We start from the raw sequence: 284,142 nt of genomic DNA, 5'->3' as shown, positions 1-284,142 counted from the left end.
AAAAATGATTTCAAATATGACCAGGAAAGAGTTGCCTTTATAATCGCGCACTTAGAGGGAGGCGCCAAATACTGAGTGGTTTGATGGCTGGGAACCATGCAGCCCTAGCTAATGTCAAGCAGTTCACAGGCATGACGGACACGGTGTTCCTAAGCTCCTTACATACTAAAGTCACGTCGCAACAAGTCCTGCACTTGAAACAAGGGGGTAGGTCTGTTAGAGCAGTGTTTTTCAACCTTTTTTGGGCAAAGGCACACTTGTTTCATGAAAAAAATCACGAGGCACACCACCATTAGAAAATGTTAAAAAAATTAACTCTGTGCCTATATTGACTATATATAAAGTAATTCTCTTGAATAGGAATCAAATAAACACAAAGAAAGTATTTTATAATTACTTTATTATGAAATAGTAAGTAAACAGAAATATGAAAAATTATAAAATACTTCATTCAGTGCACAACCAGGGCCTGTTTGGCTGAACACAAAGCTGATATTCTGGCTGGAATTTTTCCCACGGCACACCAGGCAACATCTCGCGGCACACTAGTGTGCCGCGGAACAGTGGTTGAAAAACACTGTGTTAGAGCCTTCTGGACTGAATGTGTGATGCTGATACATATGCTACAGTAGGAAATGGACTGCCCACCAGTGGAAGCTATTTTTAGAGAGGGCTTGAGTGCAGAGGTCCAAGATCAGTTGGCCCAGATGCCTGAACTGAGATTTTTTGATGAATTGGTCAGGGCCTGATTGCAGATTGGGCTCCATCTGGAAACCAGAGTGGCAGAGAAGAGGAATGGAGCCGGGAGATGCTGGCGGCAAGTCTACATTCCTGACATTCCAGAGCTGAGGGCTGGCAGTGGGCCAAGGAAGGATGGGGAGGAGGCGATGGAAATTGGAGTGGTGCACGCCAAAACTGTTTCAAATGTTGGTGCTGGAATTAAAGGAAAGGATAAGGGTTGGAAGGACACCGGGAAATGTTTTGTGTGCAACAAGCCAGAACACATTGCCAGGCAGTGCCCGTGTTGCAGAGTATGGGAGTCATTGTGATGTGCAGCAGTGAAGTCAGACGACGTGACAAAAGAGCAAGAGCAGGGAAACAGGAACACCTGTCTGGAAGTAGGGGCCAACAGCCAGGGAGAGAAGAAGTGAGAGGGCCCCAAGCAGATGTGTCGGATCCAGGGATCACCCTGAGGGTGAAACTACCACTCCCAAATGGGTGCCCGCTGGAAGTTCAAGCATTGGTTGACTCGGGAGCATCAGCAGATTTCTTTGACCTGGCCCTGACCCTGGAGCAGCGCCTCACACTATGCCCCCTCGATTTCCCTTTACAGGTTAAGACAATTGATGGACAACCGCTGCTGGCCAGAGAGGTGGCCTACCAGACTCCGCCAATGAGGATGCAGGTGTCACGCCATGCAGAGACTCCATCCTTTCATGTGACTAAGCTGGCCGGACACCCGGTGGTGCTGGGAATGAGTTGGTTGGCAAAACATGACCCGGTGATAGCTTGGAACAAAAGTTTGCTCACCTTTGGATTGGCGCATTTCGTCCAACACTGTTTGGAAGGTGGGGGAGGCAAACAAGCAGGGGCCCAGGGAGACTAATGTGGAAGGTGAGGAGGGCACAAGAGCAGAAGTGGGCATCCCCCACCAATACGTGGCCTATAGTGACATTTTCAGTGAGAAGGAGGCCGATAAGCTACCCCCCATAGGCCCTATGATTGCAAGATAGACCTAATTCCCAGGGCCGGGCTACCTGCAGGAAAACTCTACTCGATGTCTGAGGCAGAGACACAGGCTCTGAAGGAGTTCATTGGCAAGAATTTGATAAAAGGCTTCCTTAGGGAATCCACCACAGCAGGAGGTTCCCCAGTTTTCTTTGTAGACAAAAAGAGCACAGATTAGAAGAGACTTGTGTGCAATTTCAGGCAGATCAACTCAATGACTGTACCAATAGCCTACCCCTTACCACGTACCGACGACATGTAAGATCTTCACCAAGCTAGATTTGAGGGGGACCAACAACCTGATTAGAATTCAAGAAGGAGATGAATGGAAGACCACCTTTTTACACTTTTTGGGTCGTATGAATTCAGGGTTATGCCATTCAGCCTCCAATTGGATAGCACTACTTTCCAATTGTTCATACAGCATGTTTTGGGGCCACTCCCGTACAAGAATTGTGTGTGCTATCTGGATGACGTGCTTATTTACTCCAATGTCGAGGCAGAGCATGTGCAGCATGTGAAAGAGGTACTGGAGAGGCTCAGGGAGCACAAGTTGTATGCCAAGCTAGAGAAATGTCAGTTCCACATCAAGGAGGTAGAATTTCTTAGTAAGTGAACAAGAACTGCAAGCATTGACAGATGCTGATGGGTATGCCAGTAGGAGACTAGCAGAAATAAGGCAAAGCGAGAACAGAGGGAGAGGCTTTGAGGAAAGAGAGGGTCTGCTCCACTACAAGGGGGCACTGTATGTACCAGTTGAGGAACTGCGGGCCAGAATCATCAGACAACATCATGATAGCCCGACGGTGGGGCACTTTGGTCGGAACGAAACCATGTACTTAGTTGCCAGGGAATTCTGGTGGCCCAAAATTAAGGAGGAGGTAGCAGATTACGTTAAAGGCTGCGAAATATGCCAAAGGGCCAAGGGGGAAAGGAGAGCACCTGCCGGGTTGTTACAACCCCTGCCCACCCCTGAGAAACCATGGGAAATGATATCCATGGACTTTATCACCGATTTACCTGCATCACAAAGAAATACGGTAATCTTGGTGATAGTGGACATGCTAACAAAAATGGCACATTTCATACCCAGTACCAAAATACCCTCAGCTCAAGAAACAGCGAGGCTGTTTGTAGACAATGTGTTCAGGTTGCACGGCATGCCTTCAAGTCTGGTCACATATCGTGGAAGTCAATTTACCTCATGCTTCTGGAGGATGTTAATGGAACTGCTGCAGGTAGAAGTGAATTTCGCCTTGGCTAGACATCCTCAGACAAATGGGCAAGCATAGGGGGCGAATGGGGGCAGCTGAAGAATTTGTAGAAGAGATGGAGTTCCTGCATAGAATGTGGAAGAGAACTTAGAGACGGCTAAGGCAGCTTACATGCGAGCCTCCGGTGCCCACAGGTGGGAGAGGGGAAAGATCCAGATAGGAGATAAGGTGTGGTTATCCTCAAGAGGTTTACACTTTAAGGGTAGGTGTAAGAAGTTAGAGCCACAGAGGTTAGGACCATTTGAAGTGATAGAGCAAATTAACCCAGTGTCCTTCTGACTTCTCCTACCAGAAACTATGAAGGTACACTCTGTGTTCCACAGGTCCTTGCTATCGCCATACAACACAGCACACAGGTATCAAGCTGATGCTGGAGAAGACCCCCTGTCACTGCCGCCCCCCCCCAACGGTAGAACAGGAACAGGAGTGTGAGGTGGAGGAGATTCTAGACTCCAGGTGGCACAGGAACAGGCTGCAATACTTTGTAGCTTGGGAGGGTGATCCACCAAAGGAGAGCTCTTGGGAGCCTGCAGAGCCCAAACCCCACGATTGGCGTCTGAGGGAAATGTTTGAATCGACCGACGAGGCAGAAAGAGAATTTATGGGGTTCCAGTCTTCAGAGGGCAGTGAGAGCGATCCAGATTGGGGGGGGGGCTTAGAAGGACAGCCAGAGAACGCACTTGGGTCAGGGGAGGAGGAGAGTCTGAAAAGGAACAGGCAGGAAGAGGCGATCAGGAAATGACGGGGGAGGCAGAGGGGGAGCAAGCAGGAGGCAGCCAGGTGGCATCAAGTCTCTGTGATCCTGAAGGAGAGCCCCAACGCCTCACAGGAAGCTCAGGGACTGAGGGAGAGATCGTGCCTTCAGCTCAGGAAAGAAGAGAGTTAAAACTCAGGGATCGGGGAGACTTCTGTTTGGGCGCCGAGCTGCACAGTCGGGAGAAACCTCAGCTCCGAGGTTTATCCGGGGCTGAGGGGGAAGGGGGTGTCGTATCTGTGCTGCGACCCCCTGAAAAACTCCAGGAAGAGCGTCCTGGAGGTATGGATCCTGAAGATACCCCCAGAGCCTCCCTGACTCTTCGGTAAGCCCTAGTAAGGGCTGCTGGAGCGAGCTGGGTTGAAGGCTGGGTATTGAGGAGTACCGCTATCCCTCCAGCATGAAGTAGCGGCTGCTGGCAGAAGGAGCTCTCAATTCCTCTACAATTTGGACTTATTTGGACTTTGTAAGTACTTATACATTAAAAGAAATTCATTTTAAAGAAATTTGGCTTGGAAGGGAATCTAAACACGGAGGTCGTTCCCTGACGGCTGACGCAGCAGAGACAGTGTTACAAAATATCCGAGGCTGCTGTCAGAAGCTTGAAACAAAGAAATCTTCTGTAACTTGTTTTCCTGCTGAGGAGAATTGGGCTTTAAGAATCGTTTTGACTGAGTGTTTTCAGTAAATATATACCCCTTTTCCTGGGGGACTGGAAAATTTGGCTAGAACAAAGAAAGAATGGTGCCGACGGGGGAAAGGAAATAGTTGTTTTGACTAGAAATCTGTTTCTCGACCTTGAGCATGGCTAAGCGAAAATGGACACTGCAGTTTCAGAAAAGGACTTTGGAACTTATGCAGGACTTGATTGAAAGAGTGCAGTGCTGGGGACAGATGGTTGAAAAAGAAGCGACTTTACAGAATGAAGAATTGGAGATTAAGGACAGTGTGGAGAGTCCAATGACTATACAGGAGGAAGAAGGAAGTACAGATGAAGAACCAACAAAGGAATTCTTTATGCAAAAAGAAAGCTACAAGGTGGAAGTCGTTTCCCGGGAAGAAGAGGGACAAAAGCAAATAACCAGCACTACACAACTTAATCGTGAGAAGGATGCAAAGCTGCAAGAAGACAAACAGGAACAAGAAGTTCTAATTTTTGTCTTTTGGGGTGGGCTCTTTGAAAGGGTTGGGGTAGGTTGAACGGACTGGACTTTGTATATGATATCTCAGTTCTATATGGTTTTGGATAAAGGGATATGGATATTTGACAATGGTAAATGTTAATTAAATAAAATCAGCCAAGTTTTCGAGGCCGCAAAGGGGGGGGGGAAATTAGGGTGAGAATTAGGAAAAGTACAGAAGTACAAAGAAGCTAAGGAGGAAAGGAAAATGTTAAGAATTAGATAAGGAATATAAATGTTTATGTAAAAATGTCTAGGAGGAAAGATAAATGGTTTAAATTAGATTTAAAAGATGAGAGGAAAACTGTAAATTATATGTTATTATGGAGTCAGTAGGGGGGGGGGGATCTGGGGAAGTCAGTGCAAAAGATTGGATACATGATTTCCTGATCCGGGAGGGGGGTTGGGACTAAGCAGTGATTGTAATATTATATGTGGTTAAATGTGAAATGATTTTAGCTGCTCCTGTGAGAGGGGGTGTCTGGATTTAGCTTCCCTCGGTGGAGGAAGGGGGAGTCATGAAAAGTTTAACTTTGTAATGATTTGTGCTTTTAATTGGAAAATCTAATAAAATCTTATTAAAAAAAAATTTCAGGGATCAGAAACGTGTTGCAAGATTTCTAAGCCTACTGTGTTGGAGAAGAAGGTGGAGAAAACCACTCCCCAAATGTGATTCCCCAGATTCTTTTGGCTATAGTTTTAGGGAAGACCTACCCCCCCTAAAAATTGCTTTCATCTAGGAAAAGAGTTATTATAACTCCCTCTAAAAGATTCAATGCACTACTGTTAAAATGCTTCATCTTACATTTCCCTTTTCATTCTAGTCCCATCACTTTCTGAGAGGAGTCTCCTTTAACAACAGTGCTGGTGACCTGGTTTCCTTTGACCAGAATGGGGAGTTAGTGGCTGGATTTGACATTTCCAACTGGATTTTTTCTTCAAACCAATCCTTTCATAGAGTGAAAGTTGGACAGGTGGACCCCCAAGGTCTTCTGGGCAATGTATTCAGCATCAATGAGAGTGCCATAACGTGGCACAGCTGGTTTAATCAGGTAGGAGCCAATTGTTAGTAATTTGGGAAGCCTTTAAATTAGGACTTTTGTGTTGTGTTTCTAGGCAGATACCCACACTTTAAAGCTCTATGTCCAAGTCCAAGTGTTTATATACATACACACATACCCCAGAATGTTCATTTTCTCCCCTTCATGTTTCGTTTCTATAGTTTATGGATCACCCTTAATCTCTCAAAAGGGAATAGCAGCTCTTGATAGCCAATTGACTGAGTTCAAATCTATGCTTAAACCAAAACAAAGGCTTCTTTTTATGGGAAAGACTCTGTGACAGATAAGCTTGTTATTTATTTCTCAATATTTTCTAGACTGTACTCTTTCATTTATTTACATCATGCATTGAGTTGGCTCCATGTAAAAATACCTTTACAGAAATAAAGTTTAATGCAATTCCCTTGGGAAAGTGCTTTTTGTGTGCTTTGCAAAAGTGTTCCAGAGAACATTGTCCATTATAACATATACTTCTACCTGTACATTATAAAGATCACTGTGAAAAATATTTCACAGAGTTTAGTAGCTGTGGATTGAGAAGGTTTTGCAATATTTCTCCCATTCTGACAGTTGATCTATGGCAGAGATTGATAGCCTTTTGCATGTCAAGAGTCACATTCAGGGACCTTAGTTTGAGCAGAAGAGAAAGAAGAAAAGCGGTGGCAGGGCCATAATAAAAAGGAAGCGGAACCATCTTTACCCATAATTTGTTCTTTAATACTTACATGGTCCTCTTTCATTTGTGGATTAGGAAAAATACTGTCTGTATCTAGCTATATCTACACCAAGATATTATCTACACTTTTAGACAATTGTATACTCAGAAAACTGTTTTTCAAAAAAGTAATAATATGAGAATCCATTTGTTTCTGGGTGTATTTTAAGGAGGCTACCAGTCAGGAATAACTAAAAAGATTTCAAGGAAGCTTCTCAAAAGTAAAATTTAAATGTATGAAAACTCTCTCTTTTTTGTTATGGCTATAGTTTGAGAGAAGGGAAGATCATAAATAAATAAATGTTTTCACCCAGGAAAAGTGTTTTTATAACTCCCTCTGAAAGATTCAATGTACTCTTGTCATAATGCATCATGCTCTACACTCTTATGTTTCCCTTTTCATTCTAGTCCCATCACTTTCTGAGAGGAGTCTCCTTTAACAACAGTGCTGGTGACCTAGTTTCCTTTGACCAGAATAGGGAGTTAGTGGCTGGATTTGACATTTCCAACTGGATTTTTTCTTCAAACCAATCCTTTCATAGAGTGAAAGTTGGACAGGTGGACCCCCAAGGTCTTCTGGGCAATGTATTCAGCATCAATGAGAGTGCCATAACGTGGCACAGCTGGTTTAATCTGGTAGGAGCCAATTGTTAGTAATTTGAGTTGGCAGGGCCAGAGTAAAAAGGAAGTGGTGCCACCTTTAGCCACAATTTGTTCTTTGTTTTGTAGTTTAATACTTACATGTGCCTCTTTCATTTGTGGATTAGGCAAGGCCTCATTCTGTATGTAGTGAAAGTTGCTGTCCTGGTTTTAGCAAGAAAGTGAAGGAGGGGGATCCATTTTGCTGCTATGATTGCATCCCATGTCCAGAAGGGAAGATTTCATTCCAACACGGTAAGAAATATTCTAGCAAATAGTGTCAAACCTTTTTGATAAACAACAGAGCACACACACACACAGAGAGAGAGAGAGAGAAAGAGCACCAGAAAGCAGAAGCAAGCGACAATGGAGCAGATGCAGCCTACAAGTTTATTGCTCCAAAGGACATAAATCTCACCTGCCCCCCATTCTTTTTAAACATTAGAGAGTTACCAGATGAACATAGGAAAAGGTACATAACCACTCTTTGCATTGTATCCATTTGGTTTTCCTCCAGTTGCCTTGAACTAGCAGGGATTTCGCAGCATAAAGCACCCATCTTTTCCTTTTCAGATATGAATGACTGTTCCAAATGCAGTGACGTGAGCTATCCAAGCAAGAACCAAGATTCCTGTGTTCCCAGATTGGTTTCCTTCTTGTCTTACAATGCACCATTGGGGATGGCTTTATCCTTTTTTGCCCTTTTCTCTTCCTTGATCACAACTCTGGTGCTAGCAGCATTTCTGAAGCACCGCAACACTCCCATTGTCAAAGCCAACAACCGGGGCCTCACCTACACTCTCCTTGTCTCCCTCTTGCTCTGCTTCCTTTGTTCATTGCTATTCATTGGCCAGCCACAGAAGGGGACATGTCTTCTCCGACAAACTGCTTTTGGAATCATATTCTCATTAGCTGTTTCTTGTGTGTTGGCCAAAACCACCACAGTGGTCCTGGCTTTCATGGCCACCAGACCGGGATCCAGCATGAGGAATTGGGTGGGGAAGTCATTAGCTAACTCCATTGTTCTTTCCTGCTCATTTCTCCAAGCAGGCATTTGCTTTGTGTGGTTGGTAACTTCTCCCCCATTCCCAGATGTTGACATTCATTCAGTAAGAGAAGAAATTATATTGGAGTGCAATGAGGGATCTCTGACTTTCTTCTACTGTGTTTTGGGCTATATGGGCTTTCTGGCCATTATCAGCTTCAGTGTTGCTTTCCTTGCCAGAAAGTTACCTGACAGTTTCAATGAAGCCAAATTCATCACCTTCAGCATGTTGGTCTTTTGCAGTGTTTGGCTATCCTTTATTCCATCCTATCTGAGCTCCAAGGGAAAGTACATGGTAGCTGTGGAGATCTTTTCTATTTTAGCCTCTAGTGCTGGGTTGCTGGGGTGCATATTTGCCCCCAAATATTACATTATTGTGTTTAGGCCTGAGCTGAATAACAGGGAACAGATAATAAGAAGGAAAGCATGACATACCTAAATGTATCTTTGTTCAGTCATATTCTGCTGTGCAGTACCTTTTGAATGCATATGCACTAGTTTAGCTCTGGGGAATTCACTCTGGGCATTTGCCCATTTGCAGATCTTCCCTAAAGCTCAGTACAAGAAATACACTTTTTGGACACTACTATAAAAATACAGGATGGACACATAGACACCACCTTATACCGTAAACCAACTGACCGACAAACATATCTACATGCTTCTAGCTACCATCCCAAACATACCAAACAATCCATTGTATATAGCCAGGCCCTACGTTACAGCCGCATCTGTTCCAACTCTACAGACAGAGACTCTCACCTAAGAGATCTACAGCAAACCTTTTTAGAACTAAAATATCCACCTGATGAAGTTAAACAACAGATCGACAGAGCCAGACTGATACCCAGAGAGAACTTGCTGCAAGACGGACCCAAAAAAGAAAATAACAGAACACCACTAGTCATCACATACAGCTCCCAAGTTAAAACAGATCTACAACCTCTCCTAGACAATGACAGTTCTCTTTCTCAAGCTCTGGGAGGAAGACCCTCCATCGCATACAAACAGCCACCCAATCTCAAACAGCTCCTCACCCATAATAATACAAAAACAGGACTCAACATGGACACTGGTACCAGAGCCTGCAATAAACCCAGATGCCAACTTTGCTGCCACATAAACCCGGATAACACCATTACTGGTCCCAACAACATCAAACACACCATCTCAGGACTATTTAATTGCTCATCTTCCAACATTGTGTATGCAATCAAATGCCAACAGTGCCCTTCAGCTCTCTATATTGGACAAACAGGCCAAACCCTACGCCAAAGGATAAATGGACATAAATCTGATATCAGGAATCACAAGACAGAGAAACCAGTAGGAGAACACTTCAATCTCCCAGGACATTCTATAAAAGATCTCAAAGTAGCTGTCTTAATACAAAGAAATTTCAGAAATAGACTGGAAAGAGAAGTGGCTGAATTGCAACTAATCACCAAACTTAAAACCATGGAGAAACCTGGTTTGAACAAAGACATTGGATTCTTATCTCATTATACATAACAAAGCCATCTTTAGCCATCTCACCCCTTGCCTTTCCCTGCAAGACTAATTGCAGCCGTTTAGAGTCGTCAACAGGTTTTCCACACTTATCAGCCTATCACCCATTCCCACCACCCTTCTGAGTAATACCCCTCCCCACTCCCCCACTATATTTAAGGTTCTGGTGACTTCTGTTTCAGTGTATCTGAAGAAGTGTGCATGCACACGAAAGCTCATACCAGGAACAAACTCAGTTGGTCTCTAAGGTGCTACTAGAAAGAATTTTCGATTTTGCTCAGTACAGTGGTACCTCAGGTTAAGAACTTAGTTCGTTCTGGAGGTCTGTTCTTAATCTGAATCTGTTCTTAACCTGAGGTACCACTTTAGCTAATGAGACCTCCTTCTGCCACCACCGCGCAATTTCTGTTCTCATCCTGAAGCAAAGTTCTTAACCTGAGGTATTATTTCTGGGTTAGCGGAGTCTGTAACCTGAAGCATCTGTAACCCGAGGTACCACTGTACCTGATTTTTATGATCTTTTTACCCAAGGTTCCAGAAATTCAACCAATAACATTTTATTTATTTTTTGCCTACAAAGCATACACTCTGCCACTTAATTGCACCATATATGAACACATCTGGAAGATATATTATGTTTTACAAGCTCTCCTGAAACTGCTTTGTAATGTGAGAATTCTTTCTGGATTTTTATTCTCTGGTTACCGGCAGGAAGGAAACTTACCGTAAATCAGTGCAGCTGATGAAAATCCCAAAGTTGAAATTGTTAATTTGGGGTTCTCATCAGCTGTACACCACAATCATCACAATTATAACAAATAAAGGCTTGACACATCTCGCTTTGCATGCCATGAGTCTATCTCATTTATTAGTTTCACCTTTTACGTTGAATTACTGGAAGAATTGAACCTTTCCACGATATTCTAATTTTTCATGTTTCACCTGTATTTATCTATTTTTAGAGGAATGCCCAAAATCTAAGAGTTTCCACAAAGCAGTTTTGATTTCTTTGTTTCTCATGCTGTAGATGAATGGATTCAACATAGGAGGAATTATGGTATAGATCACAGCAAAAGCTACATCCAGATCAGAAGAAGCATTAGTGGGAGGCCTTGCATAGGCAAAGAGTGCAGTGCCCATAAACAAAGAGACAACAGTAAGGTGGGGAATGCAAGTGGAGAGGGCTTTTTTCTGACCATGTACTGAAGGAATTCTGCGCACTGTAGCAAATAGCTGCATGTATGTTATGATAATGAACATGAAGCATCCTAGTCCTACGCAACACCCTAACACAATAACCCCTACTTCGACAAGGTAGATATTAGAGCAGGAGAGCTTCAGTAATGTTGGAATTTCACAGAAGAACTGATGGACATCATTTGAACAGAAGGTGATTGCAAATGTGCTACAAGCATGTAACATGCCATAAAGAAGACTAGCAATCAACACAATGATGGTCATCTTAATACAAGCTCCTTTGTGCATAATTGTTTCATAGTGTAATGGGTTGCAGATGGCGACATAGCGATCATGTGCCATTACTGTTAGAATGGCAAAATCTGCTGCTACAAAGAACATATAGAAGAAAACCTGGGCCACACACCCAGAGTAAGAAATAGACCTGCTGTTCATGATGGAATTTACTAATGATTTGGGCATCATGACAGAAGCAGAGCCCATGTCCATCATTGCCAAATTAGTTAGGAAAAAGTACATTGGTGTATGGAGGTGATGGTTTAGCACTATTGTAGCAGTAATGAGAAGATTCCCAGCCATGGTAGTCAAGTACAATCCTAGGAACAGAAAGAAATGTAAGATCTGTAGTTCTCGTACATCAGAGAATTCCCACAGAAGAAACGTTGACATGGAAGTAAGATTGCTCATTTTTTCTTCAGCATTTGCGTTTTCTCTGGTGGAGGAAGAAGCTAAAAAGTGTTAATATTTATTAACAAGCTAATTTAAACATGCTTCCTGAAATTTCATTATATATTCCACATTATTATGATAATTAAGTAGTAGAAAAACAACTGACATTAAAGATTATGCCAAAATAGCCAGTTTGTAAATTGAAGCTTCTATATTTGTTATTATCTAAAGTATCTCAAACACTTTCACTCCTAAATTTATATATTAACTCATATTCTCTATTTTTGTTCAGTCTCCATGTTCAGAGGATTCTAAGTAATCTATCTGGGGGCTTTTAAACTACTTCCTTTAGTTGCCTTACCCCACAAAAGAAGCTGCTATTAATATCACTTGGAGAGCTGTCCTATCTTTTGTGGCCTAATTCAAACCCTGGTTTTTCAAAACTAAGTAATAGAGTATATATGTGTTTGTGAATAAGGCAGAATTCTAAGGCAACAGCCTATTTTGAATGCAGTGTGCTACAGATAAATAGTAAATTGAATGCATTATATTGACAGGCCAGTAGTGCTACTGTTTGTGCCAATATATGTCTCTAATACTTCAGTGGGTGGTAATGATCTGGGGTGGATTTGTGTCCCCATGAAATGTAACACAAATCGACTTCTGGGTGAAGCACCATTCCGTTCAGTCGGGAGCCCTCTCAGCTCCAAGGGGGCTCCGTTTTTTTCGGGCTAGGAGTTACCGCAACTGCGCTGCGGGCTCCGTTAAAACTTCAGGAGAAGCGTCCTGAAGACCTGGGATCCAGCGGGTACAAGAAGCGACGTCCTTGCTCTTGAGTAGACCTAGTAAGGTCTGTTCAAGCGAGCGGGGCTCCGACGCAGTACTGAGGATCAACCACTCTCCCAACTACACGAAGCAGCGACTGCTGGCGGTTTTACAAGCGCTTTGCTTTTCCTCAATTTGCATTTAAAAGAAGGACTCTGTAAGTACTGAGTGCAATTTGTTTCTAAAAGCTATTGAAATTCGGCTTACGGGGAGAGATCAAAAGAGGAAGTCCGTGTCTCTCTGACAACGGCAAGATCAAAGTAACAACTAAAAACTGCAGCAGCGAAAGACTTGCTTTAAAGTGGATCACTGATTTTGTAAACCATAGAAACCCCTGTTTGGGGGTAAGACTGAGTATTTTGATTTATTTCTTCCTGTGGATTATAAAATTAAAAGGAGAAGATACCGTTAACCCTCTGGGTTAAGGAGTTCGGGTCAGATAGTAAATGGCGGCCATTGGGCTGGACTGTACTGTGTATTAGGAAAGTTACTGAGACCTCACCATTTCCTGTTTTTGAAACCTCACGGTGTCCTTGAAGTCGAAAGAATGAAAGACACAACACTGACAGCTTTCCAGCAGAGGATGTTAGCAGAGTGTGAATTGCTTCAATGGGAATGTGAAGCTCTCGAGCAGAGAGTTACAGAAAAGTTTGCCCAGATTGGAACGGTTTTTGCAAATAATATTATGAATTTATCGGATGAAAAGGTTGTAGAATTGGACAAAATAACTGAAGAAGAGGTGGACTACAAGGATGTTCAACTAGGAAAACAAGAAGGGCTCTTTAAGCGTGAGAGGCTTGGAGCCCAGGGACTGGACAGATCAGAGAGCTCTTGGAGTGAGAGACCAAGAGTTCAAAAAAGGAAAATGCAACATGTGATAGAGAATGAAGAAGAGATACTTTATGGCTATTTTAGAGTAGCTGCCCACCAAGAAGAAAGATACAACCTGGAAAAGAAGAAGATACAACCAAGAATGTCAAGTTTAGATTTGGGCATGATGGAAATAACAAAAGAAGATGAAGGAGCTGGAAAGAGAGGATTTTTTTGGGGGGGGGGAGATCTGTCGGGGATGGGAAGGAAAAAGGGAAGGGTTGGAATGGCTAGGAAAGGTATGGGGTGAAGGTAGATTTTTAAGGGGAAATATATATAGCTGATCATGAAACTCCGAAACCAGAGGGGGGAAAACGGTGTAAGAGAACTAGAAGAAATGTATAATAATTTGAAAGGATGTGATTAATAAATATTGGAAATTGGAATCAGAAGACATATAGGCTACAGTAATCAGAAGTTAAGAGAGGATATTAGAAGTTGGAGTTGTTTAATGTTTATTTTATTAATAATAAGATTTTAGGTATATGATGATTATGATTGGTAAAAATAAGATTAGTTGTGAGAAGGAAGATTTTATAATGTCACAAAGTTACTAAAGAAGAGTAGAAATAAACGCAGAAGAGAGGACGTGAGGAAGTCCCAAAATAATGTTTTGAAAGAGGATAAGGTTAGCTAAATAAGTGTAAGTTTTCTTTTTTTTAATTGTTTTGTAGTTTTCTTTTTGTAGTGTGTGTTGTATTTTATGTGTTTTTATTGCTAAAATCCAATAATTTTTTATGAAAAAAAGAAAAGAAATGTAACACAAATCTAGTTCTACCGGCATGAATTTTCATGTCATCACTCTTTTATTTTTCTGACATGGAAAAAAAAAACCTGCTGCAAATTATCCAGTTACTGGAAAGAAGGCTGTAGCCTTGATCGGGATCTTTCTTCCAGCACACAGACTGAATGGAACTCAACACAGACTAGTTCCATCATACACACATCACAAATGGACCACACAGTTGAATGATACAATATACCTACATCAGCTACATCTATTTACCTTTGGAACAATAATTAGGAATGTGTTTAGCATACCAGGTGGTCATTGTTCATTTTAAAGTTGAGCACTCTAATAAGGACTGGTATCAGCATTCAAGTGTATATAAGACTCCTTTAAAATTGATAGATGAGAAGAAAATAAAATGCTGATAGACACATCTAGATTACATCAGAGTAAAAGGAAACTACCAAACCACCTTAAATCGTTTTAAAGTACCTTTGATGATAAGATTCAATTTCCTCTCCAGCTACTTTAGGGTACAATATGATAAAGATGTCAGAATCCATGCATCTTCTCAACCAAGCTCTTTCAGCCTTCTTGCAACACTTGCCACAGTACGTGTAACTTTTTCTCTCTCCTTTAAATAGACTGCATATGTGAGGATAATAGCCACTAAATTAGCATCAGTCTTATTAGTCATCTTGGGATCTTACTCCCAAGAGTCCAGCACAGCTGATCTGAAAACATTGTTGAAAGTCACTGCTTCTACTTTCACAGTAGACCAGAAAAAAGAAAAGAAAAAGTATTTATGTAGAAATTATACATGAGCGGGGCCCAAAATCAATCTTGTTTTACACCCCTTGGGGAAACTATTGAACCTGAAAGAAAGCTCACAAGTGCATACAAAATTTTAGTGCAAGGATCAGAGGAGAGCTAGCATATAATAAACATTTATCCAGTGAAGTGACAATGGCCGCTTACCCCTCTTCTGCAGTGAGCAGGGTTACAGTCCACCATGGTGCCTTTGTAAGCTGCTGGAGCTTTGACATGTTGCCCCAACCATTGGGTTCCTCCCCAGCTGCAGCAGAGCATCTTGAACACTGCCAGGCTCTCAGTTTGAATTCCACCAATCCACGGTGGTCTAGGGGGCAGCACTTGGGGGAGTGGACCTGAGTTTTGCAGGTTTAACTCAGGTCTGCTCCCTGGACTTATAATCAGGCCGACGTGACTCACTGTAGCCCAGTCAGCCTTGGATTCAGCCTGTTCACCCTTTAGCATTGCTGTTGTTTTTTTCTGTTTTTCTTCTAACCTTTCCCTTTCCAGCTTAGTGGACTTTGCTATGGTTTCTTAACGGTTGCCATTTTTTGGAGCCGGGAAGGGATTTCCCCTGATTGTCAGGTTTTGCCTTCCCTATAGCACTAGTCACAATTTTGGCAGGTTAGTCCAGGTCTATCTTCTGACCTGCAGGAGGTGGAGTGGTGACCCCTCCTATCAGTAGTGGCATTTACAAGGTACCCCATTAAGGGGGCCTAGAGCAGGAATTCTCTGTCTGTAGAGCCTGAAGCACTTGGCCAGCAGGCCATACAGTTTCCCCCAGCATTTGGGTTGGCCCATCTGCATAAACATACATTTTGTGATGGACCCTTCCTCCCAACCAGACTTTGCTATGCCTTAGTTCCCCGCCAGGGGGTCAAGAGGGATACACACCCAAAGGCAAATTAGAGTGAGACCAATTAATACAGCACCCAGTTGTTGTTTTTTTAGTTTTTAGTTTTGTTTGTTTGTTTGTTGCTAACATACTTTTTAAATAAGATAAGGAAAAACAACACATTGATCAGATGTGCTATATCTGCTGTGGAAACCAGCTGCAAATAGGACCTGCCTCTCTTTGATCCATTTGCTTTCTTCCACATTGCACATTTGACATTTTCTTGCTCAGCTTCAGGACATAATATAGTTTTGAATATAACAGACTCTGACAGTGACAGTTGGTGCTCACTAGACCTGGTGAGGCTTGTAGAAGGTCATAAAGCAGTGGCCATGAGCAGTGTAGCTGTGATAAGTATGTATAGGGTAGCAAACTGAATTGGTGAATCTTAAAAGTGCTACATACGTCTGCTAACAAGAGGCCCAATAAATACCCAGACCTATAGGGAAAGATTATCTCCTTCACCCAGCTGATTCACATCTACATCTTTTTTTCTCCAGAATGTGGAAAAAGGTGTAGAGATATTAAGTGGACTACAACCTGAGAGACCAAGGTTAAACTCAGCCATGAAACTCACTGTGTGGCCTTGGGCCAGTCGCTGTCTCTCAGTCTAATGTACTTCATGAGGTTGCTGTGAGGGTATGATTTATTTATTTAGTTAGTTGATAACATTTGCATGTTTGACCATAATGTGCAAACTGGATATTAGGATTACCTGTGGTGGAAAAGTGCTGGAAAAACGCAAAGGTGAGAGTGTCTGTGATTGGGAAGTGGGGGCAGAATACCACATTCCATGATGGATTCTTTCATGGAAGAATCAACTATGATAAATTGGTTCATCATGGAATGCGCATTGTTGCATATGTGGTTAGAGTGTGCAATTACAACTCGTTACTGGATACTGGATACAGAGAGCATGGTCTATGATAATATTTTATTATCTTCCTAATTGTGCTGTTTGAAATGTGCATTTTGCATTTGATTTCCTTTGGTAATGTTTTATTTTGAAATCTTTAAGATAATATTTTAGTTTCCTGTTAATAATGTTAGCCTGGAAGTAACTGCAAGGGTGGCTGAGTTTTTGACAGCAGTATCTCTCAGAGTGGTGAATGGGACTATTTAGTGGAAAGAAATCCCAATGGACTGAGCCAGAGGTGGATCCTAACAACTCCAGAGGTAGAGGCAGTCTCCAGGGTGACTGATGGGAAGATGGAATATGGCAAGGGAAATGTTTCTAGCAATGAATATTATCAAAATAAAAGAAGGACAATTGCTACATTATATTTTTTTTATCAAAATATTTTTATATAATTTAGAATGATCACAATCAAAATGTCTGATTCTGTCTAAGGAACACTACAGTAAAACTGAAAATTCTGATGGGAAAATTGCACATTTTTCAACACTTTTTATTTTTAGAATGAATAATTGTTACATTTGATTGTTCTATATAGCCAACCCCCATTAAGTGGGGGTTATGTTCCAAGGCACCGCGCATTTAAGTGAAATATTGTGTATTTGAAACATCATTGAAAAAGCCTGTAAACACTTCGTTACACCCCTTTCTGTGACATTTTTAGGTCACTTCTGGGTTCAGTGTGATGCACTTTTGTGCTGTTGCGCACATATTGAAAATCTGTAAATGGCAGGTTGGCTGTATTTATGTCAGGTGTAAGTGAAATAAACCATTTTTAAAATAGGGTGAACTGACAATGAATGACATGGAGAATTTCATGGGGAAACTGGGGGGGGGGGTTATGTATCACAGAATTAGGAGCATGGCAAACTTTTTCAGACAGGGAATCATTCCTGCCTCTATCTGGAGATGCCAGGGTTAAATGGAGAACCTTCTGCATCCAAAGCAGATGATCCATCCCTGAAGATGTCAGGGATTATCAACATGCAAAGCAGATGTGCTACCAAAGGCTTATAGTGTAAGGTAAAAAATTGCAGAGCCAAATATTAACATACCGAAACTGCAATATTCTGAATGAGTATATTTGCCCATTTAGCTCTGTAATGCCTACAATGGCTTTCAGTGGCTCTCTAGGTCTTGAGACAGGAAACAATTCCTTCCCATGCCTTTTGAATTCAAAGGCTTTATTTTATCAAAGGTTATAATTCTAGGTTAAAAAAATGCATATTAAAACGTTCACACATCGAAGGGTATAGAATTGCATTTTTATAGAACTCTAAATAGAGTTTTAGAAGGACCCAAATCTAAGAGTTTCCACAATGCAGTCTTGATTTCTTTGTTTCTCATGCTGTAGATGAATGGATTCAGTGTGGGAGGAATAATGGTATATATTCCAGCAAAAGCAATATCAAGTTCAGAAGAAGCGTCATTTGGAGGCTTTGCATAAGCAAAGATCCCAGTGAATATAAGCACAGATACAACCGTGAGGTGGGGAAGGCAAGTGGAGAGGAGTTTTTTCTGACCCTGAACAGAAGGGATTCTGAGCACTGCGGAAAAGATCTGCATGTATGTTATGATAATGAATATGAAACAACCTGTTCCTATACTAAAGGTTAGAACAAGAAGCCCAACCTCAACTAAGTAAAAGTCAGAGCAGGAGAGCTTCAGTAATTTTGGGATTTCACAGAAGAACTGATTGACAGCGTTAGAACAGAAGGTGTTGGCAAAGGTGCTGCCAGCATGCAATACGGCAGCAAGAAGGCCTACAATCCACCCAATGGCTACCATCTGTATGCACGCTCCTTTGTGCATAATTGTCTCATATTGGAGTGGGTTGCAAATAGCAACATAGCGATCATGTGCCATGATAGTCAGCAGAGCAAAATCTGATGTTCCAAATAAATATAAAAAGAAAACTTGAGCAACGCATCCAAAATATGAAATATACCTGCTGCCTAAGAGGGAAATAGCCATTGATTTGGGTACCATGACGGAAATTGTTCCAACATCCAGCATAGCCAAATTCAGTAGAAAGAAGTACATGGGTGTGTGAAGGTGGTGATCAAGGACAATTGCAGCAACAATGAGGAGATTCCCTATGATCGCTATCATGTATAATGCTAGGAACACAAAGAAGTGTAAGATCTGTAGTTCTCGAATGTCTGAGAATCCCAGCAGCAGAAAAGTAAGATTGTGCATTTTGTTCATAGGGCTTATTAACATGCTACCTGTACAAAGAAGAAGAAAAGGATTGTTAGGGTACAAGTATTGATTAACCAGTTAGAATTAAGCAAAGTGCCTTTTATCTAACAATCAAATCTAGTGGTATTCTTTGCTTAATTGATTAATGCGCAAATGTTGTGATGGTCCTTTTGCCCCCTCGATTTTAGAACCATAGAGCAATGGAATAGTAGAGTTGGAAGGGACCCCAACCCCCTGCCATGCAAGTATCTTTTACCCAACATGGGGCTCAAACCCATGACCGAGTTTAAGAGTCCCAAGGTCTACTACCAACTGAGCTATCCCAGCATGGATATTGTCCTGAGAGTATCTGTGTCCATTCTTCTTCTTCATCATCACCATATTATTATTATTATTATTATTATTATTATTTTCTATACCACTTTATAGTTTAAATAAAAAATCTCAGAGTGGTTTACAGCACATTAAAACATCGAATAAAACAATCGAGAATAAAACTTTTTTTGAAAAAGTCAAATATAAAGTATACAGTCAAGGCAACGTGATGAACAGGAAACTAAAATATTACCCTAAAGCTTTCAAAATAAAACATTGCAAAGGAAGTCAACTACAGAATGCATATTTAACACAAACCAAGTTAGCAGAAAAAAATTCTTAAACATTTCAAAAGAAAACATTGCTAAATGAAGTCAAATATAAAATGCACCTTTAAAACAACATAATTAACATTATCATAGGCATAGAACTTACCTGCTGAGGTTGCTGCCAGTCCTGCCTCTACATCTCTTGCAAATGTGTGCAGAATGGTGTGAGACTATCCCCCTCCACCCTTCGCTTACAGTTCCATGCATTCAATGGAACATCAGAAAGGGAAACCTATGTTCACACATTTATATGTGTGTAAGAGCTCACCACACAGTTGTTGGCCCCAATCATGAAGGGTTCTTATTAAGGTGCACCGACTACATGCACAAAACAACATGCTTTTTTCTGATTTTTGGGTGGACATCAAGATGTCAGGGAGAAGGATGGAATATATGCATAGAGGTTACTCATTGTATGGGTGTGGAACAGATGTAGTTTAAAAGGGAGCCCAAAGAAAAAAGTTTGAGAACCACTGCTTTAGTTCAATAGTCCTAATGAAATAATGAATGGTCATGGCTAAAATGGTTAAAGGAGAACACTGGTTCAAGGGCAATTCTGCAGAGGAGGAGAATCTGCATTCTCCATGAAGCCTAAACTACCTTGCAGGCCCTTTCTAAGAATAAGGTGGAGTAATCCACCTCTCCCATTGTCCCCATTGGGATAGATGGAAAACAGTGCAACTGGGCAACCCTAGGTTTCTTTCTAAAACAGAGTGCAGCATAGGAAATGACAACACATCAGCCACCTGCCTCCATGATGCAGAGAGATGCCACCTTCCTCTAACCCTCCCCACAAACTGATTTGGATGCACTGGCTCCAGTTTCCCCCTTCAGATACACCACATCATTTTTACAGCAATGTTTATGGGGGGGGGGAGAGAGAGAGAGAGAGAGAGAGAGACATTTGTACCATTTAGCTCAGACCTACACAGGAGTAAGGGAACAGTAGTGCAGGAGGAGGAACAAAACAACTACTTACACCCTTGCTTGATGCATATCACAAGGTGTGCTTCCACATGGCAATTTATTGCGGACTTGGTGCTGGTCATGCTCAGAAAGTTCTCACATCATCCACACAATTTTGTCACCATCAAAATTCCAGCCTATACTTTTTCTTCCTTTAACCTGGATTATCTGCATTAAGGTCTGAAAAAAATAACTCATTGTGTGTCTGCTTTCATTGCTGGTGTGGAAACTCCTAAGCACATTTTTGTTGTGAATGAATGGGCTGTTTTTCAGCTGGGTGGTGACTTTTCAGTGAGGAGACTTTATTCCCACAACCCCACTTCAACTGGCTCCTTTCATGAACAGTTTTCAAAAGATAAGGAATAGTGAAAATCAATGCTTGGGGCTGCTTGCTCTGATCACAGAGCTGGCTTTGCGCTGTGTGATCTGCCCTGGACCTCCTAAGAGCTAGTCTACCGCCCTCTTGTGTAGTAAGATTCTGTCCTATCCTCAGTCATTTAGTGGGGGATAGGGTTGGGTTTCAATGTGATAGGGGATTTCGTTTTGGTTGTTGCTGTTACATGAATAACAAAATATTTATACCATCATTTATAACTTGGTTTATGCACTGCCTTTTTTGCCACAGTTCCCCATTAAATGTGGTGTAGCAGAATTCACAAATATGAAACATACTGGGTTAGATCCATATTTAGTCCTACTTTCAGGAGACCTGTTGAAAACAATGGGTCTATTCCAAGTGTCACCAAGTCTCGACCCAGCCTCACAACATGATAATCCTGTTAGAAAGAAACTAGACATTTTAAAAAGTAGAGCAGTGTAATGATGGCTTCATTGTTTAAAGTATGTATGTATGTATGTATGTATGTATGTATGTATGTATGTATGTATGAGACCCCTTGAAAACTGATAGATGACCAAAAGACAAAAAATTGGCAAACACCTTGAGATTGCATAAAAGTAATAGGAAACTACTGAACCCTTACATCATTTTGAAATACCTTTAATTGGGAGGTAATCCATCTGTTTTAAGGTAAGATGCAGATTATATGTGAGAGCCCATGCATCTTCTTTCAATCTTTCTGTGGAACTTACCACTGAAGATGTAGCTGTTTTCCCCATTTTAAAAAGATTGCATATGTGAGAATAATGGTCACTAAAGGTTGCATCAGTGCCAGCAGACGTGGCAGGGAGAGTTATTTTAAGCCTGTTTTGCCATCTTGGGATCTTACTCCCAAGAGTAAGCACAACTGATCACACTCCTCAGGTACATGTTGGTAGTACTTGGTAGCAGACACAAAGAAATAGCAGATACAACATGTGCTTCAGTACATGATGTGGTGAAATCCATGGCTATTTATTTCGCAATATTCAAATACTGTAGCCATTTCTAGATAGAGATAGATTTCCCAAGCAATCCATGTTGAATTGTGGTATTGCATTATGCATAGGGCTGCCTTTCAGAAGCCTCAGTTAGTGCAGAAACTGACTGCAGTATTTCTAACTGAAGTGGTATGACAGATAGTGGCACCCCCAACCGTTTCAGAGCCTTAATGCTTAGAACCCCTCCAATGTAGGCTCAAGTTGTATGTATGTGTAAATGAAGCATATATCATAAAGACACCACAATCTCTATTGTCCCTCATTCCATAGGAAACACGAACCCTGGGTAAATTCATGGAACCCCTGGAATCTCACACCACTCAAGAGATTGGAGTGGCAAGCAAAAACATAACCAATTGATAATTATTTTGGGGACATACATTTTATGCTTTTGAACTTTCATTTTCTTACTAAAGGTATTGGAAATAGTATTTGCTGATACAGCTATATCTAATTGTACTATACTTGTATCAGTAGTAAGTAATGACCATTCCCCACATCAAATGGGGGGCAACGTTTGTGTGGTCACATGCAGCCCCCTGGATTCCAGTGTGACTCCTGGTAGTTTGGGCTGTCGTCGCCTTAACCCAGGCGGGATACCTGGGGTCTCGGCCTACCTCAGCTAACCACCCAATCCCGCCTGGGGAGGCGTTGCCAGGGGATTGGCCAGGTAAGGGGAGGGACCACCCAGCCCACACAATAGAAGGTGTAGCCTATCTGGGAAGCAGCAGTCGGGCTCCAGAGCTTCTCCCACCCTCCACTCCCTCAATGAACACTTATTTTTGCAGGTTAACCTCTTCTCCACAGGTACACAGGTGCTGCTATGTCAAGGCTGCTGTTGAAGGGCCGGAAAGCAATTTCCCTGCATTGGCAGGTTTAGCCTTTCCCGTAGCAAAAAGTCACAACTTTGGCGGTTTCAGGTCTTGGGCGGAATCCTTTAGTCATTTTCCTATATGGGGGGTGGGGTGGGGCAGTGACCGCATGCCCCCAGTGCAGCGGTGATACCAGTCGTTCCCCGTTAAAGGGGTCTTGGGGGGAGGCATTGGCCATATGCCAATAGGTTGTCATTGCTCTCCCCCACCAGTGGCGGCGAACGGGGGGCGGGCTGTGTGCTTGAATATATGTTCTCCAGAGCCAACCCAATCCCCACACATTCTGGACACCCTGAAGTTTCCCAGATCCCCGGCTGGGGAGCTGGGAAGGATAAACGCCCAATGCCTGAGCCAAGGTCTCCCTACATCTGAATCTTAATAAAGTTGTGGCCAATTTTAATCCCATGACACATTGTCTTGTGTCATTATTCTGCTCAAGGGTCACCTGGGGTTTGGGGGACTCTGCCTGTCCATGCAAAACACATTGTTTGGGGGAGAAGGGTGAAGAGGATGAATAAGTGGCAATGGATGACATGGAAAATAAGGTGAATAAATTACAAGACTATTTACATTGCAGAGTGAGGAACACAGGAAGTTACTTTACACTGAATCAGCCCATTGGTCCATCTAGCTCAGTATTGTTGACACCAATTGGTAGTGGCTCCCTATGGCTTCAGATATGGAATCATTCATTCCTCTACCTGAAGATGCCAGGGGTTACAGCAGGAACTTCCTAAATGCAAAGCAAATGTCCACCGCAAGGTTCTAGTGCTAGGTTGAAAACTGTGTAACCAAACATTCACATTGAATATACAATCCCATTTTTAAAAACCTCAAAATATATTTTTAGAAGAATGCCCATAATCTAAGAGTTTCCACATAGCAGTTTTTATTTCTTTGTTTCTCATACTGTAGATGAATGGATTCAATGTGGGAGGAATGATGGTATAGACCACAGCAAAAGCTATGTCCACATTAGAAGAAGCATCTGTGGGGGGCTTTGCATAAGCAAATACTCCAGTGAACATAAACACAGAGACAACCATGAGGTGGGGAAGGCAAGTGGAGAGGGCCTTTTTCTGACCATGAACGGAAGGGATTCTACGCACTGTAGAAAAGATTTGAGCATATGTTATGATGATGAAAATGAAACAACCGAGCCCTATACTCCATCCTAGCACAAGAAATCCAACTTCAACTAAGTAAAAGTCAGAGCAGGAAAGCTTCAGTAACCTTGGGATTTCACAGAAGAATTGATTGACAGCATTAGAACAGAAGGTGTTTGCAAAGGTGCAACCAGCATGTAGGGTGGCATTAAGAAGGCTGATAATCCATACAATGGCTACCATCCGCATACAGGCTCCTCTGTTCATAATTAATTCATATTGGAGTGGGTTGCAAATAGCAACATAGCGGTCATGTGCCATTATAGTTAGGAGGGCAAGATCTGATGTTCCAAATAAATATGAAAAAAAGACTTGAGCAATGCATCCAGAATAAGACACGAACCTATTGTTTAAAAGGGAAACAGCCATCGATTTGGGTACCATGACAGAAATTGTTCCAAGGTCCATCATGGCCAAATTCATGAGAAAGAAGTACATGGGGGTGTGAAGGTGGTGATCGAAGACAACTACTACAATAATGAGAAAATTCCCCATTATTGCCATCAAGTACAACACCAGGAAAACAACGAAGTGCAAGAACTGCAGTTCTCGAATGTCTGAGAATCCCAACAGCAGAAATGTAGATGTGGAGGTAAGATTGGACATTTTATTCACACAACGTGTTCACACATTACCTGTACAAGGAAGAAGATAGGATTGTTTATAAATATTTATTAACCCGTTTAATTTAAACAAAGTTCCTTTAAATAATCAAATTCACCATACATTCTGTGTTTCCCCCCCCTCAGTATTGTCACTGAAAATTCACTGCCCACACATCCCCCTTTGCACCTTTTTCAATTGTGTGCATAGTGTGGGGAGGCTACCAATGCCTTCAAGTGTCGCAATCTTCCCAGGATACTCCTGGAATTACAGAAGCCATTTTGGCTTCTTATTTTATCCAGGATTGTCCCAATTCCTCCCGCCAACACTGATTTGCGATTTGCATTGTGAGCTTCTTGCAGAGCAGTTCTGTTTACACAGAACAATCTGCATGTGCTTGCATGTGACCTATACAATATTAAGAGTTAAGAGCACAGCACATATCATCAAATAATTTCACAGTTGCATCTTCAAAATAAATCTACTTCTTTTAGCCAAAATAAATGGGAGGTCACTATTGTACCCATTTTATATATGTGCTCCTGAGGCTGGCAGTGGCTTCCAGCAGCACCCGAGAAAGAACTGGACCAGGAGCCCATATAGACTGATTCTCTGTTATCACTATGCACACATGCACGTGCTTTTAATTTGGGATCATTTGCAGCAGGCCTGCACAAATTAGGTAACCTCAGTAAACTGAAGACAGCACATGCAGTATGAACAGAGGCTCCCTGAAGGTTTGGTAGGCCGGTTTCTGCTTGGGACTGCAAAAATAAGGGATAGGAAAATCAAATATTTCACTGTTAATTTTCTGGCTTATTATATCATGAGCTCATACCCTCCCTTTCTATTGACTTGTGTGTACAGGCATTTAGGCAAGCGGTAAAGACCTTTGTGTTTAATGCTAGCTTTAACTGACATCATAATTGGGTTTTACAGGACAGCTTCTTAAAGTATAGTGTATGTTTGGTCATGTAGCTATTATACCTTTATATCTTGCCTTGCTCTTGTTTGTATGTCGTATTGTGATGGCATGGTCCTAAACAGCTTCTAAGAATACAACAAATTAATATAGGATAGAGCACCTTGTACGCACAGCCCTAACCTCCCAACCTCACTGCCATTTCCCCAACCCCCAGCATTCACTGCCTGAGGTGGTCACTTGACTTTGCCTAATGGGCATGTGGGGTGGGGGGGAATGACACTGATGTAGAATAGAATGTCCCTATTTTCATATGAGGAATGTTGGATGGTATAGGCTATATCCCCTCAATCCTTCTTCTAACATCTGTGCATTTGATGGAACATCCAAAAAAGAAGCCTACATGCACATACTGTACATGTACATAAGAGCTCACCACACAATATTGGTTTTGCAGTCATTACTGTCACGTGAATAATAAAATACTTATATCATCTTTTATAACTTGGTTTGTGCACGTCCATTTTTGTCATAATTTCCCATTCAATGTGGTGTACCAGATTTCACAATTATACAACTATAATCAAACATATTGGGTTGGACTCACATTTAGTCATATACTTGCAATAGACCCTCTGCAATCAATGGGTCTACTAATAGCATCACCAAGTCTGGATTTAATTGAACAAAATTACAATCCAGTTAGAAATTATAATCCAGTTAGAAAATAATAATAATAATAATTTTTAAAAAATTATTTATACCCCGCCCTTCCCGGTTTAAAAACTGGGCTCAGGGCGGCTAACAGCAAATATAAAACATTGATTAAAATGTGACTTAAAAACAGCATAAAGTACAACATAAAATGCAGCATCAATATCAATAAAATTCAAAAATTCAGCGGTCATTTTTTTTTGGGGGGGGGGGAGACACCAGTCAGTAGATGTCAAATGATCACCAAGGCTAATTGGCCAAGTTGGTCCTACTAGATCTCAGTGGCTGGTGGCTGAGGCCAGCAAGGAGACCAGGGAAGAATTTAAATGTGGGGTCCCAGAAAGGGTTGCTTCATAGAAGAGGAAAGGGGAAATGGGAATAGAGGATCAGGCTTTCAAATTGAAGACTAGGTGGGAAAAGTTGGCAAGCAATTGAAATACCTTAAATTGTAAGATTCATAGGGTATGATATGCTTCAGATGTGAGAGCCCATGCGCCTTCTCAACCAAGCACTTTCAACCTTCCCTTGGCACCTACCCCAAACCATGTAACCGAGTATTTTTCCCCCTTTAAAAAAGACAGCATATTTAAAGGTAATAGTCATTAAATGTAGCATCTGCTATTAGTGCCAGGAGGCATGGCAGGGAGTGTTAGTTAATTATGTTTAGGCATCTTGGGATCCTATTCCCAAGAGTGCAGCAGAGCTGATCTGAATCCTCAAGGCAATTTTGCTGCTTCGACTTTGGTAGTAGAAACGAACAACAACAGATACAACATGTGCTTCAATACATGAAAAATGATCACTCTATGGCTATTTATTTAGCTATATCCAAATACTGCAGCCATTTCTAGATAAAGATAGGCTTTCACAAACTATCCATTTCCTGTTAACATCCTGGGTGAATTGCTATATTGCATTATACATGGGGCTGCCCTTCAATATGACTCCTTTAGTGCAGAACCTGGCTGCAATAATTCTAACTGAAGAGAATTCTAACTACCATTCCAGTTATTTATTTATTTATTTATTTATTTATTTATTTATTTATTTATTTATTTATGCATGCTCATGTTTTAAAGGGTCATGTGCCTCTATCTGCAATACTTTTCCAGACCTATCAGAAACGATTATTCCCATCCCCCAGTTTACTCACTTCTGTGTCATTTTTCCAGAATGTGGGGGAAAACAGAGGAATATTAAATGGTGAGAGACCATGGTTAAAATCAGTCATAAAACATATTGTGTGACTTTGGGATAGTGATTGTCTCCCGGACTGTCCTATCTGACATGGTTGCTGTGGGAATAACCTCTGTTTATTTGTTTCATTTAACAAAGTTTATATACCACTTGATTGTAATAAAGCCTCAACGTGGCTAACAAGAAATATATAATTATTAATAAAAACAGTTAAAAACAATTTAACTCTTTTTTTAAGTCCTAAGTTATGTGGCACCTGTAACATTGCCAGTTCCACAGACAAAAACAGTCAGATGGGCATAAATGGGGTATACTGATCTCAAGCCTTCACAATATATTGTACATGTGGAATGGCTATAAATGTATAAATTTAAATGTATAAAGTGGAGATGTTGTGTTGTGTTAATGTTCTGGTTGGTTGTACATGTTGTAGAGATCTCTGTCATAATAGCGTATAATAATTTAATATTTTGCTTAAATTTTACCATATTGACGCATTTCACCCCAATCTCCAAGCAGTGCAAGATTAATCTCCTCCCAGTTCTGCGCTGTGATGTGTGAAAATTTGCTCCGCATAAGTGCTATCTGCAGATCAACACATGAAGGGATCTGTCTCCCTGTGTCAATTTTTTTTTTTGGGGGGGGTGTTGCTTGTGTTCTTTTTTTTCTCTTTATGATCAGTGTGTGTCCATGTCTGTAGGTTTGTGTGCTGCATGCCCAGTGTGTGTAGTACAAGTATAATAGACTAAGAGTGGAGACCCAGCTCCTGTAGGGATAATTTATCGTGAACACAACCAACCAGACAACAAAAGTTCAAATTAGATGGTTCTACTTATCAATATTATAAACAATAGAAATAAAATTGGAAGATGACATTTTTATGCAAAAATAAGTTTTATAATGTTGTAGAATGACCAAGTACAAAATGCCCCACAATGTCATGTTCTGTTCAGAACATTTTGGGAAAATGATACATTTTATGTTCTTCAACTTTCTTTTTCTAACTAAATGTTTACATGGAATACTTGTTAATATGGTTACATTCGATTGTCGTATAAATGTATCACTTGTAAGTGAAACACACTGTCTTGAAAAGACGGTGAAATGCGTCATCAATTGACGATGAATGACATGAAAAATAAGGTGGAGGAATTATGGAATCATTTGTATCACAGATTCAGGAACAGAACAAGCTGGGTTACACTTATTTCACTGGGTCCATTTAGTTCAGTATTGTCAGCACTGACTGGCAGTAATCCTCTATGACTTCAGACATGGAATCATTCTCCCCCAGCCAGGAGACACCAGGGGTAAAGGCAGGAACCTCCTGAATGGACAGCAGATGCTCTACCAAAAGTTATGTTGCTGGGTTAAAAATGGCATTGCCAAACTTTAACATATAGAACAGTATACAACACCATTTTTATAGAACAGTTTCCACAAAGCAGTCTTAATTTCTTTGTTTCTCATACTGTAAATAAATGGATTTAATGTGGGAGGAATTATGGTATATATCACAGCAAAAACTATATCTAGATCAGAAGAAGAATCAGTGGGAGGCCTTGCGTAGGCAAAGGCACCAGTGAACATAAGCAAAGAGACAACGGTGAGGTGGGGAATGCAAGTGGAGAGGGCTTTTTTCTGACCATCTAAAGAAGGTATTCTGAGCACTGTAGAAAAGATCTGCATGTATGTTACGATGATGAAAACGAAGCATCCTACTGATATAATAAAGGCTATCACAAGAACCCGAACTTCGACTAAGTAAAAGTCAGAGCAAGAGATCTTCAGTAATTTTGAGATTTCACAGAAGAACTGATTGACAGAATTAGCACAGAAGGTATTGCCAAAGGTGCTACCAGTATGTAACATGGCAGCAAGAAAGCCTGTGATCCACCCAATGGCTACCATCCGTATACAGGCTCCTTTGTGCATAATTGTCTCATATTGCAGTGGTCTGCAAATAGCAACGTAACGGTCATGTGCCATTATGGTTAGAAGAGCAAAATCGGATATTCCAAATAAATGTAAAAAGAAAACCTGAGCAACACATCCAAAATAAGAAATTAACCTGTTGTTGTAAAGGGAAATAGCCATTGATTTGGGCACCATAACTGAAACTGTTCCAAGATCCATGATGGCCAAATTCATTAGAAATAAATACATAGGGGTATGAAGGTGGTGATCAAGGACAATGACAATGACAATTAGAAGGTTCCCTATTATTGCCATCAAGTACAAGGCCAGGAACACAAAGAAGTGCAAGATCTGTAGTTCTCGAATATCTGAGAATCCCAGCAGCAGAAATGCAGGCATGGAGGTAAGATTGTGCATTATTTTCACAGCACTTATCCACATGTTACCTGTATAAGCAAGAGGATAAGGGCTATTAGTGTACAATTATTGATTCATCAATTTAATTTAAACTGAGCTTGATCTAGAAATCAAGTCCACCAAATATTCCTTTGCATAATCAGCAATGGACTAATCTTGTGATGGGCTTGTTGTCCCCTCTGCTTTCTCATCAGATAATCCCTGTCCATGTTTGCCCCCCCCCCCGCCCCGCTACACCATTTGCAAATGTAGGCAAGGTGTGGTGAGTCTATACTCCCTAAAATCCTTCCCCTTGCATATATGCATTCAGTGAAGCATCAGAAAGGGAAGTTACATGCATACATTTATATGTGCATAGAAGCTCACCAATCAGTTGTTGGCCCCAGTTATGCAGGGTGCCAGATAAGGTGGACAAACTAAAGACACACAATGTATACAATATATATTAACTGGGTGAAAGTCCTAGTCTAATCTGGATTAAAACAACAACAAAAACTGGTGCAAACATTTCTTCAGCCAGCTAATCTCCACAAATAGTTCATCACAAGTCTGCCTATGCCCTGTGAACAAGATACTGTTGGGAGACTGAATTTAATCTGAGACCACTTCTTCCCTACCAGGGATGGGTGGGTAGGTGGAATCACAATTTGCAGTGTTCTTAGATTTGTTATGTTTCCAGTTTAAATGGAAGAAGAAGAAGAAGAAGAAGAAGAAGAAGAAGAAGAAGAAGAAGAAGAAGAGTTTGGATTTGATATCCCGCTTTTCACTACCCAAAGGAGTCTCAAAGCGGCTAACATTCTCCTTTCCCTTCCTCCCCCACAACAAACACTCTGTGAGGTGAGTGGGGCTGAGAGACTTCAAAGAAGTGTGACTAGCCCAAGGTCACCCAGCAGCTGCATGTGGAGGAGTGGAGACGTGAACCCGGTTCCCTAGATTATGAGTCTACCACTCTTAACCACTACACCACACTGGCTCTCAAAGATACTTGAGTGTTACCACCTTATCTTCCGAATCTGATTCTGATACATTCCACAGATATAGGAATGCCAGTTAATGTAACATGCTTGTTTTATTCTTCTTTCAGTTCATTAACCTCAGTGTCTGAGTAATGGTTTAGATCAAAATGCAGTGTAAGCAGTGCTTTTTTCTGTAAAAAAAAATGTTCCTACTCATATTGAAATACTGCCCCTCAATGAGGCTAAACTTAGATTCACAAAATGTTTAGGGGTATGTGTTCCCCTGCATTCCCCCTCCCCCGAAAAAAGCACTGAGTGTAAGAGTAACATGCAGAAAGATGTAGGTGTGGTGATGAAGAATGATAAGAAGAAATGAGGAGTTACAGTTTTCTCGCCACAGGTATTGTTAAGTTCACAGCTAAAAACCACCCTAACCACTTACCTATTCTTTTTAAAACAGTTTCAGCCTGGGTAAGTGAAGTTTTTCATTTCACTACTATAGGCCATGACTGGTCAGACATTCATTGAGACATGTCTGATGATTTCTTCTTCTTCCGGCACATGCCAGAATATTGTATAACAGATGTATTTATAAACCGGTTTTTAAAAGATGTGTGTGTTAGAAGGAGCTTAATTGGATATGTGCTTTTGGCATTGTGGCAAATTGCTCCCATGAGTCCAAAACAGTTGATCAGAACCAGAACTCCCCAAGTATTGTTTCCTCTGTTTCTGTCACAAATGTAAGCAACTAATAAACAGGTATGCTCACTGTCTTATAGAAGATTCCAGATCACACGGCGTATACAGAGAGTTTTTCCATTTTGGCCCTGTGCACATTGGAAAGTGAAAAGAGGATTTGTTTGCATATTTATGAATCAATCCATACATGGGTTCCACAATGGTACTTAGGAAGATGTCTGAGGACTGCCTTCTTTCTTTCCATGTTTTTTTAAAAAGTTTATTGGATTGCCTGGTAAATTGTCCACCATACAGATAAAACATACTGTTACAAAAGTTGGGTGCCTCCCTCTCTCTGTGCTGAGTGGAAGCAGGAGCCCATGGGGTTCCAGGCACTCACCCAGGGTCTGTGACCACTTATCCCTTAAAGTGGGAATAAATTAATTTAGACATGTTTAAAACAAAACTGGTATTTTATTTATGCACACCCAATGAGCGTTACAGCTTGATGGTTACTTTGGTAAAGTACAAGCTTGATTTTAGTCAAATTCTTTTTTTTACAGAAGTGTTTAAGAACTTTAACAGTGTTCCTAAATAATCTTATTCATCCTAGAATGCCTCTTTCTCCCACCATGCTAGTAAAACACATTCAGCTCCCCTTTATGATATAATACGTTATAATTGTTTTATGAAATAACCTGGTTTGCCCTGCCTAGCAAACCCCTAGCTGCTCAGCTATTCTCCCATCCAAGCCCTATCTAACACTTTAACTGTCAGGTTTTACCTTTTACCTCTCCACTCCCTCCTGATTGGCTGACACTTCACCGAGCTGTGATTGGCTACTGAATCTTCAGGAGGCTGACCAAAGGACTGTCCACCACACACAGCTTTTCCTGACCTCACTGATAAAAGTACAGTAAAACCATCTTCGTCATCATGATGAAACTTCAAACCATGGGCTTCAACCATTTTTTTTACGCTCCGATCCAAAGGGGCAACTGCACAACTTTGAAGGGGATCTTGGTGACATGAAATTTATTCTGCCAGCTTTGACTGATTACTCAGCTCTTGCCATTTATGTATAGAGATAGTCTTTCACAGCAATCCATGTTCTGGTTACCTCTTGCTTGAATTGTTGCATTGAATTATACATAGAATTGAACAGTTGGAAGGGACCTTAATGACTATATAGCCCAACTTCTTACAATGCAGGAATAACAGCTAATGACCATTCCCCACATCAAATGGGGTGTGCATTTTGCGTGGTCGCGCATAGCTGCCTGAGTTCCCAGGGCAGCTCCTGGCAGTTGGGTCTGGCACCACCTTCCCGGGCTGGATACCTGTGGTCTCCACCTACTCCAGCAGCTGCCCAATCCCGCCTGGGGAGGTGTTGCCGGGGGGGGGGGGATTGGCCAGGTAGAAGGAGGGAATACACAGTGCACACAATAGAAGTTGAGTCATACCTGGGAAGCAGCTGTTGGCTTCAGAGCTTCCCCGCCCTCCACTCTCCCATTCAACGTTTATTTTGCAGGTTAACCTTTTCTTTTCCACAGGCACACAGGCACGCAGGCGCTGCTATGTCAAGGTCACGGTTGAAGTGCTGGAAAGGACTTTCCCTGGATTGGCAGGTTTTGTCTTCACTGTGGCAATTCGTCACAACATGGCAGTTGCAGGCCTTGGGCGGAATCCTTTAGTCATCTACCTAAAATGGCCCCGCCCCCATTGTGGTGGTGATACCAGGGTTCCCGTTAAAGGGGTCTTAGGGGGAGGCATGGGCCCATACACCCAGAGGTTGTCATTGCCCTCCCCCTCCAGTGGCGGCGAACAGGGGGGGTGGGCTATCTGCTTGAACATATGTTCTCCAGAGCTAGCCCAATCGCCACACATGCTGGATAACCCTAAAATTACCCAGAACCCCGGCTGGGGGCTGGGAAGGAAAATGCCCAATGCCTATGCCAAGGTCTCCCTACATCTGAATCTCAATAAAGTTGTGGCCAATTTCAATCCCATAGAACGTAGTCCTGTGTCATTATTTCCCTCAGGGGCTGCCCAGGGTTTGGGGGGACTCTGCCTGACAATGCAAATAATCCCTGACAGGGAGCCATCCAACCTCTGTTTAAAAGCCTCCAATGAAGAATAGTCCACCACCTTCTGAGGTAGTCTGTTCCATTGTCCAACAGCTCTTACCATCAGAAATTTCTTCCTAATGTTCAATCAGAATCTCCTTTCTTGTAATTTGAATCCATTGTTTCAGGTCCTACCCTTTGGAGCAGTGAAAAACAAGCTTGCTCCAGCTTACATGTGACAACTCTTTGGATATTTGAAGATGGCTATAATATAACATTTCAGTCTTCTGCCCTTGAATATTCTAACTGGTTCAACTAGGTGGAATAATGTTACTCCATTTAAAAGTGGCTGGCGGTGGAGTTTACCTTTAAAATGCTACCTTCCATAGCATCCTGCGTGTCCCTTAAGATTTTTGGTTAAGTCCTTTTGCCTAGTGTTTCCCTCAGCACAGCTGCATTTTGCATGCACTACACAACAGATATATAGAGAGATGATATAGATATAGAGATAGAGAGAGAGAGAGAGAGAGAGAGAGATAGAGAGAGAGAGAGAGAGAGAGAGAGAGATAGAGATATGCCCCAACTCTTCGAGGTTACCCTCATAGGTTGCACTACATTCTTTTGTTTGTCGTGGCATTTTAAAGGGTTAAAGTACATCTGTCTGTTATCAGTGTCAAAGATCATTTGTTGCCTTTCAGGATGTAAATTACTTTTCAAAATGCTTTTCTAATGTATTTGCCGACATACCAGGAAGAAGAGTCAACACAACCAAATGTGGATTAATAGGTTATACTTTCTACTTTGCACTTTGGTTGTCAAACAAAATCCATTCCAGAAGTCTGTCTGACTTCCGAAAACATTTGACAACTAAGGTGCAGCTTCCAATTGGCTGCAGGAGCTTCCTGCACTCAATCGGAAGTCATGGAAGCTGCGTCAGACGTTCAGCTTCCAATGAACATTCACAAACCGGAGCACTCACTTCTGGGTTTGCCGGGTTCGGTAGCCAAAACGTTCAAGTCACAAGGCGTTTGAGATCCAAGGTACAACTATTTAGGAAATATAACAACTTGAGGATCTGCAAAACCAATTAACTAGTCAGATTCAACTAATGTAACCAAATCAAATCAAGTCCAGGCAGGTGTTGATTAAGAACAAGATAACAGGGCAAGATAACAGAACACTGTGTACACGCAGCAAGGTTTCCCAAGATCCTCCCTCCCCACGGCATAGACCTTGGGTGTAAGAGCCTAACAGGCACACCATGGCCTCATTGGCCAACGTTCATCCCAATGTTTCTGTTAGGTCAAAGGGCACCCCACCAGCACTCACAAGCCATGCCTGACAACAGTGACTAAGGGACACCCACAACCAAGCAACACTGTCTTATCTCATCACCTGCCTGGACCACATGCCAATTTTCCGAATTGAAGGAACACCACTCCAACTAACATCACCCAACAGTATGGAGTTGGCAAAAAAATAGAAGACCCTGGTCAATTAGGGTCTCCACAAAAAAGTTCTACTCAGCCCTTGGAAAACAGACAACTAGCCTGTAGACCCAGACTGCAAAAATGTGGGAGGTTAGGCACTGAATAACGAAGAGGTAAGAGTGCAGGACAGAGCAAGCTGAAATAGTCTGTCACCACCTCTCTCCACTGGGCAAAATTGCCCATCAGGCATTCTCCCCTCTCCTCTTCTTCCAGGGGAGGAGGGGTGTGGCAAATTCACTCCTTTCAAAAATGGTGGGAACGGCGTGGTACAAATAACATCTATGTCTGGAATATATGTGATGAAAGCCAGTTTAGAACTACAGTGGTACCTTAGGTTAAGAACTGAATTCATTCTGGAGGTCCGTTTTTAACCTGAAACTGTTATTAACCTGAGGTACCACTTTAGCTAATGGGGCCTCCTACTGCTGCTGCACCACCGCCGTGCGATTTCTGTTCTCATCCTGAAGCAAGGTTCTTAACCCAAGGTACTATTTCTGGGTTAGTGGAGTCTGTAACCTGAAGCGTCTATAACCTGAAGTGTCTGTAACCCGAGGTACCACTGTATTTTAATTGGTAAGGATGTAACTTCTGGCAATACGATGATTTTTGTTTAGGGACATTTTATTTCTATGCATACCTGTAACCCAGGAATGAATACCAAGTGATAAGGAATCATGATCTTTCTCTTCTTTTCCATGAATTCCCTCTGAGAAGATGGGCCTGGCACCATTTACATGTCAGGTTTACTTGCACTCAAATTCATTCCTTCTCCTCTTGCCCATTATACCTTCACTGTTCTCAGTTCAACAGCCTATTTGAAAGATCTGCTACACTGAATTTAAAGAGCAGGGGTAATTCATGCAACAGTCCTCCACATTAATTTTGTGGGAGGTGTGCATGGTTGGTGAACTTGGCTGGCATTCACAGGTGAGCTATGAGACTTCACAATGCTGGATTAAGGCACTATGGGAAAAGCTTTACCAGGATCATTTTCAGTGGTACAGAAATGATGCTAATCAATAAATCATTAAAATATTATTTTTTTCTAAAAAAGGAAAAGAAATGAGGAAAAAAATAAGGAAAAAAAGATCCTATTTCTGCATTAGAAATCAGGATTGGATGATTTTAGGTTTTATGTAGTCAAAATAGACAAGATGCACAGGAAAGCAACAAATAACACTGAAGGAGGACAGAGAGAAATTCATTTATAAAAATGTTTCTTGAAAAGTGAAATGTGTATAGCACTTATGTTAAAAGGTGCATCCACATACATAAAAGCATGCAAACTTATTTTTAAATAATAACTCTGGAAAATGTTTTAAAGGAATGTCCAAGATTTAAGACTTTCCACAAAGCAGCCTTGATTTCCTTGTTTCTCATACTGTAGATGAATGGATTCAATGTGGGAGGAATGATAGTATATATCACAGCAAAAGAGATATCTGTATAAGAAGAAGCATCACTGGGAGGCCTTGCATAGGCAAAGACTCCACTGAACAGAACCACAGAGACAACAGTGAGGTGGGGAAGGCAAGTAGAGAGGGCTTTTTCTGACCATGAACTGAAGGGATTCTGAGCACTGTAGAAAAAATCTGAATGTATGTTATGATTATGAAAATGAAACAACCTAGGCCCATACTCCAACTTAGCACCAGGAGTCCAACTTCAACTAAGTAGAAATCAGAGCAGGAGAGCTTCAGTAATGTTGGAACTTCACAAAAGAACTGATTGACAGCATTAGAACAGAAAGTGTTCGCAAAGATGCTACCTGTATGTAACATGGCAAAAAGAAGGCTCATAATCCACAGAATGGCTACCATCTGAACACAGGCTCCTTTGTGCATAATTGTCTCATAGTGGAGTGGGTTGCAAATAGCAACATTGCGGTCATGTGCCATTATAGTTAGGAGGAAAAAATCTGACGTTCCAAATAAGAAATAAAAGAAAACTTGAGCAACACATCCAGAGTAAGAAATTGACCTGCTGTTTAGGAGGGAAATAGCCATTGATTTGGGTACGATGACTGAAATTGTTCCAATGTCCATCATGGCTAAATTCATCAGAAAGAAGTACATGGGTGTGTGAAGATGGTGATCAAGGGCAAATGCAACAAAAATGAGAAGATTTCCTATTATTGCCATCAAGTACAAGGCTAGGAACACAAAGAAGTGTAAGATCTGCAGTTCTCGAATGTCCGAGAATCCTAGCAGGAGAAATGCAGACATGGAGGTAAGATTGTGCATTATGTTCACAGGACTTGTTCAGATGCTTGCTGTGCAAATAAGAAGGAAATAACTATTAATATACAAATGTTGATTAATGAGTTTAATTTAACCAAGATTCCTTTAGCAGTCACATATACCAGATTTCACCTTGCTTAATCTGTCATAGACAAATGTTATTATGGGCTCTTTGTTCCCTTGGTATTGTCACGAGAGTACTACTGTCCTTTCATTTCCCTTTCCACCTTCACGTTTCTTGTAAGATGCTGTCCCATCCCCAGTCTTTAAGTGGTTAATGGGGATGGGGACAACTCAGCTTTCACCTCAGCCATCAAAATGTTTTGGATCAACCCTGGTTGACTGTGTTGCAATTGTAGCCTAATTTGGATTTGTGTCCCCAAATACAACAGGAAAAAAACCTGATCCAATAACATTTCTTCAGTCAACTAAGTCCCTAAAATAATTCATTACAAGAATGTCTACTCCTGTGAGCAGTATACAACTGGAGGACTGAATCTAATGTGAGGTGACTTCTTACCTTTAATTTTTTTTTCTGTTTGTCATGTTTCTTGGTCAGGTGTACTTGTGTGTTACTTCCACATCTTAGAATTCTAATCCTGGTGTTTTCCACAGATATATTAATGTCCCGGTTAATGCAACATGCTGTTTTTATTAAACTTTCAATTCATTCACTTCACTGTGAGAAAAAATTTGTAAGGAAGAAATGTAGTGTAAGATGTAAGTCAGAGAGGGTTGTAGTCAGAGAGAAAGGGGTTGATGAGAAGAAAGAAAAAAATAGTCATTTCCCCCCCATCATAGGTAGTGTTAGATTCACAGTTTTTTTTTTTTTTTTTAAACTTACCTTGCTCCTTTAAAAGCAGTTGGGTTTCAGTGTGGGTAAATGAAGTATTTCATTTAGCTGCTGCACAATCACTTTCCAGAATATTGTCTAGCAGTTTTATGTCCAAACTGTGTTTTTTTTTTAGCTCTCTATGTAGGAAGCAAGTTAATTGTATATCAACTTTAGCATTTTGGCAAATTGCTCCCATGAGTCCAAAACTGCTTATCAGAACCAGAACTCCCTCACCTCAATTATTACTTAATCTGTGTCACAAACATAAACAAACAACTAATATGGGCACACTGAGAATAAGAGGATGAGGGTTCATTCCTGTGCGATGCAAGGCATTCCCATGTAAGTGTCTTCACTCTAGGGAATGTCGAAACAAAATAGAAAATTCTTTCCAGTAGCACCTTAGAGACCAACTGAGTTTGTTCTTGGTATGAGCTTTCGTGTGCATGCACACTTCTTCAGATTCTATTTTCTATTTTGTTTCAACTATGGCAGACCAGCACGGCTACCCACCTGTCTAGGGAATGTGTTTGCAAAGGAACGTCCCACATAAATGAATCCCAAATATCTCGCAAGCAGACATCCTCATGACCAATTCCCCAAGTCCTATTGCCATAGAAACCACCCAGGCTGACATCCAGGCATAGTACAGTCACTGCAGAAGGGCGCTGCTAGCTGTGGGTCCCAGCATGCTTTCAGTCATCATCTGACATGGCTGGACACCTGCAGTAGAGCAATGTCTATTGGTAGGTCCAGGTGGTTCCTGTGTCAATGGGGCCTTTGAAATGGGCTGTGAGAAAGCTCCTTGGTTAGAGATGGGGTGGTTCTGGCTGGGATGGCTGGATCTGTCTCTCCCCCCAACATCCCCACCCCCACATTGTATTATTATGATTGGAGGTGGGCTAAGGGAACAAAGGCTGCATTGATATGGGGGTTATTGAGACAAAACAGGTATTGCCAGCTCCTGGCCCACCATGAATAGTCCCTAGAGAATATGTAGTGATGACACACAACTCTCTCTCTCTGTTCCATCGGTACCAGGAGAGGCATGTAAAGTACTGAACTGGTGTCCAGAGTTTTGATGTGGGCCCAGACAATGAAATTAAATGAAGTTAAGATGGAGTTCTGGGTGTACGGGTCCTGAGTGTGGGAGTTGGAAAAAACAGTTTGTCCTGTATAGTGTTCCACTCCCCTTAAAGGAGCAGGTTCATAATCACTTGGGATCAGGAGACAGTGGCTTGAAGTGCTTATGCCAAGCTTCAGCTGGTGCGCAATTACAGTCTTTAATGGACATGGATAGCTTGGCTACCATCACTCAGACTCTGGTAACCTCCAATTGTGCTATTGTCCAAGAAATAAGAAATAAAATCCCACTGTATTGTGTAGAAGCACTCTGGGTCTTCCATCCTGCTGGAGACCTGCAATTTATGTGATATTTGTCTTGTAAAAGAGCATGAATTATTTAATATTAAGGATGTGTGCACTGAATTCAGACAAATACCAAATTCATCCTGAGCCAAAGCAGGGTGCCTTGAGGGACGCAGCAGGGTGGGTTCTGCACTTCCCCAAGTTGACATGGGATCTGTATGAGGCTTCCCAAGTCAAACTACGGCCTTCCTGCTGCTCCACACTGCCATTGCTGGCAGGTCAGAAAGCTCCACAAACAGAAAGGAATGTGCCTTCCCGTTTCCTCAGCACCTCTTGTTAGAGATATTAGAGTGGAAATCCCTGATCTGGATCTTGTGCACCATAGAAGTGAATAAGCTCCACCATAAGAATGAATTCCAAAAAGTTTTACTGCAAAAACGTTTTAAAATAAAATGTTACAAAATGCGAAGTAACACATTTCTCTAAACAAACTAGCAATAAGTTCCAGTCTTTTTAAAGTACTTGACATTGTCCAAAAACATTCTCTCTTTGCTCCCAGAGAAAGGTCCTATCTCAGTTGCACATTTTTCTAACCATAAATTCAATTCTCAATTTTTGGAGCAATTCACTGTTAAAAAAAAATACAGTCATACCTCAGGTTGTGAACGTGATCCGTGCGGGAGGCACGTTTGCAACCCGAAGCACCGCATCTGCGCATGCACATGTGCGTGACATGATTCGGCACTTCTGTGCATGCGTGTGACATCATTTTGTGTTTCTGCACATGCATGAGCACCGAAACCCAGAAGTAACCCATTCTGGTACTTCCGGGTTTGGTGTGCTCCGCAACCCAAAAACATGCAACCCACAGTATTTGCAACCCGAGGTATGACTGTATCCTCATGACATTTCCTCAGCATTTTAGTGTGCATATCTTCTAATAAATATATTTATGTGCAGTTTTTACTAATGCACACATATTTCAAGCATTTTTGTGTTAGGTTCACTAATATATCCATTTATTTACATAAATTCCCAGAATATGTGGATTTTTTTAAACATTGGCTTATGGGCAAACTTCATAGGAAAATTCAGAGAACTTAATTTGTGGTTAAGTTCGCAGATTGAAAGTGTGAATATGATAGAATCAGTTTAAAATGAGAGTTGAGATGAAATTCTCACCCATTGTTATTGGTAGTAGCAAGGGACGAGGCCTACGCCAGTGTTTAGAAAAGGAACCTAATCAATAAAGTTCAGACAATATTAGAATGCCATGTTGATTTCTGCATAGAGTGGAACTCAGCTGATATTAGGTTGAATGTAGTCGAACTATGGATATGAAAAATGATGGATGAAAGAAACTCAATGTAAGCTGGAGGAGGCAGAGGGTAAGGTATGTGATAGAAGTACTGTTTGCTGGTTACTGAAATGTGTATGGCACTTTATTTAAAGGAAACGAATTTTCTATTTTGTTTCAATTATGGCAGACCAACACGGCTACCCACCCGTAACATTCACATACAGAAGAGCACAGAATCCCATTTTCACAGAACAACTCAGGAGAAAACTTTAGAAGATTTCCCAAAATTTAAGAGTTTCCACAAAGCAGTCTTGATTTCTTTGTTTCTCATACTGTAGATGAATGGATTCAATATGGGAGGAATTATGGTGTACATCACAGACACAACTATATCCAGATCAGAAGAAGAATCACTAGGAGGCCTTGCATAGGCAAACACCCCACTTAAAAGAAACAGAGTGACAACAGTGAGGTGAGGAAGGCATGTGGAGAGGGCTTTTTTCTTTCCACGAACAGAGGGGATTTTTAGCACTGTAGAAAAGATCTGCATATATGTTAGGATGATGAAAACATAACAACCTAGTGCTATACCACAGCTTAGAACAAGAAGCCCAACTTCAACCAGGTAGAAGTTAGAGCAGGAGAGCTTCAGTAGTGATGGGATTTCACAGAAGAACTGATTAACAGCATTAGAACAGAAGGTATTTGCAAAGGTGCTCCCAGTATGTAACACAGCATATAAAACACAAATAGTCCACACAATCACTACCATACGAATACAGGCTCCTTTGTGCATTATTGACTCATATTGTAATGGGTTGCAAATAGCAACATAGCGGTCATGTGCCATTATAGTTAGGAGAGCAAAATCTGATGTTCCAAATAACATAAAGAAGAAAACTTGAGCAACACATCCAAAGTAAGAAATAAACCTGCTGTTTAGGAGGGAAAGAACTATTGATTTGGGTACCATGACGGAAATTGTTCCAATGTCCAGCATAGCCAAATTCAGTAGAAAGAAGTACATGGGTGTGTGAAGGTGGTGATCAAGGACAATTGCAACAACAATGAGGAGATTCCCTATGATTGCTATAATGTATAATGCTAGGAACACAAAAAAGTGCAAAATCTGCAGTTCTCGAATGTCTGAGAATCCCAGCAGCAGAAATGTAGACATGGAGGTAAGATTGTGCATTTTTTTCACTGGGCATATTCACATATTACCTGTACCAGAATAAGATAAGAAGAAATATTGAGTAAGCAGTTTAATTTAAGCAGGACTCCTTCTGTATAATAATCAAACAAAGCGGATATTTCTTTGCTGAAATATGTAATGAAGACATATAATGATAGGCTGTCTGACCCTTCTGTATTGTCATGAGAGAATCCCTTTCCACTCATTGAGCCTCTATATCTGTTGCAAATGTGTTCAGGGCAAGGTCTGACTATATCCATAATCTATTCTCCTGACATCTATGCATTCAGAGGGACATCAGAAAGAGAAGCCAACATGCAGGCACATGTACGTCATAGAAGTTCACCACCAAGCTATAGGTCCCAATGATTCAGGGTTCTCAGTTAAACTACCAGACTATTTGCACACAATATACACATATAGCCTTCCTTTTGGGTGTTTGTCTGGACATGCAAAGAAATATGAAACTTAATGCAGCCTGAGAAGGCAGGGTGGATCAACTGTTTTCATTGGTGATGCAGATACAGGTACCTTTCCTCCCATGCTTCCCACAAGCTGTGTGGACGCATTTGCTCCAGTTTTTCTGCCCACCCCGGAAAGGTCACTAAACAGTGAGTTCTTTTCACATTTAGCAGTTGTTTTTTTCATAAACAAGGAACTGCTACTCAATATTCTGCCAGGTCCCATTAGAAGATGGAGGACTCTCAGATGAATGCAGCACCATTGTATCATAGCACCACATACACATATCTGAAGTACAGGAGCTCACTATATCACGGTACACACAATTATTAATAGCATGCAAACCGCCATCCAATTGTCAGAGGAACTGCACTCCAGATTTGTGTACTGTTTACTTCTTAGCTTTTTCATCTCCTGAAGAAATCCTGCAAGGCAGCAGAGGTTTAGGATCAGAGTTTTCCTTCTCCTAAATGGGCTACCTTCCCAGGTTGACAAGCCGCATCTGCCCCACTTCCCTCTACAACACCTGCAGAAACCGCCTTCTTGACCTTTGGACCCACCATTGGTCATGTTTGCTCAATCCGCCAGATTGAGATCCGCTAAATCTTTGCATGCAGGGGAAGTCCTTAATTCACCAAGGGATTGAGACCCATTGGCTACCCTCACCTGGCTTAGCTGGCCAGGCAAAGCTGTCCCCAGTTTGTGGCCACCATGATATGCTGACCACTCCTAGGAGCCACAGGTGAGAGCTGAGTGCAGGGTGGGGACCAAAGGTCAAGAAACTACCCCAGAAGGAGCATGGCATATCCTCCACCAGAGATACTGTCCCTCCCCTAACACCTCATGCACCCCATTAGTATTTAGCTGCCTTAGTATTTAGGAAATAATTATGGAACTGTCTTACCCAATGTTAGCCCCTTGGTGAGGAGGTGACTTGCTTGAAAATAAGAAAAATAGCTGCTAATTGGGAGAGTAAAGCAAGTGTGTGTCATGTGATCTGCGTTGTGGTGACTAAACCAGCCTTTGGTGTGGCATAAGATGCTGCCTCATTCTTGGTCTTTAAGTAGGGAATTGAGTGGGGCAGCTGACTTATATGTTGCCTCAGCCAGAAAAATGCCTTGGAGCAGCCCCAACTGACCTGCTGGTCCTCCTGCTAGCCTACACTGGATATGTGTTCTGGTGCAGCCAGCTGATGCAAACAAATAATTTATCACACTAGTGTCTACTCATGGGAGAAGTGTAATGGTGGGAGGCTGAATTGGTTGTAAGACCACATTTTCCCTAACCGAAACAACAACAATTGCTTGCAATTCCATTATTTTTCTTTTGGTCAGATTTCTCAGTTAGCTGTACAAAGATGCTTACATGTTACTTCCACATCTTAGAAGTCCCACTTTGATGTTTCACAAAGACATAGTGCTGCCCCCGCCCCCAGTTAATGCATAGCGCTTGTGCTATTCAACTCTAATGACATTGACTTCAGTGAATGGGAAATGTCAAAGGGAAGGTTGTTGTGTAAGAGAGAAATGTAGGTGGTGTGCCAAGGAATAAGGAGGGGGGAAGTGTCAGACTTTTATCACTGTACACAGTATTCAATTTACATTTTAAAAAATAAAATAAAACTTACCTAGCCCCTTTAAGAGCAGCTGGCTCTCAATGTGGGTAAATGACATTTTTTTTGGGGGGGGGGTAGCTGCTTTAGGTTATGACTGGTCATACACCCCTTGGGTCATCTGAGAGTCTTTCATCTTCTTTTCAGATCTGACTGAATATTGTGTAGCAGCTCCTTTCTAAACTGGTTTTTTAAAGATGCGCATGTAGAAAGGAAGTTAATTGAATGTGCACTTTGGTACTTTGACAAATTGCTCCCATGTGTCCAAACAATAACTTCCGTAACAATAACTTTCACCCTCATTATTGCTCCTTCTGATTTTGTCAGAAACGTAATCAAATAAATATTACATGCACGTTTTGCCTGAATTAGCAAGGGCAGAGAATTTTAGTTCGCTCTACATTTTGAAATGAGCTTAAACATTTTGTCCCTCTGGGTCCCATGTGTGGATTGCAGCAGAGATATGGAGATGAATCTGAGAAGAAGAAGAAGAAGAAGAAGAAGAAGAAGAAGAAGAAGAAGAAGAAGAAGAAGAAGAAGAAGTAGTTTGGATTTGATATCCTGCTTCATTTCTATCTGAAAGAGTCTCAAAGCAGCTAACATTCTCCTTTCCCTTCCTCCCCCACAACAAACACTCTGCGAGGTGGGTGGGGCTGAGAGACTTCAAAGAAGTGTGACTAGTCCAAGGTCACCCAGCAACTGCATGTGGAGGAGCAGAGACGCAAACCTGGTTCACCAGATTACAAGCCTACCGCTCTTAACCACTATAACACACCGGCTTTGCATATCTAAGCATTTATGTATTTATAAGCTGATGCAGAGTCTGCCTTATTTCTTTTAAAATGTTCAAAGCAGCTAGTAATGTGACTGTCATGTGGGTAAAAAAGTCATATAAAATGCTTCCAGTGACCACGTCATAACAAATACAATAGTTATAGATACAGATATCAATGTAGGCAGCCATCTTTCTTCAGGTACAGACTGGCTATTATGATGTCCGTTTGCTTCCTGGGAACATTTTAAAAACTATGCAACTGTGAACTGCCCAGAGTGATGTGTCACAAGTCCGCTCACCTTTCACGGTGGGCAGCGTTGTGGCCGGGCAGGCAGGTCACTATGGTATGCCAGTTTAGGGGGCAGAGGGTTGCTGCCTCCACCCTGCATCATGCCAGCTGTGTTGTTGTTGCTGGGGTTCTGCCCTTGTTGGACAGCCCCAACCAATCAGAACTCTGTGTGGGTGTGGCCACGGGTACATTTAACCATGGCACAGCCAGCTGGCACCCTCTCTTTCTCTCCATCACTGGCCTAAGCCAAACTGCTCACATTTGTAACCAATAAAGTTGTGGCCTATTTGAACCCATAATCCAAAATACTTTGTGTCCATGTGCTTTATTGTTCTCCTGGGATCTTTGTGGCTCAGTTGGCTTGGAACTTGTGGCTTGGAACTTGACACGCCATTCCATTATTTTGCTCTTGATGAAGAGTACTGTGTACAGTTGTGACAGAGTTCGTGCTGATTGGATTCTCTAGTCTGCAGAAGATGCAGCTGCCATTGTTCTGCCTCTTTCTGGTCATATATGTGTTGTCAATAATTGGTAATGGTCTGATCATCCTCATAATCCGCCTCGACGCCCGCCTCCATACCCCCATGTACTATTTTCTTAGCAACCTTGCCTGGTTGGAGATGATCATCACCACCACAGTCACACCTAAGATGCTCAGCCTTCTCATCACAAAGAAAAAAACCATCTCCTTCTTTGGATGGTTCTAAGGTAAGTTAGGAACATGAGTGAAAAAGAAGCAGGAGTTGTCTAATCGACTGTTTTCCTAAATATTGCACCAATTTTCTTCACTGCATCTTTCAAAACATCCTTGACCACTTTGTTTCTAAAGCTATAGATAAGTGGATTAAGGAATGGAGTTACCACAGAGTTGAACACAGTGGCCACCTTATTAAAATCCATAGAAGAGCTTCCAGGTGGTCTGACATAGATGAATATGGAGCTGCCATAATAGAGGGTGGCCACAGTGATATGGGAGCTGAATGTGCTGAAGGCTTTCCTCCTGCCTTGCGCTGAAGGCATCCTGACCACAGTGAACATGATGCTCAGGTAGGAGACAGCTGTCACAGAGACGGAACTCAGGAGTGTGAAACAGGATGAGGAAAATTCTACGGTTTCAACCAGAGTGGTGTCTGCACAGACCAACTTTAACAAGGGGCCAGTATCACAGAAGAAATGATCAATGACATTGGGGCCACAATAAGGAAGGCCTGACTTGAAAACGGCACTAATTGCAACACAAAAGAAACTTCCAAACCAGCAGGAAAGCATCATCAGCATGCAGACCTGGTTACTCATGATGGCTGTGTAGCGCAGTGGGTTGCAGATGGCCAAGTAGCGATCCACAGACATGATTCCTAATAGGAGAACTTCTGTGGTCCCACAAAGGAAGTACAGTGTTAGCTGAACAGCACATCCAAAGAAGGAGATGGTTTTTTTCTTTGTGATGAGAAGGCTGAGCATCTTAGGTGTGACAGTGGTGGTGATGATCATCTCCAACCAGGCAAGGTTGCTCAGAAAATAGTACATGAGGGGGTGAAGGCGGCGTACACAGACGAGGCACTGCGGGTTGTGTACGCGCGTGATGCAATTCAGCGTGATGTCATTTTGCATTTCTGTGCATGCGCAAGCGTCGAAACCCAGAAGTAACCCATTCTGGTACTTCCAGGTTTGGTGTGGTCCACAACCTGAAAACATGCAACCTGCAGCATTCGCCACCCGAGGTATGAGTGTATCCTCCATATTTCCACCCCGTATAGCAACTTTGAGGGTATTTTACTGAGGTAGATCTTTCTGATTGGCACCACCAGCGGGCAGAATTTCACCAAAGCACCCACGGTTTGCTGAGCAGCCAGCATGGTTGTGTTTAAGTGGGCTGTCCAAGATGATCTGTGATGGAAAGTAATGCCCAGGTATTTAAAGACCAAGCATTGATCAATGGTGTGGCCTGCGAGGTTCCACAATGGTTTGGGTTTTATCATGACTAAGGGGATAATTTTAGTTTTAGAAAAATTAATTTTTAGGAAGTTTTCTTCACAAAATTGCATGAACCCTCTCATCATGTTGTTGAGTCTCAACTTTGTTAGCGAGAGAACTGCCATGTCGTCGGCATATAGTAAGATGGGTATTTTTGCTTGTTCCAAAGAAGGGGCAGGTTGGTTAAGGGATTTGATAGCTGTTGTTATATCATTTATGTAAAAATTAAAGAGAAAAGGAGCCCAAAGGCAGCCTTGTTTAATGCCTCTAGCCAGAGGAAAGGGACAGGAGAGAGCGCCAAGGGGTCCAAATTTCACTCTGGCAGTTATATCCGAGTGAATTTCCATTAGCAGGCATAAGAGCCTTTTGTCTATATCCTCATGACATTTTCTCAGCATTTTCGTGTGCACATCTTCTAATAAATATATGTACATGCAGTTTCTACTAATGCACACATTTTTCAAGTATTTTTGTGTTAGGTTCACTAATATATCCATTTATTTACATAAATTCCCTGAATATGTGGATTTTTCTAAACATTGGCTTATGGGCAAACTTCATAGGAAAATTCAGAGAACTGAATTTGTGGTTACGTTCGCATATTGAAAGTGTGAATTTGATAGATTCAGTTTAAAATGAGAGCTGAGATGAAATTCTCACCCATTGTTGTTAGTAGTAGCAAGGGACAAGGCCTACGCCAGTGTTTAGAAAAGGAACCTAATCAATAAAGTTCAGACAATATTAGAATGCCATGTTGATTTCTGCATAGATTAGAACTCAGCTGATATTAGGTTGAATGTAGTCGAACTATGGATATGAAAAATGATGGATGAAAGAAACTCAATGTAAGCTAGAGGAGGCAGAGGGTAACGTATGTGATAGAAGTACTGTTTGCTGGTTACTGAAATGTGTATGGCACTTTATTTAAAGGAAACCATTCACATACAGAAGAGCACAGAATCCCATATTCACAGAACAACTCAGGAGAAAACTTTAGAAGATTTCCCAAAATTTAAGAGTTTCCACAAAGCAGTCTTGATTTCCTTGTTTCTCATGCTGTAGATGAATGGATTCAATATGGGAGGAATTATGGTGTACATCACAGACACAACTATATCTAGATCAGAAGAAGAATCACTAGGAGGCCTTGCATAGGCAAACACCCCACTTAAAAGAAACACAGTGACAACAGTGAGGTGAGGAAGGCATGTGGAGAGGGCTTTTTTCTTTCCACGAACAGAGGGGATTTTTAGCACTGTAGAAAAGATCTGCATATATGTTAGGATGATGAAAACAAAACAACCTAGTGCTATACCACAGCTTAGAACAAGAAGCCCAACTTCAACCAGGTAGAAGTTAGAGCAGGAGAGCTTCAGTAGTGATGGGATTTCACAGAAGAACTGATTAACAGCATTAGAACAGAAGGTATTTGCAAAGGTGCTCCCAGTATGTAACATAGCATATAAAACACAAATAGTCCACACAATCACTACCATACGAATACAGGCTGCTTTGTGCATTAGTGACTCATATTGTAATGGGTTGCAAATAGCAACATAGCGATCATGTGCCATTACAGTTAGGAGAGCAAAATCTGATGTTCCAAATAACATAACAAAGAAAACTTGAGCAACACATCCAAAGTAAGAAATAAACCTGCTGTTTAGGAGGGAAAGAACTATTGATTTGGGTACTATGACGGAAATTGTTCCAATGTCCAGCAGAGCCAAATTCAGTAGAAAGAAGTACATGGGTGTGTGAAGGTGGTGATCAAGGACAATTGCAACAACAATGAGGAGATTCCCTATGATTGCTATAATGTACAATGCTAGGAACACAAAGAAGTGCAAGATCTGCAGTTCTCGAATGTCTGAGAATCCCAGCAGCAGAAATGTAGACATGGAGGTAAGATTGTGCATTTTTTTCACTGGGCATATTCACATATTACCTGTACCAGAATAAGATAAGAAGAAATATTGAGTAAGCGGTTTAATTTAAGCAGGACTCCTTCTGTATAATAATCAAACAAAGATGATATTTCTTTGCTGAAATATGTAATGAAGACATATGATGTTAGGCTGTCTGACCCTTCTGTATTGTCATGAGAGAATCCCTTTCCACTCATTGAGCCTCTATATCTGTTGCAAATGTGTTCAGGGCAAGGTCTGACTATATCCATAATCTATTCTCCTGACATCTATGCATTGAGTGTGACATCAGAAAGAGAAGCCAACATGCAGGCACATGTATGTCATAGAAGTTCACCACCAAGCTATAGGTCCCAATGATTCAGGGTTCTCAGTTAAACTACTAGACTATTTGCACACAATATACACATATAGCCTTCCTTTGGGGTGTTTGTCTGGACATGCAAAGAAATATTAAACTTAATGCAGCCTGAGAAGGCAGGGTGGATCAACTATTTTCATTGGTGATGCAGATACAGGTACCTTTCCTCCCATGCTTCCCACAAGCTGTGTGGACGCATTTGCTCCAGTTTCTCTGCCCACCCTAGAAAGGTCACTAAACAGTGGGTTCTTTTCACATTTAGCAGTTGTTTTTTTCATAAACAAGGAACTGCTACTCAATATTCTGCCAGGTCCCATTAGAAGATGGAGGACTCTCATATGAATCCAGCACCATTGTATCATAGCACCACATAGACATATCTGAAGAGTAGTACAGGAGCTCACTATATCACGGTACACACAATTATTAATAGCATACAAACCGCCATCCAATTGTCAAAGGAACTGCACTCCAGATTTGTGTACTGTTTACTTCTTAGCTTTTTCATCTCCTGAAGAAATCCTGAAAGGCAGCAGAGGTTTAGGATCGGAGTTTTCCTTCTCCTAAATGGGCTACCTTCCCAGGTTGACAAGCCCCATCTGCCCCACTTCCCTCTACAACACCTGCAGAAACCGCCTTCTTGAGCTTTGGACCCACCATTGGTCTTGTTTGCTCAATCTGCCAAATCTTACATTGTTGTATAAGAGAGAAATGTAGGTGGTGTGCCAAGGAATAAGGAGGGGGGAAGTGTCAGACTTTTATCACTGTACACAGTATTCAATTTACATTTTAAAAAATAAAATAAAACTTACCTAGCCCCTTTAAGAGCAGCTGGCTCTCAATGTGGGCAAATGGCATTTTTTTGGGGGGGTAGCTGCTTTAGGTTATGACTGGTCATACACCCCTTGGGTCATCTGAGAGTCTTTCATCTTCTTTTCAGATCTGACTGAATATTGTGTAGCAGCTCCTTTCTAAACTGGTTTTTTAAAGATGCGCATGTAGAAAGGAAGTTAATTGAGTGTGCACTTTGGTACTTTGACAAATTGCTCCCATGTGTCCAAACAATAACTTTCATAACAATAATTTCACCCTCATTATTGCTCCTTCTGATTTTGTCAGAAATGTAATCAAATAAATATTACATGCACGTTTTGCCTGAATTAGCAAGGGCAGAGAATTTTAGTTCGCTCTACATTTTGAAATGAGCTTAAACATTTTTTCCCTCTGGGTCCCATGTGCGGATTGCAGCAGAGATATGGAGATGAATCTGAGAAGAAGAAGAAGAAGAAGAAGAAGAAGAAGAAGAAGAAGAAGAAGAAGAGGAGGAGGAGGAGGAGGAGTTTGGATTTGATATCCTGCTTCATTACTATCCGAAGGAGTCTCAAAGCGGCTAACATTCTCCTTTCCCTTCCTCCCCCACAACAAACACTCTGCGAGGTGGGTGGGGCTGAGAGACTTCAAAGAAGTGTGACTAGTCCAAGGTCACCCAGCAGCTGCATGTGGAGGAGCAGAGACGCAAACCTGGTTCACCAGATTACAAGCCTACTGCTCTTAACCACTATACCACACCGGCTTTGCATATCTAAGCATTTATGTATTTATAAGCTGATGCAGAGTCTGCCTTATTTCTTTTAAAATGTTCAAAGCAGCTAGTAATGTGACTGTCATGTGGGTAAAAAAGTCATATAAAATGCTTCCAGTGACCACGTCATAACAAATACAATAGTTATAGATACAGATATCAATGTAGGCAGCCATCTTTCTTCAGGTACAGACTGGCTATTATGATGTCCGTTTGCTTCCTGGGAACATTTTAAAAACTATGCAACTGTGAACTGCCCAGAGTGATGTGTCACAAGTCCGCTCACCTTTCACGGTGGGCGGCATTGCGGCCGGGCAGGCAGGTCACTATGGTATGCCAGTTTAGGGGGCAGAGGGTTGCTGCCTCCACCCTGCATCATGCCAGCCATGTTGTTGTTGCTGGGGTTCTGCCCTTGTTGGACAGCCCCAACCAATCAGAACTCTGTGTGGGTGTGGCCGCGGGTACATTTAACCATGGCACAGCCAGCTGGCACCCTCTCTTTCTCTCCATCACTGGCCTAAGCCAAACTGCTCACATTTGTAACCAATAAAGTTGTGGCCTATTTGAACCCATAATCCAAAATACTTTGTGTCCATGTGCTTTATTGTTCTCCTGGGATCTTTGTGGCTCAGGTGGCTTGGAACTTGTGGCTTGGAACTTGACACGCCATTCCATTATTTTGCTCTTGATGAAGAGTACTGTGTATGAGTAGTACTCAACTTTTTGAAAAAGCTCACCTGCTTCCCCTTGTACAGGAGACACAAATGTGCATCAGACATTTGAATTGCACCACAAGATAAGAGACAAGAGTGGAACAATAAAATAAAGCAATTGACTGCAAAATATACATTGCCATACACTTAACACTTACAGCTCACAGAATATTGTCCGCAGTAGCTATTTCTGAACTCAAATAGCTTAAGTTGCTTAGCAATCCCACAGTGCCCCCTTCAGTTTACAATGTATCAGTGATTTTCAGGAACAGAAGTTAATTTAAATTGTTAAAGAAATTAGCTGGGGCAGGCAAATGTGCTCCCCCCCCCCAAAAAAAAATAAGGAAAGCAAAAAAGTAGCAAAAAGACAATATGTACTACAAAGGTAATTTGTAGTGCTGAGCTGAATTCCCCCCCCCCCCCCGAAAAAACGCATTTGTCACACAACATAAGAAGTCAGATATTATTTCACAGAATGACTCTCTGAAGATTTTTTGAATATACTTATGCATCTTTGGAAAGTTTTATTACTATTTTAATTTAATTAGTTATAAACTGTGTGTGGATAAGGAGAATGCATGTTTCACAGTGAAAACCAAATTATACTGATGAGACAATGTAACTTTCCATTTTGGAATTCTTGTGTTTTCTTATGTTGCAGGAGTAATGCCCCAAGTGTGCATATCCCCAAGCTCAATAGATAATACTAAACACTGCAGACATCCCCAACAAACACACACACATACACAAAATAACAATTACAGAGAAAGTTTATCCCTCTAGAAGAGAACATGAGGACTGAAATACTTAGATTTCTCTCTCCCCCTTTGCTTTCCCTTTTCCTTTGGTTTTATAATCTTCAAAGATTTCTGCTTCCATGGAGTCTCCAAATGAATACCAACATTCCTACTGACTGCCACATCACATCTTCTGACGCCTGATAGCCCGGAGTTAAGATTCTGCTATTTAATTACCTGCTTAATATCCTAAAGCTCAGACAACTCTTTTTGTTTCCTTCAAACCCCACCACCCACCCCCCAAAAAGTGGCTACTTAGATAAGTGCTGTCAAATGAGGGAAACAACGTTTTCTCCATCTTTACATCAGGTACAAGCAAAAAGAAAAAAAGAAATATTTCATTTTCTTGTTATCCATTAATGGCATCTGTGTGCATGGTATGAATTCAGTGTCATTTTGTTCCAATCATCTGTGAGGAATATTATCTTGTGTGAAATGTTTTAGTTTTGTAGGGTTCACTGGAGTAACATATGACTAAATGCCGTTAACCTTATGTTTATATAGCTAAGAGTAGGGAGGGATACAATAGGGGCTTATCAAGTTTGTCTAACCACCCTAAAGACATCCAAATTGGTGACCACCACCACATTTTGTGGTTGCAGACTTCCATAGATTACTAACAACTTTCTGTGTGAAAGCTTTTTAGCTGTCCCGATTCTTCCACCATTCACTGGCTGGCATCAAGATCTAGTATTATGAGGGAGGGAGAAGAATTCTCTTTTTTACCCCTTTTTCCAACTAAAAAGCCACAGCAGTATAACCTTTCCTTGAAGGGAATTTGCTCCAGCTCTGTGTTCATTTTGGTTGCCCCCCCTTTCTACGATATACTTTTCGAAGTATGGCAACCAACACTGTACACAGTATTCCGAATGTGGTTGCACTATAAATATTTTTGAACCATTACAAAATTGGTGGGTTTATTTTAAATCCCTTTCCTTACTGATCCCTCATATAGGATTTGACTTTCTCTCAGCTGCTCCTCACTAAGTCAATGTACCCATTGAGCTATCAGGATGAGTGCAGGTTATCTTGGGCTTGCTGATCCAAAGGTTGGCGGTCTGAATCCCTGTGATAGAGTGAGCTCCCATTGCTTTATCCCAGCTCCTGCCAACTTAGCAGTTCAAAAGCATGCCAGTGCAAGTAGATAAATAGGTAGGAAGGTAAATGGCATTTCCGTGTGCTCTGGTTTCCTTCATGGTGTTCCATTGCACCAGAAGTGGTTTAGTTATGCTGGCCACATGACCTGGAAAGCTGTCTGTGGACAAACACCAGCTCCCTCAGCCTGAAAGAGAGATGAGCGCCGCAACCCCATAGTCGCCTTTGACTGGACTTAACCGTCCAGGAATCCTTTACCTTAACCCTTATCTTTATTGGTCAGTCATTCCCTGCTATGACCCCATTGAGTATATGTGTGCCGTCAGGGCTTTTTGTCTCAAAGTGCATCACCTCTCCCTTATTAACAGTGAACCATATTTGGTACTTTGTTACCCATTTAACCAGTATAGAGACTCCCTTTAGATGTTTGTCACAATCCTCTTTCTAGTTTAGCACTCACATGCTAGTCTTGACTAGGGAGGGGATTCCCACAAATGACAGCAGTGAAGTAAGATGTTCCCTCAGATAATCCAGAACTTTGAAACTAGAATGTTACAGAAAAGGTTTTATTTATTTAATAATTTTAATCACAACTTTATGGCTCAGATTATTTGAATCATTATTTCTCCTTTCTACTTGTTTGTTTGTCTGTTTTTACGGTATTGCTCTATTCCTAAGTCACACCATAACTATAGCTCTCCAGGCAATTTTCAAAAACCAAATACTTAAACAATTTAAAATTCCTCATCAACAAGGATATAATTAGCTAAAGCAGCACTAGAACTATTATTATAAATCAGACCAAAAGGCTAACATTGACACATTCAATATATACAATGGTTTAGTCTCAACTTTATAATACGTAGTAGTAATGTCACATTGTTGTTTCTTTCGTCGGGGTCTTTTGGTTACAGTTCAATGATGGCACAATGATCCTGAATGAAAAAGAAAATATCTCAGGAACAGTTGTGACAGAGTTCGTGCTGGTTGGATTCTCTAGTCTGCAGAAGATGCAGCTGCCATTGTTCTGCATCTTCCTGGTCATATATGTGTTGTCAATAATTGGCAATGGTCTGATCATCCTCATAATCCGCCTTGACGCCCGCCTTCACACCCCCATGTACTATTTTCTCAGCAACCTTGCCTGGTTGGAGATGATCATCACCACCACTGTCACACCTAAGATGCTCAGCCTTCTCATCACAAAGAAAAAAACCATCTCCTTCTTTGGATGTGCTGTTCAGCTAACACTGTACTTCCTTTGTGGGACCACAGAAGTTCTCCTATTAGGAATCATGTCTGTGGATCGCTACTTGGCCATCTGCAACCCACTGCGCTACACAGCCATCATGAGTAACCAGGTCTGCATGCTGATGATGCTTTCCTGCTGGTTTGGAAGTTTCTTTTGTGTTGCAATTAGTGCCGTTTTCAAGACAGGCCTTCCTTATTGTGGCCCCAATGTCATTGATCATTTCTTCTGTGATACTGGCCCCTTGTTAAAGTTGGTCTGTGCAGACACCACTCTGATTGAAACCGTAGAATTTTCCTCTTCCTGTTTCACACTCCTAAGTTCCGTCTCTGTGACAGCTGTCTCCTACCTGAGCATCATGTTCACTGTGGTCAGGATGCCTTCAGCGCAAGGCAGGAGGAAAGCCTTCAGCACATTCAGCTCCCATATCACTGTGGCCACCCTCTATTATGGCAGCTCCATATTCATCTATGTCAGACCACATGGAAGCTCTTCTATGGATTTTAATAAGGTGGCCACTGTGTTCAACTCTGTGGTAACTCCATTCCTTAATCCACTTATCTATAGCTTTAGAAACAAAGTGGTCAAGGATGTGCTGAAAGATGCAGTGAAGAAAATTGGTGCAATATTTAGGAAAACTGTTGATTAGACACCTCCTGCTTCTTTTTCACTCATGTTCCTAACTTACCTTAGAACCTTTCTGTTAAGACTTGTCAAATGTCATGCTTTCTGAAGTACTTGTTAGAGGAGAAGGCACTGCAAAAGCGCTTTGGATATTAAATATCAGAATTTTAGGTTCTGCTTCCTTAGCTGCTGCTAACAGAGCACCAATTTGATGCAAGCACATTATGTACAAGCCAGCTCTCACTTCTGGGGTCACTAGCACCATCAGACAGAGACCTAGCCCTCACAAAATGAGAAGACTGGAATTTTAGTCCCAACTATGATCAATAACATGTCATCAGAAAGACCAATATTTATGATTGAGTTATCATTTTTGTGGACATTGTCATACTTCCGTAATTGCTTTCTTCTGCACTTTTTAATATCCAGAGTACCAAAACATTCTTTAATAGCTGGAAATGGTGTTTTAGTCTTAAATAAAGCCATAAACAATGTAAAAATGTTGAAATAATTCATTTCTTCACAGCTTCTTTTCAATTCATATAAGTTCTGGAGATGGGGTGAAATATCATAATGAATGCACTTGGTTTCCCAATACAGTGGTACCTCGAGTTACATACGCTTCAGGTTACAAACTCTGCTAACCCAGAAATAACACTTCAGGTTAAGAACTTTGCTTCAGGATAAAAACAGAAATTGTGCTCTGGCAGCGCAGCGGCAGTGGGAGGCCCCATTAGCTAAAGTGGTGCTTCAGGTTAAGAACAGTTTCAGGTTAAGAATGGACCTCCGGAATGAATTAAGTACTTAACCAGAGGTACCACTGTAAATATAAGAAATACTCATGTCAGAAGGCTTGCAATAGACATTGCATCCAGGCAATAGTAATCTGGTAAATGATGAAAATCAGGTAGGCATTCCCACAGGACTTTGGCCATGAGGTTTAACCGTATGAATTATTGTTAAATGCCAATATTCACTGGGTTTATGACATATTAACAATTAATATCCAAAATCTGGTGAATGTCACCCATACTAGTTTTCTTTAAAAAAAATTATAGTAATATATATAAGCATTCATATACTGTATCTGTCAAGTAGAGAAGTGTGCAACCGAAACCTTGACATTCATAGAAACTGAAAAAAATTGCATGTAAATGTTGATACCAACCCTCATCAAATTTGGACATTTTCCACAACATAGGGGGAAAACAGTAAGAGCTGTGAACCTTCTACATTGCTGCTCATGAAGAACAGCTCTCTGTGAAGGAAAGGAAAATGGGTACAAACTGATATTATCTACTTCATATTTCCTACCCCTATCCAATAATTAAGGTTCTAGATTTCAAATATCAAGGAACAAATGTAGGAGAAACAAGTGGAAGCTTGATGATTCCAATTATATAATTGTTGGGCCTGTAATTTAAAATATACTCGGCTAATATCTAAAACAGCAGATTCTAGCATACCACACCAACAATAGCATCCTGAATATAAAATTTTATAGTGATGTTGATTGTTAAAATGTTTAACAAATGTTACAGAATAACTAGAAATAACCAGCATATTATCAGTTTGTTTTAGTTTAATTCAGATACTTGTGGTCTCCTAACACCCTTGGGAACCTTGGAGTTCCAATGTTACTCTTTAGAATCTCTAATAGTTTCTGCATTCTGTATTCATTCCAACTTATTTGCTCCCCTACCCCATGAGAATAATTAACTTACTACAACTTCATTTCAATTCTATTGCTCCTTTTCATTAAAATGCATTGCTTTATACATTCACTAAGATTTTCCACAACTCTCTTGACTGCAAATTCTTTTGAGAAATGTATGTAAAGACAGTTGCAGTAATTGTCTTCAAGGGGATTAAAGGGGCATGATGCAGCTGGGCATGTTGAATTTTTCAACTTTCATATTCCAAAAATGAGGGGTGCTAAAAGGTTGTAATATGACTTGGGAATTCAAACAGTATTTTTATTAAATTGATACAATTTAGTTTTGCTTGGTGAGTAAAATGTGTGTAATATTCTATAGGAATCATTTAAAAATATTGTCAAGTACTTGCAGTTTGTTGTTGTTGTTGTTGTTGTTGTTGTTGTTGTTGTTGTTCAGCATTAGCTGACTTTTCAGAAGGTAAAATTGAAATTCTTTGGTTTTCTAAAAGCAGTTTATGTGCTTCTTCATCAAACATAGGTTTACCAAGCGAAATGTGCAATCACTGAAATAATAGAGGATTTGAATTTCTTGCACCTTAAAACATATTTTTAAGACTCCTCACTGAAGAAATTTGCAAAAATGAAGTTCCATCCCCTAAAATGGGACTGCATTGCAGCAGTCTTTCAGTGCAGCTAACCAGTCATGTGTATGGAAGCTCAATTTAGGATGCCTGAAGTTCCATCATGAAAGGGATGCAGAATACAAATATAAAACATGCAGCAACCACTTGTATAGCATGTGCTTTTCATAGGACAAGTCCCAGATACAATCTTTGAATATTACTGGGAAAGATCCATGGGGAGCCTCTGTTAGTCAGCCTAGACAATGCTGAGAACAATGGACTGACTTGGAATGGCATAAGGATACCAGCATTGTCCATGAGGTTATAACACAACTCCCCTATAACAAGCACAGCCTCTTCTCTAAAGTACTTTTCCAATACTTTATGTGCACATAACATGTGTCCTTTCTTGAAACCCATTTTGCTTCAGGATTTTTGTATAAGGTGCATCTATTCCTTGTATTAATGACAATGGAGTTTTCCTCCTGCACATAATTGATGTTCTCCTGTAGAAACACATGATGGACTTGAAGAATAAATTGTATCACTAGTCAAGGCACTTATTTGACCTTCAAACTTCCCACTGCAGACAGTGCAATGGATTCCATTACCTCATTTTAAGCAGAGGTTTGATGGCCATCAATCATGGAGGCATTGCAGGTGATTGGACTAGATGACCCTCAGGGTCCCTTCGAACAATTCTGCAATTCTATGATTCTATGTCAGAATATTATGTTGCTGAACACTGTTTTTCTATAAAGTGCTCATAAACACCATAATTTACAAACAATTACACCTATGCACCCCCATTTTATACAGTAGTAAGAACTACATAATGTGGTGAAAACAAAGAAAGGAGACTGCTACAATGGTCAAACCTTTTTTCCATTTTATTTGTGAAGAAAAATATGTTAAGCATCTCTTTGCATAACTAAAGAGTAGCTTAGTTGCTTGCTTACCACAGGAACCAATTACGTGGAAGGGGAGCAGAAGGGCACATGACCCCCAAGTGCCTTCTCCAGGAAAGGGAAAATGCTATTTGCTCCTAGGATTTTGCCTCATATGTGATATAAATGAACAAGATGGCACTTCCTATGTGTGTTGTCCCCACTGCAATCACAATGCAAAATTTTGCAATGGCAGGGAATTCAGCAGCTGTGGGTAACCTTCAGGTCAGCTACAAGGAAGACCCACCAGGCCTGTGAGTAGCCCACATGTTCTTTAAACTTTTGCCTCTGTGGTGGTGAATGGAAAACATTGGCACCTGGAGGATCTGGGAAGCCCAGTCTATCTCTGGTCATGGCAGTGAGATCAGACATCAAGGTTTTCACACAGCTTAATCTCAAGGGTTGTGATAGGAATCCCCATGTGATTGTCCTCGCTTTAATGATCCACAAAGAGAATGGAATAGCCTACCATAATCAAGTATGTTGTGTTTAAAAGCTGCTCTAGTGGACGATTAATTAACAGTTAAGGGTATATATGGATATTTCCTCTTTTTGGTGTATAAAATTTTGTAATTCTCACTAATTAAATCAGGGTTTTCTTTGGCAGGCTATGACTTGAAAGGCAAATAGTGATGATGAAATACCTCAACATATAGTTGATAGTTTTCAGTTTGTGGTATTGAAGTTGGAGCCATACAGAAAAGGACATGGCAAGAGCGGCTAAATAAGAAGGATAAACTAAACTGTTTCTGATTTGATCAGCTTTTGAGTTTCTCATCTAGAAAATCTGGAACACATTTTCTTGCCTTCAGGTGTTGCTCTACTCCAACTGCCTTGTGTCACTGCAGTGCTGTAAGTATTGATGGTTTCATATCGTCATTCATTTTAGAATTCATTTAGAACATGAGGCTAATTCCCTTCCTCTTCTCTGTTTTGGATGCAGTTAGCAACAATGAATGAAAAGGGGGAAATGTGGGGGAATGGTTTCCATGATCAATAATATTTTAGTAAGGTCTTTCTTGGGGGGGGGGGTAAAGGTGTTTAACGGGGGCTGCTGGGAGTTGTATTTCAGCTCTATTTGGAGGACCAAATATTCCCCATATCTGGTTTATAGCATGTTTGATCCACGGGTTCCATGTCTATTGGATCTTCCTGACTTCATCTCAGCAATGGTAAAAGCAATCTGTGGGTTAGCTGGCTATGGGGCTGTTCATAACCAATGCTAAGATGCATTTCATTGATATTTTTGTTCTTTCAAATTTCTATATGAATCCTCAAATCCTTTGATTTGTGCATTAGACAAAATTTTATGGCAAATGACTGATGGGCACTATGATAGTAGCCACAAATGTTGGGTTCCTTGAAGTTTATTGTATGGCTTCTGGGGGGGGGGGGAGTGAGAAGAAACTTCCATATCTGCCATGACATTCACGTAAAAATTCTGAAACAATATCAGCTGGCACATGTTTACCCAGCATTAACAAAGCATGTCTTGTGGAAAGAAAGGTGTATAATGAGACATCATAAAGGTTTCCAAAGACATTTTCAATTTAATAGAAGGGGACCAAGTACTGTAGCTTATTTCTGTCCTATTTCAGTTTTGTTGACATTTAATCACAGGTATGACCTGTCCCATTTTTTGAAACAGTGTTGTTGTTGTTGTTGTTGTTGTTGTTGTTGTTGTTGTTGTTGTTGTTGTTATTTTATTTATATCCCACCCATCTGGCTGGGTTTCCCTGGACACTTCTGTCTTTAAAAGACAGAATATACAGACTATAAATAATCCAATATATCAATAGAAAACAACAACAACCAGTTTGCAGTTATACCCAAATTAAAACAACCAAAGGGTACGTGAAAGAAAACAATGTGAGAAATTACATAACTTTTACATAACATGGTCCTCCTTTATTACATATGCATCAAAGAAAGAACATGCATTTAAAACACCTACAACACATGGGAGCATGTGGAATGATATTTTTTAAACCAGCAACTGTAGAAATATTTTTTAGTAGATTATATTACAAATGGAATTACCTGGACATAGTTGGGGCTTTTGGGGGGGGGAGGAAAGGGACTGTATTTGATTGCTTGTATTTGATTATATGTTGTTCTTATATTCAACAAATAAAATATTCAAAAAATAATGATAACCGCCAACCCCAACAAATTTAATCAACCCCAATCCAGCAAAAACAAAACAGAGGAACCAAAATTAAAACAAAAAAGTTTGAATATAAATTGTATGGATTTTGTATGCAATTTATTTGTTGCATTTTCTATTTTAACTAAAAGCTGTCCTAAGATCTTGAACACCCTAACAAAAACAAAACAAAAAATAGCCTCCATGCACCAAGTCTTAGTTGGTGATTGTGTGCATTGAAGTAAGATTCAATGTTCTGTTTTCTGAAAGAGGAATCTTACAAAACATTACAAAACATTTCTTACCAGAAATGTTTGGCCCAGATTTCTTATATCATTCTTGTTCTTTCACTCTTTTTATTATGTGCTGCCTCATATGCACAATCCTTAGTGACATCACACTTTTGTGGGGGATTTCTGCTTACAGTTCCATGGCACAATGATCCTGAATGGAAAAGAAAATACCTCGGGAACAGTTGTGACAGAGTTTGTGTTACTTGGCTTCTCTAGTCTTCAGGGGATGCAGCTGCCACTGTTCTGCATCTTCCTGGTCATGTATACATTATCATTAATTGGAAATGCTCTGGTCATCCTCATAATCCGCCTTGACTGCCGCCTTCACACCCCCATGTACTATTTTCTGAGCAAACTCTCCTGGCTGGAGATTATCATCACCACCACAGTCACACCTAAGATGCTCAGCATTCTCATCACAAAGAAAAAAACCATCTCCTTCTTTGGATGTGCTGTCCAGATAACACTATACTTCCTTTGTGGGACCACAGAAGTTCTCCTGCTTGGAGCCATGTCTGTGGATCGTTACTTAGCCATCTGTAACCCACTGCGCTACACGGCCATAATGAGTAGCCAGGTCTGCATGCTGATGATGCTCTTCTGTTGGTTTGGAGGCTTCATTTGTGTAGCTCTTGGTATCATCTTCAAGTCGGGACTACCTTACTGTGGCCCCAATGTCATTGATCATTTCTTCTGCGACACAGCGCCATTGACACTGTTACTCTGTGCAGACACCACCCTGGTTGAAAATATCGAATTTGCCTCATCTTGTTTTACACTCCTGAGCTCCGTCTCTGTGACAGCTGTCTCTTACCTCTGCATCATTGTTACTGTGATCAGGATGCCCTCTGCCCAAGGTAGGAAGAAAGCCTTCAGCACCTGCAGCTCTCATATCACTGTGGCCTCCCTCTATTATGGCAGCTCCATATTCATCTATGTCAGGCCAGCTGGAAACTCTTCTATGGATTTTAATAAGGTAGCTACTGTTCTTAACACTGTGGTTACTCCTTTACTTAATCCAATTATCTATAGCTTTAGAAATAAAGTGGTCAAGGATGTTTTGAAAGATGCAGTGAAGAAAATTGGTGCAATATTTAGGAAAACAGTCGATTAAGCATTTGCTTTCCCAGACATCCTGGATTGAACTCGTGACCCCTTAGTACCCTTGATCTTAATATAGTAACCTTTCTGATCTGCCTTCTACATTGTCATGCCTTCCCAAGTATTCATTCAGCCAGAAGAGTTGGATAAGGCCCTTGGACAATAAATATCATATGTTCAGTGGCTGGTTTCTTAAGTTCTCTCTTCTGGTTCAACCAGACAGAGATTCTGCACCAGCAAAATGAGAAGGCTGCAGTGTACGAACTCAAATGTGAATAAGTAATTCATTTGTAAACTGAGCAGGCAGGGTCAACAAGACAGAGGAAACAAGAATGTTTTGATGGAATACTGATGGAGGTGATGAACAAACTGTACTCCAGAGGCAGACTTCTGTAATCTTTCAAAAAATGGCACCCTGCACAAGTACAGAATTTGTCAACCCAAAAGAGATATTCATGTCTTTCTTTCAGCTGGAACTCACCAGAACTCTGTTCTAGCATCTCTCAAGTGCGCGCCATTGCCATTATAAGAGAACAAGTTTCATTCATTCATTCAGCTAGGTGTTCATGGTCAGTGTTTGAAACTCCCATTGTTCTAGGTCCATTTTGCTACAGGGAATTTCATTAGAGTGAGCAGTTTCTGATCTCTGGATGCAGTACTGCACCTAAGATTTCAAAGTGGTTAGGAAAGGAGAACCTTTTTCTGCCTTCCCACTTCCAGCTACCCTCTAAAGGCTGGAGAAGAGACCCTCTAAAGAATATTAGGGGAAGGACTAGACCATGTGAAAAATGAACATAGTATTTTAGCTGCAGTTCATTCATTGTCAGCTTTGTGTTCCTCTTATAAAGAAGTGTGCCTAGACATTCTGTTGTGTGCATAACCTAGGTGTTTGGTGCCATTAGCTCCTAGTTTTCATATCTCAGTTTCTAACAATGTTTATGGTGTGTTCCCGCACCTCTTTTTCTAGAAAAACAGCACCACCCTAAATTGGAGCTTCTGTACACCCTACCATTTCTTTTAATATTGGACATTAATCTATGTCACAATAGTTTGAATAGGATTTTACAGATACAGTAGATTGCAGTTCAAAACCACAGTTTAATGACTGTACTCTAAAAATAGGACTGGGAAGCTGTGGAATTTATCTATTTGCTGACTTGAATCAGATAGCACAAGATTATAACACAATAACAGGTCTCCCAAGAGCATACAGCTTCAGCTTTAATACTTCACCTCTCAGATTTTTCTTCCAGATAGTTACAAATCTCAGAATAGGGTGTTCTAGTCTGACTTCTGTATAACTTACTGTCACACAGATTTATAAAGCACCAACCTCATTTCCTCACAAGGTGAGATAGCAACTTTCTCCCATAACAACCCATTTAAGAACCATGAATTGATTACAGGAAGACAATAATGTACAAAAATGGATACACTATATGATGTGCAGACATACAGTCAATATATTTGTTTTGCTGTGTTTTTATTATGTTGGAAGCCACCCAGAGTGGCCGAGGCAAGTCAATTAGATGGGTGGGGCATAAGTAATAAGTTGCTGTTGTTTTCAATTATTTGTATGAATAGTTTAAAAGTTCATTCAATTCTATGGGTTGAATGCTGGTGGGGATTTATTCTGCTTCAGTTCCCTCGATTGTTCTTGTTTCTTTCTCCTTTATGCACCATCTCACTCCATCTCCTCTTCTGAAGCCAGAACTATGCTTTCAACTGTGTGTATATATATATCTGGGACAATGCAATATATTTTATTCAAATTCTGTTAAATGATGACATAATATATGTAAAAAAGTGTGAAAACCCACTTCATTATTTGTAGCTCTGCTTCTTTGTAAAATGTTATGTAATTTCTGGGTATGAGGATGAGTTATAGCCACTAACTAAAGGGGCTGGATATTCCAGTAAATGTCAGGAATGCTTCTGTCGCAAAACATGTGATGGACATTGTAACATGACCCACTAACAGCTGACATTCACAGATTTCATTGGGGGTTTAATTCTTTTTCATTTAAATTTATTCATTTAAATTTCATTTACATTTCATTTACTCTCATCAAATTTCTTTCTTATAGTGTGTATGTAAACATAGGGGAAGGAAAATGGAAACCCATTTAAAATCAATAACTTTAAAAAATAGTTCTAAATCCATTCCATGTCGCCTTTATATGCAAGAAGGAAGAATTGAGGACAAACACAAATGGCCCACTTCAGATTTCCTTAATATAGCCAAACATTAATGTATTATTAGCCTATTTTAGTTCATTTTGATGATATTCAGTCTCCTAGCTCCCTTGAGAGTGGTGAGGCTCCAACATTATTTTCTACAACCTCAAATATTTTCTGCATTCATTCAAAGCACTGAATTATTTGTTTTAGTCCCTGTGGGATTAATTAATATACCCCAACTTCATTGCTATTTTATCATGGCATTTAGTTCAATAAAATGTGTTGTGCTAAGATCTTCCACAATGCTCCTAACAAAAAAAGGTTATTTTGAAACCTGATGATCATCAATAGAAAATGATCAAAAGCAATTCAGCTGATATTAACAATAAGAATATTCCACCAACCCTAATTTAAACATATAGATCAATATTGATATTTCATATGTGAAAATATAGCCTATAATTTCCCCCAGCATTCATATTATTTAATGTCAGATCCAGGTTAGCCCAAGTAGTCTCTCATATGTGTCCACATTTTGGAAACAGAAGATATTGGATTACTGAATTGGCCATTACCTTTGTCAAGTCGGGGGGGGGGGGGACAAATCTCCGTTCCAAAAGAGAAATATAGTTGTGGTGTACTATGGGTTGGTGTAAAATAACTATACCTCTGATAACTTCTATTTATTTCTACACTCCAAAAGTGAAGACCAAACAACATCTGTAAATGAGTTCCTAAATCCTGGAGCACTGCTCATCTATTTTTAAAGCTCCTTGAAGGAAAATTTTCAGCTTAGAATTCCAAACCAGTAAAGAACTCACATCAAAATCTCAGTAGAAAAATATGACCCAAGCTACTAACTTCTACACATTTCTCCTTGCTAAGTACTTCTTGCTGTTCAGCTCAGGCCTCAGTAAAATTATATAGCATTTAGGAGCAAAGATACAGCCCAATAATCCAGCACTAGAGGCTAAGATGGAGAAGATCTCCACAGCCACCATGTATTTTCCCTTTGTGCTCAGGTAAGTTGGCACAAAAGAGACCCACACACTGCAAAACACCAACATGCTGAAAGTGATGAACTTGGCTTCATTAAAAGTACTGGGCAAAGACCTAGCAAGAAAAGCCACAGCAAAGCTGACAAGAGCCAGAAATCCCAGGTACCCAAGGACAGAATAAAACATAGGGACAGACCCTTCATTACATTCAACCACAATTTCTTTAGCCAAAGTGTCCATGTCCAAATGGGGGAATGGAGGAGCAGCAAGGAGCCACACACTACAAAGAGCTCCTTGAATGATGGAGCAGGAGAAAACGATAGAAGCTGCCAGTCTTTTCCCCACCCAGTTCCTTATCCTGGATCCTGGTCGTGTGGCCATGAAGGCCAAAATCACTGTGATGGTTTTTGCCAACACAGAAGAAACAGCCACGGTGAAGATGATGCCAAAAGCTGTTTGCCTTAGGAGGCAGGTCACTGTCTGAGGCCTTCCAAAGAACAGCAAAGAACAGAGGAAGCAAAGCAAGAGGGCGATGAGCAGAGTAAACGTGAGGCCACGATTGTTGGCTTTAACAAGGGGAGTTTCCTTGTATTTAATGAACATTTTAAGCACAAAAGCAGTGATCACAGAAAATGAAAATGCCATGAAAGCTAAAGTGATACTCAAATTTTCATCATAGGACAGAAAGTGTAACATCTTGGGGAGACATCCATCTTGGTCTTCATTCGGATAGTGATCTTCTGGGCATTTTATACAATTGCCCATATCTGGAAAGGAAAAGGCATGATCACAACTCAGTCAATGAAACCAGCACACGGGCAGATTTCTGAACCATACAGAATACTGGAAAAGCAATGTTCACAATCATGCAGAAAGAGACTTCTACATGTACATATGCCTATAAAATTCCCATATCTATATACAAAGTTTAACACTGCCAACCTTATCATCTAAATCCACACAGACTTAACTGACCCACTGGTGGGGAGGGGAAAATCATGTTCATATGACAACATGGTTGACACTTGCCTTCTGGATTTGAAATCTTTCCTTCTGCACATGGGTCACAATCGTAGCAACAGAATGGCTCCCCCTCCTTCTTTTTCCTCACAAAACCTGGATGACACATGTTATTGCACACGGAAGATGGTGGTGTCTATTCAGAAATGCAATGAAGGAAAGGGCTAGTATACTGAGGGTGTGCATCAATTGGTTGTGTACTACCTAGATTACAAGGCAAATAGGAGTGGTTTGAGGTTTTTCTCATGCCCAGATTGAGGGTGTATTGAGCTGGATCATGAACTCTCCAATGGTCTGAGTCATTCTGGTACTAGGTTGCATAAAAATTGCCACATTTCTAAAGCAAGGGCTGCATTGTTTTTCTCATGGATGTATTTTGCTTTTGTTTTTACCACAATCATTATCTCCTTGCCGTGGGAACATAGGAAAGAATCATAGGAAGCTGCCATTTACTGATGGATACATTGATCCATCTATCTCAGTATTGTCTTCTGCCTGCATACAAAACAGATGTTCTACCAATACGCTATGGCTCTTCCTCATGGAGAGATCTATCCCAGCAAAAGGTAGCTGTATTCCCAAAACTCCACGGGGTAGGAAGAAGCCCACCCACATCAATGATTCTTGGAATAACAGGGTTTCCACTGGGCCATGACATTTTCCCCACCCAACTCTTTCATGGGGATTAATGACCTCTTTTGACCACCACCCCTTCCCCTATGGGATTCAGTCAAGCAATAACTTTTTTCCATGGTGAAGAGGCTGTATCTGCAAAGTACAGATACCAGATGAATCTTGTGACTGGTGCACACCTGTTGTATATTCTTATCTCCATAGATCAATCACATTGTAAGTAAGGCATAAGAGAGGGCACAGGTTCGATGCAAAATAAGTTCATCCTTTCGGGGTCAAGAGATGTGCTCTCCTACAATGCACATTACACAAAGTTTCACTGTCCTAATGCTTGCTCCATTGAGGCCTTATAGAAAGCTAGTGGCATATATGACAGGGGACAAATTAAACACAAACTATTCTATATATTCCCCTTCTAGTTATTTCTAGCTTTGACACTTAATAAATATTTCAATGCAGTTCACAACTTTAAAAACCCTTAAAAACTAAAATATGTGTTATAAATGAATATATTAAAGAAAATACATTTCCATTTTTTTTAATTTTAAGAGAAAATGTATTTAAATGTGTTGCTTGAGCTTTTTAACATTGCAAATTAATCAAAAACAGCCAGAACAAACTAGGAGTGGTGCTCTGGACTGATAATGACCCTCACTCTGTGCTGAACTCCCTGCCCCATTGCTCTTCAGGACACGTATGTTCTCTATTTACATTTTTAAGAATATGTGCATTAATTGCATTCTAGCCATTTACATCATACTCAGTTTGGCTCAATAACCTTATATGGCAAGTGTGTGCTCTAAGCGGAACAAGCCAAAACTTCATTGATTCCATGTCCTACATAACTTCACTAGGCTTCAACACAGTGTTTAAATCAAGGACATAACAGTTTGCAAAATATTGCTTTATTACATACCAATAGTTCACAACATTTCCTATGCTGAGTTGATGGCAGGTGCTCTGTATGCTCCACAGAGATCCACAATTGTTAAAGTTACTTATTTGGAAATCTCTCAGGTGAAAGAACCGTGAATGAGTGTTTCCATATGTTTTAAAGTGGAAATTTCCCACATGTTAGCATTTTCTAACATATTTGTAAACCACCTTAAAGACCTAGATGATTGAATATAAATCTTGGAAATAAATAAACACACTGAGGATTCATACTAGAATATTCACTGATATTTTGTACCTGAAACCAAATGTCAGACCCTACCTGGTTAAACACTTCATGCCATGTGATGATCTCCTCGTTAATGGTGAACTGTCTGCCTCCCCGTGGACCCATCCTCCCTACTTTCACCTTCATGAAAGATCTATTTGGGAAGGTAATCCAGTTTATAATATCAAATCCACTTTCTAATTCACCTTTCTCATTCAGAGACACCCGATCACCAATGTTGTTATTAAAAGAGATTCTCCTCAAGAAGTGATGAAGCTAAATTTGAAGAGGTAAAATTGGTTTTAAAAAAAATAGAGAAGAGGCAACCATAAAAATATTTTTACAACATCATTCAATTTTTATTTTTATTTGCTTATTTTGGTCATACCTCTAGTCCACTTTTCTAACCAGCAGGCTATACAAGACAATTTAACAATATGAAATCAATAGTTACAATCAAAAGTATGTGCCAATGAGAAGATTCAGTTGAGACCCTGAATCAGTGCTTTGCAATGTAGTTTGATTCAGTCTGAACTGATTTGGAGGCTTTTCCATTGACTCAGGAAATGGGAGCATCTGCATCATTTTTTCTGTCCTCCATTCACTTCTTGGAAATAAAAAACTACATAAAATTTATTTTCCTTTTAACAAAAATAGATGTAATTTGTTCAGCACATAAATTTATCCACAGCCTTTGTGCTAGTCACCTCTAACGTTGATTTTGGAGTGGAAAGAACAGAAATGGGGTGTGCTTTCCTGGGTAAGATTGTTCTAACTATAAGGTTGACCTGCCAGTTGGAAACCCCACTCTGCCATCTGCTCTTTCTCCTCCCACCATCCCACCCTGGTATCAGGTAAGCTTGGAGCAGGAAGGAAACTGAATCTGATTAGAAAGCCGCATCCTTATCTCCTTTGTCAATTGTGGGCCAAGTTTAGCAGGTTGCTGGGAATGAACACCTGTCAATCAGCTGACATCACACTGACAGCTGATATTGATTTTTAGGACCACAAAGAACCATTCATGGCATCCAAAGAGCCCCGTTTGTTACTTTTAAGCACTGCTGATAACTTGAGACTTACAGTTATTGTCTATCAGCTTATCAACTGTGATGTTGAACCTGCTTTCTGCAGAGATTGGCTGTATGTTTGAGTTCCCCACAGGGAACTCAGTCACACAACCAATCCAACATGCTCAAAGCTGATGGGTAGCGACTTCAGTCCTGCTTTCTGTAGGGATCAGCTTCACAACAAAGAATTCTGACATGTAGCCATTCCAACCACATATCTATCCATCTGGAAAAAAATAAAACTAGGTGTTTGGTGCTGTGGTTAACACAGTATTTAAACATAAAGGCAGATGGCTGGGAGGCTGCCTGCTCTTGATGGGATCTTTAAGGAGCAGGTATGTAGCTTGGAGGTAATCCTGGATCCTCTGCTGTCACTTGAGGCTCAGGTGGCGTCGGTGGTGCAGAGCACTTTCCATCAGCTTCAGCTTGTGGCCAAGCTGTGTCCCTATCTGGACAGGAATAGCCTAACTTCTATTGTCTATTCTCTGGTAACCTCTAGGCTGGATTATTGCGACACATTAGACATAGGGCTGCCTCTGAAGATGGTGTGAAAGCTTCCCCTGGCGCAGAATTCAGCAGCCAGGTTGCTCACAGGGACAAGATGCTTTGAACATATGACACCGATCCTGACCTGACTCTGCTGGCTGCCACTTGTTTTCCAGGCCCACGTCAAAGTGCTGATTTAAATGGCTCAGGACTGCCTCTCCCCATATAAACCACCCTGGGCCATGCATTCATAATCTGAGGCCTTTATTCATGTGCCTCCTCCACCACGGGACATCCAGAGGGTGACAACATGAAAATGGACCTTTGCTGTAGTGGCTCCCCATTTGTGAAATGCTCTCCCCAGGGAGGTTCATCTAATGACTTCATTATATATTTTTGGACGCCAGGCGAAAACGTTCCCATTCAGCCAGGCCTTGGGCTGATTGATATGCCACAGCCTTTTAAATACGTCTGTGGAAAGGGCTGTGGTTATTGTTTAATTATTTTTGTTTTATTTATTTACTTCTGTTTTTATCTTGTGTTTTATTCTGTAAAGCACCCTGAGATATTGTGATAAAGGGCAGTATATAAAATTCAAATAAATATATATTAGCCAGGGTCAGCCAATCTCATTTTGCAATCTGAGGCAAAACGAGCGTGTGTCTCCCAACCACATGGCCCACCAAAGCCTCACTTACTGGGGTCTTGCAGCAGTGGTAGAAGTGGGTATGGTGCCTGCAGGGCTGCTGCCCCATAGGATTCAAGCACCCAAGTTGGCTGCTTCAGCCCAGCCATGTATTACACCTCTTCTCATGACTGTCAAAATGATTTCCTTAAATAAAAAGTACCTGCCATGGGTGTGAGTTTGGAAGGTCTGCCACTGCTTTGTGCTTCAGATTCAATGCATACATTGCATGTAAAGCATGGGCTAACACGTAGGCAGCGTTGTATATACTGTAGCTTTGGGGAGTCATGCTCATTTCAAAAAATGGTCCTGGGAGGCTCTCCAGCTTTTCCTGACCTGTGCAACCATCACTACTCTCCTCAGACACATGGGAATCAGAAAGTAAGCAGTCAAAAGCCTGCTGCCAGAAGTCCTTGATAAAACTGTCTCCACTGAGTGAGTAAGGATTTAAAGGCTGAAGGAAATGTTGAAATTCCTCTACTTGTTTGGTGTGAACTGCAAAAGACAAGGCTCCCTGAAAGACTTCTATACCCCAGCTCCTGTGAAACTGTAGTGCTGGGAAGTCCCATTGAGCTGTCAAGATCCATACTCTTCCTAGAGATGTCTCTTCCATATTTACTGTTTGTATTTGATACAGCAAGAATATAAAACGAAATATAGCTGCAGTTTCTGCAAATACAATAACTGCTTTTGCTTTGTGGTCTTTAACAAAGCAGGCTGTATCCTCTGTTATATGGTATTCATCAAGCAGGTTGGAAAAGTCTGTTGGGGATGGCATTCTGTCAGTGAAAGCCAAGCAGATGCCATTCTGGGAAAGCTTTGTTACCAAGGTCTGCACAAAATTCTCTCCTTTATCATTGCCTGATGTAACAATCCCAACCCATGTCCACTTGAAATGCAGAAGTAATTGGATTATCAAATAGTACTGATTCTCTTCATTGGGAACCACACGGTAGATGAAAGGGAACTGGGTTTTCATACTCTGTGAAGGGCCAAATAAGAAATAAGAGACCTACAAGAAAATAAAATAAAAAATATATTGCTGAAAACAGATCAGAAGTGTAGTGTGCTTTCCTTGAGGGTATACTTTAGAAATATTATTAATATTCCCTCCCACATCAATTTCTCCCATTTTTAGGGGTTTTGAAACTGATTTGTCTACATTGCTTCATGGTATTCTAAAATATTACGTCTATTAATAGCAGACTCTGCATCTTGCAATGCTGAGGATCCTGTAAATGATCGGTTCCATTCCATTCCATAGTTCTAGGGCAAACATTGGACATGACACCCTAACTCATCCTTCAAGCAGTCCCCGAAGTATTTCGTAAAGGCAGAAATGTCTCTGTCTGAATTCTAGGATGTGAAAAGCAGAAATGCTGAGAAGGCCTTTCTTGAGCTAAGTCAATTCACCACTATGAAAAAGATACAGGATTTGTGACTCTTTGTGGGTAGGCGCACAGGACAATCATTCACTGATTGGTATTCTTACCCTCTCTTCTCTGTAAGGTCCCTGGATAAATTACAACATTGTGAAAATGCAGTATTAAAATCAGTTAGAAAAGTAAGCCAGTTCCTACCCAGATAGGGTTTGAGAACATATCAAACCTCTACAACAACTCCTTCTGCAAGGTTTGGGAGAGTTGTTTTCCTTTCTTTCTTTCTTTCTTTCTTTCTTTCTTTCTTTCTTTCTTTCTTTCTTTCTTTCTTTCTTTCTTTGTGACTCTGTCCTGCCATGTGATGCCCAAAGTCCCACTGATGCAGCACATGTGGAGGGCATTGAAGCATCACTCTTGGTGGCTGTAAATTGCCCACTTCTATAAAGCAACACACAATCCTGGTAGACCTTCACCTTGATATTGGTAGTTAGCATCACATTCTCCCGTACCCTTTTGGGGAGGTGAGCCATAGCTGCCTTGCCACTATTCTTGTTCAGTTCAGCATCAATTGAGAAGTTGCTGGTGATGGAAGAACACAATCTTCTTGTGAAGCTTAGATGGGAACCCTATCTTGTTGAGCAGTGTGGAGAGTTCCTTTGGGCTGACAAGGCCAAAGGCCTTCATTAGATTTATGAAGGCACCTGTGAAAGAGGCACCTGTGCTTTCAGCATTTTCCCTGCAGCTTACGTAGTGAGAAAATCATACTGATTGTTAACTTCAAAGATTTAAATAGTGACTCAGGAGAGACTCTGTCAGTGAGATAGAAATTTCTAATACAGGTGAAACTCGAAAAATTAGAATATCATGGAAAAGTCCATTTATTTAAGCAATTGTTTAAATTAGCTACTGGAGTTTAATATATGAGATAGACTCATGACATGCAAAGTGAGATATGTCAAGCCTTTGCTTGTTATAATTGTGATGATCATGGCGTGCAGCTGATGAAAACACCAAAGTTGAAATAGTTAATTTGGGGTTTTCATCAGCTGTATGCCATAATCATCACAATAATAACAAATAAAGGCTTGACATATCTTGCTTTGCATGTCATGAGTCTATCACATATATTAGTTTCACCTTTTAAGTTGAATTACTGAAAGAAATGAACCTTTCCACGATATTCTAATTTTTCGTGTTTCACCTGTATATCCTACTTTGGATCTGCCCCCTTTCTCTTACAGGTTACCACAAAAAGAGCACTGGAACAAGTTTAATGTACTTAAATTCAAAGAACTGTCTCATCACAGGCAAGATATACAACAATAAATACGTCCCCCCCCCCACACACACACTCAATTTTCCTTTACAAGCTTCTCCATGCCTCACATACACACCTGAGGAATCTTATAGGTGCTTAAGATGGTAGCCATGCAAAGGGAGGTTTCAGAGTCAAGTCCCCCAATGGCAGCTATTATATTCTTCTTTGTATCACACTTGTAGTTGGGTACCATATTTTTCACTTTAAAAAGAAGGTTCAGTGTAGTCTGGTAGGTCGTCTTTTCATTGAAGTAGCTGTCATAGATATGTAATCCTAATGTAATATTTGGTAAGATCTTGGGATCCTCATTAATCTCCTCCACTGCAAGCACCAAGGCTAGGACATGCTGGTAATATTTTGTCACTACACTGTAAAGAAAGCATAGGCCACATCAAATCACAATAATGCTCCAGATATCATGAACTGCTTGCCATGTTCACATTGTTCTGCCAAAGGCATGTGCTTTCTGGCATGCACATCTGTAGAATATAAAGCTTTAGAAACAATCTACACATGCTGCTTTAAGAAAAACATGAAAAATGTAAACAAAAATATTTGGGTTTTTCTTCATTGTTTTAAATTATTTATTAGTATTGCAAGATGCTTTCTTTAGCTGATAAAAGGAAGCACAGTTAGACTCATAGAATTGTAGAGACGGAAGGGACTCAGAGGGTTATATAGTTCAATGCCCTGCATGACAAAGCTTGTCAACTTTTTGTGAAGGTGGAATTGTGTCAAAGCATCCTTCAATCAGTTCTGCCTCCGTGTTCATATTTTAAAATCAGAATGTAGAGAAGACAATGAAATAAATCATGAAATAAAGACTTGTGGGAAATCCAGAAATGGAAAGAACTAATAATAATTTTGTGCCATTTCATATATTCTTGAAATATACCTGGAAGCAAAAATAAAAAGGAGAAGAGTATATGATATATAACAGAGTATAGCTGATAAGAAGGTCAGGTGGCTGTTTAGAAATCTATAGAGAAATGTGAATGGTGGAGAAATTGGTAGACTCCTAAACAATTGCTCATACTCACAGTAGACCCACTGGAATTAATGTACTAAAGTTTCTCAAATGCATTGATTCCAGTGATTCTTATCTGAGTATGACCAAACCTGGATATAACACTGTCTTTCTGTTATCTACCTGTGATTGTTAGAGTGTAACCATGAACATTTTTGGGAGTAAAATGATAATTTCCTTACAGGACTTCTTCAATAAACCTTAAATTGGGGTGTTGATTGAAGGATATAGTGTCAAAAAAGGAGAAGAATTGTGACAATATACTGCCAACGATGAGGTCCCCTTGCTGATAATACTCATGTGGGATCCGAAGGGGATCTCTCATGTTGCAAGTAAAGGGAAGTGCCTTGCAATCAGTTAGGGGAAGACACACCAACCATACAATCAGTAGGCACACCAACAAGATCAGCATTACAATTGTAGATGTGAAGCTCTTTCTTCTGTAACAAAATCCACTGCTCCAACCTACTTCTTTAGTATACAATGTTCCCCCATTTAGAGCACACAGTCACAATGTCTCTACATTCTACTGGTCAATGATGACACTTTGTATCCTATAAAACTCCCAGCAACACTGCTTGTCCAGTCTGTCACCCTGCAGTCTGAAAAACACAGGCACATTTCATAACTGTTTTCATCATGATTGCTTTTTATGAGAGTGGTCACTGAAAATACATGCCATCTTGGCAAGGAAGAAGATTGCCATAATTTTAGATAATTTTACATAATTGCAGGGTTCATAATTAGGTCCCCAATGCATTCTGCTCATAGAGAACAAAGCAGCTGAAGAAAACTTATTTATTAGTTGTAATCTCATAATTTTTGCTTATGGAGTCAGGTAAAACACTAGGACCGAGTGTGGAATTGAGAAAGAAAATATATCCAGAAGCATTAGTAATGCAGGGATAGGAAAATGTTAACTCTGGGGTTGTTGTTGGACTCTGATTCCTTTTATCCCCAGATAGTATGGACAATGGTGAAGTTAGAAGACTCTCAGATGATCCAAGGAATACATGACCAGTCATAATCTAAAGCAGCTACACAAAAAATGCCATCATGGACCTTGAAACAGTTTCAATTTTATGTCATTTGGGACTTCATATTTGGCCTCCTAGTGGCATATGATCACTAGGTTGCTACAGTGGTACCTTGGGTTAAGAACTTAATTCGTTCTGGAGGTCCGTTCTTAACCTGAAACTGTTCTTAACCTGAAGCACCACTTAAGCTAATGGGACCTCCCGCTGCTGCTGCGCCGCCAGAGCACAATTTCAGTTCTTATCCTGAAGCAAAGTTATTAACCTGAAGCATTATTTCTGGGTTAGCGGAGTATGTAATCTGAAGCGTATGTAACCTGAGGTACCACTGTATTTGCAACCTATTTCAATATGAGTCAATTAAGTGCAAAGGAGCCTGTATACACATGGTAGTGAATGTGTGGATTATTTGTCTTTTATGTACCATGTTACATATTGGGAGCCTCCTGCAAACCTAGCAGTTTGAAAGCACGCAGTGCAAGTAGATAAATAGGTACCGCTCCGACGGGAATGTAAACAGCATTTCATTGCACTGCTCTGGTTTGCTAGAAGTGGCTTTGTCATGCTGGCCACATGACCCAGAAGCTGTACGCCGGCTCCCTTGGCCAGTAAAGCGAGATGAGCGCCGCAACCCCACAGTCATCCGTGACTGGACCTAACGGTGAGGGGTCCCTTTACCTTTACTTTCACATACTGGGAGCACCTTCTGTTCTAATGCTGTCAATAAGTTCTTCTGTGAAATCCCATCATTACTGAAGCTTTCTTGCTCAAATGTCTACCTGTTTAGAGTTGGGATTCTTGTGCTAAGCTCTAGTATAGTACAAGGTTGTTTCGTTTTCATCATCTTAACATATATTCAGATGTTTTCTACAGTGCTCAAAATCCCTTCTGTTCATGGAGAGAAAAAGCCTTCTTCACTTGCTTTCCCCACCTCACTGTTGTCTGTGTGTTTGTCTTTTATATGCCATATTATTGTCTAGATTCCAGCACACACACACCTGGTTAGTAAGAGTGCAATTTACACATACAAGGCAGCATGTGAATAGACCCTTCCCTGCACCCCCCTCCTGCTTATGTAAATTATGCTTCCCACTTCCCACCCAGCAGCTTTTGGGCGGACTGGAACGAGTGTGATATAAATGAGCAGGATGGCACTTCCTGTATCTGTTCTCCCCACCAGAATCACAATGCAAGATTTTGCAGAGGCAGGAAGATCTGCAGCTGTGGGTAACATTCAGGGCAGCTACAAGGAAGACAATATGCCAGCAAGTTTGGAAAACTCAGCAGTGGCCAGAGGATTGGAGAAGATCAGTCTACATCCCAATCCCAAAGAAGGGCAGTGCCAAAGAATGCTCCAACTACCGCACAATTGCACTCATTTCACACGCTAGCAAGGTTATGCTTAAAATTCTACAAGGCAGGCTTAAGCAGTATGTGGACCGAGAACTCCCAGAAGTGCAAGCTGGATTTCGAAGGGGCAGAGGAACCAGAGACCAAATTGCAAACATGTGCTGGATTATGGAGAAAGCTAGAGAGTTCCAGAAAAACATCTACTTCTGCTTCATTGACTACGCAAAAGCATTTGACTGAGTTGACCACAGCAAACTATGGCAAATTCTTAAAGAAATGGGAGTGCCGGATCACCTCATTTGTCTCCTGAGAAATCTCTATGTGGGACAAGAAGCTACAGTTAGAACTGGATATGGAACAACTGATTGGTTCAAAATTGGGAAAGGAGGACGACAAGGCTGTATATTGTCTCCCTGCTTATTTAACTTATATGCAGAATTCATCATGTGAAAGGCTGGACTGGATGAATCCCAAACCGGAATTAAGATTGCTGGAAAAAATATCAACAACCTCAGATATGCTGATGATACTACCTTGATGGCAGAAAGTGAAGAGGAATTAAAGAACCTTTTAATGATGGTGAAAGAGGAGAGCGCAAAATATGGTCTGTAGCTCAACATAAAAAAAAACTAAGATCATGGCCACTGGTCCCATCACCTCCTGGCAAATAGAAGGGGAAGAAATGGAGGCAGTGAGAGATTTCACTTTCTTGGGTTCCATGATCACTGCAGATGGTGACAGCAGTCACGAAATTAGAAGACACCTGCTTCTTGGGAGAAAAGCAATGACAAACCTAGACAGCATCTTAAAAAGCAAAGACATCACCTTGCCGACAAAGGTCCGTATAGTTAAAGCTATGGTTTTCCCAGTAGTAATGTACGGAAGTGAGAGCTGGACCATCAAGAAGGCTGATCGCCGAAGAATTGATGCTTTTGAATTATGGTGCTGGAGGAGACTCTTGAGAGTCCCATGGACTGCAAGAAGATCAAACCTATCCATTCTCAAAGAAATCAGCCTTGAGTGCTCACTAGAAGGACAGATCCTGAAGTTGAGGCTCCAGTACTTTGGCCACCTCATGAGAAGAGAAGACTCCCTAGAAAAGACCCTGATGTTGAGAAAGATGGAGGGCACAAGGAGAAGGGGACGACAGAGGATGAGATGGTTGGACAGTGTTCTCGAAGCTACTAACATGAATTTGGCCAAACTACGAGAGGCAGTGAAGGATAGGCGTGCCTGGCGTGCTCTGGTCCATGGGGTCACGAAGAGTCGGACACGACTGAACGACTGAACAACAACAACAAACAAGGAAGACCCACCAGGGCTGTGAGCTTTAATGATCCACATTGAGAATGAAATAGACTACAGTAAGCAGTAAATTGAGTTTAAAAGCTGCTCTAATTAATGATTAATGAACAGTTTATGGTTTCAGACTAGGTATGTGGATATTTCCTCTTTTTGCTATATATAATGTTGTGATTCTCACTTATTAATTTGATTAATTTGATTTTTTTTAATCACAGAGACACTGATGGGAAACCTCATCATAGTTTAAAACTTCAGGTTTATGGCTTTGAAGTTTTGCTAGCACTTAATCATAGGTACCGGCATGTCCTGTTCCATTTTATGAAAGTGTCCACAAAATAGTTTAAATTCAAATTATATGGATTTTGTATGTAAAGTACATATTTTTGTGTGTACTTCAATTTTAATTTATTTGCTGAATTTTCTTTTGTAACTAAAGGCTTTCCTAAGATCCTGAACACACTTAGGAAACAGAAACAAAAAAAACAGCCTCTACACACTAGGTTTTTAGTCAGTTGGTGGGTGGGTGCAATGGCTCTCACATACTAAAAAAAAAAAAAAAACTGAAGCAGGATTCCTTTTCAAATGTTCCATTTTCTGAAAGCAGAACTTTACCAAAAAAATATTTATCGCAAATGAATGACCCAAATTTCTTATACCATTCTTGCTCCATCACTCTGTCAGGGGCTGATCTGGATTGGAAGACTGGGGAATGCATTCACAGGGAGATCAGCTCCTAACAGAAGAGGAGGGAGAATATTCGCCGCTACCACCCTGCTTCCAGCATTTCCATAAGCAGAGAGACATGCAGACATAGAGGCTGCTCAGTTGAGAGATGAGTTACCCAGCTATGAGACAGTAGCTAAGCAACCAGTAGGGAGGGAGCAGCTGGGCAATGCATCAGTAGAGAGTGGGGGAGAACCGCCTTCCTCCCCCTGAACTCAGAGATCTGATCATGTCAGAGAACAAAGGAGATGCATGGGGGGGGGACTTCCTGTTGGCACACTTCTTGCTGCAAAAGTGGGGAGGAGTCAGAGTAGGCAACTGATAACCTTGTGGAGGGTTCTTGTTTGTGTTTCCAACACAATGCTGTAATAAAAGGACTATAAATCTACCATAGGCTCATTAATTCTTATCATTGAGCTACCAGAAGATAGCTTGCTTTCTTGTCCTCAATCTCATATGCACAATTCTGAATAACATCACACTTTTGTGGGGTATTTTTGGTTACAGTTCCATGGCACAATGATCCTGAATGGAAAAGAAAATTTCTCAGGAACAGATGTGACCAATACAACTTGTATAATAAATATCAGGGAAGTGAAGAACTTTTACTTTTCGTTTCCTCAGAATTCAAAATCAGTAATAAGGGTCTCATCAATATCTCAGAAGAAATGTATGACATGAACTACTTCCTTCTATTTTCTTCTTGTTGTTAAATGTTCCTTGTTGTTCAGCTCAGGCTTCACGACAATTATATAGCATTTTGGGAAAAAGATGCAAGCTAATAATCCAGCACTAGAAGCTAAGATGGAGAAGATCTCCACAGCCACCATGTGTTTTCCCTTTGTGCTCAGATAAGTAGGAACAAAAGAGACCCACACACTGCAAAACACCAACATGCTGAAAGTGATGAACTTGGCTTCATTAAAAGTGTTGGGCAAAGACCTAGCAAGAAAAGCCACAACAAAGCTGACAAGAGCCAGAAGTCCCATGTAACCAAGAACAAAATAAAACATAAGGGCAGACCCTTCATTACATTCAACCACAATTTCTTTAGGCAAAGATTCCATGTTCAAATCTGGGAATGGGGGAGCAGTACAGAGCCACACTGTACAAAGAGCTCCTTGAATGAAGGAACAGGAGAAAACAATAGAAGCTGCCAGTCTTTTCCCCATCCAGTTCCTTATCCTGGATCCTGGCCTTGTAGCCATGAATGCTAAAACCACAGTGATAGTTTTTGCCAGCACAGAAGAAACAGCCACCGTGAAGATGATGCCAAAAGCTGTTTGCCTTAGGAGGCAGGTTACTGTTTGAGGTTTCCCAATAAACAGGAAAGAACAGAGGAAGCAGAGCAGGAGGGCAATGAGCAGAGTGTAGCTAAGCCCTCGGTTGTTGGCTTTGACAATGGGAGTGTTGTGGTATTTAATGAACATCACTAGCACCAAAGCTGAGATCACAGAAAATGAAAATACAATGAAAGATAAAGTGATGCTCAAAACATCATTGTAAGCTAAAAAATTTAAAGCCTTTGGTAGACATCCATCTTGGTCTGCATTTGGATACTGATCTTCTGGGCATTCAATACAATTGTCCATTCCTAGAAAAGAGAGAACACATTATGTTGTGGAGATGATGATACATCCATCTCTGAAACAAGTGCGTAGGTTTCTCTGAAAAGCTATGTTTACAATTCTATAGAATGGTTCTTACATATTTTCAGTATTTTCAGTATGGGGGACATTGTCCTTCATGATTAATCTTTTTGGGCTTTATTCCAGTGGTAGGTGAGGCCAGAGACAAATTTGGTTGCATTAGGAGGTCAGAATAGCTGGAGAAACAGATGTAACCCTTACATTTATATTTATACTGGCTGTGCCAGGTTCAAAGGTTTCTACACATACACACATCTCCATCCTCCATCTAGACAAGCAAGAGACATTTTCACAACTGAAGGACACATTCTAGCCATGCAAAGCAATCATGGAGGACATGAAGGTAAGTTGGTGACAGTGATTATATGGGGTGAGTAATATGGCTTGGGGAGAGGGCACAAACTGATAAGAGCCCCCAAAATCTAGATAGCACTCCTCCCTTTGGCCTTTGTGAAGCTGAATTCATACACAGGAAGGACAGTATGTGCAACCTCACTCTCAACTCCCCCCCCCCACAAATAAATAATTCTTCAGTGTCTAGTGAAATAGTTTGTTATGATGTGTGCTGCTAAACATACCCACCCTTTAATACAATAGTTAGCATAGCTGAGTATATTGTAAAGTTGCTAATATATGCACACAATTTAATATTTACAGAAGGTAAGGAAAGTCTAAGAACATTCATTTTAATATGATAATATGGTGGACACTTACCATTTTTGTTAGAAATCTTCCCTTCTGGACATGGGTGACAATCATAGCAACAGAACTGCTCCCCCTCTTTCTTTTTTCTAACAGAACCTGGACGGCAGTTGTCATTACACACTGAAGAGGGAGGCATCTGTGCATGAATGCAAGACAGGATAAGCTTAGAGCATGCTTTAATGTACAACGAATGGAATCAGGAAAGCACATTCATATTTTCATGGTCTCATACATGTCTCAGAAAGTACACAAAAGAGAAGACACTCACTAGTCTGGTGCTGTGTCCATTGGTGCCTTGTAAAGGCAAAAAAATTACAATTTATGACAGCTCAAGCTAAATATATTAATTGGGTGGATGCAATTGATATGCATATCTTAATAAATGTAAAAAAATGGGCACAAGTGAGCATGAGCTGAGTGAGGTGAAAAAATTGTCTTTTTTTCTCTGTGTGGTCATAATGTCACCCCTTCCCAATACACTATTTGCAATGGAAATGAAAGAGCCTTTGGCACAAGGGAGGCAAGAAATTCCATCTTAGCACATGGACAAATGGACTTGAAGGGGGACTTACTTAACTACAGCTTTTGCACTCCCTGAATATTTTGATGCACTCTCAGGTCAAAAAAACGAAGCAGTGTTTAGAACTGTACATTTTTAAGAGAAAGATTAATTGTATTGACACAATTAACATCACACCCAATTTGGACTTTTGGTTCTTTGGAGAAAAGGGAAAATCATTGATTCAAGTTATCATTGCCTTCAAAAATTACCTGATTACAAAAACATTTTCAATAACATAGTTTTAGTATATATTAATAGCTCATAATGGCCTGTATGCACAGATATTGATTTCTGTGGCTCTATACATTCCAAGGACATTCACTCTAATTGTTAAAGTGATTAACAGATAGATGTTAAAGTGATTAACAGATTAACTATATGGATGCTTGTGCCTTCCAAGAGCAGAAGCAACTATATTCAAATATGTTTGTCAGTAGCTTTAAAAACCTAAACAATGGATAAATAAATGAGTAATCCAGGATTGCTCCTGGGTCAGTTATTACTTATGGGTTTGGGGTTTGTTTTTTCCTAGCTAGAACCAAAAGTCAGACACTACCTGGTTAAACGTCTTGTGCCATGTGATGATCTCCTCATGAAGAGTAAACTTTTTGTCTGGTAAGGCCCATGAATCAATCCTTCCTACTTTCACCCTCGAGAAAGACCTATTTGGGAAAGTAACCCAGTTTATAATATCAAATCTGCTTTCCAATTCACCTCGCTCATCCAGAGAAACCTGATCCCCAGCACTGTTGTTGAAAGTGATTCTCCTCAAGAAGGGATGAAGCTATAATCAAAGAGGAATAATAATAATAATTCATGCTTCACTCAATTTTCTGAAGAAGTGGTAGCTGAAGAAGTGTGCATGCTTAGTCTCTAAGGTGCTACTGGAAGGAATTTTTTATTTTGTTTTGTTTTGTTTTTTTCAATTTTCTTTGTTCATTATCATGTAAAATACTGCTGACATTTTCTATCTAAGAGTATCCCAACAGTAATGTTTCAAAAGATAGAGCATATTCAAACAATAAAAAACATAATCAGATATATTAATACAAACCAGAAGCAGCACTATAAGAAGAGGCGACAGCTAACTATCTGTGATTCAAATATCATATGAAGAAGAAGCACTCTCATTTATCATCTTAACTTAAGTAGAGAAGGGGCAATGTAAGGCTTCACTTGAGAAGAAGTTCCACAGATTAGACCAGTGTTTTTCAACCTTTTTTGGGCAAAGGCACACTTGTTTCATGAAAAAAATCACGAGGCACACCACCATTAGAAAATGTTAAAAAAATTAACTCTGTGCCTATATTGACTATATATAAAGTAATTTTCCCACGGCACACCAGGCAACATCTCGCGGCACACTAGTGTGCCGCGGAACAGTGGTTGAAAAACACTGGATTAGACATCACCACAAAGAAGGCACTGCTTTGGAAATCAACCCACTGCATTTCAGATGATGAGAAAACACACAGCACTGCTTACACAAATGATCTGAATGGATAGGCAGGTTCAGACAAGAGATGGTGATACCTGGTGCTGTCTTGGTAGGTCTCTTGTTTTACTGTTGCCTGTAGTTACCAATTAGTACATAGTCTGACAGCACACAATGCATCCACCATCCTAAAGGTGAACAAATATATTCAGTGCCTGGATGGGAGACTACTTGTCAATCCTTTCTTAGTTTATTTGTCTTTCATGATGGAAGAAAGGCAGCATATGACTAAAGAATGAAGCAAATAAACATAAGCACACATCTGTGTTCTTTTCTATTGTGGATAAATAAATCATCTTTGATCATGCCTTTGTTGAGAGAGGCAACCCCATCAATCTGTAGTGGCTTCCTGTATTTATTTATTTATTTATTTACCTTTTGTAAAATTAAAAAAACAAACCACTTTTCACCATCTAAGTCTCAAATCAGCTTAGAATGAAAAAAATATGCAATATACAAAATGTAAAACATAAATGAAACTTCATAAATGAAAAACCTCAGAAATTAAAAATATCAAATATGTGAACTATACAGAGAGAGAGAGAGAGAGAGAGAGAGAGAGAGAGAGAGAGAGAGAGACATCAGGGAAGCATTCTTGATCCAAAGACATTCTGAAATGAAATAGTTTTAATCATGCATTTTAAAATCAGTGGGGATGGTCCCTGTTTAACTTCTTGTGTGAGCAGGTTTCCATCAAGTTGGGCTCACAAAACTGAAGTCAGAACTCCTTGTTGACACAGGTCATGCTTCAAGCCCATTAATTTAAGAGACTATAATAAAAGAAAGATGTGGGTTCATTCATTCTCCAGAAGCAATAAATGTCTGCCCATGTGCTACTCCCAACAGTGTGACAGGAAATGTGTGCATTCCTGCACTACATATATATTTTCATCCAATAAGAAGAATAGCTGAGAGGTTAGAGCTGGAAATGTTCAGTTTTCTGTACCTCATCATCACAGGTCATATTTGGACTTAAAGGTGTTTTGTGATTGTAGAGATGTTTTGGTTATGAGGTAATACCTGCCATGGTTGTGGGTTTGGAAGTGCTGTCACCCCTCTTTTCTTTTGATTCAATGAGTACATAGCATGTAAAGCATGGGCTATCACATAAACAGCATTGTATATACTATGGCTTTGAGAAGTCATGCTCATTTCAAAAAATGGTCCAGAAAGGCTGTCTAGCTTTTCCTTCCCTGTGCAAATTCCATCACTTTCTGCAGCCACTTGAGAATCTGAAAGTAAGCAGTCAAAAGCCTGCTGCCAGAAGTCCTTTATGAAACCATCTTGATTCAGCCAATGAGGATTTAACGACTGCAGGAAAATTTGAAAATCCTCTATCTGATTGGTGTGAACTGCAAAAGACAAGGCTCCCTGAAAGACTTCTATACTCCAGCTTCTGTGAAACTGTACTGCTGGAAAGTCCCATTGGGCTGTCATGATCCACACTCTGCCAAGGGATGTCTCAGCCATATTATCTCTTTCCACTTGATACAATAAATATATCAAACGCAATATAGACATAGTTTCTGAAAACACGATAATTGTTTTTACTTTAGTGTCGTTAACAAGGCAAAACCTATCCTCTTCCACTTGGTACCTATCCAGTAACTGAGAAAAGTCTGTCAGGGCTGGTGTTCTATCAGTGAAACCCAAGCAGATGCCATTCTGGGAGAGTTTGGGTATCAAGAGCTGTACAAAACTTTCTCCTTTGTCATCATCTGTTGTGAAAATTCCGACCCAAGTCCACTGGAAATGCAGTAGTAGTTTGACAATTCCCAAATACTGATTTTCTTCATTGGGGACCACCCGATAGAGGAAAGGGAACTGGTTTTTATCCCTCAGAGAAGGACCAAACAGGAAATAAGAGAGCTACAAAAAGAAATGTACTGTTGAAACCAGGTCAAAGATTGTGAACTTTCAGAAAGGTTGAAAGGAGAGAATAACATTTTGTCCTCTCTTCATCCATTTCCTAATTTTTTCCTCTAGAATTTGGAACTCGTTTTTCTGCACTTTCTGGTGCTATTAGTACCAGACTCCCTATCTTACAATGCTGAGCGAACACAGGGGTGGGTGACATTATGCCTTGAGTGCAGAGGCGTAGCTTGTAATTATGCAGCATATGCCATAACAATATGCCTCTTCTTTTCTTAAGCATTTTTCTATATACTATATCTGCAAAATATCACATGCTTCACATACATATCCCACCTGAGGAATCTTATAGATGCTTAAGATGGTGCTCATGTAAAGAGAGGTTTCAGACTCGAGTCCCCCAATAGCAGCTATCAGATTTTTCTGCTTGTCACAGTTGTAGTTGGGGACCATCCTTTTCACTTGAAAGAGAAGATTTAGGGTAGTCTGGTAAGTTATCTTTTCATTGAAGTAGCTGTCATATATGTGGAATCCCAGTGTAACATTTGGTAAGATCCTGGGATTCTCATTGATCTCTTTGACTGCAAACACCAAAGCCAGGACGTGCTGGTAGTTTTTTATCACTACGCTGCAATCAGAACATAGGCCATATAACATGAATAACTGAGATATCATGAACCCACAAGTCCATACTGTTCTTGCAGAGACATCTGTTTTTTTTCTGCATGGCATATCTTTTTAAAAAATTAACATAGAGAGGCAGACATTCTGTTCATTTTTCTGAAGCTCTGTCCGCATTAAGCAGCACAAAGTTTGTCCAACTTTTGAGAAGGCAGAATTGTCAGTTCTCCCTTCACCTCAAAAGAAATGATGTACATTCATACTTTAGAAACACAACTAATTGTTTTATTCATTTTCTTTTAACATGTTTGCATATTGATATTGCCCTCTTGTAGGTGACTAACACAATAAATAAATAATGAAACAAATATATTAATGGTACTGTTATTATATCAACCCCTTTAATAATCTATGAAAGGATACCATTCACTCTGAAAATTTAGCTTACGCTGTAAAAATACTTTTGGACTGTTAATTTGTCAAAATCATTATGAGTTGTATGAAACTAGATGACTAACCCTAAATTAGAAATGTCTATTAATTTCACTGAATCTATTTGAGTAGGACTAGCACTGGCTATCACTCTATATCTGGAGTAGGACTAGCACTGGCTATCACTCTATATCTGGAACAAAATAAAGAAAGGAGAGTACATGACAGCAGAGACAGACAAAGCGATGATAAAAGCAACTGGATATTGTGAAAACCATGAAGAAATGTGTTGGCAGAGAAATTGTTGGTGTGTAGAGCTGATAAAAGGGGGGATGGGCAAATTGAGAAAGGAACTAACTATCATTTAAAAAGTGTGTGTGTGTGTGTGTGTGTGTGTGTGTGTGTGTGTAATTATATATAGTGCAAGGATCCAGGAAAAGCATATTTTCCTGATATCAAAGATACATTTCAAACATTATTTACACTTAGGGATTACAATAACTTTACCCATGGATATCTCACATGGGTAAAGAAAGCCAAAGAATAATGATATACTCTGAACTAAAGAAGATGTTAAAGGTCTCATTTCCCAAGAAACCAGAGATGTTCTTATTGAGTATAGTAGAGGGGAAAATACCCAAGAAAGTACTTAGTCTATTCCTCTATGCGGCCAGAATAATTTATGCCCAAAGGTGGAAGGACAAAAATAGTCCTGCAAAAATAGACTGGCAGAATAAGCTAAGAGAATACGCAGAGCTAGCAATGTTGACTGCAAAGAAAAGAAATCAGAATGAATCAGATATAAAAGAAGAGTGGGAATACTTTGACAAATATTTAAAGAAATACAACAATCATATAAACTTCCAAGTGGGATTAGATATATGAGCAGCAGTTAATATAAGCAGAAGAAGGGTGGTAAATAAGGAGATGCAGCTTAACAAGGACTAAATAAAACCCCACATAAGGATGTGTGTGGAAGTCAAAGTGTAAAATAAACAATGGCAACTGTATAACTCATATACTAAGATATGTAAAATGCATAAATAAAATATAAATAAATAAATAAATGAGAATGGGATTATTATAGCCTGTCTATAAATGTTTTTATAGGAAACAAGAAATTCCTTACAGGGGTTCTTCAAAAAGCATTTCATTGGGATGTTGATCAAACTTCACAAAGTCAGAAAAGGGGAGAGACTGAGACACGATGCTGCCAATGATGACACCACCTGAATGATAATACTCATGTGGGATCTGGAGGGGATCACTCACGGTGCAAGTAAAGGGAAGTGCCTTGCAAACTGTTAGGGGAAGAAGCACCAACCATACAACCAGTAGCCACAGCAACAAAATCAGCATTGCACCACTCAGGGTGAAGCAAAATCCACTGCTCCGATCTAATTCATTACTGTACAAGCAATTTACAGCAAGTAGTCACTGAGTATTCCGGTTCTGCTAGCCAAAAGTGATACTTTATGGCACATAAAACAAACCCATCAGCCTTTTTTGTTCAGTTTGTCACTTCACAGTCTGAAAAAGCCAGGCCTGTTTTATATCTGCTTTCATCATGATTGCTTATTGTGAAAGTGGTCACTAAAAAATCCACGCCGTCCTTGGCTAGAAGAGGATTGCCATGATTTTACATAATTGCAGAGATCACAATTGGATCCCCAAAGAATTCTGCTCACAAGGGACAGAGCAGGTGAAGAAAGTGTATCTGTAGGTGTCATCACACATCTTTTTGTTTATTAATTCAGGAGCAACACCTGGGATTACTGTGATGCTGAGCAAGAAAATGCAACCAAAAAAATTAGGTCTGTGGTGTAAACCATAGAGCAAGGATGAGGAATGCTCTGGAAGTTGTTGGACTCCAGCCACTTCAGCCCCAATCAGTATGGCCAATGCAGCCAATGGTGAAGGAAGACAGGTGTTGTAGTCCATTAATATCTGAAGGGCCACAGGTTTTCCATTATCACCATAGAGAAAGTGGAAAGACTTGGGATAGAAATGGCAGCATGGATTATGTCTTTTCTCTGTTCCCATGCATAGGCTTACAGTTGTGCAGTCTTCTGGCTGCTTGTAATATATATTAAGAAACTTCCTCTGTCATTTTGATATTACATGAGGGATTTTTGTGAGGATTTCATAAATCACATTTTATATTCCAAGGATTATATAATCATTCTATGTAAGCATGTGGTGGTCCCGTGTACATGGAAACATACCTGAGTGGCTTGCACTGCAAACATCCTTGCACTATTTATATTCACCACTATCCCTGAATGATTGTTAACTATGGAAAAATCCAAGTTAAAGCAATTTTTAGTTTGTGTTCCATACTGTTCTAATGATTATGTTCACCTTGTTGGCACCCCATGTTTCAAGGTGTTGCTGGTAATGGTTTAGATCTCATAAGTGCCAACTCCCTGGTGCCCTGGATGCCCAAGTACCCACAAAATTCCCCATGAAGGGGCCAGGCACCCCCAAATTTCAGTGCCAGGGCCATGCAGGTTGCATGGCACCCATGGTCCCAGGCACCCACAGTTACGGGGCTAAGCTAGCACTTCTTGGATCAATACAATGCAGGCAGTTCTATCTACTGTGACAGCAACTCTCCAAGACTTCTAGGGAAGGTCTTTTTATAACCCTGGGCTTTGGGATCTTTTTCATTGAACATGAGCCTTAAAACCTGTGAATTATTTGATCTACTGCAGTTCCTTTACAAATATCATAATCCTCTCTGACAATACCAATCCTTCAGGCATTATAAATCTGCTTATATCCTCTTCCCTGACAGATGATGGTGATGGGTGGTGGAAAGTAAAGTTTTCTTTCTCCATTTGTATTCATCAACTGGGAGACTCAGGTGCTTTTCTCATGAGTGTAACTTTGACACATAACACCCAATTTACATGGCATTTGTGGAAACCAAATTTAAAGCGAAAGTCAATCCAAATAAAACCATAAACGGTTATGTTTATTCACACTAACAGAAAAAAACCTCATCAGATGCTTATTTCATTCAACCAGCCATTTCAAATGTTAAGCAAGTTTTCTGAGAAATTCAGTTTTTTAAAACAAATAAATAAAATGATTCTGAAAGATACATTGAGGGAATATTGCAAATATCTCTGGAGTTCTGTTATGTGTCCAATGGACCCCTGCTCAAGTCAGGTGGAGACAGCTCTGGATCATCAGGAGAAGAATCAGCTCAGAATTCCAAACTCGCATCAAAATCTCAGAAGAAATATATGACCCAAGCTACTAACTTCTACAAATTTCTCCTTGCTAAGTACTTCTTGCTGTTCAGCTCAGGCTTCATGACAATTATATAACATTTAGGAAAAAAGATACAGCCCAATAATCCAGCACTAGAGGCTAAGATGGAGAAGATCTCCACAGCCACCATGTACTTTCCCTTTGTGCTCAGGTAAGTTGGCACAAAAGAGACCCACACACTGCAAAACACCAACATGCTGAAAGTGATGAACTTGGCTTCATTAAAAGTACTGGGCAAAGACCTAGCAAGAAAAGCCACAGCAAAGCTGACAAGAGCCAGAAATCCCAGGTACCCAAGGACAGAATAAAACATAGGGACAGACCCTTCATCACATTCAACCACAATTTCTTTAGCCAAAGTGTCCATGTCCAAATGGGGGAATGGAGGAGAAGTAAGGAGCCACACAGTACAAAGAGCTCCTTGAATGGCGGTGCAGGAGAAAACAATAGAGGCTGCCAGTCTTTTCCCCACCCAGTTCCTCATCCTGGATCCTGGTTTTGTGGCCATGAATGCCAAAATCACTGTGATGGTTTTTGCTAACACACATGAAACAGCCACGGTGAAGATGATGCCAAAAGCTGTTTGCCTTAGGAGGCAGGTCAAAGTCTGAGGCCTTCCAAAGAACAGCAAAGAACAGAGGAAGCAAAGCAAGAGGGCGATGAGCAGAGTAAACGTGAGGCCACGATTGTTGGCTTTGACAATGGGAGTTTTCTGGTATTTAATGAATATTGATAGCATAAAAGTTGTGATTACAGAAAATGAAAATGCCATGAAAGCTAAAGTGATGCTCAGATTTTCATCATAAGACAGAAAGTGTAACATCTTGGGGAGACATCCATCTTGGTCTCCATTTGGATACTGATCTTCTGGGCAGTTTATACATTTGTCCATCTCTAGAGGGGGGGAAAGTATGATCACAACTCAATTCAATGAAACTAGCATATAGGCAAATGTCTGAATGAGAAGGAATCCTGGAAAAGAAATGTTCACAATCTTGCAGAAACAGCATTCCACATGTGCATGTGGTGTTAGCCCTATAAAATTACAATGAACATATACAAAGTTCAACATTGCAAACTTAATTATTCAAATCCACAAAAACTTAACTGAGCCATTGGAGGTGAAGAGGAAATCATGCTCACATGACAACAGGGTTGATACTTGCCTTTTGGATTAGAAATCTTCCCTTCTGCACATGCATCACAATTGTAGCAACAGAATGGCTCCCCCTCCTTTTTTCTCACGAACCCTGGATGACACATGTTATTACACACAGAAGAAGGTGGTATCTATTCAGAAATGCAATTAAAGAAAAGGGTAGTATATTTGAGAGTGTGGATCAATTAGATCTGTGTTATCAAAATTATAAAGCAAATAGGGGTGTTTTGATTGAGATTTTCACATGCCCAAATTAAAGGTGTATTGAGTTGGATCACGAACTCTCTATTGACCTGAGTCCTTCTGGTGCTAGGGTGCCAAAAGTTGCCACCCTTTTTAAGCAAGTGCTGCATTTTTCCTGCATGGGTATATTTTACATTTGGTTTTACCACCACCGTTATCTCCTTGCAGGAGGAACACAGGAAGGAAGTATAGGAAACTGCCTTCTACTTTGATCCTATTATCTCAATATTGTCTTCTGCATGCATGCATGCAGAACAGATGCATTACCAATGTGTTATGACTCTTCTGCAGGGAGAGATTTATTCCAGCAAGAAGAGGCTATATTCCCAAAACTCCATGAGGTAGGCAGAAACCCAGTCGTCTCAATGATTCTTGGAATAAAAGGGTTTTAACTGGGCCATGACATTTCCCCCACCCAACACTTTAATGGGGATCAATAATCTCTTTTGACCACCACCACCCTTCCCATATGGGATTCAGTGAAGCAATATCTCCCTTTCATGGAGAACAGGCTGTATCTGCAAAACACAAATACGTGATTAATCTTTTAGCTGGTGCACAGCTGTTGTATATAGTGATCTCCATCAATCAGTCACATGGAAAGTAATGGCATCAGAGGCTGGGGGTGGCTTGGAAGCAAAACAAGTTCAGCCTTTCTGGGTCAAGATATCTGCTCCTACAATGCACAATGCACAAAGAATCACTATGATGGCTCCATTGATGCCCCACAAAAGTCTAGTGCGTTATATGACAAGGGACAAATTAAACATGAACTATTCCATATATTTCCACAGCTATCTCTTGCTTTGACACTTCATAACTATTTCAATGCAGTTTTCATCTTTAATAAAATTTATAAATGACTATCTTAAAGAAAATATATTTTGATTTTTGATTTTAAAGAATAAATGCATTTGCTCAAGATTTTTAACGCAGTTCCTTGAGCTGTTTAACACTGCAGATTAATCAAAAACACCACAGAACAAACAAACAAACAAACAGAGGTGCTCTGGACTGATACAGATTCTCCCCCTGCCACATGGATACTCAGAACACCTATGACCTCTATTACAATTTTTACAATATTTAACTTAATTGCATTCAAACCATTAACATCATTTACAGTTGGGCACAAATAATCTTCTCATATGGGAAGAACGGTCCCTAGAACGGGCAGTTCCAAACTTGATTCCAGATCCTACATAATTTGACAAAAATGACATAATATTTTGCAAAATAATTCTTTCTTGCATACCAATAGTTCACAACTTTAGCTGTGCTCAGTGTTGACTGCTGGTGCTATATACACTCCACAGAGATCTACCTTAAAATTTAAAAGGTAGCTAAAAATCGATTGGGTGAAAGTACTTTGAGTGAAGGTGGCAATGTGTTCTAAAGTGGACATTTTTCATCTGTATGTATGAAATACTATTTTCAAATATATTTGTAAAGCATCTTAAAGCCCTAAATGATTGGATATAAATCTTGCAAATAAATAGATGAATAAATACATTGAGGATACCTACTAGAATATTCACTGATATTTTGTACCTGAAACCAAAATTCAGGCCCTACCTGCTTAAACACTTTGTGCCATGTGATGATCTCTTCATTAATGGTGAACTGTCTGCCTCCCCATGGATCCATCCTCCCTACTTTCACCTTCATGAAAGATCGATTTGGGAAAGTAACCCAGTTTATAATATCAAATCCAATTTCTAATTCACCTTTCTCATTCAGAGACACCTGGTCACCAATGCTGTTATTAAAAGAGATTCTCCTCAAGAAGTGATGAAGCTAAATTTGAAGATGTAAAATCAGTTTAAGAAAAATAGAGGAAGGACAATAAGATTTTTTTACTCCATCATTCTTTGTTGGTTTGTTTCAATCATAACTATATTACACCTTTCCTTCCATCATGCTCTACAAGACTATTTAAAAACAATATAAAGGCAATAGTTACAATTAAAAGTATATGCCAATGAGAAGATTCAGTTCTTTTGTCAAAAGCAACCAATAAAGATGAATGGCAAAAAAAAAATAAGAATAAGATGAAAAGAGAAGCTTTAGTTCAGACCCTGACTCATTGTTTTGCAATGTAGCTGATTTGACTCAGGAAATGGGGGCATCTGCTTCATTTTGCCTTCCTCCATTCAATTCTGGGAAATCAAAAAATATATAGAATTTTTTTAACAAATAAAAAGATGGAATTTGAAGGTATAATAGTTGGAAAACCTGCCAAATTACTGGTGATTTTAATGTATATTTTGAAGCACCATTCAAAGTATTTGTTTTGATGTCTAAAGTCCTAAACAGCTTTGGCCCTGTATACCTGAAGGAGCGTCTCCACCCTCATTGTTCACCCAGACATGGAGGTCCACCTCCGAAGCCTTCTGGTAGTTCCCTCATTACCAGAAGTGAAATTACAAGGAACAAGGCAGAATGATTTCTTGGTAGTCACACCCACCCTATGGAACACCCTCCTGTCAGATGTCAAAGAGTTTAAAAACCACATAAGTTGATGTAGACCATCTGAAGGAAGCTCTGTTTTGAGAAGCTTTTAATGGTTGATGTGCAGTATTCAGTATTCTTGTTGGAAGATGCCCAGAGCTGCTGGGGTAACCCAGTCAGAAGGGTGGGGTATAAGTGGTTGTGGTGGTGGTTGTGGTGATAATGGTGCATAGCCAGCCTATCCTATTTCCAGAAATGAACAAAATGAGAATCTGCTGCTCTACCACCACCACCACCAAAGCCTAGCTTACTGGAGTCACTGCCCCATCAGATTCCACCACCTGAGGGAGCTTCTTCAGTCCACTCTATGGGCAGGCCGGCCTTGGTATTACCCATTTTCTCATGATTAAGGCAAAATGAGCACGTAGCTCCCAACCCCATTGCCCACCAAAGCCTTACTTCCTGGGGTCTTGCAGCAGTGATAAAAGTGGGTATGGTGCCTGCAGGGCTGCTGCCCCATATGATTAAACCACCTGAGTTGGCTGCTTCAGCCCAGCCACATACTGGTATTACAGCTCTTCTCATGACTGTCAAAATGCTTTCCTTAATTAAAAATTACCTGCCATGGTTGTGAGTTTGAAAGTGCTGCCACTGCTTTGTGCTTCAGATTCAATGCATACATTGAATGTAAAGCATGGGCTAACACATAGGCAGCGTTGTATATACTGTAGCTTTGGGGAGACAGGTTCATCTCAAAAAATGGTCCTGGGAGGCTTTCCAGCTTTTCCTGACCTGTGCAAGTTCCATTGCTCTCTACAGACTCCTGGGAATCAGAAAGTAAGCAGTCAAAGGCCTGCTGCCAGAAGTCCTTAATAAAACTGTCTCCACTGAATGAGTAAGGATTTAATGGCTGAAGGAAATGTTGAAATTCCTCTACTTGATTGGTGTGGACAGCAAAAGACAGGGCTCCATGAAAGACTTCTATACTCCATTTTTTGTTAAACTGTACTGCTGGGAAGTCCCATTCAGCTGTCAAGATCCATACTCTTCCTAGAGATGTCTCTACCATATTTACTGTTTGTATTTGATAAAGCAAGAATATCAAATGAAGTATAGATAAAGTTTCTGCAAATACAACAATTGCTTTTGCTTTGTGGTTTTTAACAAAGCAGGCCATATCTCCTTTTGTATGGTACTCATTAAGTAATTTAGAAAACTCTGTCAGGGATGGCATTCTGTCAGTATAAGCCAAACAGATGCCATTCTGGGAAAGCTTTGGAACCAAAGTCTGCACAAAATTCTCTCCTTTATCATTCCCCGATGTAACGATGCCAACCCATGTCCACTGGAAATGCAGAAGTAATTGGACAACCAAATGGTACTGATTCTCTTCATTGGGAACCACACGGTAGATGAAAGGGAACTGGGTTTTCATACTCTGTGAAGGGCCAAATAAGAAATAAGAGACCTACAAGAAAATAAAATAAAAAATATATTGCTGAAAACAATGTGTGCTTTCTGAGAGGGTGCTTTCTGGAGAAATATTATTATTTTTCCCTCCCACAATAATTTCTCTCATTTTTTTAGGGTTTGGAACTGGTTTGTCCACATTCTTTCATTATGGCTATTAATAGTAGATTTTCCATCTCGCAGTGTTGGGAACCTGAAAGTGGTTCTGGGTCAAAGGTTGGACATAAAACTCTACAGTAGCTCATCTTTCAAGCAGTCATCAATTATTTTTCTTAAGGGCAGAAATGTCTGTCTAGATTCTAGGATGTGAAAAGCAGAAATGCTAAGAACACCTTTCTTGAGCTAAGGCAATACAGTGTTACCTCGGGTTACAAACAACTTGGGTTACAAACACTTCGGGTTACAGACTCCGCTAACGCAGAAGTAGTACCTCGGGTTAAGAACTTTACCCCAGGATGAGAACAGAAATTGCGCTCTGGCAGCATGGCGGCAGCAGGAGGCCTTATTAGCTAAAGTGGTACCTCAGATTAAGAACGGTTTCAGGTTAAGAATGGACCTCCGGAACAAATTAAGTTTGTAACCAGAGGTACCACTGTATACCACTATGAAGTAGATACAGGATTTGTGACTCCTTGTGGGTAGCAGCATTGGACAAACATTTATTGACTGGTATTCTTACCTACTCTTTCAATATGCTTGTCTAGCTCAGCATTGATTAAGAGGTTACTGGTTATGGTGGAACCCAGGTAGGCAAAATTGTTTACCACACTATGTGTGTGGTACTTGTGTATTCCAAGTATCATTAGGCAAGATCAGGGATCAGCAAACTTAGCACGCCTTGGGCTGGTGTCTCCACCGCCGATCGTGCAGCAGGCCAGAGGGTGGGGAAGCATGCCCATATGTGCGCACACACACTATTTCTGGTGCACTTCTGGGTTGGAGGAGCACCGGAAATAGATTGTGCGCAGGTGCATGGGCCCCCTCCAACCCGGATGTGCACCGGAAATAATGCTTGTGCATGTGCACAAGCTATTTCCAGTGTTCTCCGACCCAGAAGTGGGCAGCCACTCCATGCAGCGGCGGGCCAGTATGAGCAGGCAGTGGCAGTGGGCTGGATAAATGAGTCCCTCAAGCCTTATCCGGCCCACAGGCCTTAGTTTGGACACCTCTGAGCAAGATATACCTCCATGAGTCTTCCCCCCACCACTCCATTTTCCCTCACAAGCTTCTCTGTTCCTCGCATACACACCTGAGGAATCTTATAGGTGCTTAAGATGGTAGCCATGCAAAGGGAGGTTTCAGAGTCAATTCCCCCAATGACAGCTATCAGATTCTTCTTTGTATCACACTTGTAGTTGGGTACCATTTCTTTCACTTTAAATAGAAGGTTCAGTGTAGTCTGGTAGGTCGTCTTTTCATTGAAGTAGCTGTTTTCATCATGATTGCTTTTTATGAGAGTAGTGACTGAAAATGCATGCCATCTTTCGCAACGAAGAAGATTGCTGTGATTTTAGATAATTACAGGGTTCAGAATTAGGTGCCCAAGGCATTCTGCTCATAGAGAACAGAACAACTGAAGAAAACGTATTTATTACCTGTGATCTCATAATTTGCATTCATTGTGTCAGCTGTAACACTTGGACTTAGTGTGATATTGTGAAAGAAATTGTATCCAGAAGAATTACTTCTGGGGATAAATTTGTAAAGCAGGGATAGGAAACTTGTAGTTCTGTAGATGTTATTAGACCCTCATTCCTTTTATCCCCAGAAAGTGTGGTCAATGGTGAAGGATGATGGGAGTTGTAGTCCAGTAATATTGGGAGGGCCACAGGTTCCTCATCCCTGCCATTGAGGTGGTGGGTGTGATTAGGGTAGAGATCCCAATACAGGCCTAGGCTTGTTTACTGTGTTCTACACTGGGGGGGGGGGGGGGCTGGTAATAGAAATTCAGAAATTTCTTCTGACAATGTGAATTATGTTAGGGTTTTCATGATGACTTCATATATCCAGCCTTATAATTTATGGTTTATATCATCATTCCTCACCAGGACGTGATTACTCCTGTGAAGAGGCAGCACTCTCAGGTTTCTTTGGTACTGCTGTCACAGTGAGATTGTTAACATTATATGTGATTGTAGAGGAAGCTCCCATTGAAGGCATTGTCAAGTTTGCAATTATGATGCTAATTCTCAATAGTAACACAGTTTAGAAAGGAACTGTTACACAAGATAATGTCAAATGTGAAAAGAAGACGGAGGACTCTCAGATGACCCAAGGAATGCATGACCAGTTGTAACCTAAAGCAACCACGCACACAAATGCCACCTCATTCTCAGTAGTAGTCCATCATCCTCAAGTGTTGATAGCAGCAGTTTTTATCTGTACAGGGCAGGTGATTCCTTCTAGTGTGGCTGTCTTTGACTCTCTGAGAGCTAAAATAAGGTGTGTGTTTTTCAGCTCAGCACCTGTGTTTCTTTAAAAAGAGATACCGGAAATTGAACATGATGATTTACATGTGTTCACAGATTGATTTCTCATTGAGCTGCTTCTCTTTGCGGACTTGCCTGACCATGAGGCAAGGTGAGGTGGTGCTCTCAGGGTGGCAGCCTCCAGTAGCTGGGTGGCATGCCACTTCACGCTTGCCGTGCACTTTTCACCATCATGATTGCCTGGGTAAGTAGCAGGTAGCCCATGGCAAGTGAGAAGCAGCAGTGCCATTCCTCCCATTCAGTGGGAAGGAGGGGGAGATATGCTCCTTGGAAGCTGGATCTGCCACCAGTTTCTCTGCCCCAGCAATATGGTAGCCAGCATGGTGCTTCACCAATGGCATGTGATGAGGAGGGTTCCTTCCCTCCCTCTCTCCCTCTTGTAGTGGATGGGGCCCCTCAACAATCATCTACTGAGAATCAGTTCTGAGATTCATACCAGACCAGGGAACCTGTTTATTAAGTCACTGATTCTGTGATGCATTGGCAGGCTCCATAGCAACTTGCAAGGGCACTCTGCAAAATGCTCAAAGCCCCAACACAATGGTGGTGGCTACAACAATATGCAGGAAAGCCCCTTTGCTGGCAGAAAGAATGACCTGTCCTCTGCTACTGTTACTGTTGCCTCACTCTGCTTTAAAATGATTAAATCCCTTTCTTCTCCACTGTTGAAAAGCACATAACACTTGGTTTCCAGACCCTTAATCATCTTGGTCACCCTCCTCTGCACACATTCCAGCTTTTCAATGTCCTTCTTAAATTGCGGCAGCCAGAATTGGACATAGCACTCCAGGTGTGGTCTGACCAAGGCAGAATAGAATTGTACTGTTTCTTCCTGTGATCAGGGCAATATACTTTTGTTAATGCAGTCCAGTTTTGTCCATCTGATTGTTCCAGTCTAAATGTACCGATTTATATTGGCCTCTATTGAAATTCATTTTGTAAGTTATGGCCCAGTTTCCCAGTCCGTCAAGGTCATTTTGAATCCTGATTGCATCTTTTGAGGTATTTTCTATCCCTCCCAGATTGGTGTAATCTGCCAATTCCATGAGCATCCCCCTCAATTCCTTGTTCCATGCTTACTTCATCCAGATCAAGTATTTATATATCTATTATAGGACATGACATATCAAAAGACCAGAAGAATCTTTATGTATGTAACCACAGCCGCTAGGATGCTTCATGCGCAGAGATGGAAGGAAGATACCATCCCAAACAAGTGGCTTACAGAATTAATGGAGTACTCAAAAATGGCAAAATTTATGGGAATAATAAGAAATCAAGAAGGAAGACTCTTGAGTAAAGTTATGTAGATGATTTAAAGAAGTATTGTAAACAATTAAATACATTAGCAAGATTGGTATAAAACCAAACAGTTGAAAGGTGATTTTTGGAGAAAGTAGATAGAATCATGATGATGATGATGATGATGATGATGTTAAGAGGGATGTGCAGTATAATTACTAGAGAAGTAGTGGGAGGGGAGAGTCAAAATGAGGGATAAAAATGTAATGGAAGATTATTTTTGTTAAATTGAGACCTGAAAAATTTTTTAAAGGGTATTTATATATCTAAGATACACTGGGGGCATATAAAATAATCCAGCTGCATTCTAAACACATTGTGGCCTGTCATCAATCAGACAGTTGAAATCCTATTTACCTACCTTTCTGTTATTTATTTAAAAGTATATTATTTATTTGTAATTTACAAATAAAGAACCAATCACACATTTGACAATGGAAGAAACAAACACACAATGCCAATTCCCCAGTTGCAGACTAATGCAACAACCTACACAATTATATGCAGGATGACAAATATTTGTGGGAAATTATATCACTTATTTTGTTAAACCATGTGCCATAGTGCCTAGAATGATGCACGAGGACATAGGAGATCAGAGTTTCATTCCCCACTCAACCATGAAGCTTGTGCTACTCTCACTCTCTGCCTGAACTATCCCAAAGGGTAGTTGCGATGATAAGATGGGGAGGGGGAGATGTATGTAAACTACCTTGAGCTCCTTGGATAACTATAATAAGAATATCTGAAGAAATAAATTAAGAAATAAGACAAAAAAATCTCACACACTTTCACTCAATAAATTGTACTGCCTAACATATTGTTATCACATCTGACATTAGAGCAACTGCATTCTGCCAACAGTGCAGGGTCGTTTATCTTCCTTTGGGACATTTTGTGGACACTGGGGGGAGGGAATAATTTGCATAATAAAGAAGAAATTTTGCGCATGAAGCCCATGTCTAACCACTTAGGTTTCCTGACAGATGCAGACAAGTGACTTAAGCTAGCTTATGTACACCAAGCACCTCATATTTCAAAGAAAGAACACTGGATTCTAACTCCTATTTATTTCTCCATGTTAAGTGCTCCTTGCTGTTCAGCTCAGGCCTCAGTAAAATTATATAACATTTAGGGGCAAATATACAACCCAATAATCCAGCACTAGAGGCTAAGATGGAGAAGATCTCCACAGCCACCATGTATTTTCCCTTTGTGCTCAGGTAAGTTGGCACAAAAGAGACCCACACACTGCAAAACACCAACATGCTGAAAGTGATGAACTTGGCTTCATTAAAAGTACTGGGCAAAGACCTAGCAAGAAAAGCCACAACAAAGCTGACAAGAGCCAGAAATCCCAGGTACCCAAGGACAGAATAAAACATAGGGACAGACCCTTCATTACATTCAACCACAATTTCTTTAGCCAAAGTGCCCATGTCCAAATGGGGGAATGGAGGAGAAGTAACGAGCCACACAGTACAAAGAGCTCCTTGAATGATGGTGCAGGAGAAAACAATAGAAGCTGCCAGTCTTTTCCCCACCCAGTTCTTCATCCTGGATCCTGGTTTTGTGGCCATGAATGCCAAAATCACTGTGATGGTTTTTGCTAACACACATGAAACAGCCAAGGTGAAGACGATGCCAAAAGCTGTTTGCCTTAGGAGGCAGGTCACTGTCTGAGGTCTTCCAAAGAACAGCAAAGAACAGAGGAAGCAAAGCAAGAGGGCGATGAGCAGAGTAAACGTGAGGCCACGATTGTTGGCTTTGACAATGGGAGTTTTCTGGTATTTAATGAATATTTTTAACACCAAAACTGTGGTCACAGAAAATGAAAATGCCATGAAAGCTAAAGTGATACTCAAATTTTCATCGTAAGACAGAAATTGTAACATCTTGGGAAGACATCCATCTTGGTTTTCATTTGGATACTGATCTTCTGGACAGTTCATACAATTGTCCATTTCTAGGAAGGAAAGCCATGTTGACACCTCAGTCAATGAATTTAGCACATAGGCAACAATCTGAACATAATCCTGGAAAACACATGCTGGCCATAAGTTTATTGAATAGAGACTGTGAGAAAGACAACATGTGTGATGCTTCTTTCTGCATTCTGTGCCCCAAATAAATAGGGTTATGAAATAATCCATGGATTAGTGTTTTTTTATAATGTGTTGTGTTAGGTCTATAAAATGCCCATCTTTAAATAAATTGTCAGGAAACTCCCCTCCCCACGACAGGTAGCATCCCGGGAGAGCCTGCAGTACAGGGAACCACCCCCTTTGTTCACCAGTTCGTCATCCCCCTCCTCAGCAGGAAACGACCATTCCTCCAGTGGGGAGGGGGAGTTAGAGGCAGGAAGTCGGCGCAGGGGCTGTGAAGAGATCGCAGAGCCTGAGCACCAAGGGGGAAGCTGGGAACAGGGACAGTTTCCCACGCCCCGAGTTCGCAGACAGGAAAGACATAAAAGGGGGAGGCGGGGGTTTAGGATCCCGCGCCTCTTTTGCTGGACAAAGAACCAGAAGGGTTAATTCCGGGACTCTGCAGAGGGATGAGATGGACGTTTGAACTTTTGCTCCACTGTAAATATCTGCACAATAAAGAACTTAGTTTATAGAAGTTCTGCGCTTGGCTGATTCCTCATGAGCAACCACTGAGCGTCCTTACATATATGTTTATACATTGTGAGTTTGTCATTTAAATCAATGCAAAGCTAAATGAGCCATTGGAAGTCAGGAGGATATCATTTGAAAAATTGGCAAATACTTGCCTTTTGGATTAGAAATCTTCCCTTCTGGACATGGTTCACAATCATAGCAGCAAAATGGCTCCCCCTCCTTCTTTTTTCTAATAGAACCTGGCTGGCACATGTTATTACACATGGAAAAAGGCAGCACCTATTTATAAATGAGAGGAAGTGAAAGGCTAGTACATTGCAGGGGTTAGCAGCAGATTTATACTACGTGAATTACCAAGCAAAGAGGGTCATATGGAGAAAAAGTACCCCTGGACGGTTAAGTCCAGTCAAAGGCAACTATGGGGTTGGAGCGCTCAATTTGCTTTCAGGCCGAGGGATGTGGTGTTTGTCAACAGACAGCTTTCCAGGTCATGTGGCCAGCATGGCTAAACCACTTCTGGCACAACGGAACACCGTGACGGAAACCAGAGCACACAGAAACGCCGTTTACCTTCCTGCCACAGTGGTACCTCTTTATCTACTTGCACTGGCGTGCTTTCAAACTACTAGGTTGACAGGAGCTGGGACACAGCAACGGGAGCTCACCCTGTTGCGGGGATTCAAACCACCAACCTTCTGATCGGCAAGCCCAAGAGGCTCAGTAGTTTAGACCACAGCACCACCCACTCACAGGAAGTAAAAGGATAGTACATATTAGGGGTTAGCATCATATTCATACTGTGTGAATTGGAAGACAAAGAGGGTCATTTGGATACAGCTCTCACATGCCCAGACTGAAGGTGTATGGAGTTGGATTATAACTCCAGATTTCCTGCGTCACTCTTTGAACTGAGGTGCTGAAGAAGTATGCCATTTTTAAGACATTGCCTTCACAAATGCTTGAATTTTGAGAGGGTGTTGAGTTGAGCATCTCTAAAACAGATTGAGTTTCATCACTGTGCTACAGACACAAGATAAATCTTGTAACTGGTACACACCACTATTATATGCTGATCTCAATGAATCAATGACAAGGAAAGTAATGACATGAGAAAAAGCAGGAAAGCATATCTTGCATGCAAAGTAAGTTCATCCTTTCTGGGTCAAGAGAAGTGGTCCTACAATACTCATTGCACAAACTGCTAAAGACCAAATTTTATGCTATGAATGGAAATCTTAAACTACATTTTCAAAGGTTTATTTTAAGAGAAAATGTGCTTAAATATATACATCTAAATGTGTTTATGGAGCTTCATACTACTGCAGATTAATGTGTAAACCAGGCAGAACAAACAAACATTAGTGCTATGGCCGAGATATAGTTTTTCCCTCTGCACCCATCCCTGTGGGGATGTATAAATGTATAAATTAAGGATTCATTCTGGAATATGAATCAGTGATGTTTCATAAACTTAAATCAAAAGTCAGGTCCTACCTGATTAAACACGTTGTGCCATATGATGATCTCCTCATTAACGGTGAACTCTCTGCTTACCCATGGATCTATCCTCCCTACTTTCACCCTCAGGAAGGATCTATTTGGGAAAGTAAGCCAGTTCATAATATCAAATCCACTGTCTAATTCACCTTTCTCATCCAAAGACACCTGGTCCCCAGCACTGTTGTTAAAAGAGATTCTCCTCAAGAAAGGATGGAGCTATAATCAAAAAGGTAAAAACAGCTTTAAAAAATTATAGAATGGGAAACAATAAAAAGGTTGTGTTCTTCATCCAACTTTCCTTATTATCCATTGAATATAAACTATTGATATAATCAAGAATGAATGAAACAAAAATTGAAGAGGTAAAACCAGGTTAAAAAACAATATCGTAAAAGCGATATCGTAAAAGCCTATTTTTGTAAGGTCACAAATTTAAGCCGCACTTTAACTTTTCATGGTCAGAATTAGGAAAAAGAAGTGAGGCTTATATTCAGGCCAATACCGTATTTTGAGCATGATGAATACCCATATCCCACCTTTATATCTTTCAAGCTGCATCAGGCAACTTAACCATATAAACACATTTATTAAAATTGATAGTACATGCCAATGTGAAGATTCAGTTCAGACCCTGACTCAGTGCTTTGCAGTATAGCCTGATTCAGCTTGAACTGATATGGAAGGTTCCTGATTTGACTCAGGAGATGAGAGATGTCAACTTCATTTCCCCTTCCTCCATGTACTACTGGTGAATCAAAGAAACAGCTATAACTTCTTTCTTTTCTCTACAAAAGTAGATATATATATATATATATTTAAGGAAAGGTAGTCCTTCCAGAGTTGACAGAGCCACTACAAGCAAATAAGACCTAGGGTTTTCATGCTAGACAACTCTAAAATGTTATTATTTGACCTAAAAGTAACTGACTTGTATTTTGACATTATTATAGTATGTAACTTGATTTTCTAATGAAAAATCCAACTGCTCATTTTATTTATATTTTGATTTTTAAAAGCCAACATTTTTAAACCTCTATTTTATATTTTATGCAAATGGTTTAGAGATTATTTTTTTTATAATCAAGCAGTAAACAAATTGTATTCATTAAAAAAAAAAACACTAGCTCTCGAGATGCAAATAATGGATTGCCAGCATCAAGGTTTGTGTCTGCATCAGATCCAACTGGCAGCATCTATACAGAAGGACATACATAATTTTTAGTGAAGAGGAAGGTTCACTAAGGATTTGGAACTGGGAAACATTTCACTACGAACAGCATTCTTAACTGCTTGGGAGAAAGCAGAATGCATGAATTCACTATAAAAATACACTGACAAGGAGAACTGAGAAGTTAAAGCCGGATCTACAGAGTTGTGGTGTCACACAATGCTCAAACGTAATAATGTTGCACATCTTTTCATGACTCTCAAGAGCAGATGCTTTGGTTAATGAGTTATTATTACCTGCCACGGTTGTGTATTTGAAAGCATCCCCACTCCTCTGTGCTTCAGATTCAACGTGTGCATTGCAAGTAAAGCATGAGCTAAGACATAGACAGCATTGTATATACTGTAGCTTTGGGAAATCATGCTCATTTCAAAAACTGCTCCAGGAAGACCCTCCAGTTTTTCCCACGATGTGCAACCATCACTACTCTCCTCAGACACATGGGAATCTGAAAGTAAGCACACAAAAGCTTGCTGCCAGAAGACCCCGATAAAACTGTCTCCATTTGGTGAATAAGGATTCAAAGACTGAAGGAATGTTGGAAATTTGTCTATTGGATTGCTGTGAACAGCAAAGGACAAGGCTCCCTGAAAGACTTCTATACTCCAGCTTCTGTGAAACTGTAGTGCTGGGAAGTCCCAGTCAGCTGTCAAGATCCACACTCTTCCTAGAGATGCCCCTGCCATATTTACTGTCCGTATGTGATACAGCAAAGACATCATATGAAGTACAGGTGCAGTTGCTGCATATACAATAACTGCTTTTGCTTGGGGGTTGTTAACAAGGTGGGCCATGTTCCCTGTACTTTGGTCGTCATCAAGTAATTTGGAAAAGTCTGTCTGGGATGGCATTGTTTCTGTGAAAGCCAAACAGATGCCTTTCTGGGAAAGCTTTGGTACCAAGGTCTGCACAAAATTCTCTCCTTCATCATTGCCTGATGTGATAATCCCAACCCATGTCCACTGGAAATGCAGAAGTAATTGAATGGTCCCATGGTACTGATTCTCCTCATTGGGAACCACGCGGTACATGAAAGGGAACTGGGTTTTAATATTCTGAGGTCCAAATAAGTAGTAGGAGAGCTATAAAAAAGATGAAAAAGTATTGCTGAAACCAGATCAGAAGTTAATTGTGTGTTCAGAGAGGATATAGTTGAGAAATATTTATTTTGTCCTATTTGCATCCATTTCTCTCCTTGCTTCTAACCTACATTTCCCACCTATTTTTATTTGAACATATCTTCAATTGAGGCCATTCTGAATCCTATACCATGGATCCTGGATTCATCTTACTCTAGTTTTCCCCTGAACTGCTTTGAGGTTTGTTTGTTTGTTTGTTTGTTCACTTTTTACAATTAACTGGTATATAAATTTTATGAAATAAATAAAATAAAATAAAAAATAAGCCATGCAGAGAAGAAAAAAAATTAAAAGTTATCATGAAACCATACACTACCTTAAAATGCCTGGTGGAATAAACAAAAGTATTTGTCATGGGCCTGAAATTCAGCAAGCTATAATTGGTAATCCTAATTCCCCTCTGTTCAATCTTTACATGAAATAGTTATATAGATAGGAACTTAAACATGTAGCAAGGATGCAACTCACATTTTGGTCATTTATATGGATTATTGATAGAATTATTGTTCCATAAATTACTGTTATCTTCATAAATCTGCAACTCTGGCTTATACTTAGGGGTGATAGACCCAATGAAATTAATTCTCCTAGCTTAGTCATGTTAGCTACTTTCAATGGAGCTACTCTGAATGAAACTTAACTGAATGTAACACTAAATGATTCTTACATTTAAGTTACTGCTAAGTTTGCATATGTACATATCTATCTGTTTAGCTTTAAATAAATCTTTCTAATTTATTTTATTTTTTGTTTAATTTCGGTCCCTTTCAGTTTACAACAAGAGCACTGGCAAAAGTTCAAGGGAGCTAAATGTCAATAACCTATTTTCAGCTTGTGCTTTATACTTAAAGGTAAAGGGACCCCTGATCATCAGGTCCAGTCGTGTCCGACTCTGGGGTTGCGGCGCTCATCTCGCTCTATAGGCCGAGGGAGCCGGCGTTTGTCTGCAGACAGCTTCTGGGTCATGTGGCCAGCATGACAAAGCCGCTTCTGGCAAACCAGAGCAGCGCACGGAAAGGCCATTTACCTTCCCGCTGGAGCGGTCCCTGTTTATCTACTTGCACTTTGACGTGCTTTGGAACTGCTAGGTGGGCAGGAGCTGGGACCGAGCAACGGGAGCTCACCCCGTGGCAGGGATTCGAACCACCAACCTTCTGATCAGCAAGCCCTAGACTCTGTGGTTTAACCCACAACGCCACCTGGGTCCCTGTGCTTTATACTTAGCATTAGGCAAAATATGCCAAAATAACTACACTACTTTCATTTTGTTTTGCAAAACCCTGTGTGCCTCACATACGTACCTGAGGAATCTTGTAGATGCTTAAGATGGTAGCCATGTAAAGGGAGGTTTCTGAGCCAAGACCCCCAATGACACCTATTATATTATTTGGTGTATCACACCTGTAGTTGGGGACCACCCTTTTCACTTTGAAGAGAAGGTTCAAGGTAGACTGATAAGTCATCTTTTCATTGAAGTAGCTGTCATAGATATGGAATCCCAGTGTGACATTTGGTAAAATCCTGGGATTCTCATTAATCTCCTTCACTGCAAACACCAAGGCCAGGACTTGCTGGTAGTATTTTGTCACAGCACTGTAATGAAAACATAGGCCACAATCCCATTCACATCAATCTCCTAGAACTCAGGAACTGTATTCCAAGCCCAAATTGTTTTTACACAGACTTCTCCCTCCTGCCCTCCCATACATAGAGTCATACATCTTTTTTTAAAGAAAAAAACCTGGGCTAGCAACAGAAACAAAAACAATACACAACAGACTGGTACAATAAAAATAAAAGGCTAAGTGTATTTTTAAACATAGAATAAAATAAAACATAAAACATTACTGTCACGGGTGGGACGACACTTAAAGAGGAATAATATCATATATTGTTGTCAAGTGCGTGGCCAATCCCACTCACCAATTTTTTTTTTCCCAGGTAGGAAGTTTCTTGAATTAAAACACAACCAAGGAATATTCATAGCAAAGCATGCTAAAATAGACAGGGCAAAATGTGCAGCAGGACAGCACCTCGGGTGAAAACCCAAAAGTCCTGTCATGAACAAGGAAATTGTTAAGACTTTTATACATTTCTATAACAAGCAAATAATAAACCAAATTATGTCAAAATCACATATTGCCTTTGTTATATAACTGTTTAACCTTTGCTGTATGTCTGCCTCAGCCAATTTTAACCATGCACATAGCACAAGGTTCATAGTTGTATATGGGTCAAGCAGACAGGACAAGTCAACAACCTTTGGTCAGTACAGTAAACAGAAGCTGGCCACCTTCAGTATATTAAACAAAAAAAATATTTTTAAGTATCTAGATTAAACAGAACAACTTCCCATCACTTTCTCTCAGGTTTTTGCTGCTTTCTCTGTGACCACGTGTAAGCTATTTTCACTAGGCCTGGGGTCCCAAAGTTTTGGGGTGAAAAGGCATTTCCTTCACATTAATGAATCAACTAAATTCATTAATTTGCAGAGGGAGGTGAGAAACAAGGTTCTTCCTTGTGGACATATTTAATAAAATCAAACCAAACATCTGCAATTGTGGTGTAGTGGTTAAGAGCGGTAGACTTGTAATCTGGTGAACCAGGTTCGCGTCTCCGCTCCTCCACATGCAGCTGCTGGGTGACCTTGGGCTAGTCACACTTCTTTGAAGTCTCTCAGCCCCACTCATCTCACAGAGTGTGTGTTGTGGGGGAGGAAGGGAAAGAAGAATGTTAGCCGCTTTGAGACTCCTTTGGGTAGTGATAAAGTGGGATATCAAATCCAAACTCTTTTTCTTCATTTTTACACTGTCCCGTAGAAATGCATAGTTGGTCAGCTATTCTAATAAAGCAAGTTCCCAAACTTTGGAACAAGCATTTAATTTTTGGTATCATACCTAAAAAGTACAACTTTAGAATCAATGTATACACAGCTTCAAAAATATGAAGAATTCAAACAAAAACTGGTGGATATATTAATTATTTTTTAGTATTGTCATGCATAGGTTCCCTAATGAAAGGAAGGATATTTTTTTAACTGGAACAGGAAAAGACAGAGTTTGCCACCATTTATAAGTTTCATAACTTGTATTTCTGGAGCTCTATCCACAATAAATAGGGCATAGTTGTCATCCTTTTGTGAAGACAGAATTGATTTTAGCTCATATTTAATACTGAGAATGTACATAAGATAGTGAAAGGAAATTTGAAAGCAAGACTTGTGGAAAATACCAGAAATTTAAAGAACTAGCAGTAATTGTGTATGGTTTCATAAATTCTTAAAATATACCAGGAACTAAAAACACAAAAGGAGAAAAGTATATATGACATGAGACAGAGGATAACTGACCATAAGTTCAGACAGATATTGTGAAAGCTATAGAGAAATATGAAGCAGCAGGAAATTGGTAAATTGTAGATGTGGAAAAGAATTGCTTTTACTCAGTAGGTTTAATCTGAGTATAACCAAATTTGGATATGCCTGAGTTCTTTTATTATTGACCTAAGGGATTATTATAGCCTGCCCATAAGCATTTTTATGAGAAACAAGAAATTCCTTACAGGACATCTTCAATAAACATTAAATTGGGGTGTTGCTTGAAGGATATGGTGTCAAAAAAGGAGAAGAACTGAGAAGAAATACTGCCAATGATGAGGTCACCTTGCTGGTTATACTTATGTGGGATCCAGAGGGGATCTCCCATGTTGCAAGTAAAGGGAAGAGCCTTGCAGTCGGTTATGGGAAGAAACACCAACCATACGATCAGTAGGCATAGCAACAAAATCAGCATTGCAATCAGTAAAGTGAATCCTTTCCTTCTGTTTCAAAACCTACTGCATCCTAATCCATTTGTATACAATGCCTCTACCCCCAATTTAGAGCAAGCAGTCATAGCATCACTAGATCCTGCTGTTTACTGGTGATATTCTATGGCCTTTAAAGCTCCCAATAGTATGACTTGTCCAGCCTGCAGTGTAAAAAAATGCAGGCATAGTTTACACATTTTTTCCACCATGATTGCTTTTAATGAAAGTGGTCACTGAAAATACATGCCATTTTGGCAAGGGAGAGGATTGCCATAATTTTAGATAATTACAGGGTTCACAGTTGTCCCCAAGACATCCAGATCATAGCGTTTGGAACAGCTTGAGAAAACATATTCATTAGCTGTAATTTCATCACTTATTTTATTGAGTCAGGTTTGGCATTTGGATGTAGTGTGACATTGACAAAGAAAATATATCCAGAAGCATTATGTTTGGGGATGAATTCTTGTAACTTGAATCCATTTCTTCAAGTCCTACTCTACAGAGCTGGAGAGTACAAGTTTGCGCCATCTTCCATTTGACAGTCCTTAAGATATTTGAAGATGGGTATCATATCTTCTCTCAGTCTCCTCTTCTCCAGGCTAAACATACCCAAGTGTCAACTATTCCACATAAGGCTTGGCATTCAGACCCCAAATTATATTGGCCTCCTTTCTCTGCATATGTTTCAGCTTCTCATTATCTTATGAAATGGTGGTGTTCAGAACTGGACACACTACTCCATGTGAAGCTTGACCGATGCAGAATACAGTAGTGCTTTTAATTACATTGATCTGAACACTATATTTCTGTTGATGCTGCCTAGAATTGCTTAGCTTTTTTGCTGCTGTTCTACACTGTTGATTAATGTTAATTATTTATTTAAAAATGCATTTTAAACAAAAAACAAAACACACATATGACAATGAAAGTAACAACCACACAATGCCAACTTCATAGTATGCAGACTAATGCAACAGCCTACACAAATGCATGTAGGCTGACAAATATTGATGCATGCACACGAAAGCTCATACCAAGAACAAACCTAGGTGGTCTCTAAGGTGCTACTGGAAGTATTTATTTAAATTTTTTATTTTGTTTCGACTATGGCAGACCATCACGGCTACCTACCTGTAACTGGAAATATTGACGGGAAATTATACAAATTAGTTTGTTAATTCTGTGTGCCATAGTGCTTAGAGTGAGGCACTAGGACATGGGAGATCAGTTTCAGTCCCTACTCAGTGATGAAACTTATGTGGAGACCTTGGCCTCCTCACACTCTCTCTGTCTAAAATATCTCACCGAGTTGTTGTGAGGCTAAAATGGAGGCAGGGAGAAGAGTACACTTTGAACTCCTTGAAGAAATATGAAGAAATGTAATAAGAAATAAGTGGGAAAAACTACAAAATTTCACATTCTTTCTCCCTATAAATTATACTGCCTTGCATATTGTTCTCATATCTGACACGGGAGCAAAACCATTTTTTTCAGCAGTGCTATTATATACTCTCTGCCATTGGGACCATTAACATCCTTTCGGCGATTTGGTAAAAATTGAAACAACCGATCTTCTGCATGAAATCCATGTCCATCCACTTAGACGTCCTGACAAATTAAGATATATAACTTTGGCTACCTTATTTCCATCAAGCAGCTCATATTAAAAAGAAAAGTGCACTAGACAATATTATCCAAGATTCTAACTCCTACTTATTTCTCCTTGTTAAGTGTTCCTTGTTGTTCAGTTCAGGCCTCAGTAAAATTATATAGCATTTAGGAGCAAAGATACAGCCCAATAATCCAGCACTAGAGGCTAAGATGGAGAAGATCTCCACAGCCACCATGTATTTTCCCTTTGTGCTCAGGTAAGTTGGCACAAAAGAGACCCACACACTGCAAAACACCAACATGCTGAAAGTGATGAACTTGGCTTCATTAAAAGTACTGGGCAAAGACCTAGCAAGAAAAGCCACAGCAAAGCTGACAAGAGCCAGAAATCCCAGGTACCCGAGGACAGAATAAAACATAGGGACAGACCCTTCATTACATTCAACCACAATTTCTTTAGCCAAAGTGTCCATGTCCAAATGGGGAAATGGAGGAGCAGTAAGGAGCCACACAGTACAAATTGCTCCTTGAATGACGGTGCAGGAGAAAACAATAGAAGCTGCCAGTCTTTTCCCCACCCAGTTCCTCATCCTGGATCCTGGTTTTGTGGCCATGAATGCCAAAATCACTGTGATGGTTTTTGCTAACACAGAAGAAACAGCCACGGTGAAGACGATGCCAAAAGCTGTTTGCCTTAGGAGGCAGGTGAATGTCTGAGGCCTTCCAAAGAACAGCAAAGAACAGAGGAAGCAAAGCAGGAGGGCGATGAGCAGAGTAAACGTGAGGCCACGATTGTTGGCTTTGACAATGGGAGTTTCCTTGTATTTAATGAATATTTTTAGCATCAAAGCTGTGGTCACAGAAAATATAAATGTCATAAAAACGAAAGTGATACTCAATATTTCATCGTAAGACAGGAAGTTTAAACTCTTTGGTAGACATCCATCTTGGTCTCCATTTGGATACTCATCTTCTGGGCATTTTATACAATTGTCTATTTCAGGAAAGGGATAAAAAAGATATAACAACACCCCAGTCAAGGAAACAGGTACAAAATGGCCTCTCTGGACACTCAGTAATCCTGGCAAAGCAACACTCAGACTTACCTAGCTCATTACAATGTGAGTTTATAAGCCTCTAAGATTCCTTCCCTTATGAAAATAAAATCCCTCCCTTAGGAATTTTCTAGTCTAGATATAAGTGCTACAAGAGATGAGAATAAGAAAAGAATGCTCCAATTTAGTAGTTCTCAGTCTTTATGAATAGGAGGACTCCTTTTTAACCAGATTTTTTTTCCATGTACCCCTGTTTGCCTCACAGCCAGAGTTGATTTTAGAACAGCATATAAGCATTTGGCCTGATCCAGCATCAGAGCCTTTTCTTCTTGAAATGAAATGGAGCTTCATTTTGTATCAACAGATGTAGAAGACGTTGCCACTGAGGGCTACCAGTTCACACCCACCCACAGGTAAAACTTTCAAGCTTTGAAAATTTCACGTGTGGAAATTGTCCATATCCTGCCCCGCTCTTATTTGTCAAGCAACCATCAAATGCAGAGGTACTCTGCTGGAGGGGGAATCTGCCAATGCTTGCTGAAGTTTCCCCTGCCTGGGCAATGATGGAGACACCACAGAGTGGGAATTAAAAATGCTGATCACAGTTTTGTATCAGTAGAGAGTGCAAGAGAGTGACAGTGGACATAACTGAGTACGAAGGGAACTGACACTAGCATGCCTGTCCCCAGGCTTGTTGCTTAGAAAGGCACTTCTTGGGTATTTGCCTGGACAGGCTTCTGAGTGAACCTCTTGGATGTTTGCCTAGATAGCCTTCTGAGTGAGCCTTCAGGAGGAGCACTCTTGTGCTCCTCCTGCGACTGGGAACCCTCCACCTCCTCCCCAGAATCAGTGGGCATGGTCAGTGGAAGCTCTTGGGTGACTCACAAGTTGGCTTCTCAGCTACCACAATACAGAATGAGCAGCTGTGGGTGCCCTTTAGTGACTCAGTACTGGAGGAGGCCTCCTGCTTACTCTCAGGAGTTATGGGATGCAAATTCAAGTTGAAGCACAGTTAGTCCACCCCAGCCCAGGCAGAAAGCCAGAGGAGGCTGCCTGGCTCTTTGGCAAATGGGCCACGTGAAAGCCACCATAAATAGTTCTGGATATATGAACAGACACTGGATGCTAGATTCAGGCAAGGGGTCCACTGCTCACAGCATGGGAACCACTGCTACAATATGGTAGACACCTACCTTTTTTATTAGAAATCCTCCCTTCTGGACATGGGTCACAATCATAGCAACAGAATGGCTCCCCTTCCTTCTTTTTGCTAACATAGCCTGGACGACACTTGTCATTACACACTGAAGAGGGGGCCTTCTGTCCATAAACAGAAAGGAGGAAAACATACTTAGTACATGCTTATCTCAATGAATGATTCACATAGAAAACAATTCCACCAGAGAGATAATTTTGTGTGCAGTACATGTTGACACTTTCTGAGAGCTACAGTATAAGAATTACTCCAAAAATTGACTTTTGTTAGAAATGCTTTTTACCTTAGTTCTGTACAACTAGTTGAAAGCCAGACTGATTTTGGGGACAGTACATCTGTATGATGGGTGGCAATTTGTTTTGATACTTTATACAGTTCTGTTAGTGAACAGCTTCATTTTCTGGTGTTACAGTACATTTTGGGTAGAGCAGAAGGAGTGATTTGTTATAGCAGTTTGGTGACTGTGAGGAGTGATTGGGTGGATGGAGTGTTTATGGATGTACAAGATGCATGAACCTGGAAGTTGACTTTGAACTCAATAAAAGACATAGCCTATCAATTCATTTATGGTCTCTATTTCACATAAGTCCCCTTGCAATACCTTCTTTCTTTGATGCATCTCTGGGTCTCTTTGTGGAACAATAATGGAATGCATACTGCTAGTGAAATACATAGTAGTTTTGTCTCACTGAATTTATTCTTTCATTTCATGAAAAAGAAACATTCAGCAAAATGAGGGTTTTAAAAAAACAAGGGGGTTGTTTTCTTTTTTGCTTGCACTATATTTGCTTATGCTCAGATAATCAATTTTTTAAAAAAAAATGGATGTATGAAAGTACAATGAGATGTGTGATAACTGGATTAGTAGTGAATATTGTACTCAACATTAATATTTTGTACTTAGAACTAAAATTCTGACTCTACCTGGTTAAACATGCTATGCCATGTGATCATCTCATCATGAACGGTCAGCCCTTTGCCTGCCCATGGATCCAGGCTTCCTACTTTCACCCTTGAGAAAGATCTATTTGGGAAAGTTACCCAGTTTATAATATCAAATCCACTTTCTAATTCACCTTTCTCATCCAATGACACTTGGTCCCCAGCACTGTTGTTGAAAGAGATTCTCCGCAAGAAAGGATGGAGCTACAATCAAAGAGGTAAAAGCAGCTTTTAAAAGTTATAGAATGGGAAACAATATAAATATTTTGTTCTGCATTCAACTTTCTTTATTATCCATAGAATATAGAATATTGATAACCTGTCTCACCAAGACCTACGAGGCAACTGATCTGTAAAATAATGATGATTTAAGACATAATTAAACAGTAAAAATCATTCATAAAAAGAAATCAATACAGAAACAGAAGCAGCAATAAAAAAAGACTTATCAATGACTATAACTAATTTGCAGTTTTCCTAAATTACATGTATCAGCAACAGGGCCACATCAAAAAGGACTTCACCAAGACAACTTAGAAGGTCCTACTCTGTTTATGCTCCCATTGCATTTCAGATTGGGAGAGGATATGGAGCTGGTAGATGATCTGAATTAATAGGTAGTAGGTGGTCACTCAGATAATCTTGGCCCAAACAATACAAGCCGCTAAATGAACTGGGTCCTACATCTGGTTACCAAAGCCATGGTCTAAGGGCCCATGATGCAGCTACACTGCTGAAGTTAATCAGGCCTGGGTTTAGTTGGGGTGTAAACCTATGTAATGAAAGTTTACATTTTTTCCATGAGGGAAGAAAGGCAAGATAAAAATGTACTGTATAAATAAATAAATTTGAGTGCTCAGTATATGTGTGTAACTCTAATCACTCATTTCTTCCACATTCAAATCTGTTGTCAATTTGAGACACTGCATTTTTTAAAGAACATGTGCTATTCCAGCATTGAGGATGAAGATATATTCCTTTGTTTCCCTTCCTTCCTTCCTTCCTTCCTTCCTTCCTTCCTTCCTTCCTTCCTTCCTCCTTCCCTCCCTCCCTCCCTCCCTCCCTCCCTTCTTCTTCTTCTTCTTCTTCTTCTTCTTCTTCTTCTTCTTTTTCTTCTTCTTAAGTTACTAGCAGAAAGGAGATTTCTCACTTCTCTAATATTTCAGAACAAATATTTATTTGCTCATTTTCAAATTACTAAGTCTCTCTTGCCAGTTTTCACTCACCTGGATCTGGTACAGACTTAATGCTTGATGTTGGCAATCCATAAATTCCAGAGGCAAGTATTTAATTGTGCTTTCCCTCCCTCCTGTTCCTGCATTATTTATAGAACACAAAAGTCTCCTTCCCTTCATTGCCTTTAGTCAGGACTTACTATCCCAACTGCCCGAGAAGGGGAATGTATCCAATGCTATATGTATTTCATGAAAAAAGAAACTGAGAAATTTCACTTGCAATATTATGGGTTGTATCCAATGTTTATTCAACACAGAGTAGATCCATGGAAATTAATAGGACTAACTTAAGCCCACTTATTTCAATGGATCTTTTCTGAGTTGAACTTAGTTGGGTACAACCCTATAGGCCATGTTGTCAGTTGTCAGATTAGTTGAACATAATAGCATTCTGCATTTTCTAATCATATCTGTAGTTGCCTTGGCAATGAGTTAGTACCTGCCACGGCTGCACATTTGGAAGTATTGCCACAGCTCTGTGCTTGGGGTTCAATGAGTACATGGCATGCAAAGCATGTGCTATGACATAGGCAGCATTGTATACACTGTAGCTTTGGGGGGTCATGCTCATTTCAAAAAATGGTGTAGCAAGGCTCTCCAACTTTTCCTTCCCAGTGCAGGCACCATTGTTCTCTCCAGCCACAGGGGAATCTAAAAATACACAGTGAAATGCTTGTTCCCAGAAGTCTCTTACGAAATTGTCCCCACCGCATGAGTCTGGTTTAAAGATGTGAAGGAAATTGTGAAATTCCCAGACCTCAGTAGAGTGCACTGCAAAGGACAAAGCTCCCTGGAAGAGTGTTATATCCCAATCACTTTGATACTGTAATGCTGGGAAGTCCCATGCCGCGGTCATAATCCACACTCTGCCTAGAGATGCCCCAGCCATATCTTCGCTTTCTACTTGGTACAGCAAGAATATTAAACCCACCATAGACAATGTTTCTGCATATACAATAACTGCCTTTGCTTTTCTGTCTTTGTCAAGGCTGGTCTTCTCCCATGCCTCTTTGTAGCCATCAAGTAATTCAGAGACATCTGTCAATGGTGGCATTCTGTCTATGAAAGCCAAGCAGATGCCATTATGGGAAAGCTTTGGCATCAAGGTCTGCACAAAATCCTCTCCTTTATCATCAGCCAGTGTGACAATCCCAGCCCACGTCCACTGGAAATGCAAAAGTAGTTGGACAATTCCAGTGTACTGATTTTCTTCATTGGGGACCACTCGGTATATGAAAGGGTATTTGATTTTAGTATCCAGAGAAGAACCAAATAAATAATAAGAGACCTGAGAAACAGTATACACAGATAAAAGTATATTAGTGATTGTGTGCTTTCAGATACAGTGTGGACATATTTTAACTCTATTTTTTCTGCTGTTAACCTCAGAATGAAGGCTCAAGAGGCATAACTGGTGAAAGAAGATAATTCATTAACTTGAGGGTGTGCAGCAGTACCATAAACTGTCAAAGAAACAACATGTGAAACTTATGGGGAAAGAGAGAGAAATATTCTCTTTCACCCACTCTAGGAAAGAGTGTCCTGGCTTGGTGTTCATCATAATTAAATTGAGTGATATAGGCCTGTGATTGCCAGTGAGTGTGTGGTAGATAATTTGTGCATGCCATTCCTGCTATCTGCCATTCTGCTGGGTGAACACTTAAGGACTCAAGAGCATCATACCAAACCAACCACCTCCCCCATGCTGGCAGCTAGAGAAATGTTGATTAAAATTGCCTTGCCCAGGAGTAGCTCAGTATGCTTACCTAGGTCGGGGGTCAGCAACCTGCGGCTCCGGAGCCGCATGCGGCTCTTTTACACGGCTGCTGCGGCTCCGGGGCTCCGGGGCGGATACGCCTGCCCACTTCTCCAGCTGGCAGCGACCGCCCTCCAGCTGGCCGGCGGCCCGCCCTCCGGAGGCTGAGGGCGCTGCTCAGGGGCGTACCCAGGATCACCTGGCCTTGAACAGCGGGGCAGCGGGGCAGCGGGGCTCGGAGGCGGTGGGGACGCAGTAGAGGTGGCGCAGCTCAGCCGAGGGCTCTGGCGGGGAGCGCGCCTGAGGCGCGCACGCTCCTTCGGGAAGAGATGGAGCTGGGCAAGCGGGAGGGGGAACTTTGAAGACCCCGCCTCTGCCTCCGAAGCAGGCGCCCATGGGAGAGGCCGCCCCCCGAGCCTGCCTGGCGGGACCAACCCTGCCCAGCTCCGGGAGTCTTCCTAGCATGGGAGGCGGCCTTGGGGCGGACAGGGGAGCTCCGGGGTCGGCGGGTATGTGGGACCCCGCGGCATCCAGAGGCAGCTGGGAGGCGGGACGGGATGGGGGCAGGAAGGGGGCCTTCAGACGCGTCCCTGCACGGGCACTGGAGGCCAGGACTCCTCGGCTGGGTCGTGGGACCGCGGGGGAGGGCTGGCCGCGGTTCCTCTCGGAAGGCTGCTGGCTGCTGCGTCGAGGCGACAACGAGGTAGGCAGCTGCGGGCTGGGCAGGGGCGGCAGGGTGGCGGGCGAGGGGGGAAGCCCTCTTTTTAAAAATGGTCGAGGAAGCGGCGCCTGTTTCCCTGCTGCTGCCTCCTTCGCTCCTGGTTCCGCTCGCAGCCTCAGACCGCGCTCTCGCGGGCGCGCGTCTCTCTCTGCCTCGGAGCAAGGCCGGGACATTTTGCAGTTTTTCCTCTGTCCTGAGTGTGTGTTAGGGGAGCCTTGACAAAGCACCTGTTGGCATGGAAGAGAGGAGTCCTAACTTGGATCTGTGTTCATGTGCAAAATCTATTCCCATTGTCATTAAGGGGGCAGGGAACTCCCCTAAAAAGGTTTGAACACTACGAGCTACTACAGCCACCTGTATGCAAGTCAGCACAAACATCACAGGCTTCTCTGGTGCAATTCTGTGCTTTATTTAGCAAGAGAGGAGGTTGGAAGAGGTGAACATAGCCTCTGGTCTGGAATATTAAGGGTAAAGACACTAAGATTATGTAAAAGCCAGCAGTCTTCAATAAGACATGGGACAAACATTTAACACAAGTGTGCAGTTGAGGACTCATTTTTTTTAAAAAAAACAACAAAAAATCAAATATTTGTATGCTGTTGCAACCCACCTTGGATCAGGTTGTGACCTGGTAGTGGTCCCCAGGGTGGATAAAATGAATGATTTTTTTTATAAAAAAAAATTGGATTTTTTTTTTTAATTTAAATCGGATTTTTTTTATTTAAATTGGATTTTTTTAAATTTAAATTGGATTTTTAAAAATAAAATGCAGTGTTATATTTGTTTTAAATGTTGCAATGGTTTTGCGGCTCCCAGTTTTTTTTCCCCCTTCGGAAACAGGTCCAAGTGGCTCTTTTGGTCTTAAAGGTTGCAGACCCCTGACCTAGGTTTACCTTGTAATACCAATTGTGAGATCAGAAGCCATTTAGCTAAAACACTCAGCTCCAAATATTCCAATTGCAAGGCAATGTGGAATTAGCCAAAAAGAAAGATGGGGGGGGAGCCTCAGAAGCCAAGTAAGGAGTACCCTTAAAAGTTAGTCAGTGACTGACTAATTCCACAGTACTCAGGGTGGGTGGGCAGCGTGTTGTGCTGAACACAGAGGTTTCTGGGATGGGTTCAGCCCTTACAAAGTTAAGTGCCAGCCCAACACTGATTGGCCGTAAAGCACTCCATGAATTCTCAATGTCACCCTCCATTTTGGAGGAAGTCCCTTGAGACTTTCTACTCCATTGGAAAGGGCAAATCCCCCCCCCCATTATATGGACAAGGGGCAGCATATCTGTAAAATTGCAGTGTCTTGCATGCATATCCTACCTGAGGAATCTTGTACGTATTTAAGAATGTGGCCATGTATTGAGAGACTTCAGAGTCAAGTCCGCCAATGGCAGCTATCAGATTCTTCTGTGTGTCACACTTATAGTTAGGGACAATCTCTTTCAGGCTAAAGAGAAGATTTAGGGTAGTCTGATAAGTCATCTTGGCATTGAAGTAGCTGTCATAGATGTGGAATCCCAATGAAACATTTGGTAAGATCCTGGGATTCTCATTGATCTCCTTCAGTGCAAATACCAAGGACAGTACATGCTGGTAGTTTTTTGTCACTACACTGCAATAAAAATATATACCACATTAAACCAATATTTTAGACCTCATGAATACATCTTTTTTTGGGGGGGGGGGTGTGACATCCTGTTCATCAGTATTGCCACATGCATCTTCCAAAGCAATATGCATATGACTTCAAACTACAAGTACCGGTAACTGAAACAAAAATAGATGGGATCACTTTAAGAGGATGGCTTTTTGATGTCTGTGAGCTCCTTCCCTTCTTATTAATTTAAGCAAACTTTTTGAATTTGAAAAGAGAGAGGGAGATGGGTTTATACTGTTCTTAAACATTTTATACCATTCATATTTCTGGAGCTGTGTTGATAATAAAGCAAGCGAGGGAGAATTTTGTATCCAAACAAACTTCAACTGATTCTGCATTCAACCAATATTGTTATTACTGCTGTTGAAATAATCTATGTATGGGTGGGTGTAATGCTCTCTCAAAATCAAGTTTAAACTACGAACTTTCGTTGCAATGATTGTTTCAATTTATTTTTCTTACTAAGAAAAAATTAACCAGAAAATTTACCATTAAGAGGAATCAAATAAAATCAAACTTTATTCACGTAGCCAACAGGCCATTGTGCATTAAGAGGAATATAAATTGAAAACATGTCTTAACAGTGTGGGTTCTAGGGATGAAGAAACTACAGTGATTGACAGGGGAAAGCAGAAAGATAGATAGATAGATGAGAGAGAGAGAGAGAGAGAGAGAGAGAGAGAGAGAGACAGACACAGATGAGAGAGAGAGAGAGAGAGATAGATAGATAGATAGATAGATAATAGAGAGATAGATGATAGAGAGATAGAGAGATAGATAGATAGATAGATGATAGATAGATAGATAGATAGATAGATAGATAGATACTTTATTGTCATTGTATATAGTACAACAAAATTGAATGCCATCCCACATTTACAGCCACATATACGCATTTATACATTTACAACCACACATACACATACATACCATCCATCACGACTCCCCAAAGATCATATCATTTGTTACAGCATTTAAAATAGCATTTAAAAGATGAGGAATGCATTACAAAAGATAGAGAATAACTGATGATAAAATTCAATGGATATTATGTAAACCTCAAATAACTGTTGGGCAGCAGAAATTGATAGACCTAACAAGCTGTGGCAGACTTTGACTCTCAAATTTCAGCAGCACAGTGTACAACGCTGAAATTCCTCTCACCTCCTGCTGCCTCCACTCATGTTCCATTCTACAGCACTATTTTGGTGCGCCCTGAAGTGCTGTGCCCAGTGTTTCTACACTCGTCATACCACCCTGAAAACACCACTGTGACAAGTGTATATGACTTCCCTAGATAACACCCTCTGCTTTTGCCACAAGACCTTATCTGCAGTTTTGCCTTCATGGGATGTGTCCTTGGACTCTGGGTGATGTATTTTTTTGCTTTATGAACATGAATGGATGTTTGTGGGGAGTGGGTGTGTAGAAACATCTTGACATTTGCACGACAGGAAGATAGCCTACTCTACAGAGCCAAGAATAATTTCTACTGTTCCACCCAATTTTAGCTCTGGCAAAATCCATGTAATCAGTTCCCTTTGGCCCTACCCATCACTGGAATATAGCCCCTGAGAAGATATTTCATAAGGGAACATAGCACCTGCTCTGATAATTTCCCCCCACCCCATATCAATGAGATTATTATAAACTGTATGTTAGTATTTTATGAGAGACAGGAAGTTCCTTACACAGGATCCCCAAAAAGCATTGTATTGGGGTGTTGATCAAATTTTATGGTGTCAAAAAATGTGAAAAACTGTGAAGAAATACCACCAATGATAATGTCACCTGGATGATAATACTCATGTGGGATCTGGAAGGGATCACTCCTCCTGCAAATAATTGGGTGTGTCCTGCACTCAGTCAGAGGGTGAAACACCAAGCGCAAAATTAGGAGCCACAGCAACAAAAACAGCATTGCAAACATAACCGAGAATCCTTTTTTCCCCCTTGAGCAAAATCCTAGTACTGTATCAGTTGTCTCCTGACTCTTTTTAGTCAACAATGATACTTTCTGGCCTGTAAAACTTTCAGCTGCCTTTCATGTTCCCAGTCTGTCCTCAAGAGCTCTGAAAGGCACAAGCATATTTTATATGTATTTTCATCTTAATTCTGCAAGTAGTCATTGAAAATCCTTGTTGCTTTGGGCAAGAAAGCAGATAACCATAATTTGATATAAATGCATGGTTCACAGCTGCATCCCTAAGGCATTCTGCTCATGGGCAGCAGAATAGCTGAAGCAAACTTGTTTACAGATGGCATCTCATATCTTTTTCCCTATTGAATCAAGAACAGGAAAAATCATCCAGAATAGACAAGATTTGGAATGAAGCCATAGAGCAGTGATAAGGAACCTGTGGCCCTCACATATGTTATGGAACCCCAAACTCTATCAACCCCAGCCACAGGGCCAGCCAAACTATGAAACAAGGGGAGGCAACTTCCTCAGGCATCAGGATCCATAGGTAGAACAGATCCCATACACTACTATCCCTAGTACTTCAAGACTACTCACTATGGGCCTTACCAAAGCAAACAGTCTAATTTGTAAATGTCTAAAAGATATCAAGCATCAGAACAACCTGGCCACTATAAGGAAATTCTGCTCATGGTATGATCAATTTCCATCTTCCCATTTTGATTCTCTGTCTCCATACCTGCACAAACTAATTATCCCAAAATACAGACGTGCTTTCACACTCGCAAGACTGAACGTTTTGCCATCTGCTGCACTTGAGGGCCGATTCCATAAGATCCCGCTTGAGAAACACCTTTGCTCCTGTGGAGACGGTAGTACCGAAACAGTGGCACACGTCCTCCTGTCTTGCACTCTCTACAAAGACCTGAGGAACGAATCACCCCACTCGTACTGACCATCCCAGGGCACACAACCACTGCCATAGTGTCCTTTCTCCTGTCAGACCAAATGGAACAGATAACAGCAAAGGTTGCTAGGTTCTTAGCAGGGGCAATCAGAATAAAGGCCACTATCTGACTGTTGATTCAGGACCCTAAACTGTGCTTTTATACTAAATTTCCTTTTTTTCCTGTGTATATTGTAATGTTTTGTTGTTGTTATGGCCATCAGCTAATGCAAATATAGTTTCTATTATGGAACTGCCTCAGGCATCAGGATCCAAAAAGAGAACAGATCTCATACATTGTTCCTGATGTAGATCTTCACTCTCCCTTTCTTTCTTGTCAGAGAGGGAACACCATGTTTTGGTATTCCTCAGGTGCCAAAATGTCTTGGCCTGGCCTTGCTCAGCTACTATAGGCAATGGTCAGGGATTATGAGAGATTCCCTATCCCAGTAACTGGTCAGCTCATGCTTGGAATAGAAACACTAGAATCATCAATGTATTTCCTCTGGTCTCATGCAAAGCATTGCAATTGTATACATGTATATATTGTTCACTGCCTAGATCTATATATATATATATAAAACCGTTCAAGTTGGATGTTTGTTAGCGCTCACCTTTCTCGGTAACCCCTTGATCGATTCCGTTCACATTCGGACACAACGTTCCATGGCCATATGGGAGTGATCATATGTACTTACATTGTACAAATACCACACCTTTCCCAGGTAAAAATGTGATTTTGCGCAAAAAGTAGCGCCCTCCAGTGGGAATTAAACAGCACACCACACCACACCTGTTTCCGACCCCTCCTCCTCCTTGCCCGACATCACTGCCACCATCCAATCAACAGGCAGACTGGCCGCAAACACTGCTGCTGCCTCCGCCGGCAGGTATAGAGCCACGCCGGGCAGAATTGCAATTTTCGCAGTTTGCAGCACTGCCTCGACCAGGTGTAGAGATAGGCCGGACGACAATGCTGCTACTCACATTTGGGGCCTCGCCTCGCCCAGCTCCAGAGCGAGGCAATCCATCGCCATATCAGAGTGTCTGTATGTACTTACATTCTACAGATACCACACCTTGCACAGCTACAAACGCGTTCCTATAAAAACAACTACACGTCAACAACATCAAAGAAGGCCATTGACAAAATCAGGACAAAGAACCTCATAGACTAAAATAGTAGTAATAATAAGTTGTAGAAATGAAGACAAAAACAGGAGGGGCAAATGGAGAACAAGCAGACTGAACTTCAACGAGATCAGGTGTAGGTAAGCATACACTTTCTCTTTCATACTGTATCTTAATTTTCCATTTCACCAAATCAGCCACAGCAAGGCGTGGCCAGGTCAGCTAGTATTTTATATAAGTGGATCCAATGGCTTATTGGATTATGGTCCATGCAGTGTTAACAGAAGTCATGGAGATGTAAGCAACAAAGTTGAGTGTAAACAGCCTGCTGTAAGGCACAGAGGCTTTGAAACACTGTTTAACTTTTCTTGATGGCCTATCTTATTCAATATTTTAATCTTTTTTACATTTCTAGTTGTCTCCCTCGTGATTTTTGTTCCTATCTTGATAGCCACCAACTTGCATAGCTTTAAAAAAGGAATAGACAAATTCAAATATATGGCAATGAATGGCCATATAACTTGGAGGGCTATGATTTACCACCAGTGCCAGCATTTTTAGGTTTCTCAAGGCAGTAGCTTGATGTTGTAATTTGGGATAATGCTGTTGCACTCAGCTCCTGTATGGGTGCTTCCCACAAGCATTTGGTGTTGCTGGACTAGATGGGTTATTGGCCCGATTCCCGTATGTTGTACTCATGAGGAGTTGCAGATAACATTTTAGAAATCAATATTTTTTGGACTGTAGCCAGGAATTCATAGAATCATAGCGTTGCAAGAGACCACAAGGGCCATCCAGTCCAACCCCCTGCCAAGCAGGAAACACCATCAAAGCATTCCTGACAGATGGCTGTCAAGCCTCCGCTTAAAGACCTCCAAAGAAGGAGATTCCACCATACTCCTTGGCAGCAAATTCCACTGTCGAACAGCTCTTAGTGTCAGGAAATTCAGTAAACATGTCTAGCTTGTTGGTCTTGCAGTAACATGATCAGCTTTGGTGTTGGGCATCTGGGTAAAATTCCCAGAAAAAAATCATGGAAATGGGGTTATAGATTAAAAGATGAGACCAAGCTTGCAAGCAAAAGATACCAGCTTCAGTCCTCTGTACCACTGCAAAGGATAGTAAAGATTCCTGGTTGTGAGGCTGGAGAGTCTCTGCCCATCAGTGGATACAATCAGTGGATACAAACCAATTCTTCTTATTCAAATGGATTTTTATATGTATTAAAAATCACTTTTACCTCACTGTTTAGCCAAAATGGATTGCAGAGCACTTTACAAAAATCAGTAATGAAATGGTTGTAGTCTTCAAGCTTATAATGCCCCTTCCGCCCATAAGAAGGAGGGGGAGTTGCAGGCAACACAAGCCCTGCACATGCTCAGGGGATGGGGTCATCCCCTGGCACTAATTGGCCGAGCCCTGGGTGCGGTGCCCAGGCGGCCGGCCAACTGGCGCGGTCGCTTTGGGTGTGCCTGCTGCACTTAAGCAGGGCGCATCCAGGGCTCGGTCTCTTGCCCTTCCTGCTCCTCTCATTCGTCACAACTTTGGTTTGGCGGATTAGGCATTGGATTTTAGGGTAGGTTGGAAAGGTGGGGGGGAGGACTGGCCACCACCTCCCCCCAAATGGCTGAAGGGTACTTCGGTAAAGGAGTTTGGTGGGGCGTGGCCACTGTCCAGAGCCGTGGAAGGTGAGGGCCCCAGGCACGCCCCATGTCGGTGATCGCAGGGTGAGTCCCTAGCTGATGTGCAGCAGCAGGAGCTCACCCATCTGTGGTTAACCCTTCCCGGACTGCCAGCACGACGTACTGGAGTCAGATATAGTCGGCTGATCCAATGCCTAAGCCAATACCGCTCAACATCCGTAACCAATAAAGTTGTGGCCCTTTATTTGCCCAATTTGAACCTTACATATGGTGTCTTGTGTCTTTTTTCTCCGGGGGAGGGATCAGGTCCTTGACATGCAATCTTAATGGACATGACACACAAAGCAAGAAGATATGAGGTACGACAAATAAATCAAACTCACGCACTATTTCTTAATTATTTAAGTTGTCATTGGACCGTTCATTGGACCAATGAAACAAAGAACTGGCATCACACAAAGGTAGTCTGTGAATATTATACATGAGACCATTGAAACAAATGTATGCTCATCTCTTTTTGACCATTTTATTTCCAACAATCAAATGACATCATAAAGACAACAGCAGTGAAGAACACTATCCAAGTTTTGAATCCTTAGTTATTTCTCCTTGTTATATGTTCCTTGCAGTTTAGCTGAGGCCTCAGGGCAACTATATAACATTTAGGGGCAAATATACAACCCAATAAACCAGCACTAGAGGCTAAGATAGAGAAGATCTCCACAGCCACCATGTATTTTCCCTTTGTGCTCAGATAAGTAGGAACAAAAGAGACCCACACACTGCAAAACACCAACATGCTGAAAGTGATGAACTTGGCTTCATTAAAAGTACTAGGCAAAGACCTAGCAAGAAAAGCCACAACAAAGCTGACAAGAGCCAGAAATCCCAGGTACCCAAGAACACAATAAAACATAGGGACAGACCCTTCATTACATTCAACCACAATTTCTTTAGCCAAAGTGTCCATGTCCAAATGGGGGAATGGAGGAGCAGTAAGGAGCCACACACTACAAAGAGCTCCTTGAATGACGGTGCAGGAGAAAACAATAGAAGCTGCCAGTCTTTTCCCTACCCAGTTCCTCATCCTGGATCCTGGTCGTGTGGCCATGAATGCCAAAATCACTGTGATGGTTTTTGCCAACACAGAAGAAACAGCCATGGTGAAGATGAGACCGAAAACAGTTTGTCGTAGAAGGCAAGTTATTTTCTGAGGCTGGCCAATGAAGAGCAAGGAGCAGAGGAAGCACAGCAGGAGGGCAATAAGCAGAGTGTAGGTTAGACCCCGATTATTGGCTTTGACAATGGGACTGTTGTGGTGTTTAATGAATATCCCTAATACCAAAGCAGTGATGACAGAAAATGAAAGTGCCATGAAAATTAAATTAATGCTTAAAGCATCATCATATGACAGAAAGTGCAAAACCTTGGGAAGGCATCCATCTTGGTCTCCATTTGGATACTGATCTTCTGGACATTTGATACAACTGTCCATTTCTGGAGCAGAAAGGAACAATGATATATCCATCTCCCAAACAAATACATATGAATCTGACTTTCCTCTCTGGAGTTATGGAAAAGCAATTTGCACAATCCCACAGAAAGAGTTTTGCTAATTTTACAAACAGCAAATAAGAAAAAAGAAAACAAAGCAAAACACATATCCCTTTGACTTCCTTCCCTCCCCTTTGTGGATTCTTATGTTATAACTATTTCCCCTGCATCTCCTTTATAATTCCAGTTTTTACTAATCCTTGATTATTTCTTATTTCATTTTTTAAACTACAAGTTTTACATCAATCCTACTAATGAATTTAGTTGTTTACAATAATTTTTCAAATAAGTTATATGCTTTCCCTATTCTTTATTCAAAGTTAGCTCTTCCTTGTTTCTAATTCTTCCTGCGAGTTTTGCCATTTTGGCATAGTCTATTAGTTTTATCTGCCACTCTTCCTTGGTTGGAACTGTATCTTCTTTCCATCTCTGGGCTAGCAGCACCTTGGCAGCAGTTGTTGCACATACTGTACAAAAAGTTTTTCTGATCCATTGGTATCTCCACACCAACAGATCAGAAAATAAGGGGTGGGAACATGGCCAGATTTGGGCGAAGGCCTGGCCAGGGTGAAGGCAGAAGTCCTCTTATATACCTGCTGGGATTGACAAGGCATCTGACCCTCACCTGAATCTCATAACTCTCCTGACAGGTGATTTGGTCTGCAGCCATGGTGTGGAAATAAAGGCTGAGATTGCCCACCAGATACCAGACACTCTACTATTCAAATTAAGCCCCAGTGTTTTTCTTACAATCCCCTTCTCAATGAAGTAATCAATTTTAATCTAGAGTATAAATTCTCAAAACTTTCTTATTTGTTAATTCGAGCAAGTAAACTACTGCTCTCACTTCATTACAAACAGTATTTCTACCTGCAACACACTTGAGCAAACCTGCTCCTCTTCCTTTCACAAATATTTTGCTGTCATTTGCAACTGTAGCTGCCTCTGATCTTTTAACTCTTTGGGGAAATAATTAGCATCACACGTCATGTGCATGGTAGTCACCGAACCAATTAACCAACTAGAAGGATTACTGTTAATATCACCAGTTTTCCTATAACTTGATATTGCTGGATAGTTTTGCCAAAGCATTTTTAGTTTGCTTTCTGTTGCCACCCTGGAACTTTTCTTTATTAATGCCACTTTGTTTTGTACGATTCCTTGCAAATGAAGGAAAGCAACTTTTCTGCTTGTATATGTTGATAATATAATTTTGGTTACTAAGAACAAACAAGATTGTACAAAAACAAGATTGGGTGCAGGCCTGGCCAGGACATAGGTGCCCTGACTGTGACAAAGGTGACCTGTGTGCTTGCTTGCTTGATTAACAGCTGTTGGGAACTTCAAGGTCCCTGTTCTCCCTTCTTATGGTCTTTGTACTGGACCTGGAGACTCCAATAGAGAGCATTCCATGTCAAGAAGACAGGGCAGGAGCTACACTGAGCAGGGCCTTTTCACTGGCGGTGCCCATTGTATGCCTCGCTCTTCCCAGACCTGTTCTCTTTTGGCCTGTATTTTGGAGCTTTATAATTTAGGAAGACTTTGGAAGAACTGGTTGACAAGTCTTATCAGTTGCTTACGTAGGAGCGGATTTTATTTGCTGCTATTCTGGGCTTGTGCACTAGGGTTTACACCAGTGTAACAGGGTTGGACAAATTTACAAGCTTTCCCCATTATCTGCACAGCAGGGGGTGTTCAGTAAGCTGAAGTGTTCCATGCTGGTTACCTGAGAGGCCCTAGGCTTCAGCCTACTTAGCCTATACATATATCGGCATTGGGTGGGAATATAAGTGGTCAGGTGATCCCTGAGGTATCCTGGACCCAAGTTGCTCAGAGCTTTGTAAACAAATACAAGAACCTTAGCCCTGATTTGATATCAGATAGGCAGCCAGAGGTTGCTTTGTTTTAACAATGGTATCACATGTTCTCAACCAGAATGTTCTCCCATCAGCAATCTTGCCTCAGCATACTGCACCAACTGGATCTTCTGAACCAGACCCAAGGACAACCCCACATAGAATGCAATACAATAATCTAGCCTCAAAGATACCAATGCATGGACTACAGTGGTCAGGCAATCCCTGTACAGGAACAGCCATGGTTGGCGAACCAGACGAAGCTGGTAAAATGAACTAAATTCTGTAGGTAAATTCATAGAGATTAGGAGCAAGGATAGCTCTAGTCCCTATCCCTGTGTGAATTCAGCATTTGTGAATACAGCTTCAGTGTCCAATTGAATAGTTTATGACAATATGTCCTTTTATGCATATAATATTCCCATCTTTAAACACAATGGTTAATATTACCATATAGAAAACTTTCTACTCTACAAACTTAACTGAGTCAATCTGATGGTAGACACCTACCTGTTTGTTTAGAAATCTTTCCTTTAGGACATGGGTCACAATCATAGCAACAGAATGGCTCCCCCTCCTTCTTTTTCCTAACCGAACCTGGATGGCAGTTGTCATTACAAACGGAGCGGGGATGCATCTGTCCACAAATGCAAAGCAGGAAATGTTTACTCCATGCTTTTTAAATGCTATTCCCACAAAAACTAATGGCATCAAAAAAAAAAGGAGCATTCTGTATACTGTATAAAATATTTTCATACTTTCTATGTGTCAGTTTGCTTTTTTTGGTGCAAAAAGTATTGATCTAATGTCTAAAGATCTTTTCTATTTTAATTAATTCAAGAGGGTTCTGGAAGCTTCTCTGTGTGATACAAGCTGGTGCAAGCTGGAAGTTTCTAGCTAACAAGCAAGTTTCTGCCTAGAAACAGGCAGAAGGTTCCTGATATTTGGGTTATTCCTTCAGAGAAGCTGAACAGCTGGTTTAAACTGGTTCTGTTATCTCTTTCACTCAAGGTCATGCTGACTATAATAATAGGCCAGGAGGAGCCTGGGTTCCACTTTCTGTCTCTCTTTCCTTCTGGTGCAGTGTTCTGTACATAGTATGTTTAACTGCTAAGGTTTTAGATTTATTGTGAGTTATTGTAAGTTCAAGCTAATTTTGGGGTTGTTGTTTTTTACTATAGCTGGATTTCTTGTGGACTGTGCCGATCCTGAAGATATCGGATTTGTGACCGTTATGCTCTTTTGCCTTCAGTAGTAGTAAAGTTCTGCTGGAGGGAGCTAATTGCCTCTGGTCTATTTCTGAGAAATCCTGCAACATGTTTAAGATTTTACTCTGCTAACTATACGTTGGGGTCTGCTCTGGATCAATATGAACAGGATCGATGACACTAGGGCATAGGAACAGAAGAGCCACCTTGCTGGATCAAATCCAACATTCTGTTCTCACACTGGCCAACCAGGTGACCATGAGAATCCTGCAAGCAGGATCCGGAGGCATACTGCATTTTAACTCTTCAACCAGTGGCATGGCATGGGGGGGGGGGGCGGGCACATTTTTTGGAGGGGTGTGACAGACTCCTTCATTGAAGCCTGGCTCTGGCCCGCAAGGGAGCTGCCTACTCCTGGTAGCAGCTCTGCTCCCATTCTCAAGCCCGGCTGGGCTGGGTGCAGTGGGCTCCCAGATCCAAACTCCATTCAAGAGCAGACCTGTTGCTGGATGAGTCAGCCTGAGCTTGGCAGAGGAAAAACAAAAAATTTAAAAAATATATTTGAGTCACACGACCCTTTTGATTGACATCAAATTGCCATCTCATTTCTAAACAAACAGGTAAGTGTCTATCACATTCTCATATTAAAATGAGTATTCTTGCAATTTCCTTCTTGTCTCCAGTGACTCATTTAACCTCCCACCTCAGTTAACCTCCACTGTATCATAACCCCACTAATCCTAGAAGATCTTGTTATAGTATTGTGTCCATATGAGTAGCATTCTGTCTGTGAGGGTGAACTCTGAGGCAAGAGCTTCCTTTGTTCTAGGATGTGGAGATTTAATATATGGAATACCTCTTTAAAAGTGATTTGTCAACTGCCTTGAAGACATAGATCTATCAGCTAAAGAAATAATCTAGCATTCATACTGACTTATGTTTTTGTACGTAGATCCAACATGCGCAATCCCAACCAAAATCTAAGGTACCTGGTTAAACATGCTGTGCCATGTGATGACATCTTCATTGATCATGAACTCTCTGTCAGTTAAGGTCCATGGATCCATCCTTCCTATTTTCACCCTTGAGAAAGATTTATTTGGGAAAGTAATCCAATTTATAATATCAAGTCCGCTTTCCAATTCACCTTTCTCATTCAAAGACACCAGGTCCCCAGCACTGTTGTTAAATGAGATTCTCCTCAAGAAACGGTGAAGCTATAATCAAAGAGATAAAAGCTCCTTTTTTATTTAAAAAACACCACTGTCCTGATGACACCCAGGTCTATTTTTCCTTTCCAGCTAAGTGCAATGAAGATGATTTTGAAAAGTGCTCAGAAACTTTAACTAGCTCAAAGAGCTGCTGTCAGATTGCTGACCGGGACTGGATATAGGGAGCATATAGTTATAAGTTTGGTGGGGGAACTGCCCTAAGCCCTAGAAAATAACAAATGATAGGATATTGATCATTTGGGATATGAAGGGAATACAAGCTGCTGAGGAATTCCTGGGCAAGCCTATGCAAAATGACCTGGCCAATATTGGTGGGTACTAAGACTTCTGCTAAACACTATTGAGTGAGCTCAAAACACCTCATCCCTAAGGAGTTGGTGCCTATGACCCCTAGTCTCCAGAATTAAGAAAAGTTTGGCTAGGTAGAAATTGGTGTAGATACAGTATTGAACTCCTTGACAAGAAGGAAAATGGATAGTTTTCTAAGGAAGAGAAAACTAGCTGTGAAATTTGCACTAGAGGTGTAAAATTTTCTCTACAATCGTCACTTGTCACATCGTTGGACATACTGTTAGTAGAAACATTGTGTTCATGTCTGTAGAGACGTTTGGATTCTGAAGTTGTACCTGGTATGGATGTGGATTTCGAACAGCTGTCACTGCTGTGTGCACTTGATTCCAGGAGTCCATGGCATCTAAAGCATGAGCTATGGCATAGACAGCATTGTATATACTGTAGCTTTGTGGAGTCATGCTCATTTCAAAAAATGGCCCAGGAAGGCTCTCCAGCTTCTCCTTCCCAGTGCAGGCACCAGTGCTCTCTCCAGCCACAGATGGATCTGTAAATAAACAGCTGAAAGCCTGCTCCCAAAAGTCCCTGATAAAATTGTCGCCATGCTGTGAGTAAGGATTTACTGTCAGAAGGAAACTGTGGAATTCCTGCACCACATTGGTGTGAATTGCAAAAGATAGAGCTCCCTGGAAGACTTGTCTGTCAAATCTTTTGTGAAACTCTATGGCTGGGAAATCCCATTGGGCTGTCATAATCCACACTTTGCCTAGAGTCACATTTATCTTATCATCTATCTCTACTTGGTACATCAAGAATATAAAAAACAATGAGAACTGTGTCTCTGCATATAGAATAAGTGTTTTTACTGCGTTGTTGTTGACAAGTTGGAGTGTATTTACTGTTTTTCCATGTGCATCAATTATTTCAGAGAAGTCTGTCAGCAATGGGATTCTGTCAATGAATGCAGTACAGATGGCATTCTCTGAAAGCATTGGCATCAAGATCTGCAGAAAATTCTCTCCTCTATCATCCTCCAGCATGACAATCCCAACCCATGTCCACTGGAAATGCAAAAGGAGGTGGACGATTCCTTGGTACTGATTCTCTTCATTTGGAACAATTCGGTATAGGAAAGGGAAATGGGTTTCAGTGCTTGAAGGACCAAACAAGTAATAAGAGATCTAAGCATAAGCAAATGCATTACTGAAATTAAGTACTTTGAGAGATAATATAATGCAGAAATACTTTTTAAGAAGTTTATTTTAGAACTGGTTTATCACCATAACTTGATGCTATTCCAAAACATGATATGATGGGTACTCACACTTGACTCCATATGTTACATCATAGGGACTGAGCAAGCATAGGCATGGTTGCTCCTATTCCCCACTCTCTCCACTTGCAGTTTCTAGCTCATCAGAATGCACAACAGATGCATCTAACCTTTTCTCTAAAGCACTTTTTCTTTATGCAATTTCTGTAAAAATCCACATGCCTCACATGCATATGCTACCTGAGGAATCTTGTAGATGCTTAAGATGGTGGCCATGTAAAGAGTGATTTTAGAGTCAAGTCCCCCAATGGCTGCTATCAGAGTCTTCTGTGTGCCACACTTATAGTTGGGGACTGTCCTTTTCTGGCTAAAAAGAAGGTTCAGAGTTGTTTGAAATGTCAACTTCTCATTGAAGTAGCTGTCATAGATATGAAATCCCAATGTAACATTTGGCAAAATCCTGGGATTCTCATTTATCTCCTTCATCGCAAACACCAAGGCCAGGACATGCTGGTAGTTTTTTGTCACTACACTGCAATCAAAACATAAGCTATATTAAATCAATATTCTAGACCTCATAAACTACTTGTTCAGTCCACTTGCTTTTGTCTTGACATCCAGTACATCATTCCCACTCGGCTTCAAAAACACGAAGACACTGAGTCAAAAACAGCTGGGAGATTTTAATTATCCCTGAATACTGTGAGCTGCTTGGATGAAAGGAAGCAAACAGAGAGTGACAGTGGTTGCTTCTGTGGGCAGTAAAGAGCAATGCGTGTCTACTTGAATAAATACCTTGTAAACTCTAGTGTTTGTAAAAGAAATATTATGCATAATTGCATTATTTTCTTTGTGAAAATGAAATCACTACATAGACAAACAGGGGACTGTGATGCTGGTTAGGTATAAGAGACCTGTTCTCTAACTCCAAAATTTCTGATTGAAATAAAAGAACCTGTGTTTCTATCATACACTTTTATAGGTGCCTTTATTTTGCCTAGAGATGTCAGCAAATTATAGTATGTGGACAATATTGAAATTCTGTCTACTCACATGGGCAGCAAAATAAAAATCTGGGTGATATTCAATAATAGTCATACTCAGAGTAGACCCATTGAAATAATTAGATATCACCAAATGTCATCATTTTCATTATCTACCTATAATATTATTTTACCCTGCCCCATAGACATTTAATAAGTAACATGCAAAGAAGTTCCTTACACAGGATCCCCAATAAACATTAAATTGGGGTGTTTCTGGAAGGTTATACTGTCAAAGAAGGAGAAGAACTGAGAAGAGATACCACCAATGGTGAGGTCACCTTGCTGATAATACTCATGTGGGATCTGGAGGGGATCACTCATTCTGCAAGGAATGGAGTGTGCTTTGTAGTCAGCAAAGGAAGATGAACCAACCACAACCACAGTAGCGCCAGAAACAAAAAACAGCATTGCAACTGTACAGATGAATCCTTTCAGGCTGAATCAAAATCCACTGTTCCAATCTAATTCATCACTATACAACGTCAGCCCAGTTAGAGCATCCCAGTCCCAGTCTTTTCTGATTCTGCTGGTCAATGGTGATACTTATGACCTTTAAAATGCATCTGTTGTGCTTCTCCACAGTCTTCCCCCCCCCTAAGCCCTGCATGTCACAATAACATTTTATATCCATTTTTTATTTTAATTATTGTAATGGTGGTCACTGAAAAGCCATGTTGTCTTTGGCAAGAAACAGGATCACCATAATTTAAGATAATTACAGAGTTCACAATTAATTCCTGAGAGTATTCTGCTCTCAGGCAGAATACCTGAAGAAAACATGTTTATTAGGTAGCATCTCATGCAGGATCCTTAGTATCAGGAGTCAGGAGCACCACCTGGGCTTAGTATAACACTGAACAAGAAGATATATCCAGAAGAGCTAGGCCTTGGGATGAGGCCATAGGGCAGGTGTGGAGAACCTGTGGCCCTCCTGATGTTATTGGACTCCCATCAACCTCAGCCATCATGGCCAACCTCAGCCATCATGGGTGATGAGATCTACATTTCTGCAACATTTGTCCAACTGCTCCATGTATGGATGTAGAACTGTGTACAATGTTCTATGATAGGCTGATAGCTGAAACAAAATAGAAAATTATTTTCAGCAGCACCTTAGAGACCAACTGTGTTTGTTCTTGGTATGAGCTTTCGTGTGCATGCACACTTCTTCAGTGTGCATCTGAAGAAGTGTTGTTGTTGTTGTTCAGTCGTTCAGTCGTGTCCGACTCTTCGTGACCCCATGGACCAGAGCACGCCAGGCACGCCTATCATTCACTGCCTCCCGCAGTTTGGCCAAACTCATGTTAGTAGCTTCGAGAATACTGTCCAACCATCTCATCCTTTGTCGTCCCCTTCTCCTTGTGCCCTCCATCTTTCCCAACATCAGGGTCTTTTCCAGGGAGTCTTCTCTTCTCATGAGGTGGCCAAAGTACTGGAGCCTCAACTTCAGGATCTGTCCTTCTAGTGAGCACTCAGGGCCGATTTCCTTGAGAATGGATAGGTTTCATCTTCTTGCAGTCCATGGGACTCTCAAGAGTCTCCTCCAGCACCATAATTCAAAAGCATCAATTCTTCGGCGATCAGCCTTCTTGATGGTCCAGCTCTCACTTCCGTACATTACTACTGGGAAAACCATAGCTTTAACTATACGGACCTTTGTTGGCAAGGTGATGTCTTTGCTTTTTAAGATGCTGTCTAGGTTTGTCATTGCTTTTCTCCCCAAGAAGCAGGCGTCTTCTAATTTCGTGACTGCTGTCACCATCTGCAGTGATCATGGAACCCAAGAAAGTGAAATCTCTCACTGCCTCCATTTCTTCCCCTTCTACTTGCCAGGAGGTGATGGGACCAGTGGCCATGATCTTAGTTTTTTTGATGTTGAGCTTCAGACCATATTTTGCGCTTTCCTCTTTCACCCTCATTAAAAGGTTCTTCAATTCCTCCTCACTTTCTGCCATCAAGGTTGTATCATCAGCATATCTGAGGTTGTTGATATTTTTTCCGGCAATCTTAATTCCGATTTGGGATTCATCCAGCCCAGCCTTTCGCATGATGAATTCTGCATATAAGTTAAATAAGCAGGGAGACAATATACAGCCTTGTCGTACTCCTTTCCCAATTTTGAACCAATCAGTTATTCCATATCCAGTTCTAACTGTAGCTTCTTGTCCCAAATAGAGATTTCTCAGGAGACAGATGAGGTGATCCGGCACTCCCATTTCTTTAAGAACTTTCCATAGTTTGCTGTGGTCGACACAGTCAAATGCTTTTGCGTAGTCAATGAAGCAGAAGTAGATGTTTTTCTGGAACTCTCTAGCTTTCTCCATAATCCAGCGCATGTTTGCAATTTGGTCTCTGGTTCCTCTGCCCCTTCGAAATCCAGCTTGCACTTCTGGGAGTTCTCGGTCCACGTACTGCTTAAGCCTGCCTTGTAGAATTTTAAGCATAACCTTGCTAGAGTGTGAAATGAGTGCAATTGTGCGGTAGTTAGAGCATTCTTTGGCACTGCCCTTCTTTGGGATTGGGATGTAAACTGATCTTCTCCAATCCTCTGGCCACTGCTGAGTTTTCCAAACTTGTTGGCATATTGAGTGTAGCACCTTAACAGCATCATCTTTTAGGATTTTAAATAGTTCAGCTGGAATATCATCACTTCCACTGGCCTTGTTGTTAGCAAGGCTTTCTAAGGCCCATTTGACTTCACTCTCCAGGATGTCTGGCTCAAGGTCAGCAACCACACTACCTGCATGCACACAAAAGCTCATACCAAGAACAAACACAGTTGGTCTCTAAGGTGCTACTGAAAAGAATTTTCTATTTTGTTTCGACTATGGCAGACCAACACGGCTACCCACCAGGCTGATAGCTGTATTTGTTCAGAATTTTCTTCTGGTAATGTGAACCTTCTCAGAGAGTTTATATGAGAATTTAATATATCAAATCTTATACTCTGTGGATTACATTAGCGTTCCCTGTTATCATATGGAGGCTCCTGTGCAGATGCAGCATAGCTAGGGCATACACTGAAGCATCCTTCCACCATTGTTAGACATCATCACAACTGCATCATCGTGGCTGTATGTGTGGTTGTGAAAGAATCCCCAATGGTGCAAGTTGTCAATAAAGAAAACCTGAATCAGATCAGGACTTCCACAAAGTTTCATGTTGCTCTGTCCTTCTAATGTTTCTGAACTATTGTCTGTGGCTTGTTATTTTCCTGTAGGTTTCTCCAATCTATGGGTGTATGCTAGCCAGGGAGAGGAAGTAATCCAATTGCTATAATCGTAACAAAAAATATCAATAATTGGTGCCACTACCCTCCAAGTCCTTGGAACCACCCCTTGACCATAAACCCACCATAATTTCTGTTCCAAGTTGGCTATCTTGACACTTTCTTGATATAAAGCATGCACAATCTTATTCAAAAGGTTAGACTTAGCTGGAATATATGTGCAGCGTTCCTGCTTTAGAAGAGTGCAACCCCCTCCCTGAACAGCTGTAATCATATCTATTGCAAGCCTATTCTACAAAACAGCTTTTTTGTGTGGGAAAGGTTTCTTTATTGAAGGCAGCCACTGAAATCTCCTTTCCTCGTGCCCCCTTACCTGGCACAGCTCAGAACTTTCTTTTCCTTGCCTCCTTTCTCTGTGTCAGACAGGCTAACTCTACTTCTCCCCCCAGCAGTCACAAGTTTGATAGCAAAGGACCCTTCCACTGGGGCCCTTGTAAAAACTCCAATCTCCATCGTGGCTATCCCCCACCACCAAGCATCATGGCAAGCTGCTATTAACCAATCAAGCAATGAATGATTCCCTTGCCTTCCTCAGGCTCCATATATTCTCTGCTGTAAAACTAAATGCATTGTCACACTACTCATGTTCTCCACCTTCTTGAGCCATCATCACCCCATCCCATAAACACAGATTCACGTGGCTGCTGAAGAAACTTTTTTTTAAAAGATTTTATTGCTACCATTCACATACCATTCACATTAACACATCATACAAAAAAAGAAAATAAATTTCCATCACCGCCAAAGCAAAAAGAAGAGAATTAATACATCAACTAATAACCTTCAAAACATAAAAGTCTATCGGCCAGACTTCCTGTCTATTCCTTTTTACAGATTCTGTATTATTTGTTCACTGCCACTGCATAACTAGTTTTGTTCAAATTCAATATCCTTTGATCCATTCATAGGCTTTACCACATTCTTATTACTGCTACTGAAATTATTTGAACACTGTGAATGACCTTAAACTACAATTATTATTTTTCAAATATATTTTAAAAACTTCCCATTTTGAGATAAATACCTGTTTTGGTTTATTTTTATTTTTTTCTGACATGCTATCTAATTCTGCATATTCAGTCAATTTTTGAATCCATTCTAATCTTGACGGGACTTTAACACTTTTCCAATTTGGCTGGCAAAACTTTTTAACCAGCTCCATCAATTCACTCGCTATTTAATCTTGAATGCTGCTCACCAGCACTGGCTATGCTGATGGAGCACCCTCAGAGGGTTGTGCCTTCAGGATTAACCCTAAGGGCTATTATGTAGTGTTTGGGTATGATGGAAGTTCCTATGCTCTAAGTCACCCCCATCTGAGTCCTGCAAAGCTTCTCAGTCTCCCAGCATGGAACAGCTTTTTCAGAGCAGCAGAATTTTATCCCTAGTTCCCTCTGTTTTTTCCAGAGTGAATGTGATAACCAAAATTTGTGAGTTGGCTATATCATTGGTCACCACATAATAATTATCTCTTTCGGTAGAGTGTCAACAAGAGATGTCTAGTCTGCCATCTAACTCCCCAGAAATCCATGACAGTGCTCAGGTATCAAAAGAGACCCCCACATTGCAAAAAGCATCCTGTCAAAGAAAGCTAAGGCAAAGCTGACAGCCTGGAATCCCATATGTGTCAGTACACAATAAAACATAGGGACAGATGCTTCATTACAGCCAGTGTGGTGTAGTGGTTAAGAGCGGTGGACTCGTAATCTGGGGAACCAGGTTCGCATCCCCGCTCCTCCACATGCAGCTGCTGGGTGACTTTGGGCTAGTCACACTTCTCTCTGAAGTCTCTCAGCCCCACTCACCTCACAGAGTGTTTGTTGTGGGGGGGGGGCAAAGGAAAGGAGATTGTTAGCCACTTTGAGACTCCTTAGGGTAGTGATAAAGCGGGATATCAAATCCAAACTCCTCTTCTTCTTTATCCACAATTTTGTCAGCCAAAGACTATGTTGTGTATTAAATAAGATATTCTGGCAGCAGGGTAAAGTATTGTTATTGGTCAATTTGAAGTGTACAATCACAATCCACAGCCTGATTGGGTCCCGCCGGAAAGTTTGAATATTATTGGTTCCCGCTAAAATGTATCTTTTCCCTCAGTCCCAATGTGTCTATAAATAGAGCTTTCCCTACCCCCTATCCCCAGTCTTGTCTAATCCCTATAATAAAGAGCTGTTTTCACTAAGACGTGTTACTGGACTTCTTGCGACTAGAACCCACGACACAACATACTGGCGACGAGGATGGGATTGAATTAGGCCGGCTGAGGGCTGTGGACCCTAGCGACCTGATTCTGGCGACAAGACTCCCTGTGACTGACAGGACAGATCAGTCCACTAAGATGGCTGCGTCACGGTTCATGGAACCATTTCAGCCCGGAGCAACTGAGGCCTGGGATGCTTACCTCGAGCGCTTTGAATTCAGCGTGGCTGCAAAAGGGGTCACCGACGAGGAGAGGAAAAAGGCGTTGTTCCTGAGTTGCTGCGGGGCAGAGACCTTTGAGTTGGCTCGGGCAATTCTGGCCCCCACAACACTGCGGGAGGCGTCGTTCGCGAGCATTACGGAACGCCTCTCGAGTCACCTTAATCCTACAGCGTCGAAGATGACATGGCGCAATCGAATTCATAAGAGGCAACAACGACCTGGTGAGACGGTAGCAGTTTTTCTTACCGAACTAAGGAAGCTGGCGAGACACTGCAAATTCGCCAACTTGGAGGAGGCCCTGCTGGATCGGTTTGTGTGCGGCCTTCGCAGCAGCAAGGGCCGCAGGCGGATTGCAGCAAAACAAGACATGGATCTCGCGACAGCGCTCCGTGAGGCCATTGCGACAGAGAGCGCTGAGAGAGAGGAGCAAAACCCGGGCCAGCGAGCCGAAAAGCGAGCTGGAGAGTCAACCAACACCGTGGACAACCAGGATGTCAGCCCCAACCAAAGCCCTGTGCGGGGAATAGAGATGGTGCGACAGGAGAGCACAGCAAATAAAGGTCGACAGGGGGTCTGCTCTGGCTGCGGCGGATCACATGAGAGAAGGAAGTGCCGGTTCCGAGATGCTACGTGTCATGCTTGTGGGAAAACGGGGCACATAGCCAGGGTCTGCAAGTCGAGTGGCACGTCGGGGTCCGCAAAATCAAGAGGTCAGAGGACATCCACAGCGACGCACCAACTCGACGATTGCAACTACCTCACGCAAATCGAGGGCAGAACTGTGCAATTTCCAGCCCAAGGGAAACCAGCTGTGCGGGTCCTAATCGAAGGGAAGCCGTGTAACATGGAGGTGGACTCCGGATCCGGATTCTCCATCGTCTCGGAGGACACGGCCAGATCGTTATTTCCGAGAGGTAAGCTTCCGAGATTGGAGCCCTTCCCGGCTACTCTACAATCCTACTCCGCCGGCCGCATAGACATTTTGGGGATGTGCGCAGTGAACGTACAGTTCCGCCAGAGGGAGGCCGTATTAAAGCTGGTGATCGCAAAAGGGAAGCGCACTAGCCTGCTGGGTACGGACTGGTTCCCGGCCTTAGGGTTGGGAATCTCAGGGCTCAACACGGTCCAGACAGCTTCCGAGACATTTAACACCTTGTACACGGAATTTGGGGAGCTATTTAATGGAGAGTTAGGATGTTATACAGGACCTCCAATTGACTTAGAACTGGACCCGGGGGTTGCGCCAATCCGCCTCAAACCCAGACTAGAACCCACGACACAACATACTACATGTAAAAGCATGGACTGTGGCACAGCTTATTCTTCCCAGTGCCATTGCATTGCTCTCCCAATCATAGAGGAGTCTGAAGATAAACAGCTGAAAGCCTGCTTCTGAGAGCCTCCTCTGTCATATCAACTGTTCATGCAGCAACAATATGAAATCCAATGAAGACAGTGTTTCTGCATATACAGCAACCCATGCTCTGGTAACTGGACTATTATAATGCCCTATACAGGAAGCTGCCCTTGAAGAAGGTCCAGAAACAGCAACTATTGCAGAAAGCAGTGGTCAGAATACTGATGATCATGGCTGATCGAGAGCATAAAAAGGAGAGTCAAGGAATAGCACTGTTTGTCAGCCCACTTATGAACCTATTCCAAGGTACTGAAGCTTATATACAGCCCTACAAGACTTGAGAGCAACTATTTGAAGGAGCACTTCATCCTCAACCTGCTGTGAGTTATGATCTACAGAGGAGGCCTTGCTGGTGATGCCACCTCCTAGAAAAGTTTGGGACACCCTTCTCTGTGGTTACAGCCTGCCTCTGAAGTGACCTCCCCTCAGAGGTGCATCAAGTACCAACATAATTAAGTTTTCATCAGCAGCTGACAATGCTCCTCTTTATCCAGGTCTTTGGGAGGAGTTGGTATTCAGAACTAATGAAAAAAAAATTATTACCTGCTCTTTTATTATTTTGATTTTTTTTAAGGGAACTTTTATGTCAATTATATTGAAATGTTATGTAAATTTTTAATTCTATTATTTTGATGCCATGCATTTCAACCCTAGAACCTTATGGAAAAGGATGGACTACAATATGGTTAATCACTGTCACCATCACCACCACCATAGTATCATTAAATGTTTATATTAATGTACTAAAGCAGCCCATAGAATGCATTCAACCATTGTAATCCTACGCAAGGTTGCAGAGGGATGACATTAATACTATTCTCATTTATATCCCAAGCATGTCAACAAGCTAGAATAGGAAACTTGAAATTCTCCAGTTGTTGTAGGACGCCAACTCCCTTCAGTCCTAGCAGGCATGGTCAGTAGTCAGGGATGATGGAAGCTGGAATCCAGCAACATATGGACAGGCACAAGTTCCCTATTCCTATGGCTTTGTCCCAAGACTTTGGTTTTCTGTATGTATATTCTTGCTCAGTGCCATAGTATGTCCAGGTGTTGATCTTGATCCCAGAAAGGAACAGCCCTGAGATAACATCTAACCATCTAACTGATTTATAATTACCTTATAATTATGTCAAATTACAGTAATCCTTTCTGGCTGACAACATAGATTTTCATTGACTACAATCATAAAAAGCAATCAATATTAAAATACATTTAAAACTTATGTCTGTGCTTTTCAGAGATTGGAGGTGTGGATTGTGGACAGGGAAAGCTATTTCACAGGCCACATAGTATCACTATCGACTTGCAGCATCAAGAGAGTGTAGAAACAAATCTGTTCTGAACCAGCTGCTATTAGATAACAATGAATTAGCCTGGAAGAGTGGGTTTGCTTTGGTAGAAAATAATTCACCCTTATGTGCAATGCTGTTATTGTTGCTGTGGCTACTGATGTTAACACTGGCATTTCTTCCCCAAATTGAGAGCAAGTCACATCCAGCTACTTGTAGGGTGAACGATCCTCTACAGATCCCGCATGAGTATTATGAGCAAGGTGACCTCATCATAGGCAGTATTTTTTCTCAGTTCTTCTCTTTCTTTAATAGTATAATCTTTGATGAACACCCCAATGCCATGTTTGTTGGAGAATCTCTGTACGTATCTTTTCCCATGATATGTCCATAAGCGGGCCATAATGATTTTTTTAATAAAAAAAATTATAATTCCTAATGTTAGATAATGGGTTGTATCCAAAGCTAGTCCTTCTTGAAGCAAACCCACTGAAATTAATGAACCTGTCATATCCCTTAATTTCAGTGGGGCTAGCCCTGGATAGAGCTCAATGTATGCCATTATTCTTTGAGGTTAATAGAAAATGTACTTGCACACCCTTGATCTACCCCTACATTTTGCCTTTCCGTCTTCTGCTAGATCTATAGTCCCCTGATCTGTCACTTGAATACCTCCCCATGCAAGATTGTGTGTGTGATTATTTCCGTATGATTTTGAAGCATTTAATGATGTGATAATGTACAGTAAGTGCCATTTCAGACATTACTGCCTTGAAGTGGGAATGCAAGCAGAGTGGAGCCACACATTTAGCCCTTCAGGGAGCTGCAAATTATCTTGCTCCTACATGTGATGACAATGAACTTCTGCAGCAGGAAGCCTTTTGTATACACTGAGGCTCCATGAGTGATTCAGATCCCTAGAAGTTCTGTGTTCTCAATCACATGGGATTTGCACAAATACAAATGGCTGCCCACCACAGAAATTCACTCGCATCATTTTCTTCAGTGGGATATTTGAGACAAGACAAAACAGACTGCCCTACATGTTTCTTCTTCCTTGCCATGTTTCCTGTTCAAGTCATTAATGCCTGCAGACTTATCTGATAGAACAATGTGGACTTGACACATAGTTTATGAGGTCTAGAAAATTTATGGGTTATATAACCTGCACTCTTATTTCAGTGTAGTGACAAAATACTACCAGTATGTCCAGGCTTTCGTGTATGCAGTTAAGGAGATCAATGAGAATCCCAGGATTTTACCAAATGCTACACTGGGATTCCACATCTATGACAGCTACTTCAACGAAAAGTTGACATATCAAACCACTCTGAACCTTCTTTTTAGCCAGAAAAGGACAGTCCCCAACTACAAGTGTGGCACAAAGAACAATCTGATAGCTGCCGTTGGGGGACTCGATGCTGAAACCTCCTTTTACATGGCTACCATCTTAGGCATCTATAAGATCCCGCAGGTAGGATGTTTCTATGAGACATGTGGGTTTCAAACACCTGACATGCACCCCTTTCTTGTATTCTTAGAACTGGAACAAACATATTTGAGTATGTGAAGGAGAAAGGTAGAGAAGCTGTGAATGCAATGGCAGCACAGCCCTTGCTTCTTTGTGGAGAAAACCTGCTTTTTAAAAATAATATTAACAATAGCTCTTGTCCTCATGAATTTTCAATCAGTCTCCTTTATTGGCATAAAAAGTGCATCATATACATGGATCAGAGCACAACACAGTTAACAAAACATAACAGGAGATACTTTCAGACAAAACTGTCCAGACGTCATGAGGTACGAGGATGGATCTAAAGACCTATGGTGACATAATATCATAGAGTCACTCAAAAATCTTGCCACATTCTCCACAACATCATTACTACAATTGTTTAGCAGATAAGACACCCTGGAAGAGTGGGTGCAATAAATTCCTTCCTTCAACAAGGGTGGCAAATGTTTATCATATATTTTTGCATAAAATGGGCAATAAAATAAAAAGTGTGTGATGGATTCAACCTGTTTTGTGCCACAAGGGCAGCATCTTTCGGAATATGAGATTTTAAAGAATCTACCTTGCAAATCTTCAGACAGTAAGATGTTAAATCTTATGAGGGAAAGAGCTTTGCATACATGGGGATCGTAAAGCTGGTGTAAACATGGAGTGTCCTGGCCAAATGAGGGTGGAATTCCCAACCCCAATGGGGAACAGGTTTTGTTGGCTACACTGCAAAGGGTTTGGAATTAAATCTCTAGGATTCTGCATAAGCATTGATTCAAGTGATACTGTAGGCCGCAGGTTCTGATTTTGCTCTCATTGCAAGGTAGGGATTTGGAGAGGTGGGATTCTGCCAGCATGTGGAAAGTTGAAGAAGACAGATAGGATTAGGACATGAAAAGTAGACAGAGTCAGAATTTTATAGTGGTGAGCCACACTTTGGTTTCTAGCAGCCTTTGTCCAGTTTCCAGACACATGGCTGCATATGACACACAATTTGGCAGCACCTGGATTTTGCAGAGAAATTTAGATTGGTTAACTGCACCAATCCATAATGGAATGCCATACAGGAGTTTTGGGGCTATTCTGGCATTAAAGACCTTTAGTGCAGGCAGGATGAACTGATTCTCTCTATTAATGGAGAAATGGGTGATAGAGCTAGAGTATCCACTCTGCTAAGTGCAAGCTTACAATGATATTTCCAGGAAGTATTATATTGGAAGTGGATGCCTAGTTATTTAAAGTGTTTAACTTGTTCTAACGGGTTTCCACTGACCTCCCACCTATGAGGCTTCCAAGTTCTTGAGAACAAAAGCGCTTTAGATTTTGTGAAGTTCAGTTCCAGGCTGTTGGCTGTACAATATTCCTGGCAGCGGCACAGGAACCACTTCAAGCCAATACTTGTGCGAAACAAGGTGACTGTGCCGTTGGCATATAGTAAGATGGGAATGTGGATGAAAATGTGCTTCGGGCAATGGCCATCCATTACAAGAAACCTGCGCATTCGTATACTTCGTCTCCTGCAATAGAATTTGTTATCCTCTAATTTTTGGCATAATGGATTCTAGTCTTTACCACTGCATACATAATCATTTCTTGAAATTTTCAAGGTAAATCTGTTGCATAAGTACTTTTGACTGCATATTTTGTACTGTAAATCTCTGTTCAACATTTGAGAAACTTTTTGCTCTTGCATAGGTCTCTTATTATTTATTTGGTCCTTCTCGGAGTTCTAATACCCAGTTCCCTTTCATGTACCGCGTGGTCCCCAATGAAGAGTATCAATACATTGGAATTGTTCAATTACTTCTGCATTTTGAGTGGTCGTGGGTTGGGATCATAACAGAGGATAATGATAAAGGAGAAAATTTTGTGGGAACCTTGATGCCAAGACTTTCACAAAACGGCATCTGTGCAGCATTCACTGACAAGATGCCAGCTCTGACAGACTTCTCTGAAATATTTGAAGGGTACATGAAGGCAGAGAGTATGCTTCATCTTTTCAAGAACAACACAGTCAAAGCACTTGTTGTATTTGCAGAAACTCATTCTACAATGATTTTAAAATATTTTCTAGTACAAGCAGGAGATATGGCAGATGCTCAAGGAAGAATGTGGATTCTGACAGCCCAGTGGGACTTCCCAGCAGTGCAGTTTCACAGGAATTGGGATATACAAGTCTTCCAGGGAGCCTTGTCTTTTGCAGTCCACTCCACCGAGGTACAGGAATTCAAAAATTTCCTTCTGACCATAAATCCCTACTCAGCCAATGGAGACAAGTTCATCCAAGAATTCTGGGCACAAGCTTTTGACTGTGTATTTTTAGATTCCCCTATGGATGGAGAGAACGATGGGACCTGCACTGGGAAGGAGAAGCTGGAGAGTCTTTCTGGACCATTTTTTGAAATGAGCATGACTCCCCAAAGCTATAGTATATACAATGCTGTTTACGTCATAGCACATGCTTTAAACACCATGTACTCATTGAAGTCCAAGCCCAGAGTGGTTGCAACACTTCCAAACCTTCAACCATGGCAGGTAATACCTCTTTAACCAAAACGTATTGACGGATGTGAATAGAAAATCCATATCATACCCTCATGTTTAAAGATTGTGATAAATGACTATCCGCTACCCAGTAATTAACATTTCCACTTCTACCTTGTCAGCTTTTTACACTGCTAACTATAGGAGTCCATGTTTTCCCCATCTTGTCAGGGATTAGGGATATTCACACCATGTATGATAGGACTCTTTCTTCATTTTCACATGGCCAATCTTATCCTGCTTCTGAAAATAAAATGGACTCTCACATTTCTTTTATCATGTTACAACTTCCTTTTAAAAAGCTTATCCTGCTCCCCTCACTTGGATCTGGTGCAGATATAATGTTTGATCCCCCAAAACCATCATTTGCAAGTTAGGAACCCACATTTGGAACCTTTGGTCCCCATTTCCCCTCTCTGCATCCTTCTGCATCCCATGCAACATTCACTTCCCTTCTACAGTATATCTCAGTCATGATTAACTGCTGTGTCTACATGTTTCACACTAACCAGGAGTTCCTTCCTGCTCAACTATTCAAGCGATTACACCAGAGCCAGTACTAACAACAAAACTGATCACCAACCATAACAAGACACAAACAAGGTAGGGGGAGCACAATAATTTATACCCCCACCATTCGTTCTGGAATGTAGAGGAGAGGAGAATCACATTTACTAGCAGCCACTGTAATCAGATGTGGCTTGCATGGCTGCCTCATCTTGCTTTCTGAAAGAGAAGGAAGAGAGCAAAGAAGAAAAGTAACCCATATTCATTGTCAGCTGCAGAAGCTGAAACACCTAACATTTTAAAAGGAAAAATGCCCTGTACCTCCAGTGCCAGCCCTACCATTAGACAAGGAAAGGGGGGACTATGGCTTTCTAGATTATGCTACATAAGCATGGCTCTTCTGTCCCACCCCCTCACTGCTAGATTCCTCAGGAGGAGAACACTACCACATGGCCCATCAACTTCCAGTCTAGTCTAGTGGAATGGGGAGCATGTCATTGTGTCCTTTGCTTCATGCAGGAAAATGTATTGTACTGGAGCTGTGCATTGACCAGAGCTTATAATACTCAAAAGATTTATGTTGATGTATTGAGTCTCCTGTTTCAGGAACTGTTGGTTTCTGGGTCTAATCAAAGAGCTGGTTTTGACTTGAAAAATTTTCTATGGTCTGGCAGGGCCCGTCAGCACACGAGGCAAGGTGAGGCAACCACCTGAGGAGGGAACAGATCTTTGTTTCTCTCCACTCCTTTTACTAATGTAGACCTTCCCTGATCCCCTCCTTCCTAAGTGGGGAAAAGGCCCATTTTGGGGTCTGCCACAGGTACCAAAATGTTTTCGGTGGCCCAGCAGTCTAGAACCATGATGCCTCAACGACTCCCTTCTCCAATGCAAACTTATTTGTTCATGCATGTCAACAATGGTGTCCTTCCTCTGTGTGTCCCCAAATTGTGCCATGTCCCTACACCAAGCACCATCAGCTGCTATACAGTCACCACCAACTTATTAAGTCTACCGAGCGACTTCACAGAACGGGCCCTTGACTGTGGAACTCTCTTCTCCTTCCTTCACTTCTGTGGTTCCGTTGACAATTTAAAATGATGCTACTTCTGATGGCCGTTGGGATGACTTATTGCCTTTGAGACTCCTGCTGTTTTCTGGCTATTTTTGTATAAAATTGACTTTCATGTTAATTATGTTTTATCTGTTGTTTTATATTCACATTAACACCTTGTAGATCGTAGTGGGTGGAAAGGCAGGATTGAAGTATTTTTTTTAATAAAAAAAAAGGTAAACCTATCAGTCTCAGAAGCCCTTTTAGGGGTGAGTTTCTGTCATGTAATTATGGAGAATCAGGATGCACTATTTAGTCCTGCCCCCTCTGTCACATGACCATGCCCATCACTGTCACACTTAATCCATGAAGTGGGTAGCTTCTGAAACATGGACCTTGATGTATTCACATAGATTGCTCTGCAATTTAGAACCCTAAACAAATAGGACTGTACTTCAGGCAGGGGGCGAAAGAACTCAGGTTCTAGATCACAGAGGTGGTAGAACCAGCAAGCACATCCCTGCTCTCTCACACACATTTCTAATCTATTACTAAAAAAAAAGACTAGAGTGAAATTTGTGAAATGATATACTGCTCTACCTCCTATAATTTTGTAAAGGTGTTTTTGCCCCTTCAACTGTAGATTCATCATTTCCTGAAGAGAATCTCCTTTAACAACCGTGCCGGGGACCAGTTGTCTTTGGATGAGAAAGGTGAATTAGAAAGTGGATTTGATATTATAAATTGGGTTACTTTCCCTAACAAATCCTTTTCAAGGGTGAAAGTGGGAAGGATGGATCCATGGGCTTTTCCAGGCACAGAGTTCATGATTAGTGAGGAGATCATCACATGGCACAGCAAATTTATGCAGGTATGCTCTGATTAATGGTTATCAGTGGTTGAATGTTGTGGTATCAGTTACCATAATAAAGGAACAAGGGTGGCACTGTGGTCTATACCACTGAGCCTCTTGGGTTTGCCAATCAGAAGGTTGGTGGTTTGAATCTGTGCAATGGTGGTGAGCTTCCATTGCTCTATCACAGCTTCTGCCAACCTAGCAGTTCAAAAACATACCAGTGCACATATATAAATACCTACCACTGCGATGGGAATGTAAACGACATTTCCATGCACTCTGGCACTCATCACAGTGTCCTGTTGGGCCAGAAGCAGTTTAGTCATGCTGGCCAAATGACTTGGAAAGCTGTCTGCAGACAAACTCCGGCTCGCTTGGCCTCAAAAGAAAGATGAGTGCCACACCCCATAGTTGCCTTTGACTTGACGTAACCGCCCAGGGGTCCTTTACCTTTACCTTGCCATATAAATGTAAATCCCCTTGGAAAGTACAAATCCCCCAATATTGTGTCACAAGAACTTTTGTTAATATATTCTAAAGAAGCATTTTGGACAATGATCTACCCCTTAGAAACACAGAAATCTGTCTTATACTGAGTCAGACCACTAGGTCATCTAACACATGGTTGTCTACATGATTGACTGGCAGCAGCTCTCTGAGGATTCAGAAAGAAGCCTTTTCTCAGTATTGCCTGGAGATGCCAAGGGCTGAAGTTGGGACCTTTTGCATGCAAATCATGTGCTACAACTTTTCTACTCCAGCAAAATTATACAGTAGAGTAAATGGAATAAGCCAGTGGTATAGTGATGTGGCTGGCGCTGTGGGTTAAACTGCAGAGCCTAGGGCTTTCTGATCAGAAAGTCGGTGGTTCAAATTCCTGCAACAGGGTGAGCTCCCATTGCTCGGTCCCAGCTCCTGCCCACCTAGCAGTTCGAAAGCACATCAAAGTACAAGTAGATAAATAGGTACCACTCCAGCGGGAAGGTAAACGGCGTTTCCGAGTGCTGCTCTGGTTCACCAGCTCCCTCGGCCAGTAACGCGAGATGAGCACCGCAACCTCAGTCGGCCACAACTGGACCTAATGGTCAGGGGTCCCTTTACCTTTTTATAGTGATCTTTCCTTCCCTTAACCACTCATGTCCATCAATGAAGTTAATAATGAAAATAATAATAATAATAATAATAATAATATCATTTGCATATTGTATTTTGATTGCCTTTAAAAAGACATGGGTGGAATTAATACCAGGGCTATGAAGGCCTGTGAAGTCATTTCCTAGAAAAAAATGAGCAGTGATTTCTCCCAGATCTGTGATGTAATTCAGTTAAATCTGAATCGTTCATTGAGAACAGCATGCATTAAGCTTTTCCTCCCTTGTTTTTATGAATAGATGTCACCCTCTTCAGTGTGCAATGACAAATGCAGCCCAGGTTCTATTAGGAAAAAGAAAGATGGGGAACCATTCTGTTGCTACGACTGTGATGCATGTCCAGAAGAGATGATTTCTGTTGCCATGGGTAGGTGACATAGCACATGATCATCTTAAAACATTAACACATGAGTAGGCATGGTTCAGACTACACCATCCCTTCCAAAGAAATCTAACATATTTCAGAGATTTTTTGCAAGAAAACCAAGAGAAATTTATTTCTTGTGCTTGAAGGATAGCAAAGCAGCGTCTACAGTTCCATCCTAGGGCCATATATTAGGATGGATTATTTGTCCCTTTACTAGCTGGTATTATTCATTCTAGTAAGTGGTGGCTCCCACACAGAAGAAATTCAAGGGGACTTATTTCTGAGCAGGCATGCTAAGAACTGCAACCATAAGGAGAGATTCCTGATATCACTTTCTACCTGATATTTTCAGCAGGTGATACCAAGGAATTATGTCCTTCTGCATGAAGAATAAAGCTCTACCAATGAGCACACCCATTTTGAAGCTAATCATGAATCCTTAGCCTAGACATAACAATCCCTTTCAGCATTAAGCATCTCCTATTATGTATAGCTCCTCAAACAATAAATTGCTTATTAGCTATTGACACATCAGGAGTTTATATTGAACCATTGTGCCTGATAGCTCCCTGCAGGCTTCTGTTTCTCCCAATGCTTTACATGCTACACACAGCAATCCTAAAACCACGTACTGATAAATATACTTTATTGAATTTAATGGGATTTACCTCCAAGTAGAAATATATATGATGGCACTATATGTTTTTGACCCTCACTTGTTTGGAAGATGGAATTATCATCATTTTCTTTCTTTTTCCAGACATGGACAAGTGCATCAGATGTCCAGCAGATCAGTATCCAAATAAACACCAAGATGGATGCCTTCCCAAACTTTTAAACTTTCTGGCTTATGAGGAAACTTTGAGCATCATTTTAGCTTTCTTGGCACTTTCGTTTTCTGTGATCACAGCTTTGGTACTCAGGATATTCATTAAATACAAAAACACCCCCATTGTCAAAGCCAACAATCGAAGTCTCACCTACACTCTGCTGGTCTCTCTCCTGCTCTGCTTCCTCTGTTCATTGTTGTTCATTGGGAGGCCTCAGAGAGCAACCTGCCTGCTACGACAAACAACCTTTGGCATCATCTTCTCCATGGCTGTTTCTTCTGTGTTGGCAAAAACGACCACTGTGGTTTTGGCATTCATGGCTACAAGGCCAGGATCCAGAGTAAGGAACTGGGTGGGGAAAAAACTGGCAACTTCAATTGTTCTCTCCTGTTCTCTCATTCAAGGAGCTATTTGTACTGTATGGCTCTGTACTGCTCCTCCTTTCCCAGATTTGGACATGGACTCTCTGTCTAAAGAAATTGTGGCTGAATGTAACGAAGGGTCTGCCTCTATGTTTTACTATGTTCTGGGATACATGGGATTCCTGGCTCTTGTCAGCTTCATTGTGGCTTTCTTTGCTAGGACATTGCCCAGCACTTTTAATGAGGCGAAATTCATCACTTTCAGCATGCTGGTGTTTTGCAGTGTGTGGGTCTCTTTCGTTCCAACTTACCTGAGCACAAAGGGAAAATACATGGTGGTGGTTGAGATCTTCTCCATCTTGGCTTCAAGTGTTGGGTTGTTGGGTTGTATCTTTTCCCCCAAATGTTATATAATTGCTCTAAGGCCTGAGTTGAACAGCAAGGAACACTTAACAAGGAGAAATAACTAAATCATTTGAGTGTCACACATTCCTTCATAGGCTGAAATTTTGTGGAGTCAAGGGGATTCCTTTCACAAACAGGTCAGCAGTACAAAGGGCTTCAGGGATTGGCTTAAACTGCTGTTGTTATATGCCTACTCTTATGGAGTAAGGCAGATTAGGAGCCATCATAGGCTTTGCAGTTGTTGGCACCAATCCTTTCTCCTTCTGTCTTTTGAAAAATCCTGATCTGCATGAACACCTACTGATATCTGCTGGCTAGTAAAAGGCAGTGATGATTGGAATTACAAAGCAAGCTTTTAAAGCACAGCTAAACAAGGGATTTGGGAGCATTAGTATCCCAATTCCTAAAATATTTCCAGCACCAGATACTCCTTCTCATACTAGTCACTCCAGTATTTCCAGTACAAACCAGTGTCCTTCCCCCATGTACATCCAATAAGATTCTGGAAAGTGTCTTGGTTTTTTTCATCTTCATTAATCAGCAAGGTTATAGCTAAACCTGCAGTCCCAATCACACTTACCTGAGATGAAGATCCATGGAATTTAATTGAAGTTACTTCTGAGTAGTCATAATTTGGTTTGTACTGAGAGCTACCGGTATTTCTACCACGCTGCAAGTCTTAAAATGAAACTTCAAATGTCCATTGACAATATAATAGCTTCCCTTCCATTTCCAGGGGCATTGTACTGTAAATACACCTCATCTGGTATTAAGACCCTCTCTACTAGAAACACAATTGCACTCCCAGTTATTTTAAAATTTTAATATCAAGGGTAATGATAATAGTTGAATGGAGGTAATTAATTGATGGGAAATCCTTTTTGAACATCATCTGCTTGGAAATTAATTGTTGGTAGATTGACTTCAGAGGGATTAACTGATTTGGGATGATCTGGAAGTCATGTGCAATTTAATTGAATAAATTTGTGGGGATCTGTATGTGAATTTAATTGACTTCTGTAAAATTTAATTCTGAAAATTATTTCAAAGTTTGCATCAGTAAATATGAATGAAGATATACACCTTTTATACCATCGTGTGTCCTCTTTTGCATGGTGCATATCCCCTTTTATGATGATGCCCATGGTTACACAAGCAGCTACTATGGGAACCTTCACTTCTTTTCTTGGGGTCATTTAGAAGTAAATTCTCAGTGTAGACCAGGAAATGACCTATCCAGATAATGATGTGGTACCCTCTTACTAATTAATTTATTTTTCCTCTGACAGAGGAGCGAAGTGAATACGCAATATGGAGCCTAGGGCAATGGAGGAAGAGATATAATCCCCCACTCTTCTTAAGTTGAGTCATACCTGGGAAGCAGCCATTGGCTTCAGAGCTTCCCCACCCTCCACCCCCTCAATTAATGTTTTCTTTTCTTTTCCACAGCCACACTGGCACACAGGCGCCGCTATGTCAAGGTCGCTGTTGAAGGGCCGGAAAGGACTTTCCCTGCATTGGCAGGTTTCGCCTTTCTCGTAGCAATACATCACAACTTTGGCGGTTGCAGGCCTTGGGCAGAATCCTTTAGTCATCTACCAAAAAGGGGGGGCGTGGGGTGGTGACCCCCGCCCCCATTGCCGTGGCGATACCAGGGTTCCTATTAAGGGGTCTTAGGGGGAGGCATTGGTCATACGCCCAGAGGTCGTCATTGCGCTCCCCCTCCAGCAGCAGCGAACAGGGGGGCGGGCTATCTGCTTGAACATATGTTCTCCAGAGCTAGCCCAATCCCCACACATGCTGGATAACCCTGAAATTACCCTGAACCCCGGCTGGGGGGCTGGGAAGGATAAATGCCCAATGCCTGTGCCAAGGTATCCCTACATCTGAATTTTAATAAAGTTGTGGCCAATTTTAATCCCATAGAATGTTGTCCCGTGTCATCATTCCCCTCAGGGGCTGCCCGTGGTTTGGGGGGACTCCGCCTGACCACGCAAGGCAGAATGCACATGCCAGAGTACTGATTATCATAGCTGACCATGCATGTATGCAGAAAATAATAGAAAAACAAGAACTCAGGTCACAATGATGATTCAATTGATTCAAGTTTTCAAGTCTCTTATGAATAGATCTATTTATTAAAGTTTATATACCAGGTGAAATTAATGTGCCAGGACAAGGCCCTGTTTCGGTGATTCTTCTTCAGCTAATAGAGTCTTAAAGTCTTAAGGCTGACGTGTACTGGTTGCTTAGCTGAAGAAGAATCACGGACACAGGGCCTTGTCCTGGCACATTGATTTCACCTAGTATATAAACTTTAATAAATAAATCTATTCATAAGTAACTTGAAAAACTTGAATCAACTGAATCATCATTGTGACCTGAGTTCTTGTTTTTCTACTATTTTCTGCATCGCTTCTATCAATAACTCCAACTTTTTAAGTTATTGATCATGCATGTATAGCACTGGTGTAATGGGAATGGCACTGCTTGTCAATCCATTTGTGAACCCAACTCAAGATACTTGAAGCTGACATATAGCCCTACATGATTAGTAGTCAGGAATGATGGCAGCAGGAGTCCAATAACACCTGGACAGGCACAAATTCCCTATTCCTATGGCTTCATCCCAAGGCTTTAGTTTTCTGCATGTATTTTCTTACTCAGTGTCATTCTATGTCCAGGTGTTGATCTTGATCCCAGAAAGATAATAGCCAACCAACATGTTTTCTTCTGCTGCTCTGCTCTCTACGAGCAGAGCACTCTGGGAAGCTGATTTATAATTACCTTATAATTATGCCAAATTACAGTAATTCTTTCTTCCCAATGACAACATGGATTTTCAGAGACTACACTCATAATAAGTAAACAAGATGAAAATACATATAAAACCTATGTATATGTATGTGCTTTTTAGAGCTTAGGGATGTGGATTGTGGACAGGAAGAGCTATTTTACAGGCCATATAGCAGCTTTAGGAGAGTTTAGAAACAAATCTGTTATTTACCAGCTGATACTAGATAATAATGAATTAGCCTGGAAGATTGGTTTTGCTTCGGTAGAAAAGAATTCACCCTTATGTGCAATGCTGTTGTTGCTGCTGTGGCTACTGATGTTAACACTGACGTTTCTTCCCCAAATTGAGAGCAAGTCACATCCAGCTACCTGCAGTGCGAACGATCCCCTACAGATCCCACATGAGTATTATGAGCAAGGTGACCTCATCATTGGTGGTATCTCTTCTCAGTTCTTCTCTTTCTTTAATACTATAACCTTTGATGAACACCCCAATGCAATGTTTGTTGGAGATTCTCTGTAAGTACAGTATCTTTCTTCCATGAGATATCCATAAGAAGATCATTAGGAGTTTTTGTTATGATTCCAAATGATAGATAATAATGGGTTGTATCCAAAGCAAGTCCTACCTGAAATAGACCCTCTGAAATTAATGAACCTAATTCAGTAACATTCATTAATTTCAACAGGACTAGAATTGGATACAGCACAATGTTCAGAAATAAGTCACTGTGTTTTATAATACATTTTTATATTAACAAAATATGTTTTCCATGATTCATGTGTGTAGAGGGGAGTTATAGAAAATATATGGGCACACCCTTGTTTCCTTTTGAATTTTGCCTTTCTCTCCCCTGCATGATCTACAGTCCCCTGATCTGAAACCTCATTGCCTGGGGTTGTGTGTGTGTAAATTCCATATGGTTTTGAAGCATTTAAAAATGTAATAATTATAATGTGCAGTACAGGCCTTTTCAGGCATTACAGCCTTGTAGTGGCAATGCAAGTACAGTGGGGTTGCACATTTAGCCCAATCCTCAAGTCCCCTCAAATTATCCTGGCCCCACCAGGGAGCCTTTTAAGTCCATCAATGCTCCACTGGTGATTCAGAACCCTGGAATATAATAATAATATTTTTTTATTTTTTTATTTATACATACATACATACATACCCCGACCATCTGGGTGAGTTTCCCCTGCCACTCTGGGCAGCTCCCAATTGAGTGTTAAAAACAATACAGCATTAAATATTAAAAACTTCCCTAAACAGAATATATGTGTTCTCAATTACATGAGGATTGCACAGATACAAAAGGCTCCCTGCTGATTAAAATCACTCTCGTCATAAGAAGGAACAGTCATTACCTCGTGTTATTTCTTTAATTGGGTCATTGGGTATAAGTCAATACAGTTTTGCAGGTTCCCACTGTACCATGTTTCCTATTCAAGTCATCAATGCCTGCAGAGTTCTCTGCAACAACCATGTGAACTTGACAAGTAGTTCATGAGGTCTAGCAAATTTATGGGTTATATAACCTGCACTCTCATTCCAGTGTAGTGACAAAATACTACCAGTATGTCCTGGCCTTCGTGTATGCAGTTAAGGAGATCAATGAAGATCCCAGGATTTTACCAAATGTAACATTGGGATTTCACATCTATGACAGCTACTTCAATGAAAAGTTGACATTTCAAACCACTCTGAACCTTCTTTTTAGCCAGAAAAGTGCAGTCCCCAACTACAAGTGTGGCACAAAGAACAATCTGATAGCTGCCGTTGGGGGACTTGATGCTGAAACCACTCTTTACATGGCCATCATCTTAGGCACCTATAAGATTCCTCAGGTAGGGTGCATATGTGAGCCACATGGGTTTCAAAACCTTCCTTGTATTCTCAGAACTGGCACGCACATATATGAATGTGTGAAGGAAAAAGAGAAGGCGTGAATGTGATGACAATAGAACACCTTGCTTCATTTTGGAGCAAATCTGCTTTTTAATAAATCTCTTTTTTTAAAAAAAAGCATATATTCTCTTTAAGGGTTTAACTAGCTTAATAATCATGGACACTTCTGCAGCAGTTGCCTGTCTGGAAATGGGAGGAGGGGACCTCTTTAATCAACATACAAATTATAATCAGAAAGTTGCACTCAAGTATTTAATGGTATAAGCAGAATTGGTGCATAATGTTAAAGGGGAGAGATGGAAGAGATGTCTTATGGGGTATCTTGCAAAGTTCCAAACAGTACATAAAACAACACAGAAAGTTGTTAGATACTGAATCAGTCTATCAACTCAGTTTTGTCGACAATGACCAGAGGTTTTTCAATAGGACAAGGATCTCTCCAAGCCCTACTGCGAGATTCCAGGAATTGAACCTGGAACATTTTCCATGCCAAATATGTGTTCTACCATTCAACAATGGCCCTTCCACCTAATAATAATAATAATAAGTAGTAGTAGTAGTAGTAGTAGTAGTAGTAGTAGTATGCACTTAGAAGGAATGATTGGGGGCATAAGCAGCAACACTCAAGTTCTTCTCCTACAGCAAATGATGGAGAATCTGGTGAAAATTCCCATTATATCATGTTAACATATAACTCGATGTATTATGCCAATAAAGCCTGAATGAATGAATGAATGAATGAATACAGCTCCATGCATTGTGGACAAAACAGATACAAAGCAAAGCAAAATTAATGAGAAAAGAGAAGAACAGAGGAGGTATGGAGCATATCTTTACTGCTCCATCTCTAAAAACACACTTGGGCTGCCTGCAACCTCCTCATTTGTTCTTTGTGCATTCAAGCAACATACAAAAAAAATGAACCATCAATATGACAGCAAAAGACAAAATTAAACACCGTATCAGTAATATATACAAAACTTATATCCATTGATAGGAGTGTTTATAATATATCAAGTAATGTTGTGAATGCGCTATTTTCTGGCAGTATTCAAGAAATGGTACTCAACCTATTAAGAAATTGTTTCATACTGTATTTGTTTTTCCTCCACCATTCAAACAAAGTTATTTTCAACATAAATGCATAGTCATATACTTTGCCATCTGCAGTAGAAATTCTCTCCTCCACTTTTTGGCAGAACAGCGTCAAGTCTTTACCACTGCAAACATAATCATTTCTTGAAATTTTAAAGGCAAATCTTTTACATAACTATTTTTCAGTATGCAGGCTTTTGCTGTTTATTTTTGAAAATAAATTTTCTCTTGCGTAGGTCTCTTACTATTTATTTGGTCCTTCTCTGAGTTCGAAGATCCAGTTCCCTTTCATCTACCGGGTGGTCCCCAATGAAGAGTATCAGTACATTGGAATCATTCAATTACTTTTGCATTTTGAGTGGACATGGGTTGGGATCATTACACTGGATGATGATAAAGGAGAAAATTTTGTGGGAGACTTGATGCCAAGACTTTCACAGAATGGTATCTGTACAGCATTCACTGACAAGATGCCTCCTCTGACAGACTTCTCTGAAATGCATGAAGTGTACATGAAGGCAGAGAATATGTTTTATCTTTTCAAAAACAACTCAGTCAATGCACTTGTTGTATATGCAGAAACTCACTCCACATTGGGTTTGAAATACATGCTAGTACAAGCGGATTATACAGCAGAGTCTCTAGGCAGAGTTTGGATTCTGACAGCGCAGTGGGACTTCCCAGCACTGCAGTTTCATAGGAACTGGGACTTAGAAGTCTTCCAAGGAGCCTTGTCTTTTGCAGTTCACTCCACTGAGGTAAGGGAATTCAAAAAATTCCTTCTGACCTTAAATCCCCACTCACCCACTGGAGATGATTTCATCCAAGATTTCTGGGAACAAGCTTTTGACTGTGTATTTTTAGATTCCCCTGTGGATGGAGAGAACGATGGGACCTGCACTGGGAAGGAGAAGCTGGAGAGTCTTTCTGGACCATTTTTTGAAATGAGCATGACTCCCCAAAGCTATAGTGTATACAATGCTGTTTATGTCATAGCACATGCTTTACACACCATGTACACATTGAAGTCCAAGCCCAGACCAAACCCGCAACCATGGCAGGTACTACCTCTTTAACCAAAATATATTGAGGGACATGAGTAAAAAGACAGGTGGCCTTCTAGATTATGCTACATAGGCTTGGTTCTCCTGCCCCCACCCTTCTCACTGCTAGCTTCCTTAAGAGGACACACCCCCATCACCTATCAACTTCCGGTCAAGTTAGTGGAATAGGGGCATGCCATGATGTCCTTTGCCTCATGCAGCAAAATGTCTTGGACTTGTGTTTTGCACTGACTAGAGCTTATAATACAAGTGGTGACCCATGCCAAATGGTCATTACCTGTATTATAAGCTCAGTTCCTAGTCCCAGCATGCATCCATGGAGTGCATATAAGTGCACCTGGAAGGAGTTAATTAGCTAACCTATATATTTACCTGAATGTATTGTTAGTCCAGTGAATGTATTAAGTATAAAAGTGCCCCTGTTAAGCTTTTCTGTATGAAACTGCTCTGTAAAGCTGTGAACTTTGATCTGTATTGTACTTCTCTCTGGCAAGCTTTGCCTTACTAAGTGTCTGGAGATAAGAACAGTAGACCTTACGCAGAGAGTACTGTAGCTGTCCTTCATTGAGAGGAACTGTTGTCTAGGTCAAGAGATAGGATGGCCTTGCTGGAGTGCACATGAACCAACTCTGGCTAAATGTCATTTGCCTTATATGTACAACAGGAAATGTTCCTTATATGGACAAGAGGAAGTTTTCCGAAGGTGGGGGGAATGAGTTGGAAAACTGTATAAGAACTGCTGGTAAACTGACTAACTTTGGTACTTGCTTGGCTATCTAAACACCGAAGTACCTCTGCATGCAGAAATTAAAATCTTTCTCTCTCTGAAGCCAGAAGCCTCAGGTCTTTATTGCTTCCGTGTTTTCTCACCGGGCGCAACAATGGGAACCCGTAGGGGCAAATAAGGCTCCATTACGTGGTGCGTTGGCCGGGAACCCTTCGCTGTTCCCCGGGATTGAGAAAACAGGGAGTCCGAGGCGTCGCTGCACAGCAGAAAAGGCTCTCCTGGTCTGGCGTTTGCTGGCCCCAAGCGCGCTTCCTGCCTGTTTGTGGGAAGGGACTGGCTCACCCCAGGGGGAGAGCCAAACTGCACCGTGGCGACGGGAGAAAGAGAAAGCGGCCGCAGGGGGGAAGGGAAGTAAGATCTGCAGAGGACAGGTAAGCTCCACAGGGGGAGCAGCTTCCCAGGGAAGGGGAAGCGCAGGATGCGATCGATCCTGCAGCGGCCGTGTGCCGTAGAGGGCCGCCGCTAAAATCCGGTAGTGTGCAAGTAGATTTGCCACCGGAGCCTGGCCGTGAGCCGTAGAGGGCCGCCAGGAGCCTGGCCGTGAGCCGTAGAGGGCCGCCAGGAAGGAGCCAGCAGAGAGCAAAAGAGTGCCGTTGGCTGTGGGGAAAAGAAGGGGGATGCCCTCTCTGAGGAGAGAGAAGGGGGTTAAGAATCTTTCAGAGAGAGAAGGGGGTTAAGAATCTTTCAGAGTGAGAAGGGGGTTAGGAATTTTTCTGTGATTTTACTCTGTGTATGGGAATGGTGTGTGGGGACGCTCCAATGGATGTATTGAGTGAATGAGACGCAGGAACTCAGTGTCCCTAGCGAAGCGGAGAGTGTGTGCATGAAAAAAGTCTGGTTAGGTGGAAGGAGTGTCCCACTGTCCCAGGTTGAACCTGAGCTAGCTGAGATGGGGAATTGGAATTTTTGTTGCTGTGTAAAAATTTATGACTTGTAATAATTTTATGATTTTTCCTTCAGTATGTGTGTGTTGTATGAGTTCTGTGTTTGCAGTGATTGTGCAGTGTGATTTTTGTGAATTTTTCTGTATTTGCAGTGCCTGTGTGTGTGTGTTGGTCCCTGTTTGAGGCTTATGCTGGAAAGGTGGTGCAGAAAGCAGCCCTAAAATGTGTATTCCCAAACTCTGTGTTCCCAAAATTGTTTCATTTTTTGCTGCATTGCCAATGAAGTCTGGGAAGTCTGTTGATATGTGGTTGCACAACGACAATCCTCTTGTATTTGTTGTTTTGTTTTGTTGTCCCTTCAAGGAATCTGTTTGAATCCCAGGGTTTGGTGAGTGTGTTTTGGAAATTGTTTGTGTGCCAAGGCATGTGCCTTCAATAGAATGGGCTGTAAAAGTATTTCTCTGCAATGTTAAGGTGAATGTAAAAGTGTGTCGGAAGTATTGAAAGGAGGGCTGCTCTTGCAATAAGGAATGTTTGTTTTTAAAGCTGGTACAGTCTTATTTTGTTTCTTAATTGACCTTTGGTAAAGCAATGAGAGTGGGGAGATGGACAGAAATGGAGAGAAGCCTTAGTTTAAACAGCAAGGATTTTTCTCTTTGCAGCAGTGAATCTTGCAAAAGAAGGGAATTTGCCACCCACAAGGGGGGGGGGGAAGAAGATTATGTCTTCTGAGCAGTTTGATTGTTTCCAACAGAAGTTGATTAGAAGGAAAAAGTTTTATTTTATATCCCAGGTTTTAAGTTTTTCAGGGAAGGTTTTGAAATAGAAGAAATGCCTTCTAAGCAGAATGTATTTTGGAATGTAGATGTAGGTTTGTGGGATGTAGAATGAAGGAGAAGAGAATGTTGAAGTAGAATGGGAAGGGGCTCATGGTTAGCGACTGACAGTGTAGCCTTGACAGTGTAAGTTAGGATTTGAAGGAAGTTTGAACCTCAGGAGGAAAAAGGGGGCAGAAATTTTGGAATGATTGGAAGAAAAATTGATGATAAAGTGAAGGTATACATATCATAGAATCATAGAGTTGGAAGGGACCCCAAGGGTCATCTAGTCCAACCCCCTGCCCAGCAGGAAACAATATTGAAGGCAATACACCACCCTCCATGCCAAGGTTGCAGAGCACATCTAGGGGGGTGAATCCATTGTCCAAACCATGGAGAGGACCACCAGGTTGTTGCCATGGAAGCATGAGACAATGAGAGAGGCCTGAAGATGGCTCTGATTCAAGAGGTGGTAGATATAGTAAGCCCTTCAAAGATTGTTTTTTTTAAAAAAAGACAGGAGTTCTTCCTATTGCCTTGCCCATAATTTGTTATTACCTAAAAGAAATCTGAAAATTGTCACTATTTGAATGAGCACATCAAGGGTTCAACTCCATTGTCCTAATGAAACACCGTTGTGAGGAGTTAGCAATTTTGCTAAGCTGGCCGCCATGTGTGAGATGATGAGAGTGACCTAACGATGGCTCTGAAGCGAGATAAATAGGCCAAGTTCTATTCTGTCTGACAACCCAACTCTGTCAGAATTTGTTCCCTACTGCCCTGTTTCCACCTTAAGTCCTCCTGAGGGTCAAAAATAGGTTGGTGGTGGTGAGTTAATTCTTGGACACAAGGTCCTGATAGGCTTGGTGAGGTGGTAAGTAGAAAATTAGGTACTAAGGATCAATGGCTGGTGCTTGGATGCAGGAAAAAGAAGAGGAGGGAAAGTTAGTCTTTGATATGGCTGTTGGAACTGGTAATATAATTGGGATGGAGAAATGGAACATTAGAAAGGAGAAGAAGACAGTAAGAAGAGAATAGCTATACCCAACACCCTAGATCATTTGTACAATGTTATATTGGAGTGGATTAGATGCTATGTAAAAGTTTCTTAAAAGGAGAATGTTCTGAAGGATGTCAAGATAGTCAGAATTGCAATGGCTCTAGTAGTGTGTCTGGAAGGTGATGTTGAAGAAATGGATCTTATTTGGGAAAAATTGTATCTTTCTATTCCCTGACATTAGCAGAGTTTTATGTTAAATTGGTCTGAAATTGTGGTGATAGTATGATTGTATTGTGTATTTGTTTATATTTGTGTGTATTCTAAGTTTAGAGTGTTTGCATGGATTGGAAAAATGAACTAAATTATTACTCTGGGCCAAAGAAGTAGATCAAGGAGCTATGGGATAATCATTGCGGAAGAATATTGTATTTCGAGGAGATAGTGATTCGGCATGGACAGTAATATCTTGTGAGTGTATGGGAGGCTGTCCTTATTTGATTGGGTTATTCTAGCTTACCTCCAACAGGGAGGAGGACTGAGGTGTGATCAATATTGATACCTGTGAGGTTAATCTGTGAGGCAAAAGAAAGGCTGGAGGGGCCCAAGACACCACCCTCCAAGGGCAGATATAATCTCTGTAACTATCTCCTATTCTTTTAGCAGGTGCCCTAATGCCATGTAGCTTTGCTAAGCCAGTTTTATCCCTATGCAGAGACTCTGAAACCTAAGTGGCAAAGATCCTACACAGTCTTTATGACAACACTGCCAGCGGTGAAAGTGGCTGGTGTCCGCCTCCTCATGTAGAGACAGAACCTGCCACAGTGTGCTGAAACATCCCTTGAAGCTGGAGATCCAGGGAAGCAACAAAGGCCAAGAAGCAACAAAGGCCTGCTGCCACAGCAGCATTAGCCCTGTGCACGCCTATAGAAGAAAAGGAAGGAAGGAAAAGAACACTGAATGGGAGGACTGAATGATCATATTGCCTTAATTTGTGTTGACCAGTTACCAGATAATGTGACCAGCTGAACAGTTTCTGTAATTAGTGTTAGGAATATTTGAAGTAAAAGATCCTTAGTTGTATCTGTTTTATCTGTTGATATTGTGTTCCCCATTGTTATTTTGCCTTTGTATTTTCTGTTTAATGTAATGCATGCATATGATGATTTATAAACCTGTATACAGATTCTTTAGCTCATTGCCCTTGCTAGAGAATATCAGTCATTTCCCAGGGACGCGCTGGAGAAAGAATTCCAGCGGTCCAAGAGAACAGGAGGGAATGGAAGGAGTTAATTAGCTAACCTATATATTTACCTGAATGTATTGTTAGTCCAGTGAATGTATTAAGTATAAAAGTGCCCCTGTTAAGCTTTTCTGTATGAAACTGCTCTGTAAAGCTGTGAACTTTGATCTGTATTGTACTTCTCTCTGGCAAGCTTTGCCTTACTAAGTGTCTGGAGATAAGAACAGTAGACCTTACGCAGAGAGTACTGTAGCTGTCCTTCATTGAGAGGAACTGTTGTCTAGGTCAAGAGATAGGATGGCCTTGCTGGAGTGCACATGAACCAACTCTGGCTAAATGTCATTTGCCTTATATGTACAACAGGAAATGTTCCTTATATGGACAAGAGGAAGTTTTCCGAAGGTGGGGGGAATGAGTTGGAAAACTGTATAAGAACTGCTGGTAAACTGACTAACTTTGGTACTTGCTTGGCTATCTAAACACCGAAGTACCTCTGCATGCAGAAATTAAAATCTTTCTCTCTCTGAAGCCAGAAGCCTCAGGTCTTTATTGCTTCCGTGTTTTCTCACCGGGCGCAACAATGGGAACCCGTAGGGGCAAATAAGGCTCCACACCCTGTGACATTCTACCACATTCCACCTCATCCCCATTCCATACATTTCCGCTCCTGTTCCACCTTCCATGCATCAACAATTGCACATCAATTGAACGTACCTGTATTCAAAAGTGATTAATGACAGACTCACATTAATATCTTGAGTTTCTGGGTCTAATCACAGAGCTGGCTTTTGACTTGAAAACGTTTCTTTGGCCAACCTGCACATGAGGTAAGGTGAGGGGACCTCATCAGGAGGAAGGGGCCACTGAGTAGCAGATCTTGATGTAGATCTTTCTATCTTCACCCTTGCTCCTAACGTAGATCTTCCATCATCATCCTCTTCTCAAGTGGGGAGGGGCCCTATTTGGGGGTATGCCTCACATGTCGAAATTTCTTGCCCAGCCCTATGGTCTAGAAACATGATGTCTCAAAGACTCCCTTCTCCAATACAAACTTATTTGTTCATGCACGTAAATAATGGAGTCCTTCCTCTGTGTGTCCACAAACTGGGCCAAGTCTCTGAACCAAGCACCAACAGCTGCTATATGTTAGCCATCACCATATGTAGTCCACTAAGCGACTTCACAGAACGGGCCCTTGACTATGGAACTCTTTTCTGCCTCTCTCACTTCTGTTGACAATTTAAAATGATGCTGCTTCTGGTGCCATTTGGGGTGACTTATTGCCTTTGAGGAGGACGCAGGTGGCGCTGTGGGTTAAACCACAGAGCCTAGGGCTTGTTGATCAGAAGGTCGGCGGTTCGAATCCCCATGACGGGGTGAGCTCCCATTGCTTGGTCTCTGCTCCTGCCAACCTAGCAGTTCAAAAGCACGTCAAGGTGCAAATAGATAAATAGGTACCACTCCGGAGGGAAGGTAAACAGCATTTCCATGCGCTGCTCTGGTTCGCCAGAAGCAGCTTAGTCATGCTGGCCACATGACCTGGAAGCTGTACGCCGGCTCCCTCGGCCAATAAAGCGAGATGAGCGCCGTAACCCCAGAGTAGTCCACGACTGGACCTAATGGTCAGGGGTCCCTTTACCTTTTTATTGCCTTTGAGACTCCTGTTGTTTTCTGGCTATTTTTGTTTAAAAATGACTTTCATGTTAATTATGTATTATCTGTTGTTTTATATTCATATTAACACCATGCTCATCACTGTCAGACTTAGTGCATGAAGTGAGGATCTTTTGAAACATGGACCTTGTGGTACTTGCATAGGTTACTATGCAATTTAAAATGCTGATCAAATAGGGTTAGCACTCAGGTTATAAATCACAGAGGTGGTAGAACCAGCAAGCACTCCCCTACTCTCTTTCTCACATTTCTAATCTAATACTGAAATAGGCTAGAGTAAAATTTGTAAAATGATATACTGCTCTACCTCCTATAATTTTGTAAAAAGGTGTTTTTGCCTCTTCAACTGTAGATTCATCCTTTCCTGAAGAGAATCTCATTTAACAACAGTGCTGGGGACCAGTTGTCTTTGGATGACAAAGGTGAATTAGAAAGTGGATTTGATATTATAAATTGGGTTACTTTCCCTAACAAATCTTTTTCAAGGGTGAAAGTGGGAAGTATGGATCCATGGGCTTTTACAGGCACAGAGTTCATGATTAGTGAGGAGATCATCACATGGCACAGCAAGTTTAAGCAGGTATGCTCTGATTAATGGCTATCACTGGATAACCCCTTAACTATTCTTGTACATCTGAGAAGTTTATATTATTATTATTATTATTATTATTATTATTATTATTATTATTTGAATATTATATTTTGATGGACTATAAAAAGTCATGAGTGGAATTAATATCAGAGCTATGGAGGCCTCCTCTCTGAGCCATGTAAATCAGAGAAGTCATTTCCCAGAAATTATGAACCTGTCCTGCATGCACAGTGCTCTTTTCCCGGTCTGTGATGCCATTCGGTTAAATCTGAATCATCCCTTGAGAACAACATGTATTCAACTTTTCCTCCCTTATCTTTATGAATAGATGACACCCTCTTCAGTGTGCAATGACAAATGCAGCCCAGGTTCTATTAGGAAAAAGAAAGATGGGGAACCATTCTGTTGCTATGATTGCGATCCATGTCCAGAAGAGATGATTTCTGTGGCCTTGGGTAGGTGACACAGCACAGGATCATGTTAAAACATTAACACATAAAGTAGACATGGCTCAGACTGCATCATAACTTCCAAAGCAATCTAAATTATTTCAGAGATACTTTGCAGGAAAACCAAGAGGTGTTTCAGGATAGCAACAGCATCTACATGCCATTGCATTAGGTCACATTATATGTCCTCTAATGGCTGACATTATTAAGGTGGTTCTCCCACACAGAAGTAATTTAAAGGAACTTATTTCTGAGTAGACATGCAAAGAATTGCAACCTTAGCTTTGTGATATAACCTTTTACATGATATCTTCAGCAGGATATACCAAGCATTAACCTGTGTCCTTCTGCATAACAAGAATAAAGCTCTACCAGTGAGCACACCTAGTGTGAAGCTAATCATCTAACCATAATCTAGACCAAGTTTTCCCAAACTTTGGTTTCCAGCAGTTTTTGGACTACAATTCCCGTCAGCAGTAGCTAGCTGGAGCAGTGGTTGGGAAAGACTGGTCTGGACATGGCAAACTTTTCAACATTAAACATCTCCAGTGGTGTATAACTCCTCAAACAAGAAACTGGTTGTGTGTGCAAACTGTAGCCATTGAAGCAACAGGAGTGGATATTGAGCCATTGCACCTGATAGCTCCCTCAGGCTTCTGTTTCTCCTAATACCTTACAGGCTACAGGCAGCAATCCGAAAACCACTTCCTGAGAAATACATGCCATTGAACTCAATGGAACAATTCAGAGTAGAATTATATAGGATGGAAGGGTAGATAGATAGATAGATAGATAGATAGATAGATAGATAGATAGATAGATAGATAGACTGTAGATAGTCCTTAACTTGTTTGGGAGAGGAAGGTATTATCATTTCCTATTTCAGACATGGACAAGTGCATCAGATGTCCAGCAGATCAGTATCCAAATAAACACCAAGATGGATGCCTTCCCAAACTTTTAAACTTTCTGGCTTATGAGGAAACTTTGAGCATCATTTTAGCTTTCTTGGCACTTTCGTTTTCTGTGATCACAGCTTTGGTACTCAGGATATTCATTAAATACAAAAACACCCCCATTGTCAAAGCCAACAATCGAAGTCTCACCTACACTCTGCTGGTCTCTCTCCTGCTCTGCTTCCTCTGTTCATTGCTGTTCATTGGGAGACCTCAGAGGGCAACCTGCCTGCTACGACAAACAACCTTTGGCATCATCTTCTCCGTGGCTGTTTCTTCTGTGTTGGCAAAAACGACCACTGTGGTTTTGGCATTCATGGCTACAAGGCCAGGATCCAGAGTAAGGAACTGGGTGGGGAAAAAACTGGCAACTTCAATTGTTCTCTCCTGTTCTCTCATTCAGGGAGCCATTTGTACTGTATGGCTCTGTACTGCTCCTCCTTTCCCAGATTTGGACATGGACTCCCTATCTAAAGAAATTGTGGCTGAATGTAACGAAGGGTCTGCCTCTATGTTTTACTATGTTCTGGGATACATGGGATTCCTGGCTCTTGTCAGCTTCATTGTGGCTTTCTTTGCGAGGACATTGCCCAGCACTTTTAATGAGGCGAAATTCATCACTTTCAGCATGTTGGTGTTTTGCAGTGTGTGGGTCTCTTTTGTGCCAACTTACCTGAGCACAAAGGGAAAATACATGGTGGTGGTTGAGATCTTCTCCATCTTGGCTTCAAGTGTTGGATTGTTGGGTTGTATCTTTTTCCCCAAATGTTATATAATTGCTCTAAGGCCTGAGCTGAACAGCAAGGAACACTTAACAAGGAGAAATAACTAAGTCATTTGAGTGTCACACGTTCCTTCATAGGCTGAAATTTTGTGGAGTCAAGGGGATTCCTTTCACTAGCACTAGAAACAGGTCAGCAGTACAAAGGGCTTCAGGGACTGGCTTAAACTGCTGTTGTTATACACCTACTCTTATGGAGTAAGGCAGATTAGGAGCCATCATAGGCTTAATAGATATAATATATAAACTATATATGAAAGATGCAAAGAAATCAGGAAATCCCTCCAAAGTCCAATCAGTGTAGTCCCTTAGATTCCTACCCCCACCCTAAAGCAGAGGATGGGATCCTATGCCCCTCCATATATTTCTGGACTACAGTTTCCATTAACTGGACATGCTGGGTGGGGCTGATGAGATATAATGTCCAATAACATCTGGAGGGCAGAGGTTCTCCACCCTTGCCCTAGAAGGATGCAATTCTCTTATTGTCGACTAGCAGGAATTTAAAAGAGATGTGTACTGATTTTGTCCAAAAACCTGGGTGTGTATTTGTTGCCACAAAGACTTACCACAAAAGTTACATGGAGATCACTGGTATGTGATTTCTGATTCTGGCAACTCTTATGGCCTATTCCCAAATGACCTGTCACCCTGTTTCCTTCAATAGATCAGAGCATATAGTTGCAGGTGTGTTTTACTTCAGAAGTTGCCTATCTACTACTGTCTTTTAAGATAGTATTTCCAGTTCAAATTCTCAGAAGTAATGTATGCTCCTGACTATTGGAATTAAGCTATCTTTGTTGCACACAATTCCCCTTGGGCATGCTTCACTGGAATATTTACCTAGCCGACTCTGTGAGCAATTTAAAAATATTCCTCTGTATCAAGATCATTTTCCAGGATGGGGATTCAGAACGGATTACTGTCTGCAGTGAAATAAAACAAGCAACACTGAACAGTAAGATTACAATGAATGCATGATGTATAAAGAACTTGGTTCATTTTCTCCAGCACAGGGGTAGGCAACCTAAGGCCCATGGGCCAGATGCGGCCCAATTGCCTTCTCAATCCAGCCCATGGACAGTCCGGGAATCAGCATGTTTTTACATGAGTAGAATGTTTCCTTTTAAAATGCATCTCTGGGTTATTTGTGGGGCCTGCCTGGTGTTTTTACATGAGTAGAATGTGTGCTTTTATTTAAAATGCATCTCTGGGTTATTTGTGAGGCATAGGAATTCGTTCATCCCCCCCCCCAAAAAAAAATATAGTCTGGCCCACCACATGGTCTGAGGGACGGTGGACCAGCCCACGGCTGAAAAAGGTTGCTGACCCCTGCGTCCAGCACATAATATTATTTCATACATTTCTCAATTGTCAAAAGGACACAATTGATTCACATTCCAGTTTTAAAGATGAGGCATCTGAGGTTGACAGATAATGAATTTCCCCATAGCCACCGCGTGAGTCTTTAAGCTCAAGACTGAATTTAGCTTCTCCTCAGTCCAAGCAAAATGTTTACTTCAGACATGCATGTTTCTCTAAATGATTCCATCATCAAGCACTGACTTGCCATATTCTGATTTTAAAAGCTTCAGTTTTTACTGACAGTTTCAATGTATTTTTTAATTATTCTTTGCAAGTGCTTAGAGGTTTTGTTTACAATTAAGCAGTGCGCGCGCGTGTGCGTGCACACGCACGCACATGCATGTGTGTGCATTGTTAAAGAAATAAGTCACAGTTCAAACACTAGAGACAGAACAATTGAACCTCCAGATGTGTGGGCAGTATACTGCACCAGTGCACCAGCTTTATCACATCCTGTTTATGAATATCTGGCTGGCTGGGAACAGTAGGAAACTTAATGTTGAACAAAAGCACAACTAACTCAACTTTTCGTCTTGCTGCTTTCAAAATCCAAGGAGACTTTGGAATGCTTGCCTATGCTCCATTTTTTAAAAAAGGTTTAATTACTGCTATATATTGATCTTTCACACAAAAGGTTATACCATTTTACAATGCAACCCCAAATTGTTTTCTATTGGCAAAAGGGAAGCTGTGACACTGCAGATGTTGCTGAGCTACAACTTTCACCATTCCTGAACTTTGACCATCATAACTGGGGCTGATGTGAGTTGGAGTCCAATAACATTTGGAGGGTCACAGGTTCTCCATCCTTGTTTTAAATTCAAGTATTTGAATTTGCTACTGAGTTGTGGATCATCCTAGTGGATTACATGATCCATTGCAAGAAATTAGCAGCATAAGGATTGATAAAAGGATAGTGCATGCCACAAAAAGTGGTGTAGAATATTTAGAGAAATTCTGCAATGAAGCCTTTTAGGGGATGCAACAGGTTACATGTCAGGTGTGGTGGGATGGGGGCCATTGCAGAAAGTGGGAGAACATTCAAAGAACATTTTCCAAAATATTTTTTGGGAAGAGAAAATGAAAAAGATTATTGTTCTCAGAAATTTTCTCATTAATAAATATATCTTCGGGGAGATTTGAAGCAAAATCTTCCATCTATGACTGTTCTTGTCCCCCTTCTGAACTTCTACTCCTTAAATGCCCTTTAATTTCCCAAGAAGAAATACAGCCCCTTCCTTCCACAAACCCTCAGACTGGATCAGATATTCCTATTCTACTGAGATTCCTATTCTACTTATTTGAGGTTTCTGGAAGGAAGTGTTCCATTTTGCATGTTCAGACCCAGAGACCTCCCCCTTAAATAAAGATACATTTGACTCAAATTTTAGTTTTGTTTTTTGGCAGAATTTAGGCCACAACTTTATTGATTACAGAAAAGTGAGTGGTTGCATAGTCTCAGGTTCGACTAGCTCCCTACACCCTTGCAGGTAGCGCTGACCTACCTGAGGTAGGTGGAAAGCCCAGAAACAGACTATGTCCACTCCCCAGATGCTCCCCTGGACTCGGGCATGGGCACAACCCCCTCTCGGGCATTGTCCAAACCAAGTTGAGTCCCTGGATTCCTTTAACGGAATACCCTTCACATAGGGATGGCGAGACCGTTCTCCCATCCCTATCACCTGAACCAGTGCCTATCCGCAACCTTACAAGTTGTGACAATTTGCTATGCAGCAGGCAAAACCCAAATGGCAACAGCCAATCAGCCAAGTGGGGAAAATTCCTACCGTGCCCCTGTCCCAATGACAGACGACACACGACAGCATAGCAAGGTCAATCACAAAATGCCCTAAATATAGGGAGAGGTGGGCAGGTGTTCCAATATACGAGCCGAAAGAGGAAGCTCTTGGACACATGCATAGGTTTATATAGGTCCCTCAATTGTTTTACACTGCACCCATTCACCAGATTACACCCAGCAACGAGGGACCTACCAATCGGGTTTTGTTTCTATCCAATAGACCCACCCACAACCAGGAGGTCAGTCTCCAGGTCTCACCGCAACACGTGCCCTCTTTTAGGGAGGACATGATTATTCATGGAACACTAAAGAAATAAAAGAGCTAAGCGTTTAGGATGGGGAGATGTGGCAGAGTTGGGAAAAGTGAAAGAGAATTGAAATCAGCCTCAAGGCTCCTGTGTATTAACTAATCAGAGCTGTAGTGCACTGAAAGTGCCTGTACTTGTAATTGTGTGGCTAAGCCCTACATTTCAGATCTCAAATTTGGAAGGAAAAACAAAATAGCTGGAAAATGTTACATCCATGTTTCTTCACAGATGACACTGCCACCACAGAGGATCCTGAATGAAACAGCCATCACAGAATTTATCCTCCTAGGACTCTCTAACAACCCTGAGACCCAGATTATTCTCTTTGGCTTCTTTCTTGTAATTTATCTGGTGGCACTTATTGGAAACATTTTAATTTTTCTCATAATCAGTTTGGACAACAGACTTCACAACCCCATGTATTTCTTTCTGGCCAATCTTTCTGTAGTGGACATTGGGTACACAACCTCCACAGTCCCTAAGATGCTGATGAATTACTTATCTCAGGTCAAGAGTATTTCCCTAGCTGGCTGCTTCTCTCAGATGTACTTCTTCATCTCCTTTGGTGGCATCGAGTGCCTTCTGCTGGGTGTCATGGCATATGACCGCTACGCAGCCATTTGCCACCCACTGCACTATAGTGTCCTCATGAGCCGAAAAGTGTGTGCCTGGCTCGCAGCAGCTGCTTGGATCCTTGGCTTGTCTAACTCAGGTGTGCACTCAGGCCTGATGTCCCATTTGTCCTTCTGTCGGGACAATGTCATCCAGCACTTTTTCTGTGACATCCCACCCCTATTCCAGCTCTCCTGTTCTGACACTCAGGTCAATCAGATTGCTACTTTTGTGGTGGGTGGAGGTGTGATCATGGGTTCCTTCCTGGTTACTCTGGTGTCTTATGTCTACATAGTCTTGACCATCCTAAGGATCCGCACCAAAGAAGGGCGGCTCAAGGCATTTTCCACCTGTGCTTCACACCTGACTGTAGTCAATATTTATTTTGGTACCATCATCTTCACATACATCCGTCCCAACTCCACTTACTCCCAGGAGCAGGACCGGGCATTGCCTGTGCTCTATGGGATCCTCACACCAATGCTTAATCCAATCATCTACAGCTTGAGAAACAAGGATGTGCAAGGGGCTTTCCGAAAAATCATGCAAAGAACTTGATAGAAGAAGGCGCTGTATTTTCAGAACCCACATGACTGTCAGCTTTTTTCTTTAGATAGGCCGTGCTTCCACTTCATGACAAAAAAAGCCCCCGAAAAGCTCTGTTTTGCTTGGAATGCCAATGACTGGGTACATTAAAATATTAAGCAATATTTACAGTGTTCATATCTATTGTTGTCATTGACTAAAGCAGAGAAGCCGATTAAAAAGTGTGAAAGTCTAATTTGCTCTAGCCTCCCTTTGTGAATAATGGCTAGTGTGTAGACAGGTATGTGCACCCATGCAACTTACATCGAGGATGAACAAAAGAGAAAGAGAATGTGGAAAGATGAATGATGCCATAATGATTTTTTTAAAAAAATAGTTATCCATTTTAAGCAGATGTGAATGGATATGGCCCAGCCAAAGTTAGCTACTTTAACATCTCACGGCTGTGAATAGGAAACTCAGATCTCTTGCTTAACTTTCCCCCTTTGAAATAAATATAATTTGCATGCTCCTCCAAAATTCCAAATGTCTTTGTAAACGGCCCCTGAAGAGCTCCCTAGAGTATTCCTGCAATATTTTTCCATCTTTTCTTTTTTGATATGTTCTCAGAATATAATGGGAAATCAAATGGACTTTCCACAACAAAAACATGCTTAGATTCAAGCTTTAATTTAAACAACTCTCTCATCCAGGCGTGGTGAGAATGCTTGCTTTCAAATCCAAATGCCTTTTGCAAGTTTTCATCCCAGCGCCTGTATCACCTCTCTTAGTGTTAACCACTTGAGTACTTTACCTGGAATACTATCCAGGATAATAGACACTGCTAAATTATTGTTCATTTGCCATTTCCTCCTGTGGAACCACAGGGTTGGGGCCTGTTTCCTAAGCCCATGCAGCTGAGTTACATGACCTGACAAGCTGGCATAGGGCACTATTTGGAAAGGTTGTTTTCCCCTCTGCCAACCTTTGGCAGAGCAGCAGCGACAACATCCCTGATGCTGAAAGGGGTTTGGCTCTGGTGTAACTTTATGCCAACTTCATTACACTGACTTGCTTTATGCTAGTAAAACTGTTGGCTACTAATGCAGTGTTAAATTAATTTATTTTAATATTTAATATCGGAATGTAAACTTTTAAGGTTATTTTAATAGTTTATTATGATATGGTTGTAAACTTACCCTGGGATCTTATGGTGAAGGGTGGATAATAAATCCATTAAATTCATAAGTGTAAACTGTATTCTGATTTCTGGTAAAATAAAATAAAAATAGCCTTACAAGAATTTATAATGAAGGGGCAAGAATCTGTGATCTCCAAATGTCATTGGACTCCAACTCCCATGAGCCCTAATGATCAGGAAAGCAACATCTGGTGGACCACAGGTCCTTCACTGCATGACTACTCCTGGTAGTGTATCATAAAATCCATGTGACACCATTGTGTTTGGAGTTTCTCCAAAACTGTATGCCCCTCTCCCATGCACAAGCCATCACCAATACACAAAGATGGGATTGGGAGCTATTGAGCAAAATGACATCATAAGGCAGTGTTGATTTAAGTACAAACTACTGTGACACCATGGGAGAAACCAGTGATCAGCAGCCACACATTTAAAGGAAGATGCAGTCCTCTTTGATTCACAGTATCCCCCGGGAGCAATTATTGACAAACTCGGCAGCCCCAAGTCTAGTTTACTTCCAAGGCCACAAGCATTATTTATTATTTCTGGATCAATTTATTTCTCCCTCTCCCAAGAGGCAGCACTAATGATCATCCATGTGCTCTCTTTTTATTCATGCCCATTACACCTTGCAGCCCCAGGGGAAATTGTCTTGGTTTTAAAAAAGAAAAACAGCAAAAGGATGGTTGTGCTAGATGTTCAATGGCAGAAGTGACGAGATGAAGGTTCTCAGATGATAAATAAAAGCCACCCCAGAGCAACTGGGGCCTAGGGCAGGAAGAACTTTGACTTCTCAAGGTGATGGGATAATTTCAGTGCCAAGAAAGAAGCACCTATTGGCAATGGCAGGCAACACTAGTATCTCTTTTACATTCTGAAGCAGCATACATAGTAACAGGTAACAAATGAGGCTCTTACCAGAGTGTGTTCAACGATGGCTCTTCTCATGTTTTCTGGATTGCGAAAGCAGCTCAGTGAGCAGCCTCAAGGATTGTTCTGAAATACAAAATGTGATCCTGTTTAAGGTATCTCTTTCTATTTTCACTCTTCTACAAATGCCACCTTTTGTTTTATTAATAAACATATGTCTTCTTTGACTAATGGCCAATATAACAGATGTTTTAATAGTTGGAGACAGACTTCTTGTAGTGTGTATGGTCCTTTGCCAGCAAAGGAAATAAAGGTGTACTCCAGAGATGGGAAACCTGTGGCCCTCTGGAGGCTGCTGGACCACAGCTCCCATCACCCAGCATAGGTTACAGCCTGAGCACAGTGCCAGATTAAAGCCTGTGGAGGTCCCTAGGCAGTCGAAATCTCACAAATTATCTCCTAATATGTTTTTGATTTTATCAACCAACAATTTTAATAAACTGATTTCAAGATCAAATCAATAATGTTTTGATCTGTTGTCGCTGAGCCCCTAACAGGCATGGGGCCCATAGGCCAGCACCTACTCTGCCTATTGGTAATCCAGCACTGCCTGCACCATGAAAAGGAAGGGGGGGAGGCAAGCTATCTCACCCTTTCTTCTTCTTAACTTCAGTGTTGTCACCAAGTAGACATACCCACCTGTCAGGGACTGGGCAGAGGAGGAATGGTGGAGACCGCCTCCCCTTCCTGACCCTTCCAGGGAGGAGGAAGAGGAAGACAGTATAGATTTACAACAGTGGTTTGCGGGAGGTCACAGCTCAGGGGCAGATGAGGGGGAAAGTTGGGAAATAATGAGGGAGGAGGAGGAGGAGGCAGAAATGGAATGGCAGCTGGCTGACACAGTGTCATTAGAAAGCATCCCAGACCCTCCATTCCCCAGAACCCGGTGAGCCTTGAAAGTAAGAGAGCAAAGAGCTCAAAGACAAAGGCCACATAGCAACACTCGTAGAAGTGCTGAATGGTGAAATGGGAGAGATGGGGAGTGGAGATTCACTCAGGACAATGCCATTATCCAAGAGGCTGGGTTCTATAGCCTCTCTCTGTAAATATTGAAATAAAAAAAGATGGTAAGAAACCTTTCCTTGTCTTTATACTTTCCTGGGCAATGAGCCGGGAGCTGCTGATAGCTGCTGAGGGTGGGTAGTATTGTGCTCTAAAGAAAAGAAAAGTCTAAAGAAAAGTTATGGAGTTCATACCAGAATAGCTTATAGGCTATTAGCGCATATCCAGGGAACTACTCCTCTCCAGTGCTGCCCCCAGAAACCCTCATGAACAGCATATTCATGTATTTGTAGAAGTGGTCTGTCTTTCAGTTCCTGGAAAGGGACATAGGGCACCTGTGTCAGAAATATGGAATGCCTTTTTGTTCTTGGTAATTGCCTGTTGCGCATTTGTAGAAGTGGGTAGGAACCATGCAGAACTTGTTCTGAACATTTTAGCTGCATACCAACCCATGACTAGGAATGAAACATGCCTCTACAATTGCCCTTCTAGCATCCTAGTAGAGAAAGGGGAGTTGTTCAAATATGGCTTTCTGGCACTTAAGATTTTCTTAATAGCCTTGGCATCATGAATTGTTTATTGATTATTTTTTACATTTTAAATGTTTCCTTGTATTTCTAGTTTAAAGATATGTAAATGTTTTAGGTTTGCTTTATAATATGCATAGATTTCTAAAGTAACTTTAAAGAATTATCCTGTAATCATATTTCCTGATTTGTTTAGCATTAATACTTTTTATCCTATGGGAAATTTGCATTTTAATGCTCTCATCAGTACATTGCCATTTCCTGGGGCGACATCCAACATTAGACATACCCAGAATAGATCCATTATTATTGTATTTTAATATTGTGTTGGAAGCCTCCCAGAGTGGCTGGGGAGGCCCAGCCAGATGGGCAGGGTATAAATAAATAAATTATTATTATTATTATTATTATTATTATTATTATTATTATTATTATTATTATTATATTAAGGGGCTGAAGCCTAGGGTTTGCTGACCAGAAGGTCAGCGGTTCGAATCCCCGTAACGGAGTGAGCTCCCATTGCTTGGTCCCAGCTCCTGCCCACCTAGCAGTTCAAAAGCAAATCAAAGTGCAAGTAGATAAATAGGTACCGCTCCAGCGAGAAGGTAAACGGCATTTCTGTGTGCTGCTCTGGTTCACCAGAAGTGGCTTTGTCATGCTGGCCACATGACTCGGAAGCTGTACACCACCTCCCTTGGCCAATAAAGCAAGATGAGCACCGCAACCCCAGAGTCGGACACGACTGGATCTAATGGTCAGGGGTCCCTTTACCTTTACCTTTATTCTTCATATGAGTGCATTGATACAGCAGCTTATTTTGTTTTCCTATTAATTCCCTAACTACTTTCTTATTACTTCCCCTACCACATTGTACTGGACATTTCACACAACATAACAGCCAAATTTGGAAATATGGTAGAATATATTGCAGATTTAACACATATTTCCATGTTATTTGCAAACAGATTTTTTTCTGGAAGCAAATAACACCAGAATAGTATACAAAAATAGTGAAATAGTTCTAAGCACATGGTCTGGGTTTTCAGAGAGCAAGTTCAATCATGTCCGATCTTGGTGAATTCACATAGTGAAAGCAAATGAAGAAGGAAGCTTCACTTCACCAGAGGTGTGACCTGAGTCTAGGATTCAATTCTATGGTCTTAGCCCATTCATGCATTAACTAGCCCTAAGCTAGCTAGTTATATTTGACTGCAATTACCCACAGGATGCCTTCTGTCCTAGCCTAGACATTCTGCCTGCATGTGAAATGACGACAACAACTGTAGGTGATCAATAAAAACTTATTTGCAAACAACCTAACTGACTCACTGCTTCTAATTATAGAACTACCAGCATTAACAGATCAAACTGCTGTGACCTCCCCTCCCACTTAGGAAGGCTCACTATCCTGACTGAAGATGGACTCCCTCAAATCTATGGGAAGACAGAATACAACAAGTGTCACAGAGTTTATCCTCATGGGATTTTCTATTGATGCAAAGAATCAGATGCTTCTCTTTGCCTTAGGACTATCGGTCTATCTATTGACTTTGTCAGGGAATCTGGCCATCATTGTATTAATTCGGGTGGACCAAAGCCTCCACACACCCATGTACTTCCTTTTGGGAAATCTCTCTTTTGTTGAGATCTGCTACACTTCCACCACAGTCCCCAAGATGCTGTGGGATCTCTTGTTGGGAGACAAGAAAATCTCCTTTGTAGGATGTGCACTGCAGATGTATTTCTTTGTCACGTTGGGGGGCACAGAGTGTGTGCTTCTCTCAGCCATGGCATATGACCGCTTTGCAGCTATCTGCCACCCATTGCGCTACACTCTGCTCATGAGCCCACCAATACGTAGGGGTCTGCTGGCAGTTTCATGGGCTGTTGGCAACTTCAATTCCATGGTCAACACAGCAATGGTCTTTTCCCTAAATTTCTGCCACTCCCATGAGATTGACCACTTCTTCTGTGACATACCTCCCCTTCTGCACATCTCTTGTTCTGACACATTTGTCAGCCAGCTCATAACCTTCACCATCTCTGGGTGTGTTATCATTGTGCCATTCTGCCTGACCCTTCTATCCTATGCCTTGATTGTCTCCTCGGTGCTCAAAATCCGCACAGCTCATGGTAGAATCAAGGCATTCTCCACCTGTGCTTCCCACCTCACTGTGGTGAGCATCTTCTTTGGTACTATCATTTACACCTACATACGGCCCTCCTCCACTCATTCCATGCAACAGGACCGCCTAGTTTCTGTGCTGTATGCCATCATCACTCCCATGCTCAACCCCCTGATCTATAGCTTCAGGAACAAGGAAGTGCAGGGAGCACTTCAGAGAGCACGTGGGAAGAACAGGTAATAGATATGGGACCAGTATATTGAAAAGTTAAGATCCACCACAAAATTCATCAGATTAGTTAAAAGACATTGGGTGATATCCTAAGTTAGGGGTAGTCAACATGGTGCTCTCTAGATATTGTTGTACTACAAGTCTCATCTCTGACTGCTGACCATGATGACTGAGGATGTTGGGAGTTGGATTCCCACAACACCATGAGGACATCACTTTGACTACTCCTGTACCAAGTCCTACAGCAACCAAGGAACAAGATATTTCTATTAGATATGCCAAGTGTGACATGTAGAATAGTTAATAACTTTTACAAATCAGAAGGTAGATCTAATAATTCAACGCAGTGTACAGAATTCTTTTTGCCATGAGCCTTATTGGACAAATTAGCCTAATGCTACTGAAGTTATATGTACAGGATATCTAGCTATACAGTATATCTTCCAATTGTTTCTACAACAACAAAGTTATCATGACAATAAAGGCTGATGGGAAATCCCAATGTCAATTTTGTGTTTCGGTGGTTTGCAAAAGGTCTGATAAAATCCTCAGTGCTGATTGTATATTAAGCTGTCCTTAGAGGAAACCTTCCATGAGCAACTGCTAATACTGTCTGTAGAGATCAAGACTGTAGCAGACATTCACACAATCCCCTAGGAACACCTTGCAACATTATTTACTACACCTGGTGTAATGTAGTTTGCAGCTGCATCATAGAGGAGGCAGAAGTAGACCAGCAAGCTACTGAAACTGGTCTGTGAGATTTAAGAAAATACTATCTTTATCAACATCTTTTTCTGGAATGAGATTACAAAAGGGATGACTCATTGCAATTAAACAAAAGCATAAAGAGCATGGCACAGGTAAAGATGTACTTGAAGCTTGGTGAGATCTATAGTATTACACTTTATGGTTTATCATTTTTTTGGTATTTACAAATGAAATCATTTTTAAAGGTAACTCAGTACATGGTAAGTGATTTTAGATGACAACACTATATCCACTTACCACAAAAGGATTTACTTCAGAGGAGACATATATGGGGTTGCACTGTAATAGAGCACTCCTCTGTAGCAGGGGAGGGGAGGGAGAATCTGTGATTCTGCCAAATCCTGACCTCTACTGGTCTTGGGTCAGTCATGACAGAAGATGGATGGCTAGAGTGATGGGTGGCTAGATTTTCTAAAAAGCTGCAGCATTTATATATTTGGATGCTTCATGTTTAATTTATTTTATGCTTTAAAAAAAATGCTTGCAGGGCAAGTGGGCACACTGTAAAGTGCATTGCCAGTGAGATCCCAACAAGCTATGCTATTATTTTGCCCAGAGGTATTGTTTACATTTATGCAAAATGGTGTCATGGATCTCTCTGCCCTAAGTGCTTTAAGTACCTAGAAATGCCCCTGTCGGCTACAATCAGTTCCATAATTCTCCGGAAATTTATTTGGTGAAACCTAGAAAAGGTTGGCTGTTTGAATCCCTGCGATGGGGTGAGCTCCCGTTGCTCGGTCCCTGCTCCTGCCAACCTAGTAGTTCGAAAGCACATCAGAGTGCAAGTAGATAAATAGGTACCGCTCCAGGGGGAAGGTAAATGGCGTTTCCGTGTGCTGCTCTGGTTCACCAAAAGCGGCTCAGTCATGCTGGCCACATGACCCGGAAGCTGTACACCAGCTCCCTCGGCTAGTACAGCGAGATGAGCACCGCAACCCCAGAGACGTCTGCAACTGGACCTAAGGGTCAGGGGCATAGCTGTCAAATTTTCCCTTTTCTTGCGAGGAATCCTATTCGGAATAAGGGGATTTCCCTTAAAAGGGGGGGAGGAGTTAACAGCTATGGTCAGGGGTCCCTTTACCTTTAGAAAATTCTAAATTAACTTCTCAGTGTTGTTTCTCACTAATAGTGTACATTTATAACATCTGCTGTTGTGCTTCAGGTACGTGGAGTCTTATAGCCCTATCAAAAAAGATGGTCAAAGATGAGCAGAATGAAGGTGAACCACACAATTGTCACAGAGTTCATCCTCCTGGGCTTATCCAGTGATCCAGCCCAACAGAAACTTCTTTTTTCCTTAGTACTTTTAATCTATCTGCTAACTTTAGTAGGAAATCTAGTCATCATTACTTTAATTTGTGTGGATCGGTGCCTCCAGACACCAATGTACTTCCTCCTTGGCAACCTTTCATTTATTGAGATCTGCTACACCTCTTCCACTGTCCCAAAGATGCTCTGGAACCTCATGTCAGGAGACAGGACCATCTCCTTCACTGGCTGTGCTCTCCAGATGTATTTCTTTGTCACTTTAGGAGGCACAGAATGTGTACTCCTCTCAGCCATGGCGTATGACCGTTACGCAGCCATCTGCCACCCGTTGCGCTACACTGTGCTCATGAGCCAGCCAACCTGTAAAGGATTGCTAACAGTTTCATGGACTGTTGGCAACTTCAACTCTATGATCAACACAGCCTTGGTTTTCTCCCTTGACTTCTGTAATTCAAACCAAATAGAGCACTTTTTCTGTGACATTCCTCCCCTCTTGCACCTCTCCTGCTCTGATACAAGACTTAGCAAACTGGTGACCTTTACAGTCTCTGGATGTGGCATTACCATGTCCTTCTTCCTAACTCTACTCTCCTACATCTTCATTGTCTTCACTGTGCTCAAAATACGTACGTCTCAGGGTCGGATCAAAGCTTTCTCCACCTGTACATCCCACCTCACTGTGGTGAGCATCTTCTACGGAACCATCATCTTCACTTACCTGACTCCATCCTCCAGCCATTCCACTGAACAGGAGCAGCTGGTCTCTGTGCTTTATGCCATCATCACCCCTCTGCTGAACCCTCTAATCTACAGCTTCAGGAACAAGGATGTGCAAAGTGCTCTTCGTAGACTGTTTGGAACAAACACATAGAAAAAACGGGCCTGGAATCTTGAACAATTCAGCAAAAGAAAATCAATAACACAAGTTGAAAAATATTTGAAATGTTTTATCCATGTGAATGTTTACACATTTTGTTATATTTATTTGTCACCATTAATGTTATTTTTTATTCCCATCAATAACAAAATAGATAACTCAACCCAGCAGAAGTGGGCAACCTGTGGCCCTACAGTTGTTTCTGGACTACAGCTCCTATGGCCCTTTGATCTTTCTATCTGGGACTGATGGAAGTTGGAGTCCAGTAACATCTGGAGAGTCATAGGCTCCCCACCCCTGCAATACAGCCTTAAGGTCCAGGATAATTGCCCATGGAAACATGAGGCAGTTTTTCTTTTCTGTGTGTCATGGGTTCTCCCACTCCTCCAACAACACTCCCAACAACTCCAACAACCCTCTCATTTTTGAGAAGGAGAGCCAGATAATAGAGTGCTTTGCATGTATAATCAGTAGCTTTGTGGAGAGAAACCACTGTCTTGTGTGGTTGAAAAAGCTGGAGAGTATTAGCATGTGGACAAGTTTGAACATTGTTTTGGTATATAGACCCAACATAATCCATCCTGAACCACTAGATACAAGCATTTAAGAGTTGCTGATTATCACTCTGAAATTGGGGCAGATGTTTCAGAAGTGTTATTAAATTAGTTTGGGCTCTCTCTCCCCCCCACACCCCATCTCAAAAGGAATGATTTTGCTACAGCTTTTGAATTTAGACCTAAAATGAAGAGACGCATCCAATGTTAGTCATATGTGGAACAGAGCCTCTGGGCTTAATTGATTTCAGTTGGTCTGCTCTGACTGAGACTTGGATGGATAGCCCCAAAGATTGTGGCCAAGCTCTCAAAACACCAAGAAAATTATATATTCAACTCTTGAGATACTTATTTTTATGGGGCATTTGAATTGTGAATCCCTTTGTAGCAGCTAGAATTGTATTGGCTCATGGATAGAAATCTGCTTTTTCACCTACATTGATGGAATGGTGGTTGAAAGCATTAGAAATTGGAGATTAGAAATCAATAAAATTTGAAGACACAACATTCTCTGATTTCTTTCAGAAATCTTTCTCGTTTAGTACACACTTTAATGTACAATGTACTAAAGAAATTTGTTTTGTTACATATTTCTCTCTATATAATAAAAATGTAATGCTGTCATCATTCACCCCGATTAGAGGATTTGTAGCACCTCATCACAGTCCTGGATTTTCATGAAGGCAGAGTAGGATAGGGAACCAAAAATGAAGGCAGATTGTACAACAGCAGTAGCTGTGGTATGGGAGCGAGAAGGGAAGATCACTGAGAGGGGGGAGTTGTGATTTAAAACAGCAGAAGAATTTTAAGCAGGAATGTAGAAAACTTAGAGCAAAGTGGCAGTTTTAAGCAATGGCAGAGATTTGAGTAAAGTACTATGGAATATTTGAGGGCTCCACATCCTTTATCTCTCTCACAGGCAGCTGATAAATGGAAGAGGGAGAAGTTTCAGTACAGCAAGAAGGAAGGGACTCTGAAAGAAAGAAAAAAGTAGCCATTTTAAATAATGGCAGAGGTTTGAGTTGAGTTTGCAGGGCATGACACTGAGAGGGGAAGTGGGTGTTTAAAACAACATTTCAGTACAGTAAGAAGGATGTTTGGAAAAGCTCAGTTGTTTTCACTTTTTGGTGTTGCCATCTGTGCTATACTTCTCATTGTTAAAAACTGTTCTGTTCGTCTTTCTAAAAAATACAGCCTCCCAACGTTTGTTTGTTTGTTTGTTTGTTTGTTTGTTTGTTTGTTTGTTTGTTCGTTCATTCGTTCATTCATCCCTCCTTTATTCAAACCTTTTGCAATTGTTTAAAACCACCATTTTCTTCTCAGTGTCCTCCACCCATGCTTTATCTAAACTTCTGCCATGGCAATAAAGGCAGGAGAGAGAAAGCCTTGTTGCTACTCCACTTACATTACAGCATCCCAATTCCGCTTTTTAAAAACTAAAACAATTTAGGTACAGAAAGTATGAAAATACATGGCATGACATGTTTGCTCTTCAAACATATCATTAAGGATTTCTGAACTGGTCACAAACCACATTTTTGAATGTTTCTATTAGAATTTTGGCATGCTTTAATTTAAGGTTGGGAAATGTATAGAACACAAAATTGTCTCGTGGCACTTCCTATAGCTATCCACTGCACTTATTCCCTCGGCTCTTTGTGCTACTCTCACTTGAGATTATTTTAATGACTCAAGTAGATTCTTTACATTCCTCAATGGGATTAATTCCAACAGTCCCACAGCGAAATAATCTGAAGTTAGCATAACACAAGCATCTTACTATGCAGTTGTCAACAAGAAGAGATGCTGGACAGCAAATAAAAAGGCACCCAAAATGAAATGTTGATTCATTTATGACTTCAGAATTGACGTCTTAGCAATGGAATGAGAAGGTTTGTTTCTCTTTCTCTTTTAACTCTCACAATTGGACTTCCTCCCCCTGCTTCACATGATTTTAGACAGACCCTCCCCCCACTGAAAGGGGTAGATCTGGTGCCTTCATGTCTAGTTTGAGCCTGAAGAGTTTATGGCTAGGATCCAACTGGGTTATTTAGGCATGTTCAAGAACTTGGGCACACTAAAGGGGATGCTGGCTTCTCCTCCCCCCCCCCTTTAAATAGTAGATGCACTGCTTTATCCCAATATGTGCTTGATTTGTAGTAAGGGCTCCTGGGATGTTCATGAAACTGGAATGAGTGTGGGTTAACTTGATCTGAGATGCTGTAGCTTTGAAATGTGTAGCTTTCAAATGTGTGTAGGAGTTGCCACTGTCATAATTTGAAGTACATCAGTGTAACTGATAAATCAGGAATATTACAACACATGGAGTAGTAGGCTCATTAATAACTCAATATAGTGTTGAGTGAATCCCTGATAACATGGATTTTAACAATAGTGGCTGTCTTGTGTAGCTGCGAAGTCCTTTGCTTTCATTCAGTAGCAGCTGTCAGGCCCAAGACAAACTAAAAAAGGGGGGTCATTGGAGGAATTTATATGATATATGGGAAAATAGAATACAGAAGGGATAACCAATATATCAATACACATTTGTTCTATTTAATCCAAACATAGAGAGGTAGTGCTGAGGCAAATGGTCTGCTTCTTTTTAAATCTTGGTCTCAAGTGGTTGGTCAGGACAGACCAGAAGTGGGAGGCCATGACATGGTAGAACAGAGGGGAGTGTTAAGAGGAGACTGGGAGAAGCAGAGCTGGCAGCCATTGCAATGGAGGGAAAGTAAGAAGACCCAGAAAAAATTGGAGAAGGTCTGAGGCCAGTTACCTCAGTGGTGACTTACAGGGAGAAGGGAGAGATGCATAGTGCTAGGCTGGATGTAACAGTACAGCAAATAAACAAAACAGGATGAGATCTAATGATAGCAGTAGTCTGAAGCTCAAAGAGTAAGGGCTCACCAGGAGGTCTCTGACACTAAACCTTTGAATCCATAGGTCTTCTCAGTTGGAAGGAGGGAAGTGACATCTCCTTTTGTGTATAACTACTCACACTAACCCTGATTTAGCTCCAGTAGCACAGTAGTTTGTCTCCACATAATTGACAGGCATAGAGGAAATGAACTTAATCAGAGAGATTTGGCTTCCTATTTACTTCTTTCAGAACCTCATAGATCAACACATAATGATGGAACACAAAGATAGAGAGACACAGGTGCAAGACAGCATAATGCCTGGAGAACAGATTGTTCACATGACACAAACAATTAAGCCACATCACTTGTTACAGGACAAGGATGTTTGAGAAGTTGTTATCCATACTGCTTTGAAGGGAAATATATCTAGGCCCCACAATCAGTCACTCAGCATGATTGAAAACCATCCATGGAGTCTTTCCAATAGGCATTTTTATGAAGTGCAATCAGTGCTACCTAACATTTCTAACATCTGCTGTGTCAGACTTTAAAGTCCCATTAAACAGTTGTCAATACTTAACCCCTCTTATTATGTCGTCCCCCCCCCTCCCACTCTCCTGAATGTGCAGCTCTTTGTACAGTGAAGGAAGCCCTCTGAGGAGTCCTCATGCCTTCTGAAGATAGAAATCCATGGCAAAATGGAAAGGAAAAACCAAACCACTCTGAAAGAATTCATCTTTTTGGGACTGTCAGATGACCCTAAACTCCAGAGCCTCCTCTTTGCTCTTGGACTGATGATCTATGTAATCACCTTAACAGGGAATCTAACCATCATTATCTTGATACAGGCTGACCAGCACCTCCACACTCCTATGTACTTTTTGCTGAGCAACCTGTCATTTACAGAGATCTGCTACATCACCACCACCATGCCAAAGATGTTGTGGGACCTTCTGTCCAAGGACAAGACCATCTCCTTTGCAGGCTGTGTGATCCAGATGTACTTTTTTCTAACCACAGCTGCCACGGAAGGTGCCCTCCTTTCTGTCATGGCATATGATCGCTATGCCGCCATCTGCCACCCACTGCGCTACACTTTGCTCATGAGCCAGCCAATCCTCAAGTGGCTTTTGGCTGCTTCATGGACCGTTGGAAATATCAATGCTATTGTCAACACATCTTTTATATTCTCCCTGAACTTCTGTGGCTCCAATAAGATTGTGCATTTCTTTTGTGACATCCCACCTGTCCTGCACCTCTCCTGCTCGGATACCTCCCTTGCTGAGTTGGTGACTTTCATAATCTCCGGCAGCATAATGATAACAACAGTTTCCTTGATTGTACTCTCCTACATCCTCATTGTCTCAGCTGTTCTCAAAATTCATTCAGCACAGGGTAGGATCAAGACATTCTCAACCTGTGCTTCCCATCTTACTGTTGTGAGCATCTTCTACAGCACAGCCATCTTCACCTACATGTCTCCTTCCTCCAGCCACTCCATGGAACAGGAGCGCTTGATCTCTGTGTTATACACTATCATCACTCCTTTTCTGAATCCCCTCATCTACAGCTTCAAAAACAGGGAAATGCAACTTGCATTTCTGAATGTTCTTGGAAAGAAATAACACATTACATTCTGAAAGCTCATGTTTTTCTCTCCACAGACAAGTTGGGGATTGTGCTAAATTGCGAAACATCAAATAATCAGTTAATAAAGAAGATTTTCCATCTATTATTTAGCTCACTTTCCAAAGTAAAAGATGCTAAATTCTCCTGAACCACTATACAGTAGTGACTAAAATATTAGCAACATCCCAAAACTGAGATCTGCAGATATTGTTAAATATTCAAAGAATGAGTGAAGACAGAGGTTGAGGAGCAAATTTCAATATTATTATATTCCTGTACTCCCATAACTCTTACCAAAGTCAACCATGTGGACAGCAAGGGAAAGCTGAAAAAATAAAAACTCAGCCAATAAATAACAAACCCCATCTTAGAGTTATCTTACTAAGGTCTGGGGAGTAGGGGAGTAGACAGCTCAGATCACAATCAGGGCCTATGTGTAACTTAAACATGTGATTTAACATCGCATGCATCTATCTATATCTATATCATCCATATCTATATCTTTATCTATCTATATCCAGATAAGGGTGAAGTAAAAAATTCTTTTTTAAAAATTCTTTTTTCAGATTTTAAAATTTACAATTATCAAACAATGAACATAGAAAGATAATTCCAAAGAATCTCCTGGACTTCCCTCCTCCCCTTATATTAACCTTTCCTCCCTCGTCTATTAATCCAAATCTATTAAATCTCCATTATAACCAAAATTCAACATTAAACTATAAGTGCTATTTCAATCCTACTAATAATTTGAATTGATTACAATGGTTTTTAAGGTAAATTATATATTTTCCCCATTCCTTATTAAAATTTTGGTTTCCTGATTTCTGATTCTTCCAGACATTTTTGCCATTTCGGCATAGTCCATCAACTTAATCGGCTATTCTTCTCTAGTAGGGTCTTCTTTCCATCTCTGGGCTAGTAACATCTGAGCAGCAGTGGTCGCATACATAAATAGTCTTTTCTGATCTGTTGGAATTTTGGCACCCAGAATTCCTAAAAGAAAAGTTTCGGGGTTTTTAAAGAAAAAGTTAATTTAAACATTTTTTTCAGTTCATTATGTATCATCTCCCAGAATTCTTTTACTACTTTACATGTTACTTTACAAAGGTGAAGTAAATTTTCCCCTTGTGATCTTAGCAGAACTTTGAAATAGCAGCATTCAGAGGAGCAACAAGCAAGTTCATATTAGGCATAGGAACTTGTGACCATGGGTGTCTGCAATATTTTTCAAGTGGGGAGCAAGTTTTTACAATTTCCAAATGATGCTCCCATCCCAAGTACCATTCCATGCTGCCTTCAACTCCCCCCCCCACCTTAATATTTGTATCTGAGTGGCCCACTCCAAACATAAATCTCAAACATGGTGCATTACAAGTGATTTAACCCCCCCCCTATTTTGCTATCATATTTTTATTTTATTTTTTGCCCACCTGAGCCTTCCTGATAGGATATAGAACATTAATTTAAAAATCAGTAACCACAATCCAAGTCAAATGTGACAAAGGCTGTTGATCTCAGTGGGCTTAAGCATGCTTAATTCTGCTTTGGACTGTGGCCACTGAAAAAATAATGGGTTGCGTCTAGACTAAGGGCCCCTCCAGACTGGTCTTTTATTGCAGGTGTATTCTGCAACGTATTCTTAACACAATAACTGTGCATTAGTGATGGAGCTATTCTGCGTTAGTTGTTTCTGCAATGCTCCCCCAGTACTACCATATTAAGATTAATTAGGCTGTCTCTTTATGATGATATTTCAGTTGCAAAGAATAAATGGGTATGAAGTGCAATAAATACTAGGTGGGATTATATGGTAGACATGAGGATCTACAACTTCTGTTAAAAGGAGGTCCATGCTGCAGAAATATGTATAAATAAATAAATAAATAAATAGAATCTATCTAACAGACTTGGTCATTCATTTCTTTAATTCAAATAGTTTTTTACTCTATACCACTAGATAAGAATATTCAGACTTAGGGTCAATCACATCCAACCAGATGCATTTTATTAATTTGATTTTCTTATAGGTAATAAGGCACATTTACATTTATGTAACTAGTTTTTCTCCAGTCATTAGTTTTGGGTTTAGTAAATCAACTAGCTACAAATCCACCTAACAGTTGTGAGAAAGTTGCACTTCAAGTCACCACCTTTCTAGGATGTGGTCAAAGCAAGGAGATGTGCAGAACTGAACTTTAGAAGGGGAAAGTCGAAACAATATTTTATGCATTTTGAATGCCTAAAGGGCTTTACAAATATTATTCTTTTCCTTCACAATAAGCCCCATTTTGCAGCTGTTACAAATCGGAATGGCTCAAGGCCACAGTATGGGCCCTTGACAGTGATGGGTTTGAACCCAAGTCAAAGTCCAACATCCTAACCCAATCCACTTCACCGTATCAGATCCAAAATAGCAGCTTGGGGTGTGTGTCTGCTATTGTTCTTTTTCCCCCAGAAAGTTGGGAGATGCCTATGTTTAATGAGTCTCAAGTGGGTTCCTCCCATAGGGCCATGATGTCACTGTACAAGTTTCCTGATCTCCCAACTTTAATTGGAATTGCTTCTGTAAACAAAGGGTACAAACATACCAGGAGGACTGCTGAATAAAATACATAGCACATTAGGTGCATATAATCCTACATATTTCACAGGATACATATTTGCTCAGGTTGCTTTCAATTAAATGTCCATTTAGTTTCACCACAGACAAGCCTGAGTGAGCATGTCATGGGAAGATGACTGAGGAGAGATTGCAACCAGAGACTTCCAGTTCTTATTGAAGTTAAACATAGGGAGACTGGTTCTCCTGTAAAAGTTATGTGATCCATCTACATGGATCACATAACTTTTAGCACAGCAGCTGACCTGACTGGTTGACTGAAAGTTCCCCAGCAGAGACAAAAAGATGGGATCCATTTCAGGGATTAAAAAAAATCAGCTGTCCCATGCCTGCAAAGCATGTAACTACAGAAACAGAGCATCTGCCTTTGACCTGGGACTCACCATAATGAAGGAAAAGTGTAAGTAGAATAGAAAATTCTACCATGTACACTAAATATAGCATTGGGGAGAATCCTTTGGAAGGCAAAAGGGGCATTGCAGAATTAAGACTTTAATGAGCAAGGATTATGATATGGTGAGGGGGGAAACATTACAGTAATGGGTATATGAGTGTTGTGAAAATATGTTAAAAGAAGGAATAAAAATAAGGATGAACTATTAAAGCTAAAGAATAACCACAAATTTATTATGTTCACAAAGTATAAGGTTATCAGGGGCTACTAGTTGTGATTGCTATGATCTAGCTCCAGCATCAGAGGCGTTTTTTTTTAAGCTGGAATGCAACAGAACTCAGTTCTAGCACCTCTGAGGTGGGTGCCATTCTTTTTCTAGAAATATAGCACAGAGTATGCCTCTGGTACAAGTTACTAGGGTTCACAAGCGGGGAAAGCAATGTTACACTTAGGTTCTGTTTGAGAGAACATAGTAGAAAAAGATGGTGGACTAGATGAGGCTTTGGCCTTGGCCTGATTCACCAGGACTCATACATTGTTCTTATATTATTTAGAGTGCACTATTAATATATTGTACAAATCTGAAAAATATTAATAACCAATTCTCGAATAAAAGTGTGTGTTGCAATGGAAAGCATATTATTGCCCTCTGGTTACCTGTGCCTGCAACTATCTATTTAAAAATAACAAAACCATGAGCCATTACTCCATGAAGACTAACTCAGTTAAGATCATCTGCATGAGTAATGCATACTTCCAAAAATTAAGAGTACTTTGAAAATTTTTGATTACTTATTGTTGGGAGTGTACACATTTACAAAGGTATGTTTTTCACCCATCAATTTTTCCATCAAAATCAAATACTGACCTTGTTTATCGCACTGCAGTCTGTGACAAGGAGAATAGGGCAATCTACCTTGGGGAGCTGAGCTCAGAAATTCTATTGTAGGTAACGGCTGGTGTGCTGATATGCATGAGCAATGATCTGGTGAGGGTGGGAAGGAAGAGGGCTCTGTTAAAAAGGAGACACTCTGGTTTCATCAAATCAGATAAAAGATCACAATAATGTTTCTGGAGAATGTCCCAACAGACCAACTTGGAGGCCACAATTGGAGTAGATGTAGTAAAGTAAACCACTTGAAAACAACTGAAAAGCTTCCCAATTCTGTCTATCTCCTAAATGAATATTTCAAGATTTGGAAATGTTTCAGCTGTTCTAGCAGCACATGTGTTTAGCAGCCTGACACCATAGACAGCCATTGCTACTGTTCTAAAAGCCAATGTGGTGTCATAGTTAAAGTGTTGGACTGATCCTTGGATAGCAGGATTAAAATCTCCACTCACCCATGAAGCTGATTGAGTGACCTTAAACCACCCACAGTCTCTTAGCCTCACTTGCCTCATGGGGTTGTTGTGTGGATAAAATGGGAACCATGTATGCACCTGGAGCTCCCTGGAGGAAAGGTGGGATATAATTTCAGTAATAATATAAAATATAATGAGTAAAAGGAAAATGAATTAAGCTAGTATATTTTGCTGTGGACTTATCATCATTAAACTCTTTCCCCAAACTGCAACTCTTTCTTCATGCTAAAAAGGAAAACTGAAATTAGGACGTTTATAGCATTAGTCATATGTTTAGGAGCATAGGAAGGATGTGAGAAGTTGCCCAATTTTGAGTCAAACCACTGGTTCATCTAGCTCAGTGTTATATACATTTACTGTCAGTGGTTGTCCAGGATTATTTTTGGTGGGAAGTCCTCCCCAGCCCTACTTGGTGATACCAGGGACTGAATTTGGGAGCTTTTGCATGGAAAACAGTTGTCCCACTACTGAGCTCTGGCTTTTCCTAGAAACCTAGGTCTTTACCTACAGGAGCTCTTACCAAAATGAACAAATTAGTCACTAAGGAAACATATCACTGATTTTTCTATAATGATTTTTCTTAATTTATTTTAATTATATACTAAATATTCCACTTTCTTTCAGAAGGAACATATGTTGGTAAGATGACCTTCAGAAACATCTCCAAAACCATTGTCACTGAGGTTGTCCTACTTGGCTTCTCTAATCTCCACCAGTTTCAAAAACCACTCTTCTTCCTCTTCCTTGTCATGTACATACTGACTTTGATTGGGAACACTTTAGTCATCGTCATGATCCATGTGGATCACCGTTTACATACACCAATGTACTATTTACTCAAGAACCTCTCCTGGTTGGAGATCATCATCACCACAACTGTCACTCCAAAGATGCTCACCCTACTTATCTCAAAGGAAAACACCATATCTTTTGTTGCCTGTGCCTTGCAAGGATATATCTACTTTGTTGCTGGTTCCACTGAAGTCCTCCTTTTGGCTGCTATGTCAGTGGATCGCTATGTGGCTATCTGCAACCCTCTGCGGTATACTGCTATCATGAACTCGCGTGTCTGTGTGCTAATGGTCCTGTCTTGTTGGTTGTGCAGCTTCTTTTCCATCTCTGCCTCCATGATGCTGAAGGCAGGACTGCCTTTCTGTGGCTCCAATGTTATTGACCACTTTTTCTGTGACAGTGGCCCTCTTTTGGAAATGATCTGTGCTGATGTTCGCTTTCTCCAGGCCTTAGATTTGGCAGTTTCCTGCTTCATGCTTCTCAGCTCTGTATCAGTAACAACAATCTCTTATATCTGCATCATTGTCACTGTGATTAGGATACCCTCTACTAAAGGCAGAAAGAAAGCCTTTAGCACATGCACTTCACATATCACTGTGGCATCACTGTATTATGGCAGCTCCATCTTCATCTATATCAAGCCAGCTGGCAGCTCTTCAATGGAATTCAACAAAATAGCCACAGTATTCAACACAGTAGTGACCCCATTGCTAAACCCTATTATTTACAGCTTCAGGAACAAGACCGTGAAGGAAACACTGGGAGATGCATTGAGAAGACTGCAGGCCATTTTGCAAAGTGAGGCCTGAGATTGTTGAAGCATACTTGGAGAGATGGAATCTTGATTCGTTTTTCTGAATTGCTATGATGATGATGATGATGAAGAAGAAGAAGAAGAAGAAGAAGAAGAAGAAGAAGAAGAAGAAGAAGAAGAAGAAGAAGGAATAATAATAATAATAATAATAATAATAATAATAATAATAATAATAATATCCCATCCATCTGGCTGGTTTTCCCCAGCCACTCTGGGTGGCTTCCAACATAATATTAAAATACAATAGTCTATTAAGCATTAAAAGCTTCCCTAAACAGGACTGCCTTCAGATGTCTTCTAAAAGTCTGGTAGTTGTTTTTCTCTTTGACATCTGGTGGGAGGGCGTTCCACAGGGTGGGTGCCAATACAAAGAAGGCCCTCTGCCTGGTTCCCTGTAACTTGGCTTCTCGCAGTGGGAACCTCCAGAAGGCCCTCGGCACTGGACCTCAGTGTCCAGGCAGAACGATGGGGGTGGAGACGCTTCTTCAGGTATACAAGACTGAGGCCGTTTAGGGCTTTAAAGGTCAGCACCAACACTTTGAATGGTGCTCAGAAACATAATGGGAGCCAATGTAGGTCTTTCAAGAGGTATTATGTGGTCTCGGCAGCCGCTCCCAGTCACCAGCCTAGCTGCCACATTCTGGGTTAGTTGTAGTTTCCAGGTCCCCTTCAAAGGTAGCCCCACATAGAGTGCATTGCAGTAATCCAAGTGAGAGATAACTACAGCATGCACCACTCTGGCGAGACAGTCCGCAGACAGGTACGGTCTCAGCCTGCGTACCAGATGGAGTTGATAAACGAGTTTGGATTTGATATCCTGCTTTATCACTACCCTAAGGAGTCTCAAAGTGGCTAACAATCTCCTTTCCCTTCCTCTCCCACAACAAATACTCAGTGAGGTGAGTGGGGCTGAGAGACTTCAAAGAAGTGTGACTAGCCCAAGGTCACCCAGCAGCTGCATGTGGGGGAGCAGGGAATCGAACCCAGTTCACCAGATTACGAGTCCACCGCTCTTAACCACTACACCACACTGGCTCCTACATGGGGAGAAGAAGCGAGAGAGAGGTAGAGATGCTCTGCTTGTCCTCCACTTCCAAACAAAGTATGCAGCAGACAGGAGAGGCATATGATGGGTGTGGGAATGAACAAAGGTTGAGTGGAATTAAAGAGGTCATTAATTAAACTAGTTTTCCTCATTATATTTCAGAAAGCAAAACCTGTTGTGGAGTGACATTGTGTGGTAATCCTGAACTCTTAACTAATATCACATTGAGGTTCTATATCTAAGCTTTATACAAGGAACATATGTGAATCTGTACCTGACAGTCCCTTTACACATAAAAGGAATATGCCTAATTACAAATGTGCCAGGAAAAAGCAAATCTGTCTGTTTTTAGAGGCTTCACAGAGGAATGTAGACCCTTATGTGTTCTGCAAAAGGCTGAGGAATGACCCATCAGGTAGGACCTTAAGCAAGTTGCAGTCAAAAACTTCTGCCACCATCACAGAGGAAGACGAGACATTGGAGGATGATGTGCCTGGTGCCCATTGCTGGGGCCATGCCCTCTGCACCAGCCCCTGAGGACTCTGGGGCAGCTTGTGCCTGAGTTTCCTACCTGCTCACTGCTGGCTTAGTGCCTGTAGTCATGTGCAACTTATAGAGTGCTTTCAATAAACTACCTTTAGGATTTCTCTGTGTGTGCTATGCATTCTTGTGGAGTGGGATTGCAATGCTGGCTAAGGTGGGTGTTCGGGGTGGGTGCAGTGTGGGTGCAATATGGGTGTTCTGGTGTGCTCCTGTGTGCTTGCTCACCCGGCTACACTGTCCCATGCTGTTGGTGCACATACCTGTGTGATAAGAAGAGCATGTGCTGATGTGTGGCACACACGTTGTGCTGCTTGCCTGCCCCAATGAGCCCCTGCTAGAGACTCTGTGCACTCTGTGCCCAGTTTGTATGTATTCCTGTGCTGGCAATTATGAGCCATTCATACATACCGATCAGGGGACTTGGAAACTCTCCTTGTGTGTCACAGGTGCACTCCCATTCCCTGGTAAGTAATGCCAGGTGAGCTAACTCTCTGTGTTGAGGTACTTTCTTTTTTGCTCAACTGGGCTAGTGTTGGACTAGCTGACATTTACAGGGTGTGAATCCGGCATAATTCATACTGGCTTAAGTTCCACCCACTTGCTGCATTCAAGAATGCTCTGTACGTCTCATGTGCCACATATGTGACAAATAATAATGTATGGAATGAATAACAAACAACATTCACTGAGAAATATCCACTATCACACAACACAAAACAAAACAAATTAAAGCAAGGGCTCATCCACACATCTGCTTGTTATCTCCTGCCTTGAAAGTACAGGTCTGAGTGGTTTTCCACTTGTCTCCCACTTTCGAGGCACAGGTCCAAGCAATTTTGTCATGGCCCGCTGCTTTCCCCCAGAAAACCCTCTCTTTAGCAATAGACAAGAACAAAGAGCCATCTACAGAATACACCATTTCTGTTTGTTCCGATTCAGCTCTAAAGATTGGATTTTGCTGGGGGAATGTGGCAGGGCAAACGGACGTGTGGCTGAGCCCTGAAAGTATGTGCCTGTGCCGACGAAGGAAGGTAAAATATTCTGAAAACAAAAAAACAAAATTATATTTATTTGTTATATTTGTATTCTAACTTTCTACCAATATAAATCAAGCAGATGTCATCAATAATGCAAATACAATAAAATATAATAAAAGATGGTGGAACAGTAATAAAATACAAAGCAAAATAAAACCATAAAACAAGGTAGTTGAAACATTGATAAGCATCTAATTAGAAAGCTTTAAGATGCCAAGAAGGCCATCAGAGATTAGAATAGCTAGGCCTCCCTGGACAAGGAATGCCTAAATTATTGTAAACTGAACTATTGTAAAAAGGTAGCAAAGTTATATGTGAATGGGAGGCATCTTTTTAGTTTTCTTACCAAAATCAAAACCCAGCAACTTCCACAAGGCAGTTTTGACATCTTTGTTTCTCATGCTGTAGATTATTGGGTTCATCAGTGGAGGCACCACAGTATATAACACAGCAAGCACCTCATCCAGATTGTATGGAGAATTAGAGGTTGGGATTAAGTAGGTGAAGAAAGAAGTGCTGAATAATATGGAGACAACTGTGATGTGGGGAATGCAAGTGGAGAAGGCTTTCTTCCTGTTTGCCATGGACGGCATTCTCAACACTGCAGTAAAGATCTGCACATAGGACATGACAATGAACACAAAGCAACCAAGACTTAACACTCCAGTAAATAGAAGAGCCCAAATTTCATTGAGGTATGAATCAGAGCAAGAGATTTCCACCAGGGGTGGGATTTCACAGAAGAACTGATGGATGACATTGGAGCAGAAAGGAAGTGAAAAGACAGTACCAGTGTGCAAAGCAGCATTGAACAAACCAAACATCCATGCTCCACCTGCCATTTGAATGCAGCTACTCCATTTCATCTTAGATGCATAGTGCAAAGGGTGACAGATGGCTACATATCGGTCATAGGCCATGACAGTGAGGAGGAAGAAGTCTGATGATGCAAAAAAAATGAAGAGAAATGTTTGAGTAATGCACTGTGAATATGAAATCAGTCTTATGTTCATGAGAGAATTTGCCATGGATTTGGGAATGATGACGGAGATTGAGCCAACATCAAGGACTGACAAATTGACAAGAAAAAAATACATTGGGGTATGCAGATGACTGCTGACAGCAACCAGGGTAATGATCAGAAGATTTCCCACCAGGGCAGAAAGGTACATTGTGAAGAAGATCACAAAGTGTAAAATCTGCAGTTCTCGACCCCCAGAAAATCCTAGAAGTATGAAATTTTCAATCATTGTTATGTTGAGAATGGCGTGAATCATATTTTGACTGTTGGAAGAAGAGGAAAAGTATTAATTCATTTGCACATAGAAAAAGGTGTTTTTATTATAAATTCTGAAATGTTTCCCTGTAAATTTGCTACTTCCCCCACCCCCATTTCTTGGTTGTTTTTGGTTTGTTTTTGTTTGTTTCTTTGTATTTTGCACCAGCAAAAAGGCACTTCCAACAAACAGCACCCCCAGATTCTAGTGATTCCTCCAAACAGCTGTAGCACGCTTGTTCCCCAGCCCACCCAATGTCATTTCTTAACTGACATCCTGAGATGTCAGGGGTTTGCCATGGGGAGAAGAAGCCCCACTATGCAACCAGTGTTTCATTCCCAATTCTCTGGGTCAAAACTCTTCAAGGCAAAACTCACTGTCCAGATTTGTGTAATTCCAACTCTGTGTTCTGGTGCTTGGAAAATAGCCTAAATGTGTGATACAGCTCCATTCCTGAGGCTAAGCAGGTTTCACCACGAATGTTACCAGGATGGAAGGATGCCAAGGAACCATAACCACTCTGAGATCTTTGGGGGTAAATCTGGGGCATATAGGTCAGAAATAAAATTATAATGCCTTGGATCCTATGATAACTTCATTTTTCCAGAGGATTTTTCCCATCACTACTTCTCCCTAGCAGCCATCAGTTTGTTAGCAGCCTCCTCCCCAAACTTCCAGAGAGGCTTCTCAGGGGTTGCAAGTGTATACACTGGGGAGGATGGAAGGATAGGTGCTTCTTCTCTGAACTTCAGTTTATTTATCCATCTCAGAAGAAATAGATTGAAAATAAGAGAAGGTGCATGATTAAGCCACTATTCTAGTGGGATCGAGCAGGATTGGGGACAATGAACATATAAATGAGGGGATAATCACCTATAAAAAGAAAACAACAACATAATAGCAATGATATTTAAAAAAATAAAGGTGGAAAAAAGCAAAGGAAAAAATGGAATGGAATTAAGTGGACGGAATTAAAGGAATATTGAGAAAGGAGATCTGATGACACAAGATTGAAGGACACAGATAAAATGGGTACTGTATTTTTCTGTATATTTCTTTGGCAATTCTGCTTCAAATGATTTATCAGCAAAATTGTTTTTTATTTACCTTGGCTGGTCTAGGTGTCTCTCCCTTTTTATTCTTTCACTTTTTTCCTCAGATTTGCCATAGTTCTTTCACATCTCATGCAATTGTGGGAGATTCCTCTCACTCTCTCCTCTATTAGGTTCAAAATCTCCTCAGGCTACACAGGAGGAAAGGCTTATTTCAAACAGCAGCAAAAGGGACAGACTTATGTGGTGGTGGAAATATACATCTGACTCCTATTGGTCTCTAAAGCTGAACTCCCACTTTCCCTGAATAGCACTGCACTAATGGCCCAGAGCCAGTGTCAATTAAATGTTCTACTCCCGGTAATGATGCTTAAGAGTTCTCACTGCATCAGCCTCTGCAACCATTTCACTGTTGCATTCATTCTCTTGGGTCGATGACTTAAACATTACCTTCCTGTTGCATATGAGAATGATTAGAAACAGAAGAAGTAGAAGGTCTCTCTGGGTCTCATTGAGTATACAGCAGAAGAAAGTCAGACAATTGGGATACCTGATTGCAGATTGGAGGGTGGTCTATTGTAGACTGAAAAGCAAATTTCCCTTCAACATTAGGGAAGCAAATATACAGCCAGGAAACATCAAATATCGTAGGCAGGATCCAGCAAGGGACTCATACAACTGGTCATACCCTTATAGCTGCAATGTGCACACACTCGTGACAGTTATTCAGGAGTGCAATGAAGGCTCCAACACCATTTTCTACTGTACTTTGAGCTACATGGACTTTCTAGCCATCATCAATTTATTTTTATTTTTCCTCCCCCTCTCCAGTATTTTCTGCTTTATTAAATTTAGTTGATAACATAACAGACTTACCGGTATATATGGTATTTCAGAAGTTACAAATAGAGGTCAGTTCATTCCTATACAATACAAATCACCATACATTCTTGCTTGACTACATAAGACTTCCCGTCACCCTCCCCCAATGAATTTACAAATTCTACTTATTCAGTTATACAAATAATTATTACTTTGTTCTATTTATATAATCCTATAATTTCTTACACCTTTTACAACCATTTGCTTTTTTGTTGTTGTTGATAAACACAGAAATCATTCAAATGCTACCATTGGCACCACACCGCTGTTGTATTTCTTTAAATATTTCTTGAACATGTCCCATTTTTGAATGAAGCTTTGATTTGTATTGCCTCTCAGCCTGTTAGTCATATGTGCCATTACGGCAAATTCTAGTAATTTATTTTGCCAGTCAATTTTTGTAGCCATCATCAATTTCACCATAGCTTTCCTAGCCAACTTCATCACCTTCTGTACGCTGGTGTTTTTCAGTATCTGGGTCTCCTTTATACCAGTGTACCGATGTGCCAAGGAAACATATCACCTGTTGTGGATATGTTTGCCATCTTTGCTTCTTGTACTGGGCTATTGTCAAAGGCTTTAAAGTCCCCTCAATCCATTCCTAAATGTATCTTAAAGAATTCTGGGTAGTGCAGTGAAGCTGTAGGTGGCATGTTGAAGGAGTAGTGCTCTCCTAACATTCCAGTGATGGAGAATCTAATAATTTCAGGTATTTCTGGCCTTGTCAACCTCATCATCTCTTCACTTCTCCTTTCTGGTAAGCAGCAGGAACTCAGTTGCTGGGAGATCAGCTGAGAGCTATGTCCCACCACACTTTCCATGAATGGTGTAGTGGATAATACATTTCACTGGTGACAGCTAGATGTCAGACAGAGCTATCTTGCAAAGGGGTGTGGATATAATATTGGGTTCAGGAACATTGACTGTAGTACATTCTATTCTGGGATACAATTTTCAAATCAATGGCATAATTGTAGAACAAATGTTACTTTACAAAGGTCATCTCCCAAGACTGGTGGTTTATTAAGTGTGTATTCTGCAAATATATTGACACAATAATAGTGCAGAAGTAGTAATTTGTTCAGCTTTAGTTTGCTCTTCCATGCTTTTCCAATGCTGCCACATTATTGCTGTCCAGAGTGGTCACAGTAAAACAAAAATAAACCAGAAAATGTGTGATATGAAAAATTATGGGGTTTCAGCAGAAGCACTAACAAGAAATGAAGCAGCATAATCGCTTCAAAGCATTTTCAGCAACAAACAGTATTGAATGAGGAATCACACATGAGCCTCTCAATAGCAACATGAGCAGAAATGATTGGGAATGTGCAATAAGAAGAAGAGTTTGGATTTGATATCCCGCTTTTCACTACCCTAAGGAGTCTCAAAGCGGCTAACATTCTCCTTTCCCTTCCTCCCCCACAACAAACACTCTGTGAGGTGAGTGAGGCTGAGAGACTTCAGAGAAGTGTGACTAGCCCAAGGTCACCCAGCAGCTGCATGTGGAGGAGTGCAGACACGAACCCGGTTCCCCAGATTACGAGTCTGCCGCTCTTAACCACTACACCAAACTGGCTCTCAATGACATTAGGTGGGGGGACAAGCAAGGACTATACATTACATGACAAAATAGGCTAAGCTCAGCAGGGAAACAAAGAACAAGTTGTAGCCCATATATTCTCCCTTTTAAATGAAAATAAATGTTACAACACAAGAACCTTAAGCTGCATCACAAGACAAGTTGGAAGAAGAAAACTCATAGGAGAATCACAGCCACATTTTTATTCATTTTAGCAAGAATAAAACCCAACAAATTCCACAAGGCAGTTTTGACATCTTTGTTCCTCATACTGTAGATTATTGGGTTCAGCAGTGGAGGCACCACAGTATACAACAAAGCAAGCACTTGATCTACATTATTTTCAGAGTCAGAGGTTGGAATAAGATGGGTAAAAATGGCAGCACCAACTAATATGGAGATAACAGTGATGTGAGGAATGCAAGTGGAGAAGGCTTTCTGCCTGTTTGCCAAGGAGGGCATTCTCAACACTGCAGTAAAGATCTGAACATAGGACATGATAATGAACACAAAGCAGCCAAGACCTATTGTGAAACTCAAAACAAGAGCCCAAATCTCAGTGAGGTATGAATCAGAACACGAGATCTTCAGTAGGTGTGGAATTTCACAGAAGAACTGGTGGATGACATTGGAGCAGAAAGGAAGTGAAAAAACAGTACCAGTGTTCAAAGCAGCATAAAGGAAGCCTGCCATCCATGCTCCACCTGCCATCTGGATGCAGCTACTCCATTTCATCATAGACGAATAATGCAGTGGGTGACAAATGGCTACATATCGGTCATATGCCATGACGGTGAGTAGGAAGTAGTCCGATGACAGGAAATGGATGAAGAAAAACAGTTGTGTGACACACTGTGAATATGAAATCAGCTTTATGTTCATGAGGGAATTGGCCATTGATTTTGGAATAATGACAGTGGTTGACCCAACATCAAGCACTGATAGGTTGACAAGAAAGAAATACATGGGGGTGTGCAGGTGACTGTTGACGGCTACGAGGATAATGATAAGAAGATTCCCCATCAGAATAGTCAGGTATATTGCTAAGAAGATCACAAAGTGAAAAATTTGCCATTCTTGGTTCCCCGAAAATCCCAGGAGTAGAAAATTTTCAATGATGGTTATGTTGGACATGTCATCTATAAGATTTTGTCTGCTGAAGGAAGAGCAGGAAAAATAATAATTCCATGCACATAAAACAATGTGTGTTTATTCTAAAGTCTTATTCCCCCCCTCATTAATTTTAGAATTATATTTACTGAAATGTATGATACTTTTTATTACTTTATTGTTAAATGAATGATCTCATAATTTCAGTTTTCCCAATATAGTATTTTACTGGACCCAAACAAATTTTGCACCAACAGAAAGGCATTTCCACTAATAAGTCCCCCAACCACCTGCAGCCTACCTGAGTCTACCACGCGGCATTTCTAAGGGTCCTCCAGTACAGTCAAAGGAGTACAAGCCCTATTGTACAGGCACAGGTCTCCACACACTTCCCTGGTTTCAGACTTTAGTCTTGAAAACAATAATCACACATCAGGTTTAAAGAATGCCTGTTTTGTTTTGGTGCTCAGAAAATACTCTGAAGCTAAACACTATGTTTGCTATGAACACTACCTGGATGGCAGAGTGTCATGAAACCACATATTGCCCACCCTAAGATCTTTCTCAAAGGCAAAAGTTCATAAATAAATAAAATTACAAAGGTGTGAGACCCATGTTGTTAGGAGCCCCTTCTACAAAGTGACACAGATGCTTCTCAGGGGTCACAGACTGATGCCAGGAGAATAGAAAGAGTCTAACCATTTCTTCTGGAAACTTATTCAATTTATTTATCTTGAGGATCCAAGTCAATGCAATTCTTGTGAGTTTACTTTATCATATTGTCCTAAGCTGCAGGTGATTTCTCAAACTCCTGGCTCACCAGACATTATCTCTGTTCCCATTCTTGCCTCATCAGTCTAACATGCAATATATCAGCTTCGGAAAGAAATAGCATAAATCCCATACTGTGTACAGGGTTTAAAAGAACAGTAGAATAAGTTGTTCGGGGGGGGGGGGGAGTACATCTGGTGGGGGACACATCATGCTCCTTTCTGGGTTAGTTTCTCCACCTTTGGTCCCCACCATGCACTCAGCTCTCACCTATGGCTCCTAGAAGCTGTCTCCTCACATTTCATGCCAGTATGAGAGATCCATCGCAGTCTCTCCTCTGTCAGATTCACAGCTCCTTTTGCTTCACAGGTGCATGTTAGAGGAAAAGCTTATTTAAAGAAGCACTGGGAGAAGCAGATGAATGTGATGGTGGAAGTATATTGCTGACTTCTGTTGGTCGCTAGACATTAGCTTCCTCTTTCCCCAAATAGCACAGCACTAACAGTCCAGAGCCACTGCCAAAAAAACAGAAGCAATAGACCACCTTCAAAGTTTGCAGTCTTAGGCTATCTCTCATCATGAATTGCTGCTATCTACCGGTACTTTTCTCAGGCTATCTTTCTCATGCTGAATACACAGCAAGACCCAGGCAAGGATTCCTCTTCTGTTTATTATCATACCCATATGGAATGGGGGTGGGGGAACTGCAATGTTTAAGTAATTAAGGGAATTAATGCAACAATAACATTGTTGCAGAGGCTGACGCAATGGCAGCTATTCAGCATCCTTGCTAGGCATTGGGGAAAACCCTTCATTATTATGGAAGCATTGATAGGCCTGCAAAACACCACTGTTAGTAGGCAGGAATTGCAACATGTATACACTGCATGTCCAGCATATGGAAGAGTACAACTTAAAAGCAGCTCCCAGCCATCCTATATATCTCCCCACGGAGGTTGACACTTCATGCAAGCTTATGCCACAATAAATTTCTGAATGTTAAAAGTGCCAAAAAAAATGTGAGTGTGTGGGCAGATGAGATGTTCCTTGACAATGAAAATTATACACCATTATATGGGTGTGGGACTTGATATTAAAGGAAAAGACTCACCCACAAGGTTGAAAACCCAAGAAATAACACAAAATCAGGAAAGTTTTGTAAAAGACGTTTCAGCTTTATTTTCAATCAACTTCAAAAGTACAGGGCTATAGTCCACCAGTTATGATAACATTTTGGAATGTATTTGTATTTGAGAGAGAAATATTCATATTAGAAAGGCACTGGGACTGTGCTCAGTATAAGGCTCTTTTTTCATTTCTTATGTTTATTACATAAATCAGGGATCCCCAAACTCGACCCTCCAGATGTTTTGGGACTACAACTCCCATCATCCCTAGCTACCAGGACCAGTGGTCAGGGTTGGCCACCCAACCACCTGCCATTTCCTTGGCTATTTTCTTTTTAGCAACGTCTGGCATCTCCCTCACAGATTTTTGGTTGGGTGAGTCCTTGGTATTAGGAAGGAATGATACTGGGATCCTAAAGCCCTGTGAGAAGCCCCCAACCCCCCCAAAAAAATTATTTAGCTGCCTCCTTGTTTGGATATTATGCCAAGCCAAGCCCCCCAGCCAACCTGATTGAACGGCTGTAGGTGTGATGCAGCCAGGACTCCCCTGGGAAGAGGAACGGCTTTAGCCCAAAGGTCAAACATCCCCAGTTCATCCATTCAGACTACTTTTCTTTACCTCCTTTCCAGATGGCTTCAACTTTTAATGTTAGTTTGTTTGGGGTAGAAATGACAAACAGATCAAATGTGGTGGTGGCAGCAGTAGTTTTTAAACTATGGAACTGATTTATTGTTTGGAAGCATCTGGTAAAGAAGCTTCCACAGGGCAGTTTTGACATCCTTATTCCTCATGCTGTAGATTAAAGGGTTAATCATTGCAGGAACCACTGAGTATATCACAGCAAGCACTTCATCCAGATTATTTGAAGGGCTGGAGGGTGGCATAACATTGGAGAAGATAGCTGTACTAAGTAAGAGAGAGACAACAGTGAGGTGGGGGATGCAAGTAGAGAAGGCTTTCTGCCTGCTTGCCTTGGAGGACATTCTCAGCACTGCAGTAAAGATCTGAACATAGGATGTGACAATGAGCACAAAGCAGCCAAGACCTAAGGCAGAACTAAAGAGAAGGGCCCACATTTCATTGAGGTATGAATCAGCGCATGAGATCTTCATCAGATGTGGGATTTCACAAAAGAACTGAGTGATGATGTTGGAGCAGAAGGGCAGTGAAAAAATGGTACCTGTGTGCAGAGCAGCATTAAAGAAGCCTGCTGCCCATGCCCCACCTGCCAGCTGAATACACCTTCCCCACTTCATCACAGAGGTATAGTGCAGTGGGTGACAGATGGCCACATACCGGTCATAGGCCATGACAGCGAGGAGGAAAATGTCTGATGACATGAAGAAGACGAACAAAAGCATTTGTGCCAAGCATTCAGAATAAGAAATACGTGTTGTGTTCATGAGGGCATTAGCTATTGATCTGGGAATGGTGACGGTTGTGGATCCAAGGTCAACAACTGATAAGTTGACAAGGAAGAAATACATTGGGGTCTGAAGTTGGGTAGTTCTAGCTACCAGAATGATGATGAGGAAGTTTCCAATGAGAATCACCATGTACATTGCTGTGAATAGTGCAAGGTGTAATATCTGGAGTTCCCTTTGCTCTGAAAATCCCAGAAGCAGGAAATCTCTCACGATGGTTACATTAGACATGTCTTCTCAGTCTGTAGGGGGAATAAGAGAGACCATTATTAAAATGTTGCTTGTGCAAGAATATGGTTCCATCCAGTATCTAGCAATGGCCAACACAATACATATTGGAAGTCCACAAGCAGGTCAAAAGCACAATAATATTCTACCACTCATGTTCTTCCACACTCCTCTACCAACATTTCCCATTGAAAATAGTGAGTTCCATTATTGTTATTTTGTTATTTTGTTATGTATACTCCGCCCATCTGACAGGGGTGCCCCAACCACTTTGGGCAGCTTCCCACATATATAAAAACATAATACACCAGTAAACATAACAATAACTTCCCTATACTTCTATACAGAAGATCTCATCTAAAGGTTGTATAGTTCATTATCTCCATGACTTGGTGGTCACATAACTTAGCGTCGCCATATTTCCAGAGGTAAAAATCCGGACACCCCATAGCCCAGGGCTCCACTGTCCCTCAGACCTTGTGGGGGAGGGGGGCAGACTATATTTTGAAGGGGGGGAAAGATGAACGAATTCCTATGCCCCACAAATAATCCAGAGATGCATTTTAAATAAAAGCACACATTCTACTCATGTAAAAACACCAGGCAGCCCCCACAAATAACCCAGAGATGCATTTTAAATAAAAGGACCCATTCTACTCATGTAAAAACACACTGATTCCCAGACCGCCCGCAGGCTGCATTTAGAAGGCAATTGGGCTGCATCCAGCCCCCAGGCCTTAGTTTGGGGACCCCTGCCATAGCCCCTCCGCCATGCCAGAACCAGAGCCCGGGTTCCCCGCACCAGAGTCCATGGATGAACCAGAGCTGCCCAAGCACACACACACAAAAAACCCCAAATTCTGGGACATTTGCTTTAAAAGGTAAAATTACCCTGGGGGGCATGTAGGACCCCCAAAAGAGAACATGTCCAGGAATTCTCGGACATATGGCCAGCCTAACTAACATTGAATAATACCCATAGTTTCTGCTTCACCCGGGTGCAGTTTGGGATGAAAGAGACTAGAACCAGGATCCAACTGATGTTACACAATAAGCAAAGGTAGCCATAGTTAGCCATGAGAAAAATCCATACTAGGCTAATAACAATAACAACAATTATAATTATATTTTTTATTCATTCATTCATTCATACCCCACCCATCTGGCTTGGTTTCCCCAGCCACTCTGGGCAGCTTCAAGCAAAATATTAAAATACAATAATTCATCAAATATTAAAAGCTTCTCTAAACAGGGCTGCCTTCAGATGTCTTATAAAAGTCAGATAGTTGTTTATTTGTTTGACATCTGATGGGAGGGTGTTCAACAGAGCATGCAGCACTACCGAGAAGGCCCTCTGCCTGGTTTCCTGTAACTTTGCTTCTCACAGTGAGGGAACCGCCAGGGTAATACCTTATGAACCAAAATGTCACAAAATAGTTGCACTCAAGTCTCACTGTAATCAACAGTCCTGTTCAACTGTGACAGTTTTAAGCCTTGTGATTTCAACAAACATAAATGACAGGTTCTTGCTGTATCAGAACTCTCACCTATAGTCAACTGGCAAGTATCACACCATGGAGAGCTGGACAGAAATAGCTTGGGGTGCCTAAGAAAGGAAAACATGCTTAGCAGAAGTACGTCTTGCTGGCCATTACTATCCCAACAATATTTACACAATACATGAGGCCATGCTGAGGCATGAAAGGAAAATGCATGGTAAATGTCACATGGAGCATGATGTCTGCTTGGCTGCAGTTTGCAAACCCCACAAATAGGGAACAGGCTCTCACAAAGGAGTGAAAATACAATGTCAGCTAAATGCACTTATGTCAGAAAAAGATCAAAGTGCATGATGGGGAGGGATAACAGAGGAATTAGATCCACACCCTACCTTTTTGTATACTGTGGATCACATTTGATTAGAAGTGACAGGGGGTTCACGGGGGATCAGAAATAGACATGTACAGAAATGCAAAAGTAAAATTAAATAGTGAGGCAAAAGAAACCATAGGGAAAGAAAGAGAGAGGTTTGATAACAGTTTTACATCTGTCTTTCCCTACAAATATTTTCCAGCTGGATGCTGGAAATTCTCCCTGAATCTTAACTTGCCATATAACATGTTATTTATCACTTTTTCCATCCATCCACTTCTTCAATCATCCTTTTATCTACCATTCATCATTCAGGGCAGCAAACAGAATGTCCATATTTACTTCATGTACTTACATTAAATTCCTATTTCTTTGAGGTTTGAAGGAAGCAACCTGTTGTTGTGCAAGCATAAGCTGTGTGCCTTGCTGGGTACAAGCAGAACTAGAAGTGCTAAAGGGGTGTGAACAAAGGGATATGAAGAGTAAGAATGTTTCCTAGGGATTAACTTCCTGAAGGTTCTGTGCAACTCTGCAGCAAAGCCCTAGAGACAAAACAGCGTCACTCTCACATGCCCCCTTTGAAGCATTTTTCATTCTTACATTGTGCTGTAAGTCATGCAGAGTGGCTGGGGAAACCCAGCTAGATGGGCAGGGTATAAATAATAATAAGTTGTTGTTGTTGTTGTTAAAAATTAAAAAGACAATAAAACATCAAACAAGGCTGCCTTCAGATCTAAAAGTCAGGTAGTTGTTTATTTCCTTGACATCTCATGGCAGAGCGTTCCACGGGGTGAGTGCCACTACTGAGAAGGCCCTCCCACTGGTTCCCTGTAACCTCACTCTTGCAGGGAGGGAACCACCAGAAGGCCCTCGGCGCTGGATCTCAGTGTCCGGGCTGAACAGTGGGGGTGGAAACGCTCCTTCAGGTATACTGGACCGAGGCCGTTTAGGGCTCTAAAAGTCAGCACCAACACTTTGAATTGTGCTTGGAAACATACTGGGAGCCCATGTAGGTCTTTCATGACCAGAGTTATATGGTCTTGGCGACCACTCCCAGTAATCAGTCTAGCTGCCGCATTCTGGACTAGTTGCAGTTTCTGGGTCACATTCAAAGGTAGCCCCACGTAGAGCTTGTTGCAGTAGTTGAAGCAGGAGATAACTAGAGCATGCACCACTCTGTCAAGACAGTCCATGGACAGGTAGGGTCTCAGCCTGCGTACCAGATGGAGCTGGTGGACAGCTGCCCTGGACATAGAATTGACCTGCACCTCCATGGGCAGCTGTGAGTCCAAAATGATTCCCAGGCTGTGCACCTGGTCCTTCAGAGACAGTTACTCCATTCAGGACCAGGGAGTTCTCCACACCCACCTGCCCCGTCTCCCCAAAACAGTACTTCTGTCTTGTCAGGATTCAACCTCAATCCATTAACCGCCATCCATCCTCCAACTGCCTCAGGCACTCACACAGGGCCTTCACTGCTTTCACTGGTTCTGATTTAAACGAGAGGTAGAGCTGGGTATCATCCGCATACTGATGAACACCCAGCCCAACCCCCCTGATGATCTCTCCCAACGGCTTCATATAGATATTAAAAAGCATGGGGGAGAGGACGGAACCCTGAGGCACCCCACAAGTGAGAGCCCAGGGGACTGAACACTCATCCCCCCACACTACTTTCTGGACACCGCCCAAGATGAAGGAGCAGAACCACTGTATAACGGTGCCCCCAGCTCCCCTAGATGGTCCAGAAGGATGTTATGATTAATTATATCAAAGGCTGCTGAGACATCCAGCAGAACTAGGAAACAGCTTTCACCTTTGTCCCTAGCCTGCCAGAGATCATCAACCAGTGCGACCAAAGCAGTTTCAGTCCCATGATGAGGCCTGAATCCCAATTGGAAGGGATCCAAATGGTCTGCATCCTCCAGGTCTAGAGTTGTTCAGCAACCACCCGCTCAATCACCTTGCCCAAGAATGGAAGATTTGAGACTGGGCGATAGTTGGCCATATTGGCTGGGTCCAAATATGTTTTTTTTTTAGAAGTGATTTAATAACCGCCTCTTTCAGCAGGTCTGGGAAGTCTCCCTCACAGAGGCAAGCATTCCCCACCCCATGGAGCCTATGGCTCAGCCCTTCCTGGCTCGCTTTTATGAGCTAGGATGGGCAAGGATCAAGGAGACAGGTGGTCGGCTTCACTCGTCCAAGCAGCCTGTCCACATCCTCGGAGGTAACAGATTGGAATTGATCCCACGCAACTTGACTAGACAGAACTCTAGCACTCTTCCACACCAGCCCTGCTCCCATGGTGGGGTGTACATCTTTCCAAATCTGAGTGACTTTATCTGCAAAAATCTTTGCAAAATCATTACAGGAGATCTTGGGTTCCTTACCAGGCCCTGGTGGCAAAGGTAGTTCTGTTAAATTGTGAACCACCTGAAAGAGTCTCCTGCTTCTGTTTTCTGCAGATACAATAAAGAAGAAGGTCCTCTTTGCCATTGCCACTTGGTAGGCTCGACGTTGAGCTCTAAGCTGTGTCCAGTCAGATTCAGAATTAGTTTTCTGCCACCGGCGCTCTAGCTATCTCAGCAATTGTTTCATTGCCCTCAGCTCTGGGGAAAACCATGGAGCTGTCCAGGCTCCATGCAATCAGAGAGGGCACTTTGGAGCCAGACAGTTGATAGCCCTGGTTAACGGCATATTCCAGTGGGCCACCAGGAAATCAGCTGAAAGGCCATCAACATGGGATAAAGCATCCCCTACCACTCTCTGGAAACCATTTGGATCCATTAAGTGGCAGAGGCAGACCATCTGAATTGTGCCCACCTCCCTGCAGAGGGAAAGGGTCGCTGAGAAGTCCAGGTGCACCAAGAAGTGATCCGACCATGGCACTTCTTTTGTTTTGCTTTTATAATCATACCTCGTGTTACGGCCACTGCAAGTTACGTTCGTCGTGATTACGAACGCGCCAAACCCGGAAGTACTGGAATGGGTAAATTTCAGGTTCGGCGGTTCACGCATGCACAGACATGTCAAATTCCGTCGTGCGCATGCGCAGACATGGTGCTTCAAGTTGTGGACTGCTCGTGATGCGAACGGGGCTCCGGAATGGATCCCGTTCACATCCAGAGGTACCACTGGATTTAGTGCCAGATCACCCACATCCATAGAGTTGAACACCAGGTCTAAGGAATGTCTGTGACTATGAGTTGGGCCAAACGTATTCAGGCACAGCCCCATGGAGGCCATGCTTTCCACAAAGTCCCGAGGTGCCCTTTGTAAGGTTGTGTTGGCATGGATGTTGAAATCCCCTAGGACAACCAAACTAGGTGTCTCCAGGAGAACATCTGCCACAACCTGAAGCAGCTTGGGCAAGGAATCAGTGGTGCAGTGGGGAGGTTGGTACACCAAAAGGAATTCTGTACTGCCCCTATTGCCCAACTTCCAGAACATGCACTCAGAAAACTGGGTCTTCCCAAACCAATGACTTCCTAAAAATCACTGCAATCCCCCCTCCCCGTCCATATGATCTGGGTTTCTGTGCGTAATAGAAACTTGGTGGACAAGCAGTGGCAAGAACAGGCCCATCTGCTTCATTCAACCAAGTCTCTGTTACACATGCCAGGTCAAGTCCTGTATCCCCAATCAAGTCATTGATTATGGTATCCTTCCGGTCAAGGCCAGACCTGGAGTCAGGGATAGTCTTCAAACAATGACTAAACCCGCCTCCTCGGTAATGACATGGTCTGGTCTTAGCATAGCTCCTCCTCCTAACTGTGATCACTGAGATCAGATGTCCCAGTGCACCCCTACCCCCGTGGAACCTGCCCCAACCATTCTGTTGGCTGGGGACCCACTCCCAGGCAGCCCTGACCCACTCCCCTTAAAAGCAAAACACAAACTATACCTAATAATAATAATAATAATAATAATAATAAATAGAAAATAATAATAAGAAGAAAAACAATTTACAATTACACAAAAACTAAACCAATTCCCAGCCCCACCCAAATGTCCATCCCACCCTCCAACGAAGGAAAAAACACACACAAAACCCCATAATTTAAAACGACACAGATAAAAATAAAAACAATTTAAAGGAGGAGCCCTCTCTGCTGAGTAGCAGCCGCAGTCCTTGTGAAGCCCGTCCTTTTGTTGTTGTTGATGATGATAATAATGATGTCACTATAAATTTGTTCTTCTCTGAACTTTCTGAAAACAATTTGAAAACTATATAACTAGGTAGGATATAACAAGGATACCTACCCCAGGGGCAGCATAGACTCAAAGGTTATGTATTATATTTCCATTTATTTAAAATAATATTGAAATTTCCCCCCCCAAAAAAAAAAAAGAAAAAACAGAAAGCAATAACAAGTGGCTTTTGCATGAAAGTGTTATCCCAGGAAAAAGTGCTTGTCCAATATGGAATTATTTCTTCCGCTTTTAGTGGTTAAGGGGGGAAACTACACTGAAGCAGAGTTAGGGTTGTGTTCAGTTTTATTTGGAGTAACTCGTTAAAATCAAACACCCCAACTTATGTTTATTACTTTCAAGGTGTCAGTTCTAAGTAGGACTTACTGTGCATACCACACAAACATTTTACATTCCCAGTGATATTAATAATAACTCACAATCTGAATTCGATATATTATGCAATGCTAAAATGCAATACAGTGAAAATAAAGCAGGAAATTATATAAGTTTTATGTTAAATTCTTCCATAATTTGACACAAGTAAGCAGCAGGGTTATCAGTGAAAAGGAAGCATTGTCTTCTTGCTTGAAATCTTCCAGTAAAACAGCTTCACCAGGGCAGCTTTGACATCCTTATTCCTCATGCTGTAGATTACCAGGTTCATCATTGGAGGAACCACAGAATATATCACAGCAAGCATCTGGTCCAGCTTGTATGAAGAGATGGAGGCTGGCATGAGATAAGTAAAAAGAATGGTGCCAACTAAGACAGAGAGAACAATGAGGTGGGGAATGCAAGTGGAGAAGGCTTTTTGCCTGTTTGCCATGGACTGCATGCTCAACACTGTGCTGAAGATCTGCACATAGGTCAAGACGATGAACACAAAGCAGCCAATACCTACTGCACAACTGAAGAGGAGCGTCCAAATTTCATTGAGGTATGAATCAGCGCATGAGATCTTCATTAGGTGTGGGATTTCACAAAAGAACTGATTGATGACGTTGGAACAGAAGGGCAGTGAAAAAATAGTGCCAGTATGCACAGCAGCATTAAGCAAACCTGCCATCCATGATCCACCTGCCAGTTGGATGCATCTTCCCCACTTCATCATAGACGCATAATGCAGTGGGTGGCAGATGGCCACATATCGGTCAAAGGCCATGACCATGAGGAGGAACACATCCGACGACAGGAAAAAAACAAAGAAAAGCATTTGTGTCACGCATTCAGAATATGAAATCAATGTTGAGTTCATGAGCGCATTGACCATTGATTTGGGAATAATGACAGAGGTGGAGCCAAGTTCTCCTATCAATAAATTGACAAGGAAGAAATACATTGGGGACTGAAGGATGGAGTTGAGGGCTACTAGAATTATGAGAATAAGATTTCCTGTAAGGATAACCAGATACATGGCTGAGAAGATGGCAAACTGTAAAAGTTGAAACTCTCGTTGGTTAGAAAATCCCAGAAGCAGGAAATCATTGATTATTGTTATATTAGACATTACTTCTCCCTCATGCTCAAGAGGTAGCACAGATTACCAGTCATCAGAAGCAAGGAATCAAAACCTATAGAATGAGGGGGAAATTACCATTAGTCTTCATATTGTAGATATTAACTTATATTGCCTGAACATTCGATACTGCATTTCTTTAAAGTGTGTTCTCACTACAAAACAGTAACATCAGAATAGTCAGGTATACTCCTAAAAAGATCACAAAGTGCAAAATTTGCCATTCTTGGTCCCCAGAAATTTCCAGTAGTAGAAAATTGTCAATGATGGTTATGTTGGACATTGTATAAGATTTTGGCTGCTGAAGGAACAGCAGGAAAAAATAATGTTTCCATGCACATAAAACAATGGGTGTTCATTCTAAAGTCTTGTTTTTTTCATTAATATTAGAATTATATTTACTGCCATGTATGATACATTTTATTACTTTTTTGTTAAATGAATGATATGACAATTTCAGTTTTCCCAATGTAGTTTTTTACTGGACCCAAACAAATTTTGCACCAACAAGAAGGCATATGCACTAACAATTCTCCCAACCACCTGCAGCCAACCTGAGTCTCTTCACATTGCATTTCTAAGGGTCTTTCAGTACAGAGAGTGCGAGGGTTTGCAGTGAGGAAAACAACCTAGGAAAGCCCAACGGTACAGGCACAAATCTCCTCACGCTTCCCTGGTTTCAGACTTTAGTCTTCAAAACAATACTCACATCAGGTTGATAGAATGCCTGTTGTGTTTTGGTGCTCAGAAAATACCCTGAAGCTAAACTGGTTTCGCTACAAAAACTACCTGGATGGCAGAGTGTAATTGAACCATATGTTGGCCTCCCTGAGATCTTTTCAAAGCCAAAAGTGTCATAAATAAATGAAATTGCAAAGGCATGGGACCCATGTTTTGAGGAGCCCCTTCCACGAAGTGGCTTCTGAAGGGTCACAGACTGATACAAGGAGAATGGAAGGAGTTGAAATATATCTTCTGGAAACTTACTTATTTTATTTATCTGGAGGATCAAAGTCAATACAATTCTTGTGAGTTTACTTTACCATATTGTCCTAAGCAGCAGGTGATTTCTCAAACTCCTGACTCACTAGCCATTATCTCTGTTCCCATTCTTGCCTCATCAGTCTAACATGCAATATATCAGCTTCGGAAAGAAATAGCATAAATCCCATACTGTGTACAGGGTTTTAAAGAACAGTAGAAGAAGTTGTTCAGAGAGGGGGAGTACCGTATTTTTCGCTCCATAGAACGCACCGGACCATAGGGCGCACCTCATTTTTAGAGGAGGAAACAAGGAAAAAAAATATTTTTCTGGTTTTCCTCCTCTAAAAGCCCTTTTTTGTGTTTTGTTTTGTTTTTGAGGATCAGCTAAAAGTTTTGCAGCTTTTTTGCAAAGGGAAAAGCCCTGGCTTTTTTGAGGATCAGCTAAAAGTTTTGCAGCTGTTTTTGCAAAGGCAAAAGGCTTTTTTTAGGATCAGCTAAAAGTTTTGCAGCTTTTTTTGCAAAGGGAAAAGCCCTGGGTTTCCCCCCCCCCCAAGGATCAGCTAGGTTTTGCAGCTTTTTTTGCAAAGGGGGAAAAGCAAAGCTCCTTTTGCAAAGGGGGAAAAGCAAAGAGGAAAAGCCCCATTTTTATGAGGTTTAACTCACATTTCTGAAAAATCTTAAGGAAAGGGAGCCATTTCTACAGTTTCCAGACAGATAATCTAATCAGCCAGTCACATGTCCTGGGGAAACAAACAACCTCCCTCTGCAGCACATTCAACAAAGGAGGGCGGGGCTGAAAGGGAGCCGGGACTCTTATCTCTCTCCCGATCTCTTGCTGATCAGCTGCTGAGCGGGTCCTTTCAACACTCCCTTTTCTCTTTGTAAAATAAAAAGCATGATCCTCTTTTGGCCCCTGGGCAATTCAGCTCCAGGGACCACCATTCGCTCCATAAGACGCACAGGCATTTCCCCTTACTTTTTAGGAGGAAAAAAGTGCGTCTTATGGAGCAAAAAATACGGTATGTCTGGTGGGGGACACATCATGCTCCTTTCTGGGGTAGTTTCTCCACCTTTGGTCCCCACCATGCACTCAGCTCTCACCTATGGCTCCTAGAAGCTGTCTCCTCACATTTCATGCCAGTATGAGAGATCCATCGCAGTCTCTCCTCTGTCAGATTCACAGCTCCTCTTGCTTCACAGGTGCATGTTAGAGGAAAAGCTTATTTAAAGAAGCACTGGGAGAAGCAGATGAATGTGATGGTGGAAGTATATTGCTGACTTCTGTTGGTCGCTAAAGATTAGCTTCCTCTTTCCCCAAATAGCACAGCACTAACAGTCCAGAGCCACTGCCAAAAAAACAGAAGCAATAGACCACCTTCAAAGTTTGCAGTCTTAGGCTATCTCTCATCATGAATTGCTGCTATCTACCGGTACTTTTCTCAGGCTATCTTTCTCATGCTGAATACACAGCAAGACCCAGGCAAGGATTCCTCTTCTGATTATTATCATACCCATATGGAATGGGGGCGGGGGAACTGCAGTGTTTAAGTAATTAAGGGAATTAATGCAACAATAACATTGTTGCAGAGGCTGACGCAATGGCAGCTCTTCAGCATCCTTGCTAGGCATTGGGGAAAACCCTTCATCATTATGGAAGCATTGATAGGCCTGCAAAACACCACTGTTAGTAGGCAGGAATTGCAACATGTATACACTGCATGTCCAGCATATGGAAGAGTACAACTTAAAAGCAGCTCCCAGCCATCCTATATATCTCCCCACGGAGGTTGACACTTCATGCAAGCTTATGCCACAATAAATTTCTGAATGTTAAAAGTGCAAAAAAAAAATGTGAGTGTGTGGGCAGATGAAATGTTCCTTGACAATGAAAATTATACACCATTATATGGGTGTGGGACTTGATATTAAAGGAAAAGGCTCACCCATAAGGTTGAAAACCCAAGAAATAACACAAAATCAGGGAAGTTTTGTAAAAGACATTTCAGCTTTATTTTCAATCAACTTCAAAAGTACATGGCTATAGTCCACCAGTTATGATAACATTTTGGAATGTATTTGTATTTGAAAGAGAAATATTCATATTAGAAAGGCACTGGGACTGTGCTCAGTATAAGGCTCTTTTTTCATTTCTTATGTTTATTACATAAATCAGGGATCCCCAAACTCGGCCCTCCAGATGTTTTGGGACTACAACTCCCATCATCCCTAGCTACCAGGACTAGTGGTCAGGGATGGCCACCCAATCACCTGCCATTTCCTTGGCTATTTTCTTTTTAGCAACATCTGGCATCTCCCTCACAGATTTTTGGTTGGGTGAGTCCTTGGTGTTAGGAAGGAATGATACTGGGATCCTAAAGCCCTGTGAGAAGCCCCCACCCCCCACCCCCAATAAAAATTATTTAGCTGCCTCCTTGTTTGGATATTGTTCTAGGAGGAGCTTCAGGAACAACAAGGAAGAGCTCCTGCGCTGCTGTTTAAATGTGCCAAGCCAAGCCACCCAGCCGACCTGATTGAACGGCTGTAGGCGTGATGCAGCCAGGGCTCCCCTATGGCGTGGGGTAAATGCCACTCCCCCGCTGTACACAGGGAGAGCACGTGACCTACGTACAACACTGCCCCCCTGGGGAGGGGAACGGCTTTAGCCCAAAGGTCAAACATCCCCAGTTCATCCATTCAGACTACTTTTCTTTACTTCCTTTCCAGATGGCTTCAACTTTTAATGTTAGATTGTTTGGGGTAGAAATGGCAAACACCTCAAAACACATGTGGCAGTGGTGGCAGTGGTAGTTTTTAAACTATGGAACTGATTTATTGTTTGGAAGCGTCTGGTAAAACAGCTTCCACAGGGCAGTTTTGACATCCTTATTCCTCATGCTGTAAATTAACGGGTTCATCATTGGAGGAACTACTGAGTATATCACAGCAAGCACTTCATCTAGATTATTTGAAGGGCTGGAGGGTGGCATAACATAGGAGAAGATACCTGTACTAAGTAAGAGAGAGACAACAGTGAGGTGGGGGATGCAAGTAGAGAAGGCTTTCTGCCTGCTTGCCTTGGAGGACATTCTCAGCACTGCAGTAAAAATGTGAACATAGGATGTGACAATAAGCACAAAGCAGCCAAGACCTAAGGCAGAACTAAAGAGAAGGACCCACATTTCACTGAAGTATGGATCAGAGCAGGATATCTCCATCAGGTGTGGGATTTCACAAAAGAACTGAGTGATGATGTTGGAGCAGAAGGGCAGTGAAAAAAGGGTACCTGTGTGCAGAGCAGCATTAAAGAAGCCTGCTGCCCATGCCCCACCTGCCAGCTGAATACACCTTCCCCACTTCATCACAGAGGTATAGTGCAGTGGGTGACAGATGGCCACATACCGGTCATAGGCCATGACAGCAAGGAGGAAAATGTCTGATGACATGAAGAAGAGGAACAAAAGCATTTGTGCCAAGCATTCAGAATAAGAAATATGTGTTGTGTTCATGAAGGCATTAGCTATTGATCTGGGGATGGTGACGGTTGTGGATCCAAGGTCAACAACTGATAAGTTGACAAGGAAGAAATACATTGGGGTCTGAAGTTGGGTAGTTCTAGCTACCAGAATGATGATGAGGAAGTTTCCAATGAGAATCACCATGTACATTGCTGTGAATAGTGCAAGGTGTAATATCTGGAGTTCCCTTTGCTCTGAGAATCCCAGAAGCAGGAAATCTCTCACGATGGTTACATTAGACATGTCTTCTCAGTCTGTAGGGGGAGTAAGAGAGACCATTATTAAAATGTTGCTTGTGCAAGAATATGGTTCCATCCAGTATCTAGCAATGGCCAACACAATACATATTGGAAGTCCACAAGCAGGTCAAAAGCACAATAATATTCTACCACTCATGTTCTTCCACACTCCTCTACCAACATTTCCCATTGAAAATAGTGAGTTCCATTATTGTTATTTTGTTATGTATACTCCGCCCATCTGACTGGGGTGCCCCAACCACTTTGGGCAGCTTCCCACATATATAAAAACATAAGAAGAAGAAGAAGAAGAAGAAGAAGAAGAAGAAGAAGAAGAAGAAGAGTTTGGATTTGATATCCTGCTTTTCACTACCCGAAGGAGTCTCAATGCGGCTAACATTCTCCTTTCCCTTCCTCCCCCACAACAAACACTCTGTGAGGTGAGTGGGGCTGAGAGACTTCAGAGAAGTGTGACTGGCCCAAGGTCACCCAGCAGCTGCATGTGGAGGAGTGGAGACGCGAACCCGGTTCCCCAGATAACGAGTCTACCGCTCTTAACCACTACACCACACAATAACTTCCCTATACTTCTATACAGAAGATCTCTTCTAAAGGTTGGTGGTCACATAACTCCATACCGCCCAACATTTCTCCAATGAATATAGTGATGTCCTAAGGAAAAGCAGGACATTTCAGGATCAAATCAGAAACTGGGACAGCTTTTCTAAATCCAGAACTGTCCCTGGAAAATATGGACACCTGGAGGGTTTAGAGACATATTCTATTCTAACTCAGTGATATTCTTAGGGACAACTGTAAGGTAGAGCAGTGTTTTTCAACCTTTTTTGGGCAAAGGCACACTTGTTTCATGAAAAAAATCTCGAGGCACACCACCATTAGAAAATGTAAAAAAAATTAACTCTGTGCCTATATTGACTATATATAAAGTCATTTTTCAATTTTTCCCACGGCACACCAGGCAACATCTCGCGGCACACTAGTGTGCCACGGAACAGTGGTTGAAAAACACTGAGGTAGAGGTTGCAGCATGCTCACCTGTGTAAAAAATAAAAATCCCTACAATGAACAGCACAGCTAAATAACAAACAGTTTGACCCTCAATTTTCACATACCGCCTCTTCCTGAAATCTCTACTTTGTGTCGAGCTGTTTGAAAACCCTCACCACATCTACTCAGAAGTAAGACAATAGGGCTTATTCCCTGGTAAGTAGGGTTACTTCCTGAAAACTAGGAATGATTTGCTTTACATTCAGAAGCTGTAGAGATCTGAATGCCAGAATGAAACAAGAGGCCATATCCATGCCTTTCATAGCGTCTGTGTGCATTTCTCATGTGCATCAAGCTCCTTTGTGGCAGAGGAGAGATATTATGCTGAGCTGCAGGGTTTACTGCTCTGACCCAGCATCATTGCTCATATGCACCCACTCTCTGCTTCTCTTTCTGACTACCTGCCTCTTATCATAAGGCTGATATATCTAATTTTTTTCTATTAAACACTGGTTCTATCTAATATGTTGTTAAATCAGTGAGATCTATGAAAGGCTGCATATCAGCATTTGTTTAAATTCACATGGGAAATATTCAACAAAGGATTGCTCAAAGCAGACTCACTGATATTAATTCATCTAATTTAGTCATCCCACTCATTTCAACAGGTCTAATCTGAGGAGGACTAATTTAGGGTTGCCATATTTCCAGAGGTAAAAATCTGGAAACCCCATAGCCCAGGGGTCCACTGTCCCTCAGACCTTGTGGGGGAGGGGGGCAGACTATATTTTTTTGGGGGAAAGATGAACGAATTCCTATGCCCCACAAATAACCCAGAGATGCATTTTAAATAAAAGCACACATTCTACTCATGTAAAAACACCAGGCAGCCCCCACAAATAACCCAGAGATGCATTTTAAATAAAAGGACCCATTCTACTCATGTAAAAACACGCTGATTCCCGGACCGTCCGCAGGCCGCATTTAGAAGGCAATTGGGCTGCATCCAGCCCCTGGGCCTTAGTTTGGGGACCCCTGCCATAGCCCCTCCACCATGCCAGAACCAGAGCCAGAGCCCGGGTTGCCCGCACCAAGGTCCATGGATGAACCAGAGCTGCCCAAGCACACACACACACACACACACACACAAACCCCCAGATTCTGGGACATTTGCTTTAAAATGTAAAATTACCCTGGGGGGCATGTACGACCCCCAAAAGAGAACATGTCCAGGAATTCTCGGACATATGGCCAGCCTAACTAACATTGAATAATACCCATAGTTTCTGCTTCACTCGGGTGCAGTTTGGGATGAAAGAGACTAGAACCAGGTTCCAACTGAAGTTACACAATAAGCAAAGGTAGCCATAGTTAGCCATGAGAAAAATCCATACTAGGCTAATAACAATAACAACAATTATAATTTTTTTCATTCATTCATTCATACCCCTCCCATCTGGCTTGGTTTCCCCAGCCACTCTGGGCAGTTCCAAGCAAAATATTAAAATACAATAATTCATCAAATATTAAAAGCTTCTCTAAACAGGGCTGCCTTCAGATGTCTTCTAAAAGTCAGATAGTTGTTTATTTCTTTGACATCTGATGGGAGTGTGTTCAACAGAGCGGGCAGCACTACGAAGAAGGCCCTCTGCCTGGTTTCCTGTAACTTTGCTTCTCACAGTGAGGGAACCGCCACGGTAATACCTTATGAACCAAAATGTCACAAAATAGTTGCACTCAAGTCTCACTGTAATCAACAGTCCTGTTCAACTGTGACAGTTTTAAGCCTTGTGATTTCAACAAACATAAATGACTGGTTCTTGCTGTATCAGAACTCTCACCTATACTGTAGTCAATTCGCAAATATCACACCATGGAGAGCTGGACAGAAATAGCTCGGGATGCCTAAGAAAGGAAAACATGCTTAGCAGAAGTACGTCTTGCTGGCCATTACTATCCCCACAATATTTACACAATACATGAGGCCATGCTGAGTCATGAAAGGAAATTGCATGGTAAATGTCACATGGAGCATGATGTCTGCTTGGCTGCAGTTTGCAAACCCCACAAACAGGGAGCAGGCTCTCACAAAGGAGTGAAAAGACAATGTCAGCTAAATGCACTTATGTCAGAAAAAGATCAAAGTGCATGATGGGGAGGGATAACAGGGGAATTAGATCCACACCCTACCTTTTTGTATAGTGTGGATCTGGTTTGATTAGAAGTGACAGGGGGTTCACAGGGGATCAGAAATAGACACGTACAGAAATGCAAAAGTAAAATTAAATAGTGAGGCAAAAGAAATCATAGGGAAAGAAAGAGAGAGGTTTGATAACAGTTTTACATCTGTCTTTCCCTACAAATATTTTCCAGCTGGATGCTGGAAATTCTCCCTGAATCTTAACTTGCCATATAACATGATATTTATCACTTTTTCCATCCATCCACTTCTTCAATCATCCTTTTATCTACCATTCATCATTCAGGGCAGCAAACTGAATGTCCATATTTACTTCATGTACTTACATTTAGCTTCCTATTTCTTTGAGGTTTGAAGGAAGCAACTTGTCGTTCTTCATTCATAAGCTGTGTGCCTTGCTGGGTACAAGCAGAACTAGAAGTACTAAAGGGGTGTGAGCAAAGGGATATGAAGTGTAAGAATGTTTCCTAGGGATTAACTTCCTGAAGGTTCTGTGCAACTCTGCAGCAAAGCCCTAGAGACAAAACAGTGCCACTCTTACATGCCCCCTTTGAAGCATTTTTCATCATATAAGGCCCTTATTCTTGCATTGTGCTGTAAGTCATGCAGAGTGGCTGGGGAAACCCAGCCAGATGGGCAGGGTATTAATAATAATAATAATAATAATAATAATAATAATAATAATAATAAGTTGTTGTTGTTGTTGTTGTTGTTGTTGTTGTTGTTAAAAATTAAAAACACAATAAAATATCAAACAGGTCTGCCTTCTGATCTAAAAGTCAGGTAGTTGTTTATTTCCTTGACATCTGATGGCAGAGCGTTCCACGGGGTGAGTGCCACTACTGAGAAGGCCCTCCCACTGGTTCCCTGTAACCTCACTCTTGCAGGGAGGGAACCACCAGAAGGCCCTCAGAGCTGGACCTCAGTGCCCGGGCTGAACAGTGGGGGTGGAGACGCTCCTTCAGGTATACTGGACCGAGGCCATTTAGGGCTTTAAAAGTCAGCACCAACACTTTGAATTGTGCTCAGAAACATACTGGGAGCCCATGTAGGTCTTTCATGACCAGAGTTATATGGTCTTGGCGACCAATCCCAGTAATCAGTCTAGCTGCCGCATTCTGGATTAGTTGCAGTTTCTGGGTCACATTCAAAGGTAGCCCCACGTAGAGAGTGTTGCAGTAGTTGAAGCGGGAGATAACTAGAGCATGCACCACTCTGGCAAGACAGCCCAGGTAGGGTCTCAGGCTGCATACCAGATGGAGCTGGTGGACAGCTGCCCTGGACACAGAATTGACCTGCACCTCCATGGGCAGCTGTGAGTCCAAAATGATTCCCAGGCTGCGCACCTGGTGCTTCAGAGACAGTTCAGGACCAGGGAGTTCTCCACACCCACCTGCCCCCTGTCCCCCCAAAACAGTACTTCTGTCTTGTCAGGATTCAACCTCATTCCATTAGCTGCCATCCATCCTCCAACTGCCTCAGGCCTTCACACAGGGCCTTCACTACTTTCACTGGTTCTGATTTAAAAGAGAGGTAGAGCTGGGTATCATCCGCATACTGATGAACACCCAGCCCAACCCCCCTGGTGATCTCTCCCAATGGCTTCATATAGATATTAAAAAGCATGGGGGAGAGGATGGAACCCTGAGGCACCCCACAAGTGAGAGCCCAGGGGACTGAACACTCATCCCCCCACACTACTTTCTGGACACAGCCCAAGATGAAGGAGCAGAATCACTGTATAACGGTGCCCCCAGCTCCCCTAGATGGTCCAGAAGGATGTTATGATTAATTATATCAAAGGCTGCTGAGACATCCAGCAGAACTAGGAAACAGCTTTCACCTTTGTCCCTAGCCTGCCAGAGATCAACAACCAGTGCGACCAAAGCAGTTTCAGTCCCATGATGAGGCCTGAATCCTGATTGGAAGGGATCCAAATGGTCTGCATCCTCCTGGTCTGGAGTTGTTCAGCAACCACCCGCTCAATCACCTTGCCCAAGAATGGAAGATTTGAGACTGGGCGATAGTTGGCCATATTGGCCGGGTCCAAATATGTTTTTTAAAGAAGTGATTTAATAACCGCCTCTTTCAGCAGGTCTGGGAAGTCTCCCTCACAGAGGCAAGCATTCCCCACCCCATGGAGCCTATGGCTCAGCCCTTCCTGGCTTGCTTTTATGAGCTAGGATGGGCAAGGATCAAGGAGACAGGTGGTCGGCTTCACTCGTCCAAGCAGCCTGTCCACATCCTGGGAGGTAACAGATTGGAATTGATCCCACGCAACTTGACTAGACAGAACTCTAGCACTCTTCCACACCAGCCCTGCTCCCATGGTGGGGTGTACATCTTTCCAAATCTGAGTGACTTTATCTGCAAAAAATCTTTGCAAAATCATTACAGGAGATCTTGGGATCCTTACCAGGCCCTGGTGGCAAAGGTAGTTCTGTTAAATTGTGAACCACCTGAAAGAGTCTCTTGCTGCTGTTTTCTGCAGATACAATAGAGGCGGTGAAGAAGATCCTCTTTGCCGTTGCTATTGCCACTTGGTAGGCTCGACGTTGAGCTCTAACCTGTGTCTGGTCAGATTCAGAATTAGTTTTCTGCCACTGGCGCTCTAACTATCTCAGCAATTGTTTCATTGCCCTCAGCTCTGGGGAAAACCATGGAGCTGTCCAGGCTCCATGCAATCAGAGAGGGCGCTTTGGAGCCAGACAGTTGATAGCCCTGGTTAACTCCACATTCCAGTGGGCCACCAGGAAATCAGCTGAAAGGCCATCAACATGGGATAAAGCATCCCCTACCACTCTCTGGAAACCATTTGGATCCATTAAGTAGCAGAGGCAGACCATCTGAATTGTGCCCACCTCCCTGCAGAGGGGAAGGGTTGCAGAAACCCACGGTGTTTTATGAGTTAATGGGCACCCCAGTTTTCTTCATTTACTTGCAATTCTTTGCACACTCTCTCAAAACTAAATAGAAATGCCTCCACGTCATCCCCATTCACATATTTAGGGAAGTGTTTTAAGTTGGCTGAGGTAAGTTCATTGTTATCTCTGCTCTGAGGTAATTCTGCCTTCAGCTGAATTTCTTCTAACCTTATCCTTCCCACTTGCACCTCCTTCTCTATATTTAGTTTCTCTTGCTCTAATTGTATTTTTAATTTTTCCGATTGCATTTTCTCCTCTGAAGCCAACCTAGCTTTCTCCCTTTCTGCCTCAATTCGGGCCAATTCTAATTTCATTTTCATTATTTCTATTTCAGAACTGGGGTCTTCTCTTTCCTCAACCCCACTTGTCCTCTCATCTCCTTTGGCCTCTCTTGCTTTTCTTAAATGAGCCATCTCCTTCACAGGATTATATCGTCTCAACTACACCAAACTCTGGCGTGTGGGTTACAGATTCAAATCGCGATGCTGCCACCAATTAATGCGACGAACCTCCACTTCACACTCCCCCCTTGTTACTAAGTGAATTTCTAATCAGGTGCTCTGGGTCAAATTTCAATCCACCCCACCTGTCCCTCTGAGGTCCGTCTGTTATTTCAATTCCCTTTTATTAATAATCTAGGAATCTCTTAGTAACTGGAGTTTTCCTGTCCAGCGGCCGTGGCCAGTTATATCCTCTGTTCTGGGCTTCAGGGGGTAAACTCTTCTTTGCCTAATTAATGCAACGAACCTCTGTGAGGGACCCTTTGTTTCACACTAGGAGCCCTCACACTGTAAAACATTTCCCCAGACCGTGTCTCTCCCTAGGTTTCACCGACGACTAAAATGAATCCTAAAGTGATATTATGAGAGATGTCCTCGGGGTACCTCAGTGCTCCATGTTTGAAAACCTCCTGCCACCTTGGGACCTCCCGCCCTGGGTTCCCAAACTACTGCAGCTTGCCTTCCCTTTTTGGCAACTGCGTGGCACCTTTGGCTTCACTGCCCAGCCCTCTGTATGCCAGGAAAATAAGCCACCCGTTCCCTCTTCCACAGGAAACCCTTTGTGCTTTTCCCCTCAGCCACACCTTTTGAGGCACTGACGCACTGCCAGAGTCCACGAACGTTGAAACACAAAATAAGTTTATTGAGGTAACTTAAATAACATGGATGTTCAGGTATAATGCGGTTACAAATCTTCTTTTCAGGTACCTAAGCTTGGTTACAACATTAAACAGGATAAAAGCCTATCCTTCCCTAGCCTAAGCCTAACCTCCAACCCACTCACCCTCTCACCCTCCAGCCCTGACCAACAACCCCCACCCAACTGCCGTTCTCCCCCTTTTAAAAGGTCGAAAAGCCCCGCCTCTGCGATTGAGCTGCCAGTCATCTAGAGTGGGTGTTAACTCTTTGTGTGCTGGGCACATGCCCATACCCAGGCTCAGGGTTGGTCCATTACAACCTCCACTTCACACTCCCCCCTTGTTACTAAGTGAATTTCTAATCAGGTGTTATGGGTCAAATTTCAATCCACCCCACCTGTCCCTCTGAGGTCCGTCTGTTATTTCAATTCCCTTTTATTAATAATCTGGGAATCTCTTAGTAACGGGAGTTTTCCTGTCCAGTGGCTGTGGCCGGTTATATCCTCTGCTCTGGGCTTCAGGGGTTAAACTCTTCTTTGCCTACAGTTCGGGGTCTCTCTTTCATTAGATCCCTCACTATATCAGTTAGCAAAGCCCTCTTAGCAACTCTGTGGCAATACCAGGGTTTCCACCCGCTAGCCCCTCCTGAGGGAACTCCAAGACACAAACTATCACCCTGCGGGTCAGTTTTGTCCTTTCCCTGAGTTCACCTCCTCATGAGCATACATAGCTCGCTGGACCAAATGAACGACAATATTTTCTTAGCTCAACAATAACAAGTCTTTATTTCTTTCAGAACATAATGGTTTCAGTAATGGTTTATAAGCTTAGTTTCATAACAGAGTAAACTCTTTCTTTCAGCATCATATACACATCTTCAACGTATCCTAACCTGACCTAACCTACCCACCACTATCCTGGCCCCACGCCCTCCTTCTTCCAGTCACCACTCTCTAACGGCTGCTCCCTCCTTTTAAAGAGCGGAATGTCCCGCCTCCCATGAGATACCTGCCACTCAAACTGGGATGCCCATTAACTCATAAAACACCGTGGGTTTCTGAAACTCCCTTAACTTAGATCCGTTTCATTACACAATGGCACTTCTTTTGTTTTGCTTTTACAATCATACCTCATGTTACGGCCACTGCAAGTTACGTTCATAGTGATTACGAACGTGCCGAACCCGGAAGTACTGGAATGGGTAACTTCCAGGTTCGGTAGTTCACGCATGCACAGACATGTCAAATTACGTCATGCACATGTGCAGAAGCACTGAAGCGCATCATGCACATGTGCAGACATGGTGCTTCAAGTTGTGGACTGCTTGTGATACAAACGGGGCTCCGGAATGGATCCCGTTCACATCCAGAGGTACCACTGGATTTAGTGCCAGCTCACCCACATCCATAGAGTTGAACACCAGGTCTAAGGAATGTCTGTGACTATGAGTTGGGCCAAACTTATTCAGGCACAGCCCCATGGAGGCCATGCTTTCCACAAAGTCCCGAGGTGCCCCTTGTAAGGTTGTGTTGGCATGGATGTTGAAATCCCCTAGGACAACTGTTATGTACTGAGTTGAATAGGATCCAAACTGCAGCAGGCTGATTGGTCCTAGAACAATAGGATTGAGATTGCAGCAGTCTGACTGGTCCCAGAACAATAGGATTGAGATTGCAGCAGTCTGACTGGTCCCAGAACAATAGGATTGAGATTGCAGCAGTCTGATTGGTCCCAGAACAATAGGATTGAGATTGCAGCAGTCTGATTGGTCCGCAGGAGCCACCCAATCCAGCTCCAGGTGGAAGTGAATCTGCACTCTGATTGGCATACAGGAGTATCCCGGAATTAGCCAATCACGTGGGGCCCATTGTGTAAATAGTGTATATAAAGCAAACGTTTTGGGGGGAACTACAGTCCTCACTACTATGAGCTGAATAAAGAGCATGAAATTCACACTCGACTCCGAGTATCTTTCAACAACCAAACTAGGTGTCTCCAGGAGAACATCTGCCACAACCTGAAGCAGCTTTGGCAAGGAATCAGTGGTGCAGTGGGGAGGAATTCTGTACTGCCCCTATTGCCCAACTTCCAGAACATGCACTCAGAAAACTGGGTCTTCCCAATTGGATGCCTGGTGCAAACTAATGACTTCCTAAAAATCACTGCAATCCCCCCTCCCCGCCCATATGATCTGGGTTTCTGTGCGTAATAGAAACTTGGTGGACAAGCAGTGGCAAGAACAGGCCCATCTGCTTCATTCAGCCAAGTCTCTGTTACACATGCCAGGTCGAGTTCTCCATTGCCAATCAAGTCATTGATTCCGGTATCCTTCCGGTCAAGGCCAGACCTGGAGGCAGGGATAGTCTTCAAACAATGACTAAACCTGGCTCCTCGATAATGACATGGTCTGGTCTTAGCATAGCTCCTCCTCCTAACCGTGATCACTGAGATGGATGTCCCAGTGCACCCCTACCCCCGTGGAACCTGCCCCAACCATTCTGTTGGCTGGGGGCCCACTCCCAGGCAGCCCTGACCCTCTCCCCTTAAAAGCAAGACACAAACTATACCTAATAATAATAATAATAAATAGAAACTAATAATAAGAAGAAAAAGAATTTACAATTACACTAAAACTAAACCAATTCCCAGCCCCACCCAAATGTCCATCCCACCCTCCAACGAAGGAAAAAACACACACAAAACCCCATAATTTAAAACGCCACAGATAAAAATAAAAACAATTTAAAGGAGGAGCCCTCTCTGCTGAGCAGCAGCCGCAGTCCTTGTGAAGCCCGTCCTGTTGTTGTTGTTGTTGATAATAATGATGTCACCATAAATTTGTTCTTCTGTGAACTTTCTGAAAACAATTTGAAAACTATATAACTAGGTAGGGCAACAAGGATACCTACCCCAGGGGCAGCATAGACTCAAAGGTTATGTATTATATTTCCATTTATTTAAAATAATATTGAAATTTCCCCCCCCCCAAAAAAAACCCAACAGAAAACAATAACAAGTGGCTTTTGCATGAAAGTGTTATCCCAGGAAAAAGTGCTTGTCCAATATGGAATTATTTCTTCCACTTTTAGTGGTTAAGGGGGGGAACTACACTGAAGCAGAGTTAGGGTTGTGTTCAGTTTTATTTGGAGTAACTCGTTAAAATCAATCACCCCAACTTACGTTTATTACTTTCAAGGTGTCAGTTCTAAGTAGGACTTACCGTGCATACCACACAAACATTTTACATTCCCAGTGATATTAATAATAACTCACAATCTGAATTCGATATATTATGCAATGCTAAAATGCAATACAGTGAAAATAAAGCAGGAAATTATATGTTTTATGTTAAATTCTTCCATAATTTGACACAAGTAAGCAGCAGGGTTATCAGTGAAAAGGAAGCATTGTGTTCTTGCTTTAAATCTTCCAGTAAAACAGCTTCACCAGGGCAGCTTTGACATCCTTATTCCTCATGCTGTAGATTACCGGGTTCATCATTGGAGGAACCACAGAATATATCACAGCAAGCATCTGGTCTAGCTTGTATGAAGAGATGGAGGCTGGCATGAGATAAGTAAAAAGAATGGTGCCAACTAAGACAGAGAGAACAATGAGGTGGGGAATGCAAGTGGAGAAGGCTTTTTGCCTGTTTGCCATGGACTGCATGCTCAACACTGTGCTGAAGATCTGCACATAGGTCAAGACGATGAACACAAAGCAGCCAATACCTACTGCACAACTGAAGAGGAGTGTCCAAATTTCATTGAGGTATGAATCAGCGCATGAGATCTTCATTAGGTGTGGGATTTCACAAAAGAACTGATTGATGACGTTGGAACAGAAGGGCAGTGAAAAAATGGTGCCGGTATGCACAGCAGCATTAAGCAAACCTGCCATCCATGATCCACCTGCCAGTTGGATGCATCTTCCCCACTTCATCATAGACGCATAATGCAGTGGGTGGCAGATGGCCACATATCGGTCATAGGCCATGACCGTGAGGAGGAACACATCCGACGACAGGAAAAAAACAAAGAAAAGCATTTGTGTCACGCATTCAGAATATGAAATCAATGTTGAGTTCATGAGTGCGTTGGCCATTGATTTGGGAATAATGACAGAGGTGGAGCAAAGTTCTCCTATTGATAAATTGACAAGGAAGAAATACATTGGGGTCTGAAGGTTGGAGTTGAGGGCTACTAGAATTATGAGAATAAGATTTCCTGTAAGGATAACCAGATAAATGGCTGAGAAGACGGCAAACTGTAAAAGTTGAAACTCTCGTTGGTTAGAAAATCCCAGAAGCAGGAAATCATTTATTATTGTTATATTAGACATTACTTCTCCCTCATGCTCAAGAGGTAGCACAGATTACCAGTCATCAGAAGCCAGGAATCAAAACCTATAGAATGAGGGGGAAATACCATTAGTCTTCATATTGTAGATATTAACTTATATTGCCTAAACATTCGCTACTGCATTTCTTTAAAGTGTGTCCTCACTACAAAACAGTAACATCAGAATAGTCAGGTAAACTCCTAAAAAGATCACAAAGTGCAAAATTTGCCATTCTTGGTCCCCCGAAATTTCCAGTAGTAGAAAATTGTCAATGATGGTTATGTTGGACGTTGTATAAGATTTTGGCTGGTGAAAGAACAGCGGGGAAAAATAATGATTCCATGCACATAAAACAATGTGTGTTCATTCTAAAGTCTTATTTTTTTTCATTAATGTTAGAATTATATTTACTGCCATATATGATACATTTTATTACTTTTTTGTTAAATGAATGATATCACAATTTCAGTTTTCCCAATGCAGTTTTTTACTGGACCCAAACAAATTTTGCACCAACAAGAAGGCATATGCACTAACAATTCTCCCAACCACCTGCAGCCAACCTGAGTCTCTTCACATTGCATTTCTAAGGGTCTTTCAGTACAGAGAGTGCGAGGGTTTGCAGTGAGGAAAACAACCTAGGAAAGCCCAACTGTACAGGCACAAATGTCCTCACGCTTCCCTGGTTTCACACTTTAGTCTTCAAAACAATACTCACATCAGGTTGATAGAATGCCTGTTGTGTTTTGGTGCTCAGAAAATACCCTGAAGCTAAACTGGTTTCACTACAAAAACTACCTGGATGGCAGAGTGTAATTGAACCATATGTTGGCCACCCAGAGATCTTTTTAAAGGCAAAAGTGTTATAAATAAATGAAATTGCAAAGGCATGGGACCCATGTTTTGAGGAGCCCCTTCCACAAAGTGGCTTCTCAAGGGTCACAGACTGATACAAGGAGAATGGAAGGAGTTGAAATATTTATTCTGGAAACTTACTCATTTTATTTATCTTGAGGATCCAAGTCAATACAATTTTGTGAGTTTACTTTACCATATTGTCCTAAGCTGCAGGTGATTTCTCAACCTCCTGACTCACCAGACATTATCTCTGTTCCCATTCTTGCCTCATCAGTCTAACATGCAATAAATCAGCTTTGGAAAGAAATAGCATAAATCCCATACTGTGTACAGGGTTTAAAAGAACAGTAGAAGAAATCGTTCAGAGAGGGGGAGTACGTCTGGTGGGGGACACATCATGCTCCTTTTTGGGGTAGTTTCTCCACCTTTGCTCCCCACCATGCACTCAGCTCTCACCTGTGGCTCCTAGAAGCTGTCTCCTCACATTTCATGCCAGTATGAGAGATCCATCGCAGTCTCTCCTCTGTCAGATTCACAGCTCCTCTTGCTTCACTGGTGCATGTGAGAGGAAAAGCTTATTTAAAGAAGCACTGAGAGAGGCAGATGAATGTGATGGTGGAAGTATATTGCTGACTTCTGTTGGTCGCTAAAGATTAGCTTCCTCTTTCCCCAAATAGCACAGCACTAACAGTCCAGAGCCTCTGCCAAAAAAACAGAATCAACAGACCACCTTCAACGTTTGCAGTCTTAGGCTATGTCTCATCATAAATTGTTGCTATCTACCAGTACTTTTCTCAAGCTATCTTTCTCATGCTGAATACACAGCAAGACCCAGGCAAGGATTCCTCTTCTGTTTATTATCATACCCATATGGAATGGGGGCGGGGGAACTGCAATGTTTAATTAATTAAGGGAATTAATGCAACAGTAATATTGTTGCAGAGGCTGATGCAATGGCAGCTCCTAAGAATCCTTGCTAGGCATTGGGGAAATCCCTTCATCATTATAGAAGCATTGATAGGCCTGCAAAACACCACCATTAGTAGGCAGGATCCCTCAAATTGTGGATAACCATAGAATTTCAACATGCATACACTGCATGTCCAGCATATGGAAGAGTACAACTTAAAAGCAATTCCCAGCCATTCTATATATCTCCCCATGGAGGTTAACACTTCATGCAAGCTTATGCCACAATAAATTTCTGAATGTTAAAAGTGCCAAGAGATTTGTGTGGGTGTGTGGGCAGATGAGATGTTCCTTGACAATGAAAATTATACACCATTATATGGGTGTGGGACTTGATATTAAAGGAAAAGACTCACCCACAAGGTTGAAAACCCAAGAAATAACAGAAAATCAGAAAGGTTTTTTTAAAACATATTTCTGCTTTATTTTCTCTCCGACTTCAAAAGAACATGGCTATAGCCCACCAGTCATGAAAACATTTTGGAAGGTATTTGTATCTGAAAGAGAAATATTCATATTTGAAAAGCACTGGGACTGTTGTCAGTAGAAGGCTGTTTGTTTTTTTTCCTTTCTTGTGTTTATTATGTAAATGATAGATGAACCTCTTTAAAAAGACAATAAAAAACTCGCACTAACTCTGATTTGGTTCAACTTTAGGCACTGCACGTGTCTGCCAATGTTCTTTCTTCAGCAGAGCATTGTGATCCTTTTTTTGATATGGGGGCACATCATGACCTCACACAGGTGCACTACAATCCTGTTACAGATGCAGCCAAAGGCAGCTCTGACCCCCCACCCCCAGCCAACTAGCCATATACTGTGTCATGCTATGTTATTCCCCACCATGTCTAAGACCCAGGATAAAATGGAGATTTGTCACATCCCTGGCTGCTAGGCAGAGTTCATTTTGTTAGGCCACAAATTGTGTGCAGAGCAGGTCTGCTAAATGTAAGTAATGCAGCCAGATTTCTAGAACACCAGAAGATAGGATATAGCTGGTTTAAAAACTATATTTTGACTATATAAAGGTATTACATTGTACTCAACATATATAGCATAAACTACACCAATAAAGATAAAAAGAGGTGCACTACAATCCTGTTACAGATGCAGCCAAAGGCAGCTCAGAAACCCCCAAGCAAACAATGTTAGAGAGTAGAAATATAAATCTGAAAGCAGAACACCAGTTGGGGGGGGGATCTGTTTCAACGGCACAGTCTTTTTCAATTCTGTCAAACAGGAGACTTTCCCCTCTGGGGCACCATAGCTTTGCGTCCAGCTCAATACTTCATTTTGCTGCAATACACTGTCTGGCATACTGCCCCGAATGGCGACCAAGTTGTGTCCAGCAGCCTGATGTTTTCTTTATTCAAAAGAGATTGCCATGTGTGCTGCTCCTATACTAGTATTAGCTATGTGAAAAATAGACTCCTGATTAGTGTCATTTGCATTAGCCCAAAGGTTTAAAATCCCCAGTTCATCCATGCAGACTATCTTTCTTCACCTCCTTCCCAGATGGCTTCAACTTTTCCTGTTTGTTTGTTTGTTTGTTTGCTTGCTTGCTTGCTTGCTTGCTTGCAGTATGAACATTTTTAGGATAAACCTATTGAGTGTCTGCCTAGACACTTACTATAGTAGGTGGTATTTGGTGGAAGAAGTGTGCCTTGTACAGATATCTCAGACAGAAATTCATTATCTACATCTGTAGCAAGGGATTGGGAAAGTGGCTAACATATAGAATTCTTGCCTGGAGATTCTCAATTGTGATTGTAGCAGGGAAGCAGAGTGCCTTAAACAGATGTATTCAGTGTATCTGAATAAGTGTGCATGCACACGAAAGCTCATACCAAGAACAAACTTAGTTGGTCTCTAAGGTGCTACTGGAAGGATTTTTTTATTTTTTATTTTGTTTAAACAGATGTGTTCAGGCAGAAATTCATCATGGGTACATGAAGCATGTGACTGAGGAAACTGCTGAACCTGTTGAATTTGTTTTCTGGATGCATGTCTCCCCCCACATCCCAAAAGCCAGGGCAAAGCATGCATCCATGCTACCAAGTTTGCAAGCAAGCATAATAGGCAACCCTTGGCAAAGTATTCCCTGCTTAAATGGTGTGAACATTAAGGTGCCTTAAATTTCCATTTCCTTGATATTTTAAGTAGGTGTAGAAATGGCAAACACCTCAAAACACATGTGGCAGTGGTGGTGGTGGTGGTTTTTAAACTATGGAACTGATTTATTGCTTGGAAGCGTCTGGTAAAACAGCTTCTGCAGGGCAGTTTTGACATCCTTATTCCTCATGCTGTAAATTAACGGGTTCATCATTGGAGGAAACACTGAGTATATCACAACAAGCACTTCATCAAGATTAAATGAAGGGCTGGAGGTTGGCATGACATAGGCGAAGAGACTTGTACTAATTAAGAGAGAGAAAACAGTGAGGTGGGGGATGCAAGTAGAGAAGGCCTTCTGCCTGCTTGCCTTGGAGGACATTCTCAGCACTGCAGTAAAGATCTGAACATAGGATGTGACAATGAGCACAAAGCAGCCAAGACCTAAGGCAGAACTAAAGAGAAGGGCCCACATTTCATTGAGGTATGAATCAGCGCATGAGATCTTCATCAGATGTGGGATTTCACAAAAGAACTGAGTGATGACATTGGAGCAGAAGGGCAGTGAAAAAATGGTACCTGTGTGCAGAGCAGCATTAAAGAAGCCTGCTGCCCATGCCCCACCTGCCAGCTGAATACACCTTCCCCACTTCATCACAGAGGTATAGTGCAGTGGGTGACAGATGGCTACATACCGGTCATAGGCCATGACAGCAAGGAGGAAAATGTCTGATGACATGAAGAAGACGAACAAAAGCATTTGTGCCAAACATTCAGAATAAGAAATACGTGTTGTGTTCATGAGGGCATTAGCTATTGATCTGGGAATGGTGACGGTTGTGGATCCAAGGTCAACAACTGATAAGTTGACAAGGAAGAAATACATTGGGGTCTGAAGGTGGGTAGTTCTAGCTACCAGAATGATGATGAGGAAGTTTCCAATGAGAATCACCATGTACATTGCTGTGAATAGTGCAAGGTGTAATATCTGGAGTTCCCTTTGCTCTGAAAATCCCAGAAGCAGGAAATCTCTTACGATGGTTACATTAGACATGTCTTCTCAGTCTGTTGGGGGAATAAGAGAGACCATTATAAAAATTTTGCTATTGCAAGAATATGGTTCCATCCAATACTTAAAAGAACAGGCTTGTTGGAGCAGAACAAAGGCTTATCTAGCAATGACCAACCCAAAACCTATTGGAAGTCCACATGAAGGTCGCAAGCACAATACCATTGTAGCACTCATGTTCTTCCGCAACTGGTTTTCAGAGACACATATCTTTCAACATTTTTCTGATGAATATAGTGACATCCTATTTAATAATACCATATTTTCCGGCGTATAAGACGACCCCCAACTTATCCAGTTAAAATATAGAGTTTGAGATATACTCGACCGCAGATTCTCCACCCGGCGTATAAGAAGATCCCTGACTTTTGAGAAGATTTTCCTGGATTAAAAAGTAGTCTTATACGCCAGAATATACAGTAATAATATTTATACTAAACCCATCTGACTGGTTTGCCCCAGCCACTCTGGGCTGCTTCCCTCATATATAAAAATATAATAGAACAGTAAACTTTTTTAAAAAAAACTTCCCTATACAGGGCTGTCTTCAGATGTCTTCTAAAGGTTGTATAGTTCCTTATCTCCTTGATTGGTGGCCGCATAACTCCAAACCTTCCAACATTTCTCCAATGAAAATAGGGGCATCTTAAGTAAAATTGGGACATTCCAGGATCAAATCAGAAACTGGGACAGCTTCTGTAAATCCAGGGCTGTTCCTGGAAAAAAGTAACACTTGGAAGGTCTGGAGACATATTCCAACTTAATGATATTTTTAGTGACAACTGTAACGTAGAGAGTGCAACATGCTGACCGTTTGTGTAAAATAAAAATAAAAATCCCTACACTTAACATCACAGCTACATTTCTCATGAAATCTCCACTTTGTGTAGAGCTGCCTGGAAACCTTCACCACATCTGCTCAGCAGTATGTCAATATGGTTTATTCCCTGGTATGTTGCTCCATTAATCACTCAAATGAATACTTTCCTGAAAGCCAGGAATGATTTGCTTTACATTAAGAAGCAGTAGAGATCTGACTGCCAGAATGTAACAAGAGGCCATATCCATGCCTTTCATAGTGTCTGTGTACATTTCTCATCTGCATCAAGCTCCCTTGTGGCAGAGGAGAGATATTATGCTGAGCTGCAGGGTTTACTGCTCTGACCCAGCATCATTGCTCATATGCACCCACTCTCTGCCTCTCTTTCTGACTACCTGCCTCTTATCATAAGGCTGATATATCTATTTTTTTCTATTAAGCACTGTTTCTATCTAATATGTTGTTAAATCAGTGAGCTCTATGAAAGGCTGCATATCAGCATTTGTTTAAATTCATATGGGAAATATTCAACTAAGGATTACTCAAAGCAGACTCACTGATATTAATTCACCTAATTTAGTCATCCCACACATTTCAACAGGTCTGATCTAAGCAGATTATACAAGGCAGGCTTAAGAAATATGTGGACCGAGAACTCCCAGAAGTGCAAGCTGGATTTCGAAGGGGCAGAGGAACCAGAGACCAAATTGCAAACATGCGCTGGATTATGGAGAAAGCTAGAGAGTTCCAGAAAAACATCTACTTCTGCTTATTGACTACGCAAAAGCTTTTGACTGTGTCAACCACAGCAAACTATGGCAAGTTCTTAAAGAAATGGGAGAAAAGGAAATTGCATGGTAGATGTCACATGGAGCATGCTGTCTCCTTGGTTGTAGTTTGCAAACCCCACAAATAACAATGCCTTCTGAGAACAGGCACTCACAAAGAGAAAAAGAGTGAAAATACAATGTCAGCTTAATGCACTTATGTCAAAGTATCAAAGTTCATGAGGGGGGACACACAACTGGATTAGATCCACACCCTACCTTTTTGTATCGTGTGGATCTGGTTTGATTTAGAAGTGAGGGGATTTCTCACTCAGAAGGATATGCGTACAGAAATACTAAAATAAAATAAAATACTGAGGCAAAGGAAACCAGAGAGAGAGAGATTTGATAACAGTTTAAAATATGTTATTCCTTACAAATATTTTCCAGCTGGATGCTGAATATTCTCCCCTGAATCTTAACTTGCCATATAACATTATATTTATCACTCTTTCCATTCACCCACTCCTTCAATCGTCCTTTCATCTACCATTCATCATTCAGGGCAGCAAACTGAATGTCCATATTTACTTCATGTACTTACATTTAGCTTCCTATTTCTTTGAGGTTTGAAGGAAGCAACCTGTCGTTCTTCATTCATAAGCTGTGTGCCCTGCTGGGTACAAGCAGAACTAGTGCAAAGGGGATGTGAGCAAGGGGATATAAAGTGTAGGAATGGTTCCTAGGGATTAATCAACTGAAAGTTATGTGCATCTCTGTAGCAAAGCCCCAGAGACAAAACAGTGCCAGTCTTACATGCCCCTTTCAAAGCATTTTTTTATCACACAAGGTTCTTTTTAAAAAAAAATCATTTATGATTTTCAGGTTTATACATTTCAATAATTTCACAATCATTTTAACATTTCAATTTTTTATTTTTTATATGAATATTTATGGAATTTTATAACAAATAATGATACAAATCTCATTAATCATGTTATATACAATTATTCTCCCTCCCCTCCTCTGGACTTTTTATTCTTGGGTTTTTCCCTTGCCAAATATATTTAGAAATATATTTTTGCTATGCGTTGAAACAATCTGTCTTGGCATTCACTGGAATCAATTGAAACAGAAATAATATTCTTGGTAATACATTCACTCTACCTAATGGTGCAATATTCATTCTGTTCCAAATTTGCAAATTCTTTTTAATATCTTCCAAGGTTTTTAAATAATTAACTTTCTATAAATTTATATTGTTTGCTGTTACCCATACACCTAAATATTTAACCTTTCTTTTGATCTTTAATCCAGATACAACTTGTAATTTGTTTTTACTCTCATCATTCACATTTTTAACCAAGAGTTTGGTTTTATCTTTATTATTCTTAAGACTTGCTGCCTCACCAAAAAAAAATCTCTTGTGAAACTTTTGGGATTGACTCTATTGGTCTTCTATAGATATCACCACGTCATCTGCAAATGCTTTTAATTTATATTGTTTCTGTCCCACTCTTATGCCTTTAATATCTTGATTATATCTTATTATTTGTGCCAATACTTCTAAAACTATTATAAACAATAAAGGTGACAACAGGCAGCCTTGTCTTGTTCCTTTAATTATTTTACAATTCTCAGTCAGGACATTATTTACTATCAACTTAGCTGACTGGTCAGTATATATTGCCTTGACTCCTTTTATAAAAGTGTCTCCACAACTCATATATTCTAAAACATTAACCATAAAATCTCATGAGACATTATCAAATGCTTTTTCAGCATCTAAAAACATTAAAGCCACTTGTTTTTCATTTCTCGATTGTAAGTATTCTAATAAATCAGCTACATTTCTAATATTATCTTTCATTTGTCTTCTTGTCAAAAATTTGGCCTGATCATGGTGATCATTTTGATACCAGTTTCAACCTATTTGCTAATATGTTTGCAAAAAGTTTATAATCATTGTTCAACAAAGATATAAGTCGATAATTTTTTAGCTGCTCAGGATTCCTGTCTGGTTTAGAAATCAGAGTTATATAAGCATTCTTCCAGGATTTTGGCAGCTCACCTGTATTTAAAATCATATTCATGATGTCTTTTAATGGTTGTATTGGAAAATCCTGCAACTTCTTATAATATATTGCTGAAAGTCCATCAGTCCTGGTGCTTTCGAAAGTTTTGCCTGTGAAATTGCTTGCTGTAATCCCATCGTTGTCAATGGTGCATTCAAAATTTTCTGACACTCATTGCACTCATTTAAGTTGCAACCAAAGAGACCCACATATCCAAAATACCAACATGCTTAAAGTGATTATTTAAATGCGCAGGAAAACTTCCCAGCAAAGGAAGCCACAACAAAGCTGGCAACAGAAATTTTATTTTATTCCAAAAGACAGCAGATATATTATTTAAATAAATAAATAGCAATGAATCCTATATTACATATGCATTTTAGAGTTGAACCATCTAGCTCAACTCTTTCATTGGCCAAAGATAACAATTGTCTATTGAACAGTTTCCCTGCAAAAAAAGGTATGAAATTTTATTATTGACATTTTTCTATTATGATGTTTTTTTAAAACCAAAGATAAGCATATATATATACAGCTTTTAAAAATGAGCAAGCTATTGAAACAATTTTCTAAAAACCTTTCCTCAGTGACATTGTCATGATAAAAATACATCAAATTATAGGGTTGTCAAACTCATTTACCTAGATATAAGCATCATTGTGCTCCCTAGAATTTATTTTTGAGTAGACAATCATAGGACTGTACACTAAATAATAAGCTTTCGACTCGGGCATTGTTTTCAGTTTTCTGAAAACTGCTCCACTATTGGGGCATAAAACAATCAACAGCAGGACTTCTGCTTTAACCATTATAGATATGCTTACTTATTTCTTACTAACATTTGGTCCTTGCTATTCAGCTCGGGCCTGAGAATTATTATATAGCATTTTGGAAAGAAAATACAACCCAGTAATCCTGCACTGGAAGCCAGGATAGAAAAGATCTCTACAGACACAATATATTTTCCCTTGGTGCTCAAGTAGGTTGGCACAAAGGTCACCCAAACACTGCAAAATAACAGCATGCTAAAAGTGATGAATTTGGCTTCGTTAAATGTGTTGGGCAGCTTCCTTGCAAAGAAAGCCACAACAAAGGTTACTAGTGCCATTAATCCCAAATAGCCCAGAACACAGTAAAACATAGTCACAGACCCTTCGTTACATTCCACTACGATTTCTTCAACTAGAGAGTGCATGTCCAAATATGTAGACGGAGGAGCTGTGACTAACCACAGCATACAAATCCCTGCTTGAAAAATAGAACAAGAAAGAACAACTGAGTTCGCCAGTTTTTTCCCTAGCCATTTCCTCGTTTTGCCTCCTGGCTTACTAGCCATGAATGCGAGAACCACAGTGGTGGTTTTGGCCAACACAGAAGAAACTGCCACAGAGAAGGTGAGGCCAAAAGCTGTTTGCCGTAGGAGGCAGGTCAGTGTCTGAGGTTGGCCTATGAACAGCAAGGAGCAGAGAAAACAGAGCAGGAGAGAAATAAGCAGAGAGTAGGTGAGATTCCTATTGTTGGCTTTGACAATGGGGGTGTTCTGGAACCTAATGAAGATTCCAAGCACCACAGACGTGATCAGAGACAAAAACAGTGCCAAGAAAGCTAAAGTGATGCCCAAAGGTTCATCGTAAGACAGGAAGTTTAGAATCTTAGGAAGGCATTGAGTCCTGTCCCTCTTTGGATACAGATGTTCTGGACATGTGACACACTCATTCATATCTGGAAGAAGGGGGGAAATCATTTTCACGCTTTTAAACATACTGGATGGTAGCCAGAGTTGGATGAGCAGAGTTCCTCTCACACAATACAGAGGATGCAATCCACTGCAATTATTCCTGCTACATATTTTCTTATTTATAATGCAATATATCGACCAACACTTGGTGCTTATGTAAAAGGTACATGTTTCAGTAGTGCTAGTTCTCTCTGGCTGAAAAATTACTTTCACAGTCAAGTGCCCTCTTAGTTCAATTAAGTTCTGTAGTGATGACAATGAAGCAGAATTTTTAAGTATTTCATAGTACAAATGTACCAAAATTAGTAATATCAAATCAAGGCAAAATAATCACCAAAAGGGGTTCATAGAAGAAATATCTCCCTTAGATGAGAGAATGGTGGCAGCAGAGATTAAGAGGAACCTTTTCATTTATGGTTTCTCTTGGTCTTTCCCAAGCCCCCCTCCACTTTCTCATATGTATAATCAACCATTTTGTCTCCTACCACTCTGGTCTGAAATCTTCCCTACTGGACATGGAGCACAATCATAGCAGCAAAACGGCTTGTCCTCCTTCCTTTTTCTGCTGTAGCCTGGATAGCAGTTGTCATTACACACGGCAAGTGGCAGGGCCTAGCCATATAAAATGAAAGTAATATGACTCAGTTTTCTTCTAACTGGCTCTTTTCATCTTTGAGTAACAGGATGCTGACTTCAAATGGCCACATAACCAAGGAAGAGAATTTTATAGGCAGGAGGCAGTTATGTGGCTCATAAATATGAATGGGGGAAAATTAGATTCAGTATGCATTTAAAGCCAAATTTATCAACTTTGCACTTCTTGAAAGAATATGTGAACAGATACACAGCTATCCTTCAAAATTTGCACTTAGCACTGCCCTCCAGGAAGAACATAATTACTATTGCTGTGTGCATACTCACTTTTACTCTGCATCCAGGTTACTCCCAAAGCTGGTTTGGAAAGCAGTGTACACGTTAGCTACAATCCGTATTTTTCATGTCATTTCTTACAAAATACTGCATTTTGATAGGTTTTCCTCCAAACCAGCTTCTAGCTAAATTAAGAAGATTGACCTAGCTGTGACTTAAGGTGGCAACATGTGCACAGCCTATCATAATTGGGTGTAAGATAAAGAAAACTAAAGGAAAATTCACTGCAGGGTTGGTAACACATCCTAGAATCAGAAGAGAGATTAGGAGCAGGGGATGCATGCTGTGGAGGCACAAATTCCCCAACCACAATACTCCCAACCATTTAGAAACATCTAAGAAATAGTCGTATACCCTCACAGCTGACAATTTCAAGTTTGCTGAAAACCAGCAACTGGCTGGGTGAACTGGAGTGTTTGTTAGTTTGTTTCAATTCTTCCTGGATGCCACTAATGAGGGAGACAGATACAACACACCAGGAAGGATATTCCACAAATGGGAAACTACTAGCAAGAAAGCCCTTTCACAGGTCAACACCCAGCGGTGGAACCACCAACAGAGCTTCTGCTGCTAATCATAGGGTCCAAGATGTGGGAATGTTTAGGAATGTGGGGGAGGATATATTGTTTAAGATATCCTATCCCAACTTGTGTTTACAAGTTCAGCAATCTCAGCAGAGCTAACATTCCCTTTTTAAAGTCACACAGCGAAAGCTTTGCTTAGATTCGTTTGACTCTCCTTAAAATAAAGTCCTCGTATTTTCCCCTTTATCCCTCTCAAAATAAGATGCTACACTGTCTTATATAAAAGATATAAAAAGAGTTTTCTTACAATCATCAACCGATCACAATAAGATCCCAGTAGAGGGAGACTTAAACTTAGTAAAAGTTACATGTGGTGGCTATCTCCATAAGGGAGAAGTAGCTCCTTTGTTCTCTTGGCTGGAAGCCAAGAAACCCTCATACCGATGTGGTCCCTTTGAGAATGTTGTCAGAGAAGAGAGAGATGGCATCTGGTCTCAAGAATTTTGTACACAGGTGAGACAACACCCACCTCTAGTTACACAGGAAACCCAGCCCAGCCCAGGTGAAACAGCGAATTTTAAGTAAAGTTGGTGATGATTCATTGGGCAAAAGACTTTGGACATAACATCATGTTAGAAGACTGGGAAAAACTTTGGAAGGAAGGAATGAAATTTACGGCATGCACATCAATAAAAGAAAATATGTTAAAAATGATGTACAGATGGCATATTACCCTAGTTAAACTAGCAAAGATTTATAAGTCTGATAATAAGTGTTGGAAATCTAAGGAAAATGTTGGTACCTTTTATCATATGTGGTGGGAGTGTAAGAAGGTAAAGCCATATTGGGACATGATATATCATGAACTGAGAAAAATGTTGAAATACAATTTTGTTAAAAAACCTGAAGCCTTTCTATTAGGTATTATAGGTACAGACATTAAAAAACAGGATGTTAAACTTTTCCAATATGCAGTGACTGCAGCTAGGATTTTGCTAGCACAAAGGTGGAAACAAGAAGAAATACCGACAAAAGAATATTGGACAGTGAAATTAATGGAATATGCAGAACTGGACAAGATGATGGGAAGAATCCGGGAACAGCGGGACCAGAAATTCATCAAAGACTGGTTAAAGTTTACGAACCATTTGACTAACAATTCGCAGTTGAATACGCTAATAGGACTTCAAGAAGCTTTGTAGTTAATGTATAGAAATATTATTGTAATTATGATAGAGTGAGTAAGAGATACATGATAATGTAAGCAATGGTAGATTAAAGAAGTATAACACTAAGATATAAATCTGAATGCCATGTGGAAGGTCTGAGGGAAGTCATGGCTATGATAGCCAAAACTGGAAAATGAATGTGAATGTATATTTTATTTTTTGTAGTAATATATATATATATATATATATATATATATATATATATATATATATATATATATATACATACTGTATATACTGTGTGTGTGTATATATATATATATATATATATATATATATATATATATATATATACTGTATATATATATATATATACTGTGTATATATATATATATATATATATATATATATATATATATACACACACACATACATACACACCGTATATACCCGAGTATAAGCCGACCCGAATATAAACCGAGGCACCTAATTTTCCTACAAAAACCTGGGAAAGCTTATTGACTCGAGTAAAAGCCGGTTCTCCTTTGCCGCTGTGGAGGAGGAGGAACGAGCAGCCCGAAAGCAGCCCTTTGGGCTGCTCCTTCCTCTTCCTCCTTTGCCAAGTTTGCATTTATGCGAGCAGTTCAGGAATGGAACAAGCTGCCTGGGAGAGTAAAGAACCGCCGTTCTTGTATACTTCTTAAGGAATGGTTGACTGGGGAGAGCAGGCGGTGGCACGAGCAGAGAGAAAGGGCTTCTTTTTCGCCACCTCCACCGCCCGCCTCACTCGAGTATAAGCCGAGGGCAGCTTTTTCAGCACAAAAAATGTGCTGAAAAACTAGGCTTATACTTAAGTATATACAGTATATACTATATATATATATATATATATATATATATATATATATATACACACACACACACACACACACACACACAACAGTGAGTTTTGACTGGCTGGCCTAGAGTTAGCCCTTCTATGTCCACTCTAGCAATGTTATGTTTGACTGCTCTGTGTTTAAATCCCACACAAGATGGTCTGAATGGTTTGATGAGGAGCTTATTGAAGGGTTCACTGACTACATCACCTCTGCTTCTGTCACACCCAGCATTACTTGTGTATGTTTGTGTGAGGTGGTTTAGAAGGTGGGAAGGGAAATGATGAGAGAAGCACACCACAGTGCTTTCAGGACCAGGTAGGCTTGGCAAGCCCCAACAAAGAAGAAGGAAGAAACTGAAGGGGGGAAACTGGAGTTGGAGGGGCAACCAGATCCCACCTGATTAAAATTCTTGTGCCATGTGATGATGCTTTCATTAATGGTGAACTCGGCGCCTGGTGAAGCGTGTGGATCCATCCTTCCCAATTTCACTCTTATGAAGGATTTGTTTGGGAAAGTAATCCAGTTTGTAATATCAAATCCAGCAGCTAGTTCGTTTTTCTCATTAAAATAAATGGTGTCCCCAGCACTGTTGTTGAATGAGATGCTCCTCAGAAAAGGGTGAAGCTGGAATGAAAGAGGCAAATCTCAGAAAATGACTAGGAGGAGGAAAAGGTGCCAAACTTGTTCAGAAATATATATATATATCAAGCATTTAAAGATATGTGAAGTATTATTCTTTTCTCATGATATAAAAGAGCTTGAAAATTCTGACATTTTGTCACTGGTCCAGATCAGATAATATTTCTCCTCTGATCCAATGAATTAGGTTCACCCTCACTGTTGTCCAAATGTAACTTAGGCACATATAATTCACTATTCATAGGCAAAAATCATGTGAATGATTACTGGACTTAATTAATCAGACATTTGATATTTGCTTACATGCATGGAATTGAGCAGCATTCAGATTATCTCTTCTTAGGTGTACAAGTGAGGACCATGGGAATGGCACACTAGGGGAAAGATCTGCAAACATTTATTTTCATCCTTGTGATGGGCTATGTTGGAGAAGTATCATTGAATCTGACCCATTTTCATAAAGTTAATTAACATTAAAATTCTTTACTTTGTATGAAAGCCTTCTAAAGACTGTAAAATGTTTGGTGGGGGAAAATGGCAACTAAACCTGCCAGTATGTTAAATTATTTTTAGCTGATTTATCATGTCCCTTTTAACATTAAAGTACTGAAGGAAGTGTAAGGTGATTTATAATTCTGTAAGTATAACTAACACTCATTCTTAAGTTAAAAGACAATGTTTAACATTTTCATTCCATACCAGAATCAAAGAACCCCAAAATGTTTTTCCTGATTTCAGAAAATTATCCTTACTTATTTAGATTTACAGAGAGAGAGAGATTGGTAAAATTAAGATAAAACTATCAAATAAACTGATAAATCCAAAAGCCTTAAAGATATCTGGTCTGATTCCTGGAACTGTGAGATCTATTCAAATAACAAGAACATAATAGCAGCTCTGCTGGATCAGACCAAAGCCTATCTAGTCCAGCATCCTGTTTTTCATAACAGTCCACCAGATATCTATAGGAAGTCCACATCCATTCAAAGAGGTAGCACACTGAATGAACATTACTTTAGTTTAGTCAATAATCATGGATCAACTCATGTCATACCTCTCCCATATTATCCAAATTGCCCACAAAAGCAGGAAGCATTTGAAAATCTGTGAATTGCCGCAACAACAGATTGCTGATTGTAACATAGTAGCTATTTGTGTCAAGGTTTAAATTTTACCTCAGCCATGAACTGACAAGGAGAGTAAGCTACTCCAGGAAACAATCATTATTAAAATTCAATCTCTTTCATTGCTATTTTTAACGTGTAAGTTGTTTTGGGGCACCTGAGTGCAAAATCGAGACTAATAAATATAATCTATATAAATAAAAAATGTAACGCCGTTTCTTTGTCGTCAATGGACTCCAAAACTACTGCACCAATTGCCTTGAAATTTTGACACAACGTTGGGTTACATGCCCGGAGTGTTTTTACATAAAAATATTACTTAGATGTCACTTCAGTGAATGGAACAAAGGAACAAACATACTAACCAATCACATAGGGAGCAGCATGATATCACAAAGCCTCATAGCCACATCCAAACCTAACCAATCACATAGTGAGCACCATGACATCACAAAGCCACATAGCCACCACCATTGCCAATGTGGCTACAGCATGCCATCACAAAGCCACATAGCCACAACCAATCCTAACCAATCACATAGTGAGCAGCATGACATCACAAAGCCACATAGTCACCACCATTGCCAATGTGGCTACAGCATGACATCACAAAGCCACATAGCCACAACCAATCCTAACCAATCACATAGTGAGCAGCATGACATCACAAAGCCACATAGCCACCACCATTGTCTGACAAGGTCAGACAGCCCAGGAAGAGAGAAGAGAGGGAGATAGATAGGGGGAATTTGGAGACGACAAACACAATACAATGTATTGTGGCTGAAGCCAGCATTTTTACCTGAGGCAGGTGGGAGTTCAGCGGGAAAAGCTGTGAGGAGGCAGGCAAAAACGGGGTCTCCTTCCACTACGGGGGGGAGAGGAGCCAGGCGGGAGTTCAACAGGAGAAGCCATGGGGAGGAAGGCAAAAACAGGGGGAAGACGGAGAGGAGGCAGGCGGGAGTGCAACGGGAGAAGCTGTGGGGAGGTGTGTGCTTTCTCTTTTCTATCTTCCTTTTCCATTTCACAAAATGAGCCACAGCAACGCGTGGCCGGGTCCGCTAGTAAATAAATAATAGTCTCCTGTGTGCAAGATGAGGTTAATTCTAGTCTACCTTAAAAGGTGAGATGATCAAATGAAGGTCATAAACATTACAAAGGTTCAAGGAAGAAGCAATGTTCTGGGGCTAACCCTCCCTAGGCAAACCCTCAGACCCTTGTGCTTTATAATGTTCACTGGCTCATGATATGCAAGTTGTTACCTGCCAAGGTTGCTGGTGGGGAGGCTCCAGACTGCCTCCATCCCTTGTCACTGTCCTATGATTCTCTATGGCTGAGTTCCTGGCATGTAGGGCTTGTGCTATGGCATGGACAGCATTGTAGATACTGTAGCTTTGGGCAGTCATACTCATTTCAAAAAATATCCCAGGAAGGCTCTCCAGTTTCTCCTCCCCAGTACATATGTCAATGCGCTCCTTACCCAGTTTGGTACCTGGCCACAAACAGCCAAATGCCTGTTCCCAGAAGATCCTAATGAAGCCATCTCCTTTCAGCCAATGAAAATTTAGAACTTGAAGGAAATTTTGGAAGCCAAACACTTCATTGGAGTTCAGTGTAAATGACAAAGCTCCGTGGAAAAAGTCGATATCCAAATTCCTGTAATATATATGTGATGAGAATTCCCACTGGGCTGTCATAACCCATACCTTACCCATTACTGCCTCTGTCAAGTCTTCTGTTTGAGCCAGGTATAGAAACCATTTCAGCATTAATATGGTAAAAGTATCAGAATTTAAGACAAATACATTGACTTTGGTGTTGGTTAGGAAAAGGGCCATGCTCTCTCTAGGTCTCGACAAATAAAAAATTTCTATCATGTTATCCGTGGAAGTGATGAATGGAAGTCTATCAATGAAGGCAGAACACATGCCATTCTGTGAAAGCAGGGGCAGTAGGTTCTGCACAAATCTGTCTCCTTTTTCATCATCCAGGGCAATGATCCCAATCCATTTCCACTGGAAATGCAGAAATAGATGGACAATTCCATTGTATTGCTGCGCTTCATTGGGAACCATCTGATAAACAAAAGGGAACTCGGTTTTATCATTCATCAATGGAGCAAAAAAGCAGTAGGTGACCTAAGCAAAATGAAGAACATTACAAATCAAATGGGATAGTTACATTCCCCAAAATGTATCCCTCCTAAAACAGCCCAGTTAGGACACAATGTGTTCATTGACTGTGGAATGCTGATTGCTGGGGAAGGGGCATAGAAATTGAATGGAATGTCTGGAGTTTAAGCATCTCTTTCTCTCTCTCTCTCTCTCTCTCTCTCTCTCTCTCTCTCTGTGTGTGTGTGTGTGTGTGAGAGAGAGAGAGAGAGAGAGAGAGAGAGAGAGAGAGAGAGAGAGAGAGAGAGAGATGCAGTGCTAGTTTTACATTTTAAAGCACTAAATCATAGGAACCCTACTTAGCTGAAGGAACCTAAAGCCTTTAATTGTTTAAAACCTATCTCTGGAGCACAATGGGAAACTTTTTCCCCACATAGAATATCACAAGACCAACTCCTCCTGTACTTTTAAAAGGTTAGCAAATATTATTCATTTGCAGGGGGCATTTTCTATAAAGTGTTAGAACTGATCCATATACTGAAATTGGGGAGTTTATGCATGCTATGGAGGGTATGTATAGATGTCCTTTAAAAATATGTATTTTTCTTGGAAAACAAACAAGGCTTGTATATTTTTTGCCAATCAAATTTGTATCTGTCTCTCTCTACCCCGAAACAATAATTTGCACATGGAAATGATGGCATGTGTGCTAATTTTGTGACACAGTTACTCTTCCCACCATGACACTAACAAGTGCGTCCTACCTGTGGAATCTTGTAGATGCTTAAGAAGTTGGCTATATAGAAAGAAGTTTCAGAATCAAGTCCCCCAATAACAGCTATCAAATTCTTCTCAGTATCACAGCTGTAGTTAGGTATGATCTTTTTCAAATTAAAGAGAACATTCAAGGTGTTCTGATAAGTCATTTTTGCATTGAAGTAGCTGTCATAAATATGGAATCCCAGGCTGACATTTGGTAAAACTTTGGGGTCATCATTTACCTCCTTCACGGCAAATAGGAAAGCCAAGACATGTTGATAGTTTTTTGGCACTGCTCTAAAATAAGCAAGAGGAGAAGGAGAAGGAGAAGGAGAAGGAGAAGGAGAAGGAGAAGGAGAAGGAGAAGGAGAAGGAGAAGGAGAAGGAGAAGAAGAAGTTCTACGAAGCATTAAATACCTATTCTGAACTTCCCAAACGATTTGCAAGTCTCTATGACTACTTTTTGAAAACCAGTTTCATGGTATGACACTGTATAGCGTCATCACAGTTAAGATATTTATGTAGCAGAGCTACCACCACACCTATCATCTGTCACATTCACACATCACTAGCATTATTTTTTTTAAAGTTAAAACACACAGAAACCATACACAATTCTGGATGTTTATGGGTTGTTGTTCGTTTGAATACCTTTCTGCGTCCATTCACATATATGCACACATTTTCATAACTCTCACACATTAAGTAAAACTTTGCACACATGCCATCCACATAATACTTTCTAAAATACACAACTGACCAACTGTTCTGCAGTGTTCTTTTACCCTTTATTGCTGCATCCTCAGTTACTCTAGCCCTTTTGTGTTGACCAGGTTCTTTGTCAACATTAAAAAAATTAGAAGGTTAATAAATATTCCAACATCAGCAACAAACTAATGACTAGGAACATGTGATGCCATTCAAATGAAGCAAGAGCTCCTGTGGTCAACAGTACAGAAGTTTCAAAAGACAGCAGTTGTGGATGCTTTCGTCTTGCTTTGTTTTAATTTGGCGCAACTTTGACTAGGCATTATATAAAACAAGCCACAGTTCTCTGCCATCCTGTTTTCTGTGCTGTAAATTTAATACCTCATACATTCTCCACAACTGCAGCATGGTCAAGAGCTGGCTTTGACCTGAAACCAGTATATAGAGATCATGAGGACAAACTTGTTACTACATTGCCTAATTTTATGCCATAGAAATAAAAGTATTTCCTTACAGGATTTGATCGATAAGCTTTGTCCTTGGGTGCTCCATGAAGAAAATGGGTTCAAACAATAAGAAGAACTGAGAAGTAATCTCTCCAATGATGAAATCACCCCCCTGATTATACTCATGTGGAACATAGAGAGGTTCTATCATGCTGCACATAATATGTGCCTTGCATTCAATTTGAAGAAGCAGCAACAATAAGAGCAAAGAAAAACCATCCATTTCCATTTTGAAGGCAAATCCTATTGCCATGAAACAGAAGCCCCTGTTTCCATCTTCTTTGTGATCCAGCACCCTCCCTTCAAAGAACATAGATTGTTTAGATACATCAACCCTGCCCTGCATTCTCCTCAAGGGAGAATTTCCTAGACTGGACCATTGTAGCTCTGCCTACCCCTACTTCTCCCGTGCACTGAATAGTACTATGGTCTTTTATGTAAGCTTTGAATCACTTGTTTACTAATTGTGCGGAAGGCCCCTGGAAATCCACATTGCTCACAGTGATTTGAAATAATTACAGGGTACACAATCACTCTACAATTCTATTATTTCCTCCTCCCCACAGGACTACTCATTGTGGCACCATGTGCAAGAAAGTCAGAAACAACCTATTTGCCTGATCTGACCACGACTCTTTGCTGCTCCTTAGTGGAAGAGGGTATAGTTATCATATGCAGACTCAATGATATAGATTAATGCAACACCAAGGGGAGGGAATAGAATCTAGGCAACAGAAGAGTAGAAGCAAGAAAGAAGTAGTAGTGGAAATGTTTTGTATTGAAATGCTAATACCCTGGACTCCTATGATATATTCTGTGTAGAGTGATATGGCTACAGTCATGCGACGAACCCCACCTCTCAACTACTAAAATCGTGTCCAAAAGGGTACAGGGGTGAAACCAACCCCCCTCCACTTGGTTCGCCTCAAAACAAACCCCTCTTGCTCCAAGGGCTTAATAGTAATGAGAGTCTTTTTCCAGCTTTCGTGGCCTGGTATCCTCACTACTCTGGGTTACTTAAATGAACAACCTCTTGCCTACAGTAAAGGGCCTCCCTCAGCTCGGATCCCCACTGGCACTCTAGGTTTTCACTATCTAACCCTTTTCTGTGTGACTCTAGGACACAAACTATCACCTCCCTTTCCTCGGGTAAGTTTTGCCCTTTCTTGAGTCCACTCCCCTGTGAGATTTGATACCCTGCTGGACCAATAATGATGATTCCTCCTTGGCACCAAAAAGAACTGAACTTTATTTTCTTGAGAACATAGTTGTTTTAAAGATTCATGCATTCACAATCTTAGTTGCGGTAATACAGAAACATCTTTCGATCTATAATTTCATGTTAAACTAATCCTAACCTAAACCACCACCATCCTGGCCCCACACCCTTCTTCTTCTCTGTCTCCACACACACCCTCCCTCTTCTCCCCTGTCAATATGGCTGTTCCCTCCTTTTAAACCGGGGACCGACCCACCCCCAAAGGTTGAGCTGTCAGTTAAGATGGTGGATTAACTCCTTCTGAGCCGAGAGGTAATAACTCCTCCATCCTAGGGCCAATCCGTCACAAGTCGCATGAAGTATTCTGTATAGACATGCTTTATAATAAGTATTCGGCTTTTGTAGGGGTATAGCTCAATAGTTATATAACTCTGCTGCAGACAAATTCTGCTGAATCATGTAATGATGCATAGTAGTCAACACACCAAGGCTGCAAACCTGGAAGCAAGCATTATTGAACTTAATAGGATTTACTTCTGAGTAGATACATAAAAGCACGTACTACCATACCACCAAATCTTCATCTGCTCCAGCCATCACTTTAGGCCAGATGTGGGGACCTTTGGCCCTCCAGATGTTGCTGAATTGTAACTCCCATCCTACCTGGCCATTGGTCATGCTTCTTGGGCCTGATGGAAGTTTACCGGCAACATCTGGAGGGCCAAAGGTACCCCACACCTGCATTAGGCACTTAAACTGGAACGAATTTTAAAACATCTTCCCTGTATACTTTGGGGTCAAAAGCATATTGGTATAATTAACGTGCTTTTTTAAAAAAGACATCATGGACTGGTCTTTAGTGCAAGCCAATGGGAAAGAGTGCTAAGTATGGAGTTTCAAGGCTCCATCCAAGGCAGAAAGTATGAAAGGAGACAACAGAGCTGAGAAAGTGGATCCTCAGTGTTGAAACAACTATGATAAAGTATTGGTACATTTGCTCAAATCCTGCTTTGCAGGTTTCCCGCAAGCATCTGGTTGGCCTCTGTGAGAACATGCTAGACTAGGTGGCCCATTGGCCTAATCCAGCAGCCTCTTATGTTCTCACGGATATTCTTCTATCACATCCACATATTAGGGGCCATCCAGGGGCACTTTTCCTAAACAGAAGCTGTATAACAGCTAGTGTGCCTACTTACTAGCTCCCCTTTTCCTTGCCTGAAGCTTCTGTGCCCATGCTCTGCTGCTCAGACCTGGCCCATTGATGAGGCAGGGTGAGTGGCAGAAGTACAAGAGGCAGCACCCACCTTGCCTCTTCTGCCTTCCCTGCGCCGGAAGTGTCAGCAAGATCTCGCCTCAATCTTATGAGATCTCACCTGCTTTGCAGGTGCCACCGCCACTGGCAAGCAAACAACACAGGTAAGAGAGACACAGTGCCATCAGCAGAGGGATGGCAGCACATTCCTGTTTCTTCTCCAAGTGCCAAAACAGGATGTGACACCCCCTGCTGCTTCCCATTTCAATAAGACACTGGTGGCCACATGTCGCGGTCACTCTCTCAGACCTGAGCAGCACCCCCGGACGTTTAACGGTCTATTGGTAACTGCCCCAATGACATATGGTATATCCGCTGCCACCAGCCAGTATTCACTCTGGCAATGAATAACTCACTTCAGATTCGGATTGTGGTAAAAATAAAACATAAGTTTCTTTATTGTTTGTACAAAGCGTAATGGTTTCAAATGACTTGGTAAAACGTTTAATATAACTGTATGGTTATTCAGATAAGTTCATTTCAACTCTCTACCTAGTATTCCAATAACTATCCCTAATGCCTCCTGTTAATTATTCACTCTGCTCTAGCTCTGCTCATTGGCTCTATCTCCCTCTCTCTATCCTTCCCTAACTCAACTCAACTCAACTGCCTAACTTCCAACCTCTAACTGCCTTTTCTATCCTAACTGCCATCCTTCCACACTCTAATTGCCTAGAGAGCTCCCATTGGTCAATCTCCTCCCTGCCAAGTTAACCCTTGGAGAACCTTCAGGGGTGAAACGCCACACCGCACACTGTTAACTGCCCAGCATAATAACAGAAAGTGGGCCTGTCCTCAAGCTCCAGCATCTGCTCAACTCTATGAGGAAAAAAGTTGGGTTCACACACTTCTTACCTTTGCCTTCCACACTGTTTGGGATGGGATGGGGAGACATCACTGCTGCCTTCTTCAATGATAAAGTGGTCAAGGTACTGCAGATTCCTGCCTTAAGAGAGACTGGCCATTGTGACCTCACAATGAGTCTCCCTTCCCAGCCAAGTTGACCACTGAGAGTTGTTGACTAAAAAACGTTGCTTAGCAACTTGGTGAGTAGGGGCTGGAATCACTTTACTTCTACATGGAAGAAGTTGGCCCCCCAGTGCCCCAGCTTTTTGGCTTTGCAAAGCCTGCCTACCCTCCACTTTCCCAACATTATCCCCCCACTGAAGGGGCAATGTTTTTTTATTCCACTTCCTTATAATCAGTTTTTTTTTAAAAAAAGCTAGTTTTTAATCAAAGGCTTTATTTCCACCACCTATTACCTGAGACCACAAGAGCTTGTTTTCTTCAGCTCTCCTTTGGATTGGGAGCTATGAATTCCTCTTTTACTAAATGCTACTCTATTCGCATTAAATTCAAGAGAAGCGAAGGCAAAAGAGAGTTGCAGGAAACATGCTCAGGGTGGAAAATTGGATGTATTACGCTCTGCTGAGAAACTTTAAGCTGCAGTCCTGTGTGCATTTGGATACAAATGGGTCTCAGTTCGATTACTCTGAAGGATTTTAAACCAGTATGAGCTGGAAAAGGTTTCTAGGAGGGTTAGTAATATACATTACTTATTGCCTCAGTCACTAAGGTAACCTGTGACATCTCCTGCTTCCACATTTCTTGGGGGTGTATGGGGTGTTAGGGGAGGGGTAGTATCTCTAGTCTCCCTTGGAGAAGGAGCTGAGGTTCCAATACTTTGGTCACCTCATGAGAAGACTCCCTGGAAAAGACCCAGATGCTGGGAAAGATTGAGGGCACAAGAAGGGGACTACAGAGGACGAGATGGTTAGAAAGTGTTCTCGAAGCTACTAACACGAATTTGACTGAACTGCGGGAGGCAGTGGATGACAGGAGTGCCTGGCATGCTCTGGTCCATGGGGTCATGAAGAGTCAGACACGACTAAATGACTAAACAACAAAAGTATCTCTAGTAGGGGACACACCATGCTCCATCTGAGGTAGTTTGTCGACCTTTGGTCCCCACCATGCACTCAGCTCTCACCTGTGGCTCCTAGAAGCTGTCTCCTCACATTTCATGCCAGTATGAGAGATCCATCGCAGTCTCTCGTCTGTTGGATTCACAGCATGTGACAGCATCTACACCCTGGGGAAAAAGCTTTGACTGGCCAGCTAAACCAGGTGAGGGTAATCAATGTGTCTCCAACCCTCAGCAGCTTTCTCCCGATTGAAGTGCAGTGTTTGAGGACAGGGACATTCGCAGGGAAACCAAAATGCTTGTTTACAAAGCTATTGTACTACCAACCTTACTGTATATCTGTGAAACGTTGACCACTGTGGCGGTTCGCTCAACCTGCACAGGTCCCCCAGACGTTTAACGGTCCGTTGATACCTGCACTCACCACTTTATTACTTAACCGCTGCCACCATCCAGTTTGTCTGGTATTTACTTCACTCAGTTCAGTCAAGGAGAATATTGGAACAAAACTGTTTTATTTGAAGTTTAGTACATACGCATGTGGTTTCTGAATAAAGAGTACTTTCTTGGTTGTGTTCTTGTTAACAACAGTGCCCAACGATTTCTCCCACCCCTGTTCCTACTCCTTCCCTTGCCACCCTTCTACCAGGCACTCAATACCCACAACAAGCCCCTAGCTAAAGACCAACAACAAGCCTAAAGACTAAAGAACCAAAGACCCAACGACCAAAGAACTAAGAACCCCCTTCCTTCCCCGGGAGGGGTTTATATAGCCCACATAACTCCGCCCCCTCAAGGTTCTTACTGGTTATTCCCTTTTAACACCTTCTATGCCAATGCGAAGTTTGGGTGAACGCCACATACCTTCCCCCTTTAGAAAGTTTGATTCAGGAGGGTTCACTTTGCCAAGTGACCTCCTGATCAACTGTCAGTTGCAATACATGAACATACCTCCTTATTCATGGGTGTCCACCCCCCCCCAAAACAACATATATACACTTTTACTAAGGTTTTCCAGTAGTTCACTCTTCTTCAATTTCCGGTCTCCTGGATAGGGCATCGGCGACGATGTTAAGGGAACCTTTTACGCTTTTGATGGTGAAATTAAAATCCTGTAGTAACAAAGCCCAGCGCATTAACTTACTGTTGCCTTTCATAGTTCGAAGCCAAATCAATGGAGAATGGTCTGTGCATAGGGTAAAGGCTCGGCCCCAGAGGTACGGTTTTAGTTTCTGCAGAGCCCATACTATTGCCAGGCACTCTTTCTCAATTGTAGATAAGTGCTTCTCCCTCGGTAACAGTTTCTTGCTGATGTAAGCGATAGGATGGTGGTTTCCTTCCGGCCCCGGCTGACATAAGACGGCCCCGATTCCTACATTGGATGCATCCGTAAACACCGTAAACTCTTGCCTGTAGTCTGGGGCTGCCAAAATCGGTCCTGTTGTCAAAGCATTTTTCAAACTGTCAAAAGACTGCTGACAGTCCGGCGTCCACTTCACATGGTCAGGCTCTTTTTTCTGTGTTAGGTTGGATAATGGTGTGGCTATGTCACTAAAATTTGGGATAAATTTTCTGTAATATCCCACTAATCCCAGAAATGCTCGCACTTTTCTTTTCGAGGTTGGGGTAGGCCACGTAGAAATGGCTTCTACCTTTGAGGTTAATGGTTTTATTTCCCCACCTCCAATCATGTGACCTAAGTATGGAATTGTTATGCCTCCTATTTGACACTTACTGGCTTTAATAGTTAACCCAGCATCTTTGAGCCTCTGCAGCACTAATTTTAAGTGAGTTTTGTGTTCTTCCCATGTCATACTAAAGATAGCTATATCATCTAAATATGCCACTGTGAAGTCACTTAATCCTTTTAAGGTCTTGTCCATTAATCGTTGGAAAGTGGCAGGTGCGTTTTTCAAGCCAAAAGCCATGACCTGAAATTCATAAAGTCCTAAAGGACTCCTGAAGGCAGTTTTTTCTCTGTCCCGAGGGTTCATTTTTATTTGGTAGTACCCCTTTGTGAGATCTAGACTGGTGATGTAGTGGCAACGCCCGATGGTTTCAATTAAGTCATCCAACCGCGGCATTGGATAGGCATCAGCCTTTGTAATATAATTCAGTTTTCGAAAGTCCAGACAAAAACGAATTGTGCCATCTGGTTTATCTAAAAGTATGATGGGAGCTGCCCATGGACTTTCGGATGGTATAATTATACCTGCCTTTAACATTTCTTTCACCTCTTTACTAACTTTCTCTACATAATTCCCCGTGATTCTATATGGATTCAACGCAATAGGTTTAGCGTCCCCCGTGTCGATTCTGTGTTCTACCCCCTTAGCCAATCCCGGTCTATTACTAAATAATGGCGCAAATTCTTGTAAAATTTTGGTCACTTCCTCTTGTTGTGTCTGGTTTAAATTTTTGGCTAATTTGACTTCAGACACTCTGCTTTGAATTTCTCCCCCCTCCCAGCAGGGTATTTCTGGTTCGTGGGGGTCCTCTCTAAGTGCGTACAAAGTCCACCCCTCTGATTTAAAGTAGGGTTTAATCATATTGACATGTACCACCTTCCGTCCTTCCCCATGTTGAATTATATAATTGACTTCATTCATTTTTGCTATGATTTTGTAGGGTCCCTCCCATGTTAGCTGAAGTTTATTTCCTTTTACTGGTCTTAGCAATAGAACTTCGCTTCCAGGGTCAAATGTTCGGACCCTAGCCGTTTTATCATACCAAGCTTTCTGCTTGGTTTGTGCCTCTTTGAGATTCTCCCCGGCTAACTCTATTGATCTTTGAAGAGTGTTTTGAAGATTAAATAAGTATTCCACCACTGTATCTGGGTTTTGATCTGGTTGTCCCTCCCAGTTCATACGTAGTAAATCCAAAGGCCCTTTCACCTTTCTCCCTAATAATAATTCAAACGGGCTAAATCCAGTACTTGTCTGAGGAACATCTCTATAGGCATATAGCAAATGTTGGAGTTTCTCATCCCAATCATTTGGATTTTCAGCCACATATGCTTTGATCATACACATAAGTGTTCCGTTAAATCTTTCTACCAGGCCATTGGTTTGAGGATGATAAGAACTGGAGGTCAAGTGTTTAATCCCACACACTTCCCAAAGGCGTTTCATTAACCTGGAAGTGAAAGTCGAACCTAAATCCGTCACCAGTTCCCTGGCGAATCCTAATCTACACATATAGCTAATTAAAGCATTTGCCACTGTTTCTGTTTCAATATTCCGTAATGGCACCGCCTCCGGATACCGTGTTGCAAAATCTAGAATTGTGAGGATAAACCTATGGCCCCGCCTGCTGGCTTTTGGTAATGGACCTATCAAGTCCACTGCTAGCCGTTGGAATGGGTGGGTGATAACTGGTAAAGGGCATAATTTGGCTTTGGTCTTATCCTGACCATGGCCCCGCCTCTGGCAAGTGTCACATGTCTGACAATATTGCTTAATCTGCTTCCCCATCCCGGGCCAGTAAAAATTTCGGGCAACCCTCTTTTTTGTGCTATTAATCCCCATGTGAGCGCCAAACACACTGCTGTGTGCGGTTTGCAAGATCTTGCCCCTATATTCAGTCGGAACCACCAATTGTTGCTGTATCTCACCTCCACCCCTTGCTGGGTTGATAAGAACTTCTCTATATAATAAGCCTTGGTCCAACTTAAATCGTTCTGGGCTCTCAGGAGTTAAGGTTTTATTTACCTCTGCCGCCTCAAAATAGGGTTTTAATTCTAAATCCTCCTTTTGTTTTTCCATAAAGCTTGAGGCTTGACTATTAGTCAGGGGAAATAAAGAAGCGTCTCTTGTTTCCATAGACACCCTTCCCCCCAGCTGCTCTCCTTCCTTAGTGGTTACAGCAACTGTATCACTTTGTTCAGGCCTGGGCAACAATAACTTCCCTTGTGCTCTGGTGACTATAAAAGCACTCCGCACATGTTCTACTAAATCCCAACCAATAAGAACTGCGGTGGGAATCTCTTCAGAGATCGCTACTTCCCACTGTCCTGACCAACTCTTATATCCAATTTTAACTTTTGCCATCGGTAGTACCTCAGGTTGTTTGGAAATTCCCTTTATTCTTATAGTCTTCCCGGGAATGATGGCCTCCGATTTTACTATATCGGGGTGAAGGATTGTGATTTGTGAGCCAGTATCCTTCAGCCCACGGTATTTGTTTCCCTCTACCCAAATGTTTTCCCCAGCACTTTGTAATAAGTGTTCATCATATAGGATGGTATAACAATGTAGCACCTTGGCCTCAGCTACCTCATTAGGCTCTTGCTCAACTGTATTCCAGTTGGTTGCCATGACAACCGAGTCAGTTGGGCCCTGCTCTACAGCCTGGACACAAAATGTCTTCTTTGTAGTTGTGGGACTTTTTATTTTCTCTTTTCCTTGCCAACATTCATCCCTCCGATGTCCCTTTTTCCCACATTTCCCACAAAAGATTTCAGGAGGATCTGTCTTGTTGGGTTCATTAACTTTTCCCTCAGCACTCCCTGATTGTAGGGATGTCTTTTCATTGGGCCCCTTCTCTGAGGAGTAATTTCCCTTAGTGGAGTCTGAGGTAAATTTTCCTCGATTTTGTTCAGTTTTATTTTTATTGTTCTCCCAATTCCTCCCCCCATATATGGGTCCATCATACACATAGTCTCGGATTTCATTAATTTCATCTCCTAACCGTGGAGCTACTGCAATGCTTGTGGGGTATCTATCTTTATATTCTGGGAAACGTGTTAACTCTATTTTCACAAGTGTTTGCCCATTGGTATTGTTACTGTTATTCTGCTTTTTTATTGCAGTCACTTCCAATCTTCTCATTTCTAATTGAAACTGCATTTCTTTTTCCCTCATTCGCTCCTCTTTCTCAGATTTCATTTTTTCTGCTTCTAATTCTTGCTCAGCTTTTAGTTTTTCTTTTTCCTGCTCAGCCTTTAATCTAATTTCCATCTCTCTCAATTTATATTCCTGCTCCAGTTTCCACTTTTCAAAACTCTCAGAGATTTTAGGACTCTCTCCCGCAGGTGTGGTTTCAATAGAGCCTGGTTCCCCTTGCAGGTCCCCATTTTCCTCTTCAGCACTTTCTATAGGTGATTCCCTCACCGGGTTCTTAGTCTTTTTGGGTGGCATTTTCTTAAAAATAGGAGTTCAAACAGTCTATTAAAGAAAAGAACGTTTTTCTCTGTCTGTTTTCTGGGCTAGGTTCTCCAAGACTATGGTCTCAAAGTCACGCCTAAGGTTCTTTCTCTAACCTTTTCCAGCGTACTTTGCCCCGACCACAACTTAAACCTTTCTGCCAGAATAACTTTTGAGATCACCAGTTCTTAATTCTTTCTCAGCCTCACGGTGATCAAGAGTCTCCACAATTACACCCTAGGACGGGATAATATCCTTTCCAGATTTATCCTCTCCCCCTTCCAGGTGTATTGCTCCTCTCTTTCCAGTCACTGGACTTTTTGATCCCACCGCTGTGCCACCACTTGTGGCGGTTCGCTCAACCTGCACAGGTCCCCCAGACGTTTAACGGTCCGTTGATACCTGCACTCACCACTTTATTACTTAACCGCTGCCACCATCCAGTTTGTCTGGTATTTACTTCACTCAGTTCAGTCAAGGAGAATATTGGAACAAAACTGTTTTATTTGAAGTTTAGTACATACGCATGTGGTTTCTGAATAAAGAGTACTTTCTTGGTTGTGTTCTTGTTAACAACAGTGCCCAACGATTTCTCCCACCCCTGTTCCTACTCCTTCCCTTGCCACCCTTCTACCAGGCACTCAATACCCACAACAAGCCCCTAGCTAAAGACCAACAACAAGCCTAAAGACTAAAGAACCAAAGACCCAACGACCAAAGAACTAAGAACCCCCTTCCTTCCCCGGGAGGGGTTTATATAGCCCACATAACTCCGCCCCCTCAAGGTTCTTACTGGTTATTCCCTTTTAACACCTTCTATGCCAATCCGAAGTTTGGGTGAACGCCACAACCACTTTCTCCAACTCCTTGAAAGATTCCACCAATAGTGTCTCCGAAAATTTTCACACATCACCTGGGAAGACAGGCGAACTAATACCAGTGTACTGGAAGAAGCAAAAATTACCAGTGTCCAAGCAATGATTCTTCAACATCAACTTCGTTGGACTGGTCATGCTGTGTGGATGCCCAGAGCAACTACTCTACTCCGAAATTAAAAATGGAAAGCATAATGCTGGTGGTCAACAAGAGAGGTTTAAAGACTCTCACAAGGCAAATCTAAAAAAGAAATGTAGCATAAACACCAACAACTGGGAAACACTGGCCTGCAAGCGCTCCAACTGGAGAACAGCCTTTACCAAAGGGGTCATGGGCTTTGAAGACGCTCAAACTCAGGACAAAAGGGAGAAGCGTGCCAAGACGAAGGCACGCTTGGGAAATCCACACCGTGATCAACTCCCACCCAGAAACCTATGTCCCCATTGTGGAAGGACGTGTGGATCCAGAACTGGCTTCCAGTCACTTACAGACTCACTGTTAAAACTGTGTTCATGGAAGACAATCTTACTCGGCTACAAGTGATCGCCAAATAAGAAACCCTCAGTGAGTGAGGAGCTTCCCTTGCACACTAAGACAGGCTCCAACGGATTGAGGAGAGTAATAGTGGGTCCAATGGCCAAGAAGGTGGTTACTTCACATGCAGAAGGAAATGATAGGCAGATGGGGCTCACTAACCTGGGAAGGTAGCTCATCCAGAAGGAAAACTGATCCTAAACCCCTGCTGCCTTGCAGCTATACTCATTCATGAAAAAGGCTTCCAGAGTAAATCCTGAGGAAAAATCTGTACCTGCTACCTTGCAGGACATCTTTGGGTGAAGAAAGGGCTAAGGAGTAAACCCTACACAAATCTGGAGTGAAGTCCCTAAAATGATTGGATGGGGCCTTGCATGCCTCCTTCAGTCAACTCCTGCAGCCAAGCTGCTGCCAAATGCATTGCTCTGCTTTCCTTTGGACCAAATCAGTGAAGTCGAGGGGTGTGTCTTGTGGTCTGGGCATCCCAGGACCTCCATACACAGCAGCAAAAAAACATAATGCAAGCAGCAGTTACAAGTTACTGGTCTCTGTAGCCACAGCAGGAGCTGCCATTCTCCAGCAGTTTGACTTCATCCCCAGCAGCACACTCCATTGTCCCTTGAGACAAGACAGTGGCCAACAATTGGCAACTACTGTGTTTTTTGCTCCATAAGACGCACAGATATTTCCCCTTAATTTTTAGGAGGGGAAAAGGTGCATCTTATGGAGCGAAAAATACAGTACTTGGTTTCTTTGTGTCGATTATGGTACTTTTCCTTTTATAGACTGCTCCATTTCATTTATATATTTTTATTTTGTTCATAGCTACTGCTGAGTCTGAATACTTCCACCATTTCTTTATAGTGATTGTAATTAAGCTTTCCAATTTATTTTACTCCTGGTCTGTTCCTGGTTCTTTCTGGTTAGCATTAGGTCAATGGAGTAAGCTTCATAGACCTAAAAGCTACAGCCTATTTTCAGAGCGTAGATGAAATTTTTGGCCCTAATGATGGGAGTGTGCTAGTATTAATATTGCATTAAATTTGTGATCACAAGGGGGAGGGGGTAATAAGCTAAAGTGATCCTCATAATTTTATGCATAGTTTTATCTAGAGCGAGTTCAAGTCTTCCTAAATATTTCCTGTATATGCACATCTTAACCCACCAATCTTTTATGAGGCAGTTTCTCAAGGTTTACTAAGCAGTAAACCTTGCCCCAAGGATGCGGGTGGCCCTGTGGGTTAAACCACAGAGCCTAGGGCTTGCTGATCAGAAGGTCGGCGGTTGGAATCCCTGCAATGGGGTGAGCTCCAGTTGCTTGGTCCCAGCTCCTGCCCACCTAGCAGTTCGAAAGCACGCCAAAGTGCAAGTAGATAAATAGGTACCACTTCAGCGGGAAGGTAAACGGTGTTTCCGTGCGCTGCTCTGGTTTGCCAGAAGCGGCTTTGTCATGTTGGCCACAATCTTTTATTGTGTAATAATAATAATAATAATAATTTATTATTTATACCCCGCCCATCTGGCCGGGTCTCCCCAGCCACTCTGGGCGGCCTCCAACAAATACCAAAATACCATACAGAGTCACAAATTAAAAACTTCCCTAAACAGGGCTGCCTTTAGGTGTTTTCTGAATGTCAGGTAGTTGTTTATTCCCTTGACTTCTGACGGGAGGGCGTTCCACAGGGCGGGCGCCACTACCGAGAAGGCCCTCTGCCTGGTTCCCTGTAGTTTTGCTTCTCGCAGTGAGGGAACCGCCAGAAGGCCCTCGACGCTGGATCTCAGTGTCCGGGCTGAATGATGGGGGTGGAGACGCTCCTTCAGGTATACAGGACCGAGGCCGTTTAGGGCTTTAAAGGTCAACACCAACACTTTGAATTGTGCTCGGAAACGTACTGGGAGCCAATGCAGATCTCTCAGGACCGGTGTTATGTGGTCCCGGCGGCCACTCCCAGTCACCAGTCTAGCTGCCGCATTCTGGATTAGTTGCAGTTTCCGGGTCACCTTCAAAGGTAGCCCCACGTAGAGCGCATTGCAGTAGTCCAAGCGGGAGATAACCAGAGCATGCACCACTCTGACAAGACAGTCTGCGGGCAGGTAGGGTCTCAGCCTGCGTACCAGATGGAGCTGGTAGACAGCCGCCCTGGACACAGAATTAACCTGCGCTTCCATGGACAGCTGTGAGTCCAAAATGACTCCCAGGCTGCGCACCTGGTCCTTCAGGGGCACAGTTACCCCATTCAGGACCAGGGAGTCCCCCACACCCGCCCGCCTCCTGTCCCCCAAAAACAGTACTTCTGTCTTGTCAGGATTCAACCTCAATCTGTTAGCCGCCATCCATCCTCCAACAGCCTCCAGGCACTCACACAGGACCTTCACCGCCTTCACTGGTTCTGATTTAAAAGAGAGGTAGAGCTGGGTGTCATCTGCATATTGATGAACACCCAACCCAAACCCCCTGATGATCTCTCCCAGTGGCTTCATATAGATATTAAAAAGCATGGGGGAGAGGACAGAACCCTGAGGCACCCCACAAGTGAGAGCCCAGGGGTCTGAACACTCATCCCCCACCACCACTGTATGCCAGCTCCCTCAGCCAGTAACGGGAGATGAGCGCTGCAACCCCAGAGTCAGACACGACTGGATCTAATGGTTTACCTTTACCTTTACCTAAACCTTGCCTCAGAAGGGGGTCACTTAATAACCAGAACAGCCCTTGTGGCAGTTAACAAATAAATAGCAGTATCTCTTATACCTAATGAAGACATTGCTTTCAAAGTTGTTTATTTAAAGTACCACTTGATTCTCTGCAATAATTCACACTTTTATTCTTTCCCATCTACATTCCAAGATATTCTTTATTTACGGTTGATACAAGTATTTCAAATTACTTCAGTTATTAAAATATGCATCAGTGCTACATTCACTACCACCACTTCTTCCAGTGATTAGAACAGTTGATTGATGCTGCGATCTCTTTGTTTCCTGTAATAGGGTTTGAAGGCAACCTAGTAGACATGCCTTTCAGCCAGGCTGTATATTGAAGACAGCATTTCATATCCTAAAAATCTAAAATGGCGGGTTTGTTTTTTAAAAGAGAAGTGTGTAGTCCATACTGCTGTAAAAATAATATTGGAAATGTGCAGGCAATGGCAGATAAAATCTCAGAAGCCTAAAGGGAGCTGACTAGGGTTTCAAGGGACTCTGAAAGTACTCTGCTTCTTGTCCTTCCCCATCAACTGAGAAATTATGCAGTATAAGCGACTCTGTGCTGTTTGCTTCACCTGCATAATGTATAGTCACGGAATTGAAATTCAGAGCACATTATTAAAAAAAACTTTTCTTATTTGATTTTTACCTTGCCTTTCCTCCAAGCTCAGGGCAGCACAGATATTCCCATTTTTAAAAAAATCCTCACCACACTGTGAGGAGGAAGGACTGGCCCAAGAGATTGCAACAACCTACATAGCTGAATGGCAATTTGAACCTCGGTCTTTGTGGTTTAGTGGTAATTTGAACCTAGTCTGAAACTTTGAATATTGCATTATGTTGGCCCAGAAAGGAATACACACTGGCCTATCTATAAGACATTGTTTGTAAAAGAAGCCTGTGTCAGCCTATCATCATTTTGGGGTTCAAGGCCACTCTGTCCCCATAGGCTCTTCCTGCACTCCCATTTTATGCTTGAGGCACAGGATGCAGATAGGAAAAGCTGTGCCACAGAATGGCATTTCAGGAACTGAAATTGCAATTCCCTGGGAAGAGATTGCCAACATCCAGGCACAAGCCAGGATTCCCTACACCTGGCATTTACTAGGTAGGCCAACAGGGCACAAGAGACTTTTGCTTGCAGGTTCTGAATGCACTCAGCCCACCTGGTATGCCATTCCTACCCTCCACCCTCAGGGAGGGGAGGGGGGAGAAAAACACCTCTGGGTGCGAATGATTTCACAGAACACCTCCTTAACGCTTGCTATTACAGGAGAATACATTTATCAGAGCTTTTGGGAGGAGGACTGCTTGGGGGAGTAGATGAATAAGGCGTTGGTTTTCCTAGCAAAGAGGCACGAGGACTGCCCTGCTTCTGCTCAGCTTCTTTGGAAACCGTGGGCAGATTTTGGCTAGGAGAACCATAATCCATGTTGGCATGAAAAGTGTAGGAGGGCTGCAGGGATGGGGTGCTGGTTTCTCGAGGGGAAGGTGGTGATTTCGCCGACTGTGGGCTTGCAGTGGTCACGGAGGAGCTCACATTAGCATGCTGGTGCTGGTGCATGAGGGCCTGAAGCTTAGAAGCATCCGAATTTCTGTTCGTTCCAGGTGAAGTATGTGACAAGGGCTGCCAGGATAGGGTGGTCATGGTTTCCAGAGGGGAAGAGGATGGGTGTGCTGATCTTGTGCTTGAGGTCACACTAACATATTGCTGCTGGCTGATGAGGGCCCAAGATTCAGAGCACAGGGCATCAGAATTACCGTTGATCCAAGAAGAGGTCCCCGACGGCTGCAGAGGTGGTGTGGTGGTGGTGGTGGTGGTTTCGAGAGGGGAAGGTGGTGAGCTTGCAGGTCCTGTGCTTGAGGAGCTTATGGCATAGTTCTTGCTAACAATTCTTTGCTGGTGCACCAAGGGCCATGAGTCAGAAGGCAGAGCGTCAGAATTACTGCTGGGACTAACAGCGGCATAAGATCCAGAGGACTGCTTGGTTGCGTTGGTAGAAGCAGACTGCGTACTGAGTGGCTGTATGCTTGAGGTTACAGGAGAGTCCACACCATCGTACCTCCCCCTATGTGTGGACGTTGGAGACTTAGAAGGTACTTTCTCTGAAGGTGCAGCCACAAGATTTTTATCTGCCACAGGGACAGAACTGTGCTGCAGACCATCTAGCCATGTATGGTGGTGGCACTCTGACTGGTGGATAGTCCAAGATTTGGGTGAGTGGAGTCTGGCTGCATTTTGAGAAGGTAAGGAAGTAGGAAATGTCCCTGCAGGAGCCAAACTATGGGGGAGTCCTGCAGTTCCGGGTGGTACCTGCTCCTGAAAAAAGGAATCTTGTCCTGAAACTGCAGAAGCATAGGAACTCTGCTGCTGAATTTGGGTGGGAGGCTGAGTCTGTCTGACTGGAGGCCCAGGTTGGGCAGGCAGCGTCTGTGGTGCAGTCTTCTGAAACTGGATCCCAGAGGGTTTTACAGAAACTGGTAGGAATGGTGCTGGGTAGAGAGGAGGCATCTCTGGAATAAATGTGACAGGCGGGTATACAACTGGCTGAGCCCATGCTCCAGGACCGGTAGAGACAGGCTGAAAGATGGAGGGAGGTGGTGTATCATTGTTAAAAAACCAATGGTTAGCCAGATGTGCAGGCCTGGAGCCAATGCTGTCAGATTTTGAATTCTCATCCCTTCTGGTGGCTTGGGAATCCACTGGGTAAACTACAGGAGAGTTGGGAGTGTCTATTAGCTTGAGTGTCATCTCTCCCACAGGAGCTACTGGTTTGGGAGTCCCAGGTAAAGTACTAATTTCCTTGTTGGCTGGTGGTCCAAGACATTCAGCAGGCTGGAGGAGAGAGAGATGAGGCTGAGGCTGAGGCAAAAGTGTAGGCTTGCGAAGTGCAGTCTTTAGAGAAAACTTGGGAACAGCCAAAGGCTTGTTTTTAGGTGGAGAGTTGCCAGGAGTCACTGCAGAGTCTTGCACTTTGGACAAATCAGGATGGCCTGAAATGTCTCTCGAATTGGCCGTGGCCCTCTTGTGCTCGTGCTCTTGCAAAGGAGATACTGTTTTTTGTATCTCCTGGTGATGGCCCTTGGGTAGAATGCAGGACTCCTTATCACCTTGCTTTACGAGGGGGTCTGAAGCACGGAGGAAAGTGGAGTGGGGCTGTGGTACCCCTGGAGCCTTGGGAAGAAGGACAGGCTTGGGACTTGCTACAGGTTCAGCTGCTGCCATCGTTTGGGGCAGTGAGTGACAAGGAGCCACTGCAGCATTTTCCACTTCAGATGGGACAGGCTGATCTGAAACAACAACAACACTTACTGTTAAGAGAGAAGGATCACAACTGCAGTTAGAAACAGGAGGGGGGAAACAGAAAGGTCAGGTGGTTCCTTCTTGAAGCCTCATATGAAAAGAATGGAGTAAGCTTGGGAATCTAGATGCTGTTATTAGCAGGGGAACGGTTTGTTCATTTTCAAACTAGATAGCTCTTTCTCTTTGGTGATCACTCCTAGCCAAGCAAGATTGTCTTCCATGAATATGGTCTTAACGGTGTGTCAGTAAGTGACTGTGGCGACCAATTCACTCACGGGATCATCACCTTGTCATGGTGAGTGGGCTTGCACGTTCCCATGATCCTTGTGAGCAATGCCATCGGGAGTCGTACTCCCAGTAGGGTCACCCAACGCGGTCAAAGGGGAGGAGCTACACAAAGAATGATCCAAGAAGTCTTTGGTGGCAGAACAGGCGGAAGATAACAAGCAGTATGTTACAATGGCTGTGAATGCGGATGAAGGCTGCAGCAGATAATAAGAATCTGCCAGTCATCATGATACTCATGCCATCGGAATAGAGCCTTACTGTGAAGACAGGGCATTGATCAGCATGCACTGATCTCCAAATTCACACATAGAATTCTTCCGAGAACCCATCCAAAACCCACTCCCCTTCCCCCCAAAAGTCTCATGGCGAGTGGCAAAAATTAGATCTATATTGCAAACAACATGAAAATCATAATAAACAGAGCAAAAGACGCTGCAAATGAAAAGCACTTACTGGATTTGACAGGTGACACTTTAGCAGACACAGGTAGTAGCAATGTTTGGACCCCACAGCCCTCCAGGCGAACAATATCAGGCATCTCCAGCAGGCACTGTTTGGCAGAGGAAGCATTGCCAAGCGGCAGGTGCTGCTGATAGGCAGCGCTGTAGGCAGCACGGAACTGGAAGAGCGACATGCCCTCGGGGTGCATGGCCAGGATGTGGGCCACCCGCTGTTTCAGTTCCTCCAGGTCCTTAGAAGGCTGCGAGTTCATCAAGTTGGATTCTCTTGGCGGCTGGTTATCCCGTGAGTGTACCTCTTTGGCTAGTGGTGATGGCCCACCAGACTGCCATGCACTGGGCTGGTGTGGAAGAATGCTGGAGGGAGGTGGCTGATGTGGAAGAATGCCGGAGGGAGGTGGCTGGTGTGGAAGAATGCCGGAGGGAGGTGGCTGGTGTGGAAGAATGCCGGAGGGAGGCTGGAAGGAATTCTTGGCCTTGCCTGACAAAGCACCACGAGGTTCCTGGGAGGATGGAAAAAATGGAAAAGTGGCAGGTGGGACATGCATGCTGCTGTTGTTGTTGAGCCAGTTCTGCACTCCTGGGGACACAAAAGCAGCTGGAACAGGCGGGCTCCAATTCTGTGATTTATTTCCAGAGGAATTGCAGACGTTGAACGAAGGCTTAAAGATGCCACCAAAGTCTAAGAAAAAAGAGAAGAAGGCCATTACTGCTGGGTCAGTCGACAGAGGATGTTTATTTGTTAAAAAATATTTGTAATTCATGTCTCTGCCAAAAGCACCCCAAGGTAATGCTACATATATGGTTTTAAAGACACCCTGCTGGTATCAGCAACAACACCAATCAGAACACAAGGCGCAAGAGCAGACAACTGCTGTGACATGGGATCAAAAAGTCAATAAAGAAAGGTAAACTTCTGAAGGGGAGAAAGTTCCACAGCTTTGATGCTGCTCCAAAGAAGGTTGTCAGTACCAACAATGCTTCATAGGATGGGAGCACACAAAGCAGAGCCTTTGCGGGTAAGTTCACAAGAGAGTTGGCAGCCCTGAAGGGATTTGGTGCTTTCCAGATGTTGTGGATTACAATTCCAGTCGTATCCAGCCAGTTTTGCCAGTGGCCAGGGATGATGGGAGCTGTCGCTCAAAACATATGGATGGCACCACATTGGGTACTCCTGAATTTTGTGTTTTTATATTGTAACCCACCCTGCGATCCTTGGATGAAGGGCAGTATAGAAATTTAATAATAATTCCCAGCATCTTCAGGAAGCCTGGAAAAATACTCCTGCCTGAAATCCTGGAGAACTGATGGATCGGTAGACAATACTGAACCAGGTGGTCCAAATGATCGGGTCTTGGTAGAGGACAGCTTCCAATGTTTCTATGTAACCTTGCCAAAAAATTCATTGACGTAAATAAATTTGACCAAACCTTTGAACTGTGTGCATCTTAGTGCTCCTGACTGTATTAACTATCTATTTCCCAGTTTTCCCCTAGGTCTTCTGTCATCTCTCTCTGTTATTTGCCTATGGGATCTCCATGTTCCGAGGTCAGCTAAGACTCTGAGGAGGACAGTTTGACCACAAAGGAATCCATGAGCAATAACTCCAAATGGAGAGAACAAACAAAAATTATTTGTTCTGTGGCAACCTTTTAATGAGTTACCAGCTACAACAGCACCCTGCCCTGTGCCCTGATTAATGCCAATAAATTACAAAACCCTTTCAATACCCAAATGGGAGCTGCAGCCATCCTTAAAAGAATGTAAGATTAAATTGCATAGAGACGGTGACATTCATTTAGGTTTTACTCAAAGCTGACCCACTGAAATTAATGGATGTAACTTAGTCGTGGTCATTAATTTCCATGGGTCCATCCTGAATAAAACTTGCCTGAATACCACTCTGAGATAGTATCCCATTGATCTCCTTGCACTGACTGGATCCAATTATAAGTTATGTTGTATCCTGCCTAGATTTTCTTACTGTGCATGGTCAAATTAATGATTCTGGAATAATGTGAATTATGGTGACCTTTGGTCGTTAAGGAACCATTCTTTAAGCCAGGCACCCCAAACTCAGCCCTCCAGATGTTTTGGAACCACAACTCCCATCATCCCTAGCTAACACGACCAGTGGTCAGGGATGATGGGAATTGTAGTCCCAAAACATCTGGAGGGCCGAATTTGGGGGTGCCTGCTTTAAGCATTATGGAATGATGCTAGTGCTATGTCTAAGGATGACCAAGACTTACTAGGAAGTGGCAACTGTGCCATCTTTTGAAGACCTCATAACGGTCAACAAATGCCCTAGCAAGCAAGATGGATTTCCAGGTTACTTACCATCTACAGAAAATAAATCATCTCTGTAAACCATCTTAGGAAGTTAGCTCAATCTGTCTATCAGTACAAACTGTGCTCTCTGTGACTTAAACTATTGTTCTCCTGCATCACCATCCCTGCATGGGTGAGAACAGAAAGGAGTCACCTTGGAGATTTACCTGGTGCACAGTTTGCTTGCTGGACCACTTTTGCTGGATGCAAGAGAGGCACAGGGGCCAGAAGCAGAGGAGGGGCAGTCTTAACACCAGGACCTAAACAAGAATAGAGAAACAGAAATAGTCATATTAACCAGGAGGGATGCTTACATGATCCAAGCAGTAATATTTCTCTTTCTCTAATGAAGCAGAGGCTGGATGGCCACATTATCAGGAATACCGTAGTTGATTTCCTGCACTGACAAGGGTTTGGTTTCCTTCCAACCCAAAAGATTCCATGACCAGGGCTCAGCAGAGGGTTGTGCGTCTGAAGTCAACTACAGGCCACAACCGGTTTACACCTGTCCAATACGTATGCGACCGCACACGCGTGCATTGGACGAAACCCCAGAAGTTACCCAAAAACGACCCAAAAAGAAAAAGCTCCGGGTATGAAGAGAAACACAGAACAGAACAGATAGGTAAGAGGTTGTTCCATGAACTAGCCATGACTGGGAGGCATGCAGAAAGTATGCTGAATTAGACAGTAGCATTGCAGACTTTTCTGACTTCAACTTACATTTTGCCGTTTTCTTTTTCTGCTTCCTTTTCTTTTTGCTTTTTCCTAAGTTGAAGAAAGGGAAGTGGGGGGAGAGCCAGTGTTGATTCTGGAGCCTCTAACAACCTGAGGTTAGGCTTACTCATTCCTGATTTCAGAAAGACAGGACTCTCCCAATGCAACTGAGAGACCAACTGAGAGCTAATGATTATTGGAGGTTATTTCACCAAACAGATGACCGAAGCTGACAAATTAAATCAACTCTATGAATAGATGAGCAAAAGTAAGTTGCTGGTGGTGATAATGACTGAAGCGGATATTGGAATAATATATCTGCTTATGGAATAATATATCATTTGGCAATTTGTTGGTTTTTTAAAACTAAACTCCATGGCTACAATGGTATATAATTCTTGTGACTTACTTTTCAGTCATTTGAATTGCATTGTTAAGTCCCACTACATTCAGTAAGTCCCAGGAAAGCATGCAACTTTAGAACAAAGGAGCAATGAATCTCATCTCCTGTTTGGTTTTGGCTCAGGAAAGAATTCAGATTTGGTGACTACAAGACCAGGAACCAAAATGCAATCTAGCTTTGCTGGCTATCCCAGACAACATGGGAGTGGAATGTTGCAGTCAATCCTTCCCCCACCCCCCTCCAAAATTCACCTGATCCAATCGAAACAACGCATTTAAGTCTGCCCTCTCGGTATCTGATGTTTAAATTAGGCATTTGACGCTCCAAAAACTCCAGTGTGTCCTTGTGGCCTTGGGCGATGCTGAACTTCTCCAGGTCAATTTTTTTCTTGGCCAGCAGGAGCTCCTGAATTTTCTCAACCCTCAGACCTTCACTGTACGTGCTTATGAGATTTGTGAGTAATGCCAAGACATCTGTCAGCGAAGCTAGAGGAGAGAAAAAGCATATTAGCATGAAGACTAGGGTGAGGTAGGCAGCAGCAAGCAAAGATGGGGCAAAGGAGAAGCAACTGGGAAGAAATATGTGCTGCCGCTCCTTGCTACAGCCAAGCTTGCTGTTTTGTTTCAGTTTAGTTCTTGGGATTCTTGGCATATTGGTTATATTTTACAAAATGTCACAAACCACTTCGAGAAATCTAATCCTGTTAAATGAACCTCAGGGGAAAAAAATCTGTGCACAAAGTCAAATATTAACACAATGTTTTCTTTAAAATGTCAATACACTTTGGGAGTGTTACCAAACAGGAAAAGGCCAAGATTCTTCTACAACTGAAGGACTAGGCCATCATCAGACCTGTGCCACTGATTTCAGGGAGGAGGAAAGGCTAAGGAGTAAACCCTACACAAATCTGGAGTCGTTAAAATGGTTGGATGGCATCTTTTATGCTTCATTCTGGCAACTCCTGCAGCCAAGCTGGTGTCAAATGTTTTGCTCTGCTTTCCTATGGACCATATCAGCAAGGCCAAGGGGGTGGGGGGGGTCTTGTCATCTGGGTATCCCAGGACCTCCATACACACTGCCCAGGCTGGAGGTGCACTCCATTGCCTCTCGAGACAGATGGATGCCAACAACTCTAAGAATGGCTAAATCTCCCAAGGATCTCAAGGATCCCTTGCCGTTTTCAACATTACAGCAACCCTGTGAGGTCACATTTAAGGCTGAGAAATTGACCAAGGTCACACAGTGAGTTTCATGACTGGGTGGGGAAATGAACCTTGGACTCCCCAATCCTAATCTGATGTTTTGACTACAGTGGTAAACTTGGTTCTCGAACCTGATCCATTTCGGGAGTCTGTCTGACTCCCGAAACCGTTAAAAAACCAAGGTGCAGCTTCCGATTGGCTGCAGAAGCTTCCTGCACTCAAATGGAAGCTGCATCGGACGTTCGGCTTCCGAAAAACGTTCGCAAACCGGAACACTTACTACCAGGTTTGCAGCGTTCGGCAACCAATTTGTTTGGCAACTAAGCTGTCCAGGAGCCAAGGTTTGACTGTACTCTACTTCACCAGTAAATCAAGCCAGAACACTGTGTACCACGATTCTATAAAGCATCAGGAATCTTACAACAAAAAACGCAAAAGGTTTCTAGCCTTTACGGTTGCAAGAGTAAGCAGAAAGCGTGCTATTTCTGAATAAACATGCCTGGGACTGTACTCACAATGCGGTCCTGCACAAACACCCATGTGCATAGACACAGAAGGAAGTCGTGGGCTGTAGAGAGATTCTTCACCCAATGCCAAGGAATACAAATCAATGGTGAATGTGATACAAATACTCTAGCTGGCCTATACACTCCCACTCCCTCTATCAGGCCTCTGTGCTGGTTCTGCACATGGACCCAGAATCCTCCACTTAAATGCAATCTTAAAAAGGTAAAAGGACCCCTGACCGTTAAGTCGAGTCACAGACGACTCTGGGGTTGTGGCGCTCTTCTCGCTTCACTGGCCAAGGAAGCCGGCATTTGTCCGCAGACAGCTTCCAGGTCATGTGGCCAGCATGACTAAGCCGCTTCTGGCAAACCAGAGCAGCCCATGGAAATGCCGTTTACCTTCCTGCCAGAGCGGTACCTTTTTATCTACTTGCACTTTTGACGTGCTTTCAAACTGCTAGGTTGGCAGGAGCTGGGACCAAGCAACGGGAGCTCACCCCATCGCGGGGATTTAGATCGGCAAGCCCTAGGCTCTGTGGTTTAGACCACAGCACCACCCATGTCCGAATGCAATCTTACCAGGCTTCTTTTTGAGCACATTTTGGTTCACGGGTTTTGATTTCCCAGCAGGCCGTTGCTCGTTTAAGGGGACAGAAGCACAGGACCGGGGCACAGTGGAAGTGCAGGAAGCTGGAAGAGAGAAGGAAGCAGGGGAAATGTGAGAAAGCATGGGAGTTAACACACAGGATCTAGGGATTTGCATAACTGCAGCTGTACCGGGAATATAAACATAGCCGTTACATTATGCCTCAGTACCCAAGCTCTCACTAAATCTCATTTCCTTTTCCCCCCTTTTAAAAAAAGAACTATTTGATAGAAATATGCCAGAGTGGTCCTATGCCCTGTCTCCTTCTGCACCTGGATCGAGGGTGTTGGACGTGGGAGACCTGGGTTCAAATCAGCTACGAAACCCACTGGTGACCTTGAACCGGTCACAATCTCTCAGCCTAACCTACCTCACAGGGTTGTTGTGATGATACAAGTGGGAAGGAAGAGAACCGTGACACCTTAAGCTCCCTGGAGGAAAGGTGGGACATAAAGTTAGTAAGATATATAGTGGGATATAAAGCGAGTACTGTATATACTCGTGTATATGCCAACTTTCTCAGCACATTTTTAATGCTGAAAAAGCCCCCCTCGGCTTATAACTCGGGTGAGGATGGGAGCTGGGCTGAATTGGCTGAGCGCATTTCCAGCAGCCCATCGTCGAAGCAAGCTGTTTGCTGCTGCCACCTCTCTGCCAAGAGCGGCTCCTGTGCCTGCCCTTGCAAGCAGCAGAGGCTGTTGTCAGCGGAGGAGGAAGAACAAGCATCCACCAACCTCTGCCTCTTAGCAGCGCCTAAGCAGGGAGGGGGACGGGAGGGGCTGCATTTCCCACCCTGGGCTTATACTCGAGTCAATAAGTTCCCCCAGTTTTTGTGGTAAGATTAGGTGCCTAATCGGGTCGGCTTATACTATAGTATCTACGGTAAATTATTCAGTTTGGCCAAAAAACAAAGAAACCCTTGGGATCAGTATAACAGCAATTTATATAAAAGTTATGAGCATGACTACAATATACTTCAGTACTTAAGCTCCCAAGAACTAGGCTTGCCATGTCTTGAAGAGCAAAAAAGAGGACAGCCCAAGCCGGGGAAATAAGTGTGTCTTTCCCTGCTCGGGCTGGCAGCAGCTGTGGCATGCAGAGCAGGAGTGCCCAAGCCACACAAGCCCAAAAATAAAATAAAAATACCCCCCCCCCAAAAAAAACTATACATTTCCTTGGAAATGTAAAAATCCCCACCGATAGGCATGTTGGCTCCCCCAAAAAGGACATGTTCAGGATTTCCCGGACGTATGGCAACCATACCACAAACTTTAAAATGTCTATGGTTTGGTGTGTTTTTTTAAAGGAACGTGTTATTAGACCTCACCATCACAGAGACATCTCACCTGGCTTTGTTTCCGTTAAGTCTTGAGACAGGGTGTTTGATCCTTTGGAAGATGGAGATTTATCCAAAGAGGGACCAGCACCAAATGAGACAGGGGGGAGGCCAAGACTACCGGAGAGAAGTTGAACCACACAGTTGTGGGGCCACTTGCCATTTGTGAAAGAGTAACGAAGGCCTGGCACATCCAGGAGGAAAGACGTTACGTCTTCATACCCCAAATCTTGGCTGAAAGTCTCTAAGTTGAACCCATGCTTCTTCTCTAGGTTTCCCTTCAGTGTCTTTATATTCAGACCAGCGGGATGGTTCCCAAGAACATCGAGGATTGGCACCAAGGCAGCAGCCAGGTCTGAAAAGGAAGGATGTACTATTTCAACCTGGTGAAAGTCATGTCAATGCTACTTATCTCCACACTGGAGAATTGGGTCACAGGCTGCAAGAAACTTAGGCTGCAGGACACTTTCTTAACACATCGCCAGGGTGAGATTTGCTTAGGCTGCCAATTGTCATCCTACACTAGTTCTCTATAGCTACTATATAGCTGTACTTGGTATAGAGCAGGGGTCCCCAAACTAAGGCCCGGGGGCCGGATGCGGCCCAATCGCCTTCTAAATGTGACCGACGGACGGTCCTGGAATCAGCGTGTTTTTACATGAGTAGAATGTGTTATTTTATTTAAAATTCACCTCTGGGTTATTTGTGGGGCATAGGAATTCGTTCATATTTTTTTTCAAAATATAGTCCGGCACCCTACAAGGTCTGAGGGACAGTGGACTGGCCCCCTGCTGAAAAAGTTTGCTGACCCCTGGTGTAGAGAATGGAGAATGCAGTCCCCCTTCTCATCAAGTGGATAGAAGTGGGAGACTCCTCTCAGTTGCCCCAACAGAAATCGTATGCATAGTAGCCACATAATCTTCACCTCTGGCAATTGGAAAAAACAACAGTCCTCCTATTCTATGCTACCTGCTCTGCAGTGTCAGTGCTTTTGAGGATCTCTGGCTGATACTTGGGCTTTTCAGGGGTTGAGGTGGAATGGACTGGGCAACTTTTTCTCCCTAACTGAAGCCTAGTTAGGTAGCCTGGGTGGGAAAGGCACTGTAGACCCATCAGAGTGTGGAGTTCCCCACTGCTGAAAGTGCTTCATCTGTTGCCTCAGGTTTTCAAAAATGGTCCAGAGTCACATCTTTGAGAGGTAATTTGATTGAAAGCTACAATGGGCTAGAAAAGGCGGAGCCCTAGAGACACACCTGAAATGGGAGACTTGTTACATCATGGAGGTTTTTACACCCCAGGCAGGTATATCTGTATGTCTCCTCTGACGGGAAAAACTCCCAAGTGCTTGACTATTGGCGCCAAGTCTTCCCCCAACAGGGTGGCCATTTTGAGACGCCGTATTTCTGGTTGCAAATTGGTTGCTGCAATTTCTGGAATTCCCTCTGGAAACTGGGAGTTGCATGAAGAAAAGCAAAGTACCTATCCACATATAGATTGCTTAAGATCTACATTAAACAGACATGGGATTGAAGTAGTGGGGATTAAGATTAAGCACAGGTGGGGTGGTGGTTGGGGTTGAGTGGAGTCACAATTCAAAATGCAGAGGACAAGCCACCCATGTACCACATTCCAGATGCTACCTGCATTACCAAAGAAACCTCAGGGTTCAAAACAAAAACTTACCAGACTTCTTTCCCATCAGCGTCTGGGGAACAGAATTTGAGCTGCAGGCAGAGAAACCAGCATCAAGAGAGGGAACAGGGCTAGGGGAACCTACCAGAGGAGAAAACAAAGGTATTGCTGAGGTGGGTCTCGAAGAAGTGCTTGAAGGAAAGAATATGGACCCGACAGATTTAAACATGGCAGAAGGCCATGGGACAGAGTGAGGGTGAAAGTGGTCACACGTAGGCCTGTAGTTTAGCTCCCCTTGATAAACCATGAGCAGTAAGCCACTGTACAAACCTTAGCTGAATTGAGAGACTGAAAAGGAAGTCCCTGACCAGCATTTGGCAGAAAGGGCCACCTCAACAACAAATCTTATCTCATTGAAAAGGTGGGATACTCCTGTCAGGTCAAGGTGTGCTGCAACCTTGTGTACTGTTCCCCAACCACCTCCCGGGGGTGATCTAGACTACTTTGCAGGTGAGGCATTTTTTCTGTTACGTCTTCTTGAGGTCTGCATATACTAAAGCGATCCACGGCACACTATCTAGCATACCGCTTTTGGAAAATCTTCAAGCAAAGATTTGAAGTGTCTGTGTATGGGGGGGGGGGGGAGAGAGTCTCCTCCCTGCATAGGTCAGCTGCATGCCCCCGCCCCCCATTCAAACCTACTCCTTTCAAACTAACTGCTTTTGAAGGGCACCACAGTCTATCTTTGGCCCCATATGGGGCTTTAGTACCCACAGAGCAATTAATGGACCAAGTGCAGATACAGTTCTGCATCCAGAATTCCTAGGCAGCCTTACCAGATTTATTTCTCATTAGCCCATCAGTTGTGGTATGTGAGCTGCATACAGAAAAATCCGAGTCCAAGGAAGGAGCTGTGCTAGAGGGACCTGGGACATGATATAAAGAGACAGGTTATGAAACATACCTTCTGTGTTCAGAGTAACAAGACATAAGCCAATCACGTGTCACGGCCTGCACACTTTCTGCAGGCTTTACAAGTAGTTCTTTGCTTATCGAAAGAGAAATCCAGCTTGCACATCACCAGCGAGCCCAGGTTAAAAGATGGGAATTGCAGAAAGAAAAAGAAGCCAAAATACCAGGCAGACTGGAGAGCCCCATGTGACAAAACCTACCTCATTGCTGCTACTTCTGATGACTATCTTACTGAGCTCAGCCTTGCCCTTGTACTCTCCCTGAAGCCAATTCATACGCCCTTGCTCATGCCAACAGTAAGGCTGGCACTCTAAAACAATCACAGAATTGGGTGTGTTGAACTCACAAGTGGTAACATTTCAATCTTTGCCTTACGCGATTCGAGCTGGACGACGCAATTCCGGGTCCTATTGCTGTTTCTGAGAACCAGACCAGGAATATCCTGCAGGCAGGACACCGTGTCATTGTAGCCCAGATCACGGCGGAACATCTCCAGGTCAAATCCACAATTCTCTAGCAGGGCCTTTTTCAGGTTCTTCACCTTCAGACCCATAGTATGGCATCCAAGGACTTCCCGGATTGGCACCAAGGCAGCTGACAGATCTGAAATGAAAGCAGTGGTTTCACTTCTCGTGTCTGTAGTACCCTGCACGATGACGGCACCCTCAGGATTCTGTGCGTGTGGGAAGCAGGAAGGCTTGGCTAGAAAGAAACCTATAATGGATACCCCATGAAACACAAATGAGTTCAGGAAGTTGCATTTAGCAAGGAGTTTGACGGAACTACTGCAGAAGCTCAACATCAAAAAAACTAAGATCATGGCCACTGGTCCCATCACCTCCTGGCAAATAGAAGGGGAAGAAATGGAGGCAGTGAGAGATTTCACTTTCTTGGGTTCCATGATCACTGCAGATGGTGACAGCAGTCACGAAATTAGAAGACGCCTGCTTCTTGGGAGAAAAGCAATCACAAACCTAGACAGCATCTTAAAAAGCAAAGACATCACCTTGCCGACAAAGGTCCGTATAGTTAAAGCTATGGTTTTCCCAGTAGTAATGTACGGAAGTGAGAGCTGGACCATCAAGAAGGCTGATCGCCGAAGAATTGATGCTTTTGAATTATGGTGCTGGAGGAGACTCTTGAGAGTCCCATGGACTGCAAGAAGATCAAACCTATCCATTCTCAAAGAAATCAGCCCTGAGTGCTCACTAGAAGGACAGATCCTGAAGCTGAGGCTCCAGTACTTTGGCCACCTCATGAGAAGAGAAGACTCCCTAGAAAAGACCCTGATGTTGGGAAAGATGGAGGGCACAAGGAGAAGGGGACGACAGAGGATGAGATGGTTGGACAGTGTTCTCGAAGCTACTAACATGAGTTTGGCCAAACTGCGAGAGGCAGTGAAGGATAGGCGTGCCTGGCGTGCTCTGGTCCATGGGGTCACGAAGAGTCGGACACGACTGAACGACTGAACAACAACAACTGCAGAATCAGAGACTGGAGCCATGGTCTAGGAACCACAGGACATACAATCCAGTCTCCTGCTGAGTGTAAGTCATTTGTCGCTTAGACACACAGCAACATTACTCAGAGCAGTTCACCGTTTTACCTGGTGTCTGGCTTGCTGGTTCTTCCACAAGGTTCTCAGTACTGACAGAAGAAGAAGGTGCAAGGGGATCTATAGGAGAAAAATCAAATCAGTCAGGAATCAGTTTCAGAATCAGTTTCTCAGCATCTGCGTAATAACTGGAAATGGGGAAGCAAATTTTGAGCCACAAGTTTGTTCTCAATGGAGAAAAAGAGTACTCAACATAATGCTGAGAGCACTCTTTTAATCATTACTACATGACATGATGAACGGTCAAGGCCTAGTATTCAGCATCTCAGTTCTAAAGGCTACAGCTTCCTTACTGAACTTCTGTTGGATCCAGTGTTAGGAAATGGGATAGGAAAGCTAGGAGCCAAAAGGCTTCTGGGGCCTGGGTTGTGGGCGACCGAAACAGAATGTCTAGTCACCACGGGGGGGGGGGGGGGGGGTTGGCAACACTTTTTATTTCTTAATTTGATAAGCATGAATTAATACGCAATTCACATAAGTGACACGCTGTTAATATCACATTTTTAGCAGAAATTGTTAATACTGTACATTTGCTGTTTACAATACTGGTACCATACTTTAGTTTTCAAAACAGTCTACTCTTTATCGTTAACATATTGTCTCTTTAACATATACTTCCAAGGCTTTAAAGCACATATATTTTAATAAGCCTTGAATGTCAGCCAGGCACAAAAAAAATGTTGATCGACTTTTGGAGCTGCTCGCAAATGGAGAATCTTTAGGTGCAAGATGTGCCTGGTGCCCTGCTAATGTCGAACCTGGCTGGATCTTACATGAAGTGGGCAGTCAAAACTTTCAACTGCGCCCCCCCCCCAAGTTGCTTTTTTAACATAATTATGATCGAGAAGATCAGAAACAACCCCTTCTCTCCCCACCCAAAAAAAAAAAAAATCAAATTCAGCTTCTTGCCTTGTACCTTCAATAAGCTGAACCACGCAGTTGAGTCTGTTCTGTTGGTATGTGATGTTCAAATTCGGCATTCGCTGTTCCAAAAATTCCAGTGTGTCTGCGTAGCCTCGACAAACGCTGAGCTTCTCTAGATCAATACCATTGCTAGCAAGGCACAATTTCTGTAGTTTCTTAATCCTCAAACCCGAGTGGTACCTCTTGAGAACGCTGAAGAGCGACCCCAAGACTCCTGCCAGAGCTGCCGAACAATGCAGATCGCAAATCAAAATTCCTTCAGACAGTGATATGATGCAGAGCAACCCAGATCTCAACTCAGTTATTTTTAGAAAGACATCTGTAAGAACCCGGAATGCTCAGCCTTAAAATGAGCTAAGCATTATAACCATTCCTCCCTCTGGCTCCAGTCTACTCCATGTCTCCCCTCCCATTCACTTACCTGTCTGCTGCTGCTACACCCTTCCACACCCATTCACATATAATCCCCCAAACTCCATTACCTCACAAAAGTGTTGCCGCACTAGCAAAAAGGCTAGACGGAAAGCTTCTCCTCCGCCCCCTCTATGCCACCTCCCTGATGCTTGGAACGCTGCTATGACAGTACCTGAGCTCAGGAACCTTATCCTGAAAACTAAGAACAGATTGCCCACATCCTTATATGAGTCTCAGCATTAAGACTGCTCAGCACCACCTTGAAAGCTTCCTGGACATTGCCGATTCTCATCCAGCAACGTTGTACAGTATTTGGTTGTCTGAATCTATCTTTCGTGGAAGATTTTGCAGGACAGCCCAAGTTTGGATGATACTGATAGATAGATATTCTTTATTCGGCTATAAGCCCACAAAGGGATGATACTGAGCTTCCCGTGTTCCTCCATGGATGAGTTTTAGCGCAGATGTGAGTCCTGGGGCCAACCAGGATTGTATTTACTTACTAACTCAGAAAGACAGCTAATATTTATATTGGAGAATTAAATTTGGCTGCCAGTCTCCAGCAATGCAGAGTTGGATTTTTCTGTTTTGTTTGGTGCTGGTTTTAATGTGCATGCTATTTATTGCTGTAAGCTGCTCTGAGTTACTTTTTTATTGTTAAAGAAGTGACTAATAAGCTTAATAAATAAAGGTTTTAATACATAAGGTATACATTTACCCGTTTCTCCTCCAGGGTCTTCTTCATCTGTTGACCTCGAAGCTGGCCCTTCAGAGATGTCCACCCCATTCTCATTTCCTTCATCCCAGCCGCCAAGAGGGAATCCATTCACTAGCTTTACGACTGGGACCTGGGAGTCACCTTCTTCCACAACCACCAAGTCCTTCATATCAGCCAGAAACTGCTTGAGCGAGCTGTACCCGTGACGAGTGATTTGAAGCTGGTAGCCATGCAGCCGGTGAAAGGCCCCAGCGAAGTCCCCAAAACTGAGCCCCATGGGGTTCCTGGTCAGTAGGTCCAGCACATTGAGCTTCAGGGCAATGGGGTCCCCCTCTTCCAAGGCCATGAGCCCCGAAGTCAGGCGGAAACATCAAAGAAAAAATGGTACCAGGTGATTCACTTCCTTGGAGATCCTCCCTGCCTTACGTCATTTGTTTTCTGTGGCTCTGAAACAGAGTTACGACACCATCAGTGCGCGTCATCTGCATGATGGAAAACACTACAGAAACACTACAGCTTGAGCATTTCCTGAAGAGCTTTAGGCCAGACTGGCTTTTGGTGGAATTATTTTAATATAAAAGAGGTTAGCACACGCTTTGTAGTAAAATGGGGGGGGGGGGGAGGCTAGCCCAGGTCTACACCACAGCCATAAACACCACAGATAAACACCACAGCCATTCTTCCTGCCTGCAATGCATGTTCAGACAGCATGGAAAAGCTCGTCCATTACCTGAGGGATAGCTCAGTTGGTAGAGCATGAGACTCTTTAATCTCAGGGTTGTGGGTTCAAGCCCCACATTGGGTGAAAGATTACTCCATTGCAGGGGGTTGGACTAGATGATCATCATGGTCCTTTCCAAGTCTATGTGGGGAGGGACTCCAGTCAGGGTCCCTCTCTGTACGTTGGAGCTCTTTTCCACATGCAACAGCCCTACTGGCTGTTATTTACTCTGAGCTTCAAGGGGGAAGTCAACGGGGCAGCCTTAAATCGCAGCCCTACCCCTGTCTAAATCCCATTTAATTAAATAAGACCTTCCTCCAAGTGAGGTTAGGGTTGCAGCTTTAGCCTAGATCCAGCCAACTTTGGTTACTGAATGGAGTAGGAAAAACATTATTTTTACCGGTACTTTGTTGCTCATGTCAGGAGGGATCTCTCAGCAGTGTAAGCAGCTTCTGCCAGAATCTGGGGCTAAACTTATCAGCCCCAGCACAGATTAACCACCCAGCCTACCCTTCGTTTACTCAAGATAAAAAGCCTCTCCCAAGTCGGTCGTGGTAACTTCCTAGTAAACACTGCGAACGGTCCTATATATGCGATGTTTTCTTGGGGCTGAGACTGAATTCGCGCACCCATCGAACCGAAGGGGGGCTCGATTCCGAGTACGCACTACCGCAGATCGCTTCGGATTTCGTTTTTAAATTTTAGTTTTAATCACAGGGTAACGGGGAAGACGGAGCCGAGCTCAGCTATAACGCGCTGATCGCAACCCTGCAACAAACTGCTGACTCAGAGAGGGCGTGGAGCGGGGGGGGGAGGGAGAGAGAGAGAAAAGCCCACGTGAGTTAAAATGCAACAACAGCCCTCTCCCACTCGCCAGAAACAGAACATTTATTCAGAGTTTTTAAGTCCTCACCTAGATCGGGTTCTTCCTCCTGCAGCTGAATTGGGGGGGGGGGGGGGAATGAAGCAGAAACAGGAAGCGTTCTGCAACTCCGCAGGAAACAATAAGAGCCGGGCTGCTTTAGTTTCTATTTCGCTTCGTCACATGATCGCGCCTCTTGCAGCATGGGATTTGAGTCAGAGCATCCTCCTCCCTAGTTTGGGAGGGTAGGAAAGATGCCTTGGGAGCGCGGCGTCTCCCTTTCCTATCACCCGGGGTCTCGTTTCTTTTTTATAGTAGAAGCCTAGACATTGTCTACTCAGAAGTCAGAACCACTGGGTTTTTACTCCGAGGTAAAGTAAGTTTCAGCCCCAGTTGCTTTTGGGGGGGAGAAGGGGGGGTGCAAGTGATTTGAGCACATGATGTGATGTGGGAACTGAATGCGGCTGCAGATGTGGGTTGAACACACTTTCAGCTCGCATGACAACCTTATTGTAGGCTCGAGGTGAGGACTTAAAAGTTAAAGCATGCAAACGCCATCAAACATCCCCTCGCACGTGGGCTGCTCTTCAGATCTTGAGCAAGCTTAGAAGCCTCCCCTTGGCTGCACACGCCCCGTTCATTTAAAAAAGCACATGACTTCCTCCAAAGGATTATGGGAACTGTAGTTTACCCCTCACAGAGCTACAATTCCCAGGGTTCTCGGGGGGGGGGGGAGTCATCTGCTTTAAATGTGTGGTGGGTATGTTTAGCAGAACATGGGTAGAAACCACCACCCTCCCTCTGTTCTAAATATGCAACAGTTTTAAGGATATCAGAAGTTGCATTTGCATGCACAACCCCCCTCCCCTCTTCCTTTAAGTCAGGATTTCCCAAACTTGGGTCTCCTGCTGTTGTTGTTTTCTTGGATTACAGTTCCCATCATTCCTGACCACTGGTCCTGCTAGTTAGGGATGGTGAGAATTGTAGTACAAAAAAAACCACAACCAGCTGGAGACTTAAATTTGGGAAGCACTGCTGTAGATAAAGTATCTGATAGTAGTTTCATAATTCCCACGTTTCTCCACCACCACATCTTTTCGCATCCAAGCTCCACTAATTCTAAGCCTAGCTCTGGCTTCAGATTCAGGATGCTCACCTCTTTAAAATGGCTGATCTTTAGGGCTCCTCCGTGACAAGTATTTCATAGTGCAAGAAATGTCAGTTCTATTTCCGCCACGCCAGGGCACACAGAGGACAGCAGTTCCTTATGTGCTCAGACCAGAGGTGCCACAAAGGCAACTGACTTGTTGGGATTTTCTCTGCAGATCAGGATTTCATCTTCTGGCTGGTGAATGGCATAGGGAGATACGCTGAACTTTGGGTTTTGCTTTCCATTCTTCAGATCCCAATAATGAAACTTATCCAGGCCAGTGACGATCAAGGAAACACCTGAGTGCCTCTTGGCTAATCTAACCTACTCATTCTAAAGGTAAAGGTAAAGGGACCCCTGACTGTTAAGTCCAGTCACGGACAACTCTGGGGTTGCAGCGCTTATCTCGGCTTATTGGCCGAGGGAGCCAGCGTACAGCTTCTGGGTCATGTGGCCAGCATGACTAAGCCGCTTCTGACGAACCAGAGCAATTTACGGAAACACCGTTTACCTTCCTGCCAGAGCGGTACCTATTTATCTAGTTGCACTTTGACGTGCTTTTGAACTGCTGGGTTGGCAGGAGCAGGGACTGAGCAATGGGAGCTCACCCTGTCGCGGGGATTCGAACCACCGACCTTCTGATCGACAAGCCCTAGGCTCTGTGGTTTAACCCTCAGAGCCACTCTACCCTTCCCTTTAAGCTGGAGCAGGTAGACCGGGAGAATCAAAACTCCAAGTCCCTTTTGGGTGCCACCATTTTATTTGGACCTGAGCTGAAAATTCTAAAAAAACACAATTTCCTGACAAATTTTTGAATTTCTTTTCTGAGATCTTCAAAAACTCACAAAGAATTTCAAAGAATGTTTAGCAAAACAGCATCACCAATGTTACCAGTTATGTGATTTTTGAGTGCAATTATGGATCCAGTTTTAATACTGGTCCTGAAAGACCTAGATTGGCTCCCAGTACGTTTCCAAGCACAATTCAAAGCGTTGGTGCTGACCTTTAAAGCCCTAAATGGCCTCGGCCTAGTATACCTGAAGGAGTGTCTCCACTCCCATCATTCAGCCCAGACACTGAGGTCCAGCACCGAGGGCCTTCTGCCGGTTCCCTCACTGTGAGATGAGGTTACAAGGAACCAGTCAGAGGGCCTTCTCTGTGGTGGCGCCTGCCCTGTGGAATGCCCTCCCATCAGATGTCAAGGAAATAAACAATTATCTGACTTTTTGAAGACATCTGAAGGCAGCCCTGTTCAGGGAAGTTTTTAATGTGTGATGTTTTATTCTGTTTTTAATCTGTTGGCAGCTGCCCAGAGTGGCTGGGGATACCCAGCCAAATGGACGGGGTATAAATAAATGATGGTGATGATGACGATTACTGTTTAATTATAAAATTAATATTTTTGAAGGAAGTAATGGACTTTACTCCTACTTCTTCCAGTGTTCCTCTCTTAGGCAGTTGGTTCCAAAAGTCTGTTTAAAAACGCCACCTATAATATTTGGCAAAATAGACTCCCAATTTGCCGTGCCCAGGAAGTGTGGAAAATATTAGGAGGCCCTCTAAATTGGGTGGAATTAGTTTTTTCTGCTCCTGTGGCTTGTAAGAGCAGCTGACTGAAACACATTATCTTACTTAGCAAGTAACTTTTTATTTGGCATGGAGATAAGTGACGAGGAAAGCTTCACCAGCCAATTTCCTTGATATGAAATGGCTGCTAAGAGTGCAGAAGCAACCACACACCCCACCCCTGGTAGCCCACATTTATTTCTTAAGAAAATTGTGGATTGGGAAGAAATTGCTACTGTGAATAAATGAGACTGAAATAACTGCATTTTCATCAGTTAGCCACTGGATGGCAGCAGAGAGAGTTGTATGGAAATAAAATCTGCTTTTGCATAGGAGGGGGTTTATACTGTATTGCCACATCTGTTGAAACTGATTTTAAAATGTTTAGCAATTGTTACTCCTAAGATAGGAGGGCCTTTTGAAACAGAAAATCAGAAACAAGCTTATATAAATAAAGAGTCTTGGGTACCATAAAGACTAACAATTTTCTTTAGCCTTATTTATTTTATTGATTTATTTATAGAAATATTTATATACCACTGTGTCCTAAAAATAATGACAATGAAACACCAAAAGCGCACACTGAAAATCTCAGTGTATGTGAAATAAGCACAGTGACTATTTATAACACAATCATCCTGGCATTGCTAAGTTAATGAATAACAGTTGGGCATATAAATTTAACTGTTGTTGAATTTATAAAGATCAAAAGTAGCACACACCAAATTCTGCATCTCCAAGAGGACTTTGATAGGATTGCCAACTTTTCATCCAGCTTCTTATATAGCGTGCCTTTAACAGCAACTTGATATGGAGGAATAATGACCGTAATCACCTGCCAATTGATACAACTCAAACCACTGTTAGAAGATAGCTGAAAATTTTATAACCCTCGGTTTTGACTTAGTGGTAAACCTGTGGTCCTCCAGATTGCAGAGTTGGAAGGGACCCCAAGGGTCATCTAGCCCAGCCCCCTGCAGTGCAGGAATCCTGCTCACAGCCATACTTGGGTGGGCTCGAACCACCAACCTTCTGGTTAACAGCCAGATGCACTGATCCATGGCACCACAGATGTTGCTGAACTCCAGCTCCCATCAGACCCAGCCACCATGGCCAATGGTCAGAGATACCGTGTTTCTCCGAAAATAAGACACCGTCTTATATTTATTTTTCCTCAAAAAAAACCCATTATAGCTTATTTTCAGGGGATGTCTTATTTTTATTACCACACATTTATAAACAGACCAAGTGAGAGCCATGAGAAGTACTAAATGTGGGTGCAGGCTGCCAAGACTGCACTGCTTATGTACGTTCTCTGCTAAACTCTTTTTTTTCTTTAACACAAAGGAAATTCAAATACAATGGCAAGTATTTTGGGGGGGGGAGGGGAGGAGTAATTTAGTCCCAATCCCAATAGT

The 284,142-nt window shown here is 41.8% G+C and overlaps 32 protein-coding genes and 1 pseudogene across 35 annotated transcripts; 10 read left to right on the top strand and 23 right to left on the bottom strand.

The window, feature by feature from the left end:
* Positions 1-4,560: 4,560 nt before the first annotated feature.
* LOC117057676 (vomeronasal type-2 receptor 26-like) lies at positions 4,561-8,827 on the top strand. Its single transcript, XM_033168515.1, has 4 exons — positions 4,561-4,947; positions 5,762-5,989; positions 7,481-7,607; positions 7,926-8,827. The coding sequence occupies exons 1-4, from the start codon at positions 4,561-4,563 to the stop codon at positions 8,825-8,827; spliced, it is 1,644 nt and encodes a 547-aa protein (XP_033024406.1).
* A 2,027-nt stretch (positions 8,828-10,854) lies between these two features.
* On the bottom strand, positions 10,855-11,790 carry LOC117057675 (olfactory receptor 14I1-like). The gene has a single exon (XM_033168514.1). It carries the CDS (start codon positions 11,788-11,790, stop codon positions 10,855-10,857), a length of 936 nt encoding a protein of 311 aa, XP_033024405.1.
* Positions 11,791-18,084: 6,294 nt separating this feature from the next.
* Positions 18,085-19,026, bottom strand: LOC117057674 (olfactory receptor 14A16-like). Its single transcript, XM_033168513.1, has one exon. It carries the CDS (start codon positions 19,024-19,026, stop codon positions 18,085-18,087), a length of 942 nt encoding a protein of 313 aa, XP_033024404.1.
* A 4,689-nt stretch (positions 19,027-23,715) lies between these two features.
* LOC117057672 (olfactory receptor 14A16-like) lies at positions 23,716-24,654 on the bottom strand. Its single transcript, XM_033168512.1, has one exon. The coding sequence runs from the start codon at positions 24,652-24,654 to the stop codon at positions 23,716-23,718; it is 939 nt and encodes a 312-aa protein (XP_033024403.1).
* A 4,222-nt stretch (positions 24,655-28,876) lies between these two features.
* Positions 28,877-29,818, bottom strand: LOC117057671 (olfactory receptor 14A16-like). Its single transcript, XM_033168510.1, has one exon. The coding sequence runs from the start codon at positions 29,816-29,818 to the stop codon at positions 28,877-28,879; it is 942 nt and encodes a 313-aa protein (XP_033024401.1).
* Positions 29,819-36,301: 6,483 nt separating this feature from the next.
* Positions 36,302-37,251, bottom strand: LOC117059433 (annotated as a pseudogene).
* Positions 37,252-41,007: 3,756 nt separating this feature from the next.
* Positions 41,008-41,946, bottom strand: LOC117057670 (olfactory receptor 14I1-like). Its single transcript, XM_033168509.1, has one exon. It carries the CDS (start codon positions 41,944-41,946, stop codon positions 41,008-41,010), a length of 939 nt encoding a protein of 312 aa, XP_033024400.1.
* A 3,885-nt stretch (positions 41,947-45,831) lies between these two features.
* Positions 45,832-46,575, bottom strand: LOC117057669 (olfactory receptor 6M1-like). The gene has a single exon (XM_033168508.1). It carries the CDS (start codon positions 46,573-46,575, stop codon positions 45,832-45,834), a length of 744 nt encoding a protein of 247 aa, XP_033024399.1.
* A 1,463-nt stretch (positions 46,576-48,038) lies between these two features.
* Positions 48,039-48,977, bottom strand: LOC117057668 (olfactory receptor 14I1-like). The gene has a single exon (XM_033168507.1). The coding sequence runs from the start codon at positions 48,975-48,977 to the stop codon at positions 48,039-48,041; it is 939 nt and encodes a 312-aa protein (XP_033024398.1).
* A 5,486-nt stretch (positions 48,978-54,463) lies between these two features.
* Positions 54,464-55,432, top strand: LOC117057667 (olfactory receptor 6M1-like). Its single transcript, XM_033168506.1, has one exon. It carries the CDS (start codon positions 54,464-54,466, stop codon positions 55,430-55,432), a length of 969 nt encoding a protein of 322 aa, XP_033024397.1.
* Positions 55,433-61,218: 5,786 nt separating this feature from the next.
* On the top strand, positions 61,219-62,187 carry LOC117057666 (olfactory receptor 6M1-like). The gene has a single exon (XM_033168505.1). The coding sequence runs from the start codon at positions 61,219-61,221 to the stop codon at positions 62,185-62,187; it is 969 nt and encodes a 322-aa protein (XP_033024396.1).
* Positions 62,188-65,218: 3,031 nt separating this feature from the next.
* LOC117057665 (vomeronasal type-2 receptor 26-like) lies at positions 65,219-74,455 on the bottom strand. The gene is made up of 6 exons (XM_033168503.1): positions 74,313-74,455; positions 73,180-73,471; positions 70,570-71,418; positions 68,223-68,444; positions 66,383-66,509; positions 65,219-66,120 (listed from the first exon to the last, which is right to left on the bottom strand). Exons 1-6 carry the CDS (start codon positions 74,453-74,455, stop codon positions 65,219-65,221), a joined length of 2,535 nt encoding a protein of 844 aa, XP_033024394.1.
* A 4,779-nt stretch (positions 74,456-79,234) lies between these two features.
* Positions 79,235-88,127, bottom strand: LOC117057664 (vomeronasal type-2 receptor 26-like). The gene is made up of 6 exons (XM_033168502.1): positions 88,104-88,127; positions 87,008-87,132; positions 85,162-85,453; positions 82,015-82,242; positions 80,906-81,032; positions 79,235-80,136 (listed from the first exon to the last, which is right to left on the bottom strand). Exons 1-6 carry the CDS (start codon positions 88,125-88,127, stop codon positions 79,235-79,237), a joined length of 1,698 nt encoding a protein of 565 aa, XP_033024393.1.
* A 1,022-nt stretch (positions 88,128-89,149) lies between these two features.
* Positions 89,150-95,846, bottom strand: LOC117057663 (vomeronasal type-2 receptor 26-like). The gene is made up of 5 exons (XM_033168501.1): positions 95,730-95,846; positions 93,630-94,478; positions 92,135-92,356; positions 90,324-90,447; positions 89,150-90,051 (listed from the first exon to the last, which is right to left on the bottom strand). The coding sequence occupies exons 1-5, from the start codon at positions 95,844-95,846 to the stop codon at positions 89,150-89,152; spliced, it is 2,214 nt and encodes a 737-aa protein (XP_033024392.1).
* A 3,489-nt stretch (positions 95,847-99,335) lies between these two features.
* Positions 99,336-108,463, bottom strand: LOC117057661 (vomeronasal type-2 receptor 26-like). The gene is made up of 5 exons (XM_033168500.1): positions 108,321-108,463; positions 106,061-106,352; positions 103,857-104,702; positions 102,387-102,608; positions 99,336-100,307 (listed from the first exon to the last, which is right to left on the bottom strand). Exons 1-5 carry the CDS (start codon positions 108,461-108,463, stop codon positions 99,336-99,338), a joined length of 2,475 nt encoding a protein of 824 aa, XP_033024391.1.
* A 1,815-nt stretch (positions 108,464-110,278) lies between these two features.
* LOC117057660 (vomeronasal type-2 receptor 26-like) lies at positions 110,279-119,943 on the bottom strand. The gene is made up of 6 exons (XM_033168499.1): positions 119,924-119,943; positions 118,423-118,714; positions 115,068-115,916; positions 113,493-113,597; positions 112,432-112,555; positions 110,279-111,183 (listed from the first exon to the last, which is right to left on the bottom strand). The coding sequence occupies exons 1-6, from the start codon at positions 119,941-119,943 to the stop codon at positions 110,279-110,281; spliced, it is 2,295 nt and encodes a 764-aa protein (XP_033024390.1).
* A 5,052-nt stretch (positions 119,944-124,995) lies between these two features.
* On the bottom strand, positions 124,996-136,602 carry LOC117057659 (vomeronasal type-2 receptor 26-like). The gene is made up of 6 exons (XM_033168498.1): positions 136,463-136,602; positions 132,055-132,346; positions 130,820-131,722; positions 130,008-130,235; positions 128,321-128,447; positions 124,996-125,897 (listed from the first exon to the last, which is right to left on the bottom strand). The coding sequence occupies exons 1-6, from the start codon at positions 136,600-136,602 to the stop codon at positions 124,996-124,998; spliced, it is 2,592 nt and encodes an 863-aa protein (XP_033024389.1).
* Positions 136,603-140,157: 3,555 nt separating this feature from the next.
* Positions 140,158-150,921, top strand: LOC117057658 (vomeronasal type-2 receptor 26-like). The gene is made up of 6 exons (XM_033168497.1): positions 140,158-140,233; positions 142,467-142,753; positions 144,479-145,318; positions 147,529-147,756; positions 149,133-149,259; positions 150,020-150,921. Exons 1-6 carry the CDS (start codon positions 140,158-140,160, stop codon positions 150,919-150,921), a joined length of 2,460 nt encoding a protein of 819 aa, XP_033024388.1.
* A 2,861-nt stretch (positions 150,922-153,782) lies between these two features.
* LOC117057657 (vomeronasal type-2 receptor 26-like) lies at positions 153,783-166,949 on the top strand. Its single transcript, XM_033168496.1, has 6 exons — positions 153,783-154,171; positions 155,206-155,497; positions 156,890-157,411; positions 164,473-164,700; positions 165,041-165,167; positions 166,048-166,949. The coding sequence occupies exons 1-6, from the start codon at positions 153,783-153,785 to the stop codon at positions 166,947-166,949; spliced, it is 2,460 nt and encodes an 819-aa protein (XP_033024387.1).
* A 3,651-nt stretch (positions 166,950-170,600) lies between these two features.
* LOC117057656 (olfactory receptor 5F1-like) lies at positions 170,601-171,542 on the top strand. The gene has a single exon (XM_033168495.1). It carries the CDS (start codon positions 170,601-170,603, stop codon positions 171,540-171,542), a length of 942 nt encoding a protein of 313 aa, XP_033024386.1.
* A 5,063-nt stretch (positions 171,543-176,605) lies between these two features.
* On the top strand, positions 176,606-177,535 carry LOC117059116 (olfactory receptor 5F1-like). The gene has a single exon (XM_033170642.1). The coding sequence runs from the start codon at positions 176,606-176,608 to the stop codon at positions 177,533-177,535; it is 930 nt and encodes a 309-aa protein (XP_033026533.1).
* Positions 177,536-179,501: 1,966 nt separating this feature from the next.
* LOC117057655 (olfactory receptor 1020-like) lies at positions 179,502-180,437 on the top strand. Its single transcript, XM_033168494.1, has one exon. It carries the CDS (start codon positions 179,502-179,504, stop codon positions 180,435-180,437), a length of 936 nt encoding a protein of 311 aa, XP_033024385.1.
* Positions 180,438-184,559: 4,122 nt separating this feature from the next.
* Positions 184,560-185,486, top strand: LOC117059276 (olfactory receptor 5F1-like). Its single transcript, XM_033170887.1, has one exon. It carries the CDS (start codon positions 184,560-184,562, stop codon positions 185,484-185,486), a length of 927 nt encoding a protein of 308 aa, XP_033026778.1.
* Positions 185,487-190,516: 5,030 nt separating this feature from the next.
* Positions 190,517-191,473, top strand: LOC117057654 (olfactory receptor 6M1-like). The gene has a single exon (XM_033168492.1). The coding sequence runs from the start codon at positions 190,517-190,519 to the stop codon at positions 191,471-191,473; it is 957 nt and encodes a 318-aa protein (XP_033024383.1).
* Positions 191,474-193,805: 2,332 nt separating this feature from the next.
* On the bottom strand, positions 193,806-195,930 carry LOC117057653 (olfactory receptor 14A16-like). The gene is made up of 3 exons (XM_033168491.1): positions 195,758-195,930; positions 194,450-195,387; positions 193,806-194,107 (listed from the first exon to the last, which is right to left on the bottom strand). Exons 1-3 carry the CDS (start codon positions 195,928-195,930, stop codon positions 193,806-193,808), a joined length of 1,413 nt encoding a protein of 470 aa, XP_033024382.1.
* Positions 195,931-199,070: 3,140 nt separating this feature from the next.
* On the bottom strand, positions 199,071-200,027 carry LOC117057652 (olfactory receptor 14I1-like). The gene has a single exon (XM_033168490.1). It carries the CDS (start codon positions 200,025-200,027, stop codon positions 199,071-199,073), a length of 957 nt encoding a protein of 318 aa, XP_033024381.1.
* Positions 200,028-202,615: 2,588 nt separating this feature from the next.
* Positions 202,616-203,274, bottom strand: LOC117057650 (olfactory receptor 14C36-like). The gene has a single exon (XM_033168489.1). The coding sequence runs from the start codon at positions 203,261-203,263 to the stop codon at positions 202,616-202,618; it is 648 nt and encodes a 215-aa protein (XP_033024380.1). The 5' UTR covers positions 203,264-203,274.
* Positions 203,275-209,961: 6,687 nt separating this feature from the next.
* Positions 209,962-211,127, bottom strand: LOC117057649 (olfactory receptor 14C36-like). Its single transcript, XM_033168488.1, has one exon. It carries the CDS (start codon positions 211,125-211,127, stop codon positions 210,177-210,179), a length of 951 nt encoding a protein of 316 aa, XP_033024379.1. The 3' UTR covers positions 209,962-210,176.
* A 3,796-nt stretch (positions 211,128-214,923) lies between these two features.
* Positions 214,924-215,584, bottom strand: LOC117058670 (olfactory receptor 14C36-like). Its single transcript, XM_033169990.1, has one exon. The coding sequence runs from the start codon at positions 215,582-215,584 to the stop codon at positions 214,937-214,939; it is 648 nt and encodes a 215-aa protein (XP_033025881.1). The 3' UTR covers positions 214,924-214,936.
* A 10,940-nt stretch (positions 215,585-226,524) lies between these two features.
* On the bottom strand, positions 226,525-227,238 carry LOC117059090 (olfactory receptor 14C36-like). Its single transcript, XM_033170600.1, has one exon. It carries the CDS (start codon positions 227,231-227,233, stop codon positions 226,565-226,567), a length of 669 nt encoding a protein of 222 aa, XP_033026491.1. The 5' UTR covers positions 227,234-227,238; the 3' UTR covers positions 226,525-226,564.
* A 4,216-nt stretch (positions 227,239-231,454) lies between these two features.
* LOC117059350 (olfactory receptor 14I1-like) lies at positions 231,455-251,848 on the bottom strand. Of its 2 annotated transcripts, none has more exons than XM_033171014.1 (2): positions 251,766-251,848; positions 231,455-232,489 (listed from the first exon to the last, which is right to left on the bottom strand). In XM_033171014.1, exon 2 carries the CDS (start codon positions 232,476-232,478, stop codon positions 231,537-231,539), a length of 942 nt encoding a protein of 313 aa, XP_033026905.1. In that variant the 5' UTR covers positions 232,479-232,489; positions 251,766-251,848; the 3' UTR covers positions 231,455-231,536. The 2 variants fall into 2 exon arrangements, with proteins under 2 accessions (XP_033026905.1, XP_033026904.1); XM_033171013.1 differs by lacking the exon at positions 251,766-251,848 and adding an exon at positions 234,685-234,770.
* LOC117059349 (vomeronasal type-2 receptor 26-like) lies at positions 236,937-247,168 on the bottom strand. Of its 3 annotated transcripts, none has more exons than XM_033171010.1 (5): positions 247,120-247,168; positions 246,036-246,327; positions 241,794-242,021; positions 238,379-238,505; positions 236,937-237,877 (listed from the first exon to the last, which is right to left on the bottom strand). In XM_033171010.1, exons 1-5 carry the CDS (start codon positions 247,122-247,124, stop codon positions 236,976-236,978), a joined length of 1,554 nt encoding a protein of 517 aa, XP_033026901.1. In that variant the 5' UTR covers positions 247,125-247,168; the 3' UTR covers positions 236,937-236,975. The 3 variants fall into 3 exon arrangements, with proteins under 3 accessions (XP_033026901.1, XP_033026903.1, XP_033026902.1); XM_033171012.1 differs by having other exon boundaries at positions 246,273-246,327; XM_033171011.1 differs by lacking the exon at positions 241,794-242,021.
* Positions 251,849-261,013: 9,165 nt separating the features above from the next.
* LOC117058426 lies at positions 261,014-280,085 on the bottom strand. The gene is made up of 14 exons (XM_033169593.1): positions 280,060-280,085; positions 278,426-278,871; positions 277,286-277,516; positions 276,361-276,429; positions 275,130-275,357; positions 274,619-274,708; positions 273,834-273,923; positions 272,161-272,505; positions 270,748-270,858; positions 268,712-268,945; positions 268,064-268,108; positions 267,508-267,600; positions 265,005-265,691; positions 261,014-264,250 (listed from the first exon to the last, which is right to left on the bottom strand). The coding sequence occupies exons 2-14, from the start codon at positions 278,769-278,771 to the stop codon at positions 262,227-262,229; spliced, it is 4,593 nt and encodes a 1,530-aa protein (XP_033025484.1). The 5' UTR covers positions 278,772-278,871; positions 280,060-280,085; the 3' UTR covers positions 261,014-262,226.
* Positions 280,086-284,142: the final 4,057 nt, after the last annotated feature.

Source organism: Lacerta agilis, chromosome 14 (genome assembly GCF_009819535.1).
Source record: "Lacerta agilis isolate rLacAgi1 chromosome 14, rLacAgi1.pri, whole genome shotgun sequence".
Lineage (NCBI taxonomy): Eukaryota > Metazoa > Chordata > Lepidosauria > Squamata > Lacertidae > Lacerta > Lacerta agilis.
Note: the sequence above shows the minus strand (reverse complement) of the source record. Positions and strands in the feature narration are given on the sequence as shown.

Excerpts from the sequence above, each read along its gene's own strand:
- LOC117057676 (XM_033168515.1), top strand. The coding sequence starts at position 4,561 with ATGGCTAAGCGAAAATGGACACTGCAGTTTCAGAAAAGGACTTTGGAA. Across the intron at positions 4,948-5,761 it reads GGCTCTTTGAAAGGGTTGGG|TCCCATCACTTTCTGAGAGG; the intron begins GTAGGTTGAACG and ends TTTTCATTCTAG. Across the intron at positions 7,608-7,925 it reads GAAGATTTCATTCCAACACG|ATATGAATGACTGTTCCAAA; the intron begins GTAAGAAATATT and ends TTTCCTTTTCAG.
- LOC117057675 (XM_033168514.1), bottom strand. The coding sequence starts at position 11,790 with ATGAGCAATCTTACTTCCATGTCAACGTTTCTTCTGTGGGAATTCTCT.
- LOC117057674 (XM_033168513.1), bottom strand. The coding sequence starts at position 19,026 with ATGAACAAAATGCACAATCTTACTTTTCTGCTGCTGGGATTCTCAGAC.
- LOC117057672 (XM_033168512.1), bottom strand. The coding sequence starts at position 24,654 with ATGTCCAATCTTACCTCCACATCTACATTTCTGCTGTTGGGATTCTCA.
- LOC117057671 (XM_033168510.1), bottom strand. The coding sequence starts at position 29,818 with ATGCACAATCTTACCTCCATGCCTGCATTTCTGCTGCTGGGATTCTCA.
- LOC117057670 (XM_033168509.1), bottom strand. The coding sequence starts at position 41,946 with ATGCACAATCTTACCTCCATGTCTACATTTCTGCTGCTGGGATTCTCA.
- LOC117057669 (XM_033168508.1), bottom strand. The coding sequence starts at position 46,575 with ATGATCATCACCACCACTGTCACACCTAAGATGCTCAGCCTTCTCATC.
- LOC117057668 (XM_033168507.1), bottom strand. The coding sequence starts at position 48,977 with ATGCACAATCTTACCTCCATGTCTACATTTCTGCTGCTGGGATTCTCA.
- LOC117057667 (XM_033168506.1), top strand. The coding sequence starts at position 54,464 with ATGATCCTGAATGAAAAAGAAAATATCTCAGGAACAGTTGTGACAGAG.
- LOC117057666 (XM_033168505.1), top strand. The coding sequence starts at position 61,219 with ATGATCCTGAATGGAAAAGAAAATACCTCGGGAACAGTTGTGACAGAG.
- LOC117057665 (XM_033168503.1), bottom strand. The coding sequence starts at position 74,455 with ATGAGAGATCCCCTTCGGATCCCACATGAGTATTATCAGCAAGGGGAC. Across the intron at positions 71,419-73,179 it reads GCACCTATAAGATTCCTCAG|GTCTCTTATTTCTTATTTGG; the intron begins GTGTGTATGTGA and ends ATTTTCTTGTAG. Across the intron at positions 68,445-70,569 it reads CAAACTCACACCCATGGCAG|CTTCATCACTTCTTGAGGAG; the intron begins GTACTTTTTATT and ends CTTCAAATTTAG.
- LOC117057664 (XM_033168502.1), bottom strand. The coding sequence starts at position 88,127 with ATGTTTGCAGTGCAAGCCACTCAG. Across the intron at positions 81,033-82,014 it reads GGCACAAGACGTTTAACCAG|ATGCCTCCCTCTTCAGTGTG; the intron begins GTAGTGTCTGAC and ends ATTCATGCACAG. Across the intron at positions 80,137-80,905 it reads GAAGATTTCTAACAAAAATG|GAATGGACAATTGTATTGAA; the intron begins GTAAGTGTCCAC and ends TCTCTTTTCTAG.
- LOC117057663 (XM_033168501.1), bottom strand. The coding sequence starts at position 95,846 with ATGGTACCCAACTACAAGTGTGATACAAAGAAGAATCTGATAGCTGTC. Across the intron at positions 92,357-93,629 it reads CAAACTCACAACCATGGCAG|CTTCATCACTTCTTGAGGAG; the intron begins GTAATTTTTAAT and ends CTTCAAATTTAG. Across the intron at positions 90,052-90,323 it reads GAAGATTTCTAATCCAAAAG|AGATGGACAAATGTATAAAC; the intron begins GCAAGTATCAAC and ends CCCCCCCTCTAG.
- LOC117057661 (XM_033168500.1), bottom strand. The coding sequence starts at position 108,463 with ATGGGAGATCCCCTCTGGATCCCACATAAGTATAACCAGCAAGGTGAC. Across the intron at positions 102,609-103,856 it reads CAAATACACAACCGTGGCAG|CTCCATCCTTTCTTGAGGAG; the intron begins GTAATAATAACT and ends TTTTGATTATAG. Across the intron at positions 100,308-102,386 it reads GGCACAACGTGTTTAATCAG|GATTATGTTCAGATTGTTGC; the intron begins GTAGGACCTGAC and ends TGTGTTTTCCAG.
- LOC117057660 (XM_033168499.1), bottom strand. The coding sequence starts at position 119,943 with ATGAGTGGAGGCAGCAGGAG. Across the intron at positions 118,715-119,923 it reads ATGAGTGGAGGCAGCAGGAG|TGTAGTGACAAAAAACTACC; the intron begins GTGAGAGGAATT and ends TTTTTATTGCAG. Across the intron at positions 111,184-112,431 it reads AGGGAGGATTTCTAATAAAA|CTGAAATAGACAATTGTATA; the intron begins AAGGTAGGTGTC and ends TTTATCCCTTTC.
- LOC117057659 (XM_033168498.1), bottom strand. The coding sequence starts at position 136,602 with ATGGAGATTGGAGTTTTTACAAGGGCCCCAGTGGAAGGGTCCTTTGCT. Across the intron at positions 131,723-132,054 it reads GCATCTACAAGATTCCTCAG|ATCTCTTATTACTTGTTTGG; the intron begins GTAGCATATGCA and ends GCTTATGCTTAG. Across the intron at positions 128,448-130,007 it reads GGCACAGCATGTTTAACCAG|ATGCATCCCCGCTCCGTTTG; the intron begins GTACCTTAGATT and ends ATTTGTGGACAG.
- LOC117057658 (XM_033168497.1), top strand. The coding sequence starts at position 140,158 with ATGGCTGATCGAGAGCATAAAAAGGAGAGTCAAGGAATAGCACTGTTT. Across the intron at positions 140,234-142,466 it reads ACTTATGAACCTATTCCAAG|TGACAAAATACTACCAGTAT; the intron begins GTACTGAAGCTT and ends ATTTCAGTGTAG. Across the intron at positions 142,754-144,478 it reads GCATCTATAAGATCCCGCAG|GTCTCTTATTATTTATTTGG; the intron begins GTAGGATGTTTC and ends GCTCTTGCATAG.
- LOC117057657 (XM_033168496.1), top strand. The coding sequence starts at position 153,783 with ATGTGGATTGTGGACAGGAAGAGCTATTTTACAGGCCATATAGCAGCT. Across the intron at positions 155,498-156,889 it reads GCACCTATAAGATTCCTCAG|GTCTCTTACTATTTATTTGG; the intron begins GTAGGGTGCATA and ends TCTCTTGCGTAG. Across the intron at positions 164,701-165,040 it reads GGCACAGCAAGTTTAAGCAG|ATGACACCCTCTTCAGTGTG; the intron begins GTATGCTCTGAT and ends CTTTATGAATAG.
- LOC117057656 (XM_033168495.1), top strand. The coding sequence starts at position 170,601 with ATGACACTGCCACCACAGAGGATCCTGAATGAAACAGCCATCACAGAA.
- LOC117059116 (XM_033170642.1), top strand. The coding sequence starts at position 176,606 with ATGGGAAGACAGAATACAACAAGTGTCACAGAGTTTATCCTCATGGGA.
- LOC117057655 (XM_033168494.1), top strand. The coding sequence starts at position 179,502 with ATGAGCAGAATGAAGGTGAACCACACAATTGTCACAGAGTTCATCCTC.
- LOC117059276 (XM_033170887.1), top strand. The coding sequence starts at position 184,560 with ATGGAAAGGAAAAACCAAACCACTCTGAAAGAATTCATCTTTTTGGGA.
- LOC117057654 (XM_033168492.1), top strand. The coding sequence starts at position 190,517 with ATGACCTTCAGAAACATCTCCAAAACCATTGTCACTGAGGTTGTCCTA.
- LOC117057653 (XM_033168491.1), bottom strand. The coding sequence starts at position 195,930 with ATGCCCCAGATTTACCCCCAAAGATCTCAGAGTGGTTATGGTTCCTTG. Across the intron at positions 195,388-195,757 it reads GAATTACACAAATCTGGACA|TCAAAATATGATTCACGCCA; the intron begins GTGAGTTTTGCC and ends TTCTTCCAACAG. Across the intron at positions 194,108-194,449 it reads GTTGCTGGGTTTTGATTTTG|AATATTTTACCTTCCTTCGT; the intron begins GTAAGAAAACTA and ends TTTTGTTTTCAG.
- LOC117057652 (XM_033168490.1), bottom strand. The coding sequence starts at position 200,027 with ATGTCCAACATAACCATCATTGAAAATTTTCTACTCCTGGGATTTTCG.
- LOC117057650 (XM_033168489.1), bottom strand. The coding sequence starts at position 203,263 with ATGCTTTTGTTCGTCTTCTTCATGTCATCAGACATTTTCCTCCTCGCT.
- LOC117057649 (XM_033168488.1), bottom strand. The coding sequence starts at position 211,127 with ATGTCTAATATAACAATAATCAATGATTTCCTGCTTCTGGGATTTTCT.
- LOC117058670 (XM_033169990.1), bottom strand. The coding sequence starts at position 215,584 with ATGCTTTTGTTCCTCTTCTTCATGTCATCAGACATTTTCCTCCTTGCT.
- LOC117059090 (XM_033170600.1), bottom strand. The coding sequence starts at position 227,233 with ATGAACTCAACATTGATTTCATATTCTGAATGCGTGACACAAATGCTT.
- LOC117059350 (XM_033171014.1), bottom strand. The coding sequence starts at position 232,478 with ATGTCTAATGTAACCATCGTAAGAGATTTCCTGCTTCTGGGATTTTCA.
- LOC117059349 (XM_033171010.1), bottom strand. Across the intron at positions 238,506-241,793 it reads GGCACAAGAATTTTAATCAG|GCCCTGCCACTTGCCGTGTG; the intron begins GTGGGATCTGGT and ends TTATATGGCTAG. Across the intron at positions 237,878-238,378 it reads GAAGATTTCAGACCAGAGTG|ATATGAATGAGTGTGTCACA; the intron begins GTAGGAGACAAA and ends CCCTTCTTCCAG.
- LOC117058426 (XM_033169593.1), bottom strand. The coding sequence starts at position 278,771 with ATGGCCTTGGAAGAGGGGGACCCCATTGCCCTGAAGCTCAATGTGCTG. Across the intron at positions 273,924-274,618 it reads GCTAATGAGAAATAAATCTG|GTTCCCCTAGCCCTGTTCCC; the intron begins GTAAGGCTGCCT and ends CTCCTCTGGTAG. Across the intron at positions 264,251-265,004 it reads AGTGTCACCTGTCAAATCCA|ATCAGCCTGTCCCATCTGAA; the intron begins GTAAGTGCTTTT and ends TTGTTGTTTCAG.